Source organism: Electrona antarctica (assembly GCF_951216825.1).
Source record: "Electrona antarctica genome assembly, chromosome: 14".
NCBI lineage: Eukaryota > Metazoa > Chordata > Actinopteri > Myctophiformes > Myctophidae > Electrona > Electrona antarctica.
Window position 1 is genome coordinate 1,261,786 of NC_136795.1, and position 235,000 is coordinate 1,496,785.

At 42.9% G+C, this 235,000-nt stretch overlaps 28 protein-coding genes and 2 pseudogenes across 33 annotated transcripts; 12 read left to right on the top strand and 18 right to left on the bottom strand.

The window, feature by feature from the left end:
- Positions 1–2,179: 2,179 nt before the first annotated feature.
- On the bottom strand, positions 2,180–6,654 carry bglap (bone gamma-carboxyglutamate (gla) protein). Its single transcript, XM_079519854.1, has 4 exons — positions 6,499–6,654; positions 4,778–4,831; positions 3,269–3,362; positions 2,180–2,545 (listed from the first exon to the last, which is right to left on the bottom strand). The coding sequence occupies exons 1-4, from the start codon at positions 6,557–6,559 to the stop codon at positions 2,443–2,445; spliced, it is 312 nt and encodes a 103-aa protein (XP_079375980.1). The 5' UTR covers positions 6,560–6,654; the 3' UTR covers positions 2,180–2,442.
- A 4,117-nt stretch (positions 6,655–10,771) lies between these two features.
- mgp (matrix Gla protein) lies at positions 10,772–14,669 on the bottom strand. Of its 2 annotated transcripts, none has more exons than XM_079519503.1 (5): positions 14,598–14,669; positions 12,659–12,750; positions 12,500–12,529; positions 12,180–12,255; positions 10,772–11,873 (listed from the first exon to the last, which is right to left on the bottom strand). In XM_079519503.1, exons 2-5 carry the CDS (start codon positions 12,717–12,719, stop codon positions 11,708–11,710), a joined length of 333 nt encoding a protein of 110 aa, XP_079375629.1. In that variant the 5' UTR covers positions 12,720–12,750; positions 14,598–14,669; the 3' UTR covers positions 10,772–11,707. The 2 variants fall into 2 exon arrangements, with proteins under 2 accessions (XP_079375629.1, XP_079375628.1); XM_079519502.1 differs by having other exon boundaries at positions 12,132–12,255.
- Positions 14,670–38,061: 23,392 nt separating this feature from the next.
- LOC306936094 (uncharacterized protein) lies at positions 38,062–47,127 on the bottom strand. Of its 2 annotated transcripts, none has more exons than XM_079519527.1 (6): positions 46,929–47,127; positions 46,577–46,788; positions 44,987–45,085; positions 41,521–41,634; positions 40,753–40,845; positions 38,062–40,479 (listed from the first exon to the last, which is right to left on the bottom strand). In XM_079519527.1, exons 2-6 carry the CDS (start codon positions 46,722–46,724, stop codon positions 39,104–39,106), a joined length of 1,830 nt encoding a protein of 609 aa, XP_079375653.1. In that variant the 5' UTR covers positions 46,725–46,788; positions 46,929–47,127; the 3' UTR covers positions 38,062–39,103. The 2 variants fall into 2 exon arrangements, with proteins under 2 accessions (XP_079375653.1, XP_079375654.1); XM_079519528.1 differs by having other exon boundaries at positions 40,434–40,479; positions 41,526–41,634.
- Positions 47,128–52,180: 5,053 nt separating this feature from the next.
- Positions 52,181–52,584, top strand: LOC306936267 (histone H2A-like; annotated as a pseudogene). The gene has a single exon. The product of its transcript is annotated as a histone H2A-like (transcript).
- A 1,976-nt stretch (positions 52,585–54,560) lies between these two features.
- LOC306936744 (THO complex subunit 4-like) lies at positions 54,561–55,617 on the top strand. Its single transcript, XM_079520364.1, has one exon. The coding sequence runs from the start codon at positions 54,656–54,658 to the stop codon at positions 55,439–55,441; it is 786 nt and encodes a 261-aa protein (XP_079376490.1). The 5' UTR covers positions 54,561–54,655; the 3' UTR covers positions 55,442–55,617.
- Positions 55,618–62,612: 6,995 nt separating this feature from the next.
- On the top strand, positions 62,613–62,996 carry LOC306937697 (histone H2A-like; the record flags this gene model as incomplete). Its single annotated transcript, XM_079521605.1, has 1 exon — positions 62,613–62,996. One exon carries the CDS (start codon positions 62,613–62,615, stop codon positions 62,994–62,996), a length of 384 nt encoding a protein of 127 aa, XP_079377731.1.
- A 1,203-nt stretch (positions 62,997–64,199) lies between these two features.
- On the top strand, positions 64,200–65,066 carry LOC306936268 (THO complex subunit 4-A-like; the record flags this gene model as incomplete). Its single annotated transcript, XM_079519757.1, has 1 exon — positions 64,200–65,066. The coding sequence occupies exon 1, from the start codon at positions 64,275–64,277 to the stop codon at positions 65,064–65,066; it is 792 nt and encodes a 263-aa protein (XP_079375883.1). The 5' UTR covers positions 64,200–64,274.
- Positions 65,067–68,923: 3,857 nt separating this feature from the next.
- LOC306936918 (histone H4) lies at positions 68,924–69,235 on the top strand (the record flags this gene model as incomplete). Its single annotated transcript, XM_079520584.1, has 1 exon — positions 68,924–69,235. The coding sequence occupies one exon, from the start codon at positions 68,924–68,926 to the stop codon at positions 69,233–69,235; it is 312 nt and encodes a 103-aa protein (XP_079376710.1).
- A 1,921-nt stretch (positions 69,236–71,156) lies between these two features.
- On the top strand, positions 71,157–71,780 carry LOC306936395 (histone H1-like). The gene has a single exon (XM_079519889.1). It carries the CDS (start codon positions 71,160–71,162, stop codon positions 71,772–71,774), a length of 615 nt encoding a protein of 204 aa, XP_079376015.1. The 5' UTR covers positions 71,157–71,159; the 3' UTR covers positions 71,775–71,780.
- Positions 71,781–72,701: 921 nt separating this feature from the next.
- LOC306936413 (histone H2A-like) lies at positions 72,702–73,273 on the bottom strand (the record flags this gene model as incomplete). The annotated part of the gene is made up of 1 exon (XM_079519908.1): positions 72,702–73,273. One exon carries the CDS (start codon positions 73,271–73,273, stop codon positions 72,890–72,892), a length of 384 nt encoding a protein of 127 aa, XP_079376034.1. The 3' UTR covers positions 72,702–72,889.
- Positions 73,274–77,011: 3,738 nt separating this feature from the next.
- Positions 77,012–77,422, top strand: LOC306936410 (histone H3.2-like; the record flags this gene model as incomplete). Its single annotated transcript, XM_079519905.1, has 1 exon — positions 77,012–77,422. The coding sequence occupies one exon, from the start codon at positions 77,012–77,014 to the stop codon at positions 77,420–77,422; it is 411 nt and encodes a 136-aa protein (XP_079376031.1).
- Positions 77,423–78,620: 1,198 nt separating this feature from the next.
- On the bottom strand, positions 78,621–78,932 carry LOC306936446 (histone H4; the record flags this gene model as incomplete). The annotated part of the gene is made up of 1 exon (XM_079519943.1): positions 78,621–78,932. One exon carries the CDS (start codon positions 78,930–78,932, stop codon positions 78,621–78,623), a length of 312 nt encoding a protein of 103 aa, XP_079376069.1.
- Positions 78,933–79,959: 1,027 nt separating this feature from the next.
- Positions 79,960–80,655, bottom strand: LOC306936269 (histone H1.5-like; the record flags this gene model as incomplete). Its single annotated transcript, XM_079519758.1, has 1 exon — positions 79,960–80,655. One exon carries the CDS (start codon positions 80,653–80,655, stop codon positions 79,960–79,962), a length of 696 nt encoding a protein of 231 aa, XP_079375884.1.
- Positions 80,656–83,194: 2,539 nt separating this feature from the next.
- LOC306936270 (histone H1-like) lies at positions 83,195–83,863 on the bottom strand (the record flags this gene model as incomplete). The annotated part of the gene is made up of 1 exon (XM_079519759.1): positions 83,195–83,863. The coding sequence occupies one exon, from the start codon at positions 83,861–83,863 to the stop codon at positions 83,195–83,197; it is 669 nt and encodes a 222-aa protein (XP_079375885.1).
- A 2,603-nt stretch (positions 83,864–86,466) lies between these two features.
- Positions 86,467–89,796, bottom strand: LOC306936271 (uncharacterized protein; the record flags this gene model as incomplete). Its single annotated transcript, XM_079519760.1, has 2 exons — positions 86,467–87,055; positions 89,111–89,796. 2 exons carry the CDS (start codon positions 89,794–89,796, stop codon positions 86,467–86,469), a joined length of 1,275 nt encoding a protein of 424 aa, XP_079375886.1.
- Positions 89,797–99,784: 9,988 nt separating this feature from the next.
- LOC306936434 (histone H2B-like) lies at positions 99,785–100,178 on the bottom strand. The gene has a single exon (XM_079519931.1). The coding sequence runs from the start codon at positions 100,173–100,175 to the stop codon at positions 99,801–99,803; it is 375 nt and encodes a 124-aa protein (XP_079376057.1). The 5' UTR covers positions 100,176–100,178; the 3' UTR covers positions 99,785–99,800.
- A 10,389-nt stretch (positions 100,179–110,567) lies between these two features.
- LOC306936427 (histone H2B-like) lies at positions 110,568–111,089 on the bottom strand. The gene has a single exon (XM_079519924.1). It carries the CDS (start codon positions 111,004–111,006, stop codon positions 110,632–110,634), a length of 375 nt encoding a protein of 124 aa, XP_079376050.1. The 5' UTR covers positions 111,007–111,089; the 3' UTR covers positions 110,568–110,631.
- Positions 111,090–111,497: 408 nt separating this feature from the next.
- LOC306936385 (microfibril-associated glycoprotein 4-like) lies at positions 111,498–112,252 on the bottom strand (the record flags this gene model as incomplete). Its single annotated transcript, XM_079519879.1, has 1 exon — positions 111,498–112,252. The coding sequence occupies exon 1, from the start codon at positions 112,203–112,205 to the stop codon at positions 111,498–111,500; it is 708 nt and encodes a 235-aa protein (XP_079376005.1). The 5' UTR covers positions 112,206–112,252.
- Positions 112,253–121,781: 9,529 nt separating this feature from the next.
- Positions 121,782–147,087, bottom strand: LOC306936383 (microfibril-associated glycoprotein 4-like; the record flags this gene model as incomplete). Its single annotated transcript, XM_079519875.1, has 2 exons — positions 147,055–147,087; positions 121,782–122,517 (listed from the first exon to the last, which is right to left on the bottom strand). Exon 2 carries the CDS (start codon positions 122,493–122,495, stop codon positions 121,782–121,784), a length of 714 nt encoding a protein of 237 aa, XP_079376001.1. The 5' UTR covers positions 122,496–122,517; positions 147,055–147,087.
- On the top strand, positions 131,615–132,016 carry LOC306936422 (histone H2A-like; the record flags this gene model as incomplete). The annotated part of the gene is made up of 1 exon (XM_079519917.1): positions 131,615–132,016. One exon carries the CDS (start codon positions 131,615–131,617, stop codon positions 131,996–131,998), a length of 384 nt encoding a protein of 127 aa, XP_079376043.1. The 3' UTR covers positions 131,999–132,016.
- Positions 132,730–133,054, bottom strand: LOC306936439 (histone H4; the record flags this gene model as incomplete). The annotated part of the gene is made up of 1 exon (XM_079519936.1): positions 132,730–133,054. The coding sequence occupies exon 1, from the start codon at positions 133,039–133,041 to the stop codon at positions 132,730–132,732; it is 312 nt and encodes a 103-aa protein (XP_079376062.1). The 5' UTR covers positions 133,042–133,054.
- Positions 134,055–134,741, bottom strand: LOC306936389 (histone H1-like; the record flags this gene model as incomplete). The annotated part of the gene is made up of 1 exon (XM_079519882.1): positions 134,055–134,741. Exon 1 carries the CDS (start codon positions 134,703–134,705, stop codon positions 134,055–134,057), a length of 651 nt encoding a protein of 216 aa, XP_079376008.1. The 5' UTR covers positions 134,706–134,741.
- LOC306936442 (histone H4) lies at positions 138,194–138,505 on the top strand (the record flags this gene model as incomplete). Its single annotated transcript, XM_079519939.1, has 1 exon — positions 138,194–138,505. One exon carries the CDS (start codon positions 138,194–138,196, stop codon positions 138,503–138,505), a length of 312 nt encoding a protein of 103 aa, XP_079376065.1.
- Positions 139,676–140,086, bottom strand: LOC306936412 (histone H3.2-like; the record flags this gene model as incomplete). The annotated part of the gene is made up of 1 exon (XM_079519907.1): positions 139,676–140,086. The coding sequence occupies one exon, from the start codon at positions 140,084–140,086 to the stop codon at positions 139,676–139,678; it is 411 nt and encodes a 136-aa protein (XP_079376033.1).
- On the top strand, positions 141,073–141,472 carry LOC306936450 (cysteine-rich PDZ-binding protein-like; the record flags this gene model as incomplete). The annotated part of the gene is made up of 1 exon (XM_079519947.1): positions 141,073–141,472. The coding sequence occupies exon 1, from the start codon at positions 141,167–141,169 to the stop codon at positions 141,470–141,472; it is 306 nt and encodes a 101-aa protein (XP_079376073.1). The 5' UTR covers positions 141,073–141,166.
- Positions 142,305–143,464, top strand: LOC306936272 (histone H2A-like; the record flags this gene model as incomplete). Its single annotated transcript, XM_079519761.1, has 2 exons — positions 142,305–142,309; positions 143,095–143,464. The coding sequence occupies 2 exons, from the start codon at positions 142,305–142,307 to the stop codon at positions 143,462–143,464; spliced, it is 375 nt and encodes a 124-aa protein (XP_079375887.1).
- On the bottom strand, positions 145,986–146,689 carry LOC306936273 (microfibril-associated glycoprotein 4-like; annotated as a pseudogene). The gene has a single exon. The product of its transcript is annotated as a microfibril-associated glycoprotein 4-like (transcript).
- Positions 147,088–153,490: 6,403 nt separating the features above from the next.
- On the bottom strand, positions 153,491–158,193 carry LOC306936399 (ADP-ribosylation factor-like protein 11; the record flags this gene model as incomplete). Of its 2 annotated transcripts, none has more annotated exons than XM_079519894.1 (5): positions 158,128–158,193; positions 157,153–157,218; positions 156,851–156,966; positions 154,403–154,580; positions 153,491–153,610 (listed from the first exon to the last, which is right to left on the bottom strand). In XM_079519894.1, the coding sequence occupies exons 1-5, from the start codon at positions 158,170–158,172 to the stop codon at positions 153,491–153,493; spliced, it is 525 nt and encodes a 174-aa protein (XP_079376020.1). In that variant the 5' UTR covers positions 158,173–158,193. The 2 variants fall into 2 exon arrangements, with proteins under 2 accessions (XP_079376020.1, XP_079376019.1); XM_079519893.1 differs by having other exon boundaries at positions 153,491–153,619.
- A 7,563-nt stretch (positions 158,194–165,756) lies between these two features.
- Positions 165,757–168,145, bottom strand: coa3b (cytochrome C oxidase assembly factor 3b). The gene is made up of 2 exons (XM_079519949.1): positions 167,827–168,145; positions 165,757–166,177 (listed from the first exon to the last, which is right to left on the bottom strand). The coding sequence occupies exons 1-2, from the start codon at positions 168,002–168,004 to the stop codon at positions 166,071–166,073; spliced, it is 285 nt and encodes a 94-aa protein (XP_079376075.1). The 5' UTR covers positions 168,005–168,145; the 3' UTR covers positions 165,757–166,070.
- Positions 168,146–171,113: 2,968 nt separating this feature from the next.
- On the top strand, positions 171,114–172,919 carry LOC306936274 (cytosolic phospholipase A2 gamma-like; the record flags this gene model as incomplete). Its single annotated transcript, XM_079519762.1, has 1 exon — positions 171,114–172,919. The coding sequence occupies one exon, from the start codon at positions 171,114–171,116 to the stop codon at positions 172,917–172,919; it is 1,806 nt and encodes a 601-aa protein (XP_079375888.1).
- Positions 172,920–235,000: the final 62,081 nt, after the last annotated feature.

Below are 235,000 nucleotides of genomic sequence, written 5' to 3' on the forward strand. Positions count from 1 at the left end.
CTTTTCCCTCTTAAAATGGATGTCATTTTGCGCCCAATCCCACAATGCAACACTTTAAAGTAATTTATTGTGATATCACAGAGGCTGGTGTGATTTCACAGTAACATTACTGAATACAGTATTTTATTGTGAGATTATTGTAAAGTGTTGTGAAATCCTGGTAACAAGTTACAGTACAGTAATTTGTTGTGATATCACAGAGGCTGGTGTGATTTCACAGTAACATTACTGAATACAGTATTTTATTGTGAGATTATTGTAAAGTGTTGTGAAATCCTGGTAACAAGTTACAGTACAGTAATTTGTTGTGATATCACAGAGGATGGTGTGATTTCACAGTAACATTCTGAACACAGTATTTTATTGTGAAATAATAATGTAAAGTATTGTGAAATCCTGGTTAAATTTAACAGTTTTATTCAAATAGCTTAAAGGACAACTTTATGGGTGCTATATATATATATATATATATATATATATATATATACACTGTATATATATATATATATAACCAATGTTCCTTTTCCACAAATGAGGGACGTCTTATAATCAGAATCGTCTTGTATTCTGCACAATAGTACTGTATTTTAATACGATGAAATGTAGCCCTGAATGAAATGCATGACAAAGTGTACACTTCACTACACACTTTGTTTTATAATCCCAAGTTCACATTTAAAACACAACCTGTAAAGTATAAAAATTCTACCCAAGAATCCACTATAGGCAAACCAAAGTAAAGAAAACAAAAGTACTGACTAACACCGTCTCAAGGTCAAGTTTAGTATGTCCCATACTGGGCAATTCATGTTGCATGCACATCCCTGTTAGGTAAACTACTGTCAACCACCAGGGGGTGCTGCGGTACGACTGACCAAACAGTAGAGCCACTGTGTGACTAAAAACGTCTGGGTTTCCGAGGCTACTGCATGTTTCACATTGAAATCACAGTAGGAGGTGAGGCCTAGACCAAGATCTACACACACACACACACACACACACACACACACACACACACACACACACACACACACACACACACACACACACACACACACACACACACACACACACACACACACACACACACACACACACACACACACACTCAGTCGGCAGTGGAATGATGTGAATTGTTAAAAAGGTCTTAAAGGCCCGTCACTTCATGTTCATCTGGGGACCCCAGATTAATTGAATGAATCCCCTTTAGCTGACGCCGGTGCGAAAGCTAATCTTCCTGGGTTCCTATATAAAACATATATGAATAACGTTTGGTTACTTTGTAACCTTTGTTCTCTGAGTGAAGAGACTATCTTTCCACCCAACATATTTCATATGTATGCATGGGGAAGGGGAATGACCCCACCTCACTTGTGACGTGGATATCTCTTTAAGACACACCAGTTGTACTTCACGCACGGGTATATAAGGCCCAGGTGTGCGTGGTTAAGGTGTGCGTGGTTACACTGGTTTTCTTGATCGACACCGCTTCTGAGTGACATCGAGGTGGAGAGATAGTCTCCTCAGAGAACAAAGGTTACAAAGTAACCAAACGTTCTCTATCGTATCGAGACTATCTCTCCAACATATTTCATATGTATGGGGAACTCTGTAAGACACCTTGTGAGGAAGCGAAGCAGTACCAGAGCCAGAACACACGTTGTAGCCGACCATGGTTCCCCACCTGCTGTGGGGTCCCCTCATGATTTTGGGGTTCATGATAATGATTAATGAATGGTTTAGGATTCTACACTATTTTAAGAGACAGGCTATTTCTGCTTCAGAACTTTGGAAACTCTACTAGCGTGTCATACAGAATGTATAGATTGAGAGTCTCGAGACAGGTCTGCAAGGGTTCAAGATCAAGACTATAGGTATGGTTTGCAGTTTACTGAGAGCTGGGAAATCTCTGGATCAGAGCTGGAACACTCTGTATTGCACATATCTTAATCTTTTGTTGTACTTTACTTTCTCTATCGTATCGAGACTATCTCTCCACCCAACATAAATCATAAACCATTCATTATCATGAACCCCAAAATCATGAGGGGACCCCACAGGTGGGGAACCATGGTCGGCTACAACGTGTGTTTGCCAGCAGGCCAAACTTAAGCAATTAACCTCATTTTCATAATTTGTTGCGTGGAATATTTCACAAAGGTATGAAAAACACAAAGGAAGAGTTCTGTTTGTCTTTATTTTGATTCAACACACTACACTACTGAATATCAGAAATTATAGAGATAATAACAATAATCATCTCCATATCAATCCTTTGTCAGTTCTATAACCTTCACACTTGTTTACATTACACTGCATCCAACATTTGAAAACCTTTGCATTTGCATGCTTATATAACGCAAATTATAAAACGATGACAGACTCAATGAAAAGAAACATATCTAATCATCATTATCAACTTTGGCATAAGTGGTTTGACATTTAGTAAGGGATTGGTCCATAGTAGGCAGTGTAGGCAGCGATGATTCCTTCTGTATCCATCATGTCCTCACAACCCAGGTTAGCCTCACACACCTCTTTCAGACTGAGAGAGAGAGAGAGAGAGAGAGAGAGAGAGAGAAGCAGTGTAAATTGTAAATGGTGCATTTATATAGCACCTTTATCCAAGGCATTACATTCACCCATTCACACACACATTCATACACCGATTGTGGCGGAAGCCATGCAATGTACCAACCAGCACATCAGGAGCAATTTGGGGTTCAATGTCTTGCCCACATGTGGACAGGAGGAGCCGGGATTCGAACCGCCGCTGCTCTACCTCCTGAGCCACAGTCGCCCTAATGTGTCATGTGCCCAGATGGTAGCAGTGTTGTTTTTGGCAGCGAATTTGCTATTTTAGTTTAGTCATAGCCTTTGGAATGAAACTGGAATGTTTTGGTGTTAGTCTAGTTTTAGTCGATTTTGAGTGTCATAAGATTTTAGTCGACCAAAATCTACAGTTGATTTAGTCGACTAAAATGTATTTTGGCGGGCCTTGATGCCGTCGTAATGGCTGATTTTACATGTGTTGAAAATAGCAGAACTACAAGCTCACGCGTTGCGCTGGATGGTAGCCTATACTGATAACCAGTGGCGTGCACAAATAGATACTACTGTAGGTGGTGCTTTTTTTTGTACAGTGCATGTTTTCGTGAGGGTACCTACCCTAGGGGACACGGGGAGAACATGCAAACTCCACACAGAAAGGCCCTTTCGCAAACCGTGTTTAAACAGTCCAGCATAAATGTACAGCAGGTCAGGTCACCTTTCCAGCTGGGTCAGTGACAAGTCTCCAGGAGCGGTTCCAGCTCTCTTCTGTCGCACCACTGTAGCGGCCTCTCCCCTCTCCACAAACACTCCTGCGTGTACATGTATGTATCATCATTTATCATCTGCATTTATACAATGGCTCTCTGTAGTTTTGATTGGTACCATATTTACATAAAGTGATCATTGATAGAAACTATTTCACAGAATCAGTGTTGATTTTGTCGACTAAAACTAAGACGAATTTTTTTCGTAGACTACCTTTTTTTCATTGATAAACTAAGCTGATGACTAATACTAAGACTAAATATACTGACAATTTTGTCAACAAATAAAAACTAGACTAAAATGTTAGGAAGGGACTAGTGGACAAGAGATCCAGTATAAGTAATTTTACACTTGGTTGCATGCTGAAAATCCGATCTAGTGTAAAATCAGTCATTACGACTATTAGATATTAAGAAATAGATGCCTCATTTGCCGCTGCAGTTCATTGGAGCGACGTGTATCGCAATGAAGGCGGAAGTGCAGTGCTGAAGGCTTTTTTTTTTTTTTTTTAACAAATCTTTATAACAGTCATGACAATATACATTACAATACAAAACAAGACAAACAAACAAACAAACACAAACAACAAAGTTATTAACAATACAACATCAGAGCCAGGGGGGATTAGATTACTAACAGAAAACATTAAAGAGTGAACACAAAGCAACAGTTCTCCGCAGCTTTCTTATTTAGAAGTGCTGAAGGCATTTGCTGAAGGCGACTGCGTCGCTGCCCATGTGACTCCTCCATGTCTCTCGCTGTCACTCAAGTGACTACTGGCCAATCACAGCGCGTCTTTTCCGGGACTTATGTTACGCACGCGGAAGCTTGACAAGCTTCCGCTTTGCTTCCGCTATTCTTCGCAAGGAATGTCGGGAAAATAGTGCCTTCAATGGTGACACACGCCTCAGAGCCGGAAGGGGCGTCTATGTATATATGTCTATGATTACGACGGCATCAAGGCCCGCCAACACACACTTTAGTCGACTAAATCAACTGTAGATTTACCGGTAGTCGACTAAAATCTTATGATATTTAGTCGACTAAAACTAGACTAACACTAAAACATTCCAGGTGACTAAGATGTGACTAAAACTAGATGAAAACAACACTGCACAGAATTGCATAATGTTGCATTATTTTGTGATGTACAATTCAAGAACATTCACAGAAGAATTAACGCACATCCTCCGTTTTTTGGTGCTGCCAAATTGTAAAAACAGAATCATCACGACTCATATTTAAATGATCCATTTGTATTCACACTGTGAACTGCTAGCTGGTGTGAATAGCATCGAAGCATTTAATAGTGAGTTTGTTGCAGTATTCAATTCAGTACATTTAGGTTTGACCCAAACTTAAGTCATACTGATAGAATGGCATATAATAACTGTATTCTGCATATCAATATACAATACATACAGAAAACAGAAGTTATATGAAATGATCTTTATCTTACCATCCTGAACAGGGTTGTCACCCGCAGGCTGTGAGCCGGTGGAGGTAAAGGCATCTGGTGAATACATAGGACAATATTAATATATTAGATCACAATCATTTACTTTACTCCACTCATGCCAAAATGACTGTAAATGATGTTTAAGTTTATTTTGAAATCTGAATGAATTGAGCAGCATTCATTCAATCTTGTTGGTTAAGTTTCTTTTGAAATCTGAATGAATTGAGCAGCATTCATTCAATCTTGTTGGTTAAACCAATACTGCCACAACCATTCCACTGGGATCTAAATCTAAAATGCCTATTAATTAAGCCATTTTGAACGGGAACCCCTTTTGGTGTTTTAAGCATTATGATCCTGACAGTAATCATCATGGCTATAGACTAGTGTTTGTTCAATAACTGTCTCTCCAGCTCTTTGATAAACAGAATTACCCACCCATCTATGTTTAAATTAATTGCATTACTAAAATCTGAAAAACAAAAAGTAATCTATAAATTGGGTGCTTTTCTGAAAAAATGTCCTTCCACTGTTCAAATAGTGATCAAGCCTTTCGATATGTCTGTAGGCCTATGTATATATTGTGTATTGTATTGTATACTTTCTATTGTATACTTTTTATGAATCTGAGCTCCATACCATGTGATCATGGTCGCGAGTTAAATAAAATGATGGTGTTGTCACCTACCTTTTTCAGGTAGGTGACAACATTTCCGCCAATCGGGAGAAATCAGCTTAAAGTGTGTGGTGTTCCAGTTCCAATTCTGTCTGCTCATCTGTATCCTGCAGACTGCGTTCTCTATCCTGATTGGATAGAATTGGTCGACCTGGAAATGTATTTTCTGTTTAAAAAAATTAAAAGTTACTGAGCAAACACTCTATATAGCAATGAGTACTCTCACAATATAGAGCTTTTTAGCACTTACTTTAATCACTTACCCTACATTTAAGTTGTCACTGTGATGATTTGACTGTGTACTGTAGAGGATATACAGTATATTGTAAGTCTGTGCAGTGATATAAATAGGTTTTCAATGTAATGAGTCCCGGGATGCAGGGATGGTCTTTTAGATGAGTCCCAGGGACATTTTATGAGTCCCACCTCAACAACGTTAGGAGTCATATTTTGCCATTCTTACAAATTGCAGCATTTAACTCCAATTTCATTTTATATGGTTATAATGTGGTTATATTCATGTAGAAAACAGAAGAAGAAATGATTTAATCATTTCTTCTTCTGTTTTCTACATGAATAATAATATTAGAACTAAAGCTAGCAAAATAAACTACCGCAATTTCTTTTTGCGATTTTCTTTTGACGTGGATTTCCTTTTAATGTACATGCTGAGTACAGTATAGTGCATCCCGTGGATGCAGAGGTCATTGTTTTATTGCGTCCCTTAATAACCCATTTTGACCTGAGATCAGATTCTAAAATTGTCTTCTAAATCCTGACAGTTTTCTGAAAAAGCTATGTTTCTATGTCAGTCATTCTTCGATTTTTCAAAAATAGCAGATCTACAAGCTCGTAGCGCGCCACTCGGTGGCGCGCTATGAGCTTGTAGATCTGCTATTTTTCAATAGCTATATTATAACATAATGCAAACACCAAAAGGGGTTCCCGCCCAAAATGGGGTAACTATAAACTGCGTTTTGGGATGCAAAATGCACCCTGTTTTAATCTCTGTCTGTGTGTAGTGTGTCTGCATCTGTGTTCTTACCTGAGGTCAGACACACTGCTGCCAGGCTGCAGAGAACCAGGATGCTCAAGGTCTTCATCATTCCGGCTTCTTCTTTCTTCACTGTCTTCACGACGACAAGGACTGGAGACTTGCAGTGCAGTGCGCTGGCTCTTTCTTTAAGGACTGGAGACTTGCAGTGCAGTGCGCTGGCTCTTTCTTTACAAGGACTGGAGACTTGCAGTGCAGTGCGCTGGCTCTTTCTTTAGGACTGGAGACTTGCAGTGCAGTGCGCTGGCTCTTTCTTTACAAGGACTGGAGACTTGCAGTGCAGTGCGCTGGCTCTTTCTTTTTGTGTCACACACAAATGCACACACTGCTGGGTTTATAGATGTAGGCCCTCACCGTGGCTTCAGGATTTGATTGGTTAGGGCATCGTGTATCATATACACCCACAAAAGATGCAGAAATACACAACTCCATGAAAAAAATAATCCATGTGGCGATATGCAAGCTATTAAGGACACGCGCACCCATGCACACACACACACACACACACACACACACACACACACACACACACACACACACACAAACACACATGAACGTGTGAATGGCCCTGAGGATCAATGTTGGGCAGTAACGAGTAACTAGTTACATATTACTGTAATATTATTACTTTTTCCAGTAACGAGTAAAGTAAGGTATTACTCTGCCAAAACAGTAATATTATACCTATTTACTTTGTAAAAGAAATAGCACATATTACATATTACTCTCTGGATTTGTTGGCTACCGTTTGAAAACATTTAATTTAAAAGGTCAAGAGAGATTGCTGCTTTATTTTATAGCCTTTTTGGCTGATTGGCGACTCTTCTTAATATTATTATTCAAAAGAATTGGATTCAGTTCTAAAATAAGCTGACTAAACATATTGGGGGGGTGGGCGCAAAAGTAATACTAATGAGTAACATATATTGCCCAACACTGTTTGTGTATACAATATACTGTCCGTTTTGAGAATTTGCAGCCAGTGTGTGCAGTTCAGCTTGTTGGAATATGCAGCTGGAAATGACTGATGAGAGACTGTTGAATATTTTGTTTTATATCCTGCAATTATTCAGTTTGGCTGATTGGAGACTTCTTATTCCAATGCATTGGATTCAGTTGTAAAAGGAGCTGGCTAAACAGATTGTGTTCTTTTGCGGGTGGAAGGGGCCCGGTTGAAAAGTAATATAAAGTTAGTAATATGTAACTATATTACTCTAGATTCCAAGTAATAAGTAATGTAATATCATTACTTTTTCTAAGGAGTAATAAGTAAAGTAAACATATTACTCTCCTAAGTAATATTGCCCAGCACTGCTGAGGATGACCTTACTGTAGGGATCGAACAGATGCAACTCATATCAACAACAAGATGTGTCAAGTAGGTGTCATTAGATGGCCATTGACTATTCATAACAGTAGCCAGACAGAGTGAAAGCCTTTGTTAAGTATGAGAGTGCGACATGCTCAGCATATTGTTATAGGCAATGATCACATTTGCTCTCAGATTTCCCAATGCCTTTCAGAGGATAAGAAGTTTAATGAAATGGCTTTGTGGGTGTGTGCAATACCTGCAGCCAACCTGGAGAGGTCAGCGTTTTACAGTGTGCCAACACACGCCACTCCATCCTGGCCACAAAATACATGTTGGGGGAAAACCCATATGATGCTAATTGAACAAGAGGCGAAACCACAGTCCCACATTATGTGACAAGGTTTTAATACGAGGCTCTTGTAGTTTATTACAAACCACAGTGATTTCCTACTAGCTAAAGAAAGAGAAAGCAACATTTAAGAACAAACGAAGGAGTTGTGGTACATATAGGCCGGGCCATAATAAATATTTTAGGCATCAAAACATATCATGGGTGTATGGCACCTATATGCTGAATGTGGCCAGTGTACATATAATGGTGTACTGTATGTAATTTAAATCCCATGTCAAAACAGCCAGTTTCCACAAATTAACTTCTAACTTTTGTGATTTGGTTTAATTCAAGGGGCACATTTGCACAATATAGTGAACCACTTTCGAAGCTATACTTTGTGGTGAAATAAAATTATGCTTTTCCTGCGTATCATTGCTGTCGGGAGGAAACCACCTAACTCAATTTTTGAGGTTTTTGATTATTATTATGTATTTTGATTATTATTATTTTTAATTTTTATTATATTTTTTTGCATAAATCAGTGCTATTGGACCAAGTGTTCAGAGTATAGTAAAATGCACTTGGACAAAACCTCTTAACTCCATTGGACCCTCAAACTGTCTGCTAAAACAGCTAACTCCACCACCTCTCTCATGGAAGTAATTATTGACAATACATAAAGTCACAACACCAACTTTGATGAGGCAGTATTTGCTTTGTTACAAGGTTTTCTTCATTTCCTGGTTTATTTAAATGTTTTAAATTCCTGAAAAATGAACATTTTGGAGTTGGGTGGTTTCTTCCGCACAGCAACGATATATAAAATGTAAGGTCATTCTTGTTTTATTTTTGTCTCCTCATGCCGTCTGTCCTTGGTGTCTCTGTGGACTGGACACCAACATGTTGGATTGGTCTTATAGCTGTATTACGTGGGGTGTAATTTCACAGTCTGGGTCACTATAGCTGCTGGTGCCGCGTCTCGGTCCGCAGGACAGACTTCAGGAATTCATCCCAGGACTACTTTAATTGTGCACAGTTTTGGTCTTGTGGTCATATAATAAAAAAAAGCTACATTCAACACGACTGGCCCTTCTGTGACCGTGCAAAGAGCAGTGGTGGAAAAAGTACTCAATTGTTTTGCTTAAGTAAAAGTACCGATACTGCAATTTAGAACTACTTCGTTACAAGTAAAAGTATACGGAATTGAAAATGTACTTGAGTAAAAGTACAAAAGTATCGGCATCAACATGTAAAAGTACTAAAAGTACTCATATTGCAGATTGACCCATTTCACAAGTTCAAAATGTGTACAAAATCTATTGAAAATAGCTGATCTACAAGCTCACAATGCGTCGCAACGTGACGCATTGTGAGCTTGTAGATGGGCTATTTTCAAATAGCCGAAATGTATGTTTTCTAATAAAAATTAAAATCGCCAAAGTAACTAGTAACTAAAGTTTTCAAATAATTGTAGTGGAGTAAAAGTACAAATTTTGGCTCTGAGATGTAGTGGAGTAGAAGTAAAAGTACTGGAAATTGTAAATACTCAAGTACAAATACCTCAAAATTGTACTTAAGTACAGTACCAAATGTGCCATTTTGTACAGATGATGTCTGTGTAAACACGGATTGGTGTTCTGAGTTCTGACCACAGTCATATTCTTATTAGCAAGGTCTGTAGTAACCGTTGTCTTTTCTGTACTTTTCAGCAATGTAGGCTATATTTAATCTCATTTCAAGTTGTCCCTATATTTTATTCAAATCATTTATATGCACTTTAATTCAGTCCATTAAAAGATTTTTGAAACCTTTATCACATGACTAATATATAGGAATGTCAGATTCAAAGTGGAACAAACATTGAATAAATACGATATTATGCATGCAGCATGACTTGATGTCGTGTCGTGTCGTGTCGTGTCTTGTTTGTGTTTTACATACATACTGTACATTTGTCACTTTTGGTAGCGTAGCCGCTACTGTTCCAGGTCGTAGGAACTTGACATCCGATGCTGGATATAATCAAAACAACTGGAGAGCACTGTTGGAATGGAGTGAACTATAAACAACTGGAGAGCACTGTTGTAATGGAGTGAACTATAAACAACACTGTTGGAATGGAGTGAACTATAAACAACACTGTTGGAATGGAGTGAACTATAAACAATCTGGAATACTTGATTCCCCTGGAGTCAACCAACCCATTGGGGAACTTCTACAAACAACAATGGAATGTATTGTCTTCTCATGTTGGAGATAGACTAGGGCCTCACTCACACGGTCGCAACAGATTGCTGTATGCTTGTTGTACACAAAGTGTGTGACACAGCTTGCCCCAATGCATTTCCAATGGGAGTCACATGGTTTGACACAACATTTGTGTTGTATGAGGGGGAGGGGTGCAGTCGAAACACCACCGAAAGCCATACAACAGCTTGTAGTCCAAAATGTGGACTACAAACCATGTGACTTCCATTGGAAATGCATTGGGGCGGCCATGACACTCACAACATTCATACAACAAGCATGCATCAATGTTTTAAAGGTCTGAGTGAGGCCAAAGCAAATAGTGTTGGAGAAGTTAATGAGAGATCATACCATACAAATGAATAGCGTAGTGTGAGAAACAGTTATCTTTATTCACACAGATCACACAAAGCTTATAAATACTGCAAAGATTAATAATAGTGGAAAAGTGTCACTACAGAGGTTACACAAGAAATGAGGGGCATACGGTATATTTCTACATTATATGCATTAGTGATGTACGGCACAGTGCTTCGATATTTGTGAAATGATTAAATTGCATTTGTCTTTATAGTAGGCCTATGTATACCACGCACACTTTATTATGTTTAAAACCTTGAGCCTACCTTAGCCTACCTACGCAGTACCTTAGAAAAAAGCTTCCTCGGGCGCTGTCACATTGTATCTAGGTATAAAGCAGTGGTGGAAAGTACTTTTACTTAAGTACTATACTTAAGTACAATTCTGAGGTATTTGTACTTTACTTGAGTATTTCCAATACTTTTACTTCTACTCCACTACATCTCAGAGCCAACATTTGTACTTTTACTCCACTACAATGATTTGAAAACTTTAGTTGTTACTTTGGAGATTTACATTTTGATTAGAAAACATACATTAACCACTTCAACCCTATACATTTCGGCCATTGAAAATAGCCGATCTACAATTGCGACGCATTGTGAGCTTGTAGATCTGCTATTTTTAATAGATTTTGTACACATTTTGAACTTGTGAAATGACACATTGTGCACAATGAGTACTTTTACTTTTAGTACTTTAAGTACATTTTGATCCCGATACTTTTGCACTTTTACTCAAGTACATTTTAAATTCCGTACTTTTACTTGTAACGAAGTAGTTCTAAATTGCAGTATTGGTATACTTTTACTTAAGTAAAACAATTGAGTACTTTTTCCACAACTGGGTATAAAGGCCATCAAAGCAAAACATAAATTACGCCGTGGTGCGTTGAGTGAACGAGCGCGAGATAATCATCACGTTTGCAGCATTGGGGCAGACGTTGTTTAGACCCGGCGGGCCACATGTGGGTTCTGGCGGACGACTGGAACCTGGGCTGCTCCGTAGTACCTGTGGTAGGCCTGCTGGTAACCGTGGCGATAAGCATAGTGGCGGCAGGGAACGTAGTCTTCGCATGTCTCCGCGCGCCTCTCAGCTGGAGACTTCACTGGCCTGGAAAGAGGGGTATATAATAGTCAAAAGAGTAGATGGGGTATAGCGAAATACAGTTTGTTGCATTTATTTGGTTTCCATCACTTTTCTCAACTGAGTGCGTGCGTGCGTGCGTGCGTGCGTGCGTGCGTGCGTGCGTGCGTGCGTGCGTGCGTGTACAGATTGTGCCCACATCTGTGTTCATATACGTATGGTATTGGCTAACGCATGATGTAGTCTGAATGTAGGGGTTTTGATATGCACGTGTCTGTGTCTTACTTTGTGTACATGAACCTGTTGTAGAAGTTCCCTCTGGGTGGTACTGGGTTGTATACTGGGTTGTATGCACTGCCCCTTTGTGGTGTGATGAAGGAGTTGGCTTGGTGTGGACTCACAAACAAATCTGTGGCCACATGAAACACGTTTTAATGGATTTAAATGGACACATATACCTGTCTAGCACACCAACATGACTCAAGACAGTAAAATGAAACATGTTAAGCTAGGTTGAAGTTAAACGAATGGTTGAAATATAATAGTATATCTGATATACTATATATATATTGCGTTATGAGTTATATGATAGTTATATATATTAGCCAGGAATGCCATGTTTTTCCATGAATGAGAAGTTGCACTTCAATCACCTTCAGCGGATTCTGAGCTTTCGTTTGAATCTATATGGGAAAAACATGAAATGGGGTTAAGGTTATTAAGCATGAATGAAGCATGAGTGGCTTGTCTATAGGACTTGGAAATGTTGGAACTGGTCGGAGGAGGTGGGAGGAATGCGAGAGGAACTGTACCATAGCAAACGCAGAGAGAGACAAAGGCACAGAGTGCCACACACTGCAGGAAATTCCTCATCTTTGGCACTCGTCCGTCAGTCCGTCGCCGTCTGCAGGAAGACAAGGAGAGAGGTAATATAATTTGGCGAGCCGATAGTGAAACCTGCAGGTGTCAAACACAGTGACTGTTCCCGCTATGAATCTCCCTAATAAAGTCTCAAATCCTAAGAAAGGAGAGAAGGGAGAAAGGATTACATTTAATGAGAATAAGACAGAGGGAGCTTTAGAGCCAGAGAGCGAGAGAGAGAGAGTGCCAGAAAGACAGAGAAGAGAGAGTATTTGGGGCAGCCAGCCACAGAGAGAGGTCTGATTATGAGTCTGTGGGCAGACAGGAAAGAGCCGCGACTAGAGATAGAAGTTTAGAAGTGGCAGTGTTTCTATATATATGTGTGTGTCTGTGGTCACCGTGCACGTTGCAGCACCAGTCGCACGAGTTCAGTCACACATTAGTTATCACCACTGAACACACGCACTGTCCAGGCCAGCAATGCACGTCCATACATGCCGAAAGCCATATGGGGGCTATACTGAGATATTTCTAGATGGGACGGCAAACACACCACCAGGGCAACTTTCTATTTAAAACTGAACGTATCTTGCATGTGGTAAACATGTGGCGCACACGTTGTTGTTTTTAGTCGTCGTTGGTGGCGTTGGTTCGTATTTTGCTGTCTTTTGAGTAACTGAGGAACTCTAATGGAGGTCCGAATGAACTTAAACCTATTGCAGGAAGATGGATGGTAATTACAATGCAGCTGGTATAATATATGGTTAAGTGTGCAGATATGCATCCATACGTGCACAAGTACACAAACTCATCATTCATGCATGTTCGGACACACATACACTCGCACGTGCACGTGCCATCACCGCAGAAAAGCTGTGCCAATCCTCTGACTTCAGGTGTAAGACACTTGTACAAACAGCAGTCCCAGATGTCTACAGGAGATCAATCAGTACGCACACTCACATGCACATGCGCGCGCGCACACACACACACACACACACACACACACGCACGCATTCACACACACATTTGTGTGCCATCACCGCAGAAAAGCTGCCACGCCAACCCTCTGTTTGTAGGATTTGGATGGGATTCTGTTTCAGCAGGCCTCCTTCTCCACAGTCAATAGCACCTTTCATCAAAGAACACACATGTGCGCGCACACGCACCAGTGCACTCAGGAAGCCCATAACTCCAGCGCTGCCTTCAGGCACGACTTGGCAGCAGTGGCAGACACATACTCAGCACTCTGCCGGCACAGAAACATTAGGCCTACAGTCTAATAAGGCCCAGGGTGCAAGGTTTCTCACCACTAAAAGGTCTTCCATATTGGGTTTACAAGGACAAAAGGAAATCTGTGTTAGTGAGAGAGTGAGCAAATGAGAGAGTGAGAAGGTAGCTTGTGTGTGAATTCCGGTTGGATGCTGACAACAGTGTCTAGAGTTTAATTTCCCGTCTGAGCCTTAGTAGGGGTCCCAGGTTCACAACAGGTTCAACACCCCCCTCCTCCTCCCCAGCATCTCCATACCAAAATGTGCCCACCTCACTGGAAAAAGCCCCAGCAGGAAGCATTAGTCAGCCTGAAACTAAACTTGAACTTTTTTTTTGTCAGTAACAAAAAGCAATAGTGTACAGTAGAAAATGTTAAACAAGGACTGTCCATGATGCGAGTTGGAGTTGGATTCTACAACTGTAAAAATGCAGATTGAGTTGTTTCTGTATTGTCATTTTTTTGACGCCCAGACTTAAATGTCTCTTTTGGCAGTTTTGATGGAGACTGAAATGTGGAATAACTATGATCATCATAATGGACTAGAGACCATGTCCTATAGTCTAAACATTTATCAGTTTATAAACATATAAAGAATATAGTACGTTGAATGTACTTACCCAAAGAGGATGATTACAGTGTGAAGAGTCTTGGAAATATCTCTCTGTGTATTTTCTCCCAGGGAATATTTCTTAATTCCTCACTGCAAGGCTTTTATACTCACCTCTCTTCCCCCCCCCCCCCCCCCCCCCCCCCCCCCACACCCACCCATTTTCCCCCCAACTCTCTCTGTCATCCTCCGCCCTCACCCACTCTCCTCCCTTCTTTTGCTATCAGCCATTTCCACCCATTCAATCTGACCAAACTATTAGCTCACTCTCTCCCCAACCCTTCTGCACGCACGCACGCGCGCGCGCACACGCGCGCACACGCACACACACGCACACACACACACACACACACACACACACACACACACACACACACACACACACACACACACACACACACACACACCTAGACACGCTCTATATGAAAAACAGACGAGGGAAAGCGACGGGAACGGAGAAAAACAGGCAGGGGGTAAACAGAGAGAGACAGAGAAGAATGGGGCATATGAGCCGAACGCTAACGCTGGAGGTCTACCGTATATACCTGCACCATAACAACTACATGACACATTTATTGCTTGCCTGACGAGCAAATGGCAGCACAGTATGAGGGGATCGAGTACAGTGTTTTACATGTTTCCCCCATAAACCCCCCCTGTATTATCATTGCTTTTCACTTGGCTATTTTTTTTAAACATAATTTTGAACTGTACTAACCTCAGGGGTCCTTGAGGGAGTTCCATGGGGTCCCCAGCTAAAAGATAGTTTGTAACCAAATGGACCCTTGTGGGTCTGTAACTCTAAGAGTGTATACAAATGGAACCAAATGGACCCTGTGTACACTCTGAGTTAAATTAACATTGATTTTACAATATAAATTGGGGGTCCCAGAGATAGAAATGTCATTAAGTGGGGGGTCCGTAGACTAATGCATGTCAAACTGTGGGTCGCAAAAATCTTCAAAGGCAACAATACAGTTTTAAGGGGAAACACAGGGTTTCGGTGTGGAGACCTTCATCAGGTTATCTCAGATAAGAACAAACTCCTGCACACTGCCTTCAAATGCAAAAAGAAAGTTTTAATGGCAAACACGACGTAAGATAATACGAAGTTCTCTGGACCCAAACATTGTGTTTCCTATTAAAACGTATTATTTATTTACTTTATATTTTGCAGGAGCTTTTCTTCCATGCACTGATCAGTCCTGGGTCTTCTCTGGTCGTTTTGTAGCAGGTGCGCAAATGTCTTTCTCGTTTGTGCTGTTCTTTGTTGATTGGTGGAAAGGGATACCTTCAACCTTCCACCAATCAACGTGACAAGTTGGACATCATTTGACATAGCTGGAGGTTAACGTAATGCAAGGGGCTGTTTTGCATATATAATCTTTTGGAGGAATTTATATATTATCTATCTACTACATTGTTAAAGATATTTCACTACACTTCTTATGTCATTTGTTTGTATATGCCACAGTAACTTTGAAGGTAAACAGCACCTCAGAGGGTTTATTACCAAATCTGTAATAGAGCGTTGCAGTCCCGCCCCCTACCAGGGCCCAGGAAATGATTCCCCGTTAATTTTCCCCATAGACATTTCAAAAAGTATTTATTTAAAGACCTTTTGAGCCTCATACAAAGCCAACTCGAGTTGTCACAAATCATGACAACAAAAAAAAAAATGTCGGGCCGAACAAATAATTAGAAAGAAGAAAATGGCATGCAGGTTACAACACTTTTTTTGTTGTTTTTCTTCTTTGTAACTATTTGTTCTGTCCAAAATGTCATGATTTGTCATGAACTCGAGTTGGCTTTGTCCGCTGCGTAAACGCCTTTAAATAAATACTTTTTGAAAGGCCTATGGAGAAAATGAACAGGGAATTCACTTCTGGGTCTCACGTCATCATGAAAGGGAACGGGACTGCGACGCTCTATAAGTTGTGAGGAGAATGGGCGCCCGCTGGCCTTGTGGTCTGGGTGCATGCCACATATAGGGTCTGGCCTGACAGCTCGTTGTGTGTTCGAGTCCCGTTCATGACGACCGTTGCTGCATGTCTGCCCCCGTCTCTCTCTCTCTCTCTCTTTCCTGTCAATCTCCACTTGATCTATCAATAAAGGCACAAAAGCCAAAAACAAATCTAAAACCAAAAGGATTTCACCTTTTACAAGGCATGTTATGTTATATGTTTTATAAGTGTGTATTTGCAAAGTCTGCGTGATGTTGTATACCAGCTAAACACATGAAGTGTGTTAAGCCATACAAACTTGGTTTAGTGTGATGACTGTACAAGCTATACTGTCTATATCCCCATCACCTTTATAGCACGCTTCCTCAGTGTTACGCAATATATGCAACATCAGATTGCTTTCAACCAGAACCTGTGAATAGCTGTGCGGGACCAGAGCCTAGCCAAACAGTAAATAAACCAGAATAGGAGGGCATGAGCGGGCCCGGGAGTCAGACAGACAGATAAACACACTGACAGAGACATAACTATGAAGATAAACCCAGCAGGTATAGATAAGAATAGGGGGAATTCATGGAGGGAGGGAGAGAGAGAGAGAGAGAGAGAGGGGTGTAGTGCGCCACTCAAAATACAGATGGAGGCAAGAAGAGAGAAAGCACATGTTGCCAGCCTCTCTTAGAAGTCTGGCAGTGGGGCGGCAGAAGTATATAGGCAGTGATGTGGTCACACGTCAGGCTTTTCCACAGCTCACATGCTGCCATTGAACAGCGGGTTGGTTCTCCAACACGCAGATATTAAATATCCTATATCCACAAATGAACACCAACACAAACGGAGAAGGACTGAAGAGGAAAGATGAGAGAGAAAAGGGAACATGAGGGGAGGAATGTGAGTGTGTGTGTGTGTGGGGGGGGGGGGGGGGGGGGTGGGGGGTATACAAAAGTTTTTGCCTATAGGCTCTGCAGTTGTTTATTTGGACTGAGGATGTTTGGGAGTCGACAGCCTTCTATGGGTGCCAAGAAAAGAGAAGCTGCTTTAAAATGGACTCTAAATTGGGCTGCGTAGATCAGAGGACGAGGAGAAAGTCGGGGTAAGGAAGGAAGGTAGAGAGAGAAGTTGGAAACAGTGAGGGCTGTGGAAATAATGACTAGTATGTGCTGTTTTCATTCGTTTTCTGTTTCTCCTCTCTCATTCATCATGATATTTTTTGCAGCCCGCCTTGCATTCACCCTTTCTTACTTTATTACCCTCTCTCAGTATTTTTCCTATTTCGTTCCATCTGCCATGGTTGCCACTTGCTCTTATGTAATTCATATCCTGTGTCAACCCGTCCGTATGCCTACTCTCGAAGCATTCTAACCTAACCCAGGAGAAATGTTCCCTGGAACGAGTTTCAGAGCTCCAGATCGCATGTCTGCGAGGGAATAAATTGAGCCAAAGGCTGAAGATGAATGATAAAGGGGGAAAAATAAAAACAGGATGAGAGAGAGTCAGCTAGTATACAACAAGCAGTTGGCACTAACAGAGTGCACCTGCATGTCTGAACTTGAGACAGACTCATGACACACAAGTACTACATTAAGCAGAATAGGAAAGGGTGATGGAAGGGAAGGCCATAAATAAAGATTGATTGATAATATATTAACAGATTGGAGAATTACAGTACATTTCAAGCACAACTCAATACAAAACTGTTAACTGTGGACGACACCATAAAGCATTACACTTGTTTTAGACACAACCCTAATAATGCACAGGCGATGATGGACATAAATGGGAGATCGAGAACTGTGTGAAATGAGTGGTCGGGTTCTATATATAGGCTTTATCGCTATTCACAATGTTTGTCACTGCAAGGCCAAAACGTGATGCAGCCATATATGTGCTTGAAAGGACTTTTGGACTTTTTGTGCAAGGGGCACTGAATCTTGAGGCAAAGTGGGGCCTCAAAAAGACATTCTGCACCTGTGTGGATTTTACCATGTGTGTTGGGCGCACACAAAATGAACATTATTGTGGAGATATATTACTGTGACCCCCTTTCCACCGGTTGGTTCCCAATTGGAACCGGTTCAGTTATTTTTGGTTCTTACTCCATGAGCCAGCTAGAGCTCCAAAATTGGTGGGAAAAACTAGACCTATATTAAATTGTTTATAGGATCAATACAAGCAAATTAATACATGACAACCCTTCCACATTTCATTTCATTTCGATTATTTTGCATATTTTCCTACATAATGTCTCATTTGCATATTAAAAAATGTAAAATTTGTAATACAATAAATCATTGTCTTCATGTAAGTACTCAATTGGGGAAGTTTCATGGTGATAACAATCTAATATAGGTATGGTTTTGCCCACTCAATTCATAATTAACGTTACAATTTTGGAGCTCTGGCTCATGAACTAAGAACCAAAAAGAACTGAACGGGTGGAAAAGGGGCCTGTGTGTTTTTCGGGGGCACACATACTTCATGAACAATGTTGGCATGAATCATTCTGGAACTGTGGATATTACGCTGTAACGAACACTTGTTTTCTTTTGCATCTGTTTTCCCAGCAGGAGGTCCATCTTTCATCACGTGACTGAGGGACATTGTGTCGAACCACGGCTCTAAGGCCCAGTACGATGTGAGAATGTGAAGGTCAAATATTCTCTTACCGGCTTTTTATGGTAAAGTGTGGACAAATATGTCTGTATGTCGCTTTTCACAGATGGAGGATTGCATTCAGCACCATTACAGTTGACTTTTTAGGGACAAAATCTATGATTTGACTGCATGGACATTTTTCTCATATTGCCAAATGGCAATCGAAGGAAAAAAATCACACCTGTGTGAACTGAGTGGTGTAAGGTCTTATATAGACTGATCAGCTGTGGTCTGACGTAATGTCTGACGTAATGAAATCACACCCGTGTGAACTGGGTGACCATAGCGACCATGCTCATTGTTTGAGCACAGACAGACAGACTAACAAAGCCAGTTGTAGGAGTGGTTTACACCACTCAAAAATACCTTACAGCTCAAAATAGCATCATTATATCTAAGGGTATTCAGTACAGAGATGTAATCTGAATGTCAGGTTTTCACCACATGTGACACGAGTGGAGTGTTTTACGGCCGGCCTTTTAAGTGGAACACATTTTACTCCCCCCCCCCCCCCCCCCATTACCAGAACATACCAGAACAAAATTAACCCAGTTTTAACCATTTGTGTCTGTGCATGGTATGGATGCATGGCAACTATTATCACTGTGTGTTGACATGTGTTCTCCGCGCCTTCGACTCACATCCTTCGATCCTCACATCCTTCGATCCTCACCCACCACCCAAAGGGATTATATGGACACTTCTAGAGGCCCTTTTTATCATTACAGCCGGGAGTAGAGAAAAGTGAACAACAGAGTGCTTGTTCATGTATCCTGCAGTGTTGCTAACTTATGTTGTGTTGTGTTTGTCTTCACATTTTTGGGGACTACGGTTTGAAAGTAGCTTTCGCAAAATCTGGCATGTTTAGACTTATACTCATGTGTATGTATTACACCTTTTAACATACGGTATGCACTGTCCGCTCCCAGTAAATAAATAAAGTAAGTAAAGTAAATTGATACTATGGACTTCGAAGTAAAGACAGGATGAAGGTAATGAAGGACAAGACAGTGCGAGAGAATGTAACTCAATAATGTTTGACCATAAGCCTGGAAAAGATCCTCAACCTCTGCACACACACAGTGGTGGAAAGTAACTAAGTACCTTTACTTATAAGTACTGTACTTGAGTACAAATCTGTATTTGTACTTTGCTTGAGTATTTCCAATTTCTAATACTTTTAATTCTATTCCACTACATCTCTGAGGCAAATGTTGTACTTCTACTCCACTACAATTATGTGAACACTTTCGCTACTAGTTACTTTGTAGATTTAGATTATTATTACAAAACATACATTAACCACTTTAGCCCTATACACATTCCGTCCATTTGAAAATAGCCGATCTACAAGTTCACAATGCGACACATTGTGAGCTTGTAGATCAGCTATTTTCAAAATACTTTTTATACATTATTTTGATAGCTTGGCATAGGACATTCTGCCCAATAAGTATACTTTCTACTTTTGGTACTTTAAGTACATTTTGACGCCAACATGTTCTTTCACTCAAAGTACATTTTGACATTATTCTATAATGCAGTATTGATACTTTTACTTAAGTAAAGAATGAGTATACACTTTTCCCTGCACTGCCTGCAAATAACATGGTCACATTCTAACCAGTTTTGAGCAGTCTGTCTTTGTTTTCAGCCACTGGTCAGACAGGTGCACCAGAGGCTGCTCTGTGGCTTAGTCGGTCAGAGAAAACATAATCCAGACAAATTTCGATCCAACAACAACTCAAAACGTCTCCCCCCCACGCTACGTCCACACCCACACCGAGGCGCAACCGCTTGAAACCTAGTGTGTGCCTATTCTGGGGCCAACATTTTGGCAAAGATAGCAGATCGACAAGCTCACAACAGTTCACTTTTGCGGTGCATTGCGAGCTTGTAGATTAGATATTTTCAGCAACAATATTTAGTGTAGAGCAAAAACAGGAGAGGGCTACTATAAAGCCTCCTGGGAATCCGTTCTTCTTTTTTTTTTAACTGGCTAGCCCAGATATTATTCCTGCTATTTTTAAGGCATAGTTTCATATGTTTTCATAATAGTAGTCGACATGAATCATTTTTAGGAGGTCTATTTTGCAAACAGTGGACAGTACACATTAAGGATTGTGGGCCCATTTTGTGAGTGACTCAGATTCAAGTGAAAACATTCAATGATGTAAGTCAAGGTCATTTCGTTTGGCCGCGCCAAAACTGTGGGCTTGGAGGTGGGTGACTGAACCAGACTGGCTGAGGGATAGGCAGACATTACTCAAGCCTGGCCCTGCTTTCTTCTAAAGAATCTGGTGGCTCTGTCGTCCTACAACACATGATGCTGCCCGGGACAAGTGACTGTGAATTTTGTTATTTGAACGTCAACGAATCTAGTCGGCATCTAGATTTAATGGCTGTTGCATAACGTCAGTGTCCCGTAGAAACCTTGTGTCTGCAGGTTTGCTCTTTTTGTGATTGCTTTGGAAATCAAACTAAAATACACACATATATAGGGAATTTGGAGGGGGACGCTTTATTCATATCCATGGAGATTTGGGATTGCGTGCCTGATGGCAGCTGTGGTCAAAGGATGTGCTTTTATTCCTGGATGTTTCGTAACGTTTTGGCAGCAGGCATTGTCTTTCAAATATTAGAAAATATCTTTATGGCCCAAGTCAGACATGACTGAGAGCAAATCTAAAACAATCTCTCGAGCACATATTTTTTTCCCACGTGCTTGAAACAAGGTATTTGGATTTGGATTACTGATATTATCATGTTCGGGAAGCTCAGTGATTCACTGTTTGGAGATGGGTCTTACATGTTGGAACCGCAAACGAGTCAAAGCTATTTATTCACTCCCTCGTCTCAACAATCCTGAAACTATTCTCATAACACATGCTGTATTTAAAGCCTAGCAGTTTCTTTAAAAACAACAAATGATGTCCAACTTGTCACGTTGATTGGTGGAAGGGATAAAGTAGGGAGCTTTGCTGGCTCCACACTGTCAATCACGAATTCACAATCACCTTGGTATTCTCTGCAGTTTTTCCTTTAAACAACAAATTATGTCCAACTTGTCGCGTCGATTGTTGGAAGGGATAAGTGTGAAGCTTAGCTGGCTCCACACTGTCAAACACAAGCACCTTGTATTCTCTCACCCCATTGCCTCCGTCTTATAATCCCCCCCCCCCCCCCCCCCCCCCTTCCCCCCTTTCGCTTCACTCAAACAACCAACCTAGTCATTATTGTGAGCTCTCGTAAGTGCTCATACTTAGTCCTGCATCATTTTGGCTTTAATCTCCAGCGGGAGAGAGATATTGCAAGATTGCTCTACATTTCTTTCTGTAGCCAAAGCAAATAAAGCATGTATTAAAACTTCTGTGCACAGGTTCCACTATGTGTGTCTCTCCATGTTTGTCGTATCACTTTAATTTCATTATTGTATCATTCGTAACATTTGCCGGGACTTTATTTTAATCTTGATTTAATGATGTAAGCTGAGACGTGGGCATGACGTTGCAAACCTGTATCCTTAAGTAGTGTTATGTGCAGGCTGTTAAAGTTTAAGGATGGACTAAATGATTCAAGTGAGCGTGCGTGCATGTGTGAGTGTGTGTGTATGGTGTTTTTATGAATAGTTGGGGTCGTTTCAGGATAAGGCCGCAATTGGTAGGGTGTGTGTGTGTGTGTGTGTGTGTGTGTGTGTGTGTGTGTGTGTGTGTGTGTGTGTGTGTGTGTGTGTGTAACAATGCTTAGTTTAATCTGCGCATAATTCTGAAAGCATGTGGATATGATCTCAGCAGGTCTTCTTTTACACCATCCCCGTACATACGTCTCTGGTGCCAACTCTAACAAACTGACCCACAGCAGGCAGGGTGGACTGCCAGTTCTCACCTACACAGTCAGGAATGTGAGATAAACACCCTGCCCACATGCACATGCACACACGCCATGCACACACACAGAAACACACACACACACACACACACACACACACAGAAACACACGCAAGCCATGCCTCCGGCCTGGTGGAGACAACAACCATGTACATCAACAGCATTAATCTGTGCACGCACGCACAAACACGCCAACGCACTCACGAAGCGAGCGGACAAACGAGCAATGAACAGCTATATAGCACGGCTGCCTTCATTAAAAAGGGCATTGAGTGCAGTGCAGTGCAGTGATATGCCGTTTGTAGTCTGTTGTGGAGGAAATTCCTCAACCAGAGTTGCCAACACTGATTGTTATGCATCACCACCACAAACACACTAACTGCAACAATGTGCTCATCTATAAATAAGCCTCAGCCATAGCCTATATATGTCTCCGTTATTCTTTTCTCCAACATCCAAGTCCGAGTTCCATATCAGTTGTGCCGATTCCTCTATCAGTCTGACAATCTGTACATCTGTGCCACTCTGTAGTCATTCTTCATCCCCTTCATTGTTGTCTCACTCTCCACCAGGCCGAAGGCATGGGGCGAGAGTATGTTTTACACTCCGTCCGTCCGTCCGTGTGTGTCCGTGTGCCCGTCTGTGTACAGCTAATCTCCCGGCACCGCTAACCCGGTGGATGCCAAACTTTGCGCACACTCTCCCTGGATGCCAACGACGAACCTCTGCCCCAAAAGTTACAGAACGGCCTTCATAGCGCCACCATGAGGTAGATTTTTGCAAATTTCTTTATATTAGGCTACCCGTAGACATGTTATCCATACATCACACAAATTGATACACACTTTCTCTATAGTCATGTGATCAACATGGATTTGTCCGATTTCCCATATTCCATCCCGAATGGGAAAGATTGCCTTTTTTGCAGGATAGGTCCGTCTTGGACAAAATGCCTCAAATCATGAACGTAGCGTGCAATTTATGTGAACATTTTAACGCACATTTCTCCTAGGCCGGGGACGAAATAACACACTCATCAGCCTCATGGTGGCGCTATAACAGGCCGATTTAAATTTTTACCTATAACTGCACCGACCTGTGTGAAACTTTGCATCCACAGTCCACACTCCCTAGAGGTCAAAGCAAAACCTTTGACCTGCATTTTTCACATCTGCCTGTTATAGCGCCACTAGGAGGCCAACTTTTGTAAAACATTTTCGTTTTTGATAGAATTCCTTCACGACTTTGGATGTCGAAAGGCGTAAGAAGAAATGGTACCCTTTTCTTCTCACCTCACCTTCATCCGCCCCTATTGCACATGCCCCGAGGCACGCAGTGCAGAGCAGTGGTATATTAGTATCTCAACGCGAGGCTAGAGATCTGTGCACTTTTTCCTATAGTTTCTCAACTTTATGCGACTGTGCGGTTCTGCTTTCTTTCCTCTTGGCTACGCACTCCCACTAATTATCCCAAACCAAGTCTTGAACTCCTCGTTGTCTCTTTTTAGGATATTCTAAACATAAACTTCCCAGCTGGACTCCATGCTGATTGCTGACTGTGGACGAGATTCAACATTATGATCATGTAACTCTGTTGGCAGCTCCATGTTAGTGTTTCTGAGTTTATTAAAAGTTATACTATAATGCTGCTACTTATAAAACACCAATTTCACACTTTTCTTTCACTTCTGGCCAGTAAACTGAGCACCTCATCGTCTCCACCAGGCCGAAGGCATGGGGAGAGAGTATGTTTTGTTTCCATTCATTTCTCGAGTGCTCATGCTTCTGAAAACTGTCCTGAGCTTTTCATTCATATATTGGAGGTCTGTTTCAAAGTGGTTGTGTAGCATGATTGATAATTTAACGAGTGTATAATATGTATAGTGGCAGAAAACGGTTTCTATGCAGAAATGAGGCCTGACAGAACAGAAGTGGAGAGAGCACCGGGCAGCAAAGCATGACCGCAGACTAGCCTGTCCAAAGGCCGGGGGCTCCCCGACCAGCAGACTAGCCTGTCCAAAGGCCGGGGGCTCCCAGACCAGCAGACTAGCCTGTCCAAAGGGGGCTCCCAGACCAGCAGACTAGCCTGTCCAAAGGGGGCTCCCAGACCAGCAGACTAGCCTGTCCAAAGGCCGGGGGCTCCCAGACCAGCAGACTAGCCTGTCCAAAGGGGGCTCCCACGGTTGGCCTGCCAAGAAACAAACAGTCCACTAGGCCAGTGGTTCCCAAACTTGTCAAGGACCCCCAAATTGACAGTAATTAGCCCGCGGACCCCCTTTGGAAAATATATGCCAGGGACCCCCTATAAGAGAACATTTTTACGGCTCTAGCATTGATTCTCAACCATTTTAATTTCAACGACCCTCAGTTTGATATGCAATAGGCTACGGGCCCCCATTTAATGGCATTTCTATCTCTGGGACCCCAATGTATACCCCATCCATCCATCCATCTATCCATCCATCCATCTTCAACCGCTTATCCGTAGTCAGGTCGCGGGGGCAACAGCTCCACCAGAGTGCTCCAGACTTCCCTCTCCAGAGCAACATTAGTGACTTCCTCCTGGGGGATTCCGAGACGTTCCAAGGCCAGTGAGTCGATGTATTTCCTCCAACTGCGCCTTGGTCTGCCCCCTGGGGTCTCCTCCCAGTGGGACGTGCGCCGAGGACCTCCCTAGGGAGGCGCCCGAGGGGCATCCTAACCAGATGCCCGAACCACCTCAGCTGACTCCTTTCCAGGCGAAGGAATGTATACTGTAGTGTATAATTTAACTCTGAGAGTGTACAAGATTACCTGGTAACGGACGGACGGACGGACAGACACACGGACGGATGGACACACGGACGGAGTGCAAAACATACTCTCCCCATGCCTTCGGCTGGTGGAGACAATAAGGAAGGTTTGAGGGGCAAGGATGTGCCTTCCAGATCCTTTGTACTACACATCTTGCTGAATAAACCTACTAAGCTGATCTATAGTTGCTGCCTGATCATTTCATCTGTGAATTGTTGACGCTGAACTTCCACGAGCAGATCTCTCAACTTCAATCACCACAGCACCTCCCACAGTCTGCTTTTCGCAAATCTGCGTTCAGTCTCTGCACTAGGTCTCTCTCTCTCTCTCTCTCTCTCTCTCTGTGTCTCTCTATCTGCCTCTCACGCATGCGTGCATGGCGCACACACGCACGTGCGCACGCACTGTTTTCATAACACTTTCTGTCCCTCTCTCCCACTGCCTTTGTGGTTTTCAGAAGTGGTCAACATATAATTACATGTGTTGTCGCAAAAAAAAAACACAACAGACCAACCAACCAACCAACACACAGGCTGCCATTGACAAGTGACACGCAGGCAGCCAGAATGATGCACTCGACAACCCGCTCAACTCTCCTCACCTCTCTGTTCAGCCAGCGGCCTGCTTGTTTCAGGGACTTGAATGTTATTCACCCTGAGAAAAGAGAAATAACGTAGTTCTTCTCTTCTTCTTTTTTTAGCGCGTGGAAGGAACACGTTATTCCGACCAGTTCCTTTCCCCTCCATCAGGCGCCCCGGCTGGCCAGGGGGAGGTAGTTTAGAGACCAGGATTACTGCATGTTTTTGTGAGGGTACCTACCCTAGGGGACACGGAGAGAACATGCAAACTCCACACAGAAAGGCCCTTTCGCCAACCCTGCCTCGGGCATGGGCACTGATGACGCGGAGGAGGGAACACGCCCACAGCGTCCTCAGCGGGAATCGAACCCAGGCAGGACCTTCTAGCTGTGAGGCGACAGCACTATAGGCTACCGACTGTGCCACCGTGCCCCCGACTAAGTTCTTCTCTGATACAGTTATATCCTAGGCTAGGACCATGTTGATGTTTGATGGTATGGTTAATGTTAGAGGTAGGATCAAATAAGAAAGACTATTATCTGTATAATGTATACTGTACAATGATCGTAGACCAGGCCAGGCCCGGCGCCACGAGGGGTCAAAGGGGGTACTTGAACCCTCAACCCGACCTCCTTTTAATAATGTCAATAATAAAATATAAAACTACCTTTTGTGCTGGATTGGTTTTCTAGTGATATTTGGCAGTGATATTCACTAGCAGCACTGGTTATAACAACTCGAAACATGCTGCTACAAACAAAAACATGTATTGTACAGGCATGCAAGGAACATCTAACATGCGTCATGGCCATCTCCCATCTGGAAAGAACAGGAAGTACGACATTCCTGAGGCACAGGAATTTAACACATGTTAATTCGGATCAACTGAATGTATGTGTCTGACATATGATTGTCTGCCATTGGGGGGGAGGGGTGCTATTGATGCAGTGGATCAGAGCAAGTGGCAAAGTGGGCTGTGGACTATTGTGGACACGCTGAAGAATGTATTCTCTGAGCACAGACTCAGTTCACTTAATGCGGTCTGCAGGTTAATATCAGAATACTGATATGTTATTGATTTCAGCTGTTACAATAACAAACATGCAAACATGACCCACTTTAATTACTTCAGTCTATATTAGTAGCTTAATGACTAGTACTAGCCTTTTTTATGTCCAATATTTGCATTTCAGTTCATAATCATAAAGTTAACATAACATATAAATGTATTTGAAATTAAATAAAAAATATTACTTTTCCGGATTCCAATTAAAAAAATAGGTGAAAATAATTCAGGATTCCAATAAAAAAAAAAAGCAGATCTACAAGCTCAAAATGCATCGCACTGCGACACGTTTTGAGCTTGTAGATCAGCTACTTTTGACTATATGCATTGTGGCCCTCTGGAGTGAGTTTGAAATAATAGGCCCTCTCCATCATCAAAGTTGCCCACCCCTGCCCTATCCAATGTTGTTTTGTAGCCTACTGTGATGTTGGCAAATGGCAATAATAGCACAGTAAAGATGATATAATCTAATATGATGTGTGTAGTTCTTTATAGATCTAGCCTCTTCATTTTTATCTCAAAGTGCACCAGATTGAAGCATTTTCATCGCAAATTTAAAAAAAAAATATTGCATATGACCAGCTGAGTCATAGAACTGACACTGCCTGCTTGATTTTGCAACACAATATGATTTTTTTTTTTTTAACTGTTTTTGTTTGTAGCAGCATGTTTCGAGTTGTTATAACCAGTGCTGCTAGTGAATATCACTGCCAAATATCACTAGAAAACCAATCCAGCACAAAAGGTAGTTTTATATTTTATTATTGACATTATTAAAAAATGCCCCCTCAAAAATCTCAATTGACCCCTCAGTCATTTCATCCTGGCGCCGGGCCTGGACCAGGCTCCAACAGGGGTCTGTTATTTTTCCATAGTCAAATCTTTTCCCACAAAATAGCCATAATACTAGGCTACAGTATGTATATTGGTGTGTGTGCATGTGTGAATGGGTGAATATAGATTAACGACGCTAGGCTTTTCAATGTGCTTAATGAAACCTATTTGTCTAATTCACAGTTATCTTATACATCAGGTACAATCAAAATGTACTTTTGTCATAGGCCTATACTTTTTTTTCTTACTAAAACATTAGGTGGTAACACCTTATCAAAATATGTCCATTCTGCAAATATCAGCACAATACACTAGTGGTTACTTATTTTGTATCAATACTGTATTTACACAACTCAAGTAGAGACGGATGGTAACGTGTTCTACAGAGGACTCAAACTATGGTTGAAATCAAATCAACTGTTCACATATAGCTTCTGACTGGTTACTAGAGTGATTATGTTTACTTTTGTATTGGAGATTATGTAATGGGTATTGTAATTTTGCTGTAAATATTATTAGAATGTTATTCTTTGTACTTGATTGGGTGTTTTTTAAACTATAGTGTCACTGTATTTTTTAGAAAAGTCTCCTGTGGACAAGTGGTGAAAACTGCATCTACAATTTGTACAACTGTGCAATGAGCAATGTAATTGTTATGTCCATATCAAATAAATAAACATTGTGTACAAAGTTAACATTATACAACCTATAATAACCTCTACACTTTTTTTGCCGCAGAGTGCAAATGATGTTCAGCGGCAGAGTGCAACCTCCACTCCAAATAATGGTGTTGTTTTTCTGCAAACCCAAACAAATGTATACAGACATATCATATCCACTGAATGTATACATTATATGGCTGTAATTAGTGCTACACAATGAATAGAAAAAAATATCTAGATTCAGACACCTACAGTATGCAATCACATTTTGTGAAGATTCATGAAGAATCGTGCAGCACTATAGTTGGCTCTTATATATTTGTTTTATGGGTTTTTTTTAAAATATATATATATATATATATATATATATATATATATATATATAAATATTTTCCTGTGGAAAAAAAAGAGAATCATGTGAGAATTGTGATCTCGATTCTTGTGGAGGAAAACAAAATCGAGATTCACATTTGAGAAGGAATGGTGCAGCACATAGCTGTAATGCATATATCCTGTTTTCGCTCAGCCCTGCTATATGTTCCCATGTATGGGGTTTGTTTTGAGGAAACGTAGGGCTGAGGGAACATAGGAACTCTCACCACTGCATCGTAAAGTCCTTATATTGTGCCGTTAATTCCACATGCAGGAAATCCACACTCACTCAATGTATGGCACCGTGCGACCACAAAGCCACTCGTAATGGCAGCCACAGGGCTCTTGTTTTACTCATAGACCGTGGCGGTGTATGTATGCTGTGTGATGTGTGTGACGCCATATGTAACATGTGATCATCTGACACACTGAAATCCTGCTAGTCTGTGTCCTCCTTTGCCCTCTCTCTGCCACAGTGAGACTAGCAGTGTTGATTTTGTCGACTAAAAACGAAGATGAAAAATGTTTTGTCGACTACCTTTTTCCACTGGCGAAAACTAAATGGAAACTAAATAAAAACTAAGCTACGAGCACGACACGTTGTGAGCTTGTAGCTCGGCTATTTTCAGCAAGTGTAAAAGCAGCCATCACGACAGCATCAAGGCCCGCCAAAAATACATTTTAGTCGACTAAATCAACCGTAGATTTAGTCGACTAAAATCGCATGGCATTTAGTCGACTTAAACTAGACTAACACTAAAACATTCCAGGTGACTAAAATGTGACTAAAACTAAAGGAAAACTATTCAAAAGACTATGACTAAAACTAAAATCAAATTTTGCTGCCAAAACAACACTGATGCCATGTGATCTGACACACTGACATCCTGCTAACCGGTGTCCTCCTCTGCCCTCTCTCTGCCACAGTGATGCAATTACAGCTTATATAGACTTGGCAACCTGTGGCAGGGCAGCTAACAAGCACTGGTGGAAAGAGTAGGCTAAGGCTATACTCACATTGTTTTACTTAAAGGGGAAAACCACCCATTTTCAACATTTTACTATGTCATTAATATACCTTAGAGCTGTTGTGTGGAAATAATAAAAAAGTCCCCCCATTCTGTGTTTCCTAGAACTGTAATTATGAAAAAAAATCATTAACATGGTGAAACACATGTGTTTCACCATGTTAATGATTTTTTTCAGACCTCTAGTTCTAGAAAACACATAATGGGGGGACTTTTTTTATTATTTCCACACAACAGCTCTAAGGTATATTAATGAATGTTGAAAATGGGTGGTTTTCCCCTTTAAGTATCAATACTGGATGGAAGATGAAGTCCATTACAAGTAGAAGTCCTGTATTCAAAATGTACTCAAGTAAAAGTACAAAAGTATCAGCATCAAAATGTACTAAAAGTAAAAGTACAGAATGGTTTTGTAATATTGTTCTTATTTAATTTTTTGTTTTGTTTTCTGAGCTTTTCAGGTTTTTTGGGTGCAATCATTTGCACCCAAAAAACCTGAACTTTTAACATTCAGTAGATTTTCTGGGGTTTTCTGGCTCAAACAAGTCTTAAGTGCTTGCTGATTGTGATGTCACAGCCTGCACATCCCATATTTCCATGCGATTTGCCAGCAGATGTCAATGTTTTTACTGTTTTGCCCGTTTTCATTGCAGCTCAAAAGGCTTCCAAACCCCCAGAGAAAACTCCAGGCCACAGAAAATCCACTGAAGGTTTTTTTGGGTGTAATTGAGGTCATAAAACCTAGTAGAAAAACGAAAAATAAAAATAAATGAAAAGTAATGTCATCAAACCTTTAAAGTTTAAAATGTGTACAAAATCTTTTGAAAATAGCAGATCTACAAGCTTACAATGTGTCCCACCACGAGGCATTGTGAGCTTTTTGTGAGCTTTTTGCTCTTTTCAAATTATCTAAATGTATATAGGGCTGAATCAAAATTGTAATCCAAATTGAAATCTCCAAAGTAGGCCTAACCAGTAACCACTAACTAAAGTTTTCAAATTATTGTAGTGGAGTAAAAGTAAAAATGCTGGCTCTGAGATGCAGTGGAGTAGAAGTAAAAATGTATAAATACTTCCAAGTACAAATACCTCAGAAAAAGTACAGTACTTAAGTAAATGTAATGAGTTAATACTTTCCACCACTGCTATAACAAGCGCCACTGTGTGCTCAGCTAAGTGGACAGAGTCTGCCCCCTGCAGGTGGAAACGAGCGTTTGCTGGTGCTAATGAGACACTGGGTGCCATTATTGACTATAGAATGCCTGCAGAAATTCTGTCTTGCCTTTTCACTCCATTATTGATATAGCCCTAAAGGGCAAAGGCATTTTTGGATCGATATACAGCTTGTAGTAGCACATGCACGATGGATTCAGGTTGATGAAACAAATGACTAGGGTACGTATCTGATGAGACAGAATGAGATGTGAATGTGATCATTTTACTTACTGTTACGATACAGCGTCATAGATATGGACATCTAAACCAGTGGTTCCCAAAGTGGGGTCCGGGGACCCCCAGGGGTCCTTGAGGGAGTTCGAGGGGGTCCCCAGCTAAATGATAGTTTGTAACCAAATGGACCCTTATGGGTCTGTAACTCTGAGAGTGTACAAATGGAACCAAACGGGTCCATTTGTACACTCTCAGAGTTAAATTAACAGTGATTTTACAATATAAATTGGGGGTCCCAGAGATAGAAATGCCATTAAATGGTGGTTCTGTAGACTGATGCATGTCAAACTGGGGGTCCTTGACATTAAAAGGATTGAGAATCACTGCTAGAGACGCAAAAGTCTTATCGTATGGGGGTGTCCCTGCATGGCATATCTTTTCAAATGGGGGTCCGCGGGCTAATTACTGTCAATTTGGGGGTCCTTGACGTAAAAACGTTTGGGAACCACTGCTGTAGGCCAGCTGTAGGGAATTAATAATTCCTCAGAAGGTCTGAAGAAGTGCTTTGGCCCGAAACATTACCACCTTTTTTTTTCTTTTCTTTTTTTGTAATGTTTTCTTTTTGTGGCTTTCGCCTTTATTTTATATTTTTGGAGGGACAGACAGTAGGCTGACAGGAAATGGGGAGAGAGGAAGACATGCAGTAAAGGCCGTCGGGATCGGGAGTCGAACCCGCGGCACACTGCCAGACTGGATTACCAGCCAAGGTGCCTGGACCACTGAGCCATGGCCCAGGCCAACATTACCACCTTTAAAGTAAAGAATTATTGGGAGCTGAAATTGGTGTGCAGACTTTTTTATTCTCACTCTATGACTGTCGTTGATCCGGCACCCAGCCGTACTCTATGACTGTCGGCACCCAGCCGTACTCTATGACTGTCGTTGATCCGGCACCCAGCCGTACTCTATGACTGTCGTTGATCCGGCACCCAGCCGTACTCTATGACTGTCGGCACCCAGCCGTACTCTATGACTGTCGTTGATCCGGCACCCAGCTGTACTCTATGACTGTCGTTGATCCGGCACCCAGCCGTACTCTATGACTGTCGTTGATCCGGCACCCAGCCGTACTCTATGACTGTCGGCACCCAGTCCTACTCTATGACTGTCGTTGATCCGGCACCCAGCCGTACTCTATGACTGTCGGCACCCAGCCGTACTCTATGACTGTCGTTGATCCGGCACCCAGCTGTACTCTATGACTGTCGTTGATCCGGCACCCAGCCGTACTCTATGACTGTCGGCACCCAGCCGTACTCTTATGACTGTCGTTGATCCGGCACCCAGCTGTACTCTATGACTGTCGTTGATCCAGCACCCAGCTGTACTCTATGACTGTCGTTGATCCGGCACCCAGCCGTACTCTATGACTGTCGTTGATCCGACACCCAGCTGTACTCTATGACTGTCGTTGATCCAGCACCCAGCCGTACTCTATGACTGTCGTTGATCCGACACCCAGCTGTACTCTATGACTGTCGTTGATCTGGCACCCAGCTGTACTCTATGACTGTCGTTGATCCGGCACCCAGCCGTACTCTATGACTGTCGTTGATCCGACACCCAGCTGTACTCTATGACTGTCGTTGATCCGACACCCAGCTGTACTCTATGACTATCGTTGATCCGGCACCCAGCTGTACTCTATGACTGTCGTTGATCCGACACCCAGCCGTACTCTATGACTATCGTTGATCCGGCACCCAGCTGTAGGCCTACTCTATGACTATCGTTGATCCGGCACCCAGCTGTAGGCCTACTCTATGACTATCGTTGATCCGGCACCCAGCTGTAGGCCTACTCTATGACTGTCGTTGATCCGGCACCCAGCTGTACTCTATGACTGTCGTTGATCCGGCACCCAGCTGTACTCTATGACTGTCGTTGATCCGACACCCAGCTGTACTCTATGACTGTCGTTGATCCGACACCCAGCTGTACTCTATGACTGTCGTTGATCCGACACCCAGCTGTACTCTACTAGAATTTCGCGGGCCTTCGGCCCGCTCATCCCAGAGTTGCGTTGCCCTGTGTTGCGATACAGAAGTCCACAGATACAGAAGTGCACAGTGACACGCGTTGTATGCAGCTGTTTTGTGTTGCAGCGCGCGTGTAGTGTTGTTGTTGTTATCCATATATGCGCCTCGGTTCGTCCCGTTTGTTCCGCGCCAGGTGTCGACGCAGTCGTTGGCGCAAATTTCTGATTATTTTAACTGTGTATGTAATCGCGGCTAGTAGCACACATTTTTTTTTAGGAGCACGATGAAAAGTTATCAAATAATGTGTTTGAGGGCCCTCCTATATACAGCTTTAGTCCCCACACGTCTAAATATTTGCCATTGATAAAGAACAGAGAAATTAGGTCGAAATGCCACTAAATATGACGTAAATTAAAATGTATTATATATATATTTGTTTTTAATTGAATGTAAATACTTTACTTATAAAAAAACCTGGCAACCCGCACCCCGCGGTCATTTTCCGCTAACCGGAGCGGTGCTCCCTAGGAATACTGGACAACTCACCCGGTGCCTGCCCGTTTTTCCTCCCGGAATTTTCCCCAGTGAGGGGGATAACTTTGTAATATGCTATTGGCTGTTTGTATTCTTTTTGGAAAAATATAAAAAGATACTCCTGTGGAAAGGCTATATTATTTTACTTATATTGACCCTATAAACAATTTAGTATGATTTAGTATATGTAATGTTTTTCCCACTCAAATGGTACCTCGTCAGATAATACCCACATAGCCTACAACAACTTCTGTGAACAGACTTCACTGTAGTAGCTTTTCATAAATATATTTGTACTTAGGCTGTCTGCTGTCGTGAATGTTTATAGTTAGAGAAACACACAAAATCTGCTCTCCCACCGACGTCATGTGTCCGTTTATCTCCAGCCGTACAGACTCCATTTGACGCGTCTTATCTACTTTAATACCCACATAGCCTACAACAACTTCTGTGAACAGACTTCACTGTAGTAGCTTTTCATAAATATATTTGTACTTAGGCTGTCTGCTGTCGTGAATGTTTATAGTTAGAGAAATTCAAAGTCCAGCCGACTCCTGTGGAAAGGCTATATTATTTTACTTATATTGACCCTATAAACAATTTAGTATGATTTAGTATATGTAATGTTTTTCCCACTCAAATGGTACCTCGTCAGATAATACCCACATAGCCTACAACAACTTCTGTGAACAGACTTCACTGTAGTAGCTTTTCATAAATATATTTGTACTTAGGCTGTCTGCTGTCGTGAATGTTTATAGTTAGAGAAACACACAAAATCTGCTCTCCCACCGACGTCATGTGTCCGTTTATCTCCAGCCGTACAGACTCCATTTGACGCGTCTTATCTACTTCAATACCCACATAGCCTACAACAACTTCTGTGAACAGACTTCACTGTAGTAGCTTTTCATAAATATATTTGTACTTAGGCTGTCTGCTGTCGTGAATGTTTATAGTTAGAGAAATTCAAAGTCCAGCCGTCTGCTGTCCAGCCTCTCCCACCCCTCACTGGGGAAGCCGTGTGTGTGTCACAGCAAAAGTGGTGACCTATAGAATCCTGTACATAGAAGCATCACGCAATCGTCTCCATCCCTGTGTGGGTCACGTGGTGGGCTTTGAGCCAATGGGAGAGGGAATGTAGTGTTGCCAGGTCCGCGTATTGTAAGCGAGTGGTAGTGTGTGTAAGTAGCGTGTTGAATGGCATTTTTTCTGTGCTTGTTTTCATAGACGTGGCAACAAATTAGGCGGGGGTGTCGGTGCTTGTGGCGTGTTTGTGTTTGTTATTGATATTGATATTGTTTGCGAGTGTGGACGGGAGCCGGCTTTAGTGGCAGTGCGATGACAATTTGTACGCGGTTGGTGTTGAGTGTGGCCGTGCGGCGCGACATGAGGAGATAGGGAACGGAAGACGCGGAGGGTAAGTGTGTGACGTGTTAGTGTGTTGTTGCAGTGTGTGTTGCAGCGTGTTGCAGCGTGTCAGTGACGTAGTAGCTGGTGACTTTTTCTTTTCGTGGTTTGGGCTTGGGGACACCTTTTCAAATGTATAATAGATGACTGTCGTTGATCCGGCACCCAGCCGTATACATGTAGGTAATTGGATGTGCGTGTCTGTCGGCTGTTTGTTCAGCCTCTTTTGCTGACAATAATGATTGTGACATGAAGCGTGTGATACAACAGCTTATGGTATAATTGCACATTGTAAACCAAAAGTCATCTCTAGACTTATGCCATGTGTGCCAGTAATTACCCTCTCCCCATGTGCCAAAGTTGGCACCCATGCACTAGAATCTATTCTAGATGCTGCATAATGCACATAATATTAGTTTGAGCATCGCATACAGTTCACACAATTAAAGTGATGGACTTTGAAAGGATCTGCCCATGAAAATGTCCTCTTTCAAGGCCGTTCCTCAGAGGCCCTTCATTCCCTTTCCCTTTCCCCTTTTATGCTATTAAGCTGTATAAGAGTCTCCCTGTTAGCCTGCCTCTCTGGAGCTTCCCTGACCTCAGCCTGACTGCCTGAGAGCCCCACAGCCAAGACTTAGTAATGAGCTATTAGACTTGACAGTAGGCAACCAGGGAGAGGCTCCCTCTTCACCACCACCTCCTCCTCCTCCTCCTCTCTTCCAGAGCAGTCTGAGAGAATCTTATGCCAGTGGTTTCCAAAGTGGGGTCGGGGGACCCCCCAGGGGTCCTTGATGTCCCCAGCTAAAGGATATTTATAGGAACACGCACGCACGCATGCACGCACACACGCATTTAGTAAAGGCACAGTAAATTATCATATTGTATTTTAATAATGTATTGGAATATCTTTCCTCTCCCAAACATTTTTACTACCGAAACATAGACTTTTACCTTCAAATATATATATCCCCCGGTGAGTTCCTTGACAGTTCGTCGTTGTATATGTTGTGGTCAGTTCATTGTGCATTTCTAGTTATTTCCTAGTCCTAGTTATTTTTTCAGTTGTTCCTATTGTTCCTTGTGATTTTTCCATGTGGGTTTTTGGGAATTAAACCTCTTGAACATTCACTTCTCTGCCTGGCCTGGTCGTTCTGCATTTGAGTCCTATACCTCTGTGTCCGCACCGTGACAACGGCCTATACATATGGCTCAGGTTAATGACCATTATGAAACTGACATCAAGATACCACTGCAACAAGCAGTTAATGAATGAATTAAGCAGTTAATGATTAAGCACGGAAATACACTATTTAGCTAACAAAGGGTGAAGCTGGCTCCATCCTATAGCTCCGTTTGGAACCTCATACTAAGCTTTAGCTCCGAGAAGAGGCTCCGTGTCAGGATATCCCTGCACGGGTAGAAATGGGGTTGAGTCGTCGAAAAACAGCTGGCAAAACCCCTTTTCGCATTATCGTTTCCAAAAAGTATAAGTTATCAGAACCGAGCTACAGATGATAAACTTAGGACAGGCACGCACATTTTTAAGACAGGGGGGAAACAACTGCTTAAATCAGGCTTAAATAAAAATGTAGTCCAGTCAACCCCCGTCCGCATGCACAGTACTGCTTCTGTATGATTGGAAGAATATGGTAATGGCTGACTTCATAAGCGTTGTAAGCGGTTGTTTCACCTCGATCTGTCTAAAAATGTCACCTGCTCGTCCTAAGTTTATCATTTGTAGCTAGCCAGAAATACCTTTTACTTCTTGGAAACGATACTGCGAAAGGGGTTTAACAGGCCCGGATTAACAATGGAATTTACTGGAGGGCCCGCAGCTTGCACTGTACGAGACTATTTCAAATGATAGCTAATGAATTTGTGGTTGAAACTGTGTGTCGGCCTATTAGTCAACACCCACAGAACTGCAACCATTATCCCCACATTGCGCCGGTCTGCAACTGGTCAGTCCAGATTGCTGCGATTTCTGGCGAAGTGGATGCAAGTTGTGTGACTAGTTGCATTGGTGTGAACTGGGGCCTGGTATTAACATATGGGATCTCCGCTTTGTTCTATATATACACGTGTTATCCTGATTGATCCCAGGAGCACCTTTTCACTATTTTTAAATGTTTTATACCTGCACACCTCCTGAGTACCTGGTTGCTTCCTTGCCTCAAACATTAAACTCTGTTCATTGTTGATGGCATTTAATGTTTGTGTTAGTGACAAAACAAACATTAAACTCTGTTCATTGTTGATGGCGTCCTAAAGTCGGCTCTTCTATGCTACTGAACATTTCTGACGAGCCGAAATCATTCCTCAGAGCAGCAGTCGCACCCAGATAGACAGCAGAGAGCTCTCTAGGGACTCAGAGCAGCAGTCGCACCCAGATAGACAGCAGAGAGCTCTATAGGGACTCAGAGCAGCAGTCGCACCCAGATAGACAGCAGAGAGCTCTATAGGGACTCAGAGCAGCAGTCGCACCCAGATAGACAGCAGAGAGCTCTATAGGGACTCAGAGCAGCAGTCGCACCCAGATAGACAGCAGAGAGCTCTCTAGGGACTCAGAGCAGCAGTCGCACCCAGATAGACAGCAGAGAGCTCTCTAGGGACTCAGAGCAGCAGTCGCACCCAGATAGACAGCAGAGAGCTCTATAGGGACTCAGAGCAGCAGTCACACCCAGATAGACAGCAGAGAGCTCTATAGGGACTCAGAGCAGCAGTCGTACCCAGACAGCAGCAGAGCTTTAGCTTTCGGAGCAACAGTCGTACCAGCAGTGATGAGTGCACTTCATGGCTCGCTCTGCTTGTGCACAAGTAGGCCATACATGGTCTACTTGTGTGCAAGGCGCAAGTTGGCATCTCGATTGAGTGCATTTCTAGTTGAGTACTGTACTTAAGTAAAGTAAAGTAAAGTAATGTAAGTACAAGCTGCTAAAAGGTAGAATGAAGCCATGGACAGACCAATTTCTGACCAATCACACCGTCTGAACATGCGAGAACATCTCGGGAGGTGCAAGCATTTCATTTGGGAGGGATCTACAACAAATGGTCCGGCCAGAAATAGACGGGGCCTTGCTTATCGTAACATTTTGTACCAATGTGGTATGCTCCCTGACCACTTAGCTACCAGGTATGGATAACGCACTTCAAATGATTAGAAGTAATGAAAACTCTCACATTGGTCACAGAAAAAAAAGGGTTATTTTCCACATGGCCACTGCAGACAGCATAAGGCTTCTCTCCAGTAATGTCTCCTGAATCATTCAAATTCTGGCCACATTGGTCTTCTCAGCAGTAAGAATTGTCTCAAGTATGGATGCACATATGGCGCTTTAAATTATCTGAGCACTTATAACTCTTCCCACATTGTTCACAGAAGTAAGGCTTCTCTGTACTATGAACCAGCTGGTGTTTTTTGAGGCGAGGCTTTATTTTGAAGCTTTTATCACACTTGTCACATGCGTAAGGCCTCTCTGCAGTATGAGCTATCTGATGGCTTTTGAGGATAGACTTGGTTGCGAAGCTTTTCGCACACTGAACACACGAGTGCGGCTTCTCTCCAGTGTGGGTGAGTTGATGATACGTTAAAGATTGTGCATGCTGAAAACTCTTCCCACATTGTTCACAGCAGTAAGGCTTCTCTCCAGTATGGATGCGTTCATGACCCTTTAATTGATTTGAATTACGGAATCTCTTCCCACATCGTTCACAGCAGTGAGGCTTTTCTCCAGCATGGATGAGCATATGATACTTTATTGACTGTACAGAACGAAAACCCTTGCCACATTGCTGACAGTGGTATGGCTTCATTGCAGAGTGTACTCTCTGGTGACTATCAAGATGAGACCTTCTGCTGAATCTTTTCTCACACTGGGCACAGCTGTAAGGCTTTTCTCCGGTATGGGTGCGCTTATGAAACAATAATTTACTCGAACAACGGAAAGTCTTGCCGCACTGATCACAGACGTAAGGCTTCACTCCAGCATGGAGTAGCAGATGACTCTTTAATGTATTTTTGGCTGCAAAACGCGTACCACACTGGCCACAGCAGAAAGCCTTCACTCCAGCATGCATGCGCTGATGAGTCCTTAAATTTGACATCTGACGAAAACTCTTACCACATTGGTCGCAGGAAAAAGGTTCCTCCCCTGTGTGTATTCTGTTGTGCGTCACAAGATAATTCTTAAAGGCGAAGCTTTTACCACATTGTTCACAGCTGTAAGGCCTCGCTCCAGTATGGCTGCGTTTATGAATCTTTAACTGTACCGGTCCGTCAAAACTCTTCCCACATTGTTTACAGTTATAGGACCTGGTTAGATGGACGCGCTGGTGAGTCTTTAATTGATTGGACTCACAGAAACTTTTCCCACATCGATCACAGTAGAAAGGCTTGTCTGCAGTGTGGCTGCGCTGGTGGCGCTTTAAAGACGACAACTCAAGAAATCGCTTCCCACATTTATCACAGCCGTGAGGCAGCTCTCCGCTGTGTACCTTTTTCTGGTGTTCCTCGAGGTTAGGCAAGTATTTGAAGAGCTTCGGACACTGGCCACAGCCGTAAGGCTTCTCCTCTCCGGTGTGAATTCTCAGGGTTTTTTGCGGGTCAGAGGATGCGCCGAAGCTCTTCCTGCGCTGACCGTGAGAGGGATGTTTTGGTTTCACCGGGGGCGGTGCCGGAGAGTTATCTGAGAATAGAAAACAATAACAGATTAATTATAAATATGTAAAATGTCAGGCATTTATATAGTCATTCCATTTGCAACACATAAGCTCTGGGTCTCTGCCTTGTATTTATTATGCAAATGTATCCATGGTATTATAAGCGTAAGCTTATAGTGTCAGCTAATGAGTAACCTGCCCCAGCCAGTGTGATTTCTGGTCTAGAGGGTTGGGTGCCGGCGAAAACAGATCACTGATATGTGCGCCCGAAAGAAAGAAAGAAAGAAAGGCAAACTTACTAAGGTCCATGTTGTCTTCAGGTTCCTGTTTCATAGAAACGGTGCTGGCTTGTGGTGGAGGACTCACCTCTGGGCTGGACCGCACACACTGGGCTGTAGATGAAGGTTGAATGCAAAACAGAGGGTACAGAGAGTGTAAGGATGTTTTCAAAGACAGGGCTGTGACTCAAGATACATTTGGCGTGTGTGTGTGTGTGTATATGTGTGTGCGTGCGACAGAGACAGAGAGAGAGAGTGTTCTGTGTTGGTCTCACGTGAATACTGGACAACTCACCCCGGTGCTTGCCTGTTTTTCCTCCCGGAATTTTCCCCAGTGAGGGGGATAACTTTGTAATATGCTATTGGCTGTTTGTATTCTTTTTGGAAAATATATAAAAAGATACTCCTATGGAAAGGCTATATTATTTTACTTATATTGACCCTATAAACAATTTAGTATAATTTAGTATATGTAAGGTTTTGCCCACTCAAATGTTACCTCGTCAGATAATCCCAACATAGCCTACAACAACTTCTGTGAACTGACTTCACTGTAGTAGCTTTTCATACATTATATTTGTACTTAGGCTGTCTGCGGTCGTAAAAGTTTATAGTTAGAGAAATTCAAAGTCCAGCCGTCTACTGTCCAGCCTCTCCCACCCCTCACTGGGGAAAATTCCGGGAGGAAACGGAAAAGGGGTGAGTTGTCCTGTTACCTCTCACGCTTGTATCACGGCATCCTGCACATACGTGAGATGTCAAAATTAATTGGAATAAAAAACAAATTACCCAACTCAAAGTCCTGGAAGTGCTGGGGCGGTCGTCTCCGTCTCTGCCCCCGTCCCTGGCACTCTGTTGCTGCTGAACTCATCTTCACCTGCAGGCTGGACTCCATAGACGGTTCTGGAATGATTAGAATGAAGGCAGTGGTTCAGGGCCCACTTGGATCAAAGGTTTGGACAGCCCACCCATCTGATTCTCAACATGGCAGCCGTTCGGCTGAGTCCAAGATAATCTTGATCTGGTCAACCCACCCTCCTAAAAAAAACACATCTCGATTTATTTGAACAAAAGAAACGTTCAAATGCAAATTTTAAATATGCTTTGCGTTTCATTAAAAAAAACGAAAATACAATGAGGGCTGATTCTCTTGCAAAGAAGCTACAACAACATAATGCAAATGACTTCTGGAAAGAAATCAAGGTATGAAATAAGTGCAAAACATCGCTACCAACCAACATTGATAAGGCTACTGGCTCAGAGGAGATTACTCAACTGTGGCAGAAACATTATTATGAACTGTTCAACTGCGTTCAAAGCAATGCCTTTATAGTGGGCAACATTGACAACAGTGAGGATGTTACCATAGTGGGCAACATTGACAACAGTGAGGATGTTACCATTTCCCCACAAGAAATCCACGATGCAATCAGAGTACTTAAAGATAACAAGGCATGTGGTATGGACAAAATATCGGCCGAGCATTTCAAATTTGCAAGCAGAAAACTCTGTCCCTTACTCTCTATCTGCTTCACTGGGTTTTTAATATATGGTGTTTTACCAAGTTCTATTGTATCAGTCTTATTAGTGCCCGTTATTAAAGACAAGTCTGGGAAGCTGAATAGCTCCGATAATTATCGACCAATAGCCCTGGCCAGTATTTTATCCAAGGTCCTGGAGAGGACTATACTGAACAGACTGGAGAAGTTTGTCCTGACGTCTGACAACCAGTTCGGTTTTAAACCTAAACATGGTACCGATATGTGTATCCTTGCCCTAAAGGACATTTTAGATTTATATAACGGGCATAATACCACTATTTTTACGTGTTTTATTGACTTATCGAAGGCCTTTGATCGTGTCAGTCACGAAAAATTGTTTAATAAATACAGAACAGAGGGGTTCCTACTTCTTTAATAAGAATCCTGGCCTTTTGGTATGCACACCAAACAATGTGTGTTAGATGGGGTAACTGTGTGTCGTCACATTGTACCGTGAAAAATGGCGTCAGACAGGGAAGCATTTTATCCCCTTTGCGTTTTAATTTATATATGGATGACCTATCTAAACAGCTAAACAGCTGTGATACAGGGTGTCGGGTCGGCGACACAGTCATCAACCACTTGATGTACGCAGATGATTTGGTCATCCTATGCCCATACAGTGCTGGCCTTCAGCAGTTACTGAGGGTCTGCTCTCAATATGGCTCAGACTGTGACATTATTTATAATGCGAAGAAGAGTAACATCATGATTGTAAGAACCAGTAAACTGTCATTTCCAGTCTTTTTTCTGTCTGGCACAACCCTTAAAGTCTGTGATGAGGTAAAGTACTTAGACCACTATTTAACAAATTACCTATCTGATGATAGGGACATCTACAGGCAACGTAGAATGCTATATGCACAAGCAAACATGATTGTTCGTAAGTTTAGTATGTGTTCAACTTCGGTGGGGGGGGGATTCAGATTTTACGGGGGCCAGTTTCGAATTGCAGCCGTCCGTAGGTGCCCTTCCACAGACTTCTGATTGGTCCCCGACTGACTAACCAGCAGGCTCTTTCTGACGTGTTCCGCCATGTTTATGTTGAATTTGCTAGAACATCATTTTTGGAAAAAAACAAACATGATATGCCCAGTCACCATGCTGCGCCTGTGATGTTCCTTTTTATTGACACCAAGTTTTAAAAAAAGAATTGAACGCGCAGAATATCAATACGAAGCAACTGAAAAACACATTATTTCAATGGTAGTGGATGGAGAGAAAGGATTTTTGTCCAACCACGAAATAGCAACCAATGGGTGCGAAGGGGGGCACAACCATGGGCGGGACTTGACAAATGTTTTTTGACCGCAGGTACGTCACTGTTGTTCAAACGCTGTGTTGTGAAATGTTTGTTTGTCTGAAATGTTCATTTGTCTGTTTCTAACTATATGGTTGTTTATTAAAACGCAGATGCTGTACTGTATGGTGATCACTGAACAAATTATAACATCAGCGCGCAGGGATGGATTAACCCCCACCAGGGCCCCTGGGCCGGTAATATTTGCAGGGCCCCCATAGCGCGCGTGCGCGCAACATTTTCGTGTTTTTAAATCATCTTTTTAACCTAAATTTAACAAAATCAACAGCCAATGGAGGGTCCCAGGAGCCCTTTTCAGGACGTCAAACCTAGTACCTCACAGTCCAATTTCCCCCGAAGGGCCCCTGAATGCCAAGAGCCCCTGGGCCACGGCCCCACTGGCTAATTTGTCCCTGTCAGCGCGTCAGCCAGTTCCAACCACGGGATCGTCCCCCTCAGTAGCTCCGTATAAAGGCTCATACATAGTCTGGATTTTCGGTGGTGGGGTGACCACCGAACTACAACATGACGTCACGAGCCGCGGTGAAGAGCAAACCACCGCCACCGCTCCAGCCCTTCTCTCTGTTTTTACTCACCACCGTCCACCGCTCAACGTTATTTCAGCTCCTGTGGTCAGCTCACCACCGGAGCGGTGGTCACCTCACCACCGGAGCGGTGGTCACCTCACCACCGGAGTGGTGGTCATCTCACCACCGGAGCGGTGGTCACCTCACCACCGAAAATCCGGACTATGAATAGGCCTTAAGACGGACGCTCCTATAATAGAGAGCATGATACAACTACATGGCTGAACGGCTGGCTTAGTCGTCCGGGCCAACAGCGTGTCGCGGGTTCAAATCCCAATCCTGTCAACCTTTGCTGCGTGTCACTCCCCATCTTTCTCTCCCCATTTCGTGTCAGTCTAATGTCCTATCAAATAAAAGGCATAAAAAGCCCTTAACTCAGGGGTGGGCAACTGGCGGCCCGGGGGCCACATGCGGCCCCCGCCTTCACTTAATGCGGGCCTCAGGTTAATGTAATACTGTAATACTGATATAATATTGGTTTAAAATTCCACAACATGCAAACATGACCCGCTTTAATTACGTCAGTCTAAATTAGTAGCTCATTGCTTCAACACAAGTATAATTAAAGGCATTTAAAATTACATAAAAATGTTAATTTTCAGGATTCCAATTAAAAAAATAGCAAAAATTCAAGATTTAAATTCGAACATAGCAAAAATAGCCGATCTACAAGCTCAAAACGCGTCGCGAGATCGGCTATTTTTGCAACGACAGCAATATATGGCCCTAGGGAGTGAGTGTGGAAATGTAGTGGCCCTCTCCATCGTCAAAGTTGCCCACCCCTGCCTTAACTACACTAAAAATATTAAACGTACTACGGTACGTACTGATTTCCATGAGGTCTTCAGGTTCCTGTTTAATAGAAACGGTGCTGGCTGGTTCTGGAGGATTCTTCTTCACCTGCAGGCTGGACTGCACACACTGGGCTGGAACGAAGGAACACAATAAGGACTTGGACGTGAATTGGGTTGTAGATTGTGGCCATAATATAGATCTGAAATCAGTTGAACCCCTTTTTTTATTTTTGTATTATTATTATTTTTTAACTGCTCCTAGTATTATGATTTCTTCTATAGTATTGTATGACCGTATGTCTTGATGTATTGAATACACAGGACCACAATGGAAACACAGCCTCAAGGGTTTTTGTGTTATCCTTTTATAATTAATAAATAACAATAAAAAACGTATATACGTTGGCTATTTTCAAATAAATATTGAAGAAAATAAATAAAAAAACAAACCACACCTGTGTGAAGTGAGGGGCACTCTTCATACAGTCACTGTCAATGTGCAGGACAAAAATAGCCGATTTGCTCGTCCACATATGACGTAAATTCTCCATTCATTGTCAATGGGAATCTAATGTTTGTGTAAGACGACAATCTACACTATAGCTGAATATAGGAGGGGCTAGCGCCCCTCAAAAAGAAAGAAACAGAAATCTTGTCAATGGCATAACATATTTTCAGATGGGGGTCCACGGCCAAATACTTAATTTGGGGGTCCTTGACATGGAAACGTTTGTGAATCACTGATTTAAAGCATCCAATGGCCACTAATAGTGACTTATAATCAATACAAATAACACATAATAGTGATTACAATACATTATAAAATTATTATGAACTATGACAATTGTATCCCAATAGGAAGTCAGTGACTGACCAGCATTTATGAATGATTATGATACCCGACCATGTGAGGCATTGTAATGTGTTGTGATTCCATTATGAGTATGTGCGAGTGCGTTGAACTGCAATTACAGTGTTATAAGCATATTATGATACATTTATACAAAAACATGACCTTTATGAATCATAATATGCTTTTATAATGTGTTTGATCATTATGAGTTGCCTACTTACGAGTTATTAATTATAATTGCACAGTGGCATGAACAGATTATAATTCCTTATAGCAGCAGTGGTTCTCAGACATTTATCAACATCAAGGACCCCCTCAAGGACCCAGGGACCCCACGTTGAGAACAACCACATTATGATATGTACACATATAGAAGGGATGCATGCATAGCAAGTGTTACCAAACAAACTTTGATACCATGCAATTCAAAACTGGCCCCCGTAAAATCTGAATCTCCCCCCCACCCCCTTTTTCTCTCACTGTATATGTTTCTTTTCCCTTTTTACCTCCATTATGATGAATTCCTGTTCTGTTCTTTGTCTATATAGAAGTGTCTATTTGTACGTCTCTAAATGTTTTGATGAATTGAACATGGTGGACCCTCTTGTAAACAAGTGTAATGCTTAATTGGGTCGTCCACTCACAGTTAACAGCCTTTGTATTGAGTTTGTGCTTGAAATGTACTGTAATTCTGCAAACTGTTAATACATATTTCAATCAATCAAAAAAAACAAGATCACTTTTAAACATTGATCAAACTAGACACATACCTATTCTGTGTAACTTGATCACTGGCATCAACATGTTAGCGATATAAGCTTCGGTGCAGGTGCTCCTCAGAAGATGTTTTGATGAACAGTGTGGACACGAAACTCTGACCAATAAGTTGTGTTCTTTTGTTATGGTGATGTTTTCCATCCACTGCCTCCAGGGAATAGACGGCACCGCTTTTCGTCTGGTTTGGTCAACATCATCACCCAAGCTGTTCAAATGAAACACAATAAGCAGGCATTCGTAATGCCACGCACAGACGCTATAGAATACACGTAACTACAGACAGTTATTTAAACAGTAGTTTAAACTAGCTGAACCTAAACATAGCAGGCATGCATGGCTGCCTACCTCGCTGCTGCAAGGCTGACTTCACACCATATATACGTCCACACCTCCTCCAATAACAAAATACTTCTTAAAAGACGGTGTACAATATTTATTCCCTATAATAAACGATTCAAGTTTTACAAGCCAGCATACAACATTCCCGCGAGGGGTCCTTTGCAACGCGTGTGGAGTGGAGTCTCTGGACTGGAGTGACTGCAGTGTGTCAGTATCCACCAGTGTTGCCAGCTGTTGCGAGAAATAAGCAACCATGCCTATGAAAAAAAAACAAGCCCCATGAACAGGGACCGCTCCAAGGACGGAAGGGCAAGGAGGGGGGGGGCTTTACCCCCCCTTTGGTGGAGGTTTTTGTGGACCCCCTTATTCCTTAGCCCCCCTCCAAACAAGCTCAATTGACTGACTTCTACTTCTAAACCATAATCGCCATTGGCCAGCACCCGATAGCACCCCCAGTCACAATTTTCTGGAACTGTCACTGCCCATGAAGTGACTAAATTATCTGTATCTGTATTTTTGTACAACATACAGTATAGGCCTATACAGAGGCTATTTGAAATGAGCAGATCTACAAGCTCACAATCGTCACATAAATAAAATGTGTAATATTTGGAAGATTTTTGAATATGTTTAAGGGGGGCTTCCTCCTGGCACAAAACATTTTCAGGTTGGGGTTAGGGTAGGGACAAACAAATAAAAAGACATTTGGAGGGTCCACTACATCAACATTTGAGAACCATTTCAAATAGGCCTAAAAAAAACCTAAAGTTTATTTTAAAAGCTACTTTACATAAAAATAAGCTCAAAGTCGCTTATAATAAGTAGATATGGCAACACACACACGCACATGCACACACGCACACACGCACACGCACGCACACACGCACTCACACACGCACGCACACCCACACACACACACACACACACACACACACACACACACACACACACACACACACACACACGCACACACACACACACACACACACACACACACACACACACACACACACGCACACACGCACACACACACACACACACACACACACACACACACACACACACACACACACACCTGGAGGCTAGGGAGAAGCTACAGGCTTGTCTAAGGCCATACCCCGGTAGAGGGCGCTATAGGTCCGCGGGTTCATGTACTTTTTATTTGCATTGTAATCCCCATAGGGTTTTTTCAGATCGCCTCATAAAGAACTGTATGAAAAATAAACAAATCATCCCGTCCGTTTCACTCATTTGGATATGAAGAATCAACTGACTACAAGAAACCAGTCAAAACGCTGCTGCTGAATTTTCGCTAGGAACAGACTGTAGGCTATCAAAAGTGACTGCAGGCTGTCACCTCCCTGCAAGGACAGTTTGTTAAATTATTTTTAAATTCATGGATGAATAAAGAAAAAATAGGTTAATGAAAATATGTTTGTATGCATTTAGGCCTATATGTCTATGATAAAAAAGGTTATTCTTTTAAAATAACATAGGCCTATGATTATTATCAATACATTAATATTATATCCATTATCCAGCAATATGAAAACAATGCAACACCTTGACAATATGAAAATATCAGCAGCATGATTATATATAGCCGATCTATAAGCAACGCGACGTCCGTGTTGTGAGCTTGTAGATCGGGTACTTTTGGTAAAGAATTACCAAAAGTAGCCGATCTACAAGCTCTGCTCACAATATGGACGTTAACAGAAACAGCAGTCCAATAGATTACTGCCTACAGAGAAGGTGTCAAAGTTCCAAGTGGGAGGGTGGGGGGTTGTTTTCGTCTTGTTTTGTTTTGTTTTGTTTTGTTTTGTAAAAGAAAAAGAAGCATAACATATCACATGTACTGCATTTTTCCCTGTCCAAACCCCTCTACTATGCTTAATAAAAAACCTTAAAATTGAAGATTACTGCCTACATAATGAGGTTTTAATGTATTTATCGCAATTCAATGAAATAATGTTAGATAACATATATTTTTTCATGGCAGGAATTAATTAATATTAATAAAACATATGTTCGGAGACACAATTAATGTGTCTCACATGCATGTACAAAATATATATTGGACTTTAGCACATAGCTTTACAACCTCACCAACCTTAATCCAAAAACTATTACAATATATTCTACAGCGTGTTATCACACGTAAAGATGAAATTACCTACCTAGGTTCCATCCTGGAGGCTAATCTTTCCAGTGATAAAATGGCCACCAACGTATTCAAAAAGGTCAACCATATAGAACAAGATTCCTTTACACTGTAAAGGAATCTTGTTCTATGGTTGACCTTTTTGAATCCTGTAAAGTTTACAGGATCTCCTCACTGGTCGACAAAAACACCTTGAAGACCTTAACAGGAGCCCTTGTACAGGGTTTCTTTGACTATGCATGCACCTCCTGGTACCACAGCACCTCAAAGGCCCTTAAAACCAGGCTCCAGACTTCCCAAAACAAACTGGTCAGGCTCCTACTTGACCTCGCCCCCCGAACCCACCTCACCCCTGCCCACTTCGACAGGCTGGAATGGCTTAGGGTCGACGACAGAGTACAGCATCTTGCAATGGGTCTGGTCCACAAGATTCGATACACCACCAAGATACCCATGTACCTGTCTAGATACTTCCTTAATGTTAACGAAGTCCACACCCACAACACCAGAGGGAGTGCAACAAACCATGTACAACCCAGATTCGGCACAAACAAGGGACTAAATTCTTTTCGCTCCTATGCCACCAAAATGTGGAACGCCCTACCAACAGTCATTAAGACATGCGAATCCCTTGACTCCTTCAAAACCGCTCTCAAAGGGCACCTACGGACGGCTGCAATTCGAAACTGGCCCCTGTAAAATCGGAATCCCTCAAACACGGACGCAAGGACAACACAAGAGACGGTCGCGGCCACACAGCCAACTCAAGGTATGGCCACTGAGCCGACTTGGGGACCCAACGCAAGGACAACACAAGAGACGGTCACGGCCACACAGCCAACTCAAGGTACGGCCACTGAGCCGACTTGGGGACCCAACACAAGGACAACACAAGAGATGGTCACGGCCACACAGCCAACTCAAGGTACGGCCACGGAGCCGACTTGGGGACCCAACGCAGCTCCTCCAAGGAAAACAAACAAATGAACGGAGCTGAACGTGAATCCCCCCCACCGCCCACCCCTTTTTTTCCCTCACTGTATATGTTTCTTTTCCCTTTTTACCTCCTTTATGATGAATTCCTGTTCTGTCCTTTGTCTATATAGAAGTGTCTATTTGTACGTCTCTAAATGTTTTTGATGAATTGAACATTGTGGACCCTATTGGAAACAAGTGTAATGCTTAATTGGGTCGTCCACTCACAGTTAACAGCCTTTGTATTGAGTTTGTGCTTGAAATGTACTGTAATTCTGCAAACTGTTAATATTTTTTTCAATCAATCAATCAATCAAAAAGCAAGCAACGGATTCCTCTCCTAACGTCATGCACTGGGCCTGGGTGATACAATGAATTAGATTAGTAATACTATTGCAAATTAATTGTTTTATTATAAATAAAATAAAACAATTGCAAATAAATGCATAGATCATTTGTCTCGATCTGTAGCTTCGAGATCCGCCAAGGAAGAAAAGAGAGGGGAAAACGAAAGTTTAAAAAGTACATTTGTGTTGATTTCTTTCGCTGGTTCAACTTCTGCCTCTTCTGAGTTGGAGCGCATGCATGCAGAAGCAGCGCCGCACGTGCGCGCAAACGCGTGCATGTGCGCTCAAGAGCGAGCTTGCGCAATGCATTATGGGGCAGATTTGCTTCGCTGTGTTTTTGTAGTGACCATCGGATGGTCCCTACAATTCCCGGTGCATTGTGGGATACTTCAGTCCACTGCATTAGGGTGCAAAAATGCTCACTACATATTCGGACACTAACAAAATGGCGGAACCCCAAAGTAGTGCACTATATGGGGCATAGGGAATTAATTCGAACGCAGCCTCTTGCCTGGGTGCGGCCATTACTGAGGTGGTACCATTAAGCGCAGCAGCACTGATTAGCTACACCTGGCCTACAGAGCACCTGCTCCATGGATTACACCTCAGTAATGGCCAGGGCACCCCTCTGTGAATTCATCTATGGTTCTTGTCAAGCCCTTCTAAGATACTTAATATATACATTCATTAATTAATGTGTCGGTTACAAGACTGTCATTATGATTTTAACCAACCCGTGAATATTTCTAATCGGTTCTCTTCCATGATTTGGAGACATTGGCGTAACAGCCTACAGACTGTGAACATATTCTTTATGGTTTTCATTTTATTTATTGTGTAGTTATTTGTGATATTATGAACCCCGAGTATGAAATGTAGATTGAATTGAATACTGTTGGAATGTATTGAGATGATCGGTGATTGCCTGTATGTATATATCATTGTGTGTATATTTATATGTACCTGATGCCGGTCACGTGATCATGTGATCTGCATATAAGGAAGTGAAAATAAACACACTGCTCTCTCAGCCATTGTCTCAGAAGCAAAAGGAATATCTGCTCTCTGTGTCGCTTTATTTCATTCACCGTCATGTTTCAGGCTAGCTTTGAACTACCGATTGTTTGACGCTATACGCGCTAGCTACCTTCAACAAATACTCCACTACATTTATTTTTAGAACTTTAGTTACTAGTTACCTTGTATATTTTAATTTATTACAAAACATACATTAACCACTTCAGCCCTATATACATTTCGACCATTTGAAAATAGCAAGCTCACACATTGTGAGCTTGTAGATTGGCTATTTTCAAATGTTTTTTGTATACATTTGAAAACTTGAAATATGACATTCTGCACGTGTACTTTTGGTACTATAAGTACATTTTAATGCCAGTACTTGTATTTTGACTCAAGTAAACTTTGAATTCCAGAGTTTTACTTGTAACAGAGTTTTTCTACATAGCAGTATTGATAGAGGGCGCAAACTGCTGCTTTTTATCTCATTGGCTCTGAGTTCCGTCTCTGGCCAAGAACCTCCTTCTTTGGGAGGCGCACTTCATGCCACTACTACTGATTGGTTGGAAGCGCATACACACTCAGCCCGCGCTCTCATCCGTTTCTATGATTGGTGGGGCGCACACCCGCACATACAGACAGTACTATCCTCTGTGTTGTTGAAGGTATAAAAGGTCTCGCGCGCCTCTAGTCTCCACTCTCCACCAGCACATCTCTTCTAGATTCAATTCCAGAAATAAACCTACATCAAAATGAGCGGCAGAGGGAAAAACCGGAGGAAAGACCAGGGCGAAGGCTAAGACCCGCTCATCCCGTGCCGGGCTCCAGTTCCCCGTTGGTCGTGTCCACAGGCTGCTGCGTAAAGGCAACTATGGCAAGAGAGTGGGCGCCGGAGCTCCAGTGTACCTCGCTGCGGTGCTCGAGTATCTGACTGCTGAGATCCTGGAGTTGGCTGGAAACGCTTCCCGTGACAACAAGAAGAGTCGTATCATCCCCCGTCACCTCCAGCTGGCCGTCCGCAACGATGAGGAGCTCAACAAACTGCTGGGTGGAGTCACCATCGCTCAGGGCGGTGTGCTGCCCAACATCCAGGCTGTTCTGCTGCCCAAGAAGACCGAGAAAGCCGCCAAGAAATAAACACTCCTCATTCGACTGAACAAACCCCACAAAGGCTCTTTTAAGAGCCACCCACCGTTTCCACATAAGAGTCACTTCCAATGAACCATGCCTACAGTTAAGATTGTGTTGTAGCCTAAAGAAACACGATTTAACTACACCGATCTTTACATTAATTCAAGACTAGTTCTCTACAGTCAACTGTAACTGACCAGCAACAGCAGGTCAGTTACAGTATTTAGTTATAAGATGAACTAAACCGACCCTACACTGCTGTATTGAAATGGCCCGTAAAATTTGAATCCCCCCCCACCGCCCCCCCCCCCCTTTTCCCCTCACTGTATATGTTTCTTTTCCCTTTTTACCTCCATTATGATGAATTCCTGTTCTGTTCTTTGTCTATATAGAAGTGTCTATTTGTATGTCTAAATGTTTTGATGAATTGAACATGGTGGACCCTGTTGTAAACAAGTGTAATGCTTAATTGGGTCGTCCACTCAGTTAACAGCCTTTGTATTGAGTTTGTGCTTGAAATGTACTGTAATTCTGCAAACTGTTAATACAATTTTCAATCAATCAATCAAATGTTATGAGATTCTATTCTATTCATAGAATAGGTGCACTTTACATTTAAACATGTTTACAATTACAATATTTTAGGTTTAACTAACTGGGTTTAGCATAACATTATGTTTTGATACAATGAAGAATTTAGTAATCTACATGAATGTGTAATGGCACAATTTTATACTATGTAGCCTATGTATTTAATCATCTCCATTGTGTTATCAAGGTAGTCATACGACAGTATATAGTCTATCCATTTACATTTTAAAGTATTTAATTGAATTTCCACAATTTTACTAAATATCACATATCCATTTTACCATGTTGCATCACATTCATGTCTGAATAAGTTCAGCTGGACAAACTGGTTTAGGTGGCAGGCTCTGTAGTGGTTGGACATATGCCTTCAGGGCGGGAACCCCATTTGGGGTTCTCTTCTAGTTGCCATGTACAACAGTATATAGCAACATGACATTTCAGTCCTAAATAGCCTAATATTTGCCTAAACATGTATTTTCTAGGAATACTTGTTGTGGTCCTAAAAGGACCTTTGTGTTTTAGCAAGCGTATGCACTAATGACTGCATTTTGTAGTAAGTAGGCCATGCCTACTGCCTGAATACCAGCACCCACACATAAATAAATAGTGAGTCCTAACACGAACACTAGATAGTACACCATATAGGACTGTAGAATAAAAGAGACCCCCGGCCCGCTATGATAAACATGATAAACATGATAAACATGATAAACATGACGGCACAAACAAGGGATTAATTTATTTTCGCTCCTATGCCACCAAAATGTGGAACGCCCTACCAACAGTCATTAAGACATGCGAATCCCTTGACTCCTTCAAAACCGCTCTCAAAGGGCACCTACGGATGGCTGCAATTCGAAACTGGCCCCCGTAAAATCTGAATCCCCCCCACCCCCCCCCCCCCCTTTTCCCCTCACTGTACATGTTTCTTTTCCCTTTTTACCTCCATTATGATGAATTCCTGTACTGTTCTTTGTCTATATAGAAGTGTCTATTTGTACGTCTCTAAATATTTTGATGAATTGAACATGGTGGACCCTGTTGTAAACAAGTGTAATGCTTAATTGGGTCGTCCACTCACAGTTAACAGCCTTTGTATTGAGTTTGTGCTTGAAATGTACTGTAATTCTGCAAACTGTTAATACAATTTTCAATCAATCAATCAATCAAATTAAATTATATGTGGTTGAAACTTGAAAGTACCTATAATTAAAGTAAAGGTTTCAGCTACAACCAGTCAACCATGCTCAATGTGCAAATTAAATCCATGTAGATTTCAGACCGTTGGTGAGAACAAAGACGGGGGTAGCAGGTTTGGCAGAGCAGTCTGCCTGTCCTCACTTAGGTCCTCAGATCACACTTAAAACGAGGAGGATCTGAGCTCATCATTCATTCACTTAGTATCTTCAACTTAAGCGAGGTAGAGACCAAGTTAGAGTCTAGGTTGTGCTACCATTTTCTAATTCTATTTCATTCTGAGTTTAGCGTTATTAGTCTCGGGCATAATGGCCGATAAAATGGATATGTCCTTAGACGAAATTATCAAACAGAACAGGTCGCAGAGAGGAGGAGGCCGCGGAGGCAGAGGCCGCGGTGGTGGCCGTGGCGGCGGCCGCGGAGCTGGCGGCGGTGTCGGCCGTCTTGGAGGAGCCACCGGGGGAGGTTTTGTCGGCCGGGGCGGCGGCTCTGGCGGCGGCCCCAAGAGGACCCGAGGTAACCTCAACCGAGGTCGAGGCAGACCTACGCCGTACAGCAGGCCTAAACGGCTTTCGGATAAGCGGCAGCATGAGATGTTCGACAATGCTGGTGGTGGAGGAGCTGGCGTGGGAACTGGAGGGAAGCTCCTTCTCTCAAACCTGGACTTTAGTGTCTCTGATGCAGATATCCAGGAACTTTTTGCAGAGTTTGGTACACTGAAGAAGGCTGCTGTCCATTATGACCGCTCTGGAAGGGGTTTGGGGACTGCAGATGTCCACTTTGAAAGGAGGGCAGATGCCCTGAAGGCCATGAAACAGTACAACGGCGTGCCACTTGATGGGCGCCCCATGAACATACAGCTCGTCACCTCACAGATTGATAACCAGCGACGGCCTCCGATGCAGGCTCTGAAAAGAGGTGGAGGTATGAATAGGCGTGTTGGGGGCAAGCAGAGGGGACGTGGAGGCCGCGGCGCAGGCGGTGCCAGAGGCCGGGGGAAAGGCGGACGTGGTGCTGGTGGTGCCAACAAAAAGCCGCTTTCCGCAGAGGAGCTTGATGCCCAGCTAGATGCATACAATGCATCTAGCATCTAGCTATCCGCCGTCTGGCTCACCGTGGCGGTGTGAAGCGTATCTCCGGTCTGATCTACGAGGAGACCCGCGGTGTCCTCAAGGTGTTCCTGGAGAACGTGATCCGAGACACCGTCACCTACACCGAGCACGCCAAGACCGTGACCGCGATGGATGTTGTCTATGCTCTGAAGAGACATGGACGGATTCGGAGGTTGACTTGATCTACCAACAACCCAAAGGCTCTTTTAAGAGCTCCCTACATTCACTTTACAGAGTTTATTACATTCAAGTAGGCAACATGTGCTTAAAGTTTGCATATGAGCTATATGATTCATGGACTGACAGTGGTTAGGTCTAATACAATCTCTTTACATGTATTACATCATAGTGCTGCATTGAACAGCCAACCTGTTGCATTGTGTATATTCAGGCTATATATTTAACATATCCACAATAACCTAACCCGCTACAATGACGCTTTTAGCCAGTTATGTAGAAACATTAGTGAATGTTTTTCATTACCATATAATATATGGCGGCTTTGGGATCTGGTCTTACTGATCTAATTTACTAATCAGTAAATAATAATTAACTGAAATAATTCGATTTTAATGTGTGATTTAAATCACCTCAATCACTCACATTCAGCTCCACCCTGTGGGGGAAGGGAGGCATTGTTCCATTGTGTGGAACTCAACGTGATGCTTCACACCAAAACCAGCAGCTATTCATAGTCCTGGAACGAGACTCTTCTGTACAAAGCAAGTATCACTTCCAGTGATGTTCTCTTTCTTAATATTCATATCAAACAAATGTAACACCAATAAAGGAGCTAAAATAATTGAGTATGGTACAAGAGTTTGGTGTGGCATTGTTGCAATAGTGATTGAGTTAACATGTGCCAGGTTTTAGCTTGTGGATTTTGTCAATGATCCGTCTAAAAAAATAATGGGTGACTATTATTGCTTGGGTAAACAAGTTTACATGACAATGGGCCATTTGCTTTTAATGAAAAGCATGTACACCCAGGTTGGTGTTTTTCTATATACTGTAGAAGAGTGATAAACACATCTTACAAAATGTCTTGTGTTGGGTGACATTGTGTGAAGACTATAATAGTTCAGTAAAACTGTGTGTGTGTGTGGCCCAATGTTAAACTTATGCATGACTCCTTTTGTTCTAAATAACACATAATTTCAACAAGGCAATTCCATGTGCTTTATTCAAGCAATGGAAACTTTGTGAAATGGCACTAGGAAATATGCCTATATATTTTTTATTTTATTTTATACAGAGCACAATGAGAGTTAATTTAATCATATGCTTTGCAGAATGGCACATATCGTAGGCCTACCTGAGAAGTGTCATCAAAATTAAATCAGTTTATTGAAGATTTAAACACTCTTAGTTTTCTGATCACATGAGTTATTTGTCCAAAATTACGTTTTCCAACAGAAATCCTTCTGTTATTGGAAGTTTACTGCGGTCAGAAAACATTATATTTATAGCAAAACTGATGACAAAACAAAAGTATAGCTTGTGGTATTATTATTATTATTAAATTGATTGTGAGTATTGTTGTTAATGCAACATAGCAATATTTTAGAAGAAAAATGAAATTAAATGAAATTAAATGAGATCTATATTTACCCAGGGTATCTGGGCTAAGCTCAAGAACTTGTTTCCAGCCAGGCCCTGCTCATAGAACACATTTCATCGTAGTGGTTGATGCCTTGTTCAAGGGCATTTCAGCGGTGGTAATTTTAACGTGTCGGACGGCTGATTCGAACTGGGAACCTTCCGGTATCTAGACCGCGCCGCTATCCGTTCGGCCACCGCTGCGCTCTGACTGTATAGACAGGTGATGTTTTGAGGTTATTACTAAAAAGGAGTGCACTGCTTTCATCTCCGATATATTCATGACAGAAAGGCACATGTGTGTTAACTGGTCAGGTCTTATTCGAATTAATTAATATACACAGTAGTTTTTATAACTTGTTTTAACCGAGGAGAAAACACAAGAGAGATGTTTTGTGTGTTGACTCTACATGGTTCTCATGTGGTGTTTAAGTCCAGCCCCTTCAGAGCGTTCAGCATCACTCTGAGAGTTTACTTTGGGGATGTCTAATGGCAGACTAATGGCAGAAGTCGCACCAGCACCAAAAATATATCAAGGCATTTCAAAGCATTTTTTTACAAGGTTAATAAGTGCCATGGTGTCAGTTTCTTTTTTTTTTGTCGAGGGTTCTTTGTCTTTTCAGTTCAGTTTGTATTTGTTTAAATACCACCTCTCCTGAGGTCCACGTACATGGCATGAGCTGGGTAATAACAGTTCAAACTGGTTGTTCACCTAGACGTGCAAAGTACAAAGCCCTTTGATAGATGTATCAAAGTGTAGCAGAGTCGCGACCTTGGACGAGGCAGCCTCCCCAAAAGGTTTCTGACAGTGCCATCTTGCCGAGGGGCTCCCTGGAGACCCATTCACAGTCAGCATTGGGTCTGACACCATATATGGAGTTTAAGAACATTGTGAGAGCAACATGTTAAAATGAAAAAAATAGGTAAATTATTATTAGTGAATATGAAACATATGGAGAATATAAAATTCTCCAATCAGTTGCCAAACCAAAGGCAGCAAAGAAGGCAGCTCCCAAAAATAAGTAAACTGTCTGCTCCATCTGTATACCCACAAAAGGCTCTTTTAAGAGCCAACCACATTATTTTATAAGAGTATCCTAACTTCTCTTGTTAGGTCATCATGGTCACATGTGAGCACTGGAATAACTAGAACTGCACTCTGGCGAGTGCCTACTTGCTTGTTGCACACAAGTAGGCCTAGTGCGCAAGCAGAGCGTGCAAGCACTGGTGACGTATATGTCGATCAGTGTCGGGTGGATTAAAGGAAATGCCTCTATGTATATGTAATTTGTAAGTTGATTAGCGGTATACTGTGGTTTTGATTGATTCATTTATTAACAGTTTGCAGAATTACAGTACATTTCAAGTACAACTCAATACAAAAACTGTTAACAGTGAGTGGACGACACCATAAAGCATTACACTTGTTTACAATAGGGCCCACCATTTTCAATTCATCAAAACATTTAGAGACGTACGAATATACACAACTATATAGTCAAAAATAAATCATCATAGGAGGTAAAAAGGGAAAATAAATATATACAGTGAGGGGAAACAGGGGTGGGTGGGGGATTTGCATGTCTTTATGACTGTTGGTAGGGCGTTCCACATGTTGGTGGCATAGGAGCAAAATTAATTTAATCCCTTGTTTGTACCGAATCTGGGTTGCACATGGTTTGTTGAACTCCATCTGGTGTTGTGGGAGTGGACTTCGTTGACATTAAGGAAGTATTTAGACAGGTACATGGGTATCTTGGTGGTGTAGCGAATCTTGTGGACCAGACCCATTGCAAGGTGCTGTTGTCGTCAACCCTAAGCCATTCCAGCCTGTCAAAGTGGGCAGGGGTGAGGTGCTGTGGTACCAGGAGGTGCAAGCATAGTCGAAGAAACCTTGTACGAGGGCTCCTGTTAGGGTCTTCAAGGTGTTTTTGTTGACCAGTGAGGATATCCTGTATAGGAATCTTGTTCTTTGTTTGACCTTTTTGATTACGTTGGTGGCCATTTTATCACCGGAAAGATTTGCCTCCAGGATGTAACCTAGGTAGGTAATTTCATCTTTTCGTGTGATAATATTGTCACCCACTCTAACCAAGAAGCCATCTGCCTTGCTGAGATTACTATTTGATCCAAATAGAATGGATTCAGTTTTTCCCAGGTGTAAAGATAGTTTGTTATCAGCGAGCCAGGTGCAGATTCTACCAAGTTCAGACCTGAGGGCCTTTTCAACCTGCAGTTTGTTCCTGTCCGAGACCAGCAGTGCTGAGTCATCTGCGAACAGGAACAAATTGCAGTCACAAGCTGATGTCATGTCGTTTACATATATTAGGAACAGTAAAGGTCCTAGTATGCTTCCTTGTGGGGGAAGTCCATTCACCTCCACCATCTGTTCTCTCCCCTCCAGGTAGGATTGCATCCAGCTCACTGATGTGCTATCAAAACCAATTGCTTTTAGCTTGTTAACCAGTATGGAGTGGTTCACGGTGTCAAAAGCCTTTTGATGCCAGCATCCACCTCGTGTTTGATGTGGTCGCTCAAATAGAGGAGGCATGTGTCAGTGGAGTGGGATGTTCTGAAGCCAGATTGGAATTCATACATTAATTTTTTCGTGGCAAGATACTTTTCAACCTGTTCATAGACTATTTGTTCCATCACTTTCGAGATGGAGCTAAGAATATAAATAGGGCGGTAGTTGCCGGGGTCTAATTTGCTCCCTTTCTTGTGCAGGGGGGTTACTTTGGCCAGTTTGAAATCTTGGGGGACCTGTCCCTGTTTGATGGAGAGGTTTATTATGTGGGTGATGATTGGAGCTATAGAGATGGCCGAGTCTCTGAGAAATTTGGAGGGAATATTGTCATGGCCAGTGGCCTTGTGGGGTTGAAGGGCACTCAGTTTTTTAAGTACCTCCTCAGTTGTTACCTTGGTTACTTTGCGTATGCCCCGTTTGATGCATATGTATCGTAGCAGCATATGATGTCAGGGTATAACTGGTATAACTAGCTCTCAATGATGACATAATACAGATGTGGATTAAAGGACCCAATGCCAGGGTGTAATTGGTTTTCGATGGTGACGTAATGACGATATGTTTTAGTGTCGGGAGGATTGAAGGTAATGCCCATATACATGTATGCAATCTGACACCACTGCCATATCAAGCACAAGTAGTCATTACGTCATACGCTGGCATGGCGCATACGCATCAAACATCAAAGCACTGGACGAAAACTATTACTTGCACGCTCTGCTTGCGCAAGTAATAACCACCTTATGTCTTTTTATTAATACATTTTCGTATGCCTTACGAGCAAAAATATGGACCCTTTCTAAAATATTTATTGCAAATATTGTGTAGGACTATGTAGAAAATATATGATTCTCTGATCCAGACTTTTCTCCCCCTTGTCTCATATTTGTTAGTTAGTATTTCCACAATTTTGTACAAAATATCACAGTACAATACAATATTCAAGGCTTGGCATTACATTACATCAGATAAATCTCATCAGATTAATACATCAAAGTTACACACGTCATCAAATCAATATATTCAGTTAGATTTTTTTATTTATTTTTGCAAATCCCCCCCACCCTTAATAAATATTGACATATTTGTGAATGTTTTGCTATGGCCTTGGCCGCTGTTTTAGTTAAATGTTTTGTTGTTCAACAGCATTTAAATGTAGTAGTACCGTTACAAATGTAATAGTAATACAAATAAAGAGAAAAACAGTAACCCACATTTGATGATCCACATCATCAAATTGAAATTCCCAAGTTATACACAAATAAGCAAGGCACAACACATGGTAATACATCAAATGCATATCAATAGTCATCAAGGATGAGAACATAACATCTGTCTAACAGTAGAATATCTGTACAATCAATGAACCTATGAGTATACACTATAGAGTGATGTGTCTACATAGTACATTATACATGCTATTGAAATAGTTTAGTCTTTGCATACGCCTGTAAGGTTGTCGAGGCTAGATTTGACAAAACATATTAGGAAGGGTGGGGATAATTTATCACATACATATTAATATGTATTATAATATGATATAGAATATATATATAGAGAGAGAGAGAGAGAGAGAGTGTGTGTGTGTGTGTGTGTGTGTGTGTGTGTGTGTGTGTGTGTGTGTGTGTGTGTGTGTGTGTGTGTGTGTGTGTGTGTGTGTGTGTGTGTGTGTGTGTGTGTGTGTGTGTGTGTGTGTGTGTGTGTGTGTGTGTGTGTGTGTGGAAAACTGACACTCAAACTGGTATATCTGTATATGTACTGTTTGTCCAAATTGTATTCCGAAAATAAAACTGAAGTGAACTGAAATGTACCATTCCAGCCTGTTCAACAGGACAACGTCTCCAGCACTTTGGAGAGTGTGCTAGCTAGAAGCCATTTAGACCTACAAATGTCTTCTCAATCCTGACAGTTTTCTGAAAACCCTCATGTTTCTATGTCAGTGGTTCTCAAACATTTTCATGTCAAGGACCCCCAAAAATATATGTAGGCTATAGCGCTTTACATAGATTGTGCATTCCATTCACCCATTCCATTCACACACACATTCATACACCGATGGCAGCGGAAACCATGCAAGGCACCAACCAGCACCTCAGGAGCAATTAGGGGTTCGGTGTCATGCTCAAGGACACTTCGACACTGACTCTGGGGGAGCCCGGGTTCGAGCTGGCAACCTTGCGGTTCCCATCCAGCCACTCTACCCCTGACCCACCCCCGCCCCCTGGTCGTCAATTAATGTGTGCTCTGAGGACAGACAGAACACTTTGGATTGGGCTGGACTGGGGGCAGGGCTGCTGTAATAGCCAAGTAATAAATACAACAAACTGAACAAAGAAAATACTTTGCTCTATCTTGTATGACATGGGGCAAATACATAAGCATTTTATTTATACTTGTGTATATGAAAGTTGAGATCTTAAGGAAAATATGTCTAATAGACATTATATATTCACACAGCATATTCATCTGGTTCATCTTCCAATATTTGGAAATGTTGGTGCTTTCCATCCATTCAATGTGACACTAAATGTAGGCAAATTATTACCACCACATAATACTATACTATGCTTACTTACAAGACAAGCTTACAAGACATGACAGTCAAAGACAGTCAGTTTAGAGTTTATAATACGACGATCATACGTGGCTTCATATTTACGAGGGGTCTGGAACTGTTAGAATCTTGCCATTTCACTCTGCAAAGTTAAGATAGGAGTTGTAGCAAAAATGGCGCAAACAGCAAACTGCTGCTTTTTATCTCATTGGCTCTGAGTCGCCGTCTCTGGCCAAGAACCTCCTTCTTTGGGAGGCGCACTTCATGCCACTACTACTGATTGGTTGGAAGCGCATACACACTCAGCCCGCGCTCTCATCCGTTTCTATGATTGGTGGGGCGCACACCCGCACATACAGACAGTAATATCCGCTGTGTTGTTGAAGGTATAAAAGGTCTCGCGCGCCTCTAGTCTCCACTCACTACCAGCACATCTCTTCTAGATCCAATTCCAGAAATAAACCTACATCAAAATGAGCGGCAGAGGGAAAACCGGAGGAAAGACCAGAGCGAAGGCTAAGACTCGCTCATCCCGTGCCGGGCTCCAGTTCCCCGTTGGTCGTGTCCACAGGCTGCTGCGTAAAGGCAACTATGGCAAGAGAGTGGGCGCCGGAGCTCCAGTCTACCTCGCTGCGGTGCTCGAGTATCTGACCGCTGAGATCCTGGAGTTGGCTGGAAACGCTGCCCGTGACAACAAGAAGAGTCGTATCATCCCCCGTCACCTCCAGCTGGCCGTCCGCAACGATGAGGAGCTCAACAAACTGCTTGGTGGAGTGACCATCGCTCAGGGTGGTGTGCTGCCCAACATCCAGGCTGTTCTGCTGCCCAAGAAGACCGAGAAAGCCGCCAAGAAATAAACACTTCATTTGACTGACCAAACCCCACAAAGGCTCTTTTTAGAGCCACCCACTGTTTCCACATAAGAGTCACTTCCAATGAAGCATGCCTACAGTTAAGATGTTTGTTGTAGCCTAAAGAAACACGATTTAACGCAAGACTAGTTCTCTACAGTCAACTGTAACTGACCAGCAACAGCAGGTCAGTTACAGTATTTAGTTATGGTGAACTAAACCTGCCCTACACGGATCTGTATTGAAATGTTATGAGATTATATTCTATTCATAGAATAGGTGCACTTTACATTTCAACATGTTTACAATTACAATATTTTAGGTTTAACTAACTGGGTTTAGCATAACATTAGGTTTTGATACAATGAATAATTTAGTAATCTACATGAATGTGTAATAACACAATTTTATACTATGTAGCCTATGAATTTAATCATCCATTGTGTTATCAAGGTAGTCATACGACAGTATATAGTCTATCCATTTACATTTTAAAGTATTTCATTGAATTTTCCACAATTTTACTAAATATCACATATCCATTTTACCATGTTGTTGCATCACATCCATGTCTGAATAAGTTCAGCTGGACAAACTGGTTTAGGTTGCAGGCTCTGTAGTGGTTGGACATATGCCTTCAGGGTGGGAACCCCATTTGGGGTTCTCTTATTGTTGCCATGTACAACAGTATATATAGCAACATGACATTTCAGTCCTAAATAGCCTAATATTTGCCTAAACTTTTTCTAGGAATACATGTGGTTCTAAAAGGACCGTTGTGTTTTAGCAAGCTTATGCACTAATGACTGCATTTTGTAGTAAGTAGGCCATGCCTACTGCCCGAATACCAGCACCCACACATAAATAAATAGTGAGTCCTAACACGAACACCATATAGGACTGTAGAATAAAAGAGACCCCCGGCCCGCTATGATAAACATGATTAAATGATATGTGGTTGAAAGTACCTATAATTAAAGTAAAGGTTTCAGCTACAACCAGTCAACCATGCTCAATGTGCAAATTAAATCCATGTAGATTTCAGACCGTTGGTGAGAACAAAGACAGCAGAACATGGCTGCTATTGTGTGAATGTGGGAGGGGGTAGCAGGTTTGGCACCGCCCAGTGCACAGGTCCTCAGATCACACTTAAAAGGAGGAGGATCATCTGAGCTCATCATTCATTCACTTTCAACTTAAGCGAGGTAGAGACCAAGTTAGAGTCTAGGTTGTGCTACCATTTTCTATTTCATTCTAAGTTTAGCGTGATTAGGCCCGGGCATAATGACCGATAAAATGGATATGTCCTTAGACGACATTATCAAACAGAACAGGTCGCAGAGAGGAGGAGGCCGCGGAGTCAGAGGCCGCGGTGGTGGCCGTGGCGGCGTCCGCGGAGCTGGCGGCGGTGTCGGCCGTCTTGGAGGAGCCACCGGGGGAGGATTTGTCGGCCGGGGCGGCGGCTCTGGCGGCGGCTCCGGCCCCAAGAGGACCCGAGGTAACCTCAACCGAGGTCGAGGCAGACCTACTCCGTACAGCAGGCCTAAACAGCTTTCGGATAAGTGGCAGCATGACATGTTCGACAATGCTGGTGGTGGAGGAGCTGGCGTGGGAACTGGAGGGAAGCTCCTTCTCTCAAACCTGGACTTTAGTGTCTCTGATGCAGATATCCAGGAACTTTTTGCAGAGTTTGGTACACTGAAGAAGGCTGCTGTCCATTATGACCGCTCTGGAAGGGGTTTGGGGACTGCAGATGTCCACTTTGAAAGGAGGGCAGATGCCCTGAAGGCCATGAAACAGTACAACGGCGTGCCACTTGATGGGCGCCCCATGAACATACAGCTCGTCACCTCACAGATTGATAACCAGCGATGGCCTCCGATGCAGGCTCTGAAAAGAGGTGGAGGTATGAATATGCGTGTTGGGGGCAAGCAGAGGGGACGTGGAGGCCGCGGCGCAGGCGGTGCCAGAGGCCGGGGGAAAGGCGGACGTGGTGCTGGTGGTGCCAACAAACCACCGCTTTCTGCAGAGGAGCTTGATGCCCAGTTAGATGCATACAATGCATCTAGCATCTAGCTACTTGCAGTCTGGCTCACCGTGGCGGTGTGAAGCGTATCTCCGGTCTGAGCTACGAGGAGACCCGCGGTGTCCTCAATGTGTTCCTGGAGAACGTGATCCGTGACGCCGTCACCTACACCGAGCACGCCAAGAGAAAGACCGTGACCGCCATGGATGTTGTCTATGCTCTGAAGAGATGGGGACGGATTCGGATGTTAATGACGCTGACTTGATCTACCAACAACCCAAAGGCTCTTTTAAGAGCCGCTTACATGTACTTTACAGAGTTTATTCCATTCAAGTAGGCAACATGTGCTTAAAGTTTGCATATGAGCTATATGATTCATGGACTGACAGTGGTTAGGTCTAATAAAATCTCTTTACATGTATTACATCATAGTGCTGCATTGAACAGCCAACCTGTTGCATTGTGTATATTCAGAGGCTATATATTTAACATCCACAATAACTTAACCCGCTACAATTACGCTTTTAGTCAGTTATGTAGAAACATTAGTGAATTGTATTCATTACCATATCATATATGGAGGCTTTGGGATCTGGTCTTACTGATCTAATTTACTAATCAGTAATAACACAACTCAACACAGTTGAGTGTTGAACATGTTTCTAGTATTGGGGGGGGGGGGGGGGTTGATTTTAATTGTGCTAAATGTGTTTAAGTTCAGTTGTGCTGTAGACTAACTCAAATGTGCACAGCAGTGGGGGATGTATTTTCCACTTCCAGTGATGTTCAGGTTTTAGGACTAATTTTCTCTTTCTTAATATTAATCTCAATATATATTTATCAAACAAATGTAACACCAATAAAGGAGCTAAAATAACTGAGTCTGGTACAATATTTTGGTGTGACATTGTTGCAAGTTTTAGCATGTGGATTTCGTCAATGATCTGTCTCTGGGAGGAGAAACTAGAATAAAGTAAAAATTGGGTGACTATTATTGCTTGGGTAAACAAGTTTACCTCTCAAGTTTACATGACAATGGGCCATTTGCTTTTAATGAACAGCATGTATAATAGTTCAATAAATAGAGTGTGTGTGGCCCAATGTTCTGCATGACTCCTATGGTTCTAAATAACAAGGCAATTCCATGTGCTTTACACAGAACATCAAGCTCATCAATGGAAACTTTGTGAAATGGCACTAGGAAATATGCCTATATATTGTTATTTTATACAGAGCACAATGACGAGTTAGTTTAATCATATGCTTTGCAGAATGGCACATCATAGGCCTACCTGAGAAGTGTCATCAAAATCAAATCAAACTAGAAAAAGTGCCCTTCTGGGCACAGGTCTCCACCAGGAGGATAGGAGTGTGTGTGTGATGTTTGGCAAAATGTTTAGGAGCAATATAAACGTGTGTGTGTGTGACGCGGCTTGGCCTGTTGTAGCGCCACCATGAGGCTGATTTGAAAACTGTCAAGTGACATTTGTTCCAAAGCCTAGTGGGAATATGCATGGACAGTTTCACCACAATCGGACGCTGCGTTGAGTAGTTGTGGCGATTTGTACAAAACGGGTACAAAGCGGGCTACTCCTGAAAGGTTTAGAAGCCAATCGTAGCCAATGAGGGTGGATTATGAGAAATCAAACAAACCCGTGTTGATCACATGACTATGAAGAGCATGTGTACCGATTTGCGTGAAATGTGGCTAAAATCTGAAGGAGTAATATTAGAAAATGTGTTTTACATAGGTCGGCCTCCTGGTGGCGCTATAAAGAGCAGATGTGAAAAATTCCAGGCAAAGGTTTTTCCTTGGCCTCTAGGGAGTTGGCATACAAAGTTATTCACAGATCCGTGCAGTTAGATGTAAAAACACTTTTCGGCCAGTTATAGCGCCACCATGAGGCTGAGTTGAAAATGTTCATGTGGCATTTCTTCCTCGAATGTGCGTGCACAATTTCACGGAAATCACACAATGTGTTCATGATTTGCAGCATTTAGTTAGAATCTGAGCACTCCTGCGAACTTTGGAAGCCAATCTTAGCCAATCAGGATGGAGTCTGAGAAATCTGAAAGACCCGTTTCGTTGAATGGCTCTAGAGAGACTGTGTACCAATTTGCGTGATGTTTGGACAAAATCTGTAGGTGTACTGTCCAAAAGCTTGTTTTGCACAAAGCGGCCTCCTGGTGGCGCTATAACAGGCCGTTCTGGAAAGTTTGGGGCAGAGGTTCATCGTTGGCATCCAGGGAGTGTGTGTGCAAAATGTGGCATCGACCGGGTTAACGGTGCCGGAGATTAGCTGTTCACAGACGGACGGACGGACGGACGGACGGACACACACACACGGACGGACGGAGTGCAAAACATACTCTCTCCCCATGCCTTCGGCCTGGTGGAGACAATTATTGAAGATTTAACCACTCTTAGTTTTCTGATCACAGTGAGTTATTTGTCCAAAATTAACCACGTTTTCCAACAGAAAGCCTTCTGTTATTGGAACTCCACCACCATGCTTCCTTGAACTGGAATGTGTTTAATGCGCTCAGAAAACATTATATTTATAGCAAAACTGATTCTCATTCACACGTACCAAACACCAATCAAGCAATGTTTGGTCGGTTTTTTTGGGCCACCACAATGCTTTTGCAATGGGCGTCACATTAAGACCACACATTTGTGTTTGATTGCTGATTGCTGGTGGTGTTCTGCCCCTCCCCCCTCATCAAACACAAATGTTTGATCAAACCATGTGACTCCCATTGGAAACGCATGGTGGTGGACTGGTGGCCCAAAAAAGGACCAAACATTTGCTTGATTGGTGTTTGGTACGTGTGCACTAGGCCTCACAAAACAAAAGTATAGTTTGTGGTGTCGCCAGGAATGTCTACTAAATTGATTGTGAGTATTGTTGTTAATACAACATAGTTTACAATATTTTAGAAGAAAACACTGTGCTCTGACTGTAGACGGGTGATGTTTTGAGGTTATTACTAAAAAGGAGTGCACTGCTTTCATCTCAGATATATTCATGACAGAAAGGCACATGTGTGCTAACCCGGTCAGGTTCAAATTAATTTCTATTAGTTTCTATTAGCTTGGATTCCCCATCGATGATGTCACTGGAATACGGTTTCTGAACTGCCCACAGACAGAGTAGAAAAAAAAATCATGATTACCTATTATATGAAGATAGGTTGAAAAGTGGTCATTTAATAAATATTGACATATTTGTGAATGTTTTGCTATTGTTCAACAGCATTTAAATGTAGTAGTACCGTTACAAATATAATAGTAATACAAATAAAGATAAAAACAGTAACCTGTCCACCTCTACATCATCAAATTGAAATCGCCAAGTTATACATGAATAAGCAAGACATTAATTCGTGAGTTATAGGCACAACACATGGTATCAAATGCATAGAAATAGTCATCAAGGATGAGAACATAACATCTGTCTAACAGTAGAATATCTGTACAATCAATATTCACCTATGAGTATACACTAGAGTGCTGTGTCTACATAGTTGTCATAGTACATTATACATGCTATCGAAATTACATAGTTTAGTCTTTGCATAAGTTATCACATATATATTAATATGTATTATATAATATGATATAGAATATATATAGTGTGTGTGTGTGTGTGTGTGTGTGTGTGTGTGTGTGTGTGTGTGTGTGTGTGTGTGTGTGTGTGTGTGTGTGTGTGTGTGTGTGTGTGTGTGTGTGTGTGTGTGTGTGTGTGTGTGTGCGTGCGTGCGAAAGGTGGGGGGCGGGGTTAGTAACGCCCACGCAGCTCGCTCTGCCAGTCCTCCCTTACGTCCTCCGAACACACATAAAAGAGCAAGTGTCTGAGGTCTCAAATCACTCAGTTTTCTGACTCCAACTACAGCGCAACTCAAAATGTCAGGAAGAGGGAAGGGAGGCAAAGGTCTTGGAAAAGGAGGCGCTAAGCGCCATCGCAAGGTGCTTCGTGATAACATCCAGGGAATCACCAAGCCCGCTATCCGTCGTCTGGCTCGCCGTGGCGGAGTGAAGCGTATCTCAGGTCTGATCTACGAGGAGACCCGTGGTGTCCTCAAAGTGTTCCTGGAGAACGTGATCCGTGACGCCGTCACCTACACCGAGCACGCCAAGCGAAAGACCGTGACCGCCATGGATGTTGTTTATGCTCTGAAGAGGCAGGGACGCACTCTGTACGGCTTCGGAGGTTAATAACTGACTTGATCTACCAACAACCCAAAGGCTCTTTTAAGAGCCACCCACACTTTCTCTACAGAGCAGATTCCATTCTACAATTTCTAGAACGTTTTTAAGATTTGTGCTTAATTAGTCAAACAAGCAGTGTTCATCAAAATGTGGGTTACCATGATCCATCGACAGTTAAGTCTGCAGTTTTCCGAAAATTTCAATCTCCTTTGTTTATACACTACTATCTTCAAATCTAATGTGTCAAAGTTAGCAAGCTAATGACTGACTTGGCTCTCCAAGGCTCTTTACAGAGTTATTCCATTCAAGTAGGCAGTATTTGCTTCTTAAAGTTTGAATATGAGCCATGATTCATGGACTGACACTGACAGTGGTTAGGTCTGAATACAAGTACTACATAGTCCTGCATTGAAAGTCTATAGCATGCGACAGTAACTTTGTGGTCCCCTAAACAGCTAAGGCATGTCTGAAATACGCACCGGAGCGCACTGTGCGCTATTTCCGAGTGTCCCCAGTGGATGGCAGATTTGGAGCCGTAGGCCATACTGCCAAGAGTTCACGGTGTAAAAACTCACTTTGCGCATTTAACCTCCCGGCAGCAAGCTACACAAATTTCAATTGAATGTGTAATGCGTTATAGTCAATATTAAGATAGATGTCGAACCCGAGAAATATCATCTCGGATTAGTAGCAAATAGACTGACTGCAGTGAGTGGACTTCCAACTGTTTTTTAATAGCGCTATTAATTAAATGTTATTATCATAATTATATCCCTACCCTAGTCTATATTTTAGCGGGACAATATTATATCAGCGGGAGAACTATTTTAGCGGGACAATAGAGCAGGCAGGCGGAGAACATTGTGCAGAAACAAAGACAGTGTGAGACTCCTCCCTCTATTGTCTCCCTAAAATATAACTAGGGTAGGGACTACCCGGACTAGGGATATATGATAATAAATAAACATTTAGAGTAAATCTATATTTCATTTCGAATTATATATAACTCTATTCCACTCTCCAATTTAAATGTAACATGATTGTATACACATACATACTGGCACAATGTTTCTTTAGGGAAAATAAAAATAGAACCAGTCTTGTTGTGGAATGTGGAATATAAGACATTTTAGAAGCGGCAAAGAAAGTGTCATCATTCAATTTGCTATTGTGTATGTAATAATAATTAAAAAATGTGCTATATAAGTTGCCTGCAAATGTGTGGTGTTTCATCTATTTTACATTTTATTGAGCTATGTCATATTTTTTGTAAATGGCACCATTGGTATTGAATACATGTATAAATTATACATTTGAGTGTGAAATTACCTGAAACATGTCAGATTTCTCATCACAAAACAAGAGCTTAGCAGAGTGAGATAAAGTGCCCTATGATAAGTCTCCATGCCACAGGGCCAACATCTGTGTTTGCAGACACTGGAAAGTTGTAAATTAAAAACAAAAATCTTCACCACAAACGACTAGTTTTACCTTCATTCAAAACCCAGACATCTCTGCTTGCTCTGCAGAAAATATGGAACAGGGTATCATATGGTAAAACTATTTTAAAAGACAAATGACAGAGGAAAGTTGACAAACAACTGTACATGTAAGGGTGTACAAGTGAGGTTTTAAACGTCCCTAAACAAAACACAGGACTCCTCAACCCACCACATGGTTTGATTATGAAGCTAAACTCGTCTGCTATCTGCTCGAGTTTTTTGTATGACTTTAATCCATTTCTTTGTATGTATTTTATTTAGTTTTAGTTGTAGAGAAAACACAACTATCTCAGTATTCTGCAGCACAAAGTACTGTCCTAGTGGGTTGAGTCTACATCGTTCTCACATATGCTTTAAGTTCCACCCCCTGCTCCTCTTACAACATTCTCTACTCAGTGCATCTGAAACTCGAACCTCTACTCTACAGCATGGCAGAAGTCGCCCCAGCTCCCGCCGCCGCTCCGGCTAAAGCAGCCAAGAAGAAGGCAGCACCCCGACCCAAGAAGACCGGCCCCAGCGTCGCTGAACTTGTCGTCAAGGCCGTGTCCGCCTCCAAGGAACGCAAAGGTGTGTCCCTGGCTGCGGTCAAGAAAGCTCTGTCTGCCGGCGGCTACGATGTCGAGAAGAACAAGGCCCGCGTCAAGATCGCCGTCAAGAGCCTGGTAGCAAAAGGCACCCTGGTTCAGACCAAAGGTGCCGGAGCATCTGGCTCTTTCAAGATGAACAAGGAGGCACCGAAGGAAAAGAAACCCGCGAAGAAAGCAGTCAAGCCCAAGAAGACTGCAGCCAAAAAACCCGCCGCGGCAAAGAAGTCTCCGAAGAAGGCAGTGGCCAAGAAACCCGCAGCCGCTAAGAAATCTCCCAAGAAGGCAAAGAAGCCTGCTGCCGCTGCAAAGAAACCAGTAGCCAAGAAGAGTCCGAAGAAGGCGACGAAGAGTCCCAAGAAGGTGAAGAAGCCCGCTGCCGTCAAGAAAGCCCCAGCTAAGAAGGTAGCGAAGCCCAAGGCGGCGAAACCCAAGAAGGCTGCCGCCAAGAAGAAGTAAACCAACACAGTCAGTGTCAACCCCACAAAGGCTCTTTTAAGAGCCCCCCCACAACTTCATTTAAAGAATGTTCCTTTATTTAATCTATGTTGTCATGTCAATGAATGGTTAAGGGAACAAACTTAGCCAAAACAATAATTACGTACGGGGAAACAATTCTTCAACCCCATCCAGCCGAAATCAATGATTCTGCAGTACTCTATGCATACGTAAAAAATGAAGTGAAGAATATAGACTGAAGAATATCGGTAATCTTACCGTTTTACGATAAAGAAAAGCCTAGGCTCAGGACGGCATCAGCGTGCTGTAACTGGGCGTGTTTATTAAATCACTTTATACAGAAATCAGCCGTTGCTTATTATACAAGTATCGCCGGTTAGTCTATTTCATTAGAGTTAATTCCATATTATATAGCCTACAATTGAGCGCATGAATCCCAACATCCATAATCAAACCGTATGGAGCGCATAAAACCAACCATGACAATGTGGATTCGTGCAGCATAAAACACGAGCAATTTGTGACCTAGTCCAAATTGAACGACAGAAGACACAAATACCTCCTCGAGTCCTCGTGCATGTTATATTAAAAACAATTTGTGCATACAAATCCGGGGAAAATGTTAAACCACTGAAAATATGAAACGTATTTTATATTATAATATTGACATAAAGCCCCGAAATGGATAAAATCCACTGATATTGAAATATTCAACACAAGGATAAATAACTATTAAATGACAATAGCATATACCAAATTGATCTGAGTTCATACGCAAGATGCACTACATCGTGATATGTAGTTACTTGGAAGTAAGACAGCATTAAATGTGCATATGTAAATGTAAAATACATTTACATATGATGTACATTAAATCAATGCAATGACTGACTGACTGGACAGTGTGTGAGAGCATGTCTACTATGTAATCCCAAAGCCTGTGATTAGATTAGGCTAAAGATTTGAAAACTAGGCCTAGAGGAAAATTACACAAGTTATTCATATTGCTTTAGATCACGAAAGTATTGCTTATATACATAGAAGTGACCCTTTATATAGAAATTGTGGGTGGCTCTTAAAAGAGCCTTTTTGGGGTTTGTAACTTGAAAGGAGATTTATTTCTTGGCAGCTTTCTCGGTCTTCTTGGGCAGCAGAACAGCCTGGATGTTGGGCAGCACACCGCCTTGAGCGATGGTCACTCCGCCCAGCAGTTTGTTGAGCTCCTCGTCGTTGCGGACGGCCAGCTGGAGGTGACGGGGGATGATACGACTCTTCTTGTTGTCACGGGCAGCGTTTCCAGCCAACTCCAGGATCTCAGCGGTCAGATACTCGAGCACCGCAGCGAGGTACACTGGAGCTCCGGCGCCCACTCTCTGGGCATAGTTGCCTTTACGCAGCAGCCTGTGGACACGACCCACGGGGAACTGGAGCCCGGCACGGGATGAGCGAGTCTTGGCCTTCGCCCTGGCCTTTCCTCCGGTCTTTCCTCTGCCGCTCATTTTGATGTAGGTTTATTTATGGAGTAGATTCTCGAAGAAAATGTGCTGGATGAGACGCGCGCGAGACCTTTTATACCTTCAACAACACAGAGAATAGTACTTTCTGTATGTGCGGGTGTGCGCCCCACCAATCATAGAAACGGATGAGAGCGCGGGCTGAGTGTGTATGAGCTTCCAACCAATCAGTAGTAGTAGCATGTACTGCTCCTCCCAAAGAAGGAGGTTCCTGACCGGAGACCGCGTCTCACAGCCAATGAGTTTAAAATCAGCAGTTTGCGCCCTTTTTACTACAACTCCTATCTTAACTTTGCAGAGAGAGAAGATATTCATTGCAAGAACCCAACAGTTACAGACCGCTCGTCTTTGACTTTGTCTTTTAAGTAAGCATAGTTAATACACCATATTATGTGGTAGTAATAATTTAAATTTGATTTAAATGTGTACATGTATCACAAGTAGAAATGCTTATTTATTTGCCCCATATCATACACATACAACATAGAGCAAAGTATGTTCTTTGTTCAGTCCATAGTATTTATTACTTAGCTATTAGTTGCCAGCCCATAGAGCCCCATTGTGAACCCGGACATGTTGAGTACACCAAAGTTTTATGTTGCTAAATTGCATATGTTGAGCAATTTTCATAATTGGCATAATATGTGACCATACCATTAACAAATACAAAACTGTTCACCCCAATTGGCGAAGAACGATCGCCCCGACCACGAAGAACCATTGTATTTTCGAGGTAACAGCAGAGAGAGAGAGAGATTTTTACCTGTACGGGGGCCAGTTTCGAATTGCAGCCATCCGTAGGTGCCCTTTGAGAGCGGTTTTGAAGGAGTCAAGGGATTCGCATGTCTTAATGACTGTTGGTAGGGCGTTCCACATTTTGGTGGCATAGGAGCGAAAATAATTTAGTCCCTTGTTTGTGCCGAATCTGGGTTGAACATGGTTCGTTGCACTCCCTCTGGTGTTGTGGGTGTGGACTTCGTTAACATTAAGGAAGTATCTACACAGGTACATGGGTATCTTGGTGGAGTATCGAATCTTGTGGACCAGACCCATCGCAAGATGCTGTACTCTGTCGCCGACCCTAAGCCATGCCAGTCTGTCAAAGTGGGCAGGGGTGAGGTGGGTTCGGGGGGTGAGGCCAAGTAGGAGCCTGACCAGTTTGTTTTGGGAGGTCTGGAGCCTAGTTTTAAGGGCCTTTGAGGTGCTGTGGTACCAGGAGGTGCATGCATAGTCAAAGAAGCCTTTTACAAGGGCTCCTGTTAAGGTCTTCAAGGTGTTTTTGTCGACCAGTGAGGAGATCCTGTAAAGGAATGGTGCTATTTGCTCACGCGTTCTGGCGCCTAAGTGTTAGTTTGTTTTGATGATGTATGTAACTTTGATGTATTTATATGATGACAAGCAGCCTGTTTTTGTATGTAATTCCAAGCCTTGATATGTACTGTGATGCCTTGTAATTTGTGGAAATTCAATAAAATACTTTAAAAGCTGGCTATTGTATATCTTGAGGTGATAATGGCTGGCCATGAGCCATAGTTTAGAGCCATGGCACAGTGACTTAACAATAGGCTGCCAGTGAATATTAATGAAGTGGCAGGCACCCTTCTTTCTACTACTGATTCTTGCATTCCAATCCAAAGTGGTAGAGTTACAGGGCGATTAACATTAGAAAATCAGTACAAAGCGTACACACACACACACACACACCCGGAAAAGGGGAGAGCGTACCTGTTACCCTAGCCGCAATTTGCAGAAAGTAGCTCATAACATGTCTACGGGGGATTTTTATGAAAAACAAGCTCGGCAGATTGAAAGAGAATAATTCAAGCTTGGACTACAGCTGCAATGTTGGTGAGTTTAACGTCGTTTAAGACAAGCAGATCGCAAACGCAAAATGATGAGTGGGGAGTCAATGGAGGGTATTGCAACTCTAGATTCATCCCATTATAAAAAAATCTGGAGTTGCAAATTGCGGCTACTGTTACCCCACTAACAACCTATAGAAGGGGGGGATCAACATTTCATCATGCTTTATGTAGCATGTGACATGTCAAACTAGGGGGTTTTCATGATGCTGAATCCATTCCAAGCATTCGTTTTTTATAGCTATGGCTATAAACGGCCATAGCTACTTGCCCAATTGTGCTGACATCATCACATTTTTGACGTATATGGCCGTTTTAGCCTAAGGAGTGTATTTTGTGCGAAACTAATGCTTGGAATGGATTCAGCATCATGAAAACCACCTAGTTTGACATGTCACATGCTACATAAAGCATGATGACATTTTGATTTTCCCCCTTATAGGATGTTAATGGTATGGTCAGATATTATGCCAATTGGCATTAGCATCCTACAGTTTCTACATGCTGGGGAGTGGGAACCCATACTGTGGATTTGGGACTCAAACTCAAATTTTGTAAGCACATAGCATCTGGTTTTAAACGAAGAGCTATATGGATAGGGGAGGCGCTGAGCTGGACCAAAAAGAAGGGCCGCAAGGAGCTCAGTGCCTTATTGTAAAGTCATGTATGGTGATTTGGTGTCAAACTGCACATTTAAGGCGAGACATGGTAGGTGAATATGGAAAACAAGTTAACTAATAGCTATCACAATGAAACTTCTCCAGTTGATTACTTATATTAAAACTAAGATTTTTTGTATTACAAGTTTTCTGAAATTATATGTTTAAATAGGCAAATTAGGCATTATATGCGCTAATTTGCATACATTTCGGGACGATAAATCTGAAGATCAGATAAAGCCAGGTTCAAAATTATTGTTTCATTTTGTTGACATATTAGAGACAAAGAAAAATCATGATTTCATGTCTCGCCTTAAATATTGACTGGACTGAAATGACAAGTAAATGTATATAAGATATCTTATATATATATCTTATATATATAAGATATGTGATGATTTATATGGTGGCATTTTTCCCTACAAATATCTTGATGAAAATCAAAAGCAGGTTTGTATTACAAATATTAGTAGTAAAAATATCTCCGAAAAAAAAGAGAGATGTCATGTGGCTCGTCTCTGTGAGGAGACTAGCAGTAAGAGCAGTAGTAAAATGGAGCTGCTTCATTAGAACTGTTAAATGTCCAATTATAAATTGTGGTGCAGATGAGACAATTGAGCACCTGCTAGTTGACTGCCAGAGGTCTAGCTTTGTGTGGGGGAAAATGCCACAAATTGGTTTTAAAATTAAGATAAATTACAATGCTGTCATGTATGGAGTCTTTGGGGAAAACGGTTTTACTGGACCGTTATTTGTACAGTTGTGAACAAACTGTGGAAAACCAGGTGTGCCTATTACCATTGTAAAAAAAAAACCACACTTTTGTATTTGAAATGCCTTTTTTTTGTATTGTAACTTATATGTATATATATTATATATATGTAACTTAATGTAATATTTGCATATTTTGTAAACCCCTGAATAATTTTCAATAAAGTATATATAAAAAGGAACCCATACTAAACATTTCTAACATAAAACGTTGGTGTACTCACATGTCCGGGTTCACATTCTGGCTACTAGACTAGTATGCTATGACTTTTGCAAGAGTTCCCCTCCAATCGGTGCCAGTGATGCATGGTACCTCCCCAAACAAGGAGGTCCCTCACCACTGACCAATCGGAGAACAACGGCGTCTCAGACGCGCAAATAAAAGCAGCAGTTTGCTCTGGAATAAGCATTCTATTCAACTTCTTTAGAAGATGGCAAGAACCAAGCAGACCGCTCGTAAGTCCACCGGTGGCAAAGCGCCCAGGAAGCAGCTCGCCACCAAGGCAGCTCGTAAGAGCGCGCCGGCAACCGGTGGAGTGAAGAAGCCTCACCGTTACCGGCCCGGTACAGTGGCTCTGAGGGAGATCCGTCGTTACCAGAAATCCACCGAGCTGCTGATCCGCAAGCTGCCTTTCCAGCGCCTGGTGAGGGAGATCGCACAGGACTTCAAGACCGACCTGCGCTTCCAGAGCTCTGCAGTTATGGCTCTCCAGGAGTCTGCCGAGGCTTATCTGGTCGGTCTGTTTGAAGACACCAACCTGTGCGCCATCCACGCCAAGAGGGTGACAATCATGCCCAAAGACATCCAGCTGGCCCGTCGTATCCGCGGAGAACGTGCTTAAACCTTTCTGACACTAGTAGAACCCCAAAACGGCTCTTTTAAGAGCCACCCATCTATTTATTTTAAAGAGAATTTCCCAAATTGTTTTAGTCACGAGTGGCATATGAGCAATGAAATAATATAAGTAATATTTCAGACGCTAATCTCTTCTCCCACTAAAGATCCAAATTGTTGCATAATTGACACGTCCAACACCACTGGTTAAGATGCCCCCCCCCCCCCCCCTCCCCCTCTTTAAATCAAACATGAATTTGGCAGTTGGTGGCTAACGGCTGCCACTGTTCACGTGATACAGTGATATACAGAGGGTGGCGCTCAATGGAGTCAGTGTTGTCTTTGTTTCTGCATAATGTTCTCCCGCCTGCCTAATCTATTGTCCCGCTATAATAGTTCTCCCGCATGCCTCGTATAAGATTGTCCCTCTAAAATATAGACTAGGGTAGGGATTAAATTCTGATGAGCACATTTAATTAATAGCTCTATTCGACGCTCCAATTTAAATCCCGTTTTTCACTTTCTATAGTCAGTCCACTTACTGCAGTCAGTCTATTTGCTACTAATCCGATATGATATTATGATGTCCCTGACCAGTCTGTACCAAACAAAGCAATCAAAATTTGCAAAATTGAAGCAACTCAATTTATCCCCAACTGTATCCCAACAATTGATATATGCTGGCAAATCGGTGAATTTTATCTGCATTAGGCTTTATAGTCAAATAAATCTTGCATCTTTATATTGCAGTTTGCACTGCAAAGATGTGGAATAAAAATAACATATTATATATATTGCATCTTTATCTTAATCGTATAATTTGCACTAGTGTTATATTTCATATTCGCGTGCTATTTGTGCATGTTTCTTGCTGAAGTTAAATGTGCAATAGTTTTGGCATTATATAATCTGTTATAAAACGTGGCATGGTGAGTCATGGCTTCAGGCCAACGGATCTAACCCTTAACAGGCGCTGGGGACTCGATCGGGCGTGGTGTCGCAAATTATATACAAATAAAAGTAAGACATTTAAATGCAGGACTATGATGTACAAGTTTGACATGCAAGAATACGTAATCACTGTCAGTCCATGAATCATGGCTCACAAACAGACATTGCCTACTTGAATGGAATAAACTCTGTATAGCGCATGTGGGCGGCTCTTAAAAGAGCCTTTGGGTTGTTGGTAGATCAAGTCAGCGTTATTAACCTCCGAATCCGTACAGAGTGCGTCCCTGTCTTTTCAGAGCGTAGACAACATCCATGGCGGTTACGGTCTTTCTCTTGGCGTGCTCGGTGTAGGTGACGGCGTCACGGATCACGTTCTCCAGGAACACCTTGAGGACACCGCGGGTCTCCTCGTAGATCAGACCGGAGATACGCTTCACTCCGCCACGGCGTGCCAGACGGCGGATAGCGGGCTTGGTGATTCCCTGGATGTTATCACGAAGCACCTTGCGATGGCGCTTGGCGCCTCCTTTTCCAAGACCTTTTCCTCCTTTCCCTCGTCCTGACATTTTGAGTTGCGCTGTAGTTGCAGTTAGAAAACTGAGTGATTTGAGAGTTCAGAGACTTGCCCTTTTATGTGTGTTCTGAGGACGTAAGGGAGGACATGCAGAGCGAGCTGTGGGTTGCGTGGGCGTTACTAACTCCGCCCCCCACAACACACACGCACACACACTCTGCTATATAGTCAGCTGCTCTATCTATGTCATATAATAATGTATTAATATGTATGTGATGTATTCCTAAAGTACACATATATATATTTTTTTGATATATATTTTTTTTGTCTGACAACAAATATTGTTAGCCTTGATGACCTTACATGCGCATGCAACAGCTAAATAATGTAATTTTGATAGCATGTACTGTAGATATATAGCACTCTACTGTAAAATCATAGGTTCATTGTACAGATATTCTACTGTTAGACAGATGTTCTGTTTTTGATCCTTGATTGCATTTGATGTATTACCATGTTACCACCTAAATTGAAATTGAACCTGTAATCATGTATACATTTCAGTGTTACAAAATGCATTTGTGAAATTTGCTCTGGGTCAAATTTATTTCTACATGTCATGACTTCATGCAATTTATTGCACAATGAGATAATTATGATGATGTAAAGGTGGACGGGTTACTAGGTTACCGTTATTTCCCCTTGTATAGCCTACAATTACATTTAGAACAAAACATTGAACCAGAACCACTGGCCAAAGGCAATAGCAAAGGTGGATTCACATGTGTCAATATTCATTAGGTATGAGCATGTTTGACTAGTAACTAATGTGTGCCAGGGTTTTTTTCTTTTTTGATGAGAACATCAGCATAGATAGGGCAGCAGCAGAATTGTTTTAGCAAAAAAACAACTTTGCAATAATTAAGGGCCTGTAATATAAAGGCAAACATTTTAAGCTGGTTGTTATTCCAGTGACCATTACATAATTTCTAAATAAAGTAAAGATAGGATACTCTTGTAAAAGAATGTGGTTGGCTCTTAAAAGAGCCTTTTGTGGGTATAAATATGGTGCAGACAGTTTACTTCTTTTTGGGAGCGGCATTCTTTGCTGCCTTGGGTTTGGCAACCTTCTTGGCTGGAGCTTTCTTGGCTGCTGCGGGCTTCTTAGCCACTTTCTTGGGGCTCATGGTGGCCTTCTTCGGGCTTTTGGCCGCTACTTTCTTGGCGGCAGGCTTCTTGGCTTTCTTGGGTGATTTCTTGGCGGCTGCGGGCTTCTTAGCCGCTGCGGGTTTCTTGGCTGCAGCAGGCTTCTTTGCTTTGACTGCTTTCTTAGCAGCAGGTTTCTTTACCTTCACCGCTTCTGCCTTGTTCATCTTGAAAGAGCCGTTCAGGCCGGACGCACCGGTACCTTTAAGCTGGACCAGGGTGCCTTTAGCGACCAGGCTCTTGACAGCGATCTTAACGCGGGCCTTGTTCTTCTCCACATCGTAGCCTCCAGCAGCCAGAGCCTTCTTGACCGCAGCTAGGGACACACCGCTCCGCTCCTTGGAGGCGGACACGACGTTGACGACCAGCTCAGCGACGCTGGGGCCGGTCTTCTTGGGTCGGGGTGCTGCCTTCTTCTTGGCGGCCTTGGCTGGTGACGGAGCTGGTGCTAGCCTCGGTCCCAGGCCCACTGCCCACCTGGCCCACCTGGTGCTCCCGGGAGCACCAGGGAGCCGGAGCACCAGGTCGCACCAGGCCCAGGTCACTGGTGCTGGTGCGACTTCTGCCATTGTCTCGGATAGGTTGCTGTTCATTCTCTCAAGTAAACTCTCACAGACTGATGCTGAACGCTCTGCAGGGGCTGGACTTAAACACCACATGAGAACCATTTAGAGTCAACACACACAGGCCCTCTTCTCTCTTGTGCCACTTGTAAAACTTGTAAAACAAGTTATAAAAACTACTGTGTATATTATTCAATGGGACAAAGAGCTGACCAGTTAACACACATGTGCCTTTCTGTCATGATCTAAGATGAAAGCAGTGTTCTAATAACAACAATACTCACAATCAATTTAGTAGACATTCCTGGTGACGCAATACCATAAACTATGATTTTGTTATGTCATCCGTTTTGCTATAAATATAAGGTTTTCTGACCACAGTAAACACACTCCCGTTCAAGGAAAGCCTGATGGTGGAGTTGATCCCAATTTCCAATGACAAAATGCCAGCTGTTGGAAAACTTGGCTAATTTTGGACAAATAACTCACTGTGTGATCAGAAAACTAAGAGTGTTTAAATCTTCTATAAACTGTATATGTATATTTGATTATGGAGACACTTCTCAGGTAGGCCTAGATACTTCATGATGTGCCATGCTGCAAAGCAAATGTACTCATTGTACTCTGTATAAAATGTATGCATTTAGCAGACACTCTTAATCCAGAGCAATTTATATTAAATTTACAAAGAGCATGGCAATACATCACATACATAGAAAGTAGTAAATGCGTAAGCTAAGAACGTAACAGTGGAATATCTATATAATGACACTATACATACAGTATAAACTATACGTATACTATACTATGCTATACTATAAAGTGCTGTGGCTACATACAATACAATTCTAGTGTTGTCTACATAACATGCTAACATAAATCTCCCACTACTGTGCACATGTGAGTTAAGAGTCTAAAACACAGCTGAACTTAGACAACACATTTAACACACCATTAAAATAAATCTCCCCCAATACTAGAAACATGTTCAACGCTCAACCCCCACCTCCACTTTGAGAAGCAAACGCTGATAGACATGCAGATTATATTTACACCAAAACTCTCCTCTCTGCATTTGTACAGAAGAGTCTCATTCCAGGACTACCGGTATGAATATCTGCTGGTTTTGGTGTGAAGCATCATGATGAGTTCAACACAATGGAACAATGCCTCCCCTCCCACACAGGGTGGTTCTTTATGTGAGTGATTGAGGTGATTTAAATCACACATAAATAAAATTACTTTAGTTAGATGCATTATGAATACGGATTAACAAATTAAATCAGTAAACTCAGACCGAAAAACAACCATAGGCTATATATATATATGAATAAAATGCAATAATAAAATAATTAGTTATTATGGATACCAGGTATGTTAAATATGGTATCCTCTGAATATAGACACAATACACACTATGACCATTTGTAATAAATTTGATTATCAGTTATGGGCTTATTGTGCATCTATTAAAAGGAACAATTTCTCTTCAAATAACACATTTGGTGGCTCTTAAAAGAGCCGTTTTGGGGTTGTGACAGGAACAGATATAGTCTAAGCACGTTCTCCGCGGATACGACGGGCCAGCTGGATGTCTTTGGGCATGATGGTCACCCTCTTGGCGTGAATGGCAGCGGTGGCCGAACGGATAGCGGCGCGGTCTTGATACCGGAAGGTTCCTAGTTCGAATCAGCCGTCCGACACGTTAAAATTACCACCGCTGAAGTGCCCTTGAACAAGGCGTTGAACCACTACGATGAAATGTGTTCTATGAGCAGGGCCTGGCTGGAAACAAGTTCTTGAGCTTAGCCCAGATACCCTGGGTAAATATAGATTTCATTTCATTTCATTTCAATGGCGCACAGGTTGGTGTCTTCAAACAGACCGACCAGATAGGTTCATTGTACAGCTATTCTACTGTTAGACAGATGTTGTGTTTTTGATCCTTGATTGCATTTGATGTATTACCATGTTACCACCTAAATTGAAATTGAACCTGTAATCATGTATACATTTCAGTGTTACAAAATGCATTTGTGAAATTTGCTCTGGGTCAAATTTATTTCTACATTTCATGACTTCATGCAATTTATTGCACAATGAGATAATTCTGATGATGTAAAGGTGGACGGGTTACTAGGTTACCGTTATTTCCCCTTGTATAGCCTACCATTACATTTAGAACAAAACATTGAACCAGAACCACTGGCCAAAGGCAATAGCAAAGGTGGATTCACATGTGTCAATATTAATTAGGTATGAGCATGTTTGACTAGTAACTAATGTGTGCCAGGGTTTTTTTCTTTTTTGATGAGAACATCAGCATAGATAGGGCAGCAGCAGAATTGTTTTAGCAACAAATCAACTTTGCAATAATTATATTTTATGCAAGGGCCTGTAATATAAAGGCAAACATTTTAAGTTGGTTGTTATTCCAGTGACCATTACATAATTTCTAAATAAAGTAAAGATAGGATACTCTTGTAAAAGAATGTGGTTGGCTCTTAAAAGAGCCTTTTGTGGGTATAAATATGGTGCAGACAGTTTACTTCTTTTTGGGAGCGGCCTTCTTTGCTGCCTTGGGTTTGGCAACCTTCTTGGCTGGAGCTTTCTTGGCTGCTGCGGGCTTCTTAGCCACTTTCTTGGGGCTCATGGTGGCCTTCTTCAGGCTTTTGGCCGCTACTTTCTTGGCGGCAGGCTTCTTGGCTTTCTTGGGTGATTTCTTGGCGGCTGCGGGCTTCTTAGCCGCTGCGGGTTTCTTAGCTGCAGCAGGCTTCTTTGCTTTGACTGCTTTCTTAGCAGCAGGTTTCTTTACCTTCACCGCTTCTGCCTTGTTCATCTTGAAAGAGCAGTTCAGGCCGGACGCACCGGTACCTTTAAGCTGGACCAGGGTGCCTTTAGCGACCAGGCTCTTGACAGCGATCTTAACGCGGGCCTTGTTCTTCTCCACATCGTAGCCTCCAGCAGCCAGAGCCTTCTTGACCGCAGCTAGGGACACACCGCTCCGCAACTTGGAGGTGGACACGACGTTGACGACCAGCTCAGCGACGCTGGGGCCGGTCTTCTTGGGTCGGGGTGGTGCCTTCTTCTTGGCGGCCTTGGCTGGTGCTAGCCAGGTGCTCACTGGGACCGCGCTGCTCCAGGGAGCACCAGGGAGCCGGAGCACCAGGTCGCACCAGGTCCAGGTCGCTGGTGCTGGTGCGACTTCTGCCATTGTCTCGGATAGGTTGCTGTTCATTCTCTCAAGTAAACTCTCACAGACTGATGCTGAACGCTCTGCAGGGGCTGGACTTAAACACCACATGAGAACCATTTAGAGTCAACACACACTCTTCTCTCTTGTGCCACTTGTAAAACTTGTAAAACAAGTTATAACAACTACTGTGTATATTATTCAATGGGACAAAGAGCTGACCAGTTAACACACATGTGCCTTTCTGTCATGATCTAAGATGAAAGCAGTGCACTCCTTTTTAGTAATAACCTCAAAACATCACCTGTCTACAGTCAGAGCACAGTGTTGCCTTTGTCATTTTTCTTCTAAAATATTGTAAACTATGTTCTAATAACAACAATACTCACAATCAATTTAGTAGACATTCCTGGTGACGCAATACCATAAACTATGATTTTGTTATGTCATCCGTTTTGCTATAAATATAAGGTTTTCTGACCACAGTAAACACACTCCCGTTCAAGGAAAGCCTGGTGGTGGAGTTGATCCCAATTTCCAATGACAAAATGCCAGCTGTTGGAAAACTTGGCTAATTTTGGACAAATAACTCACTGTGTGATCAGAAAACTAAGAGTGTTTAAATCTTCTATAAACTGTATATGTATATTTGATTATGGAGACACTTCTCAGGTAGGCCTAGATACTTCATGATGTGCCATGCTGCAAAGCAAATGTACTCATTGTACTCTGTATAAAATGTATGCATTTAGCAGACACTCTTAATCCAGAGCAATTTATATTAAACTTACAAAAAGCATGGCAATACATCACATACATAGAAAGTAGTAAATGCGTAAGCTAAGAACGTAACAGTGGAATATCTATATAATGACACTATACATACAGTATAAACTATACGTATACTATACTATGCTATACTATAAAGTGCTGTGGCTACATACAATACAATTCTAGTGTTGTCTACATAACATGCTAACATAAATCTCCCACTACTGTGCACATGTGAGTTAAGAGTCTAAAACACAGCTGAACTTAGACAACACATTTAACACACCATTAAAATAAATCTCCCCCAATACTAAAAACATGTTCAACGCTCAACCCCCACCTCCACTTTGAGAAGCAAACGCTGATAGACATGCAGATTATATTTACACCAAAACTCTCCTCTCTGCATTTAAGAGTCTCATTCCAGGACTACCGGTATGAATATCTGCTGGTTTTGATGTGAAGCATCATGATGAGTTCAACACAATGGAACAATGCCTCCCCTCCCACACAGGGTGGTTCTTTATGTGAGTGATTGAGGTGATTTAAATCACACATAAATCAAAATTATTTTAGTTAGATGCATTATGATTACGGATTAACAAATTAAATCAGTAAACTCAGACCGAAAAACAACCATAGGCTATATATATATATGAATAAAATGCAATAATAAAATAATTAGTTATTATGGATACCAGGTATGTTAAATATGGTATATATCCTCTGAATATAGACACAATACACACTATGACCATTTGTAATAATTTTGATTATCAGTTATGGGCTTATTGTGCATCTATTAAAAGGAACAATTTCTCTTCAAATAACACATTTGGTGGCTCTTAAAAGAGCCGTTTTGGGGTTGTGACAGGAACAGATAGTCTAAGCACGTTCTCCGCGGATACGACGGGCCAGCTGGATGTCTTTGGGCATGATGGTCACCCTCTTGGCGTGAATGGCAGCGGTGGCCGAATGGATAGCGGCGCGGTCTAATCAGCCGTCCGACACGTTAAAATTACCACCGCTGAAGTGCCCTTGAACAAGGCGTTGAACCACTACGATGAAATGTGTTCTATGAGCAGGGCCTGGCTGGAAACAAGTTCTTGAGCTTAGCCCAGATACCCTGGGTAAATATAGATTTCATTTCATTTCATTTCAATGGCGCACAGGTTGGTGTCTTCAAACAGACCGACCAGATAGGTTCATTGTACAGCTATTCTACTGTTAGACAGATGTTGTGTTTTTGATCCTTGATTGCATTTGATGTATTACCATGTTACCACCTAAATTGAAATTGAACCTGTAATCATGTATACATTTTAGTGTTACAAAATGCATTTGTGAAATTTGCTCTGGGTCAAATTTATTTCTACATTTCATGACTTCATGCAATTTATTGCACAATGAGATAATTCTGATGATGTAAAGGTGGACGGGTTACTAGGTTACCGTTATTTCCCCTTGTATAGCCTACCATTACATTTAGAACAAAACATTGAACCAGAACCACTGGCCAAAGGCAATAGCAAAGGTGGATTCACATGTGTCAATATTCATTAGGTATGAGCATGTTTGACTAGTAACTAATGTGTGCCAGGGTTTTTTTCTTTTTTTGATGAGAACATCAGCATAGATAGGGCAGCAGCAGAATTGTTTTAGCAACAAATCAACTTTGCAATAATTATATTTTATGCAAGGGCCTGTAATATAAAGGCAAACATTTTAAGCTGGTTGTTATTCCAGTGACCATTACATAATTTCTAAATAAAGTAAAGATAGGATACTCTTGTAAAAGAATGTGGTTGGCTCTTAAAAGAGCCTTTTGTGGGTATAAATATGGTGCAGACAGTTTACTTCTTTTTGGGAGCGGCCTTCTTTGCTGCCTTGGGTTTGGCAACCTTCTTGGCTGGAGCTTTCTTGGCTGCTGCGGGCTTCTTAGCCACTTTCTTGGGGCTCATGGTGGCCTTCTTCGGGCTTTTGGCCGCTACTTTCTTGGCGGCAGGCTTCTTGGCTTTCTTGGGTGATTTCTTGGCGGCTGTGGGCTTCTTAGCCGCTGCGGGTTTCTTAGCTGCAGCAGGCTTCTTTGCTTTGACTGCTTTCTTAGCAGCAGGTTTCTTTACCTTCACCGCTTCTGCCTTGTTCATCTTGAAAGAGCAGTTCAGGCCGGACGCACCGGTACCTTTAAGCTGGACCAGGGTGCCTTTAGCGACCAGGCTCTTGACAGCGATCTTAACGCGGGCCTTGTTCTTCTCCACATCGTAGCCTCCAGCAGCCAGAGCCTTCTTGACCGCAGCTAGGGACACACCGCTCCGCAACTTGGAGGTGGACACGACGTTGACGACCAGCTCAGCGACGCTGGGGCCGGTCTTCTTGGGTCGGGGTGGTGCCTTCTTCTTGGCGGCCTTGGCTGGTGCTAGCCAGGTGCTCACTGGGACCGCGCTGCTCCAGGGAGCACCAGGGAGCCGGAGCACCAGGTCGCACCAGGTCCAGGTCGCTGGTGCTGGTGCGACTTCTGCCATTGTCTCGGATAGGTTGCTGTTCATTCTCTCAAGTAAACTCTCACAGACTGATGCTGAACGCTCTGCAGGGGCTGGACTTAAACACCACATGAGAACCATTTAGAGTCAACACACTCTTCTCTCTTGTGCCACTTGTAAAACTTGTAAAACAAGTTATAACAACTACTGTGTATATTATTCAATGGGACAAAGAGCTGACCAGTTAACACACATGTGCCTTTCTGTCATGATCTAAGATGAAAGCAGTGCATTCCTTTTTAGTAATAACCTCAAAACATCACCTGTCTACAGTCAGAGCACAGTGTTGCCTTTGTCATTTTTCTTCTAAAATATTGTAAACTATGTTCTAATAACAACAATACTCACAATCAATTTAGTAGACATTCCTGGTGACGCAATACCATAAACTATGATTTTGTTATGTCATCCGTTTTGCTATAAATATAAGGTTTTCTGACCACAGTAAACACACTCCCGTTCAAGGAAAGCCTGATGGTGGAGTTGATCCCAATTTCCAATGACAAAATGCCAGCTGTTGGAAAACTTGGCTAATTTTGGACAAATAACTCACTGTGTGATCAGAAAACTAAGAGTGTTTAAATCTTCTATAAACTGTATATGTATATTTGATTATGGAGACACTTCTCAGGTAGGCCTAGATACTTCATGATGTGCCATGCTGCAAAGAAAATGTACTCATTGTACTCTGTATAAAATGTATGCATTTAGCAGACACTCTTAATCCAGAGCAATTTATATTAAACTTACAAAAAGCATGGCAATACATCACATACATAGAAAGTAGTAAATGCGTAAGCTAAGAACGTAACAGTGGAATATCTATATAATGACACTATACATACAGTATAAACTATACGTATACTATACTATGCTATACTATAAAGTGCTGTGGCTACATACAATACAATTCTAGTGTTGTCTACATAACATGCTAACATAAATCTCCCACTACTGTGCACATGTGAGTTAAGAGTCTAAAACACAGCTGAACTTAGACAACACATTTAACACACCATTAAAATAAATCTCCCCCAATACTAGAAACATGTTCAACGCTCAACCCCCACCTCCACTTTGAGAAGCAAACGCTGATAGACATGCAAATTATATTTACACCAAAACTCTCCTCTCTGCATTTGTAAAGAAGAGTCTCATTCCAGGACTACCGGTATGAATATCTGCTGGTTTTGGTGTGAAGCATCATGATGAGTTCAACACAATGGAACAATGCCTCCCCTCCCACACAGGGTGGTTCTTTATGTGAGTGATTGAGGTGATTTAAATCACACATAAATCTAATTATTTTAGTTAGATGCATTATGATTACGGATTAACAAATTAAATCAGTAAACTCAGACCGAAAAACAACCATAGGCTATATATGAATAAAATGCAATAATAAAATAATTAGTTATTATGGATACCAGGTATGTTAAATATGGTATATATCCTCTGAATATAGACACAATACACACTATGACCATTTGTAATACATTTGATTATCAGTTATGGGCTTATTGTGCATCTATTAAAAGGAACAATTTCTCTTAAAATAACACATTTGGTGGCTCTTAAAAGAGCCGTTTTGGGGTTGTGACAGGAACAGATAGTCTAAGCACGTTCTCCGCGGATACGACGGGCCAGCTGGATGTCTTTGGGCATGATGGTCACCCTCTTGCAGTAACTAATGTGTGCCAGGGTTTTTTTCTTTTTTGATGAGAACATCAGCATAGATAGGGCAGCAGCAGAATTGTTTTAGCAACAAATCAACTTTGCAATAATTATATTTTATGCAAGGGCCTGTAATATAAAGGCAAACATTTTAAGCTGGTTGTTATTCCAGTGACCATTACATAATTTCTAAATAAAGTAAAGATAGGATACTCTTGTAAAATAATGTGGTTGGCTCTTAAAAGAGCCTTTTGTGGGTATAAATATGGTGCAGACAGTTTACTTCTTTTTGGGAGCGGCCTTCTTTGCTGCCTTGGGTTTGGCAACCTTCTTGGCTGGAGCTTTCTTGGCTGCTGCGGGCTTCTTAGCCACTTTCTTGGGGCTCATGGTGGCCTTCTTCGGGCTTTTGGCCGCTACTTTCTTGGCGGCAGGCTTCTTGGCTTTCTTGGGTGATTTCTTGGCGGCTGCGGGCTTCTTAGCCGCTGCGGGTTTCTTGGCTGCAGCAGGCTTCTTTGCTTTGACTGCTTTCTTAGCAGCAGGTTTCTTTACCTTCACCGCTTCTGCCTTGTTCATCTTGAAAGAGCCGTTCAGGCCAGACGCACCGGTACCTTTAAGCTGGACCAGGGTGCCTTTAGCGACCAGGCTCTTGACAGCGATCTTAACGCGGGCCTTGTTCTTCTCCACATCGTAGCCTCCAGCAGCCAGAGCCTTCTTGACCGCAGCTAGGGACACACCGCTCCGCTCCTTGGAGGCGGACACGACGTTGACGACCAGCTCAGCGTCGCTGGGGCCGGTCTTCTTGGGTCGGGGTGGTGCCTTCTTCTTGGCGGCCTTGGCTGGTGACGGAGCTGGTGCTAGCCTCGGTACCAGTGAGCTCACTGGGACCGCGCTGCTCCAGGGAGCACCAGGGAGCCGGAGCACCAGGTCGCACCAGGTCCAGGTCGCTGGTGCTGGTGCGACTTCTGCCATTGTCTCGGATAGGTTGCTGTTCATTCTCTCAAGTAAACTCTCACAGACTGATGCTGAACGCTCTGCAGGGGCTGGACTTAAACACCACATGAGAACCATTTAGAGTCAACACACACAGGCCCTCTTCTCTCTTGTGCCACTTGTAAAACTTGTAAAACAAGTTATAAAAACTACTGTGTATATTATTCAATGGGACAAAGAGCTGACCAGTTAACACACATGTGCCTTTCTGTCATGATCTAAGATGAAAGCAGTGCACTCCTTTTTAGTAATAACCTCAAAACATCACCTGTCTACAGTCAGAGCACAGTGTTGCCTCTGTAAATTTTCTTCTAAAATATTGTAAACTATGTTGTAATAACAACAATACTCACAATCAATTTAGTAGACATTCCTGGCGATGAGATACCACAAACTATACTTTTGTTATGTCATCCATGTTGCTATAAATATAATGTTTTATGACCACAGTAAACACACTCCAGTTCAAGGTCGCATGGTGGTGGAGTTGATCTCAAATTCCAATGACAGAATGACAGCTGTTGGGAAACCTGGCAAATTTTGGACAAATAACTTACTGTGATCAGAAAACTAAGCGTGTTTAAATCTTTAATCAACTGTATCTGTATATTTGATTATGGAAACACGATGTACCCAACACACTTCTTAGGTAGACCTGCTAGGCTTCATGGTGCAATGTGTCAACTCATGCTGCAAAACATGTTATGATTAACTCATCTTTGCACTCTGTATTTTATTTTATACAGAGTGCAAAGATGAGTTAATCATAACATGTTTTGAAGCATGAGTTGACACATTGCACCATGAAGTATAGGCCTAGCAGGCCTACCTGAGAAGTGTGTTGGGTACATTGTGTCTCCATAATCCATAATCCATAATCTCCTGCTTAGCGGACAGTGTGGTGTTGTAGAGGAGGTCTCCCCGGACATGTGCATATGTCACACTAGTCGATACATAGCAGGGATTTTTGTCCAGTGTCCACTTTAGTTCACTTTAGTCTGGAAATGGGATATTTTTTGACCTTTCACCTCGCTGTATGGCGTGCCAATTTTTGTTTTACACCTCTGCTGCTTAGCGGACAGTGTGGTGTTGTAGAGGAGGTCTCCCCGGACATGTGCATATGTCACACTAGTCGATACATAGCAGGGATTTTTGTCCAGTGTCCACTTTAGTTCACTTTAGTCTGGAAATGGGATATTTTTGTATCTTTCACCTCGCTGTATGGTGTGCCAATTAAAATTTTACACCTCTGCTGCTTAGCGGACAGTGTGGTGTTGTAGAGGAGGTCTCCCCGGACATGTGCATATGTCACACTAGTCGATACATAGCAGGGATTTTTGTCCAGTGTCCACTTTAGTCTGGAAATGGGATATTTTTGTATCTTTCACCTCGCTGTATGGTGTGCCAATTTAATTTTTACACCTCTGCTGCTTAGCGGACAGTGTGGTGTTGTAGAGGAGGTCTCCCCGGACATGTGCGTATGTCACACTAGTCGATAAATAGCAGGGATTTTTGTCCAGTGTCCACTTTAGTTCACTTTAGTCTGGAAATGGGATATTTTGTATCTTTCACCTCGCTGTATGGTGTGCCAATTTAATTTTTACACCTCTGCTGCTTAGCGGACAGTGTGTTGTTGTAGAGGAGGTCTCCCCGGACATGTGCATATGTCACACTAGTCGATACATAGCAGGGATTTTTGTCCAGTGTCCACTTTAGTTCACTTTAGTCTGGAAATGGGATATTTTTGTATCTTTCACCTCGCTGTATGGTGTGCCAATTTAATTTTTACACCTCTGCTGCTTAGCGGACAGTGTGGTGTTGTAGAGGAGGTCTCCCCGGACATGTGCATATGTCACACTAGTCGATACATAGCAGGGATTTTTGTCCAGTGTCCACTTTAGTTCACTTTAGTCTGGAAATGGGATATTTTTGTATCTTTCACCTCGCTGTATGGTGTGCCAATTTAATTTTTACACCTCTGCTGCTTAGCGGACAGTGTGGTGTTGTAGAGGAGGTCTCCCCGGACATGTGCATATGTCACACTAGTCGATACATAGCAGGGATTTTTGTCCAGTGTCCACTTTAGTCTGGAAATGGGATATTTTTGTATCTTTCACCTCCCTGTATGGTGTGCCAATTTAATTTTTACACCTCTGCTGCTTAGCGGACAGTGTGGTGTTGTAGAGGAGGTCTCCCCGGACATGTGCGTATGTCACACTAGTCGATAAATAGCAGGGATTTTTGTCCAGTGTCCACTTTAGTTCACTTTAGTCTGGAAATGGGATATTTTGTATCTTTCACCTCGCTTTATGGTGTGCCAATTTAATTTTTACACCTCTGCTGCTTAGCGGACAGTGTGTTGTTGTAGAGGAGGTCTCCCCGGACATGTGCATATGTCACACTAGTCGATACATAGCAGGGATTTTTGTCCAGTGTCCACTTTAGTTCACTTTAGTCTGGAAATGGGATATTTTTGTATCTTTCACCTCGCTGTATGGTGTGCCAATTTAATTTTTACACCTCTGCTGCTTAGCGGACAGTGTGGTGTTGTAGAGGAGGTCTCCCCGGACATGTGCATATGTCACACTAGTCGATACATAGCAGGGATTTTTGTCCAGTGTCCACTTTAGTTCACTTTAGTCTGGAAATGGGATATTTTTGTATCTTTCACCTCGCTGTATGGTGTGCCAATTTAATTTTTACACCTCTGCTGCTTAGCGGACAGTGTGGTGTTGTAGAGGAGGTCTCCCCGGACATGTGCATATGTCACACTAGTCGATACATAGCAGGGATTTTTGTCCAGTGTCCACTTTAGTTCACTTTAGTCTGGAAATGGGATATTTTTGTATCTTTCACCTCGCTGTATGGTGTGCCAATTTAATTTTTACACCTCTGCTGCTTAGCGGACAGTGTGGTGTTGTAGAGGAGGTCTCCCCGGACATGTGCATATGTCACACTAGTCGATACATAGCAGGGATTTTTGTCCAGTGTCCACTTTAGTCTGGAAATGGGATTTTTTGTATCTTTCACCTCGCTGTATGGTGTGCCAATTTAATTTTTACACCTCTGCTGCTTAGCGGACAGTGTGGTGTTGTAGAGGAGGTCTCCCCGGACATGTGCGTATGTCACACTAGTCGATAAATAGCAGGGATTTTTGTCCAGTGTCCACTTTAGTTCACTTTAGTCTGGAAATGGGATATTTTGTATCTTTCACCTCGCTGTATGGTGTGCCAATTTAATTTTTACACCTCTGCTGCTTAGCGGACAGTGTGTTGTTGTAGAGGAGGTCTCCCCGGACATGTGCATATGTCACACTAGTCGATACATAGCAGGGATTTTTGTCCAGTGTCCACTTTAGTTCACTTTAGTCTGGAAATGGGATATTTTTGTATCTTTCACCTCGCTGTATGGTGTGCCAATTTAATTTTTTACACCTCTGCTGCTTAGCGGACAGTGTGGTGTTGTAGAGGAGGTCTCCCCGGACATGTGCATATGTCACACTAGTCGATACATAGCAGGGATTTTTGTCCAGTGTCCACTTTAGTTCACTTTAGTCTGGAAATGGGATATTTTTGTATCTTTCACCTCGCTGTATGGTGTGCCAATTTAATTTTTACACCTCTGCTGCTTAGCGGACAGTGTGGTGTTGTAGAGGAGGTCTCCCCGGACATGTGCATATGTCACACTAGTCGATACATAGCAGGGATTTTTGTCCAGTGTCCACTTTAGTCTGGAAATGGGATTTTTTGTATCTTTCACCTCGCTGTATGGTGTGCCAATTTAATTTTTACACCTCTGCTGCTTAGCGGACAGTGTGGTGTTGTAGAGGAGGTCTCCCCGGACATGTGCGTATGTCACACTAGTCGATAAATAGCAGGGATTTTTGTCCAGTGTCCACTTTAGTTCACTTTAGTCTGGAAATGGGATATTTTGTATCTTTCACCTCGCTGTATGGTGTGCCAATTTAATTTTTACACCTCTGCTGCTTAGCGGACAGTGTGTTGTTGTAGAGGAGGTCTCCCCGGACATGTGCATATGTCACACTAGTCGATACATAGCAGGGATTTTTGTCCAGTGTCCACTTTAGTTCACTTTAGTCTGGAAATGGGATATTTTTGTATCTTTCACCTCGCTGTATGGTGTGCCAATTTAATTTTTACACCTCTGCTGCTTAGCGGACAGTGTGGTGTTGTAGAGGAGGTCTCCCCGGACATGTGCATATGTCACACTAGTCGATACATAGCAGGGATTTTTGTCCAGTGTCCACTTTAGTCTGGAAATGGGATTTTTTGTATCTTTCACCTCGCTGTATGGTGTGCCAATTTAATTTTTACACCTCTGCTGCTTAGCGGACAGTGTGGTGTTGTAGAGGAGGTCTCCCCGGACATGTGCGTATGTCACACTAGTCGATAAATAGCAGGGATTTTTGTCCAGTGTCCACTTTAGTTCACTTTAGTCTGGAAATGGGATATTTTGTATCTTTCACCTCGCTGTATGGTGTGCCAATTTAATTTTTACACCTCTGCTGCTTGGCGGACAGTGTGTTGTTGTAGAGGAGGTCTCCCCGGACATGTGCATATGTCACACTAGTCGATACATAGCAGGGATTTTTGTCCAGTGTCCACTTTAGTTCACTTTAGTCTGGAAATGGGATATTTTTGTATCTTTCACCTCGCTGTATGGTGTGCCAATTTAATTTTTACACCTCTGCTGCTTAGCGGACAGTGTGGTGTTGTAGAGGAGGTCTCCCCGGACATGTGCATATGTCACACTAGTCGATACATAGCAGGGATTTTTGTCCAGTGTCCACTTTAGTTCACTTTAGTCTGGAAAAGGGATGGTGTTTGACCTTTCACCTCGCTGTATGGTGTGCCAATTTTTGTTTTACACCTCTGCTGCTTAGCGGACAGTGTGGTGTTGTAGAGGAGGTCTCCACGGACATGTGCGTATGTCACACTAGTCGATACATAGCAGGGATTTTTGTCCAGTGTCCACTTTAGTTCACTTTAGTCTAGAAAATGGGATAGTTTTTGACCATTCACCTCGCTGTATGGCGTGCCAGTTTTTGTTTTACACCTCTGCTGCTTAGCGGACAGTGTGGTGTTGTAGAGGAGGTCTCCCCGGACATGTGCGTATGTCACACTAGTCGATACATAGCAGGGATTTTTGTCCAGTGTCCACTTTAGTTCACTTTAGTCTAGAAAATGGGATAGTTTTTGACCGTTCACCTCGCTGTATGGCGTGCCAGTTTTTGTTTTACACCTCTGCTGCTTAGCGGACAGTGTGGTGTTGTAGAGGAGGTCTCCCCGGACATGTGCGTATGTCACACTAGTCGATACATAGCAGGGATTTTTGTCCAGTGTCCACTTTAGTTCACTTTAGTCTGGAAATGGGATATTTTTGTATCTTTCACCTCGCTGTATGGTGTGCCAATTCAATTTTTACACCTCTGCTGCTTAGCGGACAGTGTGGTGTTGTAGAGGAGGTCTCCCCGGACATGTGCATATGTCACACTAGTCGATACATAGCAGAGATTTTTGTCCAGTGTCCACTTTAGTTCACTTTAGTCTGGAAATGGGATGGTTTTTGACCTTTCACCTCGCTGTATGGCGTGCCAATTTTTGTTTTACACCTCTGCTGCTTAGCGGACAGTGTGGTGTTGTAGAGGAGGTCTCCCCGGACATGTGCATATGTCACACTAGTCGATACATAGCAGGGATTTTTGTCCAGTGTCCACTTTAGTTCACTTTAGTCTGGAAATGGGATATTTTGTATCTTTCACCTCGCTGTATGGTGTGCCAATTTAATTTTTACACCTCTGCTGCTTAGCGGACAGTGTGGTGTTGTAGAGGAGGTCTCCCCGGACATGTGCATATGTCACACTAGTCGATACATAGCAGAGATTTTTGTCCAGTGTCCACTTTAGTTCACTTTAGTCTGGAAATGGGATAGTTTTTGACCTTTCACCTCGCTGTATGGCGTGCCAATTTTTGATTTACACCTCTGCTGCTTAGCGGACAGTGTGGTGTTGTAGAGGAGGTCTCCCCGGACATGTGCGTATGTCACACTAGTCGATACATAGCAGGGATTTTTGTCCAGTGTCCACTTTAGTTCACTTTAGTCTGGAAATGGGATATTTTTGTATCTTTCACCTCGCTGTATGGTGTGCCAATTAAATTTGTACACCTCTGCTGCTTAGCGGACAGTGTGGTGTTGTAGAGGAGGTCTCCCCGGACATGTGCATCTGTCACACTAGTCGATACATAGCAGAGATTTTTGTCCAGTGTCCACTTTAGTTCACTTTAGTCTGGAAATGGGATGGTTTTTGACCTTTCACCTCGCTGTATGGCGTGCCAATTTTTGTTTTACACCTCTGCTGCTTAGCGGACAGTGTGGTGTTGTAGAGGAGGTCTCCCCGGACATGTGCATATGTCACACTAGTCGATACATAGCAGGGATTTTTGTCCAGTGTCCACTTTAGTTCACTTTAGTCTGGAAATGGGATATTTTGTATCTTTCACCTCGCTGTATGGTGTGCCAATTTAATTTTTACACCTCTGCTGCTTAGCGGACAGTGTGGTGTTGTAGAGGAGGTCTCCCCGGACATGTGCATATGTCACACTAGTCGATACATAGCAGGGATTTTTGTCCAGTGTCCACTTTAGTCTGGAAATGGGATTTTTTGTATCTTTCACCTCGCTGTATGGTGTGCCAATTTAATTTTTACACCTCTGCTGCTTAGCGGACAGTGTGGTGTTGTAGAGGAGGTCTCCCCGGACATGTGCGTATGTCACACTAGTCGATAAATAGCAGGGATTTTTGTCCAGTGTCCACTTTAGTTCACTTTAGTCTGGAAATGGGATATTTTGTATCTTTCACCTCGCTGTATGGTGTGCCAATTTAATTTTTACACCTCTGCTGCTTAGCGGACAGTGTGTTGTTGTAGAGGAGGTCTCCCCGGACATGTGCATATGTCACACTAGTCGATACATAGCAGGGATTTTTGTCCAGTGTCCACTTTAGTTCACTTTAGTCTGGAAATGGGATATTTTTGTATCTTTCACCTCGCTGTATGGTGTGCCAATTTAATTTTTACACCTCTGCTGCTTAGCGGACAGTGTGGTGTTGTAGAGGAGGTCTCCCCGGACATGTGCATATGTCACACTAGTCGATACATAGCAGAGATTTTTGTCCAGTGTCCACTTTAGTCTGGAAATGGGATAGTTTTTGACCTTTCACCTCGCTGTATGGCGTGCCAATTTTTGATTTACACCTCTGCTGCTTAGCGGACAGTTTGGTGTTGTAGAGGAGGTCTCCCCGGACATGTGCATATGTCACACTAGTCGATACATAGCAGGGATTTTTGTCCAGTGTCCACTTTAGTTCACTTTAGTCTGGAAATGGGATTTTTTTTTACCTTTCACCTCGCTGTATGGTGTGCCAATTTTTGTTTTACACCTCTGCTGCTTAGCGGACAGTGTGGTGTTGTAGAGGAGGTCTCCCCGGACATGTGCGTATGTCACACTAGTCGATACATAGCAGGGATTTTTGTCCAGTGTCCACTTTAGTCTGGAAATGGGATATTTTTGTATCTTTCACCTCGCTGTATGGTGTGCCAATTACATTTTTACACCTCTGCTGCTTAGCGGACAGTGTGGTGTTGTAGAGGAGGTCTCCCCGGACATGTGCATATGTCACACTAGTCGATACATAGCAGGGATTTTTGTCCAGTGTCCACTTTATAAAGTCCATGCACTCCAGTGAATAGCATTTATCCATTTAGATAACTTTTGAATTACTTATCTTTACACAGAAACATTACTTATTACTTATTTTTACACAGAAACATAATGTGTGTCCTATAGCATCGTTTAAATGCTTAATTTATAGTTTTAATGTGCAAATTAATCTTTTTTTCAATACTCTAGAGGGTACTCTTATTTTGAAGAGATCGTCCCCCGGAAGTCTTATATTTTCTAGCTTAGATTTGCCAGTAAAACAGTGCCCGGCTGGGCTTCCATTGTGGTCCTACACGGACCCCACACTATGTAGCTGTCCTCATCAATGCCAATTTAAACAAAACATACCGATCTGATTCTCGTTTGGATTAAGAAGCGTCGGGGAGACGGACGGACACTCACATTGCGTTGTGGTTGCACACCCTTTAGCCCTGTGTTTTGTTGTTGTGATTGTTGTTGAGAAACAGGAAGATACTCGCCTTCTTCCTGTGACTGTCTATGTACAACAATTCGTTTTATAAATGCAACTATAAGTAAACATGTGTCACATACATTAACTATGCAGCCCATGTAATGCGTCAATATAAACGCATCGATGAAATAATAAATACATACCGTAAATAAATGAACGTTTGTTTCTGACGGGTTTCGAACTCCTCCGTTTTTCAGCATAACATTTCCCAGTCATGGAACTACTACAGTGAGCCATTCTAGCCATGACATGTTGTACTCATATTCAAATTATAGTTTATAAAAGCAGCCATCACAACTCAAAACTAACATGGGGAACTAGATTAACTTGAAATCTCATTAATCACACCGATTTCCAAAACGGCTGTTTAATAGGCCTACAGATTTGTTTCTAACGTCTCTCACCATCATCACCTATACGTTCACCTTATGGTCATTATGTTATAGGCCTACAGGCTACATAGAAATAGTAAATGCATGATATGTTAAATTAACAATTTGTTTATAACATGACCTAAATATGCCCAAAAGCCACATTCAACTGACCCAAGTCACGCCAGTCAATGTACGTGCTCCAAATTATCAAAGCTAATGGTGCTAATGTTTCACACACAATATTCAGCCCATTTAAAGCGTCAAAATAAACGCATCAATGGATGACTGAATAAATAAATAACTGTCAGCATCTCACAGGATTCGAACTCCTCCCAATGTCAAAAGGAGCACACCAGTCTGAAGCATAGCCCTGTGTGCCATTATGTGAACTCCATCTCTGAACAGTAGATAACACATAGAGTACAAATCCAGTTAACACAACTCAAAACAACAGACATGGGACCTAGATTAACTTGAGAATGATGTCATTCATCACACTGATTTCCAATACGGCTGTTTAATACAGATTTCTTAATATCGCCATCATCATATATTATTCATCATGTCATCCTGTATAGGCTACTTAGAAATAGTAAATATGAGCAGGTAGATTAACAGTTTGTTTATAACATGACCTATAGTGAGGGAGCTTTTCAGACACTTAGGGCAGTATTATGCGTGTCTTAAGTACCAGGTCTTATGACTTAACTTAAGACCTGGAGGCGTGGTCAATGCTGTTTGGCCACTCAGAATAGCCAAATGGCATTGATCAGTCTGACCATTATGTCTGCATTAACAGCACAGTGTGTTATTACTTAATTTATTTGTTCAGTTGTAATTTAAAGTAGGCCTAAGTAATACAATTACCCTACACTTCTGTGTAATAGGTAGTTTTATTTGTGGGCTCAATTGTCCCTGTAAACATGTGGGGGCTAAATATATTTATGGTAAATGTAAAATATCCACTTTTTTAATTGATCCTGTGTACCATGCTTACATCTATAGCAGCATGAGCATTTCAATCACAATGATAGATGTATTCACAACTTCGAAAATACAGCACCTTAATTAATGGTGGATGATAACATTGGCTGTACGTAGCTTTTAATTGAAGCTATATGCACTTGAAATATGAATCTACATGTTCACAAACTCCTCTAAAGTTCATAAACATTAGACCCGATTTAAAGGAATCATTGTTGCTTATGAATTAAACAATGTCGATTACGTATTGCACAATGTATGCCTCTGATCACTGTATTCACATTCATGTCAGATGAAACTGGTTTAGCTGACACTCTAATATCCTTTTGTGTATAGTATTAGGATGAACTATTTCTTGGAAAAGATGGGTGGTCCTTAAAAGGACCGTTGTGTTTTAATAGCAGACTATGCAGTTTACTTTGAGCTGGTGTACTTGGTCACAGCCTTGGTGCCTTCAGACACGGCGTGCTTGGCCAGCTCACCGGGGAGCAGCAGGCGGACCGCGGTCTGAATCTCCCTGGATGTGATGGTGCGGCGCTTGTTGTAGTTAGCCAGTTTGGAGGCTTCACCGGCGATGCGCTCAAAGATGTCGTTGACGAAGGAGTTCATGATGCCCATGGCCTTGGAAGAGACGCCGGTGTCGGGGTGGACCTGCTTCAGGACCTTGTATATGTAGATGGCGTAGCTCTCCTTCCTGGACTTTCTGCGCTTCTTGCCGCCCTTCGCAGCGGTCTTGGTGACGGCTTTCTTGGAGCCCTTCTTGGGCGCTGGCTTTACTACTTCAGGCATGTTTCTTTCTCAGTGATTTAAGAAAAGGAGTGAACTGTGTTTCGGCGTTGCACCAGTATTTATAGCAAGTCTATGCAAATGAAGTGTGCTACTCCCAGCATATGATTGGCTTCTTCTGCCACTGCTCATGTGACCCACAGAGGGAGGAGACTCACACTGGTCCTCATTCACAACGGCGTTTACGCTCATAACGTTACGTAACGTGAGCGGAGCGTGAGCGGACAGGCATTTGCGTGGATTCCCACATTACGTGGGAATTCATGAACTTGAACGTGAACTTGACGGTGACGTTGTTTGGTCGGAAACTCCGCTATAAACTGCGCCAGCTCAGAGGGTCGTGTACTGCTTGCGTAGATTTATTCAGAAGGCTTTAGTCTTCATGCTGACTCAATTAAAAGTCCCCAAACCTCAGATAAAATATGTAGGCATGTGTCAACATTGGTCAGCACATACAAAAAATGATAGCTTATATAAAAGCCAAGTATCACTTGTATGCCTAAATGCAAGCATTCTAGAGGCAGGTTAGCCTAGAGTCCCATACAGAAACTGCCCCTGCAAGCCCGACACCTTTTTATTTATTTATTAGGATATTTCTAGCATGCGCGATTGCGCTGCTCACTTGACAGCTTTCTACTCGCAGTGCAACGGTTGTGAGCTTGTAGATCGGCTCTCGCGGACTCGCGCTGCATGTTAAAAAACAAACTCACAATTATTATAAGAACATACACTTATCTGCATTCTGCACTGTACGAATCCAACGTTGTTTAGTGTAGTAATGCCTGCAGTAGGCCTATTGAAATTGTTTTGTTACGGAGCTCCTTTGAGTCACACTGTCGGTGTGTGTGTGTGGACAGTCCAATCTGGGTGAAATTCACATTGGAAAATGAATATAACGGCGAGCCTGGCCCGGACAGAACAGATTATTTCTATGGTTCACAGACATGCCGGTCTGACAGACAGACAGCAGTCACGAGGGCTAATTAGCCCTATACAAATATAGAAGTCCACATTATTGCATCAGCGCGTGCAATTCGGCCAGTCATAGTTTTAAGCCAGTGCACCTTAATGAATTATAATATGGGGAACTTATAGCTAGGCTGTAGGCTACTACATTGATCTCATCATGAGATCAATCAAGTTTGGTGCCAAATGTCCCGTGAATCATTTTAATATGACGACATCATGAAATGAACCTGCACTTAGATCTGACAAAGAGGAGGCTACCCGCCGTATGTGGTTCTCCACATGGCATTCAGACAGATGACAGTGAGATGATATTAATCTATTCCCCGCATGAATCAATGCAGCTCTGATAAAAATATCGGATATATGTTTTACCTCTGCAAAGGTGTGAGTGAGCAATTGTTCAATAGAAAAGAAAAGGCTTTATAATATAATTGCCAAGTATAGGCTAGCTTGCTGCCTTGGTCCCGAACTTAAATAAATAAATGGCCAAGCTGCATTTTATACGGTAAGTCAGCTTGCCATTGCTGTAGCGGTGCAGACTCGAGCAGCGTTCACCGTTTTGTAAGCTTGGGAAAATGATTTATATAGTTTAATGGTAGGCTATAGACAATATAAAGAATCACGCACAAATGTAATGGTATATGGATGTAAAAAAAGAGACTGTGGTCGCTCCGGCGCTTGACATGGTCAGATCATTTTCTTTTAATTTCCTGTCCTTTGATGGATTGAGTGTCAGTTTGTACAGTTTGTATGGTAGGCCTATAGTGGTATACTTTATACAATGGTGCAAAAACTTGTTTGTGGTCCTGTGGAATTATGAAATTAATAGAGGGCTATATTCATGATATATCTGCACAGCACTGACTGACCGCGGCAGTATAGCCTAATTTCTTTCCAGCAATCATTTTTATTTTAATTTGTGAAGCCACTATACTGGAAACTATCATTATTTTGTTGCATTCCGTCAGGAGGACCTCTATTTCGTTTGAGCTGTAAGGCCTATAGTTCTTTTTTGTTTTTTTTACTGCTGTCATGCTGAGTCATGCTTGACGCCTTTTATGGTGTGAAATGGGGCGTGGATCAATGCAAATGAAGTTATCCGCTGATTTTCCGATCATTTGGCACCCGCTCGCATTCACCTGCGTATCTCACAACATACACCTGCGTACCTGTGGTACACACCGCTCTTTGAATTGCACGGCAAAACAACGTTGCGTGATCGGACGGAATTTCCCGCATCTGTTTACGCTTCCGTTACGCTTCCGTTACACTCTGGTGTATTTCTCCTTTGTGAATGAGGACCACTGTCTTTGTTTCTGCATTGATTGATTGATTAATTGATTGAAATATCTATTAACAGTTTGCAAAATCTACTGTCGCTAAAATACAGACTAGGGTAAATGAGTAAATCTTCTATTCCACGCTCCAAATTAAATACAATTATAACCCACGTTCTAATCTCTCAATGCATTTATATAATCTAGTAGTCAGTCCACTAAAAGACTATGGTCCTCATTCACAAAGGAGAAATACGCCGAGTGTAACGGAAGCGTAACGGAAGCGTAAACATATGCGGGAAATTCCGTCCGATCACGCTACGTTGTTTTGCCGTGCAATTCAAAGAGCGGTGTGTACCACAGGTACGCAGGTGTATGTTGTGAGGTACGCAGGTGAATGCGAGCGGGTGCCAAATGATCGGAAAATCACCGGATAACTTCATTTGCATTGATCCACGCCCCATTTCACACCATAAAAGGCGTCAAGCATGACTCAGCAGACAGCAGTAAAAAAAACAAAAAAGAACTATAGGTCTTACAGCTCAAACGAAATAGAGGTCCTCCTGACGGAATGCAACAAAATAATGATATTTTCCAGTATAGTGGCTTCACAAATTAAAATAAAAATGATTGCTGGAAAGAAATTAGGCTATACTGCCGCGGTCAGTCAGTGCATGCTGTGCAGATATATCATGAATATAGCCCTCTATTAATTTCATAATTCCACAGGACCACAAACAAGTTTTTGCACCATTGTATAAAGTATACCACTATAGGCCTACCATACAAACTGTACAAACTGACACTCAATCCATCAAAGGACAGGAAATTAAAAGAAAATGATCTGACCATGTCAAGCGCCGGAGCGACGACCACCACCTGCAGTCTCTTTTTTTACATCCATATACCATTACATTTGTGCGTGATTCTTTATATTGTCTATAGCCTACCATTAAACTATATAAATCATTTTCCCAAGCTTACAAAACGGTGAACGCTGCTCCGCACCGCTACAGCAATGGCAAGCTGACTTACGGTATAAAATGCAGCTTGGCCATTTATTTATTTAAGTTCGGGACCAAGGCAGCAAGCGTCTCGTATTCCAAGCTAGCCTATACTTGGCAATTATATTATAAAGCCTTTTCTTTTCTATTGAACAATTGCTCACTCACACCTTTGCAGAGGTAAAACATATATCCAATATTTTTATCAGAGCTGCATTGATTCATGCGGGGAATAGATTAATATCATCTCACTGTCATCTGTCTGAATGCCATGTGGAGAATGGATTTGTTCTGATCATGGACACGTAGGCATAGGCCTATAGCTATTTAAATTTTCAACCATATACGGCGGGTAGCCTCCTCTTTGTCAGATCTAAGTGCAGGTTCATTTCATGATGTCGTCATATTAAAATGATTCACGGGACATTTGGCACCAAACTTGATTGATCTCATGATGAGATCAATATAGTAGCCTACAGCCTAGCTATAAGTTCCCCATATTATAATTAATTAAGGTGCACTGGCTTAAAACTATGACTGGCCGAATTGCACGCGCTGATGCAATAATGTGGACTTCTATATTTGTATAGGGCTAATTAGCCCTCGTGACTACTGTCTGTCTGTCAGACCGGCATGTCTGTGAACCATAGAAATAATCTGTTCTGTCCGGGCCAGGCTCGCCGTTATATTCATTTTCCAATGTGAATTTCACCCAGATTGGACTGTCCACACACACACACACACCGACAGTGTGACTCAAAGGAGCTCCGTAACAAAACAATTTCAATAGGCCTACTGCAGGCATTACTACACTAAACAACGTTGGATTCGTACAGTGCAGAATGCAGATAAGTGTATGTTCTTATAATAATTGTGAGTTTGTTTTTTAACATGCAGCGCGAGTCCGCGAGAGCCGATCTACAAGCTCACAACGCGTTGCACTGCGAGTAGAAAGCTGTCAAGTGAGCAGCGCAATCGCGCATGCTAGAAATATCCTAATAAATAAATAAAAAGGTGTCGGGCTTGAAGGGGCAGTTTCTGTATGGGACTCTAGGCTAACCTGCCTCTAGAATGCTTGCATTTAGGCATACAAGTGATACTTGGCTTTTATATAAGCTATCATTTTTTTTGCATATGCCTACATATTTTATCTGAGGTTTGGGGACTTTTAATTGAGTCAGCATGAAGACTAAAGCCTTCTTAATACATCTACGCAAGCCGTACACGACCATGAGAGGTGGCGCAGCTTTCAGCGGAATTTCCGACCAACCCACGTCACCGTCAAGTTCACGTTCAAGTTCATGAATTCCCACGTAATGTGGGAATCCACGTAAATGCCTGTCCGCTCACGCTCCGCTCACGTAACGTCACTTTGGTCCTCATTCACAACGGCGTTTACGCTCATAACGTTACGTAACGTGAGCGGACAGGCATTTACGTGGATTCCCACATTACGGGGGAATTCATGAAGTTGAACGTGAACTTGACGGTGACGTTGTTTGGTCGGAAACTCCGCTATAAGCTGCGCCAGCTCTCATGGTCGTGTACTGCTTGCGTAGATTTATTCAGAAGGCTTTAGTCTTCATGCTGACTCAATTAAAAGTCCCCAAACCTCAGATAAAATATGTAGGCATGTGTCAACATTGGTCAGCACATAAAAAAAATTATAGCTTATATAAAAGCCAAGTATCACTTGTATGCCTAAATGCAAGCATTCTAGAGGCAGGTTAGCCTAGAGTCCCATACAGAAACTGCCCCTGCAAGCCCGACACCTTTTTATTTATTTATTAGGATATTTCTAGCATGCGCGATTGCGCTGCTCACTTGACAGCTTTCTACTCGCAGTGCAACGCGTTGTGAGCTTGTAGATCGGCTCTCGCGGACTCGCGCTGCATGTTAAAAAACAAACTCACAATTATTATAAGAACATACACTTATCTGCATTCTGCACTGTACGAATCCAACGTTGTTTAGTGTAGTAATGCCTGCAGTAGGCCTATTGAAATTGTTTTGTTACGGAGCTCCTTTGAGTCACACTGTCGGTGTGTGTGTGTGTGTGTGTGTGTGTGTGTGTGGACAGTCCAATCTGGGTGAAATTCACATTGGAAAATGAATATAACGGCGAGCCTGGCCCGGACAGAACAGATTATTTCTATGGTTCACAGACATGCCGGTCTGACAGACAGACAGCAGTCACGAGGGCTAATTAGCCCTATAAAAATATAGAAGTCCACATTATTGCATCAGCGCGTGCAATTCGGCCAGTCATAGTTTTAAGCCAGTGCACCTTAATTAATTATAATATGGGGAACTTATAGCTAGGCTGTAGGCTATTACATTGATCTCATCATGAGATCAATCAAGTTTGGTGCCAAATGTCCCGTGCATCATTTTAATATGACGACATCATGAAATGAACCTGCACTTAGATCTGACAAAGAGGAGGCTACCCGCCGTATATGGTTGAAAATTTAAATAGCTATAGGCCTATGCCTACGTGTCCATGATCAGAACAAATCCATTCTCCATATGGCATTCAGACAGATGACAGTGAGATGATATTAATCTATTCCCCGCATGAATCAATGCAGCTCTGATAAAAATATCGGATATATGTTTTACCTCTGCAAAGGTGTGAGTGAGCAATTGTTCAATAGAAAAGAAAAGGCTTTATAATATAATTGCCAAGTATAGGCTAGCTTGCTGCCTTGGTCCCGAACTTAAATAAATAAATGGCCAAGCTGCATTTTATACCGTAAGTCAGCTTGCCATTGCTGTAGCGGTGCGGAGCAGCGTTCACCGTTTTGTAAGCTTGGGAAAATGATTTATATAGTTTAATGGTAGGCTATAGACAATATAAAGAATCACGCACAAATGTAATGGTATATATGGATGTAAAAAAAAGAGACTGCAGGTGGTGGTCGTCGCTCCGGCGCTTGACATGGTCAGATCATTTTCTTTTAATTTCCTGTCCTTTGATGGATTGAGTGTCAGTTTGTACAGTTTGTATGGTAGGCCTATAGTGGTATACTTTATACAATGGTGCAAAAACTTGTTTGTGGTCCTGTGGAATTAGGAAATTAATAGAGGGCTATATTCATGATATATCTGCACAGCACTGACTGACCGCGGCAGTATAGCCTAATTTCTTTCCAGCAATCATTTTTATTTTAATTTGTGAAGCCACTATACTAGAAAATATCATTATTTTGTTGCATTCCGTCAGGAGGACCTCTATTTCGTTTGAGCTGTAAGGCATAGTTATTTTTTGTTTTTTTTACTGCTGTCTGCTGAGTCATGCTTGACGCCTTTTATGGTGTGAAATGGGGCGTGGATCAATGCAAATGAAGTTATCCGCTGATTTTCCGATCATTTGGCACCCGCTCGCATTCACCTGCGTACCTCACAACATACACCTGCGTACCTGTGGTACACACCGCTCTTTGAATTGCACGGCAAAACAACGTTGCGTGATCGGACGGAATTTCCCGCATCTGTTTACGCTTCCGTTACGCTTCCGATACACTCTGGCGTATTTCTCCTTTGTGAATGAGGACCATAATGAGCGTAAACGCCGTTGTGAATGAGGACCTATGGTCCTCATTCACAAAGGAGAAATACGCAAGAGTGTAACGGAAGCGGAACGGAAGCGTAAACTGATGCGGGAAATTCCGTCCGATCACGCAACGTTGTTTTGCCGTGCAATTCAAAGAGCGGTGTGTACCACAGGTACGCAGGTGTATGTTGTGAGGTACGCAGGTGAATGCGAGCGGGTGCCAAATGATCGGAAAATCAGCGGATAACTTCATTTGCATTGATCCACGCCCCATTTCACACCATAAAAGGCGTCAAGCATGACTCAACAGACAGCAGTAAAAAAAACAAAAAAGAACTATAGGCCTTACAGCTCCAACGAAATAGAGGTCCTCCTGACGGAATGCAACAAAATAATGATATTTTCCAGTATAGTGGCTTCACAAATTAAAATAAAAATGATTGCTGGAAAGAAATTAGGCTATATTGGAAATTAAAAGAAAATGATCTGACCATGTCAAGCGCCGGAGCGACGACCACCACCTGCAGTCTCTTTTTTTACATCCATATACCATTACATTTGTGCGTGATTCTTTATATTGTCTATAGCCTACCATTAAACTATATAAATCATTTTCCCAAGCTAACAAAACGGTGAACGCTGCTCCGCACCGCTGCAGCAATGTCAAGCTGACTTACGGCATAAAATGCAGCTTGGCCATTTATTTATTTAAGTTCGGGACCAAGGCAGCAAGCTAGCGTATACTTGGCAATTATATTATAAAGCCTTTTCTTTTCTATTGAACAATTGCTCACTCACACATTTGCAGAGGTAAAACATATATCTATATATTTTTATCAGAGCTGCATTGATTCATGCGGGGAATAGATTAATATCATCTCACTGTCATCTGTCTGAATGCCATGTGGAGAATGGATTTGTTCTGATCATGGACACGTAGGCATAGGCCTATAGCTATTTAAAATTTCAACCATATACGGCGGGTAGCCTCCTCTTTGTCAGATCTAAGTGCAGGTTCATTTATGATGATGTCGTCATATTAAAATGATTCGCGAATTTCGTGGGACATTTGGCACCAAACTTGATTGATCTCATCAATGTAGGCTAGTAGCCTACAGCCTAGCTATAAGTTCCCCATATTATAATGAATTAAGGTGCACTGGCTTAAAACTATGACTGGCCGAATTGCACGCGCTGATGCAATAATGTGGACTTCTATTTTTTTATAGGGCTAATTAGCCCGTGACTGCTGTCTGTCTGTCAGACCGGCATGTCTGTGAACCATAGAAATAATCTGTTGTGTCCGGGCCGGGCTCACCGCACCGTTATATTCATTTTCCAATGAATTCGTACAGTGCAGAATGCAGATAAGTGTATGTTCTTATTATAATTGTGAGTTTGTTTTTTAACATGCAGCGCGAGTCCGAGAGCCGATCTACAAGCTCACAACGCGTTGCACTGCGAGTAGAAAGCTGTCAAGTGCAGCGCAATCGCGCATGCTAGAAATATCCTAATAAATAAATAAAAAGGTGTCGGGTTTGCAGGGGCAGTTTCTGTATGGGACTCTAGGCTAACCTGCCTCTAGAATGCATGCATTTAGGCATCCAAGTGATACTTGGCTTTTATATAAGCTATCATTTGTTTGTGTGCTGACCAATGTTTTTTTTGTACACATGCCTACATATTTTATCTGAGATTTGGGGACTTTTAATTGGTTCAGAATGAAGACTAAAGCCTTCTGAATAAATCTACGCAAGCAGTACACGACCCTCTGAGGTGGCGCAGCTTTTAGCGGAGATTCCGACCATCCGACGTCACCGTCAAGTTCACGTTGAAGTTCATGAATTCCCACGTAATGTGGGAATCGACGTAAATGCCTGTCCGCTCACGCTCCGCTCACGTTACGTAACGGTATGAGCGTAAACGCCGTTGTGAATGAGGACCCATTTGCTTGCCCTGAACCACTTTGTACCATTGCTGTGATGAGTGAGGTAATTTGACTTCAAGCAGACCTTGTTTGATTTAAATATGTATTAACAGTTTGCAGAATTACAGGATATTTCAAGCACAACTCAATACAAAGACTCTTAACTGCGAGTGGACAACCCAATACAGCATTACACTTGTTTAATAGAGCGTCCACCTTGTTCAATTCATCAAAATATTTAGATACGTACAAATACCCCTTTATTATAGCCAGAGAACAGAACAGGAATTCATCATAAAGGAGGTAAAAAGGGGAAGACTAGCAGTAAGGGCGGTGGTAAAATGGAGCTGTTTTGTTTAATTTGTTCATTTGTTCATTTGCTAGTAGACTGCCAGAGGTCATTTGTAAATGGTACCACATTGGCTTCTCAGACACTTTGCCATGCATATTTAGTCTCATGTTTGAAAACAAATCTAACCTATCTTGTCATATTTATTATTTACTATTTCTGAGCAGCCTGTATAACAACAATGACTATAGGCCAATGGTGAATTTAGGTGATGATGGTTGGAGATATGCAACCAATCTGTAGGCTATTAAACAGTCGTGTTGGAAATAAATGTGCCTGTGGTGAATGAGATCTCACCTTAATCTAGGTCCCATGTCCCATTGTTTTAATGGCTGCATGGTTTTATACTCTATCATTTGAATATGATTGCACAATATTGTTGCTAGGAATGGCGTCCTGTATTATGCTCCAGGTCTAGGAAACGTTATGCTGCCAAAGGGAGGGGTTCGAATCCCGTCAGAAACAGACATACATTTATTTATTCATTCATGTATTACTTTATTCATTAATGGCTGCATGCTATACTCCAATGGCGATTGTTACATTTCTAAAGCATAGGCTATGTATTGTTGTTGGAGATACAGTCACAGGAAGGAGACGGGGTTGTCTTCCTGTTTAATGACAACAAAACATAGGCTACGGGCCTACGGCTAAGGTCCACTTCCACAACGCAATAATGTGAGTGTCCGTCTGCCCAAGAATCGGATCGGATAACGGATTGGGTATGTTTTGGCATTGTGACAGAAAAAAGGGGCATTTGCGAGGACAGCTATGCCTTATGTCTCCGTTAGAACATCAGCTCGTTGCTACGGCGACGGATGACGCGATTTCGTTTTGATCTGATTTCGTCAAAAAATAACACGGCAGGCAAAATTTTTTTGCCAACGGCTGATTCGGTCTGGCTTATTAGCCAGGCTAGCCTAAATATAGCCAACATTTAGGGCAAAGTATATAATTATTGTAATCAAAGGTTTGTATTGATTTGTTTAAATTAGCATTGATCCTTTGTGCCATGCTTATGTAGCTGGCTGCTGCTACAGTTTGTGGTTATTAAATCAATATCAGCATGGGCATATAATCACAATGATAGAATACACGTGCTGGAAAAAAAACATTTAAGTTTAACCAGTGTTCACAAGCTTATATAGTAGTTCATACATTATATCCAATTCGTTGCGTTGCTTTTGTATTAATTTAGTGCCTTGTTATTGCAATTTTCATTTCGTCTGAGCAGTTGACATTAATGTCTGTCTCATGACCTGGAGTCAAATTACTAGTCAAATTAATTTTGCTTCTTACAGTATTTGGATCAACTCTTTGTTGGAAAAGATGGGTGGTCCTTAAAAGGACCGTTGTGTTTAGAGCAGACAGAACAGTTTACTTGGAGCTGGTGTACTTGGTCACAGCCTTGGTGCCTTCAGACACGGCGTGCTTGGCCAGCTCACCGGGGAGCAGCAGGCGGACGGCGGTCTGAATCTCCCTGGATGAGATGGTGGAGCGCTTGTTGTAGTGAGCCAGTTTGGAGGCTTCACCAGCGATGCGCTCAAATATGTCGTTGACGAAGGAGTTCATGATGCCCATGGCCTTGGAAGAGACACCGGTGTCAGGGTGGACCTGCTTCAGGACCTTGTATATGTAGATGGCGTAGCTCTCCTTCCTGGACTTTCTGCGCTTCTTGCCGCCCTTTGCTGCGGTCTTGGCGACGGCTTTCTTGGAGCCCTTCTTGGGCGCTGGTTTCGCTACTTCAGGCATGGTTCTTTCTGTGTGTATTGAAGAAAATAAGTGACCTGTTCGTGGCGTTGCACCAGCATTTATAGCAAGCCTATGCAAATGAAGTATGCGACTCCCAGGAAATGATTGGCTTCTGCTGGGACCCACAGAAGGAGGAGTCTCACACTGTCTTTGTTTCTGCCAATCTTATATCTTGACTATAGCGTGCGTGTGCCTGTGTGTGTGTGTGTGTGTGTGTGTGTGTGTGTGTGTGTGTGTGTGTGTGTGTGTGTGTGTGTGTGTGTGTGTGTGTGTGTGTGTGTGTGTGTGTGTGTGTGTGTGTGTGTGTGTGTGTGTGTGTGTGTGTGTGTGTGTGTGCGTGTGTGTGTGCGTGCACGCATAGACCACTGCATATAGAGGCAACATTCAGTTAATGCTCTCTTCATACTGGAAATGCATTCTGTGTTAAGATTAATAATTATTCACATTTATGCATGCATTGCAAAAAATAATACATGTGAACCTAAACATGTTTAAGGAACACGTCTGATCTTCATCGCCACAGCCTTTAAGGAGTACGATGCACCCTTCCAGTGCCTCCAGACTACACCCTTATGTGCATGAGGCGTCGGTCCCCACAGGTAAACACCATTGATGTTAGCCTTGAGACAAGCCTTGTACCAAAATGCCCCGTAAAACAGAATTGCACAGTTCTGGCCATGGGTGTCCTGATCTTTGTCAAAGGTTGAGAATTTCCCACCATTGTGATAGGTCAGTGAGTCTCCTGCTCCTCCGTCACTGAAGCCAGCAACCTGCAGCTTGTAGCCGTCAGCCTCAGAACCCACGGAGAAAGAGGAGTAAGAGGCAGACGCCGTGTTTCCCTCAAAGTCCTCCATGTCCACCCTCAGCTGATACTTTCTGTCGTTGGTGAGGAGATGCATGTTCTCCAGTCCCAGCCAGTACTCGCCTGATGCGTCTCCAAACCCAGCTTGGTACTGAGCCCAGGGTCTGTAGAAGTTCAGCGTGCCGTCCACTCTTCTCTGGATGACGGTCCACTTCCCTCCGTCTGTGTCCATGTCACAGTAGACCTTGACCGGTGCAGTGGTGGGGTAGATGGAGCACACTCCACTCTGTGTGGAGATGTTGTAGATTTCATCACAGTCCAGAACCAAGTTGAGATCACAACGAGGAGCAGAGTGGACTGTTACAGCCAGAAACAGAACTGCAACAACAAGTAGCATCTTGAAGTATTTAAAGTTGCACCTTGTTGTTCAGATCAAAGGATTTCTGAGTGTGCTGCGTCAGTGTATGTTCAGCTGCAGTAGAAGGTTCAATGCAGTCTGGGTTAGAGGACCCTCTTTTATAAGGATGATGACGTATTGACAGTAAAGGGATTGTACTGTACAAGTATTCTGCACCAGGTCTGACCAGTTTGGCTGCCAACATGCACACGCACGCACGCACACGCACACACACACACACGCACGCACGCACGCACGCACGCACGCACGCGCGCACACACACACACACACACACACACACACACACACACACACACACACACACACACACACACACACACACACACACACACACACACACACACACTCGGTCAGTTGTAACCCCTGAGTATTATTGCCTATAGCATAAAATAGACTTAAATTGATGTATTCACTTGTTTATAGCCTAAAGAAGGGATATAATGAAGGGATATGACGGGGGGTGGTGGGTCGCGTTGCCTGTCCATATGCAGATCAGACATTCAAATGCTAATCCTGTTTCACCTGCCAGGTAGGGTATGTATACAGTATTGTACTCTACTTGTTCACAATTAAACCACCACCATAGCAAGAACACCCTGTTCTTGCTATGGCTGAGCCTGCCGTTGAAACCTGCCGTCGACCCAGCGACAGAACACAGAACCGGCCGAGGTGGACAGCACTAGTGTACTGTCTACATTCACTGCACCGCACATGGCCACATGGCCCCATGACGATTATAAAAGCATTTCGTCTATGCCTGAGACATAATGATGTATGATGATGATAAGAGCGCCCCTCACTTCACATGGGGGTGATTTTTATGAACTGGAAATAGTGTATACATTGGTCCTCATTCACAAAGGAGAAATACGCAAGAGTGTAACGGAAGCGGAACGGAAGCGTAAACTGATGCGGGAAATTCCGTCCGATCACGCAACGTTGTTTTGCCGTGCAATTCAAAGAGCGGTGTGTACCACAGGTACGCAGGTGTATGTTGTGAGGTACGCAGGTGAATGCGAGCGGGTGCCAAATGATCGGAAAATCAGCGGATAACTTCATTTGCATTGATCCACGCCCCATTTCACACCATAAAAGGCGTCAAGCATGACTCAGCAGACAGCAGTAAAAAAAACAAAAAAGAACTATAGGCCTTACAGCTCAAACGAAATAGAGGTCCTCCTGACGGAATGCAACAAAATAATGATATTTTCTAGTATAGTGGCTTCACAAATTAAAATAAAAATGATTGCTGGAAAGAAATTAGGCTATATTGGAAATTAAAAGAAAATGATCTGACCATGTCAAGCGCCGGAGCGACGACCACCACCTGCAGTCTCTTTTTTTACATCCATATACCATTACATTTGTGCGTGATTCTTTATATTGTCTATAGCCTACCATTAAACTATATAAATCATTTTCCCAAGCTTACAAAACGGTGAACGCTGCTCCGCACCGCTGCAGCAATGTCAAGCTGACTTACGGCATAAAATGCAGCTTGGCCATTTATTTATTTAAGTTCGGGACCAAGGCAGCAAGCTAGCGTATACTTGGCAATTATATTATAAAGCCTTTTCTTTTCTATTGAACAATTGCTCACTCACACATTTGCAGAGGTAAAACATATATCTATATATTTTTATCAGAGCTGCATTGATTCATGCGGGGAATAGATTAATATCATCTCACTGTCATCTGTCTGAATGCCATGTGGAGAATGGATTTGTTCTGATCATGGACACGTAGGCATAGGCCTATAGCTATTTAAAATTTCAACCATATACGGCGGGTAGCCTCCTCTTTGTCAGATCTAAGTGCAGGTTCATTTATGATGATGTCGTCATATTAAAATGATTCGCGAATTTCGTGGGACATTTGGCACCAAACGTGATTGATCTCATCAATGTAGGCTAGTAGCCTACAGCCTAGCTATAAGTTCCCCATATTATAATGAATTAAGGTGCACTGGCTTAAAACTATGACTGGCCGAATTGCACGCGCTGATGCAATAATGTGGACTTCTATTTTTTTATAGGGCTAATTAGCCCGTGACTGCTGTCTGTCTGTCAGACCGGCATGTCTGTGAACCATAGAAATAATCTGTTGTGTCCGGGCCGGGCTCACCGCACCGTTATATTCATTTTCCAATGAATTCGTACAGTGCAGAATGCAGATAAGTGTATGTTCTTATTATAATTGTGAGTTTGTTTTTTAACATGCAGCGCGAGTCCGAGAGCCGATCTACAAGCTCACAACGCGTTGCACTGCGAGTAGAAAGCTGTCAAGTGCAGCGCAATCGCGCATGCTAGAAATATCCTAATAAATAAATAAAAAGGTGTCGGGTTTGCAGGGGCAGTTTCTGTATGGGACTCTAGGCTAACCTGCCTCTAGAATGCATGCATTTAGGCATCCAAGTGATACTTGGCTTTTATATAAGCTATCATTTGTTTGTGTGCTGACCAATGTTTTTTTTGTACACATGCCTACATATTTTATCTGAGATTTGGGGACTTTGAATTGGTTCAGAATGAAGACTAAAGCCTTCTGAATAAATCTACGCAAGCAGTACACGACCCTCTGAGGTGGCGCAGCTTTTAGCGGAGATTCCGACCATCCGACGTCACCGTCAAGTTCACGTTGAAGTTCATGAATTCCCACGTAATGTGGGAATCGACGTAAATGCCTGTCCGCTCACGCTCCGCTCACGTTACGTAACGGTATGAGCGTAAACGCCGTTGTGAATGAGGACCTATAACTGATTAAATATATTGTTTATAATGTGCTGTTCTGCTGAGCTTAAAATATAGTATGACCAACACTTAGTACTTCATGAACCTTGTTATAAGTTGTTATGCATCATTATGAACATGTATGACAAGTGGTACGAATCCTTCAGCATGGATTGTAAATATGACAATAATGCATTATAGAGAAACAATTTAAAAAGTGATACCACATACTTGTCTTTGCATGCATTTCTTTATTCAACAATAATGGTGGTGAAACAATACTGTATGTTTACAACATCTTGGATTATATATGTAGGTAACACCACTGTAATAATATGAGATACACTACAGATATATAGGTCCTCATTCACAACGGCGTTTACGCTCATACCGTTACGTAACGTGAGCGGAGCGTGAGCGGACAGGCATTTACGTCGATTCCCACATTACGTGGGAATTCATGAACTTCAACGTGAACTTGACGGTGACGTCGGATGGTCGGAATCTCCGCTAAAAGCTGCGCCACCTCAGAGGGTCGTGTACTGCTTGCGTAGATTTATTCAGAAGGCTTTAGTCTTCATGCTGACTCAATTAAAAGTCCCCAAACCTCAGATAAAATATGTAGGCATGTGTCAACATTGGTCAGCACATAAAAAAAATGATAGCTTATATAAAAGCCAAGTATCACTTGTATGCCTAAATGCAAGCATTCTAGAGGCAGGTTAGCCTAGAGTCCCATACAGAAACTGCCCCTGCAAGCCCGACACCTTTTTATTTATTTATTAGGATATTTCTAGCATGCGCGATTGCGCTGCTCACTTGACAGCTTTCTACTCGCAGTGCAACGCGTTGTGAGCTTGTAGATCGGCTCTCGCGGACTCGCGCTGCACGTTAAAAAACAAACTCACAATTATTATAAGAACATACACTTATCTGCATTCTGCACTGTACGAATCCAACGTTGTTTAGTGTAGTAATGCCTGCAGTATAGGCCTATTGAAATTGTTTTGTTACGGAGCTCCTTTGAGTCACACTGTCGGTGTGTGTGTGTGGACAGTCCAATCTGGGTGAAATTCACATTGGAAAATGAATATAACGGCGAGCCTGGCCCGGACAGAACAGATTATTTCTATGGTTCACAGACATGCCGGTCTGACAGACAGACAGCAGTCACGAGGGCTAATTAGCCCTATACAAATATAGAAGTCCACATTATTGCATCAGCGCGTGCAATTCGGCCAGTCATAGTTTTAAGCCAGTGCACCTTAATTAATTATAATATGGGGAACTTATAGCTAGGCTGTAGGCTACTACATTGATCTCATCATGAGATCAATCAAGTTTGGTGCCAAATGTCCCGTGAATCATTTTAATATGACGACATCATGAAATGAACCTGCACTTAGATCTGACAAAGAGGAGGCTACCCGCCGTATTTGAAAATTTAAATAGCTATAGGCCTATGCCTACGTGTCCATGATCAGAACAAATCCATTCTCCACGGCATTCAGACAGATGACAGTGAGATGATATGAATCTATTCCCCGCATGAATCAATGCAGCTCTGATAAAAAATATCGGATATGTTTTACCTCTGCAAAGGTGTGAGTGAGCAATTGTTCAATAGAAAAGAAAAGGCTTTATAATATAATTGCCAAGTATAGGCTAGCTTGCTGCCTTGGTCCCGAACTTAAATAAATAAATGGCCAAGCTGCATTTTATACGGTAAGTCAGCTTGCCATTGCTGTAGTGGTGCAGAGCAGCGTTCACCGTTTTGTAAGCTTGGGAAAATGATTTATATAGTTTAATGGTAGGCTATAGACAATATAAAGAATCACGCACAAATGTAATGGTATATGGATGTAAAAAAAGAGACTGCAGGTGGTGGTCGTCGCTCCGGCGCTTGACATGGTCAGATCATTTTCTTTTAATGTCCTGTCCTTTGATGGATTGAGTGTCAGTTTGTACAGTTTGTATGGTAGGCCTATAGTGGTATACTTTATACAATGGTGCAAAAACTTGTTTGTGGTCCTGTGGAATTATGAAATTAATAGAGGGCTATATTCATGATATATCTGCACAGCACTGACTGACCGCGGCAGTATAGCCTAATTTCTTTCCAGCAATCATTTTAATTTTAATTTGTGAAGCCACTATACTGGAAAATATCATTATTTTGTTGCATTCCGTCAGGAGGACCTCTATTTCGTTTGAGCTGTAAGGCCTATAGTTCTTTTTTGTTTTTTTTACTGCTGTCTGCTGAGTCATGCTTGACGCCTTTTATGGTGTGAAATGGGGCGTGGATCAATGCAAATGAAGTTATCCGCTGATTTTCCGATCATTTGGCACCCGCTCGCATTCACCTGCGTACCTCACAACATACACCTGCGTACCTGTGGTACACACCGCTCTTTGAATTGCACGGCAAAACAACGTTGCGTGATCGGACGGAATTTCCCGCATCAGTTTACGCTTCCGTTCCGCTTCCGTTACACTCGGCGTATTTCTCCTTTGTGAATGAGGACCATATACTGTATGGTCCTCATTCACAAAGGAGAAATACGCAAGAGTGTAACGGAAGCGGAACGGAAGCGTAAACAGATGCGGGAAATTCCGTCCGATCACGCAACGTTGTTTTGCCGTGCAATTCAAAGAGCGGTGTGTACCACAGGTACGCAGGTGTATGTGGTGAGGTACGCAGGTGAATGCGAGCGGGTGCCAAATGATCGGAAAATCAGCGGATAACTTCATTTGCATTGATCCACGCCCCATTTCACACCATAAAAGGCGTCAAGCATGACTCAGCAGACAGCAGTACAAAAAACAAAAAAGAACTAGGCCTTACAGCTCAAACGAAATAGAGGTCCTCCTGACGGAATGCAACAAAAATAATGATATTTTCCAGTATAGTGGCTTCACAAATTAAAATTAAAATGATTGCTGGAAAGAAATTAGGCTATACTGCCGCGGTCAGTCAGTGCTGTGCAGATATATCATGAATATAGCCCTCTATTAATTTCATAATTCCACAGGACCACAAACAAGTTTTTGCACCATTGTATAAAGTATACCACTGTAGGCCTACCATACAAACTGTACAAACTGACACTCAATCCATCAAAGGACAGGAAATTAAAAGAAAATGATCTGACCATGTCAAGCGCCGGAGCGACGACCACCACCTGCAGTCTCTTTTTTTACATCCATATACCATTACATTTGTGCGTGATTCTTTATATTGTCTATAGCCTACCATTAAACTATATAAATCATTTCCCCAAGCTTACAAAACGGTGAACGCTGCTCCGCACCGCTGCAGCAATGTCAAACTGACTTACGGTATAAAATGCAGCTTGGCCATTTATTTATTTAAGTTTGGGACCAAGGCAGCAAGCTAGCGTATACTTGGCAATTATATTATAAAGCCTTTTCTTTTCTATTGAACAATTGCTCACTCACACCTTTGCAGAGGTACAACATATATCCGATATTTTTATCAGAGCTGCATTGATTCATGCGGGGAATAGATTAATATCATCTCACTGTCATCTGTCTGAATGCCATGTGGAGAATGGATTTGTTCTGATCATGGACACGTAGGCATAGGCCTATAGCTATTTAAAATTTAAACCATATACGGCGGGTAGCCTCCTCTTTGTCAGATCTAAGTGCAGGTTCATTTATGATGATGTCGTCATATTAAAATGATTCGCAGGACATTTGGCACCAAACTTGATTGATCTCATGATGAGATCAATGTAGTAGCCTACAGCCTAGCTATAAGTTCCCCATATTATAATTAATTAAGGTGCACTGGCTTAAAACTATGACTGGCCGAATTGCACGCGCTGATGCAATAATGTGGACTTCTATTTCTTTATAGGGCTAATTAGCCCTCGTGACTGCTGTCTGTCTGTCAGACCGGCATGTCTGTGAACCATAGAAATAATCTGTTCTGTCCGGGCCGGGCTCACCGCACCGTTATATTAATTTTCCAATGAATTCGTACAGTGCAGAATGCAGATAAGTGTAGGCCTATGTTCTTATTATAATTGTGAGTTTGTTTTTTAACATGCAGCGCGAGTCCGCGAGAGCCGATCTACAAGCTCACAACGCGTTGCACTGCGAGTAGAAAGCTGTCAAGTGCAGCGCAATCGCGCATGCTAGAAATATCCTAATAAATAAATAAAAAGGTGTCGGGTTTGCAGGGGCAGTTTCTGTATGGGTGGGACTCTAGGCTAACCTGCCTCTAGAATGCATGCATTTAGGCATCCAAGTGATACTTGGCTTTTATATAAGCTATCATTTTTTTATGTGCTGACCAATGTTTTGGACACATGCATACATATTTTATCTGAGATTTGGGGACTTTTAATTGATTCAGAATGAAGACTAAAGCCTTCTGAATAAATCTACGCAAGCAGTACACGACCCTCTGAGCTGGCGCAGCTTTTAGCGGAGATTCCGACCATCCGACGTCACCGTCAAGTTCACGTTCAAGTTCATGAATTCCCACGTAATGTGGGAATCCACGTAAATGCCTGTCCGCTCACGCTCCGCTCACGTTACGTAACGGTATGAGCGTAAACGCCGTTGTGAATGAGGACCATTATCCGTATTTGTGGTGCATGGTGTGAACATGCAGGCGTATATGAATTCTTTACCTGCCGCGGAGCTCCGACGGTAGAAAGAAAAAATAAAACTTGTTGGATTATCAATTTGTCCATATGATTTGCCTAAAAGTAGTTGGGAAAATGACCCGACTAAATGGCCAGGAGTGACATATCCAGATATTGTCAACTATCTAGTGGATTCTCCAGGTTTATAGATAATAAAATATCAATTAGAATCTATCTTATTTATTACAGTTTTAATACATATTACAATATATGGGCTATTTATTTATATAGCCAATATATTGCAATTTCACGGGAATTGGGAGCTTCATGAAGAATAATATAATACATTACTTTTCAGGCAGTCAATTTCAGTCTGTGTAATCCTATATAGCAGCATATGCTCCTCAGATGATTTTGCCTGCCTTCTTGATATTGTCAATCTATATCATATTCAGTAGGATTAATGGTTCACATGACGCTCGTCCTTCACGTGCGTCGTGGCGTGACTTGCTTTGTTTTGAGCGCCTGGCTAAGTTATGTGCATTTGTAAACGTTCAGATTTCAAATAGCCTATAAAGTGCTCACCCCCGGGGACACGGATGTTAGAATTTTGAACGGGCTGCTATTAACACCCATGCATCCCGTATTGTTCAAGAAAATGCATTTTAATCCGATCGGTGACCATTTTCTATAAAGGTTATAATAATGCATGAGTGCAATACACCTCCCAACCGATAAGGGCACGTATTGAAAGCATATAGCGAAAAAATTAGAAATTGGCCAGCCGTCGGATAAAAATGCTTTTTATTGAACAATAAGGACTACACGGGTGCTAATAAACGTGCAAATGTATAACATCCGTAGCTCCGGGGGTGAGCACTTTATATTTGAAATCTGAACGCTTATGTACACTTAAACGTTGTAAATGTAGCAAGGCACTAAAGACAGGGTGAAGTTGCGTCATGACTGACTATCAGAAGTTTCAAGGCTATTTTCACTGTGACATATACCTTCATAAGCTTCACTTGAATACTTAATTTCCACCACTTGTGGAGTTCACAAACTTCTTCTGGATGGTTTCACAGATTTTTTACTAGTGGATGGGTGCAGCCATTTCTGTCTCTTTTCATGATCAGCTGGAAGTTGATGAAACATCAAGTCTGGGTTTTTTTCTTTGTTGTTTTTACAAAGAGGAACGCAGCACACTTTAGGCATGATGAAGACTGGCCGTTTAACCGTTTACAACGCTGGACTCTGTCGTGGTCGCTCGATCCGTCGCTGGGGAATGCCGCATCTAGCGGTATTTATAAGGATTAATGCGTGACGTACAAATCATACGTCAGGGAAACTTCAATATATCCGATGCTAGCAGTCTTTACAATCTTATGGAGTATATTATAGTACATTGTGGGTTGTATATTGAGATGGCAGGTATATGACATTAAAAAGGACAAATAAAACATATGGGACACATTATTCGAACACAAAATAAATCGCTACAGCCTCAGTAATGAACCAGTGAAATAAGGGTATTTTATGATGCCTCTCATAGGGATTGCATTGGCAGCTGCAGTACACAGTTGAAACGGACCAGAAGTGGGGACGCTGTCTCATTTGGGGGCGTGGAATTTGTAGTCCCCGTGTGTCTCAATAGGCCTATCTCACAGCCCGTTTTTCACGCCCACTTCCGGTAAATAGTGGTGACTTTAACATGGGCATTTACACGTTTTTTTCTCTGGAGAATCTAAGTACATTTTCTAATGTAAAAATGTGACAGACCAATATTATTATGAAGCAAACAAGATGGTAAATCAGGTCGAGCAGATAGAACAAACCTTACCTTGAGAAAACAAAAGTTGTAGACTTCTTAAATAACCTCTTTTAACATGTAGCGTCTATGGAGTGACGTCACGCTATCACCACTAACCCCGAAAGGGGGCGTATTTAGGGGGGCGGGGAAATTCTGTGAGATAGGCTTATTCCCACGTAATGTGGGAATCCACGTAAATGCCTGTCCGCTCACGCTCCGCTCACGTTACGTAACGGTATGAGCGTAAACGCCGTTGTGAATGAGGACCTATGAGTTTAGGATTAAACAGTCCCAAAGAGAGAGAAACAACAAACAAAAAGATGAAGCGCATGGCTAAGCATTATGCCTTTTATACCACGGCTGTGCTTTTCAAAGATGCATGTGAACCTAAACATGTTTAAGGAACACGTCTGATCTTCATCGCTACAGCCTTCAGGGAGTATTTCCAACCCTTCCAGTGGTACCAGACTACACCTGTTGCATCATGTGCCGTCGGCCCCCACAGGTAAACGCCATTGATGTTAGCATGGTGACAGGCCTTGTACCAAAATGCACCGTAATAATGACTTGCACAGTTGTCGGCGCTCTTCGTGTCCTGATCTTTGTCAAAGGTTGTGAATTTCATGCCATTGTGAGGGGTCAGTGAGTCTCCTGCTCCTCCGTCACTGAAGCCAGCAACCTGCAGCTTGTAGCCGCCAGCCTCAGAACCCACGGAGAAAGAGGAGTAAGAGGCAGACGCCGTGTTTCCCTCAAAGTCCTCCATGTCCACCCTCAGCTGATACTTTCTGTCGTTGGTGAGGAGATGCATGTTCTCCAGGCCCAGCCAGTACTCGCCTGATGCGTCTCCAAACCCAGCTTGGTACTGAGCCCAGGGTCTGTAGAAGTTCAGCGTGCCGTCCACTCTTCTCTGGATGACGGTCCACTTCCCTCCGTCTGTGTCCATGTCACAGTAGACCTTGACCGGTGCAGTGGTGGGGTAGATGGAGTACACACCACTCTGTGTGGAGACGTTGTAGATTTCATCACAGTCCATAACCAGGTTGAGATCACAACGAGGAGCAGAGTGGACTGTTACAGCCAGAAACAGAACTGCAACAACAACAAGTAGCATCTTGAAGTCTTTAAAGTTGCACCTTGTTGTTCAGAGGATTTCTGAGTGTGCTGCGTCAGTGTATGTTCAGCTGCAGTAGAATGTTCAATGCAGTCTGGGTTAGAGGACCCTCTTTTATAAGGATGATGACGTATTGACACTAAAGAGATCGCACGACAGATACAAGTTTTCTGCACCAGGTATGACCAGTGTGGCTGCCAGCATGCACGCCCACGCCCACGCCCACACACACACACACACACACACACACACACACACACACACACACACACACACACACACACACACACACACACACACACACACACACACACACACACACACACACACAATTCAAAACAAAAATCCAGACTATGTATGAGCCTTTACTTGTCTGTGCGCTGATGGGCGCTGTTGATGTTCTGTTTGTTTTTACCTGTACAGCATTTTGGTCAGCTTCTGTTGTTTTAAATATGCTATATAAATACAGTTTGATTTGATTTGATTTGATTTGATTTGATTTGTAATTAAGTGTCAAATCACAACAAGTCGTCTCAAGACACTTTACAATTTTACAATTTACAATTTAGGCATTTAGCAGACGCTCTTAATCCAGAGCGACTTACATTAGGCAAGAACAAAAGTATGGGAATACATCACATATATAAAATGCATTTATCAAGAAACATGCGTAAGCTAAGAACGTAACTAGAACATATCTATATAATGACACTATACATATTAAATATACATATATACTATACTATGCTATACATATGTACTATGATGTGCTATGACTACATACAATGCAATTATTGTGCTGTCTACATGACATGCTATAAGTCTGTTTCAAATGCTATCTAAGTCTAAAAAGTGCTATCTAAGGGGGTAGGATAAGTGCTATGGGCCATGATGGAGTCTGAAAAGGTGGGTCTTCAGACTACGGCGGAAGATTGGGAGTGATGCTGCAGTTCTGATTGCAACGGGGAGTGCATTCCACAGTTTTGGGGCCAGAAGGGAGAAGAGTTTGGGACGTGTGGAGCGTTGTCCCGGCGTTTTTAGTGAGGGTACTTCCAGCTTTCCTGCGTTGGCTGATCTGAGTGCGCGGGAGGGTTTGTAGGGTTCAATCATGCTTGCAAGATATGGGGGAGCCATACCTTTGGTTGCTTTGAATGCCAGCATCAGAGTTTTGTATTCTGTGCGGGCAGCGACTGGGAGCCAGTGCAGGGAGCGGAGCAGGGGGGAGACATGTGAGAATTTTGGCTGGTTGAAGACCAGACGAGCTGCGGCGTTTTGGATCAGTTGGAGAGGCTTAAGTGCACATGCCGGTAGGCAGTGCACATGCCGGTAGGCATGTGCACACGCAGAACCCAGAGGTCTCAGGTTCAATTCCAGGCTTCTATTCAGCAATGTCTCAAAGTGTCCCTGAGCAAGACACTTGACCCCTGACTGCTCCCTGAAACACTGTCCCCATAGACTATAGTGACCCCTGACTGCTCCCTGAGACACTGTCCCCATAGTGCCCACTGCTCCTGTCACTAAGGATGGAAGAAATGCAGAGACTGTTCTCCAAATATACAGTGACAAATACCACAATAATAATAATAATAGTATTTAGTATTGTTATTATTATTATTATTATTATTATGATGTTCTGAATAACCTGTGGACAGTGTCTCGGTAATAAAGCTATATGCACGATTATTCATGTGAATTCATGTTTTGAATACGAGCTTGGTTGAAAGAAAAAAAAAACATATCCATTAACTCGATAACCCTGGATAAAAGCGTCTGTGTCATTTGGGGATTTTGGGCTAATAGAAAATAACAGATGTACAAGCTCACGGCGCGGCACAAAGTGACACGCTGTGAGCTTGTACATCTGTTATTTTCTTCTGTTTCTTAACATTTTTGACACAGATCTTCTCGGGGTCCCTTGCACAAGGCATTTTCAGATGGGGGATCTGCGTCCAAATAAATAAAATGTTGGGGGTCCTTGGCATGAAATGGTTTGATAAGCACCGGTTCAGAAGGCATTTGTAGAATCAGCCTCAGGTCTTAATGGGTTAAGTTCCACGGCAACACAACATGTTTACTATATTTAAAAAACGTCCTTACTGGAAACTCTCTGCTGTGTTTGGAATGTGAACCGACAGAGGATTCCTGTAAGAGTGACAGACAGGGACCATGATTGACAGCTCATCGTGTTGCATTGTGATTCATTGTGAGTTTGTACAGGTAGACCGTCTATGTTCAGAATGAGGTCAGAATGTACAGAGAGGTCATTTAGCCCTTTGAGATGCAGCTTCTCATTTTAGAGGGGGTCCTTTACACACAGCCCTTGCAGGAGGGGCTGAGGACACTTGTAGATCTGCTATTTTCAAAATATTTTTAGAGACTTACAAATATACACTTCTAGCTATATACTTCTATATACTACAGTTCTCATACTTGCATAGCCTACTTGTGTATGAGAACTCAATAAATCTTAAATTAATCAATTGAAAAAAGTACACACACACACACACACACACACACACACACACACACACACACAATACAAATACACAATGTGCACACACGCACGCCTCGCTGGTGCATGGCAGTGTCACTGTGGTGGTGAGGTCATTGCGTGTGTGCACAATGCACATTGTTTGGGGCAGCGGTGGACTAAGGGTTAGAGGAGTGCCCTTGTTGCCGAAAGGTTGCAGGTTCGATTCCCCAGACGGGCAGGAAAAATCTGGGTGGGGAAGTGATTGTCATCACTCACCCAACACCGCTGAAGTGCCCTTGGGCAAGGCACTGAACCCCCAACTGCTCCCCCTGGAGCTGCTTAGTGGCCAACAGTATAAGACTGTGGTTGTACTGGTCAGCTCCCAGGTTTTAATGTGTGTGTGGGTGTGTGTGCGTTTCTGTGTGCAGGGCGTTGCTGAAAATGAGCACCTGTGCTCAGCTACTTCCCTGGGTAAATAAAGGATACAAAAAAAAAGGTACATCGCTCTGTTTATGGACTTTATTAGGATCCCCATTATCTTCCTGGGGTAAACACGCACGTGTGCACGCACGCGCGAGTGACACACACACGCGCGCGCGCGCGCGACACACACACACGCGCACGACACACACACACACACGCGCGCGCACGCCCGAGTGACACACACACACACACACACCATTATCTTCCTGGGGTAAACACGCACGCGCACGTGTGCACGCACGCTCGAGTGACACACACGCGCACGCGCGCACACACACACACACACTATATCAAACATTAAGTGCAGAGAGAGAGAGAGAGAGAGAGAGAGAGAGAGAGAGAGAGAGAGAGAGAGAGAGAGAGAGAGAGAGAGAGAGAGAGAGAGAGAGAGAGAGAGAGAGAGAGAGAGAGAGAGAGAGCTATTCGTATCATTTCATGCATTCCAATAATATCTGCAGAAGGATGACCCAAGACGATGATGAGGTATTCATTGATGGATTAAAAAGGCATTCAAACGACTCACCTCTAACATTTATAGAATATAGGCTACAGTATATTATTAGGTTGGGTGGCATATAGACCTACTTGTTGTTACACTACACTTCAGGGTCTGCGAATAAACAGCTAAACCTTTGGTGATGCCTCGAGCGTCTATTCATTGGAAAAAGAGGAGAAAGGGGGGGAAATAACTGTGTATAAGGCAGCGGCAAACAGAAAGGTGTTTTAAAAGGAGATCTAAAAGAACCAGGAATCTGGAGGCCGAATTCAGGAATCTGAATCCGGAGGCCCGTTTCAAGACCAAATATGAGGCCCCCATATGTATACCTATGACATAATTATTCTGTTGATGCATTGACACATTGATATCAATAGTTTTGACTGGTCAATATCGCACACAGCCACTACTCGCGACAATAACGCAGCAACAACACCTCTCCTCATCCTGTCGTCCCTTCACAATATAGTGTCTCCCCTTTACCCAATGCTGCACATTTTAACCAGGTTATAAACCGGAAATAGGTGTAATTTAACAACGTGGGAGAGAGCAAGGCAGCAAGAGAGAGAGAGAGAGAGAGAGAGAGAGAGAGCATGCTACATACTATTTGATCCAAAGATAATGGATTCAGTTTTTCCCATGTGTAGAGATAGTTTGTTATCAGCGAGCCAGGTGCAGATTCTACAGAGCTTTTGATGAACTTCCTGAAACAATTTATGTGGAATACGTCACATACAAGGTCAGGCCATATGAGAGGGGACACCTAAGATGTTTTTGCTGCCAGGAATATGGTCATGCTGAGGCAGTCTGCAGAGGTGTTAGGACGTGTGGGAGATGTGGTGAGGTGAGCTGTACTGGGTCCTGTAGTGTAGCCCACAAGAGCCAGAGTGCATGCACTGCAAAGGGAATTACTATACAGGTGAGCGGTGTCTTGATGTGAGGACCAGGTTTCACCTCCTGGTTGTTGTTACGAAACCCCTAGACAAAATAGTCTTATGACAGGTCTAGAGGCTAGGGTTTCACAACAATGTAAGAAAAAGGGATATCAAGCATTGGAGTTGCAAATAAACAGAGTCAACACAGGTTTAGAGTCACCAAAGGTGATGTGCTTTTTTACTCTTGATTTGAGGTATATTTACATGTGGTCAAAATATATGCACGAAGCATATAATAAAGCAAAAACAATTAAGCCACTGCCAGGGGACACGGGTGTTGCCAAAATAACAAAAGAAGCAGCTAGGGAAACAAAAGACAGACTAACTAACTATCTAGACAATTAGTAAAACAAAAGCTTGCCTACCTAACTACTCTAACCAAAACTTAGTTCAAAATACATGTGGTGGCAAACACCCCTTACAAGTGTGCTTAACAAGGTTCTGTCTTACCTGTCCCAAGGCAGGGCATATAGTATAGAATTTACATTAGTAGTAGAACAATACACTAAAACATAAGGTTTGCTCTGGGGTCAAAGGGGAACAAAAATGATGCAGCAGTGAGGTGTACTGGTTGAGATAGTAAGCCAAGGTGGGACTCAGCCTTTTATAGGCAGCAGGTGGTGGTGATTGGATGAGGGAGGAGTCAGGTGACTGGGGACTTCAAACCTGCAGAGAATGAGAGAGTGGAGGGAAGGAGAGACAGGGGAGGAATACAGAGCAACCCTACACAAACTACACTACGTGGCACGTAACAGTTGTTTACCCCAAAAAATGTATTTTTAACTGAATGTTTGGTTTTGATGGTTTATGTGCTTACAAATAGACACACATGGCACACAAAGCATGGTGTCATATGCTTGCACACTTTACATATAAACTGTAACATTGATGTATTTATGACAAACAGCCTGTTTTTGAATGTTTTTCGAAGCCTTGAATATTGATGTACTGTGATACCTTGTAATTTGTGGAAATTCAATAAAATACTTTAAAATGGAACCACTATACAGGGGCATCAAAGTGTCCGAAAAGGATAAAGGAAGGAGATGCAAAGAGGAGCATGGAGAATAATAAGGGAATATCATATGCACAAGCAGTGAAAGGAATGGAGGGAAATGATGCAAGGGCACTTTGTCTAATAAATATGTATAAAAAGAAACTACAAAGTAAACATGTCAGCGCAATTGTAAATGAAAATGGTGATATGGTAGAAGATGAGAAGATGAAAAGAGAAACGGTTAGAAAGCTTTGTGAAAAAATGTACCAGAAAACTACAATTGATGAATATAAATTGCATGCTTTCCTTGATTCAGTTGATTTGAGGGAGGTTGGCCGTAACTCTATGGGTGGGGAAATCACCAAACATGAGGTGAGGGACGCAATTGTCCAGTTGAGTAAGGGTAAATCCCCAGGCCCTGATGGTCTGCCTAATGAGATATATCTCTCCTGCACAAATGAATTAGTAGAACTGCTAACCTCTGTATATAATGATGGGATCAAGGAAGGCAAAATGCATTCATCGTTCTACCATGGGGTTATATCGTTTATATATAAAAAAGGGTCATCAAGCACATCTTATAATTTAGATAATTGGAGACATGTTACGTTAATGAATGTAGATTATAAAATACTTGCAAAAATAATAGTTAATCGATTAAATACAGATCTAGAAGAACTTGTTGAAAAAGAACAGACATGTGCTATTAAGGGAAGGTTGATGTGGGATAACTTGGGTATTTTAAGGGATATAACAAGTGGGTATACAAATGAGGTTTTTTTTATTATAAGCTTAGACCAGAAAAAAGCTTTTGATTTCATTTCCAGAGAGTATTTGTGGGAGGTCTTAAAGGTATACGGCTTCCATCATGATTGTATTAATCTGATCAAATTGTTGTATGTCCAGTCCACAGTTCAAGTTAATGTAAATGGTGTTCTAACAGAGACCTTTGAAATTAAGAGGGGTGTGAAACAAGGGTACCCCTTGTCCGCTGCACTTTATATCTTAGCTATTAATCCGTTATTACATAAGATCAAGAATGATAAAAGGCTCACAGGTATAAAAACTAGTGGTGGCGAGCGAGTCGTTGTTTTGGCTTACGCCGACGATATCACCATCATAATTAAAAATAAGAATGAATTAGACATCATACATGAGCACTTAGCACTTTCTGAAGAGATCTCAGGTTCCAGATTAAACCATGATAAGACTGAAGGTGTCTGGTTTAGTTTAGTAATAATGGAAGTTATGAAAAAAACTGGGATAATAAAGATAAAGAAATAATGGAGGACTTAGAAAAATGGGAAAACAAATCATGCTGTTATAGAACAAAGATTATGATTATTAAGACATATGTATTGGCAAAACTGCTATTTTTGGCGACTATATTTCCTCCCAAGGACCAGACACTGAAACACATAAATAAAACACTAGTTAATTTCATATGGGGAACCACTAGAGACGTTACAAAGAGAAACCTATTGTATAAGAGTACAAATAATGGAGGCCTTGGGGCTGTGGACTTAGGACTTAAACAAAAAATGTCGTTTTGTAAAAATGTAGCAGCTGGTTTTAAACGGAGGGCTATGTGGATAGGGGAGGCACTGAGCTGGACCAAAAAGAAGGGCCGGGCAAGAAGCTCAGTGCCTTATTTTAAAGTGATGTATGGTGATTTGTTGTTTAATTCTGCGCATCTGAATATAGATTGGACAGAAATGTCAAGTAAATGCATTTATGGCAAAATATGTGAGGACCTGTACGGTGGCATTTTCCCCTACAGGAACCTTGATGATAACCAAAAGCGGGTGTGTTTAAAAAATTTGAGTAGTAGAAACATCTCCGAAAAAAAGAGGGATGTGATGTGGCTGGTCTCTGTGAGGAGACTAGCAGTAAGAGCGGTGGTAAGATGGAGCTGTTTTGTTAAAACTATTAAATGCCCCGTTCTAAATTGTAATACAGATGAAACGTTAGAGCATTTGCTAGTAGACTGCCAGAGGTCTAGAGAGGTTTGGGGGAAAATGTCAATAATTGGTTTTAATGTTAAGATCACGTATAATGCAGTAATGTATGGTGTTTTTATGGAAAAAATGTCATGGAGAACAACTTTTATTGGTCTATTGTTTGCACTGTAGTTAACAAGTTATGGAACACCAGAAGTGCCATGGTGATTCACCAGGAGGTCATCACATGCAGGAGAGGTAGTGTTTAAACAGATACGAACTGAACTGAAAAGACAAAGAACTCTGGACTTAAAAAAAAAGAAACTGACACCATGGCACTTATTAACATTGTGGAGAAAAAAAAAGAAGAAAAAAAAAAAAAGGAAAAGAAACCCTTTTGTATTGAAATGCCTTGATCGATTTTTGTACTTTGATGTAATATACATGTATACATTGTAAAAAACCCTGAATAATTTTCAATAAAGTATATATAAAAAGCGAAACAAACAGACATGGACAAGACATGATATGTATGGACAAAATAAAGTTTATCTCGTTTATCAACTGTGTGGTGGAGATGCAGGATAAATAAATCAAAATGGTACTGGACACGGCTGGGAGATTTTTGGACATTAAGGACATAACTGGAGAGGATCTTGATTTCACACTGAGAGAAGGATTTGCACCCACTCAGACCACTGGGTCTGGGTAGAATAAATGGTAAATGGTGCATTTATATAGCGCCTTTATCCAAGGCACTTTACATAGATTGTGCATTACATTCACCCATTCATACACAAATGGTGACAGAAACCATGCAAGGCACCAACCTGCACATCAGGAGCAATTAGGGGTTCAGTGTATTGCTCAAGGACACTTTGACACTAACTTTGGGGGTGCCCGGGTTTGAACTGGCAACCTTATGGTTAACCATCCAGGCACTCTACCCCTGAGCCACCACCACCAGCATGGAATATATCATGAGAAAGGGATCACTTTGGGTGTTTTTTTGTAAATATTAGTTGATAAATTCTGTTATTTGTGTCTGTTTAGTTATGTTAGTTTATGTGTTGTTTTGCTTCCCCTTATAATTTCACTCACTTCGGGAAGGGGTGTTTAGTTCTTGTATGTTAGGGTTCAGTTGTAGTTATATCCCTGTTATTGTGTCATTGATCTGGCCATCATTGCCTTTTATTTTGTTCACTTAATTCATCACCATTCTGTCATGTAAGTGTTCATTCCGTAATTCATAGAGCCATGGACATGGTTGTTGCCATTCTCTCTTCTTCTTCATGGGTTTTTTTGGTGGTTGGCATCCAAATAGCTGCATTACAGCCCCCTTCTGTTACTCTCAATTTCCTACTTACAGACTGTTTCTTTAATAAATCGTATCACTGAGCCTCTCGTGTTATCCTCTGCTGCACCAATTAACTTATTATAAGGGTTTTATTCAACTCCCAATCTCCCATACTCCATATGGGATACCCACCATACTCTCTCTTTGGTACTGTCTAGTCTCTCTCTCTCTCTCTCTCTCTCTCTCTCTCTCTCAGAGACACCGTTTATGGGCAGGAACCTCCTTCTTTGGGAGGAGCATTCACGCCACTAGCACTGATTGGACGGGAGCTCATACACACTCAGCCCGCGCTCTCATTCATTGGTGGGTCACACCGCCTCACATACAGACAATAATAGGCTGTGTGTTGTTGAAGATATAAAAGCTCTCGCGCGCCTCTCCTCATCATATTTCTCAATTTTCTTCGAGATTTTACTCCAGAAATAAACCTACATCAAAATGAGCGGCAGAGGGAAAACCGGAGGAAAGACCAGGGCGAAGGCTAAGACCCGCTCATCCCGTGCCGGGCTCCAGTTCCCCGTTGGTCGTGTCCACAGGCTGCTGCGTAAAGGAAACTATGGCAAGAGAGTCGGCGCCGGAGCTCCAGTGTACCTCGCTGCGGTGCTCGAGTATCTGACCGCTGAGATCCTGGAGTTGGCTGGAAACGCTGCCCGTGACAACAAGAAGAGTCGTATCATCCCCCGTCACCTCCAGCTGGCCGTCCGCAACGACGAGGAGCTTAACAAACTGCTGGGTGGAGTGACCATCGCTCAGGGCGGTGTGCTGCCCAACATCCAGGCTGTTCTGCTGCCCAAGAAGACCGAGAAAGCCGCCAAGAAATAAATCTGCTGCATTCGTTTAACAAACCCCACAAAGGCTCTTTTAAGAGCCACCCACTATTTCCATGTAAAGGTTAATTTCCAATGTCTTTGAGGAGCACACAGTTTACTAGTTCCGTCGCTTAATATGAAACTGTAGTGTAAATAAGGCGGACTTTATATTTGTCTGCGTCAACAGCAGCCAAAAAGTAGTTAAATAAGGGACCCAAATAACAATACTTTTAGATAAATGCATATTTTGCTTTGATCCTGTGTTATTATGCACATGTCTTATCTGTATTCATAATACTAAGTCTACATCAAATTTAAATAACTCAGACGATTTGTAACTTTATGACCCATGTCTCCAGTTTGTACCAGTTATATACCCACGCTCAGCCACGTCCACACCCAACAGTATTGTTCAACTGGTCAGATTGCAACAGACTAGTATTTTCAATCAGCACAAACCAGCCGGCCAATGAAACAATTTTGCCTATGCAAAGTCAGTAGCTTGCTAACTATAAAAAGTATTGAAAAGTGAAGTGTATAAAGCTAGGGTATTGGAATTTTCAGAAAACGGCAGACTTAACTGTCTACGGATCATAGGAAAACATTTTGATAAACACTGTTTGACTAGTAAAGCACAAATCTTAAAAAGGTTCTACAAATTGTATAATGGAATCGGCTCTGTAGAGATAGTGTGGGCGGCTCTTAAAAGAGCCTTTGGGTTGTTGGTAGACCAAGTCAGCGTTATTAACCTCCGAATCCGTACAGAGTGCGTCCCTGTCTCTTCAGAGCATAGACAACATCCATGGCGGTCACAGTCTTTCTCTTGGCGTGCTCGGTGTAGGTGACGGCGTCACGGATCACGTTCTCCAGGAACACCTTGAGGACACCGCGGGTCTCCTCGTAGATGAGACCGGAGATACGCTTCACTCCGCCACGGCGAGCCAGACGGCGGATAGCGGGCTTGGTGATTCCCTGGATGTTATCACGAAGCACCTTGCGATGACGCTTGGCGCCTCCTTTTCCAAGACCTTTTCCTCCCTTCCCTCTTCCTGACATTTTTAGTTCAGCTGTAGTTGCAGTTAAAAAACTGAGTGATTTGAGGGCTCAGAGACTTGCCCTTTTATGTGTGTTCGGAGGACGTAAGGGAGGACAGGCAGAGCGAGCTGCGTGGGCGTTACTAACCCCGACAGGCAGAGCGAGCTGCGTGGGCGTTACTAACACCGCCCCCCACCTCTCTCTCTCACACACACACACGCACGAAAACTATCTATATTCTATATCATATTATAAAATCTAGCCTCGACGAATTTATGCAAAGACTAAACTATGTTATTTCGATAGCATGTATAATGTACTATATAGACACAGCACTCTATAGTGTATACTCATAGGTTCATTGACTACAGATATTCTACTGTTACAGTTATTTTCTCATCCTTGATGACTATTTGTATGCATTTGATGAATTTGTGAGATATAGGCAGAACACATGATACATGTCTAACTTGGCAATTTCAATATGAGGTGGACGTGTTACCTGTTTTTCTCTTTAGTTGTTTTGCTATTACATTTGTAATGGCACTACTCAATTTAAATGCTATTTCGGGTTACAAAACAGTGGTTATGGCCATAGCAAAACAGTGCTTCACAAATTGTCAATATTTATTAGGGGTGGGGGGGATTTGCAAAATGTTATTTATCTATCTGAATGTATTGATTTTATTACGTGGGTAACTTTGATATATTAATCTGATGACATGTAGCCTTTATCTGATGTAATGTAATACCACGCCTTGAATATTTTGTTGTACTGCGGTATTTTGGATCAGAGCATCATATAGGCCAGCAGCCGAATTGATATTTGCAAAACATATTATCAATACATATTTTAGAAAGGGTCCATAGTTTTGCTCGTAAGGCATACGAAAATGTATAAAGCCATAAACTGGTTATTATTCCAGTGCCAACATGTGACCATGACGTAAAAAGTGAGGATAGTATACTCTTATAAAATAATGTGGTTGGCTCTTAAAAGAGCCTTTTGTGGGTATAAAGATGGAGCAGGCAGTTTACTTCTTTTTGGGAGCAGCCTTCTTTGCTGCCTTGGGTTTGGCGACCTTCTTGGCTGGAGCTTTCTTGGCTGCTGTGGGCTTCTTAGACACTTTCTTGGGGCTCTTGGCGGCCTTCTTCGGGCTTTTGGCCACTACTTTCTTGGCGGCAGGCTTCTTGGCTTTCTTGGGTGATTTCTTTGCGGCTGCGGGCTTCTTAGCTGCCGCCTTCTTGGGCTTCTTAGCCGCTACGGGTTTCTTGGCTGCAGCAGGCTTCTTTGCTTTGACTGCTTTCTTAGCAACAGGTTTCTTTACCTTCACCGCTTCTGCCTTGTTCATCTTGAAAGAGCCGGACGCGCCGGTGCCTTTGAGCTGGACCAGGGTGCCTTTAGCGACCAGGCTCTTGACGGCGATCTTGACGCGGGTCTTGTTCTTCTCCACATCGTAGCCACCGGCAACAAGAGCCTTCTTGACCGCAGCCAGAGACACGCCGCTCCGCTCCTTGGAGGCAGACACGGCCTTGACGACCAGCTCAGCGACGCTGGGGCCGGTCTTCTTGGGTCTGGGTGCTGCCTTCTTCTTGGCGGCCTTGGCCGGTGACGGAGCTGGTGCTGGTGTCTTCTTGGCGGCCTTGGCCGGTGACGGAGCTGGTGCTGGTGCGACTTCTGCCATTATAGTCTCGGATAGTAGGTTGTTGCTGTTCCTTCTCTCAAGTAAACTCTCAAAGACTGATGCTGAAAGCTCTGAAGGGGCTGGACTTAAACACCACATGAGAACCATGTAGAGTCAACACACACACAGGCCCTCTTCTCTTGTGCCACTTGTGTTTTCTCCTCGACTAAAACAAGTTATAACAAACTACTGTGTATATTATTTAATGCGACAAAGAGCTGACCAGTTAACACACATGTGCCTTTCTGTCATGAATATATCTAAGATGAAAGCAGTGCACTCCTTTTTAGTAATAACCTCAAAACATCACCTGTCTAGAGTCAGATCAAAGTGTTGCCTTTGTCATTTTTCTTCTAAAATATTGTAAACTATGTTCTAATAACAACAATACTCACAATCAATTTAGTAGACATTCCTGGTGACGCAATACCATAAACTATGATTTTGTTATGTCATCCGTTTTGCTATAAATATAAGGTTTTCTGACCACAGTAAACACACTCCCGTTCAAGGAAAGCCTGATGGTGGAGTTGATCCCAATTTCCAATGACAAAATGCCAGCTGTTGGAAAACTTGGCTAATTTTGGACAAATAACTCACTGTGTGATCAGAAAACTAAGAGTGTTTAAATCTTCTATAAATTAAACTGTATATGTATATTTGATTATGGAGACACTTCTCAGGTAGGCCTAGATACTTCATGATGTGCCATGCTGCAAAGCAAATGTACTCATTGTACTCTGTATAAAATGTATGCATTTAGCAGACACTCTTAATCCAGAGCAATTTATATTAAATTTACAAAAAGCATGGCAATACATCACATACATAGAAAGTAGTAAATGCGTAAGCTAAGAACGTAACAGTGGAATATCTATATAATGACACTATACATACAGTATAAACTATACGTATACTATACTATGCTATACTATAAAGTGCTGTGGCTACATACAATACAATTCTAGTGTTGTCTACATAACATGCTAACATAAATCTCCCACTACTGTGCACATGTGAGTTAAGAGTCTAAAACACAGCTGAACTTAGACAACACATTTAACACACCATTAAAATAAATCTCCCCCAATACTAGAAACATGTTCAACGCTCAACCCCCACCTCCACTTTGAGAAGCAAACGCTGATAGACATGCAGATTATATTTACACCAAAACTCTCCTCTCTGCATTTGTACAGAAGAGTCTCATTCCAGGACTACCTTACTGATCACAGTAAGTTATTTGTCCAAAATTTGCCAAGTTTCCCAACAGCTGTCATTCTGTCATTGGAATTTGAGATCAACTCCACCACCATGCTTCCTTGAACTGGAGTGTGTTTACTGTGGTCATAAAACATTATATTTATAGCAACATGGATGACATAACAAAAGTATAGTTTGTGGTATCTCATCGCCAGGAATGTCTACTAAATTGATTGTGAGTATTGTTGTTATTACAACATAGTTTACAATATTTTAGAAGAAAAATTACAGAGGCAACACTGTGCTCTGACTGTAGACGGGTGATGTTTTGAGGTTATTACTAAAAAGGAGTGCACTGCTTTCATCTTAGATCATGACAGAAAGGCACATGTGTGTTAACTGGTCAGCTCTTTGTCCCATTGAATAATATACACAGTAGTTGTTATAACTTGTTTTACAAGTTTTACAAGTGGCACAAGAGAGAAGAGGGCCTGTGTGTGTTGACTCTAAATGGTTCTCATGTGGTGTTTAAGTCCAGCCCCTGCAGAGCGTTCAGCATCAGTCTGTGAGAGTTTACTTGAGAGAATGAAGAGCAACCTATCCGAGACTGGATGTTATCACGAAGGACCATGCGAAGCACGCGCTCCCTGGACCTGGTGCGACCTGGTGATCCGGCTCCCTGGTGCTCCCTGGAGCAGCGCGGTCCCAGTGGGCCTGGGACCGAGGCTAGCACCAGCTCCGTCACCAGCCAAGAAGAAGGCACCACCCCGACCCAAGTGGACCGGCCCCAGCGTCGCTGAGCTGGTCGTCAACGTCGTGTCCGCCTCCAAGGAGCGGAGCGGTGTGTCCCTAGCTGCGGTCAAGAAGGCTCTGGCTGCTGTAGGCTACGATGTGGAGAACAACAAGGCCCGCGTTAAGATCGCTGTCAAGAGCCTGGTCGCTAAAGGCACCCTGGTCCAGCTTGCGTCCGGCCTGAACGGCTCTTTCAAGATGAACAAGGCAGAAGCGGTGAAGGTAAAGAAACCTGCTGCTAAGAAAGCAGTCAAAGCAAAGAAGCCTGCTGCAGCCAAGAAACCCGCAGCGGCTAAGAAGCCCGCAGCCGCCAAGAAATCACCCAAGAAAGCCAAGAAGCCTGCCGCCAAGAAAGTAGCGGCCAAAAGCCCGAAGAAGGCCACCATGAGCCCCAAGAAAGTGGCTAAGAAGCCCGCAGCAGCCAAGAAAGCTCCAGCCAAGAAGGTTGCCAAACCCAAGGCAGCAAAGAAGTAAACTGTCTGCACCATATTTATACCCACAAAAGGCTCTTTTAAGAGCCAACCACATTCTTTTACAAGAGTATCCTATCTTTACTTTATTTATAAATTATGTAATGGTCACTGGAATAACAACCAGCTTAAAATGTTTGCCTTTATAAATATTATTGCAAAGTTGATTTGTTGCTAAAACAATTCTGCTGCTGCCCTATCTATGCTGATGTTCTCATCAAAAAAGAAAAAAACCCTGGCACACATTAGTTACTAGTCAAACATGCTCATACCTAATGAATATTGACACATGTGAATCCACCTTTGCTATTGCCTTTGGCCAGTGGTTCTGGTTCAATGTTTTGTTCTAAATGTAATGGTAGGCTAGTATACAAGGGGAAATAACGGTAACCTAGTAACCCGTCCACCTTTACATCATCAGAATTATCTCATTGTGCAATAAATTGCATGAAGTCATGAAATGTAGAAATACATTTGACCCAGAGCAAATTTCACAAATGCATTTTGTAACACTGAAATGTATACATGATTACAGGTTCAATTTCAATGTAGGTGGTAACATGGTAATACATCAAATGCAATCAAGGATCAAAAACACAACATCTGTCTAACAGTAGAATATCTGTACAATGAACCTATGATTTTACACTAGAGTGCTATATATCTACAGTACATGCTATCAAAATTACATTATTTAGCTGTTGCATGCATGTAAGGTCATCAAGGCTAACAATATTTGTTGTCAAACAAAAAAAATATATATAAAAAATATATGTATATGTGTACTTTAGGAATACATCACATACATATTAATACATTATTATATGACATAGATAGAGCAGCTGACTATATAGCAGAGTGTGTGTGCGTGTGTGTTGTGGGGGGCGGAGTTAGTAACGCCCACGCAGCCCACAGCTCGCTCGGCATGTCCTCCCTTACGTCCTCAGAACACACATAAAAGGGCAAGTCTCTGAACTCTTAAAATCACTCAGTTTTCTAACTGCAACTACAGCGCAACTCAAAATGTCAGGACGAGGGAAAGGAGGAAAGGGTCTTGGAAAAGGAGGCGCCAAGCGCCATCGCAAGGTGCTTCGTGATAACATCCAGGGAATCACCAAGCCCGCTATCCGCCGTCTGGCTCGCCGTGGCGGAGTGAAGCGTATCTCCGGTCTGATCTACGAGGAGACCCGCGGTGTCCTCAAGGTTTTCCTGGAGAACGTGATCCGTGACGCCGTCACCTACACCGAGCACGCCAAGAGAAAGACCGTAACCGCCATGGATGTTGTCTACGCTCTGAAAAGACAGGGACGTACTCTGTACGGATTCGGAGGTTAATAACGCTGACTTGATCAACCAACAACCCAAAGGCTCTTTTAAGAGCCGCCCACATGCGCTATACAGAGTTTATTCCATTCAAGTAGGCAATGTCTGTTTGTGAGCCATGATTCATGGACTGACAGTGATTACGTATTCTTGCATGTCAAACTTGTACATCATACTCCCGCATTTAAATGTCTTACTTTTATTTGTATATAATTTGCGACACCACGCCCTATCGAGTCCCCAGCGCCTGTTAAGGGTTAGATCCGTTGGCCTGAAGCCATGACTCACCATGCCACGTTTTATAACCGCTTATATAATGCCAAAACTATTGCACATTTAACTTCAGCAAAAAACATGCACAAATATCACGCGAATATGAAATATAACACTAGTGCAAATTATACGATTAAGATAAAGATGCAATATATATAATATATATGTTTTTATTCCACATCTTTGCAGTGCAAACTGCAATATAAAGATGCAAGATTTATTTGACTATAAAGCCTAATAATTCACAGATTTGCCAGCATATATCAATTGTTGGGATACAGTTGGGGATAAATTGAGTTGCTTCAATTTTGCAAATTTTGATTGCTTTGTTTGGTACAGACTGGTCAGGGACATCATGATCATAATATATCAGATTAGTAGCAAATAGACTGACTGCAGTAAGTGGACTGACTATAGAAAGTGTTAAAAAACGGGATTTAAATTGGAGCGTCGAATAGAGCTATTAATTAAATGTGCTCATCAAAATGTAATCCCTGCCCTAGTCTATATTTTAGAGGGACAATCTTATACGAGGCATGCGGGAGAACTATTTTAGCGGGACAATAGATCAGGCAGGCGGGAGAACATTATGCAGAAACAAAGACAACACTGACTCATTGAGCGCCACCCTCTGTATATCACTGTATCACGTGAACAGTGGCAGCAGTTAGCCACCAACTGCCAAATTCATGTTTGATTTAAAGAGGGGGGGGGGGCATCTTAACCAGTGTAGTGTTGACGTGGCAATTATGCAACAATTTGGATCTTTAGTGGAAGAAGAGATTAGCGTCTGAAATATTATATTATTTCATTGCTCATATGCCACTCGTGTGGGAAATGCTCTTTAAAATAAATAGATGGGTGGCTCTTAAAAGAGCCGTTTTGGGGTTCTACTAGTGTGAGAAAGGTTTAAGCACGTTCTCCGCGGATACGACGGGCCAGCTGGATGTCTTTGGGCATGATTGTCACCCTCTTGGCGTGGATGGCGCACAGGTTGGTGTCTTCAAACAGACCGACCAGATAAGCCTCGGCAGACTCCTGGAGAGCCATGACTGCAGAGCTCTGGAAGCGCAGGTCGGTCTTGAAGTCCTGTGCGATCTCCCTCACCAGGCGCTGGAAGGGCAGCTTGCGGATCAGCAGCTCGGTGGATTTCTGGTAACGTCGGATCTCCCTCAGAGCTACTGTACCGGGACGGTAACGGTGAGGCTTCTTCACTCCACCTGTTGCCGGCGCGCTCTTACGAGCTGCCTTGGTGGCGAGCTGCTTCCTGGGCGCTTTGCCACCGGTGGACTTACGAGCGGTCTGCTTGGTTCTTGCCATCTTGTTCCCTTCTAAAGAAGTTGAATAGAATGCTTATTATTACAGTGCAAACTGCTGCTTTTATTTGCACTTCTGAGACGCAGTTGTTCTCTGATTGGTCAGTGGTCAGGGGCCTCCTTGTTTGGGGAGGTACCCTGCATCACTGGCACCGATTGGAGGGAAACACTTACAAAAGTCATTGCGTACTGGACTGGGGCAAAGTAATAAATACAACAAACTGAACAAAGAAAATACTTTAACTCTGCATGTTGTATGATATGGGGCAAAATAAATAAATAAGCATTTCTACTTGTGACAAAATAACACATGAAACAGGGATGTATGTACAGTTCAAATTCAATCAAACTGTATGTATAGGCCTACTTGTGTATAAGAAAGTAGGGATCTTCACGAAATAATTAACATCTAATTCACATTATATATTCACAGCATATTCATGTGGTTAAACTTCCAATATTTGGACATGTTGGTGCTTTGCTGCACAGAAGTGTCGATTGTGGACTAAACTAAAATATGCATTGCACTTGAATATAGGCACTGGAAGCCAAGCAATGTGGCACTAAATGACAAAGTCAAAGAGAGTCAGTTTAGAGTTTATAAGAAGCTTCTTATTTATGAGTGGTCTGGAACTGTTAGATTCTTGCCATTTTCTCTCTCTGGAATATGAGTTGTAGCAAAAAGGGCGCAAACTGTTGCTTTTTATCTCATTGGATCTGAGTAATCGTCTCTGGTCAGGAACCTCCTTCTTTGGGAGGATCATGTTCACGCGCCTACTACTACTTGGTTGGAAGCTCATACACACTCTGCCCGCGCTCTCATCCGTTGTTATGATTGGTGGGGCGCACACCCGCACATACAGACAGTACTATCCTCTGTGTTGTTGAAGATATAAAAGGTCTCGCGCGCCTATCATTCAGCACATTTCTTCGAGATTCAACTCCAGAAATAAAGGAAGTGGAAGGACAGATGCTGCCGGAAGTTTACGATACTACGCTAATCACGCTAATAATGTTCTTCTAGTGTTTTCACTAAACAAACCAAACAACACAAAGCCTTGAGAAAAACAAAGAAAGACAAAATATGGTTTGCGAAAAGTGCGAGAAGAAGCTTGGTAGAATCATCACCCCCGATACCTGGAAGGATGGAGCCAGAAACACGACAGAGAGCGGTGGACGGAAGCTGAATGAGAACAAGATGCTGACATCCAAGAAAGCCAGGTTTGACCCTTACAGCAAGACTGGTTTTGCCATCTGCAGGATCTGTAAGAGCTCTGTGCACCAGTCTGGCTCACACTACTGCCAGGGCTGTGCTTATAAGAAAGGGATCTGCGCCATGTGTGGAAGGAAGGTTCTGGACACCAAGAATTACAAACAGACATCTGTCTGACGGTTTGAGAAGAATATAGTAAGGGCATTTTAGCAGGTATTTGACCAATCTGGGAACTAAATCGTTACCAAGAAATTTCTTCACCAATGTGTTTCTAAAGGTGTCTAATAACATGTACTAAAAGTTTGAAATTCAACTCCCGTGGGAAAGTTGAGTTATTAGCATAATATGTGACCATACCCTTAACATCCTATATAAGGCAAAAAAGTCCAAATTTCATCATTCTTTAAGTAGCATGTGACATATGCAACTAGGGTGATTTCATGATTCTGAATCCATTCCAAGCATTCCTTTTGCACAAAAAACACTCCTTGGGCTAATTTAGGCCATATCCACTTGACCAAATGTGCTGACCTCATCATGTTTGTGTGGCCGTTTTCCTCCCAAGGAGTGTTTTGTGCAAAACTAATGCTTGGAATGAATTCTGAATCATGCAAACACCCTAGTTTCATATGTTACTTAAAGAATGATGAAATTTGGACTTTTTTGCCTTATATACGATGTTAAGGGTATGGTCACATATTATGCTAATAACTCAACTTTCCCACGGGAGTTGAATTTCAAACTTTTAGTACATGTTATTAGACACCTTTAGAAACACATTGGTGAAGAAATGTCTTGGTAACGATTTAGTTCCCAGATTTCCATAGGACTGCTCTAACGTCTTTGCATTGGTTGCATTGGTTCTGCGATAGTTATTTTTAATTTAGGTGTCCCCCGATGTATTGTTAGGTGGAGTTATCTGGTCGTCTGGCTATGTGAAACTACTTCAGGACAGGCAGTAGTCATTTTCCAGGCACCATCTCCTCGTGAGATGGAGATAAATCTGGGAATGAGGTTTGCTTTTTTTCTATTGGATATTGCTTGCAATCTCACGATAGATATGTACAGTATCACGATACAGAGGCCATGATACGATATATATATATTGAATCTATACGTTTATTCAAAATAATGACCATGTTGCCCAAATACAATAAAACACTTTCAGGCCCACAGATCTTTAAATTAAAATAAAATGTCTAAACATCCTAACAAGGGGTCTGGGAAGGGAGTGCAACTTTCAAGGGGGGCTTTGATAACGTTGAACAGAAGTACGTTTGTCAACACGGCGTCACCCAGATAATTCATGCCGTTTATTGCCGTATCGATACAGCAGCCTCTCGATCGATTCACCTATCGTCCGGAGTTTCGATATATTGCCATATCGATTAGTTGAATGCACCACTATTATAGACTAAGGCCCCTTTTACACGAGAACGGTGTTCATAGAAAAAAAGCAAAATAAAGTATCGTTTGCTGGGGTCGCTTTAGACGAGAACGCCATTTTCGCGGGGTGAAAACGCAACAAAGTGACAACACTTTCCAGAGTGGAAATCTTTGAAAACGCTGTTTCCTCCCATCTAAATGTAAACGGGCAAAACGGTGAATCCGCAAAACGTATATGTTATTACATTGATACCGAGCCGTAGGTGATATTTGGAGTTCCTAGAATTAGCAAGCACTCCCTCAACCCACTCACCCTACAAATACAAACAAATGTAGTGATGGTGAATGTAAACAAAAAGCCTTGTGATAATAAAGTAGAACAGATTGTTGTTCTTGTAAAAAAAAAAAAAAAGAAAGACCGGAGGAAAGGCCAGGGCGAAGGCTAAGACCCGCTCATCACGTGCCGGGCTCCAGTTCCCCGTGGGTCGTGTCCACAGGCTGCTGCGTAAAGGCAACTATGCCCAGCGTGTCGGAGCCGGAGCTCCAGTCTACCTCGCTGCGGTGCTAGAGTATCTCACCGCTGAGATCCTGGAGTTGGCTGGAAACGCTGCCCGTGACAACAAGAAGAGTCGTATCATCCCCCGTCACCTCCAGCTGGCCGTCCGCAACGACGAGGAGCTCAACAAACTGCTGGGTGGAGTGACCATCGCTCAGGGCGGTGTGCTGCCCAACATCCAGGCTGTTCTGCTGCCCAAGAAGACCGAGAAAGCCGCCAAGAAATAAATCTGCTTTATTCGGTTAACTAACCCCACAAAGGCTCTTTTAAGAGCCACCCAATATTTCCATATAAAGAGACTCTTCCATTTTACCCGTGAAAACATAAAGCCTACTTTAAATTATGTGCCTTCGTGTTATAAAATACTATAAGTAATTTTGCCGAATAATAGTCTCACTTCACGCATATATAAGTCTGGCTGCTGTAGGGTTTGCCGGCATGGATGCACTGATTATTTAAGAGACATTGTATTGTGTATTTCCTGTATGTTGCACTGATTATTTAAGAGACATTGTATTTATATAGGCCTGTAGTTTATACCTGGTTTTACTGGTGGTGTTAATGTTAATATACTGTAATTCATACTTATTCCGCATACTATACTATTTCTATGTACTTGTCGAGCATTATAATAAAGGTCGCTCATTTGTACATCGTTGTCTGTGGTGCTTCCAGGGCTGATGTTTACCCCTACAGTTTGGGGGACGATAGAACTCACATTTATTACATTTCTATGGCCATGCATGTCTGACCAGTTTGTACCAATGCAGGCCTACCACAGGGATGAGTGAGGTCTCTAGACTCTGACTTCGATCACAAACGGCTGTGTGTAATTATGTGACATGAATGAAGTGGGTAATAAGACTGTATGGTATATCCCAAACTGAATCAAGGAGTGTTAATTATGCTGACCAATTCAAAGGAGCTTCATTGGCATGAGAAAACATACATTTATATCAAAATATAATAAAACAGTTGAAATGGGCAATGAATATATGCAGTCGGAGGGTGTATAGCATTGTTATACATGTGTGCCATAAAGCTGTTTGAAAGTAATAGCACATGTTGGGACTAATAGCGGTATTTTCCTTAAAACTATTTAAATTGTAATCATAGGCCTACCCAAATGTAGCCTACAATGTGTGTAAAAGTAGCAGTACAGTAGGTCTAGACATCTACTCGAATTCGCTCTCTAGACAATACAGAAAATGTTGCCTATTAAATGACTTATACCGGTAGTTTACATTCGTGGAATTGTGTAAGTTGAAGATTTTACATTCGTGGAATGTGTCTCTTGCTGGAAGATATTAACACGTTCGAACTTCAAAGTGAGTTAGTTGTACACCCTGGACTTTTACTCTGGCAGTTATATAAATGCAGAATGTATCATGGCCACATACTTTCCTTTTTAAATATACTTTATTCCCTCGTCCAACACTGCCTTCCAGTGGAGACTAGTCTGAAGTTCTGAACAGCATAACAGACATATATTGGCCATTTTAAGAGTGTATAGAGCGTCGCAGTCCCGCCCCCTCGAGAGACCCGGAAAAGAAATCGCCGTTCATTATTCTCATAGACATTTCGTAAAGTATTTATTTAAAGACGGTTACGCCGCGGACAAAGCCAACTCGAGTCGTGACAACTCATGACAACACAAACAATATTTTGGACCAAACAAATAATTAGAAAGAAGAAAAACAACAAAAAAAGTGTTGTAACCTGCCGTTTTTTTCTTCTTTCTAATTATTTGTTTGGTCCAAAATATTGTTTGTGTTGTCATGAGTTGTCACGACTCGAGTTGGCTTTGTCCGCGGCGTAACCGTCTTTAAATAAATACTTTACGAAATGTCTATGAGAATAATGAACGGCGATTTCTTTTCCGGGTCTCTCGAGGGGGCGGGACTGCGACGCTCTATAGAGGGGCTATATTCAGACATACATATATACCTAAGTATTCTTGACTTGAACACGCACCGTACACCATCAAACCTAAATTTACACTCCAGCGTCTTGTTTATGCCCACAAGGACTGGCTAGCCACAGGTTTTTAAACAATTTGCAGCAACATTAGAGCTTAAACTAGAAATAATTATATGTATTTGGTCTCTGTACAATTATTATAAATAGAAAATAGAATGTATAACACTCTGTATAGCTGACTAAGTATGGTATTTATAATGTGCTGTTCTGCTGAGCTTAATAATATAGTATGACACTTCATAAACCTTGTTGTGCATATTTATAAACATTTAGAATGAGTGTCATCATTAAACCCTTAACATGCATTGTATGATTATAATGCATTATAGACCCGACCGGTAAATAATGTGATACCAAATAATTGTCTTTGCATGCATTCTTTATTCATGACGGTGAAACAATACAGTATGTTTACAACATCTTGTATTTAGTTAAGAGCCCTGACACCACTGTAATAATGTGAGATACACTACAGATATACTGTATGAGTTAAGGATTAAACAGATAGTCCCAAAGAGACACTTGTGTGAAGCGAGGGGCACTCATTATCATACGTACAGTACATCACATTCCATGGTCAGCTAATCAAATCATCTCTGGGGTACACACATTGCTCAGCCAATGAAATCATCGCGATGGGGTACACACAGACACACAAAGTTGTGCGTAGGAGGGGAAAAAACATGAAAAAAATATATATATTGCATCATGCCTTTTTATACCACGGCTGTGCTTTTCAAAGATGCATGCATGATAACCTAAACATGGTTAAGGAACACGTCTGATCTTCATCGCTACAGCCTTCATGGAGTATCTAGGACCCTTCCAGTACAACGTGGTTACACCAATATTTGCATGAGGCGTCGGTCCCCACAGGTAAACACCATTGAGATTAGCATGGTGACAGTTTCTGTACCAAAATCCACCTGCTGAATGAATTGCACAGTTCATCCTGTTATGCCCGTCCTGATCTTTGTCAAAGGTTGAGAATTTCATTCCATTGTGAAAGGCCAGTGAGTCTCCTAGTCTTTGTTTCTTGTAGCCAGAAATCTGCAGCTTGTAGCCGTCAGCCTCAGAACCCACGGAGAAAGAGGAGTAAGAGGTAGCCACTTTGTTTCCCTCAAAGTCTTCCATGTCCACCCTCAGCAATACTTGTTGTTCTTGGTAAGGAGATGCATGTTCTCCAGTCCCAGCCAGTACTCGCCTGATGCGTCTCCAAACCCAGCGTGGTACTGAGCCCAGGGTCTGAAGAAGGTCACAGTGTCGTCCAGTCTTCTCTGGATGACTGTCCCTCCATCTGTGTCCATGTCACAGTAGACCTTGACAGGTGCAGTGTAGGGGTAGATGGAGTACACACCACTCTGTGTGGAGACGTTGTTGTAGATTTCATCACAGTCCACAATCAGGTCGATATCCCATCGCGGAGCAGAGTGGGCTGTTACAGCCAGAAACAGAACTGCAACAAGTAGCATGTTTTGTTTTGTTTTTTGTTGTTGTTGTTGTTCTTTTTTGTCTTGTTCCTGTTAACTGTTTTTTCCTGTCTGTCTTTGTTCTTGTTTTTGCTTTGTTTTTTGTTTTATGTTGTGTTTGTTTGTTTTTGTTTTGTTTTCTTGTTTTTGTTTTTCCCTTCTGTTGTTTGCTTTGTTGTATTATTTTACCTATGAAAGCCATTTATTTGTTAGAAGGGTAGGCACAATAAGCTTAGGCTTCAGCCTACACCTTTTTGGTCAATATTTATTTTTGCAAAAAAAAACCACAAAGCAGGCACTGTATTAATCTGTTTTAATGACCAAAATAAATAAACTCTACTCTACTCTTGAAGTCTTTAAAGTTGCACCTTGTTGTTCAGATCAAAGGATTTCTGAGTGTGCTGTGTCAGTGTATGTTCAGCTGCAGTAGAAGGTTCAATGCAGTCTGAGTTTGAAGACGTTCTTTTATAAGGATGCTGATGTATTGACAGTAAAGAGATTGTACGACAGATACAAGTATCATGCACCAGGTTTGACCAGTTGTGGCTGCCAGCACACACACACACACACACACACACACACACACACACACACACACACACACACACACACACACACACACACACACACTTCAAAACAACTTGTGTGGCATGCAGCCTTGGAACCCAATTCAATTGTATTAAAGTGTCAAATCACAACAAGTTGTCTCAAGACACTTTTATACGCAGAACCCAGAGATCTCAGGTTCAATTCCAGGCCTCAGCAATGTCCCTGAGCAAGACACTTGACCCCTGAAGTTCCTGAACTGCTCCCTGAAGGATGGATGTAATGCAGAGACTGTTCTCCAATACAGTGACAAATATCAAAAAGGCACGTGGACATTATTAATTATTATTATTATTATTATTATTATTATTATTATTAGTAGTAGTAGTAGTAGTATATTTATTTTCCATTTTTGTCATTATTATTTTTTCATTATTATGAATTATTATTATTATTATCCTCATCATCATTATTATGTTCTGAATAAATGCAAAAATGCATGACCGCCTGTCTAGGACGGTATCTCTGTAAAAAAAGCTATGCACGATTATTCATGATGTTAATTCATGTTTTGAATATGAGCTTGGTTGAAAGAAAAAATGTATACATTAAAGGGGCATTCCACTCATTTTCAACATTTTACTATGTCATTAATGCACCTTAGAGCTGTTGTGTGGAAATAATAAAAAAAAGTCCCCCCATTCTGTGTTTCCAAGAACTAGAGGTCTGAAAAAAATCATTAACATGGTGAAACACATCTTGATGATGTCATCAAGATGTGTTTCACCATGTTAATGATATTTTTCATAATTACAGTTCTAGGAAACACAAAATGGGGGGACCTTTTTATTATTTCCACACAACAGCTCTAAGGTATATTAATGACATAGTAAAATGTTGAAAATGGGTGGTTTTCTCCTTTAACTCCATAACCCAGGATAAAACCACCTGTGTCATTTGGGGATTTTGTAAAATAACAGATGTACAAGCTCACAGCGTGCATGACACTTTGTGCCGTGCTGTGAGCTTGTACATCTTCTGTTTCTTAACATGTTTGAAAAATCTCGAAAATGTTTAAAAAAATATTTTGTCAAAGATCTTCTCTTCTCGGGGTCCCTTGCACAAGGCCTTTTCAGATGGGGGATCTGCATCCTAATAACATGTTGGGGGTCCCTTGCACAAGGCCTTTTCAGATGGGGAATCTGCATCCTAATAACATGTTGGGGGTCCTTGGCATGAAATGGTTTGATAAGCACCGGTTCAGAAGCCATTTGTAGAATCAGCTTAATCGGCTTTAGCAACACAACATGTTTACTATATTTAAACAACTTCCTTACTGGAAACTCTCTGCTGTGTTTGGAATGTGAACCGACAGAGGATTCCTGTAACAGTGACTGATAGGAACCATGATTGCGTTGTGAGTAAAGTTCTCATCGGTCCCGAAAATTAAGTCCCGGCCCTAACTGGGCCCTAACTTATCAGGCCCGAGGCCCGGCCCGGCCCGACTAATTAGCATAGATGTTAGGCCCGACCCGGCCCAAAAACATCGGGTTGGGTCCGGCCTGGTCGGGTTTGTGCAGATTTTGAGAACTCTACACAGAGTAAAAGTGAAACGCCAGTCAGCACCATCTTCATAATAGATAAATACACAAACAGACAGAACAGAACTATTATTTTCATTATTATAAACTAATTTAATATATAAATATTTTTCCATGGAGCCCGAGGCCCGGCCCTACTGATTAGCATACATTTTAGGCCCGGCCCGGCCCTAAAATGTCGGCTCGGGCCTGGGCGGGCTCGGGCAGAGTTTGAGAACTCTTAATTGTGACTCAATGTGAGTTTGTAGGTAGATCATCTATGTTCAGAATGTGGTCAGAATGTACATTAGCCCTTTGAGATGCAACTTATCATTTGTGAGGGGGTCCTTTACACATAGGCTACATAACGCACGCACACACACACACACACACACACACACACACACACACTAAACGTCTCTTCCCACAAGACATTTTCAGATGGGGGATCTGCGTCCAAATACATATCATTTTGGGGGTCCTTGGCACAAAATAGTTCGATAAGCACTGGTTCTGAAGGCATTTGTAGAATCTGCCTCAGGTCTTAATGGGTTAAGTTCCATGGCAACACAACGTGTTCAAGGTTGTGCTTAATATTGTTACATCTTGTGGACAGGTACATAAGAGTACAACTTATTTTTGTTTGGCTTCCTTCAGACAATGCAGCTGCAAATATATAATATAACATCAAACAGCAAAAACACATAGCAAACACAGCAAACAGAGGGATAGAATATAGAGTGCAAAAAAGAGCAAAAAAGAGTAAAGAAAGAGAATCAACATGTGCATGTTTTCCCTGTAATAGCAAAGTTAGGTGAACTTTGTGTGAGCAACTTCAGAGTAGGCTATATGTTCCATAAATATACAACAAAATAGTTTAGAAACGTGTAATTTGAGCTTAATAGTGCAAGAAGAGGGTAAATGTCCAGGGGGCTAGCGTTTTCCTTTTCCCTGATTCGCTCCGTTTCTTATCAGTTCGTTCATGTATCTGCTTTTTTGCAGTCTATTTCCAGTGGCTTTGAGACTGCAAAACCGTTTTCCATCAATCGTTTTCAAACAGTCTGCGGTTGTGATGGCCTGGATCCTTCATGATTCCTCGAGCATGTGACTCCCATTGGAAAAGCATTGTGGTGGCCCAAAAAAACTACCAAACATTTGCTTGATTGGTGTTTCATACGTGTGAATGAGGCCTTACACCCCATGCACCTGCAGGGCTCTGAGGTGGGCTGATCAGTCACTACTAGTGGAGAACTAACTGTCCGACCAGGGCCGTGCACACATAGACATCAAAGGGGGCTTCAGCCCCTGCCCTTTTACCTGTCTGTAAAACAACTGCACTCTCTGGACCATGAATGCAAATTTTGCCCAAAAGTGCCCTCTTACGGGATTTCAGCACCTGCCCCTCTAAGGGCCGATTCATACTCCTATTTTACCGCTGTTTCGGCGCTGTAGTGCCGAAATGATTTCGGCTCGTCAGAAATTTCCAGTAGCACCGAAGAGCCGACTTTAGGACGGTACCCGCCCCCCCGAACCTCAAATGAGGTCACATTGTAGGCTCTACAGAGCCGAACCGACTTTTATTCGGCTCTAAAATAGGAGTATGAATCGGCCCTTACACTCTCTGCACGTCCCTAGTCCGTCCGTGCTTTAGATGCAGCCGCCCCCACACTCTAAACAACCTATACCTCTCCCCATCCGATCTGCCCAGTCCGTGCTTTAGATGCAGCCGCCCCCACACTCTAAACAACCTATACCTCTCCCCATCCGATCTGCCCAGTCTGTCCAGATCCCCCACACTCTAAACAACCTATACCTCTCCCCATCCGATCTGCCCAGTCCATGATTGAGGATTTCAGATCTTTACTGAAAAGTGAAAACACACCTATTTTCATTGGCACTTAATTGCACTAAATTGTTTCATGTGTTTTTTTAATGAGGTTTGTATTTGTCTGTGTGCCGATGGCCGCTGTTTGCTTTATGCCTGTACACAGCACTTTGGTCAGCTTTTTTTGTTTTTTTGTAATCCTGGCATGCTCTTTATCGTTATCTAATCACTCATCATGTACGTACATGTACATGATGGTTTTGACTCTTATCTTTCTTACTCCATTGTCCATTGTCATACGTGACATCACAACTATATGCAAGGTCTAAGACTTTCTCACCATGATAGAATGTCTTATCAAGATGTCACCAACTATCAACGCTACCTTCCCACACCATTAGAACTGGTACAACTTGATCTCCTTTCGACCTCAAGCACGACAAGTTGATCTGGCCACAATCTGACTCCAGGGACGTCCGTCTTAGTGAGCAGAATTTATGTTGGTTTGAATTTATTTATGTTTTTCTGGATTCCTGTCGTTTTTTAGGACTTATTTATATTCAGAGTATTGTCAGAGTATTGTCTTGCACTTGATATATTTATTCTTGTATGAGCCTGTGTTGTCGATGTTGTTGTTCGTTTTTTTCTGCTGCTGCAGTTGGAAAGAATGACAAATAAAGCAATCTTGAATCTTGAATCTTAGCCTTAGTTCTCAAGAGATTCCACATTAACTATGGTATTATTTTGTATTCATTTTTTATTTAACCCAAATCACCTGATTCATCACGCAGCTGGTTTATTCGAACCATTTAAAAGCATTATTATACAATGCTTGTATCTATTAATTAAACTGAAACGTCTGTGCTACTGTTCAACCAACAGAGGGCACTATTGACCATAGTATTGTATGGATTTAAAAGACAAAGCAAAGTACATATTGCTTCTCAACCCATGATTTCTCATTGGTTGCTTGCAGTCGTAATGAACCTCGATGAAATTAGCTTATTTTTGTATTTATCTTATTTTTTCAGACAAGGAAGAGAGACATGCCACAGATGGGACGGGTAATTTCTCATTCTGTTGACACTAGAAGCAAATAAGAAGGTCAGATGTCTAGTAGAGCTATTTAACACTAATTTGAACTAAATAACTAACTATCCTTCCAATTAACTGATAATTGAATACCCCGGCTTACACGCTTGAATAAAGGTGAAACATGTGAACCAATACATCAGGCTCTTAACTTAAAACTTGTAGTTTCCCTAAAACATTGTTGCAAAATAAATTATCTACATCAGGGGTGCCCACACTTGTTTGACTTGAGAGCTACTTTGAAAATGACCAGTTCAACAAGATCTACCCAACGAAAAAATTATAATTCCATTGCTGAAAATACTGTAGTTTAAAAATGTACCTGGGGCGGCTTTGGAATAGCGGCGCTGGCGTTACGTATAAGACAAATGCACTTGGAATGGTAAATAGAGGGAGAAAATGAACGGGGCACGGTGGCACAGTCGGTAGTGCTGTCACCTCACAGCTAGAAGGTCCTGGGTTCGATTCCCGCTGCTGACGCTGTGGGCGCTGGGGGCGTGTTCCCTCCTCCGCGTCCTCAATGCCCATACCCGAGGTGGGGTTGGCGAAAGGTCCTTTCTGTGTGGAGTTTGCATGTTCTCCCCGTGTCCCTATAGGGTAGGTACCCTCACATGTTCTCTCCGTGTCCCTTAGGGTAGGTACCCTCACATGTTCTCCCCGTGTCCCCTAGGGTAGGTACCCTCACAAAAACATGAAGTAATCCTGGTCTCTAAAACTACCTCCCCCTGGCCAGCCGGGGCGGGGCGCCTGATGGAGGGGAAAGGAACTGGTCGGAATAACGTGTTGCTTCCACGCGCTACGTCCGGCCAGGGAAATTCCCCCCTGTCAGGTGAAAAGAAGCAGCTTGGACTCCTCATGCATAGAATAATTGGCACTGGGTGAAAAAACTGGGTTGCAAAATCGTGGGATAAAATTTAAGCAAAGAGGGAGAAAATGGAATAGGTAAGGGTTTTGGATTTGTAATTCTACTGATTTGTGAGCAGCAACACTCTTGAAAACAAAGTATTGCATTATGGGTTTGAGCTGACAGGCCCTTTTTGATGTTAATCAATCAAGTCAACTTAATTCAAGTGGCAGATGCCAAAAAATTAAATAAAATATTATTTAGGGGCATGTCATGTGATCTACCTGCACTGCACAGCCTTTGTGATCTACTGGTATATCGCGATCTACCTTTTGGGCACACCTGATCTACATAATGTATCAACGCTTACCAGCAATAAGACAATGTACAGAAAAATCTAATGCTGATGAGGTTTATTCAACCAGACTAACCTACCTGTCCCATTCTAAACACCCACAGTGTTACTATGGCACAACAATCCTAAAAAACCTGCTTATCTGACACGCACGCACAAACACACATGCACACAATTGGGGGGGGGGGGGGGGGGGGTGGTATTATGTATTATGGCAAGCTGACCCAGATACTATGGCAGTGATGTTGAGGCACAGCGCCAGAGGCCATTCTACCATTATGTCTAGGACTTTGACCTGTGATTCACAAAGACCCCCAGGGGTCATTGAGGGGGTGACATTGGGGTCCCCAGCTAAAGTAGTTAAAATAGCGTAAAAATCAGTTTAACCACTTTAACCCTAGATACATCAGCTATATGAAATGAGCAGATCTACAAGCTCGCGACGTGTCACATTGTGAGCTTATAGATCTGCTATGTTCAATAAGAAACAACACAGCATTTTAACAACACACATCTTGTATGGCACAACATATTTCCAGATGGGGTTCCACGGTCACATTCCTCAGCTCTTCTTGATGAGCCTGTGGACAGACAGGAAGGCCTGCTGTAGACCCAGACCCTGAAGGGCGCTGCAGGCTTGGATCTCCCAGGCACGGTCCAGATAGCTGGGCAGGTCCAGGTGCTTCGACACCTCGCGCACACACACACACACACACACACACACACACACACACACACACACACACACACACACACACACACACACACACACACACACACACACACACACACACACACACACACACACACACACACACACACACACACACACACACACACACACACACACACACACACACACACACACACACACACACATCGATGCCGTTAGTGTTCTGTTATTCACAGAGTTGTTTCTGGGCTTGATCTTTTAGGTGATATAGCTTCTCATCTTTCAAGTATTGAGAATTGAATTTATATTAAATGTAAATTATATCAAGGATTTAAAAGTCCACTCCAATAACAGGGCCTCCGAAGAGTATATGGATAGACATTTGTCATCACTACCTCACCAGTGTTACCTTGCCTGGGATTGGAAAATGTACACACCTGCTGCGAAGGCAGATGTGGTAGTCATTTAATTAAATTTTAGTAGCATGTTATGTTTTTGTAGTTTGATTACTGATCTTATATAACTTACTATTTTATAAACTATCAACCTTCATACATGTAGCTAGAAACTCTGCTCCAACACTACATCTAGCTTGCTTGTGACATGTCAGCTACCATTTGTATGTTGGTTTGTGTACTTTTTGAGATATTTAACTTTGTGTTGCCAAATAAATGTGTGAGTATGCCAAACGTTCATATAAACTCAAACTATGTCCACAGCTATAGTATTGTACACAACTGAATTATACACATCAAAATGTTCACAGAAATCTCCTGAATGCTAATATGTACTTAATTCTACCTCTTGTATGCTCATGGCGTTGGGCAGGTCCTTCTTGTTGGCCAGCACCATCAGAGGAACTCCTGTGAGGTTGTCATCGTTCAGGATTTTCATCAGAGCTCTGTGAGCTTCAGGCATCCTCCCTGCATCACTGCTGTCCACCACAAACACCACAGCTTTACAGCCTTCCAAGTAGAACCTGCATGCATGGACACCACAGGATGGACTTTAAGCATCATATGGTCCTTTGTATGTCCAACACTGTTGCTTTTCAGGTTATTTCGCTCTGCGTTTCGATTCGATCATTTACAAATAAAATCACACCCGTGTGAACTGAGTGGTGTAAGGTATTATATAGCCTGATCAGCTGTGTTCTGATGTAATGTCTGACGTAATGAAATCAGCATCAACCAATCGGCATCAACCATGCTCATTTTTTTTGCACAGACAGACAGACAGACAGACAGACAGACTAACAAAGCCAGTTGTAGGAGTGGTTTACACCACTCAAAAATACAAAAAAGAAAAAGAAACATGTAGGCCTAGATGGCCTAGAGGTTTCTGCCAGCAGCAACACTATCAAGATGTGTCTCAAGTTCAACCCAGATAGATTAAAGGACCACTTCACCACTTTTCAACCTATCTTCATATAATAGGTCCTCACTAATAATCATGAAAAAACATGGCGGAATTTTTTTTCCTACTCGGTCTGTGTCTCATAGAAGGGCTGTGGGCAGTTCAGAAACCGTCCTCCAGTGACATCATCGATGGGGAATACAAGCTAATAGAAACTGCAGGCTTTCTAGTCCTGAAAAGTTGCAATGCGAAAATGGAAGCCATCGTTCTCACGATAATGAAAATCTAAACATTTTGTGTAAAACAAGATTGTTTAAAAAAAATCTGCCTAATGATGATGTCACTGGAGGACGGTTTCTAAACTGCCCACAGCCCTCCTATGAGACACAGACTGAGTAGAAAAAAATCGTGCCATTTTATCATGATTATTAGTGAGGACCTATTATATGAAGATAGGTTGAAAAGTGGTGAAGTGGTCCTTTAATGGTGTTCAGTAACAGTGTTAAATAGCTCTATATTCTGTTTGCAATCATTGCTATATACTTGTCCTGATACTGTATCGGCCCTTATTTGTCATAGTGGGTCATATTGGTAGAGTTGAATATAGTCTAACCACCGATCTGACACAGGGGTAAGGGGTTGACACTGGCAGTCTAACCACCGATCTGACACAGGGGTAAGGGGTTGACACTATGGCAGTCTAACCACCGATCTGACACAGGGGTAAGGGGTTGACACTATGGCAGTCTAACCACCGATCTGACACAGGGGTAAGGGGTTGACACTATGGCAGGTAAATAAAATATTGGGGCATGTGGATTTGCTTTCAAATTGCCCAAACTGCAAGTGCACATTTGAGTGAGGAGTCTGCTATAAACCCAACACGAGATATATATAGCTAGATACTAGCTATAAACACAACACAAGATCACAACACTGGTATCGGTATTCGGTATCGGTATCGGCTAACACAGAAATTGTGATATCGGGATCGGATCGGGACATGCCTATTGTTCAGTGAGTGTTAAATAGTTCTATGCCAGGGATAATGTATGACGCGGCGAAGTCGAGGTGTTATCCCGAAGGGCATTATGACCTGGCTGCTTTATTAAAAAGAACACAGTTTGCCGGCCACTGCTACAGAGCTGACAATGAGGTTATATCTTCCCTGCTTCTCTGGAGTCCTGCCTCAAAGCAGACCAGAGGTAGAAAACTGTCGTTCCCTGATGTCATCGCTAGGGACACATGCATCAGTAAGCAGCAGGAACTGGGGATGGAAATGAAGGACCGGAAAGTCTGGCGTGGCATTGTGGAATCCATGATCTCGACCGTGGTCGAAAAATGATGATGATGATGATTTAAAAAATGAATAAATTGACCCAAAAGTAACAACAAAACAAGGTATTACCTTGCTTACGGTAATGATTTGAATTGTCACGCTGGCCGTCTGCCCAGCTGCAAGTGTTGATCAAATACTGATCGGGTACTGCATAATCTATTTCTCGCTTCAAATGTTATCAAAAACATTCTTGAAAGCAAAGTTTATATTGTAAATTACATTCTGTGTGTGTGTGTGTGTGTGTGTGTGTGTGTGTGTGTGTGTGTGTGTGTGTGTGTGTGTGTGTGTGTGTGTGTGTGTGTGTTTGCATGGCTGTCATGTTGGATACAGCATAACATCCAAGCAGCGCAGCCACAGGTGTTCTGAGGCTTTGAATAGACAGCGGTCTGTTATAGAGTGGAGCGGTATTTATCAGGAAATAACACACCACTGAATTCAGCGATTGACCAATCAGAATCAAGCATTCAACCAAGCCTTGTAATAATTTATGATATCAATCATTACTATATTGTTTGTTCAGTAAATCTCTCTCTCTCTCTCTCTCTCTCCGGTACCTCCAGTTGGCTCTCATCCGGTCTTGTCCTCCTACATCCCAGATGGTCAGAGCTGTCTTCTTATCCACGTCCAGAGTTCCTACGTTGAACCCTATGGTAGGAGATGTGTCCACAACCTGCACGCACGCACACTCACGCACACACACGCACACACACACACGTGTAATATAGCAGAAGCTTTTGGTGATGTGTGTATTCAGGATTTCATTTCATTACAGCAGCTGCGTTTATTTCAGTTATGGAAATGTTACGCTATGCGCTCGTTGGGAATCGAACTCCAGCATAATTAATGCCATGCTCACCTTCCCGGTCAGCAGTCGGGCCAGCAAGGTGGACTTCCCAGACAAGTCTAAACCCATCAGGATGACCTGAACGCATGCGCATGCGCGCACACGCACACATACACACAGTTTGTGTTAGAAGTGTTGCATTAAAATCATGCATCTCGTAATGTAATGGTTCATCATAACCATCTGAGCAGCCATCAGCATGGGTCAAGTTGAAACACTGAGTTCCTCCTCACAAAACTGACACGGTAATCTAATCAAGTCAAGTCACATGTTATCAAACCTTCCAAGTGTGTAATTCTACGTCTGTATTTTGATATGGAATCTGTACCAACATGCAACATCACAATGTTTTGATTTATTGAATACTATATAAAGTTTGTGTAGTTTGTTAGTACTATATAAAGTGCAGCGGGACGATTAAACAATGATGATAAAAGGATAACAGAATAAAGGCCAGAGGGCTTGTTTCCATTGTGGTCCTGTGTATTCAATTAATGGGACCACATGGACCGGTCGTTCGGCTTCACAAACAAAAAAAAGCTTTTAATTTGTTATTTAATGTCACAGAGTGCTTCCTCAAGTTGTCTTAGTTGTCTTTTCTGACCTGACAACTAAGTTTTCTTTCTGTTGTAAAGCTCTCTCATTGTCTCTTTTCCTGCAAGATGTTAAAATAGCATGACATTTTTCCCCTAGGCCTAGGGCCTAAAACATCTAAAGGCCTATAGGCTACAGCACCAAAACCTACCAACTACCAAGGCTATACCACCCATGACCAAAATTAGCATGATTTTAAAACAAAATGTGAGACGCCAGAGGAGTTCATAAATGATAGCCAATATTAGGCCTATGGTCAAATATGACATCAAGGCATTTAATAGCAACTCAAGTAATACGTTACTATACCCCGTACCCCAGTATCGCTTGTGTGGGACAAGTGGGATGGGGGGACGGGATCCCCCCATCCCAGTGTGGATCTGGTCACCCCACCTGTGGAGGATGTTTGATGGAGTTCTTAGAGATGATCAGACCCATGACACCGTCCTCTGTGGTGGCGACACCTCTGTCCTCTCCTCTACGGTCCTTCTTATTTAAAAGTATAGTTAATTGATCGATTAACCGGTCAGTTGATAAGCAGAGTTCAACTATCTTCATTTCTCAGAAAAAATAATGAAAAGTGCACTGTTTTGACTGTTGCGTCACATGCAAAAGCAAAGCAGAGACGTTTCTGTGGCCACAAAGGTGGTGGGACTATTTTAAACCCGCCCACACGTGCACTTCTTGGCCACACGCAAATGCAAACAGCATTACATTCACGGAAAACCAACCAATGATAGAACCACAGAATCTCCATTTAATTGTGAACTATTACGTTGAATTTCATAATTACTTATCAGCGACTAATGTATTTTCGAATAACTGTTAACATCCCTAAAAGTGACGTTTTTGGGGGGTTAAAACTAGATGTTTTAGTTTAAAAGGATAATGCTCTAATACATTCTAAGTAATTGTTGTGTGTCTCCCTGTCTCTCACAGAATTCACAGAACATATTTTTTTTCCAGGTGGGTCACCGATTCCATACCGTCAGTAGAGAGTACCACGATTACTGAGCTTCAATTTTATAGTGTTCCGATTCCAAACGTGTCTGCTCATTTGCACTTGTTAATCTGACGTCGTGTGTGTGAGTTCTCTCTCCATGGATGAAATTGCTATGCTGAGTCTGACCTAAAATGTAGTTTCTGTTTACTAAAGAGCTGGAGAGACAGGGTTGCTGAACAAACACTCTTTAGCAACTATAGAAGAATATAGATATTTAATTCACTATGTTTACTATCATTACTTTTAACAATTACCTATAACTTACCTCCTCTCTAACTAGTGTAGGTTGCTTTAATCCAGTGTAAAGTGCTGCAGGTATTACTGTATCTTTTATTTCCTCGGTTGAACTTCAGTTCCTAATATCACCACAGCTCATCCACGAGAGAGAGGAAGGGAGGGAGAGAGAGAGAGAGAGAGAGAGTTTGCTCTGAGCCTGTGTGTGTGTGTGTGTGTGTGTGTGTGTGTGTGTGTGTGTGTGTGTGTGTGTGTGTGTGTGTGTGTGTGTGTGTGTGTGTGTGTGTGTGTGTGTGTGTTACAATAGCTTAACATTATATAATATACACATTTTTATGTTATACTTTTTTATGTTATACTTTCCCTCTATTCAACTAGCTGTCTTTATTATATTCTGACACATAATTTGGCAATGGCATTGTTTCCGCATGCTCAAATTCAAGTACATTATTACAACATGCATTATGTTTGAGGAAGTGGTACAGCTAACTGTCAACCTCACTTTGCTATTCAGGGAATACAGCATTACAGATGGAAAACCTAACAAACAAAGATCTTGCAAGTTCACAATGAGTAGATCCGTTTTTTATTTTTTGTTTTCTTGAGAGCTATGCCCAGCTTCCCGGGTCTGTGTGAACACAGACTTTGGCTTGTGATTGGCTGATCACCCCATAGCGATGATTTGATTGGCTGAGCAAAGTACATTTTGAAGATGAAAAGTGAGGGCAGCAGAAAAGTGAAGACGCCAAAAGAGATTGCCCGGAATTACTTTCGTGATGATTTAATTGGCTGAGCACGGAATGTGACGTATGATGATAAGAGCGCCCCTCACTTCACACAGGTGTGATTTTTTTTTAACCCCCCCCCACACACACACACTTGAACCCCAACGTTCCTACAGTATTATTGGGCGTACATTTGGTGCAAACTCAGAACATGTCACACCCAGACGAGAAATTAGACGTCTGTCCGGGACAGATAGCAGATCTACAAGCTCACAATACGTCGCTTCGTGCTGTGAGCTTGTAGATTGACTATTTTCAAGTTTTTTTCAATGTTTTATTTTTTATTTATTTTTATTATAATTAAAAATAAGATGTACTAAACAAAAAAATAAAGGACCCCGTAGAAAATGAGTCTGCGACACAAATGGGCCCCGACCAAGTGTTTGGTTGGTTGTGTAAGAACAAGAGTAGGCCTAGTAACAGCCCAGGTGGACTCCTCTTGTCAAATAGATTATTTACAGTGCACTGGTCATACTGGTTTGGTTGATTACTGTCATATAGAACAGATCCACACATGGTGTTGAAGTGAACTCATCATGCAGCGTGAGAGGTGTTTGTTCAAGGTGATTTAACTAAGTAAACCATACAGTAATTGGCTGGGATCCCACATGATTTCAGGGGGGTATGATAGTGAAGTGAGAATTTAAGGACTTTAAAGACTTTGCTGGCCACTGCTACAGAGCTGACAATGAGGTTATATCTTCCCTTCTTCTCTGGAATCCTGCCTCAAAGCAGACCAGAGGTAGAAAACTGTCGTTTAAAGACCTAAAAAAAAGACCATTACTGCATCAAAACTTCAAAAGTAGTTGAACAAACTATACCATAAAACAAATTGTGATTATATCTTATCTAGGCAAAGCATATCTAAGCTCACAACGCCTTGCAATGCGAGGCACGTACACTACAAATATCAAACTTAAGAACCTACATTAAAAATCACTTCACCGGAAATAGCAGATCTACAAGCTCAGGATGTGTCGCAGCAATCTGCTACTTCTGCATAATGCTCGGCCGTTTATGCTGAATGCTCGTCTATGGTGACACGGCAGGGATGCTACAGTACGAGGTTCATGTGGTTGAACCATTATGTAACGTCGATGACGATGCGTGTCTCCGACAGAATGAGAAGTGTCATGTGTTTCTGCCTCATGTGATTTCAAAAGAGAGCCTGCTGAAACCCCCCTCTTCTTGGGTACACTACAGGCTTTAGTTTAGACATACTATTGGTCCGACTGTCCTTAGGCCGACATTCCCTGGCCCCTCTTCTTCCCTTCTTGGAAAAATAACAAGATGTGAACTACCGGTATCCGGAACTGAATTTCACCCACTTTTTAACTTGTTAAAACTGTGATGTGACAATGATAATGATTCTTTTGCACGCACATGTTCTGTGAATGTTTCTGTGGCTGCAACAGGGGTGGAAATTGCCCAAGACAAACGTCCCACATGGACAGTAAAGTTGACCTTGACAGTTAAGAACCTACAGCTGTACTCACTCATATGTGCAGCTTGTCTTTGAGCGGAGGTGAACATGGAAGGTTCCTCTTTGCTTGATGAACACTGCATGCATTGGCCAATCTCCATTGGCACAGACTAGCGGCAAAGTTGGAACAAAGGAGAAACTCATGTGGAGGGGGAAACAATAACGACAAAATGAAGAAATATCCACACATTCATACACCGATGGCAGCGGAAACCATGCAAGGCACCAAGCAGCACATCAGGAGCAATTAGGGGTTCAGTGTCTTGCTCAAGGACACTTCGACACTAACTCTGGGGGAGCCCGAGTTCGAACTGGCAACCTTGCGGTTACCATCCGGCCACTCTACCCCTGAGCCAATTTAACGTTGTGTAATGACGATAGTGGAGGTCTTGTAGCCCCTAGCATGGCGTAACGTGGATTCACTTGTGCTTGCTCATACCGGGAGGAGCATGACAGAATCCACCGCCTGGCCAAAGCATAGAGTATATATATAATAGAGACTGAACTGGCGCGAAGCTCCGCCCCCCCAGCTATTCATGTCAGTGGAAGTTGCTCAGTGGCGTTTTGAAGCACCCGGAAGACTGCCGGAAGTCCCTCCCAGGACCTCAACTTTGAGGTCCTGAGTGACGTAGGGCAACTGAGCGCTCAACGTTAAAGCCCAGCTGCACGGGGTTTCCCGGTCATGAATCCACGGGTCCGCCTGTAGTCCCTCCTCCTACCACTAGGACCCAGAGCTTCAACGTTGGAAAGTCTGCCTGCCCCCTTGGGCCAAAGCCACGATATTGTCCCCCTGTCTAAAGCACGGTCCAGGTGGACTATACCAGCAGCTTCACATTCACAGTGACTCCTACTGGTCATCAGATGCACCTGCAGGACAGACTGCAATCTAGGACTGCTTAAATGTTTACATTCTTAGATTCATCAGTGCAAAAGTATTTGTTGATAGTACCGAATCCAAATTGGCAGTCATGACTATTTTGAATGTATGTATATTCAAGTTGTAAGTGTTCTCTTGCTTGATTAATCTAAAAAAGTAATCAATAGAATAATCATTCAAAATAATTAAATTGACAGTTGCAACCCTAATTAAAACAAGAGTGGTGGTGAGAACCGAGGGATTGTAAGATAGAGCCTTTATTTATTTTGGACAGGATGTGTTGCAACTATAGCTGGTTTTACTTTTACAGCTACTGAAACTTGTGCTAATTTCTTTACATATTTACCAATGTATTTTTTTTTCTTTTTTCTTAGATAAAGTTACCCAAAATGTGGCTGGCACCGGTCCTTTTTTTGGTAACAGGTACGGTCGTCCCTTTTCCATCTCGCCCCACTACTCTACCTAGCTGAAAATAACAAACATAATTCATGTTGGATTGTTGGTGATTATATAAAAGGTATTATCATATTAATTTATAATTGTTGAGTTCACTCTGTATATACATGGACATAATAGCACAATTACAAAACATGGGCTACATGGAAGAAATGTGTTTAATAAAACTAAGTGGATTGTTTACACAGCACTGAAAGAAAGCAGTCACCGTCTCCGTCTCACATTATTGATTATTTCAGAGTACAGAGATCGACTAGTATAATACAATCAAAATAAATCTGTATAAAAGATCATTTCAGATTTGAGCAGGGAGAGACAAAATTAACTGTTAACTAAATTAACACTTTAAAAGGGAAAGGGGCGAGTTCTTTGGTATTCCTTTTCTTCCCCTCTTTGTGCAACACCATGTCACTAGGCTATTGTGTTTTATTAAAGGACTACTTCACCAATTTTCAACCCATCTTCATATAATTGGTTCTCACTAATATACCACTTTTTAAGTGGTGCAACCACTTCCTTAAGTAGCTTTGTCTGTGCCTGGCTGGGTGGCTGGCTGCGTCTGAGCACGGAAATTGCCTTTGGTTGGTTTTCAAAACTAAGTGTCACTGTTGTGCAGCCTAACACACACATACGTATTAACTTATATATGATGATTTCAGGTGTATCAGTACAGTACAGTAGAGGGACCCCCTGGGGACGCCCACATGGTAACTGTCATTTCTCAACTGTTTCGGACGCGGGAACTGTCCCGGCACCTTGGGCGCATTCCTGCGGGTCTGAAAGTTCCGGGGACCCCCCGGGGACCCCCACACGGAGTTGCACCACTTACTTCATACAGGTGTGATTTATTTTCTTCTGCTTGGTCTTCGTCTGATATGGCTGTTTGCAGTTCAGAAACCCATCCACCAGTGACATCATCGTTAGGCAGATTTTTTTAAACATTTAAAAAAAAAAATATATATATATATATATATTTAGATTTTTAATATCATGAGAACGATGGCTTCCATTTTCACATTGCAACTTTTCAGGAATAGAAAGCCTGCAGTTTCTATTAGCTTGGATTCTCCATCGATGATGTCACTGTGGACGGGTTTCTGAACAAAGCCTTCCTATGAGACACAGACTCAGTAGAAAATAAACACTTCACACCTGTGTGAAGTGAGGGGCGCTCTTATCGTACATCATGCATCATCTCATACTGGCCAATCAGAATGCGTTGCCTGTGATTGGTTAGCTGATTTTCTCGTTTACATATGACGTACATTTTCCCTTCAATGTCAATGGCATTTCATGTTTTGATGTTTAATTTACTATATATTTCGCAGTAATTTCTCCATTCATTGTCAATGGCAAATATTGAGACGTGTGGGGACAAGACTTAGCGGACATTTGACCTGAATTCCCCTTTCATTGTCAATGGCAAAATCTTGAGACGTGTGGGGACAATAGTTTATAGGAAGAGGCTAGCGCCCCTTAAAAAAATTGCCATTTTATCATGAACATTAGTGAGGACCAAAGTAAGTCGACAGTAAATAACCTAGGGGTTATTATCGATTCGGATCTGAATTTTGATGCGCACATTAATCAAGCTACCAAGACAGCTTTCTTTCATCTTCGAAACATCGCACGTATAAGAGCATATGTATCTTTAGATGATGCTAAAACATTGGTCCATGCTTTTGTATTTTCTCGATTAGATTATTGTAATGCCCTCCTCTCAGGCCTGCCAAAGAAATCGACGGATAGACTCCAACTTGTTCAAAATGCGGCTGCTAGAGTGTTAACTAGAACTAAAAGGAGAGAACACATTACTCCAGTTCTAACATCACTGCATTGGCTCCCAGTGGTTTTTAGAATAGATTTTAAAATTATTTTACTCGTTTATAAATCCCTAAATGGTCTTGCACCTTCGTACCTCCGTGACTGCCTTCCTAGATATGTCCCTAACCGCCCCCTCAGGTCCTCCACTGCTGGCCTGCTTGAAGTGCCTAGGAAGATGTGCACAAAAAGATATGGTGAGGCAGCTTTTTGCTTCTACGGCCCAACAGCCTGGAATAAATTACCATTCCAGCTCAGACACGCACCCTCTGTAGACATTTTTAAATCTCAACTCAAGACTCACCTCTTCACTCTTGCTTTTAATTGAGTTTTAATATCTGCGTTCCTACTCTGTCCTGACTGATTTGCTGCATGTTGTGTTTTTATTTATTTTTTCTCTATGTTTTTATACTTTTATTTTGTTCTATCATTTTAACTACTTGACTGTGTTTTATTGTATTCTATTTTTGTGTCCTGCCCTGTGAAGCACTTTGAGCTGCATTTATGTATGAAAGGTGCTATACAAATAAAGTTTATTATTATTATTATTATTATTATATGAAGATAGGTTGAAAAGTGGTGAAGTGCTCCTTTAAGAACCTAGTCTCTCTGGCAATAATTCAGTGGCATGGCAGGTTGGTTCCTTTTTCGGGCAGGCGCATTATGGGAAAGGGTGCGAAGAGCCCATAGTCTGCGCCCCTCCCCCCCGGAAAGAAATACAATTAGTTGAAGGAAGAAATAAATAAACTTCTCAGGGGAACTTCAGTCAATGAACAGTGACTTGACTAAGGCCCCATTTACACTGGCAGACAAATCTAGCCTGAATCAGATCTGTGCCACATCAAGATTGAAATCCGATTGGTTTAAATGGTCACATGACTCATTTAGACAAATCAGATTCCAATCTGGATGTGGCTCAGATCTGATTCAGGTTGGATTTGGCTGCCAGTGTAAATGGGGCCTAATAGGTCCATAAGAGTCCAACAACACCCTCCCAGCTGTTGGCTCCGGCTGCGGGGACTGTGATCAGTGTGAGGGTCGCGCACGGTAGCTCTCAAAGTGGGGTCCAGGGACCCTCAGGGTTCCTTGTGGGGGGGTTTTCATATAGACCCTTATAGGGTCTGTAAGGCAGTGGTTCTCAAAGTGGGTGCTGTGATGGGGTTCATGTGTTTGGTCCGACGGAGCATTGGTCAGAACGACAACCTACCTCAAACCCTCACCTCCCCCGGGGCAGCACACCTAAACCTAACCCCAACCCTCTCCCGACCCCCAGCGCACCTCGGACCAATGCTCCTTCGAACCAATGCTCCGTCGGATCATAGTATGCCTCCCGCTGTGACGTAGGTCAAGAGGTGCCACAGAAGACTTTGATAATATTTGTATTTTTACATATTTACACACCGCAATATGACATAAATGTAAGGTTCTATAAAGTAACAACAATGAAAACAAAGATCTTTGTGAACCACTGCTGTAAGGGACCTCCATAGCTGAGTGTATACTAATGGAACCAAACTACAGTCTCAAGAGTTATGGAGGTCCTTGACATTAAAACAAATAAATGAAAAGGTTTGAAACACTGCTTCTAGGAGTTGGCCCCGGTCCGAGGGCCCCGCATGATGTGAATTCTTCTAGGAGTTGGCCCCGGTCCGAGGGCCCGGCATGATGTGAATTATTCTAGGAGTTGGCCCCGGTCCGAGGGCCCTGCATTCTGTGAATTCTCGCCTCGTCATCAATCTCGTCCAAGACCCTCTCTTGTTTGACCGACAAGATGGTGTAACTGACTGGAGAACTGCTGTTAAGTATAAATAACAACAACAATCACGTTCTATGTAGATCGGCTATTATCATTTAAAAAATCACACCCGTGTGAACTGAGTGGTGTAAGGTTTTATATAGCATGATCAGCTGTGGTCTGACGTAATGTCTGACGTAATGAAATAAGGTAAGGTATTATGTAGCCTGATCAGCTCTGATCTGACGTAATGAAATCACACCTGGATGTGATTTCACAACTGGCTTTTTTTGTGCAGAGAAAATGACCACGGTTGCTACGGTCATCCAGTTCACCCGGGTGTGATTTAATTACGTCAGAAATTATTTTGAACATAGCAACCATGGTCATTTTTTTATGCACACAAACGCCAGTTGTAGGAGTGGTTTACACCACTCAAAAAAGTTTAGGAAAAATATATTTTAAAATAAAATAAAATGTCTACATTTCAATACAGCAATGCATTATTACAGCAAAATAAATATGCTTTGCAATGTGTCATTTTTAAATAAGTATCGTTTCTTTTAAAGCATGTTCTTTTGAATACAGAAATGCTCAGGTACTTAAGTTCCCAAAGTATGGTCTGGGGACCCCCACCTGCTTTAACTCAACTACAATTGGACAGAACAACTTTCACTTGTAGCAGAGTAATATTTAGACCAAGGAGTAGCCTATCTAAGCACTTTCATACACAATACATCCCACTAACTTATAAACAGTACAATAGCGCCCTCCTCTGGACTGGTGCAACTCGATTGATTGATTGATTGAAAAATGTATTAACAGTTTGCACTTTGCAGAATTACAGTACATTTCAAGCACAAACTCAATACAAACTACAAAGGCTGTTAACTGTGAGTGGACGACCCAATTAAGCATTACACTTGTTTCCAATAGGGTCCACAATGTTCAATTCATCAAAAACATTTAGAGACGTACAAATAGACACTTCTATATAGACAAAGGACAGAACAGGAATTCATCATTCATCATTCATCGACAGTCAACTACTGTTGACTACATAACATGGTAGACACAAATAAAGAAAGAGGAAACATGAGGGAGTATTTAACAACTCCAATTACCTTTATCTAAGTTTTAAAAGGTAGGCTACTTATTCTACTTATTGGTTCATTTTGTTTAATTTCCTAATTAAACACAGTCATTATATTGTATTTATCCATAACATCTGTGTGGCATGTTTTGTTTATAAGGTTGTTGATGTGTCCGATATTCCATACATCACATAAAAAGTTGCATTCTAATTATTTAGCAGCCCAAATCAGTAATTAACTGCTGGTTCACTCCACTATTCCATGAGATCCACAGACAGAGACAGATCACAACATTCCATTCCATCATAACCTCTGGTTTCTATTTCGACTTAACCCGTGTGATCCGGTCTAAACACGCCTTACTGCATCCGGTAATTCGAGGCACACATAATATGCACGTATCGTTTCCGTATCCGCTCTGGAGCCAAACCGGATCAGCAAACTTGCTGTGTACATGACATCAGTAAACATGCTGTGTACATGACGGTTTGACATTCACAGTCAGCAACACTAATATAAAAGTAGACACACGCCAACGTCCTTAAAATGAGCACATAATCACACCTATCAATCCATTGTTGTTATGACATGTATAAAAGGATACAGATTCCGACCGCAAACGCTCCGATGGCCAGTCCGGTCCAAAGGTTGCGTCTGCGGACCTTCTCCATGTTCTGCTTCCAGTAAATGGTCTCCTCTCTGCGGCGGTGCAGCTGCCTCTGGGCGGCCGTGAGGGGAGCTGCCTGGCCCCCCTGTACCGGAGCCTGCTGCTGGTCCGCCATGTCACAAGATTCTAGAAATGTAACTGTTAAACGGTCACGGTAAACGGTCACCGTTGTTGTTATCTTCAGCTCAGCAGTGCTCCAACTGCGGCAGCGTCTAGCTAGCAAATATTAGAGAAGTGTCTAGTGAACAAGGATAAGGGATGCAAGGATAAGACTTCCGGTGGCCGACCTCTTCAGAATTGTGGAAAGCCTGGTGAGGCGAGGTTACTTCAGAATAAAAGTAACCTCTAGACTACTGTCCAGAGTAGGCCTAAACAAAAACGATCAATTCAAATTATTCAAATTATGTAAATGAATAAATTGCAGTTATGGCACTGTTCACTGGAGTGCATACTGCATAGTAGTACATTTATTTTGCCATAGACGTTTCATAAAGTATTTAAAGACTCAGATTGTGACAGAACAAATATTTGGAAAAAAGAAAAACAACAAAAAAGTGTTGTAGGCCTAAGCCCTAAGGTCTACTCTGCCCTTTTTTTCTTCTAATTATTTGTTCGGCTCAAAAAATTGTGCTTGTTGGATGGAAATGAAGCTCCACCCATGCGGCAGAATGCCGCAGGGGCAAGCTTTTCCGGGATTCTGGCCGACGCGGCATTCTGCCGCATGGGTGGAGCTTAATTTCCATCCACCAGCTGTCTAAAAACCCGGAAGAGACGCCTGCTACGAACGGCGCTTTTGGCCGCGCATGGAAGTCCAGGTGTGCTTACACCCAGAGATGGTGTAAGCACACCTGGGACTTCCATGCGCCAGCTTGTGGATGGAAATTAAGCTCCACCCACAGATGAAGCTCCAGTCGGACAGATTCCCGGAAAAGCTTGCCCCCGCAGCATTCTGCCGCGTGGGTGGAGCTTAATTTCCATCCACCAGCTGTCTAAAAGGCCACGAGCGGCTTTTGGCCACACATGGAAGCTCAAGTGTGCCTGCGCTGAGAGAGAGAGAGAGAGAGAAAGAGAGAGAGAGAGACTGTAACAGTACGTTTTAACAGGGGGCGAGCATCGCTTGAATTTCATTGGCTATCGCCCAATCACCCACTATCGCCGGGCGACGTCACCCAAAGATGAATTATTTGTATCTTTTCGGCCGACGTTCCCCCGCCCACTTTTCGACCATCGCCTGTTCGCCTGCTATCGCCTTCATCGCAAGTAGCTGCCGGATCCCATTGACAAATAATGCACTGTCGCCCGCTGTTAAAACATACTGTAAGAGAAATATGGACTACAGACCCGTTTAGATCCAGTAGCATAGCATTCAATGGAAACATAATTTATAAAAACGCATATCATGGAAATTGACACTGCTGAAACACTGCTCTGAAGTTTCTGAACCAATCAGAGCGTCGCATCCCTTCAGGCGATGGGACGGTAGCTAGGGACGGTAGCTATGCTATACGCAGGGCGCATGGAGTGCATGTGTTTGTCAGATAGTCGGCCAGCTGTAACAGTTTACACACACACACACACACACACACACACACACACACACACACACACACACACACACACACAGCAGTCATGATCATGATTAGGATAATATTTTCATCTACTTTTGTTTTCTACCCCAGGAGAATGGAAGGCTAATATGTAACTGAGGCAGATATGATGATATGCTTTTTGGTTTTCTTTTTCTCTTCCAAGAAAATGGGGAATCAGAAGGTGGATGAGAAAATTGTTGATCAAATATTTTTTATTTTATTTTATTTTATTTATATATCTTTGTCCTGTAATGTCATTCATGTCGAATGTCATGTTTTTATGTTCTGTGTGGACCCCAGGAAGATTAGCTGCTGCTATGCACCAGCTAATGGGGATCCTAATAAAACTCTAAACTCTAAAGTGGCTTATTTCTACCCTATAATGTTTTCAGATACATATTTTAGCGTGATGATTAAGTTGAAACTGAGTAATACACTGTCTGGATGGTATCTTGAATGGGAATAAAAACGGAGGATTTCTGTAATCAGTAGCAGCTGTGTTGGACGGATGCGCGTGAGCTTCATTTTTATTGGCTTTTATCGATGTGGGCCTCGACACCGTCGACACGTCATCACGCAGTATGTTTTAAATTACTTTCAGGAAGTAATTAAAATTAGATTTGTATGGACTTTTGATATAAAAATACACAAAAATGAAAATCTACCCATTTTTTACATTCATTGTTATGCTCATAATATAAGCATAACAATGAATGTCAAAATTTGGTAAACTTTCACATTTTCACACTTTTGTGAAAAACATATTTTTCATTTCACAGGAGCAGTTCCTATTGAGTGAAAGATTCTCTATTTATGAAATAAATACGTTAAGGTGTTTTTATTGTTTTATTTTAGTTGCAGAGGGCAAGTATAATGTATTAAGGCATATTTGTCTTGAAGGGTAAAGTTTGGTCTAAATATTGTAAGATTTTATTCAACTAAATCTACAGTTTATTTTGTTAAATCAAGTAATTAAGCATACTTTTGGCGGGACTTGATGGCGTCGTAATGCCTGAATCCCTTCTATTGTGGAGAGTAACACCCAGTTAGTTAGTTTTTATTTAGTTTCCTTCAGTAAAAAAAATCACACGTGTGAAGTGAGGGGCACTCTTATCATCGTACATCATCATGATGTAAAACTAAGCTGATTTGTATCCATTCATTGTCAATGGGAATTTAGTTTTCATGTCATTGTTCAAACTATGACAAAATTCTCCATTCATTGTCAAAAGAAATGTAATGTTTGTGTAGGACGAAATTCTACACTAATAGCTGGATATAGGAGGGATAGCGCCCCTAATAGGAATTTAATGTTTGTGTAGGACGAAAATGTACACTAATAGCGGAATATAGGAGGTGCTAGCGCCCAAAAAAGGTAGTCGACAAACATTTTTCGTCATAGTTCTTTAGTTGATATAATTAACATTGATTGGATTGAGCACTTTGTCCACCACTACCAAATATGGAGTCATACGTCAGACTACTGCTGGCAGCTTCACGATTGTCGATCTATATAATAAGGAAATAAGTCAGTCAGTCCGTCAGTCAGTCAGTCAGTCAGTCGGTCAGTCAATAAATCAAACAATCAATCAACCAATCAATCAACCAACCAACTAACCACATCAAGCCCACATAATGCAGAATGGGAATGGGGTCATTTTGGGCTCCGGAGGTCCAGGAGGAGAGGCATTTTCCCCAGGACAAGCTGCAGGAGGTCGAGGAGAAGAAGAAGACGTGTTTTCCCCAGAACAAAATGGAGGACTTGGTATCAACAAGGACGAGAGAATGTTTGTATATAAACGACTTAAAAGAGCTAAAGACTGTTTGGCAGAGAACGGTATTGAGTGCCATGAATTTGTCCCAAGAATAGCTCTGATAGGGTCAGGAGGTGGGAAGAGAGCCACGGTAGCGTTTTTGGCAGCGCTTGAAGCTTTTGGGGAAAGCAATCTCCTCGACTCTATCTTATATCTGAGCGGTGTATCTGGCTCCACATGGTGCATGGCATCGTTGTACCATGATGGTCGTGATTGGTGCTCCGACCAGACGGCTGTGACGAAAGAGATCATTGACAGGCTTGGTGGCAAAAAACTGTCCTGGGCCAAATGTGGAGAAAGACTGAAGGAATATTATAAACAAGCAGACCACTACAATTTGACACATTTCTGGTCTGCGATTGCTGTTACCACGTGGATAAAAGACCTGGACACAACTCTTCTTTCAAAGCAGACGGATGTGAACGGCAGGGTCCCATATCCCATATATACGGTCATCGACAAGAATTGCAAGCAGCAGCTAGAAGGAAGTGCCTTAAAGGGCCCCTGGTTTGAACTGACAGCGCATGAGGCACGCTACTCGCTCTTCGGGCCCCCTGCTCAGCAGAAAGAGTTTGGGAGTATGTTTAAGAACGGTTTAATTGTAAAGCAAATGCCAGAGATGGACATGCTGTACATCCAAGGCATGTGTGGGAGTGCTCTGGCCGATGCCCAGTTACTGTGGAGATTATTAAAAGAAGGAATTAAAGAGTGGCTTCCCGGCCAATCACGTCCCAGTTGGCGTCTAGCCCTAGAGACGCTCGTCGACATTAACAGCCTGGCCTCGGAAGGCAAAGATTATTCTCGCCATGTCCAAAGAATGAACGAGTTGCTTGCGGGCAAACTGGACAAGAGTAGAAAGTGCTTGATTTTAGATCCAAAGTTTACCAAGGCGGAACTCGAGGATTACACTCTGGTCTTCTGCGAATGTTTTTCCGACTGGTACGAGAGTGACCGCGATAGTGGTGAGAGCGACGTCGTTCGTGTCGATGCGTGGATCTGGGCCAAGATATTGGCGAGCACCTTGAAGTGCGTGAAGACCTGGAAGTGGGGAACCACATACAACTTCCTTCACGGCAGGAGTAAGGAAGATAACACCAGTGTACAGGAAGTAGTCCCCAGCCTCCTGACGACAGAAACACGGGACTACATTGACGCTGGCCTGCTATTAAATTCCCCGTATTTTTCCGTGCTGAGAGAAGACAGAAAGGTTGACCTCGTCATTTCTCTGGACTTCAGTGACGGGGACCCCATGATGACAGTTGAAGAAGCTAAAAAAATGGCCATGGAGATGAAAATACCTTTCCCTGATTTCCCTGTTAAAATAACTTCTGAAGACCGATCAAAGCCGAAGGACTTTTATGCATTTCAAGGAGACCGCAAAATACCGACAGTGATCCACATGCCCCTATTCAACAAGGTCAACTGTGACAAGGATATTGAGGTGTGGAGAGAGAAATACAAGACTATCCGGGCTACCTTTGATCGGTACAATCCCGAAATGATCGAGGATCTGAAGCAAAAATCCAAGGAGAATGTGCAAAAAAACAAGGACAGGCTGTTGGATGAGATCAAAGAAATCATAAGACTCCGTCAGAATCAACTTCGGTTCACTGGTTTACACATGTAAAGAAGTGGGTGGAATGTGTTTTTGTCCTAGTGAAAATAACTTCTGATCCTCCGGGCTGCCCACAGTACAATGCAACAGAGTGCCAGGCAATGTGCCAATGACTACTTGCAGAATACAGAATGCAGCTGACATGGGCAACATCAAGGGCATGTACGAGGGAATCAAGCAGGCACTGGGAACAACACAGAATAAAACCGCCCCTCTAAAGTCTGCCACAGGTGTGGTAATCATGGACCGGGCACAACTGATGAAGCGATGGGTAGAACACTATTCCGCTTGATATGCCAAGGACAACATAAGAAGAGGCTATAAATAACATTCAAAGCTTGCCTGTGCTGGAGGAGCTCGATAGTCAACCAACAACTAAGTAAATTATGCTTTAACGGTTAAACCTAACCTTATTCTTAAACTTAACCCAGTAAAACTATGCCTAACCCTAAAGTTATTTCTAACCTTATTCTCAGTAAAACAAAATAAAGAATACAAGAACCCGGCACCGAGCGGTCGGCGCGAGGTCAGCTGCAAAAAATGAGGGCGAGATGGATTAGGGGCAACCGTACCTGATACCGTCTATTCAGCCACACTCAACACTGCACCAAAAGCAAAAGTACCCCTATCGAGAGCACAATACATTTTTTCATACATTTTCCTCCACTGTCTGAGGGGGGTCCTGAAAAAATATTTGCAGGCTGAGGGGGGGTCAAGGAAAAAAATAAAAATTAAATCACAGCTACAGAGCGTCGCTGTTGAGATGTATTCAAAATGATCATTACTTGCCTGGATATAAATATATCATTGTCATTGTATGTATATTTATATATACTTTTATACTGAAACCGGATGCCGGATGTGTCAATTGTGTTGACGTGTATATAATGACGTGAAATAAACACACTCGCTATCTCAGCCATGGTCTAAGAAGCAAAGGCATATCTGCTCTCTGAGTCTCTTTATTTCTCCTCCGTCATGTTTCCGGCTAGCTCTGAGGTGTTGTTTGTTTGACGCTATACACGCTAGCTTTGTTCAACAGGTCATGGAGCCCAGTGGTAGAAACAACAACAGCCAATGGAGCCGAATTCGTTTTGACGGAGATGAAAGGAACTTTGAATTATGGTTGGTAAAATTTCTCGGTTACCTCCGGCTGAAAGGGCTGAAAGACACTATACAGCCGAGGTGAAAGCCATTGAGGACGCCGAGAAGAATGAAAACGCATATGCTGAACTGGTTCAAGTGCTCGATGATACAAGTTTGTCGTTGGTTATGCGTGAGGCAGCGGATGACGGAAGAAAGGCGTTACAGATTCTGAAAGATCACTATGCGGGCAAGGGGAAACCGAGGGTGATCAGTTTGTACACAGAGCTGACGTCGCTCCGGAAAACTGCAGATGAAACAATGACAGACTATATTATACGAGCAGAAATAGCTATCACGGCACTGAGGAATGCGGAAGAGACTTTGAGTGATGGCTTGCTAACAGCTATGGTTCTGAAGGGGCTGCCAGAATCTTATAAGCCATTTTCCATCCACATCGCACAAAGTGACGACAGGATCACCTTCGCCGACTTTAAGTCCAAACTGAGGAGTTACGAGATCACTGAAAGGTTCAGTAGCAGTTCCGGGGATGACAGCGTGATGAGAGTAAGAAGCAAGGACAACGACGTGAGACTGTCCTGTTATAACTGCGGCCAGAGGGGGCACAAATCGTTTGAGTGCGGAGATGCTGCTGGTCAGAAAGAACAGAGACAGTGGTGCAGTCTTTGCAGAAGTCCAACACATAACGACACCAACTGCAGACGAAGAAGACGGAAAGACAACGTCAATTTGACGCAGGATGAAGAGGAGCACACGTTCGCCTTCAAGGTGGGCCAGGTGAACCGCGACTCGGACGGCGCCGGGAGACCGAAGCAGAGACTTTGTCGGAGTAATACTCTGAGCAGAGGGCTGATGGTCGACACCGGGGCTACGTCACATATTGTGACCGACGTGAAGAAGTTCCGAAACTTCGATGAGAATTTCGAGCCACGGAGGAATGTTCTGGAGATGGCTGATGGAGTGAGGGACTCTGGCTTAGCGCTGAAGAGAGGTACTGTAGTGTTTAACCTGAGAGATACCAAGGGTCGAGAGGTGGAAACGATGCTGAAGGGGGCGCTGTATGTTCCATCCTTTCCCCAAGACATTTTCTCAGTCAACGCAGCAACATCAAATGGAGCCACATTCATCTTCAAAGAGGGACAGAACAAGTTCATCCAGAGAGACGGCACGACATTCGACATTAAGGTACATGTTTTATGTAAACACCGTTGATGAGAGTATTGATGTTGATGAATGTCATGGGTGTTATGACATCAAGACGTGGCATGAGATTCTGGGACATTGCAACTACGAAGATGTGTTAAAATTGCAGAATGTAACTGACGGTATGGAAATTAAAGGCAAGGTTGATATTTCCAAGTTGTCATGTGATGTGTGTATAGAAGGTAAATTTGCTCAGAGCCGAAATAGAGAACCAGACCAAAGAGCTAAAGCAGCACTAGAACTTGTACACACTGATTTATCTGGACCAATTGATCCAACGGCTAAAGATGGATTCAAATATGCTTTAGCATTTACTGACGACTATTCAGGAGCTACTTTTGTTTATTTCTTGAAATCTAAGAGTGACACAGTCCAAGCTACAGAGAAGTACATTGCCGATGTTTCACCTTATGGGAAAATTAAGTGTATTCGTTCGGATAATGGTACTGAGTATACTTCTGGTCACTTTCAGGCATTGTTAAGCGGAAATTCCATTAGACATGAGACCTCAGCTCCTTACTCACCCCATCAGAATGGGACAGCTGAACGAAATTGGCGAACGCTGTTTGAGATGGCCAGATGTATGCTGATTGAGTGCAAATTACCAAGGGAATTGTGGACATATGCGGTAATGACGGCTGCTGTTATTCGAAATAGATGTTTCAATAAGCGTGTAGGACAGACCCCATATTACATGCTGACAGGAAAGAGGCCAAACCTTTCAAGAATGAGAACTTTTGGGTCCCCATGCTATGCATATAAACAAAATAAGAAAAAGTTGGATTCACGATGTGAAAAAAATATATTTGTAGGTTATGATAAAAATAGCCCAGCCTATTTAGTGTTTTATCCCGACACTGGGAAGGTAACTAAGCACAGATTGGTAAAGGTAATTCAAAGGAATGTCATTGAGGTTCAGACCCAAACAGATTGGGATGATGATTGCAGTGGGGGAAGGACTGTAAACCACCTCCCTGAAGATAGGGAAACTAACGAGACACAAGAACAAGAGGTTGTGGTTGAAATGAGTGATTTGGCAAATGTTCAGGCAGGTGAAGATGACCAAACCAGTGAGACACAGGAACAAGAAGCAGGGGAGATGGATGATTTGGTCAGTGCTCAGGCAGGTGACAGTGGCCAGAGTGCAACATATCCCAGAAGAAAAGTGAAACCACCTCAGTATTTAAAGGATTATGAGTGTCAAGTAAAATCTGATGACCTAGATGACATAACCTTTGATTATTGTTATAGAGTCATTTGTGATGTGCCACACACAGTAAAGCAGGCAATTGAATCACTAAAGGAAAATGACACGTTTACCCTGACTAAACTGCCAGAAGGCAAAGAAGTAGTGGGGGGTAGATGGGTGTATGCTTTAAAAACAAATGCAGATGAATCTAAACAATTCAAGGCACGTTATGTAGCCAAAGGTTTCAATCAAAAACCAGGTGTGGATTATGAAGAAACTTTCTCACCAACAGCAAACCAGACTAGTGTAAGGGTACTAATGCAAAAGGCAGCACAAGAGAATATGATCTTACATCAAATGGACGTCAAAACGGCCTATTTGCATGCACCAATAGATTTTGAGATTTACATGAGACAACCAGAGGGATATGAAGTTACATCTGAGAATGGGGACATGCTGGTGTGTAAACTAAATAAATCTTTGTATGGTTTAAAACAATCGGGGAGAAATTGGAACAAGATGTTGCATGATTTTTTAACTAAAAATCAATTTATTCAGAACCCAGTTGATTATTGTGTTTACACAAGGGAAATGAAGGATCAAAAGGTATTCATTTTATTTTGGGTCGATGATATAATAATTGCAGTGATGACAATGTGATGATTGATGTCAAAGAGATGCTTACAGCAAAATTCAGAATGAAAGACTTAGGCAAATTGAAACATTTCATTGGTATTGATTTTGAACAAGGTGAACATTGTGTGACTATGTCACAAAGGAAATATGTTGACAAAATATTGACTAGATTTGACATGCAGGACTGCAAGCCAAGAACAACACCCTGTGAGGCAAAACTGAACTACACTGACAGCAGTGAGTCATTGGGGGATGTGAGAAGATACAGGGAAGTTGTGGGTAGTCTAATATACTTGACTACTTGTACCAGGCCAGATCTGAGTTTTGTAGTGGGAAAACTTTCACAATATTTTTCTAAACCAACAGAAGAGCAGTGGATCACAGTGAAACATGTGCTGAGATATCTGAAGGGAACCAGGGAAAAATCCTTATGCTATAGGAAATGTGAGGAACTAGGGTTGATAGCATATAGTGATGCAAACTGGGCAGAAGATGCGAGTGACAGACGTAGCACTAGCGGTTATTGTGTCAGCCTAAACCCAGAGGGCCCTTTGATTTCATGGAGGTCTAAAAAGCAATACACTAGTAGCACTTTCAACTTGTGAAGCTGAGTACATGGCTTTAGCGGCAACTCTACAAGAGTGTTTGTATTTGATTCAATTGTTACAATGTATTGATGGATTTCATTACATGCAGCCAAAGATTTACGAGGACAATCAAGGTACAATAGCGTTAGCTAAAAATCCTGTACAGAGACAGAGGTCAAAACATATTGACATAAGATACCACTTTGTAAGATCAACTGTCAATGATGGTAAAGTGATTCTCGAGTATTGTCCAACTGAACAAATGGTTGCCGATGTTATGACAAAACCAGCCAAACAGTTTCAATTGAAGAATTTTGAGGGTTTCATGTTTGGAAAGTAACATACAGTCCAAAGTTTTTTTTTCTCCTTCAAGGGTTCTTTGTTTTTTTTGTTTGGTTATTTATTTTTATGTGTACCAATTCACGATCAAGTGGGGGTGTTGAGATGTATTAAAAATGATCATTAATTGCCTGTGTATAAATATATCATTGTCATTGTATGTATATTTATATATACTTTTATACTGAAACCGGATGCCGGATGTGTCAATTGTGTTGACGTGTATATAATGACGTGAAATAAACACACTCGCTATCTCAGCCATGGTCTAAGAAGCAAAGGCATATCTGCTCTCTGAGTCTCTTTATTTCTCCTCCGTCATGTTTCCGGCTAGCTCTGAGTTGTGGTTTGTTTGACGCTATACACGCTAGCTTTGTTCAACAGTCGCATCCCTTCAGGCGATGGGATGGTAGCTAGGGACGGTAGCTATGCTATACGCAGGGTGCATGGAGTGCATGTGTTTGTTTACAAGTCAGATAGTCGTCCAGCTGTAACAGTTTACTGTTAAGTGGCTTATTTCTACCCTATAATGTTTTCAGATACATATTTTAACGTGATAATAAAGTTGAAACCGAGTAATACACTGTCTGGATGGTATCTTGAATGGGAATAAAAACAGAGGATTTCTGTAATCAGTAGCAGCTGTTTTGGACGGATGCGCGTGAGCTTCATTTTTATTGGCTTTTATCGATGTGAGCCTCGACACGTCATTACTTTCAGGAAGTAATTAAAATTAGATCTTTATGGACTTTTGATATAAAAATACACAAAAATTCTATTTTGGAGAGTAACACCCAGTTAGTTAGTTTTAATCATCATAGCTTAGTTTTTATTTAGTTTCCTTCAGTAAAAAAATCACACGTGTGAAGTGAGGGGCACTCTTATCATCGTACATCATCATGATGTAAAACTAAGCTGATTTGTATCCATTCATTGTCAATGGGAATTTAGTTTTCATGTCATTGTTCAAACTATGACAAAATTCTCCATTCATTGTCAAAAGAAATGTAATGTTTGTGTAGGACGAAATTCTACACTAATAGCTGGATATAGGAGGGATAGCGCCCCTAATAGGAATTTAATGTTTGTGTAGGACGAAAATGTACACTAATAGTGGAATATAGGAGGTGCTAGAGCCCAAAAAAGGTAGTCGACAAACATTTTTCGTCATAGTTCTTTAGTTGATATAATTACCATTGATTGGATTGAGTACTTTGTCCACCACTACCAAATATGGAGTCATACGTCAGACTACTGCTGGCAGCTTCACGATTGTCGATCTATATAATAAGGAAATAAATCAGTCAGTCCGTCAGTCAGTCAGTCAGTCGGTCAGTCAATAAATCAAACAATCAATCAACCAACCAACTAACCACATCAAGCCCACGTAATGCAGAACGGGAATGGGGTCATTTTGGGCTCTGGAGGTCAAGGAGGAGAGGCATTTTCCCCAGGACAAGCTGCAGGAGGTCGAGGAGAAGAAGAAGACGCGTTTTCCCCAGAACAAACTGGAGGACTCAACAAGGACGAGAGAATGTATGTAGATAAACGACTTAAAAGAGCTAAAGACTGTTTGGCAGAGAACGGTATTGAGTGCCATGAATTTGTCCCAAGAATAGCTCTGATAGGGTCAGGAGGTGGGAAGAGAGCCACGGTAGCGTTTTTGGCAGCGCTTGAAGCTTTTGGGGAAAGCAATCTCCTCGACTCTATCTTATATCTGAGCGGTGTATCTGGCTCCACATGGTGCATGGCATCGTTGTACCAAAATGGTCGTGATTGGTGCTCCGACCAGACGGCTGTGACGAAAGAGATCATTGACAGGCTTGGTGGCAAAAAACTGTCCTGGGCCAAATGTGGAGAAAGACTGAAGGAATATTATAAACAAGCAGACCACTACAATTTGACACATTTCTGGTCTGCGATTGCTGTTACCACGTGGATAAAAGACCTGGACACAACTCTTCTTTCAAAGCAGACGGATGTGAACGGCAGGGTCCCATATCCCATATATACGGTCATCGACAAGAATTGCAAGCAGCAGCTAGAAGGAAGTGCCTTAAAGGGCCCCTGGTTTGAACTGACAGCGCATGAGGCACGCTACTCGCTCTTCGGGCCCCCTGCTCAGCAGAAAGAGTTTGGGAGTATGTTTAAGAACGGTTTAATTGTAAAGCAAATGCCAGAGATGGACATGCTGTACGTGCAAGGCATGTGTGGGAGTGCTCTGGCCGATGGCCAGTTACTGTGGAGATTATTAAAAGAAGGAATTAAAGAGTGGCTTCCCGGCCAATCACGTCCCAGTTGGCGTCTAGCCCTAGAGACGCTCGTCGACATTAACAGCCTGGCCTCGGAAGGCAAAGATTATTCTCGCCATGTCCAAAGAATGAACGAGTTGCTTGCGGGCAAACTGGACAAGAGTAGAAAGTGCTTTATTTTAGATCCAAATTTTACCAAGGCGGAACTCGAGCATTACACGCTGGTCTTCTGCGAATGTTTTTCCGACTGGTACGAGAGGGACCGCGAGAGTGGTGAGAGCGACGTCGTTCGTGTCGATGCGTGGATCTGGGCCAAGATATTGGCGAGCACCTTGAAGTGCGTGGCGACCTGGAAGTGGGGAACCACATACAACTTCCTTCACGGCAGGAGTAAGGAAGATAACACCAGTGTACAGGAAGTAGTCCCCAGCCTCCTGACGACAGAAACACGGGACTACATTGACGCTGGCCTGCTATTAAATTCCCCGTATTTTTCCGTGCTGAGAGAAGACAGAAAGGTTGACCTCGTCATTTCTCTTGACTTCAGTGACGGGGACCCCATGATGACAGTTGAAGAAGCTAAAAAAATGGCCGAGGAGATGAAAATACCTTTCCCTGTTTTCTCAATAACTTCTGAAGACCGATCAAAGCCGAAGGACTTTTATGCATTTCAAGGAGACCACGAAAAACCGACAGTGATCCACATGCCCCTATTCAACAAGGTCAACTGTGACAAGGATATTGAGGTGTGGAGAGAGAAATACAAGACTATCCGGGCTACCTTTGATCAAGCGTACAATCCCGAAATGATCGAGGATCTGAAGCAAAAATCCAAGGAGAATGTGCAAAAAAACAAGGACAGGCTGTTGGATGAGATCAAAGAAATCATGAGACTCCGTCAGAATCAACTTCGGTTCACTGGTTTACACATGTAAAGAAGTGGGTGGAATGTGTTTTTGTCCTAGTGAAAAGAACTTCTGATCCTTTGGGCTGCCCACAGTACAAAGTAACAAAGTGCCAGGCAATGTGCCAATGACTACTTGAAGAATACACAATGCAGCTGACATGGACAACAACAAGGGCATACAAGGGAATCAGCAGAAACTGGGACCAACAAAGAATAAAACCGCCCCTCTAAAGTCTGCCACAGGTGTGGTAAACATGGACCGGGCATAACTGATGAAGCGATGGGTAGAACACTATTCCGCTTTATATGCCAAGGACAACATGGTTACAGAGGAGGCTATAAAATAATAACATCCAAAAATATGGTTTGTGGTGGTTTGGGGGGGGGGGTGTCTGAAAAAATGAAATCACAGCTACACCACCCCCCCACCTAGTTAAATAGACCGGTCCCTAAGACAGACTTCATGGAAAATGAACATACACAAAGAAAATCCTCTGCTCTCAGTGCTCACTAGTTTGAAGCGCCACTCTGTGGCTTAATGGCCACACTGCACATTAAATAAATCTAGGGGTGTGGCTAAGAATCTGGGGGTTGGACTAGGGGTGTGGTTGAGAAGAGGTATACCTAGAGCAGTGTTTCCCAACCTGTGTGCCGGCACTTTACTGTGCCGTTTGATGTGTCCAGGTGTGCCGCCTGATTTGACCGAAAATAACACTAACCTTCCCCCGAAAGCAATATTATAGCTACTGGGCTGCAGGCTTCCTATTGTTGCGTCGTTGTTGTTGGCACACGTCAAACCGTTAGACGTGCGATAACGACGGAACAATAGACTCTACGACCCTCGGCCATTGAAATGTTAATGCAAAAGAGATGCATCCAGAAGACGCTACATTTCGCGCATATGCACGTAGACAGCAGACACAGTCCTACATGTCCCAACCCAAACACTGAGGAGGTAAAGTAAACGTGACGTTGTTGTGATTAAACATAATGTGCCACGAAGAATAGCTGTCCAAGTGTCCATACATGATCGCCTCGTTCGGCCAACACAATATATCTCCCTCCCTCCACAGAAGCGCAGTGATGCCTGATTTATTATTCGTCGTACACGTGCGTCCGCAACGCGTTGTGAGCTTGTAAATCAGCCATTTTCAGCACGTGGAAATATGCAGGCTGTGAGAACTGAGACCCTTCACAATAAAAGCATGCAGCTTTCACAAGTTGGCCCAAAAAAAAGACAAGGAAAAGGATTAAGAATTAGGTGGCATTCACATTGCATATGAGCAATCTTTTCTCCAAAATATATTTTTTTTAAAGGATTTTTTTTTTTTTTGTATTATTAAATCCCCCAAAGTTTTTTTTATTCAATAAAGTCTGAGGTTCTATATGGCTATGGGCTGTGGTACTGTGGTAATAATAATAATAATAATTCAAAAAAGAAAGAACGAAAAATAACTAAAATAGTTGAACCATGAACTTTAGTTCTAAATATTGAATGATGAATATATGAATATATAAATATACAAATATATAAATATATAAATATATAAATATATAAATATATAAATATATAAATATATATACTGTATATACTGTATATACTGTATATACAGTATATGAGTCAGCTTTGGCTTGACTCAGGGAATAGGACGCCCCTGCCATGCATAGTCCCACGAGAAGTTTGCCATGCATGGCTCTCTTTCTCGTGACGAGTCTGGATTAACGCAAGCTCAGGTCTGATCAGCCTGTAGCTGGCCACCTTGGGGAGGGTGTATAGTGTTAGGGCCGAAACATCCCAAGATCCAAGGATACACTACTGATGATGCGTATCCAGCTCCCACCATTCACCACCACTCATCACCAGGACGACAGGATGACACCAAGACATTCTGCCATTCATCACGACGACACTCTTAGGTATGTGCTTGCACAAAGGAATTTACATCTTAGCCTGTGTTTGATAAACTGAGTACCTGGACACTGAGTCCAGTGACTGCTGAGAAAGATCAGCTGACGACAGGGGAAAGTCCTTGTGGCGGCATGGAGAGACAGCTGACAGGAGGAAATAGACCCCACTGGGACGGGCATGGGCTAGCTTCCCATGTTTGTAGTTTCCCATGCCGTTGGCATGTGGAATCACCCGCTATAGCTACGAAAAGACGACAAAAGAGAACACCCCTAGAGTCTGCGAGAGCGGGGGCGGAAGATGACTCATCGGCTGACATCATGGTAACGACTGGACCGGAAACGACTACGAGTAACGAGAGCACAGCGCAAGAGAGTGCCACAGCAGTTGCCGCAGCTGCAGCCACAACAGCGGGCCACAAGCAGCAGATATGTCCCTGTGGCTGGACGAAGGTTACATCATATTTGGGGTTGAGAATTCACCAGGGAAAGAAGAAGTGTTTGACAGAAGAGAGACAGAGGCCTCGCATTGATTACTTTCTACGAAAGCAATCAAATCAGTCGAATGAAGTACAGCAACCGGACGCAAACCATAGCTTGCAGTACATCAATACCACTGTCGTGGAGGAAGCAAACACAGAGTTGATGACAACAGCGGTAGAACCGACCCAACCTTCTAGACCCGCAGTCGAGAGGCGACTAGCAGGGCATAAACTACATGTGAAGTGGCCCGGTGCTGTGGATAAGAAGCTGTGGGAAACTATCAATACTGACCTGACCCTGTCTCTCGAGCAACTTCGAGGGACAGTGGAAAAGAAGTTGGAGAGAATGGGGGACATCATCTATCAATATGGGTCAGAACGCTTTGGAGTGCAAGAAAGGTCAGGTGGGAGAAAGGTTCCAACCGCACCCGTTTCCAGGAGGCAGCAGGAGATCAAGCGCCTGGTCTTAGAAATGAGACAACTAAGGAAACAGTGGAAAAAAGCCTCTGGAGTGGAAAGGGAAGGCATAAATGCGCTCCAGGTCGACATTAAAACTCGACTGGCATCCCTCCGCAGAGCAGAGAACCTACGGAAACGTAGAAGGAAGAAAGAACATACTAGAACACGGTTCTATAAAGATCCCTTCAAGTTCCTAAAAAGTATCTTCACCAAGGAAAAAAGTGGAGCTCTAAAAACAACAAAGGCTGATCTGGAGGCTCACCTGAAAGCAACACACTCTGACCCAAGGCGATATGAACATCTGTCCATTCCTTCAGATATCCCACCAATTGATCCCCCTGAACATCACATTCCGATTGGCCCCCCAACATGGAAAGAGGTGGAAAACACAGTGCGTCGAGCAAGAACAGCATCAGCCCCGGGGCCAAACGGAGTCCCATACAAGGTGTATAAGAACGCACCAGATGTCCTGAGGTTTCTCTGGAGGCTTATGAGAACAGCATGGCAGAAGAAAATAATACCTAAAGTGTGGCGTAGGGCAGGTGGAGTCCTCATCCCAAAGGAGAAGGATGCAGTGAACATCAGCCAATTCCGTCCAATCTCCCTACTAAACGTTGAGGGCAAAATCTTCTTTAGTGTCATTGCACAGAGGATGGGCGAGTATCTGCGAAGAAACGAGTACATCGACACATCTGTACAGAAGGCAGGAATATCAGGATTCTCCGGATGTTCAGAATATTCCAGCATGATCTGGCACCAGATCCAAACGGCAAAGGTGGAGAGAAGGGACCTCCATGTAGTCTTTCTGGACCTTGCCAATGCCTTTGGCTCAGTGCCCCATGAACTCTTGTGGTCTGCCTTCGAATTCTTCCACATACCAGACACCATCACAGCCCTGGTTAAATCCTACTTCCAGGACGTGCAGTTCTGCTTCAACACCACTGACTTTACCACCTCTTGGCAGTGCCTAGAAGTAGGCATCATGGCAGGATGCACTATCTCACCCCTGGCATTCACGATGGCAATGGAGGTCATCATTCGAGCCTCAAAGTGGGTTGTAGGTGGACAGCGGGTTGACTCTGGTCTGCGCCTCCCTCCGCTCAGAGCTTACATGGATGACATTACAACGTTGACCACCACCGTTCCATGCACCAGGAGGCTGCTCAGAAAGCTGGAAGAGAACATCAGTTGGGCCCGTATGAAGATCAAACCATCCAAGTCACGAAGCATCTCAATCGTGAAGGGAGTGCTCTCTGACCTGAAATTCTTCATCGGAGAAGACCCAATCCCAACAGTGTCTGAGCAGCCTGTAAAAAGCCTTGGCAGGTGGTATGATGCAAGCCTGAAGGACAAAGACCAGGTACAACAATTGCGTAAGGACATCAGCAGTGGCCTACTGTCCATTGACAACACCCAACTGCCTGGAAAGCTAAAGGCCTGGTGCTTGCAGTTTGGACTCCTACCCCGGATGTTGTGGCCCCTCGCAGTTTATGAGGTACCAATCTCAACTGTGGAGAAGTTTGAAAGAACAGTCACAGGCTACATCAAGAAATGGCTTGGAGTTCCACGATGCCTTACCACCATAAGCCTCTACGGAGATAGCATCCTCAAGCTGCCCCTCACCAGTCTCACAGAGGAGTTCAAGTGTGCAAAAACAAGACTCCAGATGACACTGAATGAATCTAGAGACACAGTGGTGAGCAAAAATGCACCAAGCTTAGCAACTGGGCGCAAATGGAGACCAGCCAAAGCAGTGGAGGAAGCAACAGCAGCCCTCAAACATGCTGACATTGTGGGCTATGTCCAGCAAGGAAGAGGAGGCCTTGGGCTAACAGCCCACCCCCCAGCCTGGAGTAAGGCCACAGCACCAGAACGGCGGAAAATGGTGGTGGAGGAAGTACGCCACCAGGAGGAGGCTGCACGGTGGGCCAAGGCAGTCTCTCTTGGCAAACAGGGACAGTGGACAAGATGGGACAGTGTGGAGAGGAGGAAGATCAGCTGGAAGGACATGTGGGCCATGGAAGCGAGGCAGTTGAGCTTTTCCATCAGAGCTACATACGATGTCCTTCCAACACCAGTTAACCTTCACCAGTGGTTTGGTGAAGACCCGGCGTGTGCCCTATGTTCCACGCCAGCCACCCTCAGGCACATTCTCTCAGGGTGCAAAACCAGTCTCACCCAAGGACGTTATACATGGCGTCACAACCAAGTCCTAAAGGTCCTTGCATCCACCCTGGAGGACAAACGAGCTGCCACCAACTCCCTACCACCACCAGCATCCAACCAACAACGGGCAACTACCTTTGTCCGGGAGGGGGCTAAGGTGACCAGGAGCTGCTCCACACCATCTGAGCGAGGCCAGCTACGCTTAGCCCGTGACTGGAAGATTCTGGCTGATATTGGCCGACAGCTGGTTTTTCCACGAGAGATTACTACAACCACCCTGAGGCCTGACCTGGTGCTCTGGTCCCCTTCTCTAAAAAAGGTGTACATCATCGAACTCACAGTACCCTGGGAGGACGCAGTGGATGAGGCTTATGAGCGAAAACACCTCCGTTATGCCGAGCTCGCTGCTGAAGCACAACACCGCGGCTGGAACGCTGAGGTCCGCCCAGTAGAGGTGGGAAGCAGAGGGTTTGTGGCAAGATCTACCACCAGACTGTTTGCAGACCTGGGAGTCAGAGGCCAGAACCAGCGCTCAGCCATCAAAGCTTTATCGGAGGCAGCCGAAAGAAGCAGCCAGTGGCTTTTTATGAGGAGGAAAGACCCCTGCTGGGCACCGAAGTAGCAAGCCAGGAGGTATGCGGTCAGCTTTGGCTTGACTCAGGGAATAGGACGCCCCTGCCATGCATAGTCCCACGAGAAGTTTGCCATGCATGGCTCTCTTTCTCGTGACGAGTCTGGATTAACGCAAGCTCAGGTCTGATCAGCCTGTAGCTGGCCACCTTGGGGAGGGTGTATAGTGTTAGGGCCGAAACATCCCAAGATCCAAGGATACACTACTGATGATGCGTATCCAGCTCCCACCATTCACCACCACTCATCACCAGGACGACAGGATGACACCAAGACATTCTGCCATTCATCACGACGACACTCTTAGGTATGTGCTTGCACAAAGGAATTTACATCTTATCCTGTGTTTGATAAACTATATATTATATACACATACATACACATATGTATATAGATAGGCCTATATAGGCCTATACACCGGAAATCTAGGTGTGCCCTGAGATTTTTAGGCTATGAAAAGTGTGCCCTGGGACAAAAAAGGTTGGGAAACACTGACCTAGAGAAACCCAGGGGAACCAATCTGACAAGCGGGAAGAAACCTACTTGGGGGGACTGTATATATCAATCACATAAATCCAGTTGTCATCTTACATGATAATGGTGAAAAGATGTTTTTTTTTTTTTTAACATTGTATCATGGTTAATGGTTATTATCAAATAATAATATAATGAAAGTTGGGCTCTATGGACGAGGCATTCAAGTTGAACTTGGAAATTGGAGCGTTCACCCCTAAACCCCCGCCAGTGAGCTAGAGAGTAAAGTATAATAATATAGCTATAGCTACCTGATGTTCCTAGAGGAGGACACCTGACCCCCACCTGCCGGCGATCCATCCTAGCTGGGCCTCCCCCTGTAGAGAAGATCCATCCTGGGTCTCCCCCTGTAGAGAAGAAAGGCATTATTAAGTTAACCACCCGCTGAACAGCTGAAAATACTTTATTAATATTTATAATAATAATAATTATTTTAATTAGTTAAAACTTTGGATTCCATTATCACCTCCAAATGTATGACTGAATAAACCATTGTAAAGCGCTTTGAGCTCTTAAAGCGCTATAAAAATGCAATTCATTATTATTATTATCACGTTGCAACTTTTCAGGAATAAAAAGCCTGCAGTTTCTATTAGCTTGGATTCCCCATTGATGATGTCACTAGTGGACAGGTTTTCTGAACTGCCCACAGTCCTCCCAGGAGACAGACAGAGTAGGTGGCATTTTATCATGAACATTAGTGAGGACCGTCTCAATATTTGCCATTGACAATGAAAGGAGAAATTAGGTCAAATGTCCACCAAATATGACGTAAATTAAACATCAATACATTAAACACTGTGGTAAATTATGAATCATATAAGCATATATTCTACTTGAGCATACAATGTTAAAATTAGACTGCTACAAACTGGGGTTTCATTGAAGCAAAGTGGAGATTTTAGACGATTCCTATTTACCATGAGTAAAGTATGCGGGACCAAGGGGCTATTGTCAATGTCTTGAGCTAGCAACACCTTACAAGGACAGAATGCAAATCCTTTTGTTCTAAGTTCGTTTGAAGCCGACAGGAGGTGTAAAGCAGAGAAGACTTTATTGTCCTACTGACTGACAAATGTTCATCGGGTCTTATTTCGGCTTGGGTCTAATGCATGCTGACTTTAAAACATTCATGTTGGATTTACTTTCTTAAAATGTCTTAAAACACTCTTCTGTTACTATAGAATAAAGATAAACGTATTTTTAGGACTGTATATTTCTTGCTCCGTTAAAAGTATTCTCATTTCACCAATGGAACAAATGTTTACCATGAGACTTGCCCTTTATCTAGAAATGCCCGCCTCTAACAGGAAGCCAGGCTCAGACCTCATTGGTTAGAAGTCAGGAAGTGTTTATGCCCAGAGAGGGGAGGGACTTCTTGGGGGACGGCGAATCTTGTGTATATAATACCATGTAATGTCAACATTCAGTGCTGTATCGACTTAGTCTCACTTTGGACCGGAGGCTAATAAGAGACAGACCAAGGCGTGTACTTTTGTATATGCATGTTCTGTTACGACCTGACTTCTGTGCTTAACAAATAAATGCGGAATGTCATGAGATCAACATCGCGGGTTTTCCTTTGTTCTTTCTCCTGCATTGCTCCTCCGAGGCGACACACACACATCGAGATTCCACAAAGTGGCGTCGAAATCCGGTGTTTTTGAGGCAATATATCTTTGCTTCAGGCAATGAGAACCGGTGGACCAGATTTTTCAGTCTAATAGGCGATGGGTGAGTTACGTTATATATTTGGGCGTTTTAGCTTGCTTGTGATGGTTTTAAACAGCAACCGAGCAACAAAGCAGTGTGTGTCGTGTCGATGGGAGCTTGGGAGGTGTAACACAGGGAGATCTGATGATGTTTGTTTCCGGTCGCGACAAAACAGACCGGGCGCTTTTTTCCTTTGTCTGCCCGTTTGTTTATTTATTTTTTTCCCGTGGACTGATCACGTGGTCCGTTTTACATAGGGGTTTATTTTTTTAGTCATGTTTCATCTGTTTTGGTGCACGCTTGACTGTGTGTGTTTCTCTTTGCGACAAGTTTACCGTACGCGCGTAGGCCGGCTGTCGTAAAGCGTCGTAAAATGGACTGGAATAGCGTGTGATGGGACGTTTCGTGTTATTTCTATTTTCTGCGGCGAGGGATTTAATGGTAGGGTTAATTGATCATTTATTGTTCACTTTCATAGACTCGATGCTTTATTTGACACAAGAAGGGGTCGTTTTTAACTGATCGGAACAACTGTATGTCTTTATTATTTTTGCTATTTTTAGGCACGGTCTAATAGGGTGAGTAGTGTCTATACTTTGTTTAAAAGCCGTGAATTTGGTTTGTGAATATCCTGGTGGCTGCGGCCAGAGACGCGCTGTTAAACGGTGGGGGTCGTAGCTATTTGTATGGTTATTTGCGCGTAGTACTGGGTAAACATTTTTACTGGGGTTCTTTTTTTCCGTCTAAAAAAGGGGCTTACAGGGTGGGAATTTAATTTTTTTTAAAGTTGTGTTTGAATATGTCCTGGTGCAAAAGTCTGTCATGGCATTTCTGTAGCTGAGAAATGTTATGGTCTGGTTGGGAGCGACTATTTCTCTGATTTTACAGAGAGGCGGAGATAAGGGTGTGCGGTTCTGTGTTAATATTTTCCTTTAAAAGGATTCTTATGAATATGTTGTAGTTTGGTTTGGTTGGTAGTTTGGTTTGGTTGGTGGTTTGGTAAAGAGTAGGTTACGTTTGTTTTGTTGATATATGATGTTTGTACGTAGTGGTGTGGATGTGAGTTTTGGGAAATCCTTTGTTCTATTGTTTGTCTGGGGGTCCGCGGGCACCATTTTGGATTTTCGGCGGGAAAGTGGTGGGTGGTTGTTGAATGGCGAGTGACTGAATGGGGGTTGTTTGTGTGTTTGTGTGTAAGTTGAGGAATGTCAGTGGTTAATGATAGTGGGATGGTTAAGGATAGTTGTATGCCTTTAGGGTTGTTGGTGTTATCTTTGATGTTTGTTTATTTTTGATAGGCCTGTCTTGTTTTGTTTTTGTTGTTTTTTTTTAGTATTTCAATGCTTTATTTTAGTCTTTATATGGGTTTACGGTTTTGTAGTCTCTGCGTGCGACTGGAGGGTTTTTTAGGGGGGTACAATAGCATTTGGGACGATCGCCCAATGGATGTTTGTTTTCTGGCTGGTCCAATTTACAAACCCGGCTATTGTGTGACCGTGGTGAATCTTTTGTTTTGTGTTGAGGCTGCAAATACAGACACATGTTTTAGACTTATTTGTGTTGTTGTTTCCGTTTTTAGGCAAACGTTTTGTGTTTTGTGTGGATGTGGGGGCCATTTTGTTTTTTACAGGGCCCGCCAGTCGTTAATGAAATGGGATCATCTGTTCTTTCTTTTATCAATATCTCCGTTGTTACACTCAGTGTTACATATCTATTAGTATTGTTTTGTACTTTCGGAATGGCTCGGTTTTTAAAAACACATTTAATGGTGAGTAGTTTAAATTATTTTCTTTCTACAGGTGTTGTATGGAAATAATGTTTTATTTTATTTTTCAGTTTGGAGGTCTGTCGAGGGAAACTCGTGAGTATCGCTTTGTGTACATATCAGGTCTTTTTTCACTATTCTTAATTGACGGTTGGGATGAGTTATGTTTGTCTCGGTCATAAATTGCTAATTGTCAGTGAATTACATTTGGTAAACATAATTTGATATTGACTTATTGTTCCATTTTGGTTGGCTTCCTGAATATCCTCTTAAGGGTTGTTCATTTTTACTATTCCTTTTGGGAAAACCATTCGGTTGTTTCAAATTTTCTCATAGTTATAGATACAGATATAGAGTTATAGATACAGTTAGCATATGGTTTTTAGTGCATGCATTTCTTTTCTCTGACTAACGGACAATTCCTGGATTAATGTGGTGACTGGTGGCGTTTCATTTTTTTTGCATGATTCTTTTTGTTGTCAACTAATTGTTTTAACAGTGGAAACTGTTGTGTGGGGTTCTTTAAAAACCTGTGTTCTCTTTCAGAAGACGGGGTTGTTTCTGCCTGTTCAAAGTAAGGTGTAAGGGTTTCATTTTTTGGGGGGTTTTGCTAAATTTAGGTCCAAACTTTGTACTTTTTTACCTTTCCAACTAAAAAAAATAGTCCATTTCGTTTGCTCTTGTTTAAAGCTTATAGTCAGTTATAATATTTCTCACACAGGTTCTTGAACTTGTGTATAATATATACAGTAGTTTTTTTGCATTTCACATAATTTGCGTGTCACCATACATTCCTACAGTAACGCAGCTGCTCACAAGTTCTCAAGTGCCTACAGTCTGTAAGTGGTTGGCAATTTTTTTGGAGTTTTCTGTATGTTCCCTGTTTAGGTGAGGTGGTGTTTTAGGAGCATTACAAATCAATTGCATCCGTAAAGGTTGGTTGACGTGACATTTATTGTGATTTAATATCTCTGAACTCAATAACTTAAATACTGGTTATGGATTCGTCTAGTCAGCAAGCTTCTTTCCACAATGATGATGTGCTTATTGACGAGTTATCATCGATCCTGGGGAGATGGGAGTTACATGGTCCAATAGATGATCGGTGTTGGCCACGGGAAAGCATATTCTATCCGGATGTCATTGGGGACATGGAGGTCCGGCGACATCGATTGGGCAGCACGTGACGACGATGACAGAGCAGGTATTGGGGGTACCGGTTGCCGGAAATGGACTGCTGTGTATGGGGGGGAATAATAGATGTGACAGTCCTCCACCTGCATACGTGTCCACGCTTCCGAACACACCTCTGAGTCCGGCCACCCACTCCACACGTGCTGAAGGTTCTGGAGAAGGGGGAGATACGTCTGATGTCGCGGACGGGAGGCCAGGTGCGGTGGATTTTCCTCGTCCTATGGACCCAGCTGATGTATTTATTTCTCCCCTAACTGCTACGGAACATCCACGAAGGTTCGTTGACCGTGCTTATCAGTCTTGGGCCGACGTGGCGGGTTGCGATCCGTCCATGGTCGATAATGATGGCATGGCTAGGGCTATTCTGAGAGACTTGATTATACAGGGCTTGCCGGTCAGTGTACGACTTGGGATGCGGGAGGCATGTGTGGCACATGTGTCTTTGTCGTTATATAGGGACCATGTGGTACACCATGTTGAGTTGTTTCGTGCCAAGGAAGACGCCCAGCAGCGTGAACATGCGGAGACTGTGAGACGTATTGCAGAGCTTCAACTACAGCATCTGAAGCAGCAGGTAGCGGCTCTCGCGGCCGTACCGAAGCCGGTGACTCGGACCACCGGGTGCCTGCCGGTTGCTTCACCAAGTGTTCCTACTATCCAACCCAGGGGGATTTCTCGAGACCCCCCACGTATGTTTTCTGGCTGTTTTAATTGTGGTAGTTTGAATCATTTTGCGAGGAACTGTGACGGGTTTGGTGCCACTAGAGCCTTTTCTCAGGGTGCCTGCCGTTTCCAGCCAGCGCGACGGATGCCACCTGGCCAAGGCCAGGGTTTACCGGTACGGCGGTGGGGACTTGGGTCCGCTCTGTCGATGCGGAACTGTCCTCCGCGGCCTTCACCATCGCGTGGCCCCAATGGAGATCTCCGTCACTACAGTTCGGCTGTCGAAAGGACTCTCGTCACTGCAGCCCATCAACAAGTATCACAGTGAGTCTGTCCTATTTTGTGCGGGATGCAACAGTTTTTTTTTTTTTTTGAGTGCTTCCGTTGACTTTGGACTCTATGGGGGAACAACCTATTTCCTGGTGATGTGATGGCGACAGTTGGCTAAAAAAAAAAATAAAAAAAAAAAAGACGGGCGAAGACGGGCAGGTTAACGATTTGTTCCCCCCTGTTTGGAGTGTGCAATTTCTGAATACTTTCCTTCCTTCCTTCTGTCTCAACATTGGTATGGGTGTTCGTGGTTTATGCTTTTCGGTAGGCTACGGTTTGGCGTAGCGTGTGTAGGTTCTGTCACTCTATTTTGAGTGACAGAAGGGGGGAGGGTATTGGAGGAGTCAGAGTGTCACGATAAATTACTTTTGTTTAGAGGGAACATGCAATGAGTTTTAAACTTATTGTGGCTTATACTTTAATTGCTTGGAGAAATGACTATTGTCAACAAATGTGCAGTCTAATTTAGGATGCATTATTCATGTATAGAAGTAATTTGGTTGTTCAAAAAACGACCATTGCATTAATAAGGCAGTTGGCGAGACAAGAGAGTACAAGGAACAATTTGATTTTAATATGAGTAGATGATTTTTTAGGATTTTGTAAGTGACACTGAGTAGTCAATACTAACATGTGTGAACCAAATATTTCAATGCATGGTTGTGTTTTGCAAAAGAATGTCTACTCTAAATCTTGGTGTGGAGTTAGTTCATATTTCTAAACAGGAGGATGACAGTTGCAGTGACCCAGTTTGGAGTGTGCCAGTGGACATCCGACGTCATGTCAATGTTGACACCTGTGCCGAAGGTGACTTCTGCTCTACTCTACACAACAACAGTGGTCAACATCTACAGGGCATCCTGCAGCTGCTAAGCGGTTAACCAGAAGATTTTGTTGCCAATACTACGTCATCTATGGAGTACGGACGTCTGCACCAGGTGTCAGATGACATCAATCTCCAGGTCACTTCTACATGCTGCACGCCATCTGTGTCTAAAGCTGGTATACAGTCTTTTAGTCACCCAGCTTCCTGATTGCTCAGAAATATGCAAAGCTACATGGATGGGGAGTATTCGTTCGAAATGAAGATCATCGTTCCACATTCTTGTTGATTACACGTCCCTTGGGATGTTCATGGCCATCCACAAGCCAGGATTCATCTGCGTTTATATTTTAGTCGGAAAAAAAAGAAAAAAGGAGTCTAAAGCGCGTGGACCATCGACGTGGGATTTGCATCGAACTTTGGGGGAAAAAAAGAAAAGTATTACTGTATTATTTGGTATGATTTTGTGTTTGTTTTCATATTTTGTTCTACTTTTACTAATGCAATGGGTTGACCGAGTTCAGGGTTATGGGATTAAGTGTTGGTTGGTTTTAAATCGGTTTTCCTAATTGGTACATTTTTTGATTTTGAATGTATTTACTTTCATTTTACAGGTATTATTGTTTGGTGACTTTTGATGAATCACGACGGATGTTGTGTTTCTATTTGAGTCTTAATTGTATTCTAGCTTTCCAATTATGAATGGTGAGGGCGGACTGCAATTATGGTTCAAAATTAGTTTGTTGGTCATCATTGATGTGTCATTCGATTTTAGCTTTGATCGTGTTTTCAAGTCTCCCATGTCTGTGATACTTTAGCGGACATGGCAGAATGATACGATGGAGGTTCGAATTATTGCTTATTGTTTGTTTAATTTCAGTTTGATGTTTTTAGAGCGCCCAGGGGGGACCTTGGAAAATGTAAAGGTTTTGAAGAGAGGAAGGGGAAAAAATGATTTTTAAAGTTTTAATATTTTGATCCAAATTATGATTCATAATTCATAGTGACAGACTGAGTCTGTCAAAGGGGGAATGTGGTAAATTATGAATCATATAAGCATATATTCTACTTGAGCATACAATGTTAAAATTCGACTGCTACAAACTGGGGTTTCATTGAAGCAAAGTGGAGATTTTAGACGATTCCTATTTACCATGAGTAAAGTATGCGGGACCAAGGGGCTATTGTCAATGTCTTGAGCTAGCAACACCTTACAAGGACAGAATGCAAATCCTTTTGTTCTAAGTTCGTTTGAAGCCGACAGGAGGTGTAAAGCAGAGAAGACTTTATTGTCCTACTGACAAATGTTCATCGGGTCTTATTTCGGCTTGGGTCTAATGCATGCTGACTTTAAAACATTCATGTTGGATTTACTTTCTTAAAATGTCTTAAAACACTCTTCTGTTACTATAGAATAAAGATAAACGTATTTTTAGGACTGTATATTTCTTGCTCCGTTAAAAGTATTCTCATTTCACCAATGGAACAAATGTTTACCATGAGACTTGCCCTTTGTCTAGAAATGCCTGCCTCTAACAGGAAGCCAGGCTCAGACCTCATTGGTTAGAAGTCAGGAAGTGTTTATGCCCAGAGAGGGGAGGGACTTCTTGGGGGACGGCGGATCTTGTGTATATAATACCATGTAATGTCAACATTCAGTGCTGTATCGACTTAGTCTCACTTTGGACCGGAGGCTAATAAGAGACAGACCAAGGCGTGTACTTTTGTATATGCATGTTCTGTTACGACCTGACTTCTGTGCTTAACAAATAAATGTGGAATGTCATGAGATCAACATCGCGGGTTTTCCTTTGTTCTTTCTCCTGCATTCCTCCTCCGAGGCGACACACACACATCGAGATTCCACACACCTTTGACAATGAAGGGACAATATATGTCATATGTAGACGAGCAAATCGGCTAACCAATCAGATGTCGGTGGGAACGCTTGGCCAATAAGGCACCATCATTCTTGATGATGATGTATGATGATGTACGATGATAATTAGCGCCCCTCACTTCACACGGGTGTGATTTTTATTCTACAATGGTCTGGCACCTTCCTATATATGAATGCCTGCCTAGATATGTCCCAAACTCAGGTCCGCTCCACCGCTGACCTGCTTGATGTGCCTACAATGGCTTATTAAAAACGTGAAGCAGCATTCTGCTTATATGGCCTGATGGCTTGGCATAAATTTGCTATACAAATAGTTTATTAGTGTTTATGTCACAGCAGTGACATCATAGAGGACTGATGTCATAGACTGGCCTCTGATATAAGTGCTGTCTCAGCCACTCCATTCTGTTTCAGGAAAGAGTGCTGTAATTGGTAGTTATCAGTGGTGTTGATATACAGTCAGAATGTTGCGCTGGACAGTTGTGGTGAGGGAAACATTGAAGGAGGACGGTGAACACGCAGCCATAGCCGTGGGGTGTGAGGTGTACTCGTTCGTAGGTCCTTGCTCTGGTACACGTAAAATGGGTCCGATCGATGTGTACGTCTTTGACACAGTGTCTCTGCTATGGAGGAAGTTACCCCGAGTGACACCTGGGAGAGGAAAATGCCCCCTCGAGGTTCCCAACGTGTACTTTGGCTACACTGCCGTGCTGATAGAAGATATCGCCTGCATCTGGGGAGGGTATGTACGTGGAGGGTACTTAGGGCTTCATGCATTTGACGTGGACACCCACAGATGGTTCAAACCCAAGGTGTCTGGGACTGTACCGAAGGGGAGGAGCGGACACTCAGCCTGTGTCCTGGAGAAGGCCATGTACATCCATGGAGGACTGGATATATCGAGTGGTATACAATTCAAAGACATCTACAAGTTGGACACCACTGCGATGGTCTGGACTTTGATTAACACCGGAGGCACTCGAGTACCGGATTCATCACAGCATTCTGCCACCATCATCGGGCCAAAGATGTTTGTATTTGGGGGCTGCAGGATCAACAACGTCAGAGTGTTTGACACAGAGACCGACCACTGGCTGAGCACGCCTTCTGCACAGCTTCGTCCAAAAAGACGCTGGGGTCATTCAGCGTTTGCCTACAAAGAAGAGCTGTACATATTTGGGGGCAATTCCATGGGCTCAAGATACGACTCAAATGATCTGTGGAAATTCAATCTAAAGACCTTCACCTGGAAAGAGGTTAAGCCCAAGGGGAATTGCCCATGGCCAACCATGTGTTCTGGCTTCTGTTGCATTGTGGGAGATCTTATCCTCTTTAGAGAGGCTAATATGAAATGTGATAACCTGTACATCTTAGACATGAGCCCTGGTCTAAAGACATTATGCAAGCTGGCAATTATTCAGTATGATCTGGAGCAGTCAGAACTCCCACACAACATCAGGTGGGAATTGGACGCCATGACGGATTGTGTCATGGTGCCCACCTGCACTGCCGTGCTACGTAACCTCATGTACAAGTTCATGTGTAGGGCATCTGAGTCAGTACTAGACATACTTTCATACATACTGCGCCTTTTCTTGTGTTTGTTTTTCATTTGTGCTGTAGTTGTTTTAGTTTTTGTCTATTGTCTTAAGACTCAGAGCTGTGCTCGAAGGACAATGTATTTCATTGTATTTATATGTTGTAGTTTATATATTGTTAACAAATACACCTGGACCTGAACCTCATAATGGACTGGTTATCTTCCAGACTGTGGAACCATTGGTGCACATGTTTGTATGTCACAAACTGAACAGTGTTATTTTTGAGTGGTGTAAACCACTCCTACAACTGGCTTTGTTAGTTTGTCTGTCTGTCTGTTCGTACCAAAAAATGAGCATGGTTGCTATGGTCACCCAGTTCACAGGGGTGTGATTTCATTACGTCAGACATTACGTCAGACCACAGCTGATCAGTCTATATAAGACCTTATACCACTCAGTTCACACGGGTGTGATTTTTTCTTTTTAGAGGGGCCCCTCCCTCCTATGCCCAGCCTTTGCAGCAGTTTGTTCCACAAAATGATTTGATTGGCTGAGCACGGAATGTGCTGTATGATGATGTATGATGATAAGAGTGCCCCTCACTTTTTTGAGGGGCGCTATAGCCCCTCCTCTATATACAGCTTTTGTCCTCACACGTATCAAGGTGTGCCATTGACAATGAAAAGGGAATTCAGGCCAAATGTCCGCTAAATCTTGTCCCCGGACCGTCTCAATATTTGCCATTGACAATGAACAGAGAAATATGACGTAAATTAAACATCAAAACATTAAACGTCGACATTGAAGGGAAAATTTACGTCATATGTAGACGAGCAAATCGGCTAACCAATCAGATGTCGGTGGGAACGCTTGGCCAATAAGGGACCACCATTCTTGATGATGATGTATGATGATGTATGAGGATGATGAGCGCCCCTCACTTCACATGGGTGTGATTTTTGAGTGGTGTAAACCACTCCTACAACTGGCTTTGTTGAGTGGTGTAAACCACTCCTACAACTGGCTTTGTTAGTTTGTCTGTCTGTCTGTTCGTACCAAAAAATGAGCATGGTTGCTATGGTCACCCAGTTCACACGGGTGTGATTTCATTACGTCAGACCACAGCTGATCAGTCTATATAAGACCTTACACCACTCAGTTCACACGGGTGTGATTTCTATTCTGCAATGTCCTGGCACCTTCCTACCTATATGAATGCCTGCCTAGATATGTCCCAAACGTAGGTCCGCTCCACCGCTAACCTGCTTGTTTTGCCTGCAATGGCTTATTAAAAACATGGTGAAGCAGCATTCTGCTTATATGGCCTGATGGCTTGGAATACATTTGCTATACAAATAGTTTATTAGTGTTTATGTCACAGCAGTGAGTGACATCATAGAGGACTGATGTCATAGACTGGCCTCTGATATAAGTGTTGTCTCGGCCACTCCAGAAATTGCTAGTTATTATTGGTGGTGTTTGCTGTACAGTCAAAATGTTGCGCTGGACAGTTTTGGTGAGGGAAACATTGAAGGAGGACGGTGAACACGCAGCCATAGCTGTGGGGTGTGAGGTGTACTCGTTTGTAGGTCCTTGTTCTGATACACGTAAAATGGGTCCGATCGATGTGTACGTCTTTGACACAGTGTCTCTGCGATGGAGGAAGTTACCCCGAGTGACACCTGGGAGAGGAAAATGCCCCCTCGAGGTTCCCAACGTATACTTTGGCTACACTGCCGTGCTGATAGAAGATATCGCCTACATCTGGGGAGGGTATGTACGTGGAGGGTACTTAGGGCTTCATGCATTTGACGTGGACACCCACAGATGGTTCAAACCCAAGGTGTCTGGGACTGTACCGAAAGGGAGGAGCGGACACTCAGCCTGTGTCCTGGAGAAGGCCATGTACATCCATGGAGGACTGGATATATCGAGTGGTATAGATTTCAAAGACATCTACAAGTTGGACACCACTGCGATGGTCTGGACTTTGATTAACACCGGAGGCACTCGAGTACCGGATTCATCACGGCATTCTGCCACCATCATCGGGCCAAAGATGTTTGTATTTGGTGGCAGCAGGCACGGTGTCGAAAACATCAGAGTGTTTGACACAGAGACCGACCACTGGCTGAGCACGCCTTCTGCACAGCTTCGTCCAAAAGGACGCTCGGGTCATTCAGCGTTTGCCTACAAAGGAGAGCTGTACATATTTGGGGGAAAATCCATGGGCTCAGGATGGAGCGACTCAAATGATCTGTGGAAATTCAATCTAAAGACCTTCACCTGGAAAGAGGTTAAGCCCAAGGGGAATTGCCCATGGCCAACCATGTGCTCTGGCTTCTGTTGCATTGTGGGAGATCTTATCCTCTTTAGAGAGGATAATATGAAATGTGATAACCTGTACATCTTAGACATGAGCCCTGGTCTAAAGACATTATGCAAGCTGGCAATTATTCAGTATGATCTGGAGCAGTCAGAACTCCCACACAACATCAGGTGGGAATTGGACGCCATGACCGATTGTGTCATGGTGCCCACCTGCACTGCCGTGCTACGTAACCTCATGTACAAGTTCATGTGTAGTGCATCTGAGTCAGTACTAGACATACTTTCATACATACTGCGCCTTTTCTTGTGTTTGTTTTTCATTTGTGCTGTAGTTGTTTTCGTTTTTGTCTATTGTCTTAAGACTCAGAGCTGTGCTCGGAGGACAATGTATTTCATTGTATTTATATGTTGTAGTTTGTATATATATTTATGAACAAATACACCTGGACTTGAACCTCATAATGGACTGGTTCTCTTCTAGATGTTTGTATGTCACAAACTGAACAATGCTTTTTTTTAGGGGCACTAGCCCCTCCTAAGCCCAGATTTTTGTTCCACGGAAATGATTTGATTGGCTGAGCACAGAACGTTATGTATAATGATGTACGATGATAAGAGCGCCCATCACTTCACATGTTGGGTGTGATTATTCATATTGAACGTATTAATCTTTTTAAAGGTCCTGCAGGGACACGCCCCGAAACATGTCATTATGATACTGCACATCACGTGGTCCCACGGAAAACAGTCTGAAACTGCACACGATGCTAGCGGCAGGCTCAGTGGCTAGACGGTTATGCTAATCGTTTAGATGGCACATTTGGCTTCGTGCTGACTAGATATGTCATTTAAAACATTATTTTATTTTGAATATCTTAGTTACAATATGGGTGAAATGACTGGAGACCAGTCGCACTCACACCCGTTGTGAGCAAATGCTTTGAAAAACATGTCAGAAAGATGATCAACAGCAAGCTGCCACCCACACTGGACCCCCTGCAATTTACCTACCGTCAGAACAGATCCACGGACGACGCCATTGCAACATCACTCCACACCACCCTCTCACACCTTGAGAAGGAGAAGTCTTATGTGAGAATGCTGTTCATTGACTATAGTTCAGCGTTCAACACCATTATCCCCCTCAAACTAGACTTCAAGCTAAAGAGCCTGGGTCTAAACTCAAACCTTTGCAGCTGGATCCTCAACTTCCTGTCAGAGCGCCGTCAGGTGGTGTGGATGGGAACAAAGTTCTCTGCCCCCCTGACCCTCAGCAGAGGAGCCCCTCAAGGATGCGTTTTGAGCCCCCTTCTCTACTCCCTGTACACCCACGACTGCGTGGCTTTGTTCAACTCAAACCAAGTGGTCAAGTTTGCAGACGACACCACAGTCATAGGCTTGATCACGGATGACGACGAAACAGCTTACAGGAAGGAAGTAGAAAACCTGGCACAATGGTGTCAAGAGAACAACCTGGCTCTCAACGTTGACAAAACAAAAGAGCTGATCTTTGACTACAGGAGGCCTCCCAGAGATCACTCTCCAGATCGGAGGTGCTGCAGTGGAAAGGGTCAGAGATTTCAAATTCCTGGGAGTGCACATTACTGAGGACCTCACCTGGGCAGTGCAGACAGAGCGGGTGGTGAAGAAAGCATAACAACGCCTCTTCTTTCTCAGAAAACTGAAGAAAGCTGGAATGGGTCCAAAAGTTCTAAGAGCTTTCTACAGAGGCACCACAGAGAGCATCCTGACTGGTTGCTTCACGGCCTGGTATGGCAACTGCACTGACCTAAACCGCAAAGGGTTGTGCGGACAGCCGAACGCATCAGCATATGTGCTCTCCCCCCTATCCAAGCCCTGTACGATGAACGCTGTGTCAGCAAAGCTCGAGGAATAATGATGTACCCAAGTCATCCTAACTTAAATATAATTAAGTTAGACTACAATACTAATAATGTCCATTTGTGTCATGTCCATGTGAAGTCCCTGTGAAGGGAGGGGGGGGGGGGGGTTGTATGTGCATACGTGCACGTGTACTCAACTGCCCCTCTCCACGCTCAAGTGCATGGGTGATGACCTGATCCCTGTCGTCTCTCAAGGTCCCTGTCATCATTTAGGATCCTAATGGCCTGGGGGAAAAAACTTTTCCTCAGTCTTTCCAGGACAGGTGTATTCTGTATCTCTTCCCGGACTTCATCAGCTCAAACAGACCGTGAGCCGGGTGGGTACTGTCCTCCATGATCCTTCAGCAGCTCAAACAGACCGTGAGCCGGGTGGGTACTGTCCTCCATGATCCTTCAGCAGCTCAAACAGACCGTGAGCCGGGTGGGTACTGTCCTCCATGATCCGCTTGGTCTTTGTTCTGCAGCACTTGGTGTAGATATCCTGGAGGGCCGGGAAGCTACCTCCTGTGATGTGATCCGCCCCGCCATCCTGACGACCCTCTGAAGCTACCTCCTGTGATGTGATCCGCCCCGCCATCCTGACGACCCTCTGAAGCTACCTCCTGTGATCCGCCCGGCCATCCTGAAGCTACCTCCTGTGATCCGCCCCGCCATCCTGACGACCCTCTGAAGCTACCTCCTGTGATCCGCCCGGCCATCCTGACGACCCTCTGCAGGGCTTGCTGGTCTCGCACCGTACAGTTCCCATACCACGCTGTGATGTTACCTGACAGGACGCTCTCTATGGTGCAGGTGTAGAAGTTGTGTAGTGCAAGAGGAGACACTCCAAAAGATCTCAGGCGGAAGCTGTTATCCTGACACCAGTGAGTCAGTCTCTCCACCTCCTCCAGGTAGGGGGACTCATTTCCCTCTGAAATCAGGCCAATCACAGCCGTGTCGTCTGCAAACTTCACGATGGAATTGGATGCCTGGGTGGCTACACAGTCATATGTGTACAGAGAGTACAGTAGTGGACTCAGTACGCAGCCTTGTGGTGCACCTGTGTTGAGGGTCATGGTTGAAGACATATATGTCTTCCGGCTTTCACCGCCTGTGGTCTGCCTGTCAGGAAGTCATGGATCCATCGACACAGTGTGCTGCTGATTCCTAGGTCCCTTAGTTTACTGATGAGCCTGGATGGAATGATGGTGTTGAAAGCGGAGCTATAATCAATAAATAATAGCCTCACGTAGGTATCCTTCTTCTTCTTGTCGTCTAGGTGGACAAGAGCAGTCTCAAGGATATGCTCGATGGCATCATCAGTGGATCTATTGGGACGATAGGCAAACTGTAGGTTGTCAAATGACCCTGGTAGTAGGGAGGAAATGTGGCCCTTTATCAGCTTTTCAAAGCACTTCATCACTACTGATGTTAGCGCTACTGGGCGATAGTCATTTAGACAGCTAGGTTTTGGGATCTTGGGTACCGGGATAATAATGGACTCCTTGAAGCATGTGGGAATAATAGACTGGGCCAGAGAGTGATTGAATATTGCTGTGAATACTGGTGCAAGTTGGTCGGCACATGTTTTCAGTACTCGTCCTGCAATGCCATCTGGTCCTGCAGCCTTCCTGATGTTCACTTTACTGAACATCCTCCTCACAGAATGCTCAGATACTGTGAGAGGGCTATCCTCTGCCTCTCTGACTGTCTCTGCTCTGTCTGCACTGACCTGCCTGTTACCAGGGGTCTCAAAGCGTGCATAAAAGGTGTTTAGTTCATTTGCCAGAGACATGTCAGCATTTTCCAAGGAGGGGGGAGGTGCCTTATAGTCTGTCATCTCCCTCAACCCTTTCCACAAACTCCTAGAGTCTCCCTGTTGGAACTGTAGATCCACCTTTTCTCCATACTGCCTTTTGGCATCTTTCACAGCTCTCCTCACGTCATAACATGCTGCTCTATAGGCATCCTTATTGCCTGTCACCAGCCCTGACTTATGAGTGGCTGTTCTCTTTTTCAGAGCCTCACGGATATTCCTATTTATCCAGAGTTTCTGGATTACAGCCTCTGTTGTCTTACAAATAGTGTCTAGTACAGACGTAGTGAAAGCATTAATGTCACTTATGGGGGTTGAGCTACTATACTCACTCCAGACGGCGTCATGCAGAGCAACCTGCAGCGCAGCTTCTGACTGGTCTGTCCAACGAGAGACCGTCCGCGTCACCGATGCGCGCCCCCGGCGTTTGTTGACATACGCTGGTCTCATCATAATAGCAGCGTGGTCGCTCCCCCCAATAGCAGGAAGGACTTGGGGTTTATACCCTCCCTTCAGGAGAGAATAGCAGTGATCCAAGGTATTTTTACCTCGTGTGGCGAAGTCAATGTGTTGATAAAAGTTAGGCAACACTGACTTTAAATTAACGTGATTAAAATCACCCGCCACGATAAAGACGGAGTCGGGGTTCTTCGTCTGTAGCCCACTTAAGCTGTTGTGGAGAAGCGATAAAGCACCCACTCGCGTGCGGTGGAATATAAACAGCTGTAAATATCACCGATGAGAATTCCCGTGGGAGAAAGAAGGGTCTACATTTTAATGACAATTGTTCCAGATCGGGTGAGCAGGAGCTGGCCAGCTTTGTAACACTTCTAGAGTCACACCAGTCCTTGTTGATCATACAACAGACACCTCCTCCCGTCTGTCTCTCAGATTCCTCCGTTCTGTCCTGGCGATACACATTAAACGCGTCCGATGGCCTGATCGCCTGATTGCACTCTATATTCTATTTTGTTTGCTGTGTTTTGCTGTTTTGATGTCGTATTATATTTGTGCTGCTGCATTGTCTGAAGTAAGCCAAACAAAAATAAGTTTTACTCTTATGTACCTGTACACAAGATGTAACAATAAAGCACAACCTTGAACCAATGCAATTGAGGTTGGCATCGTTATTAGAGTAACTGTTGCACAAGGTAAACAGCCCCCACCTCCCTGATAACCAAGAAATGAAAATGGAGGCTCGTATAATGGGACTCAATGGCTGGCAAGGCTGAGCTGTGCTTATGCTACCACCTAGCGGGCAGCAAAATAATTAAACTGCTCTCAATTTCCGGAGAACGGTCATATAATAAATTACCAAATACAGTTTTGTGTCCGGTGTCATTCATATCACTAGGTCACATTTATATAAAATGTGTGAAAAAGACTAGGCCTTGTCCGTGGCAAATTTGAGAAACACACAATTATTATAATGTTTTGATCAATCACTGTTCTTGAGAGTGTAAAATTAAACCGAATGGACCCGTACGGGTCCATTCGGTTTCATTTTACGCTCTCAAGAGTTAAAGATCTCTAAGGGTCTGTTTGGTTAACAACTCTCCATAATTGTGCTGGGTACCACCTGGAACCCTAGCTCTCAAGGACCAGCTGGTGGTCCCCGGACCACTGGTTGAAAACCACTGAAATAGAGGCATATATATACCTCAATTGCCATGTATTGCTGTACTTTAAAGATGGAGTGCCGTGACCCCCACCCTAACACATGATCATCAGTTTATATCCCTTTTTTTTGTGTACAGTATGTGTACAGTATGCATGGTTTGCCTGGTGGGTGGTGTCAGGTGACCAGGAAAAATAAGAAAAATGCCGTACACTCGTAGCCACGATGCTTTATGTGTATTGACAAGAATCCAACTTTTCGACCTCCTGTCCAAACGTGGCTACGAGTGTGCAGCCTTTTTCTTTGTTTCCCTTGTTTACTGCCTTATAGGCCAGCACCTGCCAGTGCACGGGTGTGCACTGTGCGCCCTTTCCTGTTTTGTCTAATGTGTGGTGATCCACCTGAAGCCAGTGTTGAGATGACTAAGGGCCGATTCATACTCCTATTTTAGAGCCGAATAAAAGTCGGTTCGGCTCTGTAGAGACGTCATTTGAGGTTCGGGGCGGGGGGCTTGGGGGTACCGTCCTAAAGTCGGCTCTTCGGTGCTACTGAAAATTTCTGACGAGCCGAAATAATTTCGGCACTACAGCGCCGAAACAGCGGTAAAATAGGCGTATATGAATCGGACCATACAACAAAGAAAAGACAGATGTGGTTTTCACCAAACTTTATTTATTTACCACACTGCAAAGACTATCCATTTCAGAGTGTTCATTTCAGCCTGGCACTAGTGGGACTTAAGAGTGCTTGTCTTTCTGAAAACAAAGGGACAATAAGGACAACTCTGTCGTTGATTCAATCTTTTGCTCTGTTTCCAGTGCAAATCAGCTCATCTCTCAAAGCTTGACATCTGAGTCACGAAGACTAAACCCCTTATCCCTAAACTACTACTATTTTGAAAAACATTTTTGAATAGTTAAAATAGCCAATCTGAATCTACAAGCTCACAACGTGTCGATGTAGATCGGCTATAGTTGAACTATTCAAAAATGTTTTTCAAAATAGTGAAAAAAGGAAAAGTAGTTTAGGGATAAGGGGTTTAGCATGGACGAAAACAGAGCCCTGTATCAGTGTTGTTTTCGTCGACTAAAACTAAAACTAAAAATGTTCGTCGACTACCCTTTTTCACTGACGAAAACTAAATGGAAACTAAATGAAAACTAACCCATGATGACTAAAACTAAGACTAAATATACTATATATATATATATATATATATATATATAACAAATAAAAACTGGACTAAAATGTTAGGAAGGGACTAGTGGACAAGAGATCCAGTATAAGTCATTTTTCACTTGGTTGCATGCTGAAAATAGCATGCAACCAAAAAAAAGCTCGCAACGCGTCGCACTGCGACGCGTTGTGAGCTTGTAGATCGGCTATTTTCAGCAAGTGTAAAAACAGTCATTACGATGGCATCAAGGCCCGCCAAAATAAATTTGAGTCGACTAAATCAACTGTAGATTTAGTCGACTAAAATATTATGATATTTAGTCGACTAAAACTAGACTAACACTAAAACATTCCAGGTGACTAAAATGTGACTGGAACTAAATGAAAGCTATTGAAGAGACTATGACTAAAACTAAAATCTAAATTTGCTGCCAAAAACAACACTGCCCTGTATGTCTACATTTTGAGACATGACCTGACGACTCGCTGAGGTTTAATTTCACATCTTAAGGCACAGTGCCAGATGATAAAATGACAGTGAAATAATATGTTCTGTTACAGTGGTGTGGAGGTGAAACAGCTAGAGGCCATGGTGCCGAATGGCTGGATGAGACACGCTTCTCTAGTCCGTTGTCCCCTGCAAAGAAAACACATCGTTTGAGTGAGTGTGTGTGTGTGTGTGTGTGTGTGTGTGTGTGTCTGTGTGTGTGTGTGTGTGTGTGTGTGTGTGTGTGTGTGTGTGTGACGTAGGGCATTCACTTCTAGTCATTTTTACTAGTTGACTAGTCGACTTGTCGACTAGTTGTTTAACTACCTATTATGTAAAAAATAAAATAAATTAAAAAAATATACTTTTTTTTTTTTTTTTTAATAAATATTTGTACATTGAAAAACGGTACATGGTGACTATAACTATAATCTACCTGATCTTGAGGCCTACAAAATCGGGAAAAAAATAAAAAATAAAAATAATAAACCTTTTTTTTTTTTTTTTCTTATCAACTAGTCAACTAGTACCAACAAGGTCGACTAGTGGATGTACTAGTCGACTAGTAAACTAGTCGACTAGTTGCTTAATGCCCTAGTGTGTGTGTGTGTGTGTGTGTGTGTGTGTGTGTGTGTGTGTGTGTGTGTGTGTGTGTGTGTGTGTGTGTGTGTGTGTGTACATACCTGCACAAGGTGCATGTAGACCTTGCCTCCTACACACACTTGTACTTCACATATAAGAACTGGGGAATTCCAGTTCCTTTAGGACAGTTGTTCCCAAAGACATCGTTAGTAGCCCTCAACAGGCACGTGCGTTTCCCCGCACACCTGCCGTGCATGCACGTACGCACACACACACACACACACACACACACACACACACACACACACACACACACACACACACACACACACGCACACACACACACACACACACACACACACACGCACGCACACACACACACACACACACACACACACACACACACATACACACACACACACACACACACACACACACACACACACACACACACACACACACACACACACACACACACCCTTCCGTTACAATCCATTACATTCTAATGCTAAAGGACACGTGGAAGCCATGTAAGCAGTGGGCACCGTGTCTTTTGTCTTTTTTTTAGAGAGAGAGAGAGAGAGAGAGAGAGAGAGAGAGTCAGTGCCGTCTCTACAGGGGGGCATTGGGGGGCATTGCCCCCCAGATTGGATTTTGTGCCCCTCCAGTCCAGATTGGCCAGTAGTAGGTCTACCCTACCCTACTGTTACTGTACCAATATTTTAATGTTTTACAAATGTTAAATCTATAAGTTCTTCATGATTATTGTAATGTAAATATATACATGTTCAAATTAATGTAATAGTTAATAGAAATACAAGGTAATAGTAGTAGCAGTATTTGTATTTCATTGTTTGTTGTTGGTGCTGCTGCATAATTGTAGCCTACTTGTAACCTTTTTCAAGCATCACTTTCTTAATAGGCGATAGGGGGGGGTTTGAAAAATGAAGTGCCCCCTTTTGAAAAAAGTATGCCCCCCTGCTGATGTGTGCCTGGAGACGGCACTGGAGAGAGTATTGTACTGTATATGCGGCATCTTACCGGGTTGCCGCGTAGGCTCGCTTCTTGCGTGTTCCGCATGACTGCTTGACTCGCCTCCGAGTGCAGTAACGGTGACGCTTGGATCTCCCATAGAACGCGAACACAACCTTGACCGTCATATTCCCTGAGAAGAAGTAAAGAGAGCCGATGATAGGATTAGTTTTGCATGTTGCTGATAATTTACTACTGTATATAGTAGGCTACAATGTAATATATAGTCTACTACTAGTCTGAATCCATGTTACGAGATTGTAGACCGGATATTTTCACTACTCATTTGTTTTCTAATTTATTGCATTTTATTATCTTCATGGCATTACTGAAAATAATAATTTAATTGGTTTCGAATTCATGAAAACCAAAAATGCTTTTGAGGGGGGATTTCTCTGTGAAAACGTTTTGTCTGAATGGATGTTGTATCTTACATGCACTGCAGCGCATCCGAAGAACCTTTCCCTCACACGCCTTGGCAACATCTGAATAGAATGACAACAAGGTGGAGGTTAATTTAAGTGCAGTACTATTTAGGAATACATCCGTCAGTCTAGCAGTACATTTATTGTATGCATTCAATGTGAGTGTGTGAAAAGTGTCAGGTGTGATGTGTGATAGGAAAGTATCGGCAAGAATACAAGGGAAGGTGAAGATGGTGAGACAAGCTATATAGCCTATAGGTTTAGAGACAGTTGCACTGAGGAAAAGACGGGATCCAGCAGAGCTGGAGGTATGAGCCGTTTCGACCGAAAATCAACCGATAATTCCCAGTAGGTTACTTATTACGCGATCTTATCTAGCCGATCGGACCTACTGCATGTAGTCTGGAGCCTACTGGCTGCAATTGGCATTGATAACACGTTAACCGATCTTATCGGTCTACTGGACATGCTGGGAGCCTGAAAATGACAAGCCTCCTCATACCCTCACCTAAACTTAACGGATAAACGGATAAATGGATAGGATCAGGAACAAGTACATCAGAGCGCATGTCAGATGTTTTGGAGAGGAGGGATAGTGAGCCTAGCGGTAGAAGGATGTTGAGGTTGGAACTGCCAGGCAGGAGGCCTATAGAGGAAGACCAAAGAGAAGATGTATGGATGCAGTGAAAGAGAACATGAAGTTATTTGGTGTGAGAGAAGAGGAGACAGAGGACAGGGTGAGATGGAGGCAGATAACACGCTGTGGTGAGTTTGGTGACCCGAGAAGGGAACTGCCGAAAGGAAAAGAAGAAGGAAAACATTTAAAACATAGTTTGACTATACTAGCTGATCTACTTCGACATAGCATGGCAGGCGGTGTGCAAGATTGGGCACATGCAGTGTTAGTGTTCCTATTGAGGGAACGTGCTATAGGGCTGAGAGAGCATCTAGCTCCCCGTGTTAGTGTTCCTATTGAGGGAACGTGCTATAGGGCTGAGAGAGCATCTAGCTCCACATGCAGTGTTAGTGTTCCTATTGAGGGAACGTGCTATAGGGCTGAGAGAGCATCTAGCTCCCCATGCAGTGTTAGTGTTCCTATTGAGGGAACGTGCTATAGGGCTGAGAGAGCATCTAGCTCCCCGTGTTAGTGTTCCTATTGAGGGAACGTGCTATAGGGCTGAGAGAGCATCTAGCTCCCCATGCAGTGTTAGTGTTCCTATTGAGGGAACGTGCTATAGGGCTGAGAGAGCATCTAGCTCCCCATGCAGTGTTAGTGTTCCTATTGAGGGAACGTGCTATAGGGCTGAGAGAGCATCTAGCTCCCCGTGTTAGTGTTCCTATTGAGGGAAGGTGCTATAGGGCTGAGAGAGCATCTAGCTCCCCATGTTGTTCCTATTGAGGGAACGTGCTATAGGGCTGAGAGAGCATCTAGCTCCCCATGAGGGAACGTGCTATAGGGCTGAGAGAGCATCTAGCTCCCCGTGTTAGTGTTCCTATTGAGGGAACGTGCCATAGGGCTGAGAGAGCATCTAGCTCCCCATGAGGGAACGTGCTATAGGGCTGAGAGAGCATCTAGCTCCCCGTGTTAGTGTTCCTATTGAGGGAACGTGCCATAGGGCTGAGAGAGCATCTAGCTCCCCATGAAAGCTATAGGGCTGAGAGAGCATCTAGCTCCCCATGAAAGCTATAGGGCTGAGAGAGCATCTAGCTCCCCATGAAAGCTATAGGGCTGAGAGAGCATCTAGCTCCCCATGAAAGCTATAGGGCTGAGAGAGCATCTAGCTCCCCATGAAAGCTATAGGGCTGAGAGAGCATCTAGCTCCCCATGAAAGCTATAGGGCTGAGAGAGCATCTAGCTCCCCATGAAAGCTATAGGGCTGAGAGAGCATCTAGCTCCCCATGAAAGCTATAGGGCTGAGAGAGCATCTAGCTCCCCATGAAAGCTTTCGTTACAGGACTGTCTGTTTGGTTTTCTGAGGTTTCCTCACATATACCTGTATCTTCATACTGGATTGTGTGAAAAATAACACATGGGATGCCTCGGAACTTCGGAAGTGATGGAAAATGAAATAAGATGAATATCATGCTGCTCATGTGTGGTTTTAGGTACAATAAAATATCAGGTGAATGCTCATGTATGGCGCTAGGTAGACATTATGTAGATAAAATATCGGACGAATGCTCACGTCTGGTTGGAGGCAGACATACGTAATCGGCAGTCACGACACGCCGGCCACGCTGGCGTACTCTACACCACCGTTTCCTGTTGCATTCCCTGTAAGTGAAACGACAAAACGTACGTATTTGTATACGTGCATGGTGTACACGGCGCAGTAGTGTGTAGCGTGTGTGTTTAGCGACCACACCATCACTGCTGTCAGGAGTTGAGAAGTAACATTTTGTTTGACACTGTTCTGCAGATTTTGTGAAAATAGCCAATCTACAAGCTCACAACAACATTGTGACAATTTGTGAGGCGTTATTCCATGACTTGCTCAAGGACGCTTTGGCATGTAGCCAAGAGGAAGTAAAGGTACTCTTTATGCATTATCCATATTCACAAGTTTTCAAATGTATAAACATCGTTTGGATAATTGCGATGTTTGTAAGCTTGTATGATCGGCTATTTTCAAATGCCCCAAATATGTACAGGGCTGAAGTGGTCAATGTAAGTTTTGTAATAATAATCAAAATCCACAAAGTAATGATGGGCCTAACTAACAGTTTCAAATAATTGCAGGGCCAAATTAACCATTGGGCCGGTGAGGCCGTGGCCCAGGGGCCCTTGGCTTTCAGGGGCCCTTCATTGGCCATTGATTTTGTTAAATTTAGGTCAAATAGATGATAAAAACACAAAGAAAACATGAAACGAGTAAAAGTATTGGAAATTGGACATTCTCCAGTAAAGTGAAAGTACCTCAACATTGTACAGTACTTAAGCAAATGTACTTAGTTACTTTTCACCAAGCACTGTATGACGTATACAGCCCAAACCACACCAATGGGTTGCTTCAACCAAACGGTTGTGAGTAGACACATGCAGATGCATGTAGATGCATGTAGTTGCAAGCAACCGTTGAATTGAACCAATTTAATCACTTGTGTCGACGCGTGCCGACGTGCAACAGGACATAATATACAAGTAAGACGCGCGAACGCGGGAAGCAAACGCAGCTCGTAAATTGCAATAACAACCATTATAATAAATTCCATACTTTTTAAAGTATTTCTTCTATTTTTTTAGTTTATTTTATTTAGTTTTCTACTGTGTGTGTGTGTGTGTGTGTGTGTGTGTGTGTGTGTGTGTGTGTGTGTGTGTGTGTGTGTGTGTGTGTGTGTGTGTGTGTGTGTGTGTGTGTGTGTGTGTGTGTGTGTGTGTGTGGTTTTTTGTGTGTGATACAGCTGCGCCCTCTGGTGGCGGGCAGGGGGTGTCACACACACACACACACACACACACACACACACACACACACACACACACACACACACACACACACACACACACACACACAGTTCTACATTTCTTTTAGGTTTTCTGAGCTCAATTGCACCCAAAAAAAAGCTGAACTTTTAATTGTACTTTTACTTTTACATTCAGTAGTGTTTCTGTAGTCTGGGGTTTTCTGGCTCAAACAAGTGCTCTGATTTTCCTGCTGTTTGTGATGTCACAGCCTGCAAATCCCATCCCATTATATCAATGGGATTTGCCAGCAGATGTCACTGTTTTCACTGTTTTGCCTGTTTTCATTGCAGCTCATAAGGCTTCCAAACCCCAAAGAAAACTCCAGACCACAGAAAATCCACTGATTGTTCAAAGTTTAGGGTCTTTGGGTGTAATTGAGGTCATAAAACCTAAAAGAAAAACGAAAAATAGAAATAAATGAAAATGAATGTCATGAAACCTTTACAATAACTTACTTCTTCACGGTCCGCATTGATGCTGCCGTTTGCCTCTTCTTGTAGTGTACTTGCACTCTACTGTGCCTAGCTGCAGAGAAACATCAGCCTGTGTTAACTCCAAACATATTTTATTCACTACTATGTCCAGATGCACATCTATGAATGTGTTATTATCTTACAGGTTCCAAGGAACGGGAGACATTTGACTTACGACATTTCATCATTGTCATCGTATAATCCATTGATGAGGTATGTCCTTTTCTAATTCCTTGTGAAGTTGGCTTCCCTGAAAATTAAAAACAGCAACAAATTGAGAGCTCTCTCGCTCTCTCTCTCTCTCTCTCTCTCTCTCTCTCTCACGCACACACATGCGTGCGTGTGTGCGTGCGTGCGTGTGTGTGTGTGTAGAGCTTTATTAGCATGAGAAAACATAAGTTTACATTGCCAATCAAAATAAAGCATTGTATGTAGAATAAATATTGAATAATAAGGAATAAAATAAAATAAAGTGTAGTGTGTGTGTGTGTGTGTGTGTGTGTGTGTGTGTGTGTGTGTGTGTGTGTGCATGCGTGCGTGCGTGCGTGCGTGCGTGCGTGCGTGTGTGCGTGCGATTGTGTCCTTACGTATGTGGGCGCGTGCGTGGCGTGCACTTACGTAACTTGAGGCAGCTGTAGCGGGTCTCCATGTAGTAGTCTGCATGTAGTAGTGAGCATTTCTTGCTCAAGGCAGCCAACTTGCTCATGGCCACCGCACAGCCTCTGGTCCACATACACCTGCATGGGAGCAAAGCACAGAGACCAGGGGTCACCAACACGCACAGAGACCAGGGGTCACCAGAGACCAGGGGTCACCAGAGACCAGGGGTCACCAACATGCACAGAGACCAGGGGTCACCAGAGACCAGGGGTCACCAGAGACCAGGGGTCACCAACACGCACAGAGACCAGGGGTCACCAGAGACCAGGGGTCACCAACATGCATAGAGACCAGGGGTCACCAGAGACCAGGGGTCACCAACACGCACAGAGACCAGGGGTCACCAACACGCACAGAGACCAGGGGTCACCAGAGACCAGGGGTCACCAACATGCATAGAGACCAGGGGTCACCAGAGACCAGGGGTCACCAACATGCATAGAGACCAGGGGTCACCAGAGACCAGGGGTCACCAACACGCACAGAGACCAGGGGTCACCAGAGACCAGGGGTCACCAACACGCACAGAGACCAGGGGTCACCAGAGACCAGGGGTCACCAACATGCACAGAGACCAGGGGTCACCAGAGACCAGGGGTCACCAACACGCACAGAGACCAGGGGTCACCAGAGACCAGGGGTCACCAACATGCACAGAGACCAGGGGTCACCAGAGACCAGGGGTCACCAACACGCACAGAGACCAGGGGTCACCAGAGACCAGGGGTCACCAACACGCACAGAGACCAGGGGTCACCAGAGACCAGGGGTCACCAACATGCACAGAGACCAGGGGTCACCAGAGACCAGGGGTCACCAACACGCACAGAGACCAGGGGTCACCAGAGACCAGGGGTCACCAACACGCACAGAGACCAGGGGTCACCAGAGACCAGGGGTCACCAACATGCACAGAGACCAGGGGTCACCAGAGACCAGGGGTCACCAGAGACCAGGGGTCACCAGAGACCAGGGGTCACCAACATGCACAGAGACCAGGGGTCACCAGAGACCAGGGGTCACCAGAGACCAGGGGTCACCAGAGACCAGGGGTCACCAGAGACCAGGGGTCACCAACACGCACAGAGACCAGGGGTCACCAGAGACCAGGGGTCACCAACACGCATAGAGACCAGGGGTCACCAGAGACCAGGGGTCACCAGAGACCAGGGGTCACCAGAGACCAGGGGTCACCAGAGACCAGGGGTCACCAACACGCATAGAGACCAGGGGTCACCAGAGACCAGGGGTCACCAGAGACCAGGGGTCACCAGAGACCAGGGGTCACCAGAGACCAGGGGTCACCAGAGACCAGGGGTCACCAACATGCATAGAGACCAGGGGTCCCCAACATGCAGTGGTGGAAAAAGTACTCAATTGTTTTACTTAAGTAAAAGTACCGATACTGCAATTTAGAACTACTTCGTTACAAGTAAAAGTACGGAATTGAAAATGTACTTGAGTAAAAGTATAAAAGTATCGGCGTCAAAATGTATTTAAAGTACTAAAAGTAAAAGTACTCATATTGCAGAATGTCACATTTCACAAGTTCAAAATGTGTACAAAGTCTATTGAAATTCTTCTTTTATTTTTACACACCATAATAATGTTCTTATTTTGATCATAACACCCACTTATTGAATGTCAGTCTCCATGTTTTCTTCAGAATATGTATGACAATTATTTACTACGACTCTATGGAATATTAGGAGTCCAGCTAGTACTATAGTGGTTCTCATTCTCAAATGTTTTAATTAAAAAGAAAGGCTCCCCTTAACTCTGAGAGTGTTCAAATGGAACCACAACACCCGCAGAGTTACAGACCTGTTATGGTCATTCAGGGCTCTCATTTTGTAAGTCCGTGGCAAAAATGGAATGTGGGAAAAATGTCCACCACAAGCCAACATGGCGACGGCCCCCTGCGTGCGTGCGTGCGTGCATGCGTGCGTGCGTGCGTGCGTGCATGTGTGCGAGCGTGCGTGCGTGCGTGCGTGCGTGCATGTGTGCGAGCGTGCGTTCGTGCGTGCGTGGTTTCTTACTTCTTCTTCATCAACCTCACCAGAGCTTTGGTGGTACAGTGTGTCTTGACCCCGCTGAACGAGCTTCTCCCGCCATTGCTGCAGATTTTAGCGTCTCTACGTCCGTAGAAAACGCCGCGTACAATGAGGACCTTCCCTTGTCCTGAAGAGAGGAATCAGCCTCACAGTCATATCACAGGTCATCAATGGGGGGGGGGGGGGTCAAGAGAAGACAACAAGGGGTATCTACATTGCCTATTTACACATGCATATCCATACAGGGGCGGCGGTGGCTCAGGGGTAGAGTGGCCGGATGGAAACCACAAGTATCCCAGTTCGAACCCGGGCTCCCCCAGAGTTAGTGTTGAATTCCTTGAGCAAGACTCTGAACCCCTATTGCTCCCGATGTGCAGGTTGGTGCCTTGCATGGTTTCCTCTGGCGTGTGTGTGTGTGTGTGGGTGGGTGAATGGTAATGCACAATATATATAAATGCACCATTGCTATATAAATGCACCATTTACCATACAAACATCTATGTACACGGTTTAGAAATAAGGTGCATGAGGCATAGCAGCTGGTAAGCTGTTTGTGACATACAGACCTAGTTACGTGATTAAAACGCATCCTGCATGCTGGCGGGTATTGATTAAAACGCATCCTCCATGCTGGCGGGTATTGATTAAAACGCATCCTGCATGCTGGCGGGTATTGATTAAAACGCATCCTGCATGCTGGCGGGTATTGTCGGAAACTGTGTCTGGGCATGTGTGAATAAGGCTCATTCCAATTCTGGTTCGGATCAAACAAATAAATGAGAATATATGCCAAAAAGAACTGAGAATTCAGTTCAGTGCAGCTGTGAATGCAATCCGCACCAAATAGCAAGTGAACCAAAATACATACAAGTAGTGCATAATGATTTTGATTATGCACCATATCATTATATGTTGCATAATATAATATATTATGCAATATAAATATATAATTTTTCACAACACAAAAGGTGGTACGTGGTCTCTCTCTCTCTCTCTCTCTCTCTCTCTCTCTCTCTCTCTCTCTCTCTCTCTCTCTCTCTCTCTCTAGTTCAAGCTGACATGGCAGTAGAAAGTTCCATCTTACCACACGTCAGGCGATGCACGTCACCACCGCACGTTGTTTTTTTCATGTCTATTGGATGAGCAAACATCACACACACACACACACACACACACACACACACACACACACACACACACACACACACACACACACACACACACACGCACACGTTTTTTTGGGTTTTTTTTGTTGCAAATTTCAATTTCCACGACTGCCAATTTTAAAAAATCAATATAATAATTTACTTTTCATATTATATTTAAGTGAATATAGTTTCAACTTGTTTACTAATTGAATATACACGTCATTTCAGCTTGTTTTCTTGGTTTCTAAGGTAATTTAATACAAACGATGCAGGGCATTATATGTCCAGTATTAACTAGTTGAAGAGAGACGGTTTACTCACACTGGCTGTTAGCCTCCCAGCACACAGCAGCCAGCACTGAAACACACACGACACCACAATGTGTCAAAACAATACACAGATTACAGTGCTTACATCGATCATTATGTAGCAGTAAGTAGCCTTGCCGAGCCATGGGGCCCATAGGGCAGGAGCCTATCTCCTGTTTCTGTAGCGTGAGGCAGCTTGATGTAGGCCTACAAGTACACCCCCTGGACATGACGCTAGTATGTCGCAGGGACTTACCCCCAATCCAACCCTTGATGCTGAGTGTCAAGCAGGGAGGCACTGGGTCCCATTTTTTTAGAGTCTTTGTATGACCCGGCCGGGGATCGAACCCCGACCTCCCAGTCTCAGGGCGGACACTCTAACCACAAGGCCACTGAACTATAGCCATCGATCAGTATAGGCACGACCTACTAAGGAACAACCAGAATGTCAACATTTGAGGACCTTGGAGCCTGCTGTATATTTTGAAGAGTTTGAAGAGTCTATACTCACTGCTGAGGACACACAGGAGTCGGAGGTTGGTCATCTTGTCAGATCAAAGCTGATCAACTGATGTATTCGTACTGCTTCAAATACGCTCTTTATATAGTGTAGGCTATACTCATTATGATAAATACTCATCGTAAAAACCGGAATAATGTTATATAATGTACATTCAGTGATATAACACTGTTTGAGCTCAAACTGTATACATCAAACTCAATATTTGTGTTAACTCAGCCCCCAGCGTTTGCACTTCATCTCAAGTACATTTTCCCACCACCACTTTCTGCAAATACGGGAAAAGCACATCTGTGTCATTTTATACTTTGGTGGTAGATATACAGGTCCATCCCAACGAATTAGAATAATCTGAAAAAGTTCATTATTTGCCATAATGTAATAAAAATAAATAAACGTTCATATATTTTAGATTCATTACACAACAACTGAAACTAGAAAAAGTGCCCTTCTGGGCAGGTCTCCACCAGGAGGATAGGACTGTGTGAGATGTTTGGCAAAATGTTTAGGAGTAATATAAACATGTTCTTTTGTTTGTTTGTTTTTTGCAACAATTTTCTTCATTTTGTTGAGGAAATGCAGAGCCAGATCACTCAGAGCATCTCTGAGGATAGAATTCTGGATGAGCAGGACATGTGCAGCATTTTGAACGAAACGGGCCACTCCTGAAAACTTTGGAAGGCAATGTTAGCCAATCAGTGTAGAATCTGAGAAATCCAACAGAAACGTCTTGATCACATGACCTCTTGATCATGTGTACCGATTTGCGTGAGATTTGGATGAAATCTGTGTGACTAACATAAGCAATGTGTTTAGCAGAAATCGGCCTCATGGTGGCGCTATAACCGACAGATGTGGAGGGATGCAGGGACAATGGAGATAGTGTATACCGAATTGTGTGATGTATGGATAAAATGTGTACGAGTAATCTACAGAAATGTGTTTTGCCTAAATCGGCCTCATGGTGGCGCTATAACAGGCCGTTGAAGAATATTTGGGGCAGAGGTTTGTCGTTCCAGGGAGTGTGTGTGCAAAGTTTGGCATGGATCGGGCCAACGGTGGCGGAGATTAGCTGGTAACGGATGGACGGAAGGAAGGACGGACGGACGGACACACACACACACACACACACACACACACACACACACACACACACACACACACACACACACACACACACACACACACACACACACACACGGACGGAGTGCAAAACATACTCTCTCCCCATGCCTTCGGCCTGGTGGAGACAATAAGTCACGCCTTTTATTGTTTTAATTTTGATGATTATGGCGTACAGCTCATGAAAATCAAAAAAATCCTATCTCAGTGAATTAGAATATTTTACGAGACCACTAAAAAAACTATTTTTTTTAAACGAGAAATGTCGACCATCTGAAAAGTATATTAATGTGAAATGAAATGAAATGAAATCTATATTTACCCAGGGTATCTGGGCTAAGCTCAAGAACTTGTTTCCAGCCAGGCCCTGCTCATAGAACACATTTCATCGTAGTGGTTGATGCCTTGTTCAAGGGCATTTCAGCGGTGGTAATTTTAACGTGTCGGACGGCTGGTTCGAACTGGGAACCTTCCGGTATCTAGACCGCGCCGCTATCCGTTCGGCCACCGCTGCCACGACACATGTATGCAGTTACTACTTGGTCTGGGCTACTTTTGAACAAAATATTTCATCAATGGGGCGTGGCATGGAGGTGATCGGCCTGTGGCACTGTTGAGGTGTTATGGAAGCCCAGGTTTGCTTTGATAACAGCCGTAAATTAATTTGTATTGTTCAGTCTTATGTCTCACACCTTCCTCTTGACAATACAACCAAGATTCTCTGTGGGGTTCAGGTCAGGCCAGTTGGCTGGTCAGTTAAGCACAGTAATACCATGGTCAGTACACCAGTTACTAGTAGTTTTGGCACTGTGGGCAGGTGCCAAATCGAGCTGGAAAGGAAAATTAGCATCTCCATGAAGCTTGTCAACATACTGAAGCACACAGTGCTGTAAAATATCACAATAGATGGTTGTGTTGAGACTCTGGACATGACAAAACACAGTGATGATTTAGGCCATGTTATCTGCTGGTGTTGATCCACTAACTGACTCATGACTGCAAATGTAACAATGGTTTCAACACAGCCATCTTTTTAGAGTACATTGTACTGTGGCCTCAGGTCTTAATGAGTGCATCTATTATACATAAATGCCACGTGTGTCACATGTAGACCACATGACTTATTGTCTATAGGCTTTTTAGCTTGTGAGCCAAATTATAGGAGACATTAACCCAAATGAAGTGAAAATAGCACAAGCTCACAAATTCTCACTTCACACCGCGTTGTGAGCTTGTAGATCGGCTATTAAAAACAAAATGTAGGAAACAAAAAATAAAGGGACCCATAAAGATGTGACCCAGTGTTTGGGAAACAGTGGTCTATGCCAGTGGTTCTCAACCTGTGGGCCGGGACCCCCAGGGGGGTCCCCACATGAGTGTGACTGCTGACAGTGGTTCTCAACCTGTGGGCCGGGACCCCCAGGGGGGTCCCCACATGAGTGTGACTGCTGACAGTGGTTCTCAACCTGTGGGCCGGGACCCCCAGGGGGGTCCCCACATGAGTGTGACTGCTGACAGTGAAGTGACAATTTAAGGGGAAGAAAAGACCATTACTGCATCAATCAACAAACTATAAAAACTGGTGAAACATTATGTTCAACCTCCTGGCCATGGCGGGTGACATGGGAAACATGATGTTCAACCTCCTGGCCATGGCCCAGGGTGCGGGACACGATAGCACTGTCAAACAAGTTTTTTTTAATGTTATTTATTTAACCTTTATTTAACCAGTAAACACCACGTCGGGACTAAAGTCTCCTTTACAGGTGTAAACGGCATGGCCAAGAGAAGAGGCAAAACATGTTCGACACGGCTCTGCCAGTAACAACAGATACAGGACAACATTTAGGACAGAGTAGACAAAACAAACATTTGTAAGCACAGTACCTACGATCTAAGGAAGCTCAAGGAAAGAACATGCAGGAATAAGATCTAATAAGATGACCAATACAAATGAATATAAAGACTAAGCAACAATGTTTGCTACTAGACTAATATAAGACCAGAGCAACATTCCCTATATGTCAAAGCAGGAGCAGTAAGTCTATCGTTGCTGCTAAACGATTGACAACCTAAATTATGACAAAGTTGAATAACTTGTATTGTATACAATACATATGGTGTGGGCGTTGCTGCCTCATCTCTCTCTCAGCTCAGCTGTCCTTGGCCATTTAGATGCTCAAGAGAATCAAATACTGGTTTAAATGGTTGTCTCTGTATAACTCACACAAGATAAGACAATTATAGCCATTAGAACACTCAAACCACAATGTACAAAATGTCACACTATAAACGTGGCACTATGTTACACTATGTTATATTATAATTACATTATAAATTAAAATTAATGTATATATTCATGGATATCATGCCATGAATGTCCTTGGCAGTATGGTGGCATCAGGTTTTCTATGTTTCCCTTATAGGTAAGTAGCAATCCCTTCCCTTGACATGAAAATGTCAGTGCATGAATGAATGAATGAATGAATGAATGAATGAATGAATGACTTAATTAATTAATTAATGAATGCCTTTATTGCAGACTCAGGGTCCATAGAAAAACAACACACAAAATACAATATACATCCAATACAAAACAGTCCAAATGTACATGTTACACAGGCATTTGTGACAGTTATAAATACAGGCTTTTAAGCCAATGTCTTCTATAAGGCCAGAGGAGTATCTAGTTCTAGTGCAACTTTTGACAGGGTTATTTATACTGACGATAATGCTATCCACAGACTCATCCAAGCGACACATGAATCTATGCATTAAGTTCTGGAGAACAGCTTGAAAAGTATTGACTCGAGTCTTGCAGCCACAAACATTTCACTTGCACTGCACCATCTAGGCTTTTTGAGTAAAATTCTCATGGCATCCTTATATGCTACTTGAAGTTTCTGAATACTTGCTTTTTTGTAGCTTGACCACAAGTGGGCAGTGTAGAGTGGTGTACAGTAAGCTCTAAATAGAGTAATCTTAACTGCTTCTGAACACATACTGAACTTGCGTGCGAGGGTGTTCGCCTGTGCATACATCCTACGGCACTGTCTGTGTATATCATCATCATCTGTCAACTGTTCTGTCATAAAATGTCCAAGATATTTGAATGAATGAATAGTTTATTTCTGTGCTGTACAGTTACATGGTAAACTTCACCATTTGCATTTAAGTTTTACAAAGAGGTGGCACCGAAAAGGGCTGAAAAACTCAATATTTGTGTTAACTCAGCCCCCAGCGTTTGCACTTCATCTCAAGTACATTTTCCCACCACCACTTTCTGCAAATACGGGAAAAGCACATCTGTGTCATTTTATACTTTGGTGGTAGATATACAGGTCCATCCCAACGAATTAGAATAATCTGAAAAAGTTAATTATTTGCCATAATGTAATAAAAATAAATAAACGTTCATATATTTTAGATTCATTACACAACAACTGAAACTAGAAAAAGTGCCCTTCTGGGCAGGCTGTGTGAGATGTTTGGCAAAATGTTCTCTCTTTGGAGTTTTTATACTTCACATGTTTTTTTGTTTGTTTGTTTTTTGCAACAATTTTCTTCATTTTGTTGAGGAAATGCAGAGCCAGATCACTCAGAGCATCTCTGAGGATAGAATTCTGGATGAGCAGGACATGTGCAGCATTTTGAACGAAACGGGCCACTCCTGAAAACTTTGGAAGGCAATGTTAGCCAATCAGTGTAGAATCTGAGAAATCCAACAGAGTCGTCTTGATCACATGACCTCTTGATCATGTGTACCGATTTGCGTGAGATTTGGATGAAATCTGTGTGACTAACATAAGCAATGTGTTTAGCAGAAATCGGCCTCATGGTGGCGCTATAACCGACAGATGTGGAGGGATGCAGGGACTGTAGAAGCAGTCTGTGTATATCATCATCATCTGTCAACTGTTCTGTCATAAAATGTCCAAGATATTTGAATGAATGAATAGTTTATTTCTGTGCTGTACAGTTACATGGTAAACTTCACCATTTGCATTTAAGTTTTACAAAGAGGTGGCACCGAAAAGGGCTGAAGGCTACTTGTATAGCAAAATGGTGTTAGAGATCACTCATGATTATGTTCATAAATAGATGGAAGCAGACTCAACCTGGCTCAACCAATTTATAACCAGGTTGTACAGAAGTGGGTGAAATCGGTTGTTGTGTCAGCTACACAAGCTAGACAAAACTGCAATTCATCAAATTGTGAATCTGCAATTTGTTTGAAAAGTATATATTTTATGTTCAATGTCAACTTTAGTTAGACATTTCTGCAATTTTTACAGCAGTGTACAGTTTACAAACTGTGGTTAAAATGTCCAGCAGGTGGCAGCAATGCATCCTTATTCAGCATGCTATGTAATTTGAATTACCATATTTTGTTTTGGGGTTATTTTAATGTAATTATGTACACGTTATAGTCTATAGAAAGATCACAGTTTGACAGAAAATGTACGGTTTATTTGAACAATAATCTATACAATAATATTGTATCTAGTCTGAAATTGTATCATATTATGATATAATTTCAGATTAGAAAGACAAGAATGTCGCTGCAGTGTACTTACAATTTACAATTTACAATTTAGGCATTTAGCAGACGCTCTTAATCCAGAGCGATTTACATTTAGCAAGAACAAAAGCATGGGAATACATCACATATATAAAAAGCATTTATCAAGAAACATGCGTAAGCTAAGAACGTAGCTAGAACATATCTATATAATGACACTGTACATATAAACTATACATACTATACTATGCTGTACATACTGTATATACTATGAAGTGCTATGACTACATACAATGCAATTATTGTGCTGTCTACATAACATGCTATAAGTCTGTATCAAATGCTATCTAAGTCTAAAAAGTGCTGTCTAAGGGGGTAGGGTAAGTGCTATGGGCCATGGTGGAGTCTGAAAAGGTGGGTTTTCAGACTACGGCGGAAATGCAAGAGTCAATCACGGAGTTGGCCTACTGGTCATTCACATCACATTGTTCTCATAGTTTCATTATTTAGGAATGTATGGGTTATTTTTATGCAAGGCGTTATTTATGGAAGTATTTATATTGAAAGTATTTATGGAGAAGAAGGGCTTCTAATTGATTGTGTCCTGTGGTAGGATCCACTCCTATTTAAGGGAGGCTGCAGGGACAGACTCTTCAGTTGGATGTGGGCTTTGACACAGATACCATCCCTGAGGGAGAGTTACACGGCCTTGTGTGGTTAAGGTACAGCCTGGAGAGAGTGCTCATCCTGTTTGGGTATATGGTTAAGGAGTGTTGCCCAAGTATTTATTTATCTTTTTGTCTTTCTTTATTTTGTTGCCTGTAATATAGTTTGAGAATTATTGCACTGAACAATTGTCTGGACTTTTGGTGGAGGAGTTTGGGGAAAATAAAAGCCCTTAACTACAATTTCTGACTGTTCTTGGAGCCTTGGCCATTCGGGCAACTTTACAGTAACCTTTTTATTTAATTTTAAATGCATTTAGTTCAGTTTGTTTCACTATGACTATGACTTCATGAACTAAATAAAAAAACATTGGACATAAAGGGTAATCTTTGGAATTAGGGATGTCCCGATACACTTTTTTCACTTCTGATCCGATCCCGATACCACAATTTCTGTGTTAGCCGATACCGAATACCAGTGTCTCATGTGTTTATAGCAATCTAGCTATATATTTTTTTTGTTTGTTTTATTGTTTTTAGCTCCTTAGACTCCTCACTCAAATGTGCACTTGCAGTTTGGTCAACTCCAAAGTAAACTCCACATGTCCCAACATTTTATTTACCAGCCATAGTGTCAACCCCTTACCCCTGTGTCGGATCTGTGGTTAGACTGGCATATTCACCGATACCGATATGACAAATATGACAAATAAGCCGATCCGATACTTTTCCCGATACCGATACAGTATTGTGACATCTCTAGCCGAAATCAATAACTATATCAGTATTCTGATATTAATCTGCATTAAGTGATGGTGGGGACCGCATGTGTTTCCCGGGCCGCCAGTTCCCCATGTATGCACTAGAACTAACTAACTAGCATTGGGTGATTTTCACCCAAACGATTAACGGTTTCGTGATTTTCATTGAGTCGCCCCTCAACAATGGCGGTGGCACGGCGGTGCCTCCGCTCCATTACGCAGCTATGTGTGTCCCTATGTAGGTATGTATGTGTACGCGTCCAAGCACGGATGCGTGTCTGAGCATGGAATGCTGCAACGCGATAACTCTGTCATTTCTCGACCGTTTCGAACGCAGGAAGGCTCGTCGGAACTGGGCCGGCCCCCTGGGAGGGTTCCTGGTGTCTTGATGTTCCGGGGACCACCACGCGGTAACTGTCCTTTCTTGACCGTTTCGGACGCGGGCAGGCTCGCCGGAACCCCAGGGGGTCAATTCTCAAAGATTTCTTCCAAAAATAATCACAGTACAGAGAACATCACTATTTGGGAGATTGGCTGATTACTGATTTCAGATTTTTTTAGGAATTCCTTTTGTTAACAATTCCCACATTTTTCACAGATTTGGCCTACATGAGGTCTTATTATGGTATTGCTCTTTATAGGGATGGCAATGTTTTTGAGGGGTTCTAGCCTAAGCCCCTCCCATGCACAGCTTTGTGTGTCCGTAGCATGGAATGTGATGATTTGATTGGCTGAGCACGGCATGTGATCATGTATGATGATAAATAAGAGTTCCCCTCACTTCACACAAGTATGATTCTTTTTTTTTTTGAGGGGCAATGGCCCCTCCTATGGCCAGCTTTTGGTGTATCTGCTAACACAAACTTTGTCCTACACAAACATGCAATTGACAACGAATGGACAATTTTGAATGTTTGTGTAAACACAAACATTGTGTAACACAAACACTGAAGACTCAGGTGAGGACGCAAATGATGATTGGCCGGAATGAGATGATGTATGATGTTGTACGATGATAAGAGCGCTCCTCACTTCACACGGGTGTGATTTTTGTGATTGTGTATTGAAATATTATAAAGAGTACCTCAATTTGCCAATTATTGCCTATACTTTAATGTATTTTTATAAGAAGAATTATTTTATGGAATATATTATTATATATATGTGAGTTATGAATGTGATAATATTCAATGTTAGACACTGGAATATGTTTGTTGTGCGTATTGCCAGTGATTGTAAAGGCAGTAAGGCACTATACAATCTATATAAGCCCTATGTATACCATCGCGACTAAATACAGATCAACATGGGGGGTCCTCGACACGAAATGCTGCGTTCACACTGAATGATGCAAAATATTCAAAGATAAGATTGTATCTTTGCATCGCTGTAGCTGAAGTTGAGACTATAGCTCAACGTTTCTGTAGCTTTGTAGCTTTTGCAGCAGCTACAGACGTTGGATGCATCTTTGCATCGTCATGTCGCTGGCTTCCATTGGAAATTAATGGTAGACTGTATCTTTGCATTGAACGCAGCAAAATAGTTTGAGAACCAATGGAGAGCGGGACAAATATAACATTATTGATTCTATAAAGGTTTATCTATCTCTTTGACCGGCTGAGCAAGCTTAGCTTGCTTTTCTCAATCTGGTGATCCAGTATCTTATCCAGCTGGGGAGCACGTATGCCCACAGTCCCCCCGTGATGAGACTGAGATGACGCATCGGCCATGGTCCAGCCCTGGGTTGACGTGAGGATCTGGATGAGGTCTTCAGTCTGCGAGGACGACTTCAGCACAGAGCTTCTCTTCTCTAGCTCTGCGACTTGCGTTTCCAGCTCTTTAAGTAAGCCCTTTTCCTGTTTCTCTGTCGTTTTGTGCTTTTCAAGACAGCTTGTGAGATCAGCGATGGCCTGCGCACATTTTTCCGCTATCTCGTTGTCTGAGGCTCTTTTGCTGGCCACTACAGGAGAGATAATCAGAGAAGCAGAGTTTCTATCGTTGTTGATACCCGTATTGAAATATGGATAGAGTTTCTCTGTGAAGGTGCAGCCAGTGAAAGCGTAGAGATTAACTCCGGCCTCCACATCATAAAAGGAGACCAGACCCTCCTCATAATCCACAAACACTCCCACTTTCTGGAGCTTGTGTTCTACAGTGAGGTCGACACTAGGCTTGTCCAGAGCCTTGTACTGTTTTCCACTCCTCAACCATATAGCCCAGAAACCATTGTCGGGGCACAGTTTAATTTTTCCCGTCATCTTGATGGACTCTCTGGCCACTCCCAAATCCCAGTCAGTCTTCCCGGTAACCTGCACCTCGTAGTAAATCCTTCCAGAAGAGATGCTTTGTTTTCCCAAGATGCTGTGACTCGAAGAGAATCTCTCTTTTATTGTTGGGAGATCCTTCAACACGTCTCCAGCATTCACTTGTTTTCCATCGTCATAAATGCAGAGATAGGGATTTGCCGTATCGATGTCCAGGGTGACAGCCATCGCATATTTCTTTATCCTCGTCAGCTCGGCGCTGTGCAGCTTCCCCACCTCTTGGCGGAGAAGATGCTCCATCTTCCCCAGCTGAGCCGCTGGGTCTTTCGTGTTTCGGCTCAGAGTGGTGATGAACTGCACACTGTCCGCTATGCCTTGGTCCTTGTCTTTCTCGTTGAGCGCTATCGAGTGTTTGGTCTCCTGGATCCTTGTTCGTCTGTCCTGGATCATCTCATGAACTTCAGCCTTTGTTGCCTTAAGCCCTTCCTCCAGAGAGACGGTCTGGTGTGATCTGCAATCTGACTCTGCGCATAACCGACAGATACACGCGCGGTGGGTCTGACAGAATAGCTCCAGATGTCTTTCGTGTTCCTTACACAACAGGTCTTCCAGGTTCTTTGCGGCGTCAATTAATTTGTGTCGTCTTAGCGCCGCGACTCTCTCATGAGGCACCAAGTGAGTCTCACAATAGGAGCACATGCACACCAGACAGGACTTCACAGCCTTGGCCTTGAAGTCCACGCAGACGTCGCAGGAGACCTCGTCTGGTGTGGCAGGCGGCCGCTGCGACTTCCTGAACTGAGCGGCCATCTCGGAGATGAAAGTGTTGACACACGTGAGCGGTCTCCGAGCGAACGCCTTCTTGCAGTACGGACAGTTGTACGCCTGAGTGGTGTCCCAGTTGTGCGTGATGCAGGTCTTGCAGTAGTTGTGTCCACACGGGATGGTGACCGGCTCGGTGAACACGTCCAGGCATATGGCGCAGCGCAGCTGCTCCTGGGTCATGAGGAGGTGCATACTGGCAGACTCCATTTGCTACACGTCGAGAACACTGTGTGAACGCCAACCTCCGTTTTTATCCACAGATCCATTATCGGCGCATGATGTCACACAGTGTCATCAACATATGTGTCACGCAAGTCCCCCTAACCTCATATCAGTTTTAACCGGCCACGCAAGTCCCCCTAACCTCATATCAGTTTTAACCGGCCACGCAAGTCCCCTTAACCTCATATCAGTCTTAACCGGCCACACAAGTCCCCTTAACCTCATATCAGTCTTAACCGGACACGCAAGTCCCCCTAACCTCATATCAGTCTTAACTGGTCACGCAAGTCCCCCTAACCTCATATCCGTTTTAACCGGCCACGCAAGTCCCCCTAACCTCATATCAGTTTTAACCGGCCACGCAAGTCCCCTTAACCTCATATCAGTCTTAACCGGCCACGTAATCAGTTTCACTTCTCTGTTTCCTAAGGCCAGTATAGACTCCGTTTTTCCACAGATCCATTATCGGCGCATGATGTCACACAGTGTCATCAACGCGTGACGTCAGTCAGCATCACATGATAATTCAACCCAAGGGTGCCCACTGCTCACCCTTTTTTTGACTTGGGAGCTATACTTTCAATTTGGAAGTGCGGCGCTGGCGGTGCTTATAGGACAACGCACTTGGAAGGGGGGAGGGGGGGGAAACATGGAATTAGTTTGTTGTTTAAGGGGAGCTAGCCCTTCTGCTAGCCATTCTAAAAACAGCTTTTGTCCCCACACGTCTCAAGATTTGCCAATTACAATGAACAGAGAAATTACGTCAGAATTCCGCTAAATATGACGTAAATTAAACATTAAAACATGAAACGCCATTGACATTGAAGGGAAAAGTTACGTCATATGTAAACGAGCAAATCAGCTAACCAATCACAGGCAACAGGCATTCTGATTGGCCAGTATGAGAGTTGCATGATGATGTACGATGATAAGAGCGCCCCTCACTTCACACGAGTGTCATTTTTTTTGTATACAAACTTTAAAATGCTAACACTCTTTTGCATTGTGGGTTTGAGCTGACAGGTCCTTTTTGTGTCAATCAATAAAGTCACCTTAAATCAAGTGTCAGTTTCTTTATATTTAGATTATATTTTTTGAGGGGCATGTCAAGTGATACCTGCAAAGCCCCAGTACTTTGAGTCAAAGGATAGATAGGCCTACTCCTGAGTCCTGGTCAAAGGATAGATAGGCCTACTCCTGAGTCCTGGTCAAAGGATAGATAGGCCTCCTCCTGAGTCCTGGTCAAAGGATAGATAGGCCTACTCCTGAGTCCTGGTCAAAGGATAGATAGGCCTACTCCTGAGTCCTGGTCAAAGGATAGATAGGCCTACTCCTGAGTCCTGGTCAAAGGATAGATAGGCCTACTCCTGAGTCCTGGTCAAAGGATAGATAGGCCTCCTCCTGAGTCCTGGTCAAAGGATAGATAGGCCTACTCCTGAGTCCTGGTCAAAGGATAGATAGGCCTACTCCTGAGTCCTGGTCAAAGGATAGATAGACCTACTCCTGAGTCCTGGTCAAAGGATAGATAGGCCTCCTCCTGAGTCCTGGTCAAAGGATAGAGAGGCCTACTCCTGAGTCCTGGTCAAAGGATAGATAGACCTACTCCTGAGTCCTGGTCAAAGGATAGATAGGCCTACTCCTGAGTCCTGGTCAAAGGATAGATAGGCCTACTCCTGAGTCCTGGTCAAAGGATAGATAGACCTACTCCTGAGTCCTGGTCAAAGGATAGATAGGCCTACTCCTGAGTCCTGGTCAAAGGATAGATAGGCCTACTCCTGAGTCCTGGTCAAAGGATAGATAGGCCTCCTCCTGAGTCCTGGTCAAAGGATAGATAGGCCTCCTCCTGAGTCCTGGTCAAAGGATAGATAGGCCTACTCCTGAGTCCTGGTCAAAGGATAGATAGGCCTACTCCTGAGTCCTGGTCAAAGGGTAGATAGGCCTACTCCTGAGTCCTGGTCATAAAGGATAGATAGGCCTACTCCTGAGTCCTGGTCAAAGGATAGATAGGCCTACTCCTGAGTCCTGGTCAAAGGATAGATAGGCCTACTCCTGAGTCCTGGTCAAAGGATAGATAGGCCCACTCCTGAGTCCTGGTCAAAGGATAGATAGACCCACTCCTGAGTCCTGGTCAAATATTGCTCAACAACAAGTGAAAGGTGCGTGCTTCAAATTTGTGTTCAATCACAATTTGCGTCCTCACTTTTCCGTCCTCACTTTTCTTTTCCGTCTTTCGTTTTCTGGCCTCACTTTTTATCCTCAATACGTACATTGCTCAGCCAATCAAAGCATCGCTATGGGGTGCTCAGCCAATCAAATCATCGCTATGGGGTACACACAAACAGACACAGTCACAGATTTTGACCATTATTGCAAAACATACATTAACCACTTCTGCCCTGTATACAAATTTCGGCCATATGAAAATAGCTGATCTACAAGCTCACAATGCGCCACGATGTGATCCATTGTCAGTGCTTTTATCATAGTGGGTGTGCAGAATGCTGAATTTATGGAGGTTTGGACCGGCACACACGCATGCACTCACGCACGCACGCGCGCGCACACGCACACGCACACGCACACACACGTCAGAGTGATTAATGTCCTCTTCCTGTGTGAATGACCTCCAAGGTCAAAGACATTCTGTAGGTGTTCCGGCATGAGCAGAGCGGGCGATCCCATTGGTCCTTGACGTAGTGTGAGCGGAGCGTCCCATTGGTCCTTGCAGTAGGAGTGGAGCTTCCCATTGGTCCTTGCAGTACAAGCGGAGCATCCCATTGGTCGTCGCAGTGTGAGCCCGCGGGGCTGCAATATACAGCCAGGTAGAAAAACCACAGCGCAATTCACAGGCGTTCTTCAGCCCACAAGTCTGATCGCAAAATGTAATCAAACTGCCCGCAACGCCACTGGGTGCGCTCACAGCTTGCATTTACATTTATCTCTAACTTTGATACAGGTCATATAGTACTGTTTTCTCTGTTATTTCTTTAGTTTTAAATGAGTTGAGGGCTGGGGGTGTGGGGTTGGAGATGGAGATGGTGAGCAAGCTATAACTGTACCTGTACGTGTGTATTGTGTGTATTTGTATTGTATCACTTATGTGTATACTGTAGGAACCCCTCTAAAACGAGCTGCTGCATCTCAAGGGGCCAACCTTCTCAATAAGATCTGGACAAATCCTGACAACGCCAAAGCATTTCTGGGGGTCCACATGCCCAAAACTTTGAGAACCAATGGTTTAAAGTAGACAGATGCTATAGGTTCATGGTTTCGTTCGGATTCGAACGAAAATCAGCTGATAATCACCATGTATAGGTTACTTATCAAGACGATCTTATCGACCTACTGCATGTATGCTGGAGCCATTAGGAAACGCTGAGATGTCCGACACGTCCGTTGGTCACGTTGTCCGACTAAATCTAACCCTAACATCAGTCTTACCCGGTCACGCAAGTCCCCTTAACCTCATATCGGTCTTAACCGGCCACGCAAGTCCCCTTAACCTCATATCAGTCTTGACTCTTAACCGGCCACCTGAGTCCCCTTAACCTCATATCAGTCTTAACCGGCCACGCAAGTCCCCTTAACCTCATATCAGTCTTAACCGGCCACGCAAGTCCCCTTAACCTCATATCAGTCTTGACTCTTAACCGGCCACCTGAGTCCCCTTAACCTCATATCAGTCTTAACCGGCCACGCAAGTCCCCTTAACCTCATATCAGTCTTAACCGGCCACGCAAGTCCCCTTAACCTCATATCAGTCTTAACCGGCCATGCAAGTCCCCTTAACCTCATATCAGTCTTAACCGGCCACGCAAGTCCCCTTAACCTCATATCAGTCTTAACCGGCCATGCAAGTCCCCTTAACCTCATATCAGTCTTAACCAGCCACACAAGTCCCCTTAACCTCATATCAGTCTTAACCGGCCACGCAAGTCCCCTTAACCTCATATCAGTCTTAACTGGCCACGCAAGTCCCCTTAAACTCATATCAGTCTTAACCAGCCACACAAGTCCCCCTAACCTCATATCAGTCTCAACTGGTCACGCAAGTCCCCTTAACCTATCAGTCTTAACCGGCCACGCAAGTCCCCCTAACCTCATATCAGTCTTAACTGGTCACGCAAGTCCCCTTAACCTATCAGTCTTAACCGGCCACGCAAGTCCCCCTAACCTCATATCAGTTTTAACCGGCCACGCAAGTCCCCTTAACCTTATATCAGTCTTAACCGGCCACGTAATCAGTTTCACTTCTCTGTTTCCTAAGGCCAGTATAGGCTCCCAGCATACATGCAGTAGGTTGATAAGATCGTCCTGATAAGCAACCTACTGGTGGTTATCGGTTGATAACAATCAAAGTGGGGTGGTTTATCTGGTATACTTATCGTTTTTGAGGCACTACACCATCTCTCTCTGCATGTATTTGTACACTATGTAGGCTACCTACATTGTACATTTGCGAGTATACAGTACTTGAGTAAATGTACTTTCTACCCATGTAACACGCGTGGCATCGCTGCATGTCTCTGGGACACGGCTGTAAATTATACGTATGTTATTACGCATGAGAGCCGCTGACAGTGGCCTAATGAATATGGGCGGAACGGCCAATACATCGGCGTTGGCATCCTCCTCTCTCTCTCTCTCTCTCTCTCTCTCTCTCTCTCTTTCTCTCTCTCTCTCTCTCGCCAGAGAGCTGGTATATCTATCGAGGCCAATGCCATTGATCGTCCCTGTCAACGCCACCGGTCGTACGCTCGCCATATCATGAACACATTTATTATTCATGAATTAGCTTTATTGGTCCACTTAATTATTCAGCAGGTCCTTAATTATACCGGCATATTTTAATCGGCGGTATAAGGTCGTGGGAAATTAGATGAGGAGAGATAACGTTGGTGTAGCCCCTCCCCCCCTCGATGTCAGGTGTGTGTGTGTGTGTGTGTGTGTGTGTGTGTGTGTGTGCGTGTGCGTGTGCGTGTGCGTGTGCGTGTGCGCCTGTGTATGTGGTGCATACATGTGTGCCTGCGTATGTGCGTGCGTGCGTGTGTGTGTGTGTTCAGATTAATGGGGGAACTATGAGGGGATTCCGCACACAGGCTGAGTAATTACAATTAACACCCCGAGGGTCTCGCTGCACTGAGCACTAACGAGCTGATCCATTTCAACAGACACACACGGGAAACCAAATGCACCATTTTTAACATGAATTAATGAATGTGCTTCTTATTGTCATGTATTCACCAACAAGCGTCTGTACGGGGCATTACCAAGTGTATCAGAGAAGATAGCAGTAAGGGGGATGAGACTATAGCTGGCCACACTGCCACCGACACCAAGAACGCCCGGCCAAAAAGCTTGTACTGTGGGAACCATCACACAGGCATCGATCGAGAGGTCGTCCCACACGCCACACCTACCTATATGTGGACGACTGGACGTACTAAAGAAAGATGCTGGTGCAGAAAGCACAAATGAGCTGGCCAGGTGTATGGAGAACCGAGATGACTGGAGACGCCGATGGAGGGGTCGTCTGAGGACGACTTAGAGAGATGTATTCCAATGTTTTCACTTTAGATCCAGATCACCGGTCATTAACTTGAAGTGGACACACCTTAACCCTATAACGTTCGGAACATTGTAATCATGGGACTTTCATAATGTTGCTGATGTCTGAGGTGGGTGGGTCCTTGGGTTACCTTTTGATGCTCAGTGACATCATAGAAGGTTTAGGTTAGGTTTGTTACAACCTACACTGATGGAGACCAAAGCCTTTTACAAGCTGAATTGTTGCTACAGGTTTCAAAGTGGAACGCTTGGTCCTTAACACGTTCTGGACGGGGACACCTTTTGGTGTTTTAAGCATTATGTTATACTTTAGCTATTGAAAAATAGCAGATCTACAAGCTCATAGCGCGGAACCGAGTGCCACGCTATGAGCTTGTAGATCTGCTATTTTTGAAAAATCGTGAAAATGTGGCACAAATCTTTGAATATATACAGGTCCATCCCAACGAATTTGAATAATCTGGTAAAAGTTCATTATTTGCCATAATGTAATAAAAATAAATACACTTTCATATATTTTAGATTCATTACACAACAACTGAAATAATTCAAGCCTTTTATTGTTTTACTATTGATGTTTAAGGCGTACAGCTCATGAAAATCAAAAAATCCTATCTCAGTGAATTAGAATATTTTACGAGACCACTAAAAAAAATGATTTTTTAAACAAGAAATGTCGACCATCTGAAAAGTATATTAATGTATGCAGTTACTAATTGGTCTGGGCTACTTTTGAACAAATTATTTCATCAATGGGGCGTGGCATGGAGGTGATCAGCCTGTGGCACTGTTGAGGTGTTAATATGGAAGCCCAGGTTTGCTTTGATAACAGCCGTACATTAATTTGTATTGTTCAGTCTTATGTCTCACAACTTCCTCTTGGCAATACAACCAAGATTCTCTGTGGGGTTCAGGTCAGGCCAGTTGGCTGGTCAGTTAAGCACAGTAATATCATGGTCAGTACACCAGTTACTAGTAGTTTTGGCTCTGTGGGCAGGTGCCAAATCGAGCTGGAAAGGAAAATTAGCATCTCCATGAAGCGTGTCAACATACTGAAGCACAATGTACTCTAAAAAGATGGCTGTGTTGAATCCATTGTTAAATTCTCAGTCATGAGTCAGTCAGTGTATCAACACCAGCAGATAACATGGCCTAAATCATCACTGCGTTTTGTCATGTCCAGAGTCTCAACACAACCATCTATTATGATATTTTACAGCACTGTGTGCTTCAGTATATTGACAAGCTTCATGGAGATGCTAATTGTCCTTTCCAGCTCGATGCCTGTCAGCACACGCGTTGAATTATCGCCGTCGCCCCTTAACATACATCTGTACAATCATCCATATACGGGTGACACACGGTCATCCATGTGTGGGTGACACACCCAGACCCAGTAAGTAAAGATGGCTGTTTAATTGCGAGCGTGTGGCGGTCATCACGCCGCGATTCATGGTTTCGCGGCGGGCCGTTCGTCATGACATGTGGCACATCCGTCTCTTTAACAGCTGTTGCAGCAATCTGGTCTAGTCTGGGATGTCAGTCACTGACAGCTAACGAGAAGCAGACACGAGTGTTTAGCAGTGGTGGGAATTCAGCACAGTACATTTATTCAACTACTATGTAACTTTCCTCTTCTGCCCCGGATTTGAACCCTCCCCCCCCCCCCCCCCCCCCCATTGAGTTAATAGAGCCTGCCTGCCAGTGGCGTGCACAGACATTTAGAGGGGCAGGTGCTCAAGTTAAAAAAGGGCACCTTGTGCAGCGCGTGGAACCGGCCGGTTGCCTTAATCTATTTTGGGCGGGAACCCCTTTTGGTGTTAGCATTATGTTATGCTTTAGCTAT

Coding starts and splice junctions, on each gene's coding strand:
- LOC306936434 (XM_079519931.1), bottom strand. CDS start 100,175: ATGCCTGAAGTAGTAAAGCCAGCGCCCAAGAAGGGCTCCAAGAAAGCC.
- LOC306936744 (XM_079520364.1), top strand. CDS start 54,656: ATGGCCGATAAAATGGATATGTCCTTAGACGAAATTATCAAACAGAAC.
- LOC306936427 (XM_079519924.1), bottom strand. CDS start 111,006: ATGCCTGAAGTAGCGAAACCAGCGCCCAAGAAGGGCTCCAAGAAAGCC.
- LOC306936395 (XM_079519889.1), top strand. CDS start 71,160: ATGGCAGAAGTCGCCCCAGCTCCCGCCGCCGCTCCGGCTAAAGCAGCC.
- bglap (XM_079519854.1), bottom strand. CDS start 6,559: ATGATGAAGACCTTGAGCATCCTGGTTCTCTGCAGCCTGGCAGCAGTG. Junction 4,832..6,498: donor AGCAGTGTGTCTGACCTCAG/GTAAGAACACAG, acceptor TGTATTCACCAG/ATGCCTTTACCTCCACCGGC. Junction 3,363..4,777: donor TGACAACCCTGTTCAGGATG/GTAAGATAAAGA, acceptor ATGTACACGCAG/GAGTGTTTGTGGAGAGGGGA.
- LOC306936094 (XM_079519527.1), bottom strand. CDS start 46,724: ATGGAAAACATCACCATAACAAAAGAACACAACTTATTGGTCAGAGTT. Junction 41,635..44,986: donor TGAAGACCTCATGGAAATCA/GTACGTACCGTA, acceptor TAATCATTCCAG/AACCGTCTATGGAGTCCAGC. Junction 40,480..40,752: donor TGAAGACAACATGGACCTTA/GTAAGTTTGCCT, acceptor TTCTATTCTCAG/ATAACTCTCCGGCACCGCCC.
- mgp (XM_079519502.1), bottom strand. CDS start 12,719: ATGAGGAATTTCCTGCAGTGTGTGGCACTCTGTGCCTTTGTCTCTCTC. Junction 12,256..12,499: donor AAGCTCAGAATCCGCTGAAG/GTGATTGAAGTG, acceptor ATGTGGCCACAG/ATTTGTTTGTGAGTCCACAC. Junction 11,874..12,131: donor AACAGGTTCATGTACACAAA/GTAAGACACAGA, acceptor CCCTCTTTCCAG/GCCAGTGAAGTCTCCAGCTG.
- coa3b (XM_079519949.1), bottom strand. CDS start 168,004: ATGGCGGACCAGCAGCAGGCTCCGGTACAGGGGGGCCAGGCAGCTCCC. Junction 166,178..167,826: donor AGCGTTTGCGGTCGGAATCT/GTATCCTTTTAT, acceptor GCAGTTCTCCAG/TCAGTTACACCATCTTGTCG.